The sequence below is a fragment of the Emydura macquarii genome, unplaced genomic scaffold (genome assembly GCF_026122565.2).
Source record: "Emydura macquarii macquarii isolate MOO-44397 ecotype Brisbane River unplaced genomic scaffold, CSIRO-AGI_Emac_v2 contig_767, whole genome shotgun sequence".
Lineage (NCBI taxonomy): Eukaryota > Metazoa > Chordata > Testudines > Chelidae > Emydura > Emydura macquarii.
In genome coordinates, this window is record NW_027130904.1 from 576,431 (window position 1) to 811,671 (window position 235,241).

The 235,241-nt window shown below is 42.7% G+C and overlaps 2 protein-coding genes across 4 annotated transcripts; one reads left to right on the forward strand and one right to left on the reverse strand.

Moving 5' to 3' along the window:
* The first annotated feature begins 9,426 nt into the window (after window positions 1-9,426).
* Window positions 9,427-17,035, forward strand: LOC137149561 (relaxin-3-like). The gene is made up of 2 exons (XM_067543076.1): window positions 9,427-9,760; window positions 16,327-17,035. The coding sequence occupies exons 1-2, from the start codon at window positions 9,535-9,537 to the stop codon at window positions 16,692-16,694; spliced, it is 594 nt and encodes a 197-aa protein (XP_067399177.1). The 5' UTR covers window positions 9,427-9,534; the 3' UTR covers window positions 16,695-17,035.
* Window positions 17,036-21,649: 4,614 nt separating this feature from the next.
* On the reverse strand, window positions 21,650-175,408 carry JAK2 (Janus kinase 2). Of its 3 annotated transcripts, none has more exons than XM_067543052.1 (24): window positions 175,316-175,408; window positions 117,991-118,241; window positions 93,799-93,922; window positions 92,179-92,296; window positions 91,475-91,620; window positions 89,329-89,650; window positions 86,610-86,750; window positions 76,481-76,638; window positions 74,808-74,919; window positions 72,892-73,078; window positions 72,066-72,193; window positions 71,493-71,627; window positions 70,414-70,501; window positions 58,472-58,599; window positions 54,417-54,555; window positions 52,605-52,756; window positions 51,732-51,882; window positions 50,844-50,980; window positions 48,840-49,029; window positions 45,710-45,834; window positions 40,451-40,623; window positions 38,912-39,029; window positions 33,378-33,491; window positions 21,650-26,672 (listed from the first exon to the last, which is right to left on the reverse strand). In XM_067543052.1, exons 2-24 carry the CDS (start codon window positions 118,208-118,210, stop codon window positions 26,565-26,567), a joined length of 3,414 nt encoding a protein of 1,137 aa, XP_067399153.1. In that variant the 5' UTR covers window positions 118,211-118,241; window positions 175,316-175,408; the 3' UTR covers window positions 21,650-26,564. The 3 variants fall into 3 exon arrangements, with proteins under 3 accessions (XP_067399153.1, XP_067399150.1, XP_067399152.1); XM_067543049.1 differs by having other exon boundaries at window positions 175,329-175,372; XM_067543051.1 differs by lacking the exon at window positions 175,316-175,408 and adding an exon at window positions 123,331-123,580.
* Between the last annotated feature and the right edge of the window lie 59,833 nt (window positions 175,409-235,241).

Below are 235,241 nucleotides of genomic sequence, written 5' to 3' on the forward strand. Positions count from 1 at the left end.
CCCTTGCAGGCCTGGTTAGCTTCAGTCTATGTTCCCTCCACACATGTACTGACAAAGGTGGTCATGATTCCCCCACAGGTGCTGTCCTCCCTTCGTTGGTGGATGATCCCGAGGGAGGTGCTCAAAGGAGTCCCATTCAGAGATCCGGCTCCGTCAGTAACCTTATCACAGATGCCTCGGATGTGGGGTGGGGAGCTCACATCAGCGGCAATCTGGGTACCCAAGGGATATGGTCACCGATGGAGAAAGCCCTACACATCAATGTCCGAGAGCTAAGGGCAGTCCGTTTGGCCTGCAAAACCTTCCTCAGATTCCTGAAGGGCAGGGCAGTACGGATCCTCACAGACAATACAGCGGCCATGTTCTATATGAACAGGCAAGGGGGAGCGCGTTCTTCGGCCCTATGCCGGGAAGCCACGTGTCTTTGGGAGTTTGCAGTGAGACACGATTTTCATTTGTTTGCCTATCACCTCCCGGGGAGCAAGAACGACGAGGCGGACTGCCTCAGTCGGTCGTTCTCCCCCAGGCACGAGTGGTCGCTGCACCAGGAGGTGGCAGCTTTAATCTTCCAAAGGTGGGGTGTTCCCCAACTGGACCTGTTCGCGTCGTTGCTGAACAGGAAATGTCCCAATTACTGCTCACTCCGAGGTCGAGAGCCAGACTCCCTTTCCAACGCGTTCCTACTGGAGTGGGGAGGGGCCCTGATGTATGCGTTTCCTCCCATTCCGCTCATCCCTCAGGTCCTCCTCAAAGTCAAGAGGGACAAAGCGAATGTCATATTGATTGCCCCAGCGTGGCCGAGGCAGTACTGGTACAGTACACTGCTTCACCTATCTATCGCCACTCCAATTACACTCCCCCGGCGATACGACCTGCTCTCCCAGGACCAGGGGCGCCTGTTGCACCCGGACCTGGATTCCCTCCATCTAACAGCCTGGAGGCTCTCTGGTTGACGGAAAGTGAAAAAGCTTGTTCATTGCAGGTCCAGCAGATTCTGCTTGGTAGCAGAAAACCCTCCACTCAGGTTACATACCGGGCTAAGTGGAGGCGTTTTACGGGGTGGGCAGAGGCTAAAGGTATCGCACCAGTCTGCTCACCTATACAAGTAATCCTGGAGTATCTCCTATATCTAAAATCTCAGGGATTAGCCCTGGCATCCCTAAAGGTTCACCTGGCAGCCATTTCGGCTTTTCACCAGCCGCTGCAAGGGAGGTCACTATTTTCCCACCCCATGTCGGTTAGATTCTTGAAAGGGGTGGAGAGAATGTTTCCCCAGGTGTGAGACCCTATCCCGGGACTTGAACCTGGTCCTCACCATGCTCACAGGACCTCCCTTTGAGCCCATGGCCACATGCTCCCTGTTACTCCTCTCCTGGAAAGTAGCATTCTTGGTGGCCATCACTTCAGCTAGAAGGGTCTCGGAGATAAGAGCTCTTACTTCGGAGCCCCCCATACGGTCTTTTACAAAGATAAGGTTAGGTTAAGGCCTCAACCAGCCTTCCTCCCTAAGGTGGTATCCCAATTCCACTTTAACCAAGACATTTTCCTCCCTGTGTTCTTCCCAAAACCCCACAGGTCGGAAGAGGAGCGGAGATGGCATTCACTGGATGTCAGGAGGGCACTGGCTCACTACCTGGAGAGGACCAGACCCTTTCGTAAATCGTCACAGCTGTTCGTAGCAGTGGCAGACAGGATGAAGGGCTCTCCCGTCTCCGCCCAGCGAATCTCTTCTTGGATCACGTCTTGCATTAAGGCGTGTTATGAGCAAGCGAAAGTGCCTTTACCAGGAATGGTGACAGCACATTCGACTAGGGCTCAGGCCTCTTCGGCAGCCTTTCTAGAGAACATGCCACTGCAGGACATCTGCAGGGCTGCCACCTGGTCATCAGTTCATACCTTTACGACCCATTATGCCATTGTCCAACAGGCTAGAGACGACGCAGCTGTTGGCAGAGCCGTATTGAGTAGAGCTGCTCGTCAGTGACTCCTACCTGCCTCCATGGGTATGGCTACTCAAGCACCTAAATTGGAATGCATATGAGCAATCACTCGAAGAGAGAAAACAAGGTTACTTACCAGTAACTGTTGTTCTTCGAGATGTGTTGCTCATATCCATTCCAAACCCACCCCCGTCCCCGCTGTCAGAGTCAGCAGAAAGAAGGGACTGGGGACCCGCGTGGCCAGCAGTGCCCTTTATACCGCGACATGAGCGCGGCACTCCAGGGGGCGCCTGAGCTGGCCCTGCGGGCAGGCTAAGGCAAAAAGGTTCCGGGAATCTGTGCACAGGGCGCGCACACACCTAAATTAGAATGGATATGAGCAACACATCTCGAAGAACAACAGTTACTGGTAAGTAACCTTGTTTTCTGCAATGAGATGCAGGACTGATTTCTGTTCCTGTATGTTGTTTGCCTTTGATGATCCCCCCTCCACCCACCCCTCTTTGATATCTGTGCCCGACAAATCCCTCCTGAACAAGATATGATTTAATAAAGAAACATTTTGGAATGATGCAAAACTTTATTTCTTAACATTCAAGTCATGGGGGAAGGGGGAGGGGGAGTTCATTCACTGTCTCAAGGGGTAGGTTGGGAGCTTGCTGGCCAGCAGTCAGCGTGGCCACCTCACCTTTCTGCTCGCCTCCACGGGGGGTAGGGGAGAGCACATACTGCAGCTTGGACAAGCTTCTCTGAGACCTCTTGGGGGCTGAGGGGGCGGCAAAGCCCTTGGTTGAGGAGCATTATGGAGGGGCTGCAGCGGGATTCTGTCCTGCCTTTGCTTCTCCTGAAGCTCCACAAGCTGCCAGAGCATGGCTGCCTTGTCCCGCATGATTCACAGCATTTCCTGCGTGATACTGCGATCATGCTCCATCATTTCTCAGCAACTCTCCCTGTCCATGTCTATATTCTGTGACAAGGTCAGCCACCTCGCTCTTTGCTGTGGTTCGGTGGCTGCTGAGGCATTCATGAGCTCCGCAAACATGTCATCTCAGCTTTTTTTTTCCTTTCCTCTCTCATCTGAGACAGTCTTTCCACAGCATTTCTTAAGGGTCCGTCCAGTGCCGAGGAGTCTACAGAATGAAAGAAAAATAATAAGGTAGCATAGTGAAGAAAATTATATAAATGTAACAATTTAGATAATGAGCCTATGACACAATGTAGCAAAGGATGGCGGGGAAATTGCTGCTTGTATTTTAAACCAAGACAGAGAGGAACTGCAGATACCATGGGGGGTGGGGAGGCTACGCTTAAAACACAGATTTGCTGGACGCAGTGGGGTACCAGCAGTGTTCCGCCATGATGCTGGCTACCTTGATTGCAGCGAAGAATCCTACCGTGGCGGGAGGAACAAGGTAGCCCTTCCCAGAAAAGTTTTTCAAAGGATAACAGATTACATACATTAAATTTTTCATGAGATATCAACTGATAATAAACGTAGCATTTCTCATCACATAAATCAGCTGTTCCTTGGTTAAACACACAGTACAGGCACCAAAATGCCTGAAATGCATTTTAAGCCCCTCACACCCAATGTAAAAGGACAGAAATGCTAATAAGGAAAAAAACTCACCAGATGTGCCTTCCAAGGGCTCATTTGTGCTGTTCTGTGTGCTGCTGGACTGCTCAGAGGTCAGGAATAAGTCCTGACTTTCTGGGAGAATGGACACCCCGTTCTCCTGCACCATGCTCTCCTCCGCTTCCTCCTCGTCCACAGAGTCCTCATCATTGATCATGGACTGTGAACTAGCGGAGGTATCAATGCTGTGGGGAGGCACCATGGTGGGATCGCCACCGAAAATTGTGTGTACCTCATCATAGAACCAGCATTTTTTGTGCAAGGAGCCAGAATGGCTGTTAACTTCTGTGGCTTTCTGATACGACTGGCGCAGCTCCTTGATCTTCACGTGGCACTGCGGAGCATCCCTCTTGTGTCCCTTCTCCAGCATGCCCTCTGATATCTTCCCATAAATGTCCAAATTCCTTTTGCTGGCTCTGAGCTGAGCCAGAACGGACTCCTCACCCCACAGCCCATGAGATCTAAGACCTCTGGTCAACTCCATGCCGGAGTGCATTTGGGCTTTGCCGTAGCCAAGCGGAGAACAGTGACAAAGCTCTCTCCAGGCTGGCAGCACAGGAAATGAAAATTCAAATCTTCCCCAGGCTTGAGGGGAGGGGACTTTTCCTGCTAGTGTGACCACTGAGCAGCACAGCGCGACTGTCCAGAGCGGTCAAAATGGGGCATTGTGGGTTACATTCCAGAGGTCAATTAATTTGATTTAAGTTCCGTTGTGTCTACACTGACACTAAATTGATGTAACAAATTCAAATTAGGCACTACGCCACTTGCAGAGGTGGTCTTATTAAGTCGATTTTTACAGGCACCTTAATTTGAATTAACAGTAGTGCCAGTGTAGACGCGGGTGTAATTAAATTGACTTAAGTGACTTTAAGTCAACCTAAGTTGCCAGTGTACACCAGGCCCTAATGTCCAACCTAATGGCCCTTGCTGCAGTTTAAGCCCATTGTTTCTTGTCCTGTCATCAGAGGTTAAGAAGAACAATTTTTCTCCCTCTTCCTTGTAAAAACCTTTTATGTACTTGAAAGCTGTTATCATGTCCCCTCTCAGTCTTCTCAACTACAGGCTAAACAAATCCAGTTCTTTCAGTCTTGCCTCATAGGTCATCTAAAGGTTTTCTAGACCTTTAATCATTTTTGTTGCTCTTCTCTGGATTTTCTCCAATTTGTCTACATCTTTCCTGAAATGTGGCACCCACAACTGGACACAATACTCCAGTTGAGGCCTAATCAGCACGGAGTAGAGTGGAAGAATTACTATTCATGACTTACTTACCACACTCCTGCTAATACATCCCAGGATCATGTTAGCTTTTTTTTTTGCAACAGCTCATATTTAGCTCATATTTAGCTTGTGGTCCACTATGACCCTCTGCAGTATTCCTTTCTAGGCAGTCATTTCCCATTTTGTGTACCCAAATGTACCCAAACTAGTAGGGCTTGCTTCCTCTCCCCCTTTATGATTAATTATTTGTATTGCACTTGCACCCAGACCCCAACCTGGATTGGGGCCCTATTATGTTGCGTACTGTAGAAACACAAAATAAGACTATTCTTGCCCCCAATGAGCTTATAGTATAAACGGAGGCAAAATGTGACAGGTGAGTGTGGAACACAAGGAGTTGTAAGGTCTGAGGCCTTGTTCTTTGGCTAAGCAGTAGCAGTCATATTAGGACCGCAGGAGCCATGAGCCAGGAAGCCGAGAGTCTCATCTTCACATTCTTTCTAATTACATCAAGGCAATGTAATGTTGAGCTGTTAAGAAGGTGCCACTGTCCTAATAGTACCTACCACCACCAGATAAAGAAACAGATCTCAAGCTGTTTAAAGGAAATTTTGTTTGATAGCATTCTGGCAAGCAAGGAATCACTGAACAGTTGTGGTTGTAAAATTTACACTTTTTATTATTTTGTCTTTACGGTTCTTTCTTCTATCGTTTATCTGAATGAGTTCTGTCTGGTTCTTCGATTGTTTCTGTTTGTTGCATAATTAATTGTGCAATATTTAAATCAGCTAAGGTGGTGGGCTCTGAATAGTTAAAGAACTGTTTCATAATGGGCTAGAATTGGTGTTTTGTAGTACTTTAGTTTAAAATGATTGGTTAAGGTATAGCTAAGCAGGATCCATATTTTAATTATATAAATTGAGGTCCAAAAGGAACTTCTTTGGAACCTAACTCCAAAACATAGCCCAAGACCAGAACTGCCAGTCCTCAACACCTGCCAACCATATTGTGCAGAAGCTGGAGTCCACAGATTATCTGGTCAACAGAAGAAGTTTGTCTGCTTAGTGGGAGTGATGAGCATTGTATGTTTAGCATGTATCCTCTGTTTTGGTAATTGTTAATAAATAGAGGCTAAGGATGTTACTGTGAAAGGTTCTTTCACTGGTAAAAGGCCCTGCAATCCTGCAGAAAAATACACCCAGAGCCCAACAAATTGGGAAAGGATGGGTACTTAAACTAACCAGGTTACACCATAAGCCCTACAAATTGAGAATGGGTGACCCTGATTCCTAGAATGTGAATTGGGTCAGGGTAGGTGCCTCTCCCTCAGAGCCCTACAGATTGAGATAAGGGGGAGTGCCCTAGAGTGTGCGGGTAACAGAGTTGGGTGGAGAGAGAAGACGACGGCTTTTATATTCAGTCATTTTGTCCTGTTTCTTCTTGTGCCTTTTTATAAGTGGTATTTCTTCTTAGAGTGATGATCCCTATTGTATTCCACTGAGGGTTATGCGTGCACACCATCTGCCCAGAATCAGAAAATTTGATTTAGGAACCTGGGGCTAGATCAGAGGGAACTAGGAAGCAGGGCAGTGCTAGCCCATTGGGGGCCCTCAGCAAGAATATTTCTCCCCCCCAACACATAATAATTAAGAGAGGGACCCACTGAGCTGCTTGGGGCCCTAAGCAATTGCTTAGTTTGCTTATGCCTAGCACCTGCTCTGTCAGAAGGCAGGATTTATAGATTATAAAACCCACAAAAGAAGCCATACATTCTTGAGTGGTGAGATTTCCCCACCCCCATGGATATCAATATGTCACCTTCTAGAGTGTGGTCTGAGATGGTCCTGTACAAGTCAGATTTGGTATCACAAAGATTGATCAATTGGGCAAGTGGTAGAGAGAACTTTCAGCAATGCCCAAAGCTACAAAACTCCTTACTAGCAGAGATCAGACTGAGCCCAACTTGATTCATGCCTCCGACGCTTCTTCATGAAGGCACTCCCCAAATAATGAAGTGGTAGAAAACTCTAGCAGCAGTCTGAAAGGGGAGGCATGAGAATTTCAGTCCTATTCTGGCCAAAATTTATCATTCATAATCTTGTAATACTGCCTATGTAGTCTGGGATTATGGGAATTCTAGATAACATCACCCCATTAAACTTGCATGAGTCAAGATGCAAGTGTTAGAACATATTTGCAAATTTGGTGAGATTACGGTAAAAAAAAATCACCTACATTCAAATAGGAATATATTAATCAGTGTATCCAGCATCTCATATGCTGATTTGACTGACTAAAATAAGCTTTGACTACTTTTTAACTTCTATTAGCCTTATAGAGACTGTACAGCAGCATCTTTTACTGGTGATGATTCATGAGCCAGTCAGAACACAGCTTGACTTTCAGATACCAGAGTGATTATTTTAGAGCTGGCATATCTTTACATGTAAACTGACTATTTGAAAGTTACTCTGAGATTAAACACTTGACCCCACAAGTTGTTTTTATATTCACTTTCTTGTTTTCATGGATTTTAGTTGGACTTGACAGATTTATGGCAGTGTCCAACGCAGAGGGAGCGAGATGTGCGTGGAGGAGAGCAGGGCCTTTTCCTAACTGTTACCCACACTATTGGCTGTTGCCCAGTGGTATCATATTAACTTTTTCTTCTTATCTCACTGGTTACTGAACATTTTTACTTTGTCAAATCTACTTCAGATCACCCCTCACCCCCTTTCTTCCTATTATGTTTGACATACTTTCCTGTGGAAAAAATATCAGGCAATTCCCCAATGCATAGATGTCTAACAGATATGGTGATGTTGTTGAAGTCAGAATTGAGGCTTTGTATTATGATGGGACACGGCTCTGTACATTTTAGAGGCATATGCAATCTGTGATTGAAAATGGTAAATGTGATGTTAGCAGTTAAAGAAAGCTCTACACTGGACATTTCCTAAATTTTAAAGATTGGTGTGGCTGGATATTTCTCTTAAGATGTTTAACAGACATTTTCTGTGGGGGAGTTTGTGCAAAGAAATAAGGACATTTACCTTACTTGATACTGTCTGATTTCATTAATTACATGCTCCTGCGAAAATGCACAACTGTTTAATGGTTGTGACAGGAACACATAGAAAGCACAATGAAAAAGACCAGCTGAAAATAATAAAAAGGGCAACATTAATTTGTGGCAGCTAGACGCTTCTATAACTAAGTAATTTAAAAAAAATAATTTTGGAATATAGTTAAAATCTCAACATAATTGCATTATAAAATGAGCTCCTTTTGTAAGCGATAGGTAAAGAGCTGCTTTCCACCCCCTATCCTGTCTTGATCCTTAAAAAATGTAATAAATGTGGGTAAGAAACAATTGAAAGGAAAGGGTTTCAGCTACGCCTACACGTCTAGAAAAAGTATGACGTTGGAAACAATATTTTGTTATTGTGTGCTCTTTACTAGTGAGTGTTTTTGTTGCAGAGTACACTCCACCATTAACTACACATGAGGGTTTTTTTTTTCTTAGTGAAATACAATTTAAAAGTCACGCCTGAGAGCAACTTCTAAAAAAAAAAAAAGAATTACTCATACGGGAGCACCATACTGATTATTTTCAGTCACATAACAGCCTACATGTCTTATGCTGAAACAATTTCACTACTGTCTATATAATGCTACTACAAATAATTGAACACAAAAGTATACTATTACTCTAATTTGTTAATGTTCAGTACCAATGTCAGCTACTGTTGTGTATAGATTTGTTTGAACAGCTTTCCTGCTGCTGATTAACACCTAGAGTGACTTTGCCTCCACTTTGAATTAAATTAATGGCACATTATTGACAGACAGGGGGTTATGCTTGCAGTATAAAATGGGGCTTTAAAGTTCCACAATTTAGATTACAATTTTTCTTTACAAAGCCCTAGTCAATATATATATATGCTTGTAGCCAATGGGGGTGCGGCTGATGCAAAAGTAACGATATTGAAATGTGACTGAAAGCACCATGCTGCCACTGAGAGAGGGTATTGGTTGAGCAGCATTAGTGTGATGTATTTATCAGTGTTAAGTTACTGTCAGCTCCAGCCCCTGTGCTCTTTATCGCTCTACCTTTCCCAGGGTTATGCACTTGCGTGCTGCCTGTGGGCACTGTACTCAATCCCAGGCCAAAGGGTAGGGTAAGCGGTAGTTTACAGCTGCAGCAGCGTGGCTGAGGCGGCGGAGCTGCGAGGGGCGCCCTAGGGGCGCAATTCTGGTTGCTGCAACACGACTAGCTCCTGCGGCATGCTCCAGCGGTAGCTCTGACACCACGGGACGGGAGCGGGGGGCGGCCCGCACAGGGCTAAACATCCCAAAGGACGTGCCTATGCAAAGGCGAGTGTGTGGAGGGACGGCGGTAGCCCAGGACACCTACAGTCAGAAAAAGTGTGTGTGGGGTGATCATGGGAGAGATGGGCACGAAGAGACAGACACCAACTTACTACGGCCAACTAGGCAGAGAGAAGAGAAGGAAGAGGAGGCGGTGGCGAGCCGAACTGTGTCCCCCTCCGCCTCCCGGGGCGGGGCGGGGCTGGTGAATCGGCGTCTGCTGCGCTCGGCGCTATAAATAAAGCGGGAGGCAGGCGGCCTACGACTGCGCCTGAGAGTGTGTGTGGCGCGCAGCACGAGCACGAGGCGGTGGGTAACCCTCGAGCGGGAGCGTGTTAGGGCGCGGTCGGGCCGCGTGCTGGGATGGGGCAGATGAGGCTGCGCTTGCTGTGCGCTGGGCTGCTCTTAGCGGGGCTGCCGGCGGAGCTCGGCGCGCAGAGTGCCCCGGCCGGAGCAGCGGCGCCCCGGGGCGGCGAGTATGGGCTGAAGCTGTGCGGCCGGGAGTTCATCCGCGCCGTGATCTTCACCTGCGGCGGGTCCCGCTGGAAGAGATTGTCCCTGCAGGCGGGGGAGCCGCTGCCTGGCGCTGGTGAGTGAGCGGGACCGGGGGCCTGGTCGGGGCAGCGCAATTGTGGGGAGGGCGGCGTGCGTCCTCCGCCCCCCACGCTGCAAACGGAGGGGGTGGCACGCAGGGCCCCTTTTAGGACCGGGCACAGCGCGGGGATCGTCTCACCGAGCCCGCCCAGCCTCGACCCGAAGTGAGCGGGCTAGTCCGCGCTCCATCGTACGGCCGCTGCCGCGGCTGCTGGAGGGAACAGCGGGGAGGAGGGCGGCTGGGGTCGGAACGGCTGCCACGGGCTTTTCAGCCTTCGAAAGCGAGAAGCGACGGCAGCGACACCCCTTCTCCGCCTGTGTCCTGCCAGGAAAGAGGAGGGAAGCGTCTAACTTCCTCTGCCCCTGGTTCTTGGGTTTCCTAGTGCTAATGCTGCGCCACTCTTCCCCGAGACCAGAGCGCAACGCACGCAGCCAAGGGAGGTAGGAGTTCTTGCCCTTGTGTGGGACCGCGGGCAAGGCATGTGCCGCTGTTGCGTAGCTATCAACGAGAGCGATTAGTGCCCCAGATCCTGGGATTGCTATGGCGGAAATTCATTAACATTCTAGTATGATTAGGTGCTACGATGGCCACCATAAGAGTATCTAAAAGGGACAAATACCTTCTTCCATTTAACAGCTCAGCTCTAGCCATCAGTGAAATTGGCAAGGTTCTCAATCAGTTGCTCTGAGAGCACAAGTTTAAAGAGCCGCAAGGGCCAAGGGAATTGATCTGTCTGTTCAAGAAGTTTCGCTGCCTTTCAACCAACACAGGGAAACAAAAGGCTGGTCTACACCTAGAACTTAGGGCAACTTAGCTCCATCGCTCAGGGGTGTGAAAAATTTACACCCCCTAAAAGATGTAGTTAACAGACACACTGAGGTTGACAGAAGAACTTTTCTGTTAACCTAGCTTCTGCCTCTCAAGGCAGTGGATTAACTATGACAGCAAATTTCAGTCCCTGTAGCAAGTTGTTTACACAGCTGTAGTGTCATAGCATCTGTAGTATAGGCAAGCACCCAGTCAGTGTTGTTGCTGCTTAGAATATAAACAAATGAAATTAACCAAATACTTGCCATGAGCACACACTTCAGAGAAAGCTCTACTACCTACCTCCTCTCCAGTCTTGAATACAGTGGATGGATTGCAGCTGATGCTACATGGACTGACTGCAGAGCAAGATCACCTAAAAAACCCCCCAAAACATGTTACTTCTACTTTGCAAATGATAGGACATGTTCAAATAAAAGCATCTACAAGTGAAACATGTTTAATCCATCATGCCAGAAAAAATGGCATCATGGCTACACTGTGCCATAAAAGGTGTATCTGCTTGAAGCTTAGACACTTGTACTGTTGTTCAAGACATGTTAAAATGGTTCCTATTATGGACTGAAATGTCAGAAATAGCAATTGACTCCAAAGCACTTCATAAGACTTCTGTATTATTCAACCTCTACTGTATATATTGCTTGTTAAAATGCAAAGCTAAAAATACTGTTGAACAAAGTACACATTTATGGCCATGTCTCTCTAGTTACATTCTTTCCTGGTATTTTTAACTTGTATTATAGCAGTGCCTAGAAGCCCCAGACATGGACCAATACCCCATTGTGCTAGGCACTGAACAAACATAACTCACAGACCGTCCCTGCTCCCAAAGAGTTTACAATGGTAGCTTTTTGATTATTAATTCAGCCAAGTGACTGTCATGAATACAGACAAATTGCTATAGCTCATAACTATTCATCAGTTTGATGCACACACAAAGGCATTATTTCTACCTGATACCTAGTTGATAATTTTAAAGCATTAATAAAACAATGTAAAAACCTATTACCATAATACTTGCCACAAATATGCTAATCAAGGTGTGCTGTGTTTGGCCACTGACTATTCTGAAAATCTGATTTTATCAAGTGCCTTTTGAAGCATAAAATACTCCTTCCTGAGCTCAAAAACTAAACAAACATTACTCCACTATCTTATGGTCTTCCCGGACTTCTTATTACAGCATTCTGCACTTCATAAAGAGAGAAGTTCCTTTTTCTCAAAAAAAACCCAACACTGATGACCTTACTGAAGTGAAAGGTGTAAGAGTAACAGGGTGAAAATGTCTGTTTGGGGAGCTGTTGAGTGGGAAAAGATGACTAGTAATATCGGACTTCTAGACTTTGTGGAGCTGAGAAATGGGAAGTGACTTGGAAAATGATCCCTTCTTTCAGTAGCACATTCTAGAACAAGTCATATTTGGCCCCATTCTTAATCAGCAGGATACAATTAACTCTTATGGACTTCAACAGGGGTTACTTGTGTTTTGCAGAGAAGAGAATTTGGGTGTCAGTCCACAAAGGGACTTGTATGTTGCAAGGCTGAGTATTACAATGCTTAACTTTTGGCCACTTAGCCACGTAGTGGAATCCTCAGATCCTGAGTTAGTCAATGCCTGGAAAAAGTTATGCACCTGGGAATGGGCTCTACAAAAGCCATCATGGTGGGGGGAGCCAAAGAGTAGCATGTGTCTGAAGCCCCATCATGTTTGAGCTAGAGGACGGTTTGCGGGATCCACAGCCAGAAACCCTATCCTGGTGTCAGGCGCCTAATCTATTTCTTGCAAGAACAGCGGCAATACACATCTAACTCCATGCAAAATAGTTAGGGGTGGAGGACTGAGAGAGGAGTAGGCCAACTCCTAGATGGGGGAGTTCCTGGTTCAATTTCCGGCTCTTGCTGATGAGGGATTTGAACAGAGGTCTTGGCTCGCACTTCTCACGGGGGTGCTCTAATCACTGTGCTCTGGAATATTCTGATGTGGCTTCCAATTTTTCCTGTTAATTATTTATACAAAGTGGAATGGCTTTAAGTATTAGACCGAAGAGAGTGAGAGTGAGAATGGATCAATAATCCAGTGATGAGTGCCTCCAGCACTAGAGTAAAAGCTAAGGGAGATCCACTCCTCTCCCCCGTCCCCTGATTTCCTCACCATTGTGTGGTGTTAGGTGTGCTTTGAGAACATCTACCTGACTGGGCCCTGCAGGTGAGATAGGGGGAGGACCCTGATGGGATTTAGGCATGCGACTGAGACAAGCATCTATCTAGAGGAAGAAACTTAAGTGCCATGGGGACTTTACAGTCACTTCCAGAATTAGGTGACAGCTGAGCAGAGCTGGTGAGTATCTCAGTGGTGCCTAAATTTTAGAGCTAGGTGCCTGAGTCCTTTTGTGGACCTAGGTTTTGGTCCCTATGTAGTCAGTCATTTAATCTTTTCCATTTCAGATATGATAGCTTCCTCATGTTTGAATTGTTTATGATTTGGTTACTTAGAGCTTCTCTTCATGAACATTTAATTTGCAGCAAGCTGGGGTATGAATCTGCCATGGACTAACTATCCATGTGAGCCTGATGACTTTCATTTCAAAGAGGACTGGAGTGAACTAAAACGGTTAAAATGTGTCAGCAGGGTCCATGTGGGACACTTGGTCCATAGCAGGCTAGTGCGAGGACTATTCATACCACTGCTCTTCTATTTATTGGGTTTTTAACTTATTCTGAAAGATTTTTTTAAATAAAATTGTCATGTAAAAGGGATTAATTGTAAATACTGGTTAAATAACAAAATTGTAGCTCGAAAAGATTTCATTTGGAGTATTACAACTTAAAGGATTTATTTACACTAGCCATTTAACATGTTAGTGTAAAAATCAGGACATTCATATACTCTGAACTAAAACCAGAATCAATAAAACAAGTGCTTAAATCGAAATACTGAAATTTCTAACAAACTGGGATGAAAGAGCATCTCTGCAAATGTGTGCTTGCAAGTATGATAAGAGCAGTGTCCTTGTCAAAAAGTTGTACAGACTTTGGTTGGTCAAAGCAATCGTCAAGCATCAAGTTTCTTCTTTATAGTAGGTACCTAATTCATTCTGCTATATTGAGGTATTCTTAATATATGATTTTCCTATCTATCTGAACAGCAGGATAGAAGTGGACATGTACTTTGTAAAGGCTGGAATGCTCAGGAAAATCAGATAATTTGATTTATCCTTGTGTTCTGAAATATAATCCAGGAGAAAGATCAAATCAAAGGAAAAGTTACTTTTGAGTTTAGATTTTTTTTTTTTTTTTTAAAGTGACAGCAGTACATGTATTAGGGCCATGTAGGAACCTTAAACCTATAACTATTTTATTTTCCTTACACTCTCCAGCTTTGATCTCTCTCTTAGAGGCACAACCAAGCTTTCAACAGTAAGTCATCTGCATTCAAGCCACATTAATTTCTGTAAGATAAAAATTTAGGTAGATCACAAGGGTTTGCCTCAAAAGTATGCCTTCTCACTCCAAACCTGGATGTCATTAGCGCATCCATCTAGTATTAGTGTCTCTGAATGGAACTGATCTTGTTGAACAGACTGCACCATGAGTGCATGGGCTCAGACCATTAATCCTGCAGTGTCCATGTGGACTTCTAGATTAATTCAATTATATGTCTGCCATAAGAGGTTTTGTCTTGCTCAGCACTTAATAGCTAACAGAAACTCCATATGTTTTCCAAAACCTCTGAAGAATAGTCATACTAACAGACATTATCAGTTGCTTGCAAGGACATAATAGTCAAGGAGAAGCTGTAGGTATGGTGCTTCCCCAGATACTGTGCTAAGTATGGTGGCTATGGTTCTATTCTGCACCTCTAAGAGGTACAGTAGAGAACCCTCAGCCCAGGAAAGTGGGATGGGCAGGCTGAGGTGACTGTCACTTTTGCACTTTGCTGCTCCTGGGGGTGGCTCCAGGGGCTGGAGCAGCCCTGAAGTCACTTAGCCATAGGGGCTTGTTTAAGTTATGGCAGCCGTCCTTCACTGCAACACAGTCTAGAAGAGCCCTGACATGCTTCTGACACCAGGGATTTGGGAGGGGTACTTATGTCTGTCTTATGCAGTCCATGTCCTGGGGGAATCCTTTGTCAGCTGGATTTTTAGGGCCCCATAATAGCACTCTATCCTTTTTAGCCCATGGAAGACAGCTGAAGCAGGAGTAAGAATCTTATTCAATACATGGTATCACTCAGTTCTGGCTGGGTATACTCACAAGTTTAAAAATTGTTTGTTGAAGTTCAGAGCACTTCAAGGCATGGGTGAAGTTTAAAAACAAATCTGTTCACTTGAGTGCAAAGCAGCATCTGGATTTTTTTTCTAAAGGACATTTGTTCAAATGGCTGGATTGATTTTGCTGAAACTCTAAAGAAAAAAGTTACGTAGGGACCCCAGAGTAGATAAGAGAAACTGCAGGATAAAAAGATTTTGCCTACCATAGAAGGAAGGGAAAACAGGGATTTCACATGGAATGGCTCTTTCAGTCTAGGTTGGTGGTGGTACTTGTGATATCCCCATACTGGCTGTGCTTACACTTAAACGGGAAAAACTTTACACTGATTGCATGAGTGCCTGTCTTGCTTTGTCCTTTTAGCCACTCACTCAAGTTCCCAAATTTTGGTCTGTGCAGAGCCAGTTGAGAGAAACGGAATAGATGGCAGGGAAAGATTAAACAAAAAACCAAAGCATTAGCTGAAAATACGTAATTTCCTACTGGTGTCCGCAAATAAAGGACAGTGGTTCATGCAATTAAGAATAAGAGATGGTAGTCAGTAAGAATTGAAGAGATGGTCCACACCACAGGAAGCTTGAGAACCCTTAGGATAGTGCTTCTCTTTGATAAAGCCATTTTGATATTTACACTCATCACATCTTACAATTATAGTTGTGTATATATATCATATTCTGTGTCTCTTGAAGCATCCCCCACATTGCTTAGTAGTGTAGTTAGGGAATTGAGTAACTAAATGACTTTGGAATGACATGAAGTTGGAAGACAGATGGAAATATGATGCCTGTGGATTCTCCATTAGTGGGGCATAAAAGTGTTGCAAAGGGCACTCACTCAGTTGGACTTGAGTTAAAGACCTTATCCCAGATGTTAAAAAAACCTCCTCTGGTACAACAAATTCTTGTAAACAGGACTCAGTGCTTGGGTGGCGATACAAAGTATTGTACTGGCTTTGCAAGCTCAAGACAGTCCAATTAACTGCACAACACACATTTACCTATAATAGGCAGAGTCTTAAGAGCACAGCTGTGGGCCTTCTCTCAGCCAGTCAATCCCTAGGAAATTGCCTGTATTTCTTAGCTGCTTGATTCTTGTTTATAGATGAATAGCACATAGGTGGTGGTTTCCTACCTAAGACTGCATGTAAACTGAATGGTATCCTTGTGGAAAAGGATGCCTTCTCAAATGTATTGCCTACAGCAGCTTATAGCAGTTATGCTAAACACGTTTATTATAAAAATAGCCAGATGTTTACAGCAATAGTTAAATAAAAATAACCCTGTCAGCCAGGGTAGTGGGAGTGCTGTTCTTGTTGTATTGTGTATAGAAAATGATTCCTTGCTTATTGTTAGCTGAATGATTTTGATGATTCTTCTAACCATGATCTTCCACTTATAGCAACACTACAGTTACACCTAATAATGTTGGAATTAAAATAAAAATAAGGAATTTTTTTAAAACAGATTCTGTTCAAGCCACCAGTAACAAAGAATTGGAGAACTTGAAGTTGCAGTCAGTCTTAGGTCCTGGATTGGAGCAGCAGCTGCAGAGAACCAGCCTACCACTTGGACAGCAGATGTTGAAGGATTGGTTTAGTTTGTATGATTATAATGAGTACATACCTATGTCAGATGACTTCAGTGAATATGTCCATCAGGTTGAGGATGCTGCCTGGAAGAAAAGAGGTGGAACAGGGATTGCCAATCCCATAGGGTCAAACAGTTTTCCTTGGGTCAAGTATCCCAGAAGAAAACGAGACTTCTCAGTGGGGGTGGCAGGAATGTGCTGCAAATGGGGCTGCACCAAAACGGAGATCAGTACACTATGCTGAGATTGAAATTGTATGTCTGCATTTATTTTATACATATGAACTCAATGTTGGTTGCAATGATGCTTGATCAAGTACTGCATGTAGGAAAGAAAATAGTCTCACTAACATGACAATTTTGTCTGCAAGAAGTTGTATATGTTACTATATTTCTTTTAAAAACCCACAAATTTATGGTCATTAATTTTGTTTTGCTGCAATAATTTTTCTAATTGTTTTAGTAAACCTTTACTTTATCTGTTTTAAGCCTTTGTCTTTAAAATTATGATCAGTTTCACACCACATCTTTGTAACACTCCAGAGAGAAACCTCAATGTTAATTAAAGTATATTACACTATATAAACGCTATAGAGTTTTTTTTCCCCCCCTTCCATTGGAAGCAATACTGAGGGAATCCTTGAAGGAGCTGAGACTTTAACCAATTCCAGCTAAAAGGGTGTTCTGTAACTAGAAACTAATTAAAGTCAATAAGGGGAGCTATTATCATTTGGTCTATCTCCCTCCATTTGCAGAATTATTTCCAAAATATCAAATTTTAAAACAAAATTTTCTCATTCAGTTTAAATTTTCCTATGACTTTTTTCCTACTTGCATTTCTCTGTACTGCCCTGAATAACTAATTTCTGGTTGAAGTGTTAATATCTCAAATACTCAATACAAGATAAGTCTAATCAGTTGTTGTTTAGCCATACTGTTAGACACTTAGTGCCCTTAATCTTTGTTCCTAATCATAGTTCTTCTGTGAACACCTTCCAGTTTATCTACAATTCTAGAATAGTGAAGTACTCAATTGTGTGCAATATTTCAAATGTTTTCCTGAATTACTAACTACTGTCTCATATGTCTTCCACTATTACTTTTCTCTTAATGGTAGTGGTGTCCAGATTTAGGGTTAGGCTGTAGCACTACACTTACATCCATAGAAGACTGTTTATGATTACTGTTTCTTTACAGTCCACCATTCAATCCATGTACATTTTTAACATCAATTAAATTTGATAATTTAAACTAATGCTACAGTAAATCAATATTGCATCTCCTACAATCTCTCAAATTTTGTAATCATTCCCAGCAACTAGATTTTTCTAGATACAGTGAGAATTCCTTGGTATTTTAATAGAGGATGGGAAAAACAGCTGTTAAATGTGGATATAATCAACCTTTAACTTTCATAACATTTAAATTTCAGTGGGATGGTAATTTATAGCACTTACTGTTAAATATGCTTTTCTACTGTACATAGCTGCAATGAATGAGAGATGCTCTATTTGGGAAGGATAACTGAGTGGTAGTGTTGCATGTTTACTGCAGCTCCCACTGCTAGCTAAGGTTCCTTCCCCCTGCCCCCCATTCTAAACCCTACTTCCAGTCACTCAGCTTTATGAAAAACTTTTCAAGTTTTGGGCTGAGGTGTTCTAAACTTACCCTCTAATAAAGAATGTGTAGAATTTGAGGAAAAATGCCTCATTTAATTTTGATTGGGAGCAAGGGTGGGAGGAGGAGAGAGAAAATTCCCTTTCTTTCTTTCACATTTAGCAGTTCTATCTCAGAAACAGCTATAGCAGAGAGCTGAAATTTGACACAGAAAATAGCCCGTACCAAATATCTGAAGTGTTTTGAGGAAAATTGTTGTAGTTTGATTACATTATGATCATTTGAAAATTGCTCTGCATATACAGTCCCCCTTGACAGAACATTTTCTCTGTTAAACTTGTAAAGTGAAAAATTGAGGAAAAGCTGCACTGTATATATTTAAAAACAAGTAGAATAAGTGACATCTGTTCCTTGTTCCAAGGCTGCCTTTCATGTTTGTTGGTGCACATCCACCTAGGCACACAGCCCAGAGGTGATCCAGAAGAGCTACCTTTCCTCCCTCTGCCAGCTCCTGCATCTCATGGTGTAATTCAGGTGGACCAAACCATTGGAATTTTCTTTTGGAACTTTCTTAACTTTCGAGGTTACAGACATAGCCATATACATTAACATTATAACCAGTGAAGATATGAAAGGAAATCTGTCTCACCATGAAATTTACCCTAAGCATTAAGTGGCAATACAATTCCTAACTAAAGCAAGGAATATTTTAAGAGATAATGGCTTAACCTAGGGAGGAGGTGCTGAAGTTTGACTTTCACTATTATCTTGGCACTCTGTGAATAGTCTTTGAAGGGTGAAAGTAAACCAGCTGTAACGTAAGTACTGAATTGATAACATTCACTCACAAATTAATGAATACTGTATATTATTGAATTTTTAGTGACCTCTATGCACATACATATTTGTTACAAGAGTGTGAGGTATTCTTACCAGAGTTCTCTCAGGATCAAGGCTGCCTAAGATACTGAGTACAGTTTTACTTCACCTTTTTGTTGGTCAGCTGAATGGTTGTTTAGACATATTTCACTACAGATAAATATTTACAAGTGATTGGGAATAAATGACACACACACAAGAATTAAGCTGAAGTGTTAAGGCATTTTTCTCTTTGAACATTTAACTTAAAATTGTAAATGCATATTGAACATTTAAAAGACAGATGTCTGAAAGCCTGGAACTCAAAGGTAACTACACAAAAACCCCACAAACCAGTGGAAAGTGTGGAAATGCAGAATTTGGAATAAACTGATTACTAACTCTGTCATTGGACAGTACAGTAGTAATAACTTCATTTTCATATGCACCAATTGAAAATTAAAGGAAATCTTACAATAAAGTCAAAGTAATTCAAATAAAAATATTTCAGATTAAAGTCCATTCTCAGATATTTTAACAGCCTGACCATGTCCCTTTAAAATTTTAGAACTAACATTCTGGTACTCCAGCATACCCATTCTTATTGTTGAGTTTTGTCATCTACTACCATCTTATTTATCAAGCTGTATTGAACAACTAAAGAAATTTCTTCCTATTAGATTATTAAAACTGAACTTTTAAAATTAAGGTCAAGATTTTTTTAAAATAACAGTGCCTAACTTGGTGTTAGGAGCCTAATTTTAGGTAGTCTGAGGCAGGGTGTTAAATGCTTTTGAAAGGCCCCCAATATAAGGCCTTGATTCAGCACAGCACATAAGCACACGCTTCAGTACCCTTCCTGAATAGAGATACTTTATTGAATTGGAGTTTAAGTTTAGGTGCACACATTTGAAAATCTTAGCAGTAATCTACTATTTCGTTACAGAGTTTAGGCTTTGTCTGCACTAGCGCTTCTGTTGGTAAAACTTTTGTTGATAAGCGGGTGTGACAAAAACACATGCTAACCAGCATAGGTTTCACCAACAAAAGTGCTGGTGTGGACAGATGTTCTCTTGCCAACATAGCTACCGTCACTTTTTTGGGGGAGTGGTTTAATTATCCTGGAGGGTGAGCTCTCTCCAGTTGGTTTAGAGCAGTTACAGAGGTGACTTTACAGCGGTACATCTGTGCTGAAGTAAGGTCTGTAGTGTAGGCATAGCTTCAGTTACTTTATACATTTCTTTGAGCTTGGACAATGAAAATACTCAAATTTCATGTATATTCAATGTTCATGTTCTTGCGTATTAGTAAAGTGTTACAATGCTTGCAATCCAAACACTGCAAGAAATTTTTTTTTTAAATAAGCACTTTAAACATTTCTAAAGCTTGTGTTACAAAAGCTAAGTTTGGGTCAATTTTATCTGAATATCCCTTTAATATCACTGTCTCTAGTCAGTTAGTTTACTTAAGCCTCATGCTGCCTGCCTCCCTCCCCCCCCCCCCACGGAACTGAATTTCACCTTATGGAATCTATTTTGAGGTCTTCATGCACATGACAAGACTTTGTCAGGCCATATATGCACTAAGGAAAATTTATATTTAAGGTAGGGAATGTAAAAGTTGAGGTAATTATATTAGCAAAAAAAAAATTAAAATTGTATGGCATATTCAGTGCACATAATTAGTATGCATAGGATACTTTACCTTAACTCACCATACAATTTCAACTTCAAGTAACTTTTTCATTTAGTATTTGTAAATGAGTGTGCTGGCCCAGTATGCTCCCTTGTGGCTGGGGTTGGCACTGTGGGGGAGCCCCACCTTATTTCCCCCCAACAGGGGCATCATACAGGGGAATCCTATAAAGAGACCTGGGCCAGGGGGACCAAAAGAAACAAACTAATTAAAAATAAGTATCTCTTGGAAGGAAAATTTGTAACAAACAGTCCCAGAAGCCCTTATCTCAGCACCCTTGACTTACAAGCTTCTCAACTCAAAGTCCACAAAGTCTCTGAGCCAAATCTACTTAGGTTAGTCTTCTAGAGCCTGGGACAGAGATCACCACCCATTTGCAAACTGGAGGGCTTCTAATTTCCCACTCTCTTGCTAAACTTCCTGTTCTCGTTTAAATAGGTCAGTTCTAGGGCCGAGCAGGGAGCCTCCTTGATTATACCCAAGCTGCTCTGACTTTGAGCTCCTGGCTGATCTCTAAGGTGGTAGTTCCTTACACCTTAGTTCCTCCTGTGCTGCTGACATAATGAGCAGTCCAGTTCCTCCACTGATTACAGTCGCTTGCTAGTTGGGGTACCTCGTCCCAGGTGATACCTGCACATTCAATATCCTCTGTCATTGTCTTCTACCAGTTCTTCCTTGGCCTTTCACACTTTCTCTTTCCTCCCTCAGGTACATAATTCAATGCTTGCTTAGTATGTCACCCATCTTCCAGACTGCCTACATGTCCCAATCACCTGAGCCTTCTTTCTTTGAAGATATTTTCTAGCATGTCCTGCTCTGTTTGCTCCCTTAATCTCACATTTGTTTGGTCTTCCATGAAATGCATAATATTCTCCTCAGCCATCTGAGATAGGAGCCTCCAATCTCTCTTTTTCCTCTGTCATCACGCACACTCCTTCTCAATACTTTAACATCTAATTTTGATTGCCAAACATTATCCCATGTCTCTGATCCTGCTCTCAGGCAAACTTTACATATTTTTTCTCCTTTACACATTATCATAGCCTGACTTCTTTATGCAAAAGTCATATTGGCTCATATAAATACTTAGCGGTACTTTCTATTTTCCCCTACTGCTATCAGAGTGATTGGTGGAAGATTGTTATAAAACTGTATGTAAAAATTAGACAAAACTTTGATTTTTTAAAAATCATTTTAATACTTTTTGAAATATGTTGGTACAATATTAATAGGGATATACAGTAATTGGTGTCTGAAAACTATGGAAGCGTTTCTTAGATACTGTGATTTGTCCAAACTCATTAGCTGCTAATTTCCCTCTTTTCTGGTTAGGTCATAGCTTTATGGAAACTCATTCCTGTTGCTTATTACATGACTGTTGCAACTTTTGAATATGTTTAAGAATGAATTTTGAAGCTAAATATATTCACAATTAGTGAACCACAGACCACTATTAAATTTGGAAATAAAAACACATTTGTGTTTGTAAAGACTTTACAATATATAATTCATTTATATTAAAATGATTTTTCTTTAAATATAAAAATCTGAAAAGCAGTAGCTGTAATAAAAATTTCACTTTACTTATAGCAGCAGTCATGTACGGGTAGGACAGAGCACTTTTTCACAACAAATCACAGCATTATAAATAACAAGAAAATGTGACAAAGTGAATGCCAACTGAGGAAAGTAAAATAATTATGGCTTATCTGTTAATGCAAAGACGTATAATGTAAAAGAAAATACAAGAATATATACAGAGCTACTGTAACCAATAGGAACTAATTTCTGAAGTGCATTGATTTTAAAGGTTACTACATTTGGCATTAACAAGTCTAGCAAAGTCACTGCATTTGTTTCCTCTTTAAAACCAACAGAACAGTTATATTTGTGAAAAGACTTTTTTTTGTCCAAATACCTTTTTTGTCCATGGGTTCTCAATCTCGCAAGGTGTTGAATAACTCCTGAAGGTGCCAAGCACTGTTAACTCCTAATAATTTTACTTGGCTCTAGGGATGCTAAATAACTTGCAGGATCAAGCCTTTAATATAGACATAATTTTTACAATCAATAATTTGTCCCTGCCCAACAGAACAAAACATTTTGATGCAAAATTGTAGCTTTTCTCTAAAAATTAAAATGGAATATAAAAAAGTAAAAAAACAGATGCTTTTAAAAAGATGTTTTTAATAGAAACCAGAACTTCAAAACTCTTCTAAGTTCTAACATTAAACTTATGAAATCATACAGCGTATGAAATCAGTCATACTATACTAGAACAATCAAAGGGCTTTTTATTCACTTGAAAACAATAACAGTATGGAAGATCTCTTCACTGCATTACACAAACTTCCCTGAGATTTTTACATAAACAAGCTATATTGTGTGTCTATTAAATATTGGAAACCTAGGGTGGGATCAACAAAGGGACTTAGATGTTGCAACACGGAGTGTCAGCTCCTAACTTTTAGGTGCCTAGAAAATTACAGGAACAACACTGTGATCTACCAAGCAGAATTAGGCACCTATACAATCAAATGGGGGAGAGATTGGTGGCCTCAGACTGCAATCCACAAAAACCACACCAGCAGGGGGCCACCTTCGCTAGCCAGAAGTAGATGCTAGCTAGAGATGTGTGCGCTAAGTCCTGCCCCACCCTCTCATGGAGATATGCATGTAAATCCATGTTGCGGCAGGCACTTACGTCTGTGTTATGATCTACAAACAGGAACCTGCTGCCTGAAGTTAGATGGCTTAGGTGCCTAAGGTGTTTCTTGAGGGAGTCAGTTAGGCACCTGCCTCACTCCACAGAAAATGGTGATGCTGGTGATGGCAGGCAGCCCACTGTAACTTTCTGTGTTAGAGCACTCACCTGGGGTGTGGGAGACGCAGGTTCAATTTCCCCCTCTCTGCCAGAAGAGGAGAAAAAATGTGCACAGGGGTCTTCTACCCCCCACCCCAGAAGAGTGTGCAAATCACTGGGCTATGGGACAGTCTGATATAAGGCTCCCTCACACTTTCCTGTTGCAGCTGTTGTTACACTGTTAATAAATAATGAGACAGTGGTTAGAACTGGGGGACAGGACTCAAGACCTCTCAGGTGGGTGCCCAATCCTCAGATTTCAAATGGGACTTGATCTGGTAAGTGGGCTCTGTGCATACTTACTGGATCAGGCCCCACATGTAACTTAGGTGTCTGAATGCCTGTCTTTCCCTGGTTAGTGAATCACTCTGGGTCTTAGGTAGGGGACAGGAGTCTGGATGCCTAGAATGAGGCAGCACACACCCAAAGGAAGAAACATAGATGCCTAGGGAACTTTTACTTTGAAAAACTTAGGCATCAAATAAGTTCATGTACCTACAGGGTTTGGCAGGAGTTTTTTTGAATTGCAGTGGAGCCAAAACAGGGACTTGGGCACCCAAGTCTGGGGTTTAGGTGCTTATATACTTTCATGGATCCTACTCCTACTGGTTATTGAGTGTCACACACTGCAATTTTAGAGTTCTGCATTTGTTATCCCAACAATAATGCTGTTTAATGCTTGTAAAGCTAGAATATTTTGTTCGGTTACCAAAAAAACCAAAACAAATGAAACAAAACCCCTACAAAACTCACCACACACAGCTAAGACTCTACAAATGCAAAGACATCTTATGTACAACTTATTTCAAAGTTAAGCCCAAAACAATGTAACAGAAATGCAACAGGTATTGATTTGAAAAAAGCACTTGAAACACGATGAAGTTACTTTTTTATAAATGCTTTAACTGTTTCAAACTTTGTGGCAACAGAAGCATAAATGATTGGTAAAATGCAATGTCCAGAATAGAAGGCCTGATCCTGCACTTCTTATCCTTGGCAAAGCCTCCCTGTTTTTGGTCAGCGTGAGACTTGTCTGAGTAAGACCTGCAAGAGAGTGTCCCATAGTGGCAGAAAACATTCTCATACTGGCACTGAGCTAATCTGAATACTGGGTGAGCATTGTTAGCATTGAGGTACTTTTTAAAAACAAATCTTCATTATTATCACAATTTACATTATGACAGCACTATTATGCCCATTAATGTTTGTGAATAGTTTTCCTGTGTCACTGATTTGCTGTCAATTTAGTTAAAAATGAACATTCCACTTGACTAGAAATCTGGAGCTAAGAACAAACACTGAGTTGTGGTGCCCCTAAAGAGAGCTTTTCTCAGCAAAGGTGAACAACCAATCTAACAAGGAAAGTTAGAGTCAAATTTAGTTTACAAATTACTGTATTTTAAGAAAACAAGCAGGATCATATGGCTTGAATTAGAAAACACCACATTCATTGACTTACAGATAGAGACAACAGGAATCATGTCCCCAAGAAATATGTATGTCGGAGACCTCCATCCACAGGTCTTCCACCCCCACATGGAAGGGGGCCCCAGTTAACCTCAGTATACCCCTCCTCTGAGGGTCTGCAATGGAGCAGTGGACTGGGTGAAGGAGTGCATGGGTCCCCCAGAAAGGGTATTTGAGCCTGGAGCTGTATTTATTTTTTCTGTAAAGATCCTTGATAGACTTATGTTACAGGGACTGAGGCCAGAACTACTGGAAGCACAGAACCAAGATAAATATACAGGGACTTGTGCAGGTAGCTCTGGCCTCCTGAAGATCCCCCAGAGTTTTGGGGGTGGATCTGGGTTTGTTTGCGAGGTGGCAAATCTTGGTTCCCAAATCTCCGACAGATGGGGAGGAATTTCTGCATGGGAAATCTCACTGGTATTTCTTTCTCTGAAACCTTGGGGTTTTACCAGAGGAAGGAAATATGAGATGGGATGGTACAACTTCATCAGCAAACAGTCCTGGTAAGATGGCTGGGAATTTTGTTGTAAACTCCTTTTTGGGGGTAGGGCACAGGGCATTGTTAACCATAACCCTGAATTGTGGATTTGGGGGCCGAATATCAGGAGGATAGGGTGTTTTTCTATTTTTAGTTCAATCCCCAAAGCAGAATCCTTATTTATAGTTAAATTCATTCTTGCATGAAGGTTACAAAATCAGAAAGACAAAAGAGCAGCATGTAAGAAGGTTAATAATGTGTTTAGCATTTTAATTCTCAAATGGCCCACTGACATCACTGCTTTATCTGGAGCAGCTTCAATTCCACTTGCTGCCTGTATCTTTATAAAATGTGGCGAGAACCCACGCTTCTGCAACAGATACATGGGAGGAAAGTAGGAAAATAAATTGTGCTGTTTTTATGCTTGTCCATTTCAAAATTTAATTTTGGGGGGGGGGGGGGGGGAGTTGCTGTACAAAAAAAATCTAAATATTTGTTCCCTTTACAATACATCACACAACAGCCTAACATATACCTTTGCATGTATTGCTGGCTAATAATGGACTCAAACAGGCACATTGAAAGTTGCTTAGTAAATTATCTAACCTCCTTCAGTTTGTTCTACGGAGAAGCCAATTCTGCATTGACAATGAAAAATTATAAAACTATATTAATAAAGCACAAGCCCTTGTGCAACACACTACACAGGATGCCAAGTTGCTATACATTCAGTGTGAAAACACTAAAATATATTTTCTGCATCTTCATCTTGGCAAGGAAATGCATTCAGTCTTTTCATCTCCCTAAAAATCTCACCAAAGTGGTAAGTCACTTTTTTTTTTTGCATTGCCACGTAAGGCAAATACTGGTGATACTGACTGACCACATATTAGGTGCACTGTTTAGAAAAATAATCCCCTTTCCATTAAAGTATATCATTGTTGTGTCCTTGTAGTAGCAAATGTATCCTGATGAAGAAAATGGAAAGAATTCCTCACAGTTTGCAGGTTCTGACAGGATATTTTCACACATTTTGCCCACAGCAAAAATAGATTATGTATATAATCCACTGCAATCCAAAGGACAGACTTTGTTCTGTGTTCCAATATGTCCTCTGAATGAATTTAAGTTCTCTTATCCACCCATGTTGTCCCTTATCTGATCCACTCGCAGAGCAAGCTCCCTAAAGGAAGGACGCTGACTTATGTTATTGTTCCAGCATTCTGCCATGATGACATAAATCTGGGGAAGAGATCAGAAAAAGAAAGGTTACTCACCCTGTGCAGTAACTGTAGTTCTTAAAGATGTGCCATCTTATGAATGCTCCACTTCAGGTGTGCATGCACCCCACAGGCCTTTGATCAGAGATTTTCATTGGCAGTGTCCGTCTGGCCCGCACATACACTGCTGATACCCTTGTACCTTGAACCAAGACTATATCAGGTCACACAAGCAAACCACCCTCCGTTCTTTCTCCATGGCTGAGTCTCAGAAGGAAACTCCGAAGCAGAGCGGGTAAGTTGAGCACCCATAGGGACATAATCTTGAAGAACTACAGTTACAGCACAGGGTGAGTAACCTGTCTGTCTTCTTCAAATAGTGTCCCTATGGGTGCCCCACTTCAGGTGACTCTCAAGCAGTATCTCCATAAACAGGAGTGGGCTTCAGAACAGAGTCCAGCACAGAGGAAAGAACTGCATTACCAACTGCAGCATCAGCTCTAGAAACACTGACTAAGGCTCAGTGCCTGGAGAGGGAATGTACCGAAGATCATGTAGCAGTTCTGCATATCTCAGATACAGGTACATTTTAAAGTAGAGTCATAGATGTAGACTGTGAACTCGTTGAGAGAGCTGACACGCTTCTGGGGGTGGAATGCTGGCAGGCCTGTAACAAGCTATAATACACTTTGAAATCCATTTTGATAGTCTCTGGGTAGAAAGGGCAGTCCTTTAGATCCGTTTGCAAATGAAATCAACAGTCTAGGGGATTTATAAAATGATTTAGTCCTATCTAGATAGAAAGCTAACACCCTCCTGACATCCAAAGTATGGAAGGCAGTCTCCATGTTGGAACTGTGTAGTATTGGAAAGAAAACGGATAGGTAAATGATCTGATTCAAATGAAACGCAGAAGACACTTAAGAAAGAAACCTGGGGTATTGGCAATAAGGAAACTTTGCCCTTGTAGAATACTGTAAAAGGAGGGTCTGCCATTAAGGCCCCAATCTCACCGATTCTGTGGGCAGTTGTAATAGACACTAAGATGGCTGTTTTCATGGACAAATTCAATAAGAAGCAGGTCACCATTGGTTCAAAAGGAGATTTCATGAGACTTCTAAGAACCAAATTAAGGTCCCACACTGGAGGGATTACCCAGACCTTTCATGACCCTTATGGTTGTAGGATGAGCAACCAGTGAGAACCCTTCTATAGTACTAAGAAAAGCTGTTAAGACAGCCAAATGAACTTTGAGAGAACTAAGTGATAGTTGTCTGTCTTTAGGTGCAGCAGGTATTCCAGAACAAGCGGAAGCAAAGCAGATTCGGGGACAGCATTCTGGAATTCACACCAGTGACTAAATCTTCTCCACTTTTGAACGTAAGCATTTCTGGTAGAATCTTTCCTACTTTTTAATAACATCTGTTGTACCTCTGCAGAACAAATTGATTTAACACCATGAACCATCAAGGCGCCACATCTAGAGATAGAAAATCGCAGATTGGGATGCAGCAGTCGACTGGTGTCCTGAGGGAGGAGCTGAGGAGTGATTAGAAGATGTATCATTGGACAAAAAGCTAGGCAAAAGGAGGTAAGGAAACAATGCCTACCTTGATTATGTCAGGACAACTCTGGTCTTGTCCTATCTGATTTTGTTCTCGGATTCTCAAAGTGATGAGGTCGGGGGAAACACATAAAACAGTGTCTTCATCCAACTGAGGAGGAAGGCATCCCTCAAGAAATTGTGACCTAAACCCATCCTTGAACAGAACAGATGGCATTTTTTGTTTGTAGCTGTGGCAAAGAGGTCCACTTCTGGAAATCCCCAAGACTGAAAAATGCCAAGAACAACCTGGGAACCATCTCTCATTCGTAGCCTTGGGAAAAACACCTGCTGCGAGCATTGGCTGTAACATTTTGCCTACCCAGAAGACATACTGCTGAAATTCTTATGCAATGGTTTATGCACCAGTTCCATAACCTTATTGCTTCAGCACAAAGGGAACAGGATCTCGCTCTTCCCTGCTAATTGATACAGAACATGCAGGCCACGTTATCTGTCATGACTCTGACAGACCTGTGCCTGACGAGAGACAGAAAATTAAGGAAAGCATTTCTGACTGCTCTGAGCTTCAACAAATTGGTATGGTATGGCAGATTCTTGGAGTGACCATCTGCCCTGTACTGTTAGAGCATCAAGTGCGCCCCCCATCCTAAAAGAGAAACATCTGTGGTTACAGTTACCACTGGCATCAGTTGGAGGAAGGGGACCTCTGCCCCTACATTGCAATGAACCTTTCATTTGTATAGGGAGTGTTTGACCTGTTAAGGAACTGACACCTGTTCTAGGCTGTGTGAACTAATGTGATCTGAGCCACCCTTGGAAAAAGCAAATCTCATATGTTCTGTCACAAAGTGCAAGCTGCCATGCAACCTAGAAATGGAAGACAGTTTCTGACTGAAGTCTGGGGGCTCCCTTCAATAATTCTGACATGGTTTGATAATGTCATGAATCTGTTCATAGGAAGGAAGGCCCTGGATGTCAAGTAATCCAGAGATGTCCCCTATAAATGTTATGTTCTGAATGGGAGTCAGTGCAGATTTTCCCATGTTCAATTGAAGACTCAAGTTCAAGAACAGAAAAAGAGCTTTTCATGTGGTGAAAAACACTTTTTGGTATGGCTGACCCTCGAGCAACCAATTGTAGACGTAGAGGAATACCAGGATTGCCTGACAACGCACATAGGCAGCCACCACCAATAGAATCTTTTAAAACACTCTCTGAGCCAAGAAGAGACCAACTGGGAGTACATGGTATCAAAATTGATCCTGGCCTATGACAAAAATGCAGAACCTTCTATGAGATGGGTGCATTGCGGTATGCATCTTGAAACTTGAGAGCCAAAAACCAATCCCCCTGAATCTAGAGAAGGAATGATAGCTGCCAGAGTCACCTTCTGGAACTTTCAAGACCTCACAAATTTATTTAGGAGTTCTAGATCTAAGATTGTTCTCAACCCTCCATTTTAATTTGGCATCCGGAAGTTCCTTGAGTTACAGCCCCTTCTCCTGTGCTGAGTAGGGACTGGCTCTATCGCTCCTAAATGAAGAAGAGAGTTTATCTCCTGTCTTAGTAGGAACTTGTGAGATGGGTCCCGGGAGATGGAAGGAGACCAAGGAGGAGGGAGGTAGGTAAAAATGGTTGGTGCAGCCTGATATTATTTCCAGCACCCATTTGTCCAAGGTGATACACGCCCATGCTTGTCGGAAATGGGAGAATCTGTCCCCAAATGGGGGAGGTGGGCTAACTGTTATAGCTGACAGGCTCCAAACCCAGGACCACCCAGTTAAAACTGACACTTCAAAGATGAAGCTTGCTGCTAATTTGTGTCAGTTTGGTTAGAGGATCTTTTTCTCTTGATCCTATGTATCTCTCTAGGAGACTCCATTGGTCTCTGAAAACTAGAGAATTGCATCAAGCAGGATTTTTGGGCTGTGTGCAATCTACTTAATTTTTTTTTTTCTGTTCGCAGAAGTGTAGATGCCTAAGGAATGTAATGTGGCCATAGAGTCTTTAAGAATATGCAGTGACTCATTGGTATTTTCTGAAAACAACTTCAGATCATCAAACAAGAGATCCTCTACTGTATTCTGGACTTCTCTGGGGAAACCAGACAACTCTAGCCAGGATGCCCTATGCATCTATAGAGATGTAGTGGGCTGCAGTATTCTGCACCATCAAGAGCTATCTGAAGAGATGTCCTGGCCAATAACTGACCCTCAGCAATAGTAGCCTGAAATTGTTTCCTTTGTCTGAAGAAAGGTGTTGAATAAAGGAGTCAAATTTTGCATAATTTGTAAAGTTGTATCTGGCCATCAGTGCCTTGCTCCAAAGCAGAGCGAAAAAAGTGCTCCATCATTAAGAACCACAGCTTGATTTTCCAGTTCTTCTGTGCCTTGCACTTGAGGGCTAAACAGAAGTGACGCTTCTGTGGGATGTGCAACTCTCCCAGACTACGAACACACTTAGAGTGTCTGTTGCTGACTGGGATAGCCTCTCTACATGTGAGGTAACATTTAAACCTCAGTGAACTGGGCATGCCATCATAGGGAGGATTTCGCCAGAGAAAATAAAGCAATATTTCAACCACCAGTAACCAACTACTACTACTAATCCCCCCACTACCTAAATTAAACCAAGTAGAACGAACTCAGCAACCAGCTAAGGCACTCACAATGCTAAGCAGCATCTCCAGAAGAGGTCATTCCTGCTCAACCAAGGGTGGTTCACCCATGCAGCCTGATACAGCTTCGGTGCGGGGCATAAGGATATCAGCAGTGCATGTGTGGGCCAAACAGACACGATAAGGTAAATCTATGATCAAAGGTGTGTGGAATGCACGTGCATCTGAAGTGGAGCACCCAGAGGGACACTACTCAAAGAAGAATTAGTATTACATACATAGAAACTTCAACTAGTTTTAAACCCTTTGAGCTGGTCCGTCAGTGTAGTAGTTGCCAGGTAAGGGATCTGAGTTAGTCTTTTGCTTCTAGCAATTGGGGGTCACAGTGCTACAGAGACAGAATACTCAGCTCCTAAACTCATGTCTCACTAACCACCTTCTTTGGTTGATATAAGCGGAAGCAGTGAGTGACGGCATCTAGCTTTGCTCTACCAAAGGGGTTGTTATAATAGCAGGGCTTTGCATTTGTGGGAAAATGATTGGGTAGATCCTTGAAGCACCCTGCACCCATTTCCCAAAAGAGTTGAAAAAAATGAATGTTTCTAAAAATATTAAAAGTGCCAAATACTTTATAAGACTGACCAAAGACCAGACTTACAGAGATAGTATTTCTGAATTATGCTCTGTCCCAGCACTATAAAACTTTGAACATTCTGTTCTATTAATAAAGATACACTGGAACCCTCTTATAGTTAATTTAATGCGTGATGTTTCAGTGCATCTCAATATGCAAACTGTTACTTCAGTTCTAGTGAACCTGTACATATACTGAATTTGTTCTATGGAAAAAGATGAATTTGCTCTAAGAGGTTTCTATTGAACACACATCACCACGTCCGAATATTTGGTGGTGATGTCCATAGGAGACCACCTTTGACTTTCTCACTTGCTCTTTGCTGACGAATCCAGTTTCACCAGGACTATTCCTAGTATCCAAGCCTCTTTCAAAAACAAAAACAAATGAATAAAAACCAACGCAAATGCTACCTGCCAGAAAAGTGTTTCTTACTCTCTCCAAAATGAGAAATTAATTCCAAAATTACATTGGCTTGAGGCTCACAAAATAAGCTCTGGGCCACTGAAAGGTTTAAGACCTAATAGCCTGTAATACATCAGGGGTCAAAATGGGAGAGATTCAGTTTCTTACTGTGAAAAAGCACTTGTGTCTTGCTTTGGTAGGTTATGTAATATCTGATCTTGAAATGTTGACATTATTTTTGAGAGAAGTTGGAGAAAGTTCTAAAAATGTAATGAGTTTTTTCTTCTTCTTTCCCTGAGGCCTGAACAGTTTGAGTTATGATAGCCTGGCTTAACAGGTGGAAGATTATAAAAAATAAAAGCAGTTAAAAATATATATATATAACTAGAATATTTCTAAGGCATCTGGCACCATTTTGTGTGCTCAGATGAGGGGTTTGCATGCAAAAACAACTAGTTATACTCACAGATACTCACAAATCCAGAAAAGCCACATTCATTTTTAATTTATTTTAATTTAATTTAATTTTATTTATTTAATCCAACACAATTACAAGGCTCTGATCCTACCAAGACTAATGCACATTTTTAACTTTACGTACACAATCAGAGTCCCACTGACTACTCCCCCATGGGACTACTCATGTACTTAGAGTTAAACAAGTACGTAAATCTTTGCAGAATTGGGCCAGACTCCTCCTGAATGAGTTTATGCATTCCTAAATTTGCTGTGAGAAGAGATATAACCAAGTATAAAACACACTTTTTTTTTTTAAATTTGGAAATTAAATGCAAAAAACCCTATGTTTAATAATAAGATTATATAGTTAAAGTCATAAGAGTCAGAAAAAGCAAAGTTTAATGATACTGTTGAAATCTTAACTAGGATGCTAATAATATGTAGTATTATCTATTCTTATTTTTCAGGTTACAATCTGTAACTTAATGTATTATTACCATTTATGTTGTAAAATTTCTACCATTCCACACAGTATGTGCAATGAAGCTAAGTTAATGTGACTGACCACTATAACTTCTGCATTTTTTGACTTTTTGCGATTTAAACTCTTCAGTTTGAAGGTTGCATTAATACAGTTTTTTCATTTAATATTATAAAATGCCAGCCAGAAATATTAATAGATTGAATCACCTGTTAATATCCCAAGGATCTTATTAAATTTGCAATTCTGAACTCAGATCTGCCTGTGCACCTATTGCAATAGGTCAGAGGTAACCTATCTAGAGATATTCAGCAACATTTTCACCTCTAGGTTATTGACGGATTGCCATACTAAGAAGCAGGAGCTGAATGTTTGATAATACCCTTCTATCTGATCTTGTAACTACCATGCAATAGCAGCACCATGTTTTATTGCATTTGACTATGCAGTTTGTGTAATTGATGTTGCTTCAATAACCCATACATCACAGAACACTCAGCTTATAATTACCACCTATTCACCTTGGCTGATCCAACATTAAGACAAAAAAATTAATTGTAATACCTCATCAGGACATCCATCTGGTCTCGGCAGTCGTCCATTGTTTTTCAAAAGTTCTATCAAATGAAATACAATCATCTGCCCTTGTTTATCATTACCAATCATGCGCATGAATTCCTGAAACACAAAGTCAACTTTTATTCATGGAAAAGAATAATTATACACATTGTAACACTTTGAAGAGAATTAAAAAAAATAATCTATGACCAATAGAGTTAAGGACACTATGAAGAAAATCTTTAAATATATCAGGAACAAGTAAAATCATAGCAATGGACTAAGTGTGATACTAGATAAAGGTAGTAATTATGATGCAGGTAAGGCAGAAATATTCAATAATGTATTCAGAAAGAACCAGGATGATGTCTTCATATATTAGAGTGATAATGAAATACTTTTTATTCCATCAGTAAGTAGGGAGGATATTAAACAGCAACTATTTAAAGTTAAACATTTTAAAATTTAAAAATAGCATGCACTGAAGAATATTAAAAGATTTGGCTGAGGAGCTCTCTGAAGCATTAATGTTGATTTTTAACAAATCTTGAAACACTGGAGATGTTCCAGAGGACTGGAAAATGGCTAATGTCATGCTAATATTTAAATAGGGTAAAACAGAATGACTAAGGTCATTATAGGCTAGTTAGCTTGAAATCAATCCCAAGCAAAATCATGGAAAGACTGGCATGGGAAACTATAAGTAAAGAATTTAAAGGACGGTAGCATAATTAATGCCAATCAACATGGTTTTATGGAAAATAGGTACTGTCAAACACATCTGACATAATTTTTTGATGAAATCACATTTGGTTGAGAAATGTAACCGTGTTGATGTAATAAACTGTCTTCTGTAAGGCATTTGGCTTAGTTGTGCATGATGGTCTGATAAAAAAATATATATATAGGCTATATTGATTTTGTAAGGGATTAAAAGCTGGTTAACTGATAGACTGTAAAAATTAATTGTAAGTGGGATCCTGTAGGGATCTGTGCTCAGCCCACTGCTATTTAATCTCTTTATGGATGATCTGAAAGAAAACAAAATTATTGCTGGTAAAATTTGTAGATGACACAAATATTGGGAGACTGGTAAATGATGATGGGGACAATTATACATCCAACCTGGATTTCTTGGTAAGGTGGACTCATGTGAACACCATGTATTTTAATACAACCAAATGTAAGGTCATACCATCTAGTAACAAAGACTACAGGTCATATTTATAAGATAAGGTACTGTATCATGGAAAACAGTGACTCTGAGAAACACTTAAGGGTCATATGATAGGTAACCAATGGAACACGAACTCCCAGTGTGATGCTGTAGCTAAGAAGGGTCTCAGAAATGGTTGCAAACAGACTACTACTACTACTGCACTGGGTGGCACAGAATGGGGAAGGGGTAAACATCCCTCAGTGCTGAAGGAACAGGTTCAGGACTATTTAGAAAGATTGGACATACACAATTCCATGAGGCCAGATGCAATGCATCCGAGGGTGCTAAGGGAGATTGGCTGATGTGATTTCAGAGCCATTGGCTATTATCTTTGAAAGCTTGTGGCAATTGGGGGAGGTCCCTGATGATTGGAAAAAGGCAAATATAGTGCCAATTTTCAAGAAAGGGAAGAGGATCCAGGGAACTACAGACCGGTCAGCCTCACCTCAATCCCTGGAAAAATCATGGAGCAGGTCCTCAAGGAATTCATTTTAAGGCACTTGGAAGAGAGGAAGGTGATCAGGAACAGTCAACATGGATTCACCAAAGGCAAGTCATGCCCGACCAACCTCATTGCCTTCTATGAAGAGGTCACCAACTCTGTGGATGTGGGGAAAGCAGTGGACGTGATATACCTTGACTTTAGCAAAGCTTTTGATACAGTCTCCCACAGTATTCTTATCAGCAAGTTAAAGAAGTATGGGCTGGATGAATGGACTATAAAATGGATAGAGAACTGGCTAGATCATTGGGCTCAATGGCTCCATGTCTAGCTGGCAGCCGGTCACAAGCGGAGTGCCCCAGGGGTCGGGTCAGTCCTGGGGCCCGTTTTGTTCAACATCTTCATTAATGATCTGGAGGATGGGGTAGATTGCACCCTCAGCAAGTTTGCAGATGACACTACGCTAGGGGGAGTGGTAGATACCCTGGAAGGTAGGGACAGGATACAGAAGGACCTAAACAAATTGGTGGATTGGGCCAAAAGAAATCTGATGAGGTTCAACAAGGACAAGTGCAGAGTCCTGCACTTAGGACGGACGAATCCCATGCACAGCTACAGACTGGGGACTGACGAGCTAGGCAGCAGTTCTGCAGAAAAGGACCTGGGGGTTACACTGGATAAGAAGCTGGATATAAGTCAGCAGTGTGCCTTGGTTGCCAAGAAGGCTAATGGCATATTGGGCTGCATTAGTAGAAGCATTGCCAGCAGATCGAGGGAAGTGATTATTTCCCTCTATTCGGCATTGGTGAGGCCGCATTTGGAGTATTGTGTCCAGTTTTGAGCCCCCCACTACAAAAAGAATGAGGAGAAGTTGGAGAAAGTCCAGTGGAGGGCAACAAAAATGATTATGGGGATGGAGCACAAGACTTATGAGGAGAGTCTGAGGGAACTAGGCTTGTTTAGTTTGGAAAAGAGAAGAATGAGGGGGGATTTCATAGCAGCCTTTAACTACCTGAAAAGGGGTTCCAGGGAGGATGGAGGTAGGCTGTTCTTAGTGGTAATAGATGATAGAACAAGGAGCAATGGTCTCAAGTTGCAGTGGGGGAAATCTAGGTTGGACATTAGGAAAAAGTTTTTCACTAAGAGGGTGGTGAAACACTGGAATGGGTTACCTAGGGAGGTGGTGGAATCTCCATCTTGAGAGGTTTTTAAGCTGCGGCTTGACAAAACCTTGGCTGGGATGATTTAGCTGAGGTTAGTCCTGCTTTGAGCAGGGGCGTGGACTAGATGACCTCCTGAGGTCCCTTCCAACTCTAATATTCTATGATTCTATGCAGATGATGGAGGCAATGGCTCTGCATGCTGAATCAGCTGCGTCTAAGGACGCCTGCAACTCTTCTCTAGCCACCGTGATACCCTCCTCCATGGTGGTGTTGAAGTCCAGTGTCTGGTACCGAGGCAGAGCATCTGCAAAGCACTTTAGCGAGTCCCAGAGGTTGAAACTGTATCTCCCCCGGAGAGCCTGATGACTGGCAATTCTAAACTGCAGGCTTGCTGTGGAATAAACCTCTCTCCCTAACGGGTCCAATTTCTTGTTGTCCTTGTTTTTTGGTGTGGAACCAGGCTGCCCCTGCCTATCCCTCTGGTTGGATGCATCCACCACCAAGGTCCTGGGAGAGGGGTGGGTAAACAGGTACTCGAATCTCTTGACTGGGACATAATATTTTCTCTCAGTCACCTTAGATATCAGGGCCACCGATGAAGGGGTCTGCCACAGGGCCTTCACTATTTTTAAAACCCCTTCATGCACAGGGAGGGCTAGACGGGCTGGGCGATTGCTGCCAGGATGTTAAACAAACTGTCTGACACCTCTTTCAGCTCCTCCACTTCCAACCCCAAGTTGGAAGTCACTCTTTTGAGTGGCTCTTGGAGTGCCCTAAAATCATCCAGGGGTGCGGCATGTCCCTGGGAGACTGCCTCATCTGGGGAAAAAGAGGAGGCTTGGAGGGGCGTGGTGGGTGGTGGCAACCCCTTGCCCGGTGACCATACTCCTGGGAGGATGCCGAGTCACTATCAGATGACCACAGTGGGGCTACCTTGGAGGCTCCCACTGCACAGTACCGAGCTGAGAGGGAATAATGACCTGATCTGTGGATGCTCTGTCACTCTGGAGAGCGGACTCTCGGTGTCGATGACGACCAGTGCCGACATGTGGAATCATGCTCCGACTGTGAGCTGCAACGTCGTCTGGGCACCAATGGCTTGCGGTGCCACTTCTCTCTCGGTGCTGAGTCAGTCTCCAGCAACCAGGTTCTGCACCATCTCGGTGTGGGTGAACTCTTCGGTGCTGGGGAGTGGGAACGGTGCCAAGTTCCCTCCGAGGATTGGTCTCCTGCAGGCGACCCAGACAGGCGCTGCCTTCTGGGACGAACTTTCTCCCAGTGCTGGAGATTGTGACTGGCGTCGGGAGGGCGACCTCATTTCCTGTCCCGTTGATGTGGGGTGCTCCGGTGACCGTGATCTGGAGTGACTTCTAGGGGAGCAGCACTGTGATGATTCCTCCACCTGGGGCGACTCGCTTGCCAGAGATCTTTCTTCCCGTACTAGGGATTGCCTCAGCCACTCAAGGGGTCCCAATGCGGGCTTCCCCTGTGACACTGGTCCCTTCTCTCTGGGCGGAGGTTGGGGTGGGGGCGGCATGGGCAAGGCCAACAAGGCCCTTGCCGCCTGAAAAGCCTCTGGTGTCGACGGCACCAGAAGGTGCAGAGACGCCCCCCACTCCCAAAAGTCAGGGATTGCTCCCTGGCTGAAGATACAGGCTCCAGAGACCAAGTCTCCGCAGTCCGGCTTCGGTGCGATCCGGTGCTTGACCCTGCTTTCTTAGACGGGCGAGGGAGTGTCCATGCGCTGTTTCTGCTGCTTCTTTCTCTGTGGAGGTGAAGAAGTCCAGTGCCGAGGCAGAGCTGGTGTTGACGGTGCACTCTGCACCGATGCCACACTCGGTACTGAGGCGGAACGGATTGGCTCGGAGGCTGCTCTAAGTGCTGCCTCCATGAGTAAGGCTTTCAGGCGGTTTTCTCTGTCTTTTTGAGTCCGAGGCCTGAAAGCCTTACAAATGTTACACTTGTTCTTACGATGAGCTTTCCCCAGGCACTTCAGGCGGCCATCGTGGGGGGTCATTCAGTGGGAAAGCCTTCCCATAGGAGGCACACAGTGAAGTCCGGTGACCAGGGCATGCCCCGCTCCCAGCAAAGTCCCAGCCGGGACTATCCTAAGTGACTAATTACTACTGTTAACAATACTAAGGTCCTAATCTACCTAACTAAGACAAACAACAAACGATTAAGTGAAACAAAGGGGATTGAGCACTTGCGATTTGCAAGGTGAAGCAGTTCCAGCCACAGGCGGAAAGAATGAACTGAGGGGGCATAGGGTCGGCAGTGCCTCATATACTGCAACATGTGCACGGGGCTCCAGGGGGCGCTGAAGCCAGCCCTACGGGGTCTACTAAGGGGAAAAAAGTTCCGGTAACCGTGCACAGAGGCATGTACACACCTACAATGGAATGGACATAAGCTTCTAAGCTTCTAAGAAGAAGTCTGACATTCAAGTATATTAAAATGGTTTCATACCAGTTATGAACCTTAGCATGGCTAGGGCCCTTACAGATGTCAGATAATTTCTTGTCCCCAATTTTATGCCTTGGTACTAGTGGTTTTCAGTATATTTTATCCTATAACTGCATGCTGCACTACAAAAATTCAGTTTTCAGCATAAAAGGAACAGTAAAGAACTATAGAGTTAGATCTACATATGATCTAAATCTTTCATTAAGCTCAAGAGAGAAGGAACTCCAGAAACATGTAACTATGCACTGACCGCTGGAGGGCTTTTGCTCTTTTCAATATATGTGAAAAGTTCATACAGGACCACACCAAAGCTCCACACATCAGAGGCCACAGAAAACTTGCTCTCTGTCAGTGATTCTGGAGCATACCTGTATCAAAAAGTCATGGGAAAAATCAACAAGTTAATAGGGAAGGAAAAAAGGGTCATTATTCTGCATCAAAGTTGTATCCTTTCTCTTGCTTAGGATTAAGACATTTTAATTTGATAAGAAAATCTACTCATGACATGTCTTAGGTTTATTACATGTTTATAGACATTAAAACCTTGGCATTTCGTCAGATGACTATCACTGGTATCTATGCTCTTTTTACTTTTTAAAAAATTATTTAGATCTTCCTGATTTTTGTTTCTACAGTGTTGTACTCAGAACTGTTTATCAGAATTGCCTTACTTATGCAATAATGATGAACAAAACAAAAAACCCTCACATGTGAAGGGCCTGACCTAAAGCCCATTCAAGTCAATGAGCGTCTTTCCATTGACTTCATTGTGCTTTGGCTCACGCCAGCTGACTATAGTCTCATTTAAGTCCACTTGTCCCAGTACTCAAGAGTCTAATATCTATATAAATTGAACACTATATTCTCAACTCTATCCTTACAGTGTAACACTTCTAGAGTGCTTAAAGCTGACAAGTACTGCTCATGCAAATAGCATGCACTCTGCGCAAGAGGACAAGTAATTAAGCTCTTTCACATAAACATGCATCTATTTTAGGATTTCCTCTAGTTCCCATTTCCATAGTATCTTAATGTTTCCCAAGTAAACTAAAATACACACAGAATGGTCCCAAGGAAATTACAGAGTCTTCTGCTCTTTTCCCTTTCCTAGTTAAAATGAGACTCTGCTTCTAGATTATTTTTTTAAAAGCATCTGATTATTACAGAAAAGTGTTATCAAAGAGGAGGGTGTTGCAGTCTGCCAACAGAACTCGATGACTTGGATCTACTCTGGAAACTCATCCTTCACATGAACATTACCTTCTACTCTCACTGTTCAGGGAGAAACTCTGCTGAATATGGTCAGAAGTCACTGACCTTGGTATGCAAGAGGCTGTTTAAGATACTAGAGAAGCAGATGTGAATCTAAAGGTACCTCAAAGTCTGAAAACTTTAAGGCCATGTGAGAACTGATTAAATCAAGAAGCACAAATCCAGGAGGGAAAGTCCATTGAGATAGGTATCTATGGAGAACATTCTTTAAATTTCTTTTAACTTCTCACTCTTTTAGCATCTTTGCTCATCAATATTAGGGAATTTTAAAAAAATAGCTAGAATACATAGACAATTATTAACTTTATGAGAGCAGCTTGGAAATATAGACATTTACAGATTTCTATACCGTTACTAAAATCCTGTACATTACTTTTTATGCTGAGCCATAGCTATGGACTTTGGCTTTTAGAGACTCCACAGCAAGCAAAATTATTAGCATCTTTCAGGGCAATAACATTCAGCTCTGTGCACTACAAACACCCAGTCTTGTTTCATGAAGCAAATGGAAACTCACCAAAATATAGGGCTTTCTCCAGGCTCTTTTACTTTGTAGTATTCTTTGTCTTGTGGCAGGACTTTTGTCAGTCCAAAGTCCCCAATTTTAACTCTGTTCTCATTCTCCACTAAGATGTTCCTCGTTGCTAGATCCCGATGAATGTATCTTTTTGTGCCCAGATACTCCATGCCCTAAGTGTAAAGATAATAACACAAATTAAATAATTACATTAAAACTCAATAAAGATAAAGGGTCAAATTTAGCACTGGCATAGGTGTCTGTCATTTCATCAACTTAAATACAGTCATATTTGACTATCGCAGTGGTGAATTTGGTTCAGAGTGTTTAAACCAAATACAGGAAAGATAGCAAGCATTTTGTCTGAATGCCTATCTTTTTTGGAGAGAGTTTTCTTAATGCTTCAAGGTGCAGTAAACTTCCTTACCGAGGGGAACTGGATTGGACCCTCCTCTTAGCCCATCAACACTACTCCTAGCTTATTTAGGACAGCTCCTGTATCTCCCTCTCTGTTGCCAAAGATGCTGTCTTGGCAGACCTCCAGCCATTAGGCCAGGGAGAATGAAAGCCAGGCTAAGTTTCTTTTATGATAACACAAAATGCCAACCAACAGGCCAGCCCTGTTCAATTGCCAGTTTTAATCACTAGGATGTTCATTCTAGGCTCTGCTTCCCCTTCTCTCCTTTGCTTGTTCTATCCAGCTCGATTTTATCATCCTCCTTGATCCCCATAACTATTCACCTTTGTGATCTTTCTCACACCCGCACCAGCACTTACCATCACAAACATTCCCTCTCATACTCTGAATAGGGGCAACCTATGACAAATGCTGCCTTGAATAAGACACGCTTTTTACTGTTGCTGCTCCCCAGATGTCAAAAATACTACAGGAGCAAGCCAAAATTTTGGCTATGGTGGCTATTCCTTTTGCCATTGCTGAAATATGAGAGGGGGAACAGGGGCATAGATTAGGGGGGTGAGGGGGCATTGCCTCCCAAACTGCAAGCATCAGACAGGCATGTAATTACCCCCCATACACACACACACACACACACACACACACACACACACACACGCGCGCAGCCCCATTGGCCTGACAGGAGCTGCCCTCCCAAATACAGAAGTCAAACTACATCTATGGGGGGGAACTAACTATAGTTTTCTATAGTAACTAAGGAGAAAATCCTGTTTGTGCAGTTATTCATGGTGGGGAGCAGTCACTAGAGCATGGAGTGTTTTAGAAGCAGACCAATTCCTATGTATAACAATGAGGAAACATTAAGCAAATAATCTGTTTAATGACTAAGAATTCTTTCTTTCAATGCATATAAAAACCAGCAGGTGTTGCTCATAGAAATTTTTGCTACTGACCAAACTTCTTGGCATAAAAATTTTCCCTGCCATTACAGGGGCCTCTCTGCCTGTGACACATAATGGCCTTGCGGGCTGTAATATTTTGATTGTCAGGTTTAGTATGCTGGTGGCCTGTGATATACAGGAGATCAGAGTAGCTGATTCTGGTGGTCCCTTCTGGCCTTTACCTGTATGACTAAAAATCATGCTAGCGGAATAATGTTTTTAGGATGAGCACCTCAGAGGCAGCAGGTCACATGTTTTCCCTTAGCGTTCCTCCACCTGCCTCCACCCCACACTTCTGTCAATCTTTTTTAACAGATTTTTCCTCGTTTTCTTTATACCACTAGATGGCACCATTGTGTGCCAGTATCATCTCTGCTGCCAGGTGAATGGATGGCATGTTAACAACAACGTTACATCTGGCACTTTCCCCCTCAAATCCATATGTGCTCCGTCCGTGACATGCCTGATTTCCATCACAAGATTGGACATCACTCAGATCCAGGCTTCTTCCATGGCTGTCCTGATTCCTCAGTCAGGCCACTGGACTGGGAAACTGGTATTGTTTCTGAATACCATCTTTGGAACTATTTCCCTACGTTTCAGACACTGTAAATGGAAATGCAATCCTCCTCTACCTCTAAACCTTCAAATGGAAATGGAAATTGAATCCAATGCCTTCACTGTCTTTTAGCGTCCCTCAAGCCAGAACGTGTCTTGAAAAAGATATCCTAAGTGATAAGATCCAGCATTATATAAATCCATTAAAATTTCAGCAGGTGATAAACAAAAAACGTTAAGGAGAAGTAGTTTTGAAAATCGCAGACTAACATTTTAAAACAATTAAATAATTTCTTGGATCTCTCGATGGAATACACTTTTAGACCAAAAAAAGAGATGTATAAATAAAAACCATCAGGTATAAAAATCTCACCCCTGAACAGTAACTTTACCTACAGTGATTAGCTGCAGTCTTTTTGCTAATTAGAAGACAGAAGTGGTAAAATAAGATTTCTGTGGCTCCTGTCTCAACACCGTCCTGCAATCAGTGCCAGTTTTTTCATGCAGCCTGCTCAGGGCTTAAAAATAATTTTTGCTACTATTCCCCAGTCCCCAAATATCCACCATCATACCAATGACCAAATTGAGGAAGAATTGAGGAAGGGTTAGAGAGAATTCTCTGAGATACATGCCCAAAGTTTATCTTCTCATTTTACATAAAAAGCCTGTGTGGGTGGGTGAATCTGTAGGTCACACCAATCTCCTGCTGCAGAATAGGAGCCTGGAGCCCAAGCGCTTGTTCTTTCCAACCCTAATAATTGGTTTATATCAGTTATATTTGCAAAGCTATCTCCACAAGAGAACGGGCTAGCAATTTACTTGTTTATGGGGTCTTTTTTGCTGTTGTTTTTTATTTTTTAAGGAAAGCTGAGGGTCCCCTTGACATTTCTAGTTGCCCCATATCCAAGGGGCTCACAGCAGGGCTTTGCAGGGCCCAAAAGGCCAGTTTGGGTTGCAATGTTATTGTGTACACCATTTGTTGCTTGTTCAGTGTGGGCTCTTGAACAGTTTAAATTAAATTTAAGTGTAAATGAAAATTATTCAAACTTTAAAACAAAAAGGAAAAATGGTTCCAAAGCTAGTTCAGGAGAGAGCAAAAATGTATCAAGAACTTCCCAAAGTGAGATCCAGAGGAAGGAAGCTCACCCAGGCCAGTCCCCTCCCTGATCCTCTACATCCCAACACTTTGCAGAACTGCACACACATTCCTGCACTTTGCCACCATACAACAGGCTCCTGCTGCACTAACTGACATCTATAGAAGCATCCTCATTACTTACAGCCTCTGGGAATAATGATTTTCATAGCAGGGGACTTGCAAAGTATCAGCTACAAACCATGAGGTTTAGGAAACAATGGGAAGGAGAAAAAAAGAGGGACAGAAGAGATGGCAAGGGAGCAACAAAACATAGGTTAAAATACTGATGTGAGAGAAAAGATTAAAAAAGGGGCATGGAATTAAAATTTAAATAACTGAAGGGGGAAGAAAAGACTTTTAAAAAGTCTTCTTTAAAAAAATCAATGGGAAGAAATGTGGAGCAAATAAATGAGAGAAAAGAGAGGAAGAAAAGAGGGGTTAAGAAGAGGAAGGTGGGAGAAGTCTTCATATCCCATATTTCATAGCCCTAGTATGTTACACTAGCTCAAACAGTTACTACTTAGTGTCTTAGAAGAGTTCAGAGCTGAGCGTATTTATCAAGCAAAGTAGCTGCAACAAAAAAAAAAACTCTCAAAAGGTATGATTTCAAATAGTCTTTTGAACAACCTTAAAGCCTTTTCCTTCTTAAAATGGCTCTTCAGACTAGGACAGGCTGACAAAACTTTGGACTTGTACCACCAGATGGGATTCTACAACATTTCCCTGTTACTGGATGGGAAAATGCAAAGGTACAACAAATCCTGCAGGTGAGAATAAAACATAGTTAAATCTGCAGGAGTACAACAGGCGGCAGAGTACTAGTCACAGAAGAACCTGGATGCATAAATTAGAATATTTACATAAACTACAATTCTTATGCAACTTTAAGGCTTTGTTCCATTTACAAGTGGAAAAGATTGAATTTCTTTAGCCTTTGGCCAAAATAAAATAAGATAAAATAAAGTTTTTTTAAAAAAAAGAAAGGAGAAGGAATTTTAAAATATTTAATGAAAATTTCTGAATTTTTCAGAAAAATTCTGGATATTTTGAAACATCTACAGTTTCTCCTGTGCTGAACAAAATATGTGGGGAAGCTACGTTATGCATAACCCGCATCATGAAGGAGACCAGATGAGCACACCCAAAATGTTGGATGCCTATTTGGTTCTCAGGATTTCCTGATTAATATTACATCAATGCCAAGCAATAAGACAAGCAATAAAAATATTGCAATTTTGTGTATTTCTAGCAGGCTTCTGGCTTCCGTGCCTGGATCACATGAAAACACAGCACGTGCTTCTTGGCTCTTTGTGCAGAGGCATCCAGTAGAAAGCTAACATTGTGTAAATATAAAATCTGATCGTTTTAATATAGGTTATGGTAATGGTACTACTGAGTAGCTAGATCTTGAAAAATCTGCTAGCCCACACTAAATAGAAAGAATACCTAGGTGTCATCAGCTTCATCTAATCTAAGCTTTTTTTAAAAAAAATAATAAAAGCTTCTTGCCCTTCTGGCTTCCAACACAAACTAAGTGGAAGTGATGAGCTGTCTATGTGAGTCAGCAGACAGACAAACTTCAGTGCCTTTGCTGCTGCTCAGATCTTTATCAACTAAGAAGTGTACTGGCATGTACTGCAGAATGCTTTACTTTCACACAATGAGCGCATAACTTCAACATCTCTGAGTACATTTAATCAACTCACTTTAGAACAAGCAAAAAGGAGATTAGTTTTCTGAGGCCCTGTCTATACTTACCTCCGAGATTTGGTGGCAGTCGACCGGAGTTACGCAAGCTACACAAAAAACTTGCATAACTCCCGTTGACTTCTGTGGTTCTCTTCTGCGTGCCGTCTTCACTGCACTACGCCACTTGAGAAGGTGGTCTTAATATGTCGATTTCTGAATAGACTGAGTAGGTCTTCACTGACCGCTCAGTCGATCCAGAGAAATCGATCTGACGGCGGCGAGTTTGCCACCGTCAGTGTAGACTTAGCCTGAGAAGTGGAGTCACTCTATGAGAAGTAGGACATCTAGTTACTCTGTCCTGCTCACAAATGGTGAACCAGTGTTGACAATGAAAACAAACACTCATTTGCGATTCAGGCATTTATAATCAATAGAACAATAAACATTCTCTAAAGGGAAGCACTGAACAGACTGCAGGTATGTACATTGTTAACAGCATCAGAATGTTTTCTTACCTTGCATATCTGATATGTATACTGCAGAAGTTTCTTGTGATCCAGCCTCTCCTTGTGTTTCTGGAGATAGTCTCGTAAACTTCCAAAAGGTAAATATTCCATAATTAATCTCAGATTTCTACGACCTTTTAAAATAATACAAAATATAAGCTTAGATTTTTGTCATTTCTCTATGCAAGATTATGAATTATAAATAATTATAAGTATCTACAAATAAATTTACTTGCAAACAGTGCTGCAAGTATTTAAATATGTTACCCTGAAGGCTCTAATATTTTTGCTTAATCAGAACATGTGTAGTGACTAGAACAGTCTTACATAGCCTGTACCACACCACATTCTTATTCTGCATCAAAGTAAGACCGATTGTTTTGCAGTTTTAACTTTGGCCTGATCTGCACTATATGTACCACCATGGTTTTGTAACCAGGTCATGACACCCTACTCTGACCTAGTTACAATAAACACAAGTTGAACTATGTCCACAGAGCAGAACACAGCATGGTTATGTGTCAGATATGTTTGCATGTTCATACCTATCACAATGCCCAGCCCTGTTTATATCAGTGCATCTTGAGAAAATTGGAGTCATGCCACAATGTCTCAGTAAGTAATACAATGGGGGGAGGTCATACAGAGTGCCACCAGTAAGCACATAGGGCAAGACACCCCATAGAGCTGGAAAGAAGTAGGAGTGACAATCCAATTACATAGGTACGCTTAAGGGTCTCATCCACACAGCAAATAAAGCTTCAATTTTGCAATGGACAATGCATGAGCGTACTCCTGCATTCATGCTGAAATGAAGTCAAGTCAATAGGAAAGAGTTAATTAACAAACACATACTTGTCCCTGTCTACACATTTAAAAATCACATTACTTAACACCATGTATTTTCCCAGTGTATAGAAGGTCTTAAGAGAAAGGACTTCTAAAATCTGACAAATGTTTTATTTTACAGTGGCAACATGATCAGAGTGCACAATGAACTGAGCAAAACACATGGATTTTGTGTGGTTTGTTCACGTTGTCTTGTACTCATACCTATACATCCTCTTTCACTCAAGCCTCAAATTCTCATAGCTTGACACTTTTCCAGTATAGTAAATAAATATACAAACAGATACATTCAACCTAGATCAAACTAATGACTCCATATGAGGAATTATGGCCTACTTTAAGTAGGGGGTTGGACTAGATGATTCTATGAAACAGACATAGGAGCTAAAGAGAATTCTCTATTAGCTTACCAGTAATTTTATAACCAGAAATACTCAAGTGCCTTATCTAAAGCATACTTTAAACAGCACAAGATTCCGCAATAAATTCTGCTAAGCCTGAAAAACTGACAATGCAACAGATTTAGGCCCTTTTTAAGAGGTTCTGCAGCAGAACATTTTTCTCCAACTATTTTCTAATGAAAGAGCATAATGAAAGTTGATCAGTTTTCGTTTTACTTTGTCTCATAATATGTCAATTCTGAAATTAACGGCCAGTACAAACAGACTAAAATGAAACACTACATCACACAGCATATTCAACCTGTGGAATTCACAGTTACAGGTGAACGGTGAATCAAATATTGTGCCTGGATCACGGAACAAATATTAATGCCCTCCGTAGTTCACAAACTGAGCGCGCCATACTGGATCAGTTCATTTGTTCATGGAGTACGCTATCTTGCCTCCCGCATCAGGCAATATCCATTGCTTCAGAAGATAAACAAATCTCAACACTAATAATATATCTACCCAATTGTACGTAGTGTTGTAGAAGGGGAGAAAAATTCCTTCCTGAGCACAGCAGGCTATCATTACACTATCATCTTTTAGAAAAAGATTACTAATCAGTTTCTCTCAAGAAATAAGAGGTCAAAGACCTCTTTGCAGGGTAGGATAAGCAGCTACAGACAAGCTCAACAAAACTGTTCAAAGTCTGTAGACCTCCAGGAAAAAATATTACTCCAATGTTCTGAGAGAGCAAATGGACTCAATTCCAACTAATCTTGATTTTGATTAGAGAAATGAGTGAAACATTACGCTGCAATTTAGTCCCGCTTTTCTTTGCCTTTATAAATACTGATTTCAATCTTCTTCCACATTTTCATTTGCCTAAAATAAATACAATTGTTACAGCACTGTAATGTGACAAAAAAAATTACAGAAATGCATTTAAACTTTTCTTTAACTCCAAACATTTTTAATTAAACAATGAATCAGTGAATACAGAGTAATTTTCCTTTAGCCTGACCAGCAAAGTGTGTTTATCTACTTATACCCACCGCATTAACAGAAGTGTACATTTGTGTATTTATAATATGCTACTGCTGAAAGCTAAGTGCAGAGCCACAGCCAAGATATTTACTTAAAATAAATGTGAAAGTGGAAATGTTCACTCCTAAAGCAAGAGATTATTACTCTGTCCAAAGTTATATTTGATTCATGCTTTAACTAGTATCCCCAACACAAAACAGAAATTAGGTTTTTGACATTCCATCTAGTTACACAGGTAAAGATGGTAGCTGCCATCAAGTTAGTCAGCAATGTTAACAGCTTGAAAAGCTTCATTTTGGTTCGAAAACAAGGCTTTTTAAAGCAAAGACCATGGCTGATGCCACCGATGTGAATGGCAAAACTCCCATTGACTGCAACAGAGCCAGGATTTCACTCCTTGACTTTAAAGCTTCTAAAATGTTCCCTGGCTATTTTCCTCTCATAGAGGAAATCCATGAAGTGGTGATTTCCATTCTGCTGAAACGCAGCAGTGACTCAAAAACAAAAAGTTCAAGAAATATACAGGTTCTGCTGCATTTTTATTAAACTATTGATGGCTTTCTACATAGACTTTTGTCTGTATTTTACAACTGCAAATAGTTACAATTTTTACTTTTAAAAAAGCTATCAGAGAATATTTGTCTATAATTGCAATAGATGAACTAGATGAAATCATGTCTATTTGGCAGAATGAAGTGCTGTATGATGGACAATGACTCTTTTGTTATGTCAGCTATAAAAGCTCTGATAAAACCAGGAAATGTATTCCAACAATATGAAAACATGTAATGAGTTCTGGCTTTGTTTTGATTAATAACAAGTGTGAGTAAGGAAGGCATATTAAATGCTCTACATACCGGCACTGTAGCACACTCCCTTGTACTTAACAATGTTATCGTGCTGCAGGGATTTAAGGATTTCAATTTCCCTTTCAAAGTCTCGTAGGTGCTCTTCTGTGCTGTGTTGTAACTTTTTCACAGCCACCACCTCGCCAGTATTGTCTTGTAGTGGGTCATACCGGCACATCTCAACACTGCCAAAGTTACCCTGGACCATAAGCAGAAACACTTCAACTAAAAAAGCCCATGTCACAATTGCATTACAATCACTTCTGTATGACTGCACCAGGATGAAGGGGGCCAGATTTTCTAAGTGAAAAACCCAGACACCTGGTGGGGAGGGAGAGTATCAACAGCAGTCAGTTCAGGTGAGGTTGATGTGTATGGGAGGGTTTGAGAAGCAGGTTGAGGAGGTGGGAAGGAGAAAGGAAAAGAGAGGTGAGTAACCTCTGTTCCCTCTCCCCCTCCTCAACCAACCAATTTCTTCCCACTCACACTTCAGAAATAATAGCTGGGACATGTAGCAAGCTAAGGTTGGGAAAGGATAAAAACAGCATTGATTCCATTGCAGCCTCTTGACCATTTTCTCCTATTACTACACCTTTACAGCATTTTCTGTATCTGTAGGCGAATATCCTTCTCCTACCCCATCTCCCCTGCTTCCAATTCTTCTTTATTTCTTGATCTATTTGACTCTCTATTTTGTCTTCCTCCCCCCACCTGTGTTATGCTAACTTATTTTCTATGCCTGTCTTTATTTTCCTGACTATCAATTTCTGTTCTGTTCATTTCCTCTCCTTCCTAACTTTCTCCAAAATTATTCCCTGCCTCACTCATTCATACTCCTGTGTCATACATAGTCCCGTGTCTCTCTTCTTCTGCCCTAGAAAACCACTCTTCTTTCCCCTGTACACTGCCACAAACCATCTGCATATGGGAGCAGTGTTACTGGAGTCTCTGATTCCATGTGTCTAGCATGTCAATACATGATGGACATGGTGGAGAGTGGTTTTCAAAAGGCATATGTGCTTAGTTGGGCTTCTGTCAGCTTTATTAAGTCAGCTGGCCAGCAGCACCTTCATGCAACCAGTCTGCAGGGGTCTGCAAAACTATAGCCAAACACTGGTTTCTGCAGCATAAAACTTTCACATTAACAGTCACATTTCACTTTCACATTAACAGTCACATTAACAGAGACATTCTCAGTTTTAAGAGGCACACAGTCACCATATTCAGAATAGTTCAGATATTAAAAAAAAAAAAAAAAAATCAGTTACCAGGGAGAAGAGCTCAGGAACAATTTTAAAAAAACCTAAGAGCAGAAAATAAAAATGGAAAAAGATAGATCTATCCAGGTATTAATAATGCACTCCTGAAACTTTTAACCACTCAATGACACTCAATTCAGTGTGGTGATTTCATCCTAGAGTTCTGTTCCATTCAGTGATACCCTACTCAGAGACTACAAGACAAATCTGGAAGGAATGTGCATTGTTTATATCTGTCTGGGCCATCTTTACACAATCTATTCCAATGACACCAGGGTGCAGTGAAGATGATGTACATGAAATCACAAGGAGGAAACTGAAAGGGGAGGTTCTTCCAGCCAATTAGGGCCTGTCTACACTTGAAATGCTACAGCAGCATAGCTGTGCCACTGTAGCAAGTCAGCGAAGATGCTATCTACACCAATGGAAGGGGTTCTCCTGGCAGCATGGGTAATCCATCTCCCCAAGAAGTGATAGCTAAGTCGACGGAAGAATTATTCCATCAACCTAGCAGTATGTACATGGGGACTTAGGTTGGCTTAACACCACCACTCAAGGGTGTGGATTTTTCACGTCTGCCAGATGTAATTAAATCAGTCTAATTTTCTAGTGGAGACCAGGCCTTAGAGTTCAGAACTTCCTTCCAGACAGTGAAATACCCATAAATGTGAACATGCAGAGTCATCTCAAAGAAATCCAGTTACATATAAGTAACCTTATTTCTTCCAACTAATTAGAGGTCAGTATTTCCTACCTTGCCAAGTTGCTGTAAGAACTTCAGGTGTCTCTCTTCAAATTGCGTTGGGTCCCTGTCTTTAAAAGCCCCAGAAAATCCAAGAGCACCAATCCTCATGTTTGGCAACATGTCATTTTCTGTCAATAGCTCATAATCTGGGCAAAAAACAAGAAAATGACGAAATGGCAAATGTCATTATGCTGATATGCTCCCCCTCTCTTGTCTATCCAGAGCATAATAGATTACTAGCAGTGGAGTGAACCCAGTTTCCTAAATAAATATCAAATACTAAGTTGCTGTCATAAAGAATGAGTTATAACAAACCAGCAAATTAGAGTGACAATCTGGATGCTGCTGGGCCAAAAAAGAGAGAGATTGGTCTTGACAGCTGACTCATAATGACCCTTGTTCTAAGAATTTCTAAATATGCATTTTTGCAAACCAATCCTTGCTGGTTTAAAGATAACACCCACCGTGCAATGGCCCCATTTCTAGGGAGAATAACATTCAAAAATCAGAAGGGCATTTGATAATCTGGGAGGTAAATCTGAGGGGACTGTAAATTTAGCAATATTTATCTCAGCTACTGGAAGAAAGTACAGGGATCATTGATATAACATACTTCACTAAGAAGCTAAGACTGCAATCTTGACAATATATTTGAAATAGATATTTATAATACAATGAAAATGCTTTGAATGACCATAAAGTAAAATTCACAATTAAATAGCAAACTGGAAAACGATATATTAATTTATAATTTTTATTGTTTACATTCTGGTAGGGCCTTGGATCAGGATCCCATTATTCAAGGGATTGTTTTGTTCTGTGTCCGTACAACAGCCCCGCCCCAAAGAACATACAACCTACTACCAAAAGTCCATTCCCTTTCCTCCATGAGCTTACCTGGTGTGAACAAACTGTTAAGATCACGTATAATGGCTCTGAAAGAAGGTCTGAAATCTGGTTCATAATCCATACAGTTGTTTATAAGATTTGCTAGTTCTGTCCAGTTTGGAGCAGGAAGTTGGTGCCTATCTTCATAAAACTGCAGTTTCTAGGATTAAAGAGATACAAGAGGCTTTAGCATATACCTTTCTTGGCTGCTTTGTGACAAACAGGGTATCTGTGACAGAATAGCCATTTCTGGCTTAAAAGAGAAAGAACAACTTATTTCCTTTGCACAGGTGATTCTCTGCAACCTAACTGGGATGGAGCAGTTAGAAAGTTTTGCTCACCTGTGGACTAGCTGAGTCCTGGCCCAGCTATAAGAGCTTCATTCTGATTATGAGAGTGTATGGATGAGTCAGAGGGGGCTAATATCTCAGAAGTTTCTCCTTGCAACTTAAGTGTCCATCCAGTGGCTCTGCTAGGAAAGGAGAACTGTCGGGAAATTGCAGAAGCAGCCACAGGCAAGATTAGGCTTTTGTGATGGGTACAAGTGAGTTTGTGTAAAGCTCCTAAAAGGGTTGGATTTTGTGTTTAGGGGGATCTCCTGAGGATTTTCAAGAGAGAGGGATTAAATATGCCTGCAGGAAAGGACCTGCAATATTATGGAGCAATAATTTTGGAAATTTTAAAAGTTGTATTCTATTTTTGAGAGACATTTTAATACCAGTAAACACTTCTGTATTGGATAATTTGGGATTTGGACTGTCTGCAAGACCCATTACTACTACACTAAAAAAATACAATTTAAGGCTGACTAGAAAGTATAGTCAACAAAGAAACATGGTGTTCACAAATACAGTAATAACAACTCTACTCGCCAATACTTACTCTGGGAGAATCCAATGCGCCAAGGGGCTTGTCTCCCCCACTGCAGATTTCCCACAAAGCGGTACCAAAACTCCACTTGTCTGTTGCCAAGCTTAGCTGTTTAGGATTTTCAATGCATTCAGGTGGAACCCAGGGTATCCTTTCAAGAAGAACTATGTAATCATGAAAACACTACAGGTCAAGAATAATACTGAAGTGTCTACTTATATTTGCAAATTCTACTTAAACAGATTAGTAAAAGTTTGAATTTCTACAATTATCTCATTTTTTAGAATGAAATATTTCAGCTCTTCTCAAGTTCCTGTACTTCAGTAGTAAATGCTAAATGACACACACACAAATGATGAACACTTGTAACTAGGATGAAGAATCAATCATTGCTTCTAATTTTAAAAGTTATAGCCTTATGAAGCCAGATTTGAGGAATTTCTACATTGTGTTGTTGCTCTGACATGAATATACTTCTTCACTATCATAAAAAACACGTAGTTCCCACACAAAATTGAGAAGGTGAAAAATCAGAGGCACATGCTCAATAGTGTTCAGATGAGGCACAATGTGCTGACTCAGCAACAAGCAGCAATGTGCATACAGAGGAATTCAACTGGCTGAGTCTTCATCATTTGATCAAAATTAAAACTGATTGGGGTAACAGGTTAAAAGAATATTGTCAGATCAGTTTAGACTGCAGATTTAGGATTTTTAAAATCAAGTTTACACAAAAACTACAATAAAGAGAAATGTTTCAACTATTTTTAAATTTAGTGGAAAGTTTATTGGATAACATCGCACTATACTATTTGCATTCCAAAGGTTGCAGTATCCTGCCAATGTATTTAAACTATAAAGTAAAACTGATTAAAACCAAAATGGATTAGTTTCTTTTCATCTCCCAAACTAAATATAGTAAAAATAAAATTAAAAAAAAAACCGAAACACTATCAATGAAGACTAAATTTTAAAAATGCTTTCAATTTGAATAACCTAAAGTGTTATTTGCAACATGGCTAAGGAAATCTCCTTAAGAGAATGCATGAATTTTCACCTCAGTTTCACTTTAAAAGACAAAAGAGGGGAGACAGTGAGAATGAATACATTATATATCCATCTGACAGTCAATCACCACTTGTGCATGATGTCCTGATTTTTTTTTCACTCCATTTGAGTGTATTTCATAGCTTGTAGAAGTGACAGAGCAGTAGCATACATTTTCAAGAGTAAAGTGATTTCAAGTGCCCAGCCTGAGATGTGTTGGGGATGATTTTGAAAATCAGCCCCAGCAGTTTCAAATTGGGCACCTAAAATCACTGGTTACTTTTGAAAATTCTGGACATGCCATATGTTCTCTAAACTTCTCCTCATTACTATAATGAAGCACTTTAATCCTGACCTGCAGTGACTACTAGTCCATCAGCAGGCCACAAGTATGGTAGACCATGACACATTACAGTATGGTCCAACATCCCTTTGGAGAAGATGTTTTGCTTAGAACACACAATAATCTGTGTTGAAATGCCAGTCTCCTTAATGAACCATTTTAACCAATCTGTGTTCTTGCACAGTTTTATTTAAAACAAAACAAAAACAAATAAAACCACACAACAGAAAATTTTGATTGCATTTCCTGTAGCCAGTTGTTGATAACAAGATGCAGTTGTAACTACTACCTGGAATGGTGTTTTAGGGCCTGGAGAAAGGCTGGAGGAGCTTATAACAATAAAGCAATCAGTACAGTAAGAGGTGGGGGGGAATAAAAATAAATTATTTTCCATGTTACAAACAATAGCCAAGACAGTTGACTCCAAGACTTACTATCTTTTGGCAAAACTGTAATGCTGATGCCAGGATCACTAAGCTTGATAAAAGGAAGGTTTCCAGACTTCCTATCTTCTTCTCTGATAAGCAAGATATTTTTTGCGCATACATTCCCATGAACAAGGCTTTTATCTTCCTGATCAAGACAAATGCATTTTTTATGTAAATAAACAAAGAAACTCAAAGAGGCATTTAAAAGAAAGTGTTAATCTAGGAAATTAAATAGATCAAATATTACAGACAAATAAAATGACACAGCTACTTCCTCTTTGACTGGTTAGAAAATTTAACTAACAGGGTTAAATTATGTCCATTATCTATCTACATTTCAAATTTGGATAGCTTTAATATATGTTCTACAGAGAGGCGTATACTGAATAAGATCTGAGGTATATTAGTAATTTGAACAATTCAGCAGGCTTTTACTGGTGTTAGCTATTAACATTATTAGGAGGTAATTTATATTTAATATAGGAAGATGAAGGAGGGAAATGGTAGGCACGCACTTCTTCCTGGAAGAAGTGATTTTTAAGTTGGGATTTCCAACCAGAAGAGAGGGGACCATTTGGCAAACAAAACAGGAGAAAATGAAAGCTGCTTAGGGAGCAGCATGACAGAAAGAATGAGACTAACAATGATAGAGAGGTGAAGGATACAGTGACAGGAGAAGATTTAGATGCGTGTAGGGAGAATACAGAAAAGTAGTAGGATGCAAGAGGAGAGATTAAGAGGGAGCAAAATTATGTAGAGCATTGAAGGGGTGGACAGAGTTTCAAACTGCCTTGTGCAACATGCAAGATTCTGTCCTTCTACCTCTACTTTCCTTGACTGAAAAGGGAACAGCCTGCACATGTATCTGAGAGCAGAATTTGGCCTAGAATCTCATAAGTAGTTAACCCTCATATAGGATTAATTCTGTCCTTTCTTCAGCTTTCAATTCTGCATTAACTTCAGTGGAATGCTGCTCATAGATCAGCCCTTAATTACAGGCAGGACTGATAGTGCCGTCCATTATTAAGGTTGCCCCACACTTGAAATTTGGGAGCAGGTGGTTTTGCGTTAGGGATGAGCCTTTTGCCATCCTCATGACAATCCACCCGACTTTGCCCAAATTATAAGCCTTTGGGGGAAAAAAAAAATCACAGTTTGCATATGCAGTAAAGACTTCTTCAACATTAACAGCTAAAAATCTCCACAGACTGCATACTAACTGAGCATGCTGGAGGCCTCTCACAGCTCCTTGTGTGGATTGAACTGTGCATGCATCATTTCCACAGATTAACTGAGCATGCTACAGCTCAGGGCTAAGAAATTTCATAAGGACTTTCCCTGTAACTGCTGTTCTGAGCTGTGAAGGGGCTAGGATGTGTCTGGGAGCTGGAACTCAGAGCAGGGCCTGTCTCTTCTATGCCTCAAGAAGCCCCACTACTGTCACGTACGCAGCACAAAGGAGGAAGCCATCTGGACTGGGGAGAGAAAGGAGTAGATTGGGACAAAGAAGCTGGTGAGAGTGGGACTGGAAGAGGAAAGAAACTGTGATTGGTTGGGCAAAGAGACTGAGACTGGGAGATAGTTGGCTAGAGGGGACACAGGTTAGATGTGGTGCTAGGAACTGCGGTGGAGACTGGGACTAGGAACAAGTTGGGGTGCAGGGACAGTGGGGGAGGAGATAGATCTGACAAGAAGCTGCTATAAGGAGAGAACTGGGACTGCTTGGGCAAAGAGATTAGGACAGAAACCAGAGGGAGAACTGGGTGTGGGGAGACAGATTGGATGAGGAGGCCAGGGAAAAAAGACTGGAAATAGAAGTTAGCATGGGGGAAATGAGAGAGAAATTGGATGAGTGGGTAAGAGTGGGGAACTGGGACTGGCTGAGCAAGAAGCCTGAGTGTGGGGAAGGTGAGAGATTCTGACACTAACAGCAAGCTCAGAGGAGGAGACTAAGAGTGGCTGGAAAAAGGATGGACTGGGATGAGAAACCTGAGGAGTAGGGACTTCAATTGGGAAGGCAAGGAGAAAGGGACTGTCACAAGCAGTCAGGTGTGAGGAAGAGAAAGAATTGGGACAGGGACAAGTTGGTGGGGCAGAGGAGATCAAGCTTGGGGGAATGGGCAAAAGAGTCTGTGCCCACTAGAACATACTTTCCTCCAGAGCCTGGAATGGAACTCGAGACAGCTGAGTCTCACCAGTCCTCTGGTGCCAACAAATATCTGTGAAACCCACTATGAAGGTACGTGTCATCTCCCTTTAGTGCTGGTTCACACAGAGGATGACAACCTACTACTGATACCAGTTACTCCATTAGCTTGAGTGCTAGATGTCTGTGGGGTGGCTCTAAAGATTCTAACTCTGCTGATGAAGCATCTGGGTGTCAAAATGATGCCATTTGATGGAATTTCTGTTTTTTCAATTTGCTTTTTTTTAAAAACTAAGAAATTATACACAAAAGGCTATGCTACAAGAACATTATTGAGGTTGCAAAGTCAAGCACTCAGAAGTTAGGAAATACCAGAATTAAGGCTGCCTGTGCAACCTTAATTCAGCTCCCTTATACGTATGCATATTAATACAGTCTTTAATTACATGATAATATACTTTTTTCCAAAAGAACTCTGCTCATTTAGTGAATAGGATGGACCTGCTCTGGACATGCATCAGGACTGCACAGTAAAGGAGGCTGCTCTTCGTAGGACCTCTCCCCATTTGTTGCAGAAGTTCGAAGGTGTATAGTCAATGAGGTGGGGGATTGCAGAAAATAAAGGGAGGGTCTCATGGTTAAGGCAGCTGAATGCTTCCCAAGTGGACACTTTTGACCTTGATCTCTCTGTGACTCAGCTTCCTATCTGTAAAATGGGGATAACATACCATCTGCTCATCACACAAGGGTGTTGTGAAGATTAACTAATTTATGTTTGTGAAGTACTCAGATTTTCTGCAGAAAAGGACCTGGGGGTAACAGTGGATAAAAAGCTGGATATGAGTCAGCAGTGTGCCCTGGTTGTCAAGAAGGCTAATAGCATATTAGGCTGCATTAGGAGGAGCATTGCCAGCAGGTCGCGGGATGCGATTATTCCCCTCTATTCGGCATTGGTAAGGCCGCATTTGGAGTATTGTGTCCAGTTTTGGGCCCCCCACTACAAAAAGGATGTAGACAAGTTGGAGAGAGTACAGCGGAGGGCAACAAAAATGATTAGGGGGCTGGAGCACAGGACTTATGAGGAGAGGCTAAGGAAACTGGGCTTGTTTAGTCTGCAAAAGAGAAGAATGAGGGGGGATTGGATAGCAGCCTTTAACTACCTGAAAGGGAGTTCCAGAGAGGATGGGGCTAGGCTGTTCTCGGTGGTGGCAGATGACAGAACAAGGAGCAACGGTCTCAAGTTGCAGTTGGGGAGGTCTAGGTTGGACATTAGGAAAAAGTTTTTCACTAGGAGGGTGATGAAGCACTGGAATGGGTTACCTAGGGAGGTGGTGGAATCTCCATCTTTAGAGGTGTTTAAGCTGAGGCTTGACAAAGCCCTGGCTGGGATGATATAGCTGAGTTAGTCCTGCCTTGAGCAGGGGGTTGGACTAGATGACCTCCTGAGGACCCTTCCAACTCTAATATTCTATGATTCTATATTATGCCAATAAGTGCCACAGAAAAGCCCATGACAAAGTTAATATTGCTGTCCACAGAGCAGTAAATAGAGTGCAGTAAATCAGACCTAGGCCCACACATTTAATAGTGAGAAGAAAACAAAATATTGAATAATTGCTCATTAATTGAACACAGTCTTTTCTGTGCACTGAATGAGGCGGGGATCCTGTGGAAAAAATAGTATGTGATTATGTAAATAAAGACTACCTTAATGCACACTCACAGTGGGCTGAACTAAGATTGCACAGGCAGCCTTAATTCTGGCATTTCCTAACTTCTGAGTGCTTGACTGTATGATAATGTTCTTTTAATACAGAGTTGTGTTCGTGTGTATTTGTGTAATACGTATAGGTAATGAATCAGAAGCATGTGAATTTGACTGATCAGCTAAAAGAAAGCAGCATAAACTACTTACCAGAAAATGCATGGCCAGTGCCAACTGTTTAGCAACTTCCAGTTTCCACAAGATAGTGATAGAATTTTTGTTCTTTTTCAAATATGTGTCCAAGGATCCAAATTTAACATACTCCTGCACCAGGATATCTGATTTGAAGTGTTTAAAAAAGGTAAACAGACTGTTTAATTATTAATTCTTGTTTTATAAACATGCTGCTACTAAAAAGAAACAGATTCAGTATTTTTTTTTAACTGTCCTTCCTCCCTCGCCATGTGACAATAAAAGTAATGTGGTTTCCAGTTAGCATCTTAATGTACAGTGTATCAATGTCATATTACATTAATAAAACAATCATTTCTACTCAGTCACTCTGCAGTTGTTTAAACACTTTCTTTCTTTCTTTCAAAGAAAAGTTTTCATCCTGCTGAACTGAATTGAATTGTTAGTTCTGCTATTGAAACACATTCTTCATTGGAACAACAGAAGTTATCATCTGAAAACAGACTGTGATAATAGCTTGTCTTGTGTAGGCACAACCATAAGAAGAGGTCCTTTCCCCACAGCCTGCCTTTATTAATATGGCAACACTTACCTAAAAAGTCTTCTAGTCAAGGACCCAGGAAACCATTCAGCTTAGCTCAGTGGTTTAGCTTTTTTAGACACGAATCATTTAAACTGAATTGAAGTGATCCTGAACGTCTGCTTTTAATTGCATTAATGTTCCTCATTTGGACTCCAAAGACACTGAAAACTACGGGAACTACAGTGTGTTTCCTGCTTTATAATGCAAAAATTGGCTTGCAATTTAGTGTTTTAGAGAACATGCAGTGTTTTCAGAACTATAAAAATAAATTTTAATCAAATCTGTAACAGACTTATCTGAATTAAATTTAGTGGTTGCTAACACAGGATTCTCTCAGTCGAATATGGAAGTTACATATGTAAATCACCCATGTTTTCAAAGGTAAATAAATTACAGAGTCTGAGTTTAAAGAGAAATTAAGATACTTATAAACAAGCTATCTGAAGATAAAATTCCCTACTGATACAGAATATTATATAATCATTGAAGTGTATATGCTACCACCACCATAACTGAACTAGGAAATCAAGGGGAATATTTACTGAATATTAAGATATAGCTACAAGAATGTTATAGCAGAGTGCTTGGAAATATAGCAGTACACGTGTAAAATTATATTACAAAATGTGAAAGTTAATCACAGAGATTCCAAAAGGTTTCTAGTTCTATTTTCCAAGGACAGGCACACTTAAAGAAGACAGATTATGTAAAACATTCATGTTTTAAGTAAGGTGCGATAGCAAAGCAATACAAAGTGGGCTCTACCGATTCTCACCCTCTTGCAAGAAAAACCTGCTGTGTTCTTCAAAACTTTTAGACAAAAACACGTGTATAAGGAGATGTTTTAAATTTCTGTTTATTTCTTAAATGTTGAAATGGCAAACATCTTTGTGAAACACATTCTTACAGATATGTTAGATAAATGCAAAGATCCTAATATAGCTTCTAATGTCATTGCTATGTAGATGGTAAAATGCTTTATGCACCAGCATGGAATCTAATGCCCATGCTAAACTAGTGTAAGAAGCCATTTAAATACAGAATATATATACACTAATTAATTACTGGAAGTGGCAAACCCTCAACCAAATCCAGAAGACCAGAATCATCTTTCCAAAGTCAACAACTTTTAATTATTTAAGCTCAAACACTCTGTAAGAATTATTTAATTTAAAAAGACTGTTCTGAGAACTAAAAACTTCTTTCTAAAAAAATAAACTAAGGCCTGGTCCACACTGGCGACCACTGTTAATTCAAATTAAGGTGCCTGTAAAATCGACTTAATAAGACCACCTCTGTAAGTGGCGTATCACCGAATTCGAATTTGTTAAATCGATTTAGTGTCAGTGTAGACACAATGGAACTTAAATCAAATTAATTGACCTCCGGAATGTATCCCACAATGCCCCATTTTGACCGCTCTGGACAGTCGCGCTGTGCTGCTCAGTGGTCAAGCTAGCAGGAAAAGTCCCCTCCCCTCAAGCCCCAGGAAGATTTGAATTTTCATTTCCTGTGCTGTCAGCGTAGAGAGAGCTTTGTCACTGTTCTCCGCATGGCTACTGCAAAGCCCAAATGCACTCCGGCATGGAGTTGACCAGAGATCTTAGATCTCATCGGGCTGTGGGGCGAGGAGTCCGTTCTGGCTCAGCTCAGAGCCAGCAAAAAGGAATCTAGACATTTATGGGAAGATATCACAGGGCATGCTGGAGAAGGGACACAAGAGGGATGCTCAGCAGTGCCATGTGAAGATCAAGGAGCTGCGCCAGTCGTATCAGAAAGCCAGGGAAGCTAACGGCCGCTCTGGCTCCTCGCCCAAAAAATGCTGGTTCTATGCTGAGCTGCACGCAATTCTTGGTGGCGATCCCACCACGGTGCCCCCCCGCAGCATCGATACCTCCTGCTAGGTCACAGTCCATGATCAACGATGAGGACTCCGTGGACGAGAAGGACAAGGAAGCTGAGGATAGCAGGCTGCAGGAGAGCGGTGTGTTCATTCTCCCAGAAAGTCAGGACTTATTCCTGACCGCCAAGAAGCCCAGCAGCACACAGAACAGCACAAATGAACCCAGGGAAGGCACATATGGTGAGTTTTTTTCCTTATTAGCATTTCTGTCCTTTTACGTTGGGTAGGGGGGACACAAAGGGGATCTCAGGTGTTTTAGTGACTGTACTCGGGGGTTACCCAGGGATCAGTTTTTTAATGTGATGAGAAATGCTACATTTATCATCAGTTGATATCTCACAGAAACTGTCATGTATGTAATCTGTTCTCCTTCGCAAAACTTTTCAGGGGAGGGCTGCCTTGTTCCTCCCTCCACAGTAGGATACTTCGCTGCAATCAAGGTAGCCAGCATCGTGGCGGAACACTGCTAGTACCCCGCTGCGTCCAGCAAATCTGTGTTTTAAGCATAGCCTCCCCCACGGTATCCGCAGTTCCTCTCTGTAATGGTTTAAAAAACAAGCAGTGATTTCCTCCCCACGATGCCATCCGCAGTTCCTCTCTGTAAGGGTTTAAAATGAAATGCGTAAATGCGTGGCTATGCAGGTGGTGTCGGAGACAGGGCTTTGGATTCTTCAATCATGGGAAGAAGAATGAATAGGAAGAGACGGGATTCTCCTAATGAAGAGAGGGAAGGGTATCTTCGCAGACAGGCTGGCTAACCTAGTGAGGAGGGCTTTAAACTAAGTTGGATGGGGGACGGAGACCTAAGCCTGAAGGTAAGTGGGGAAGTGGGACACCACAAGGAAGCAAAAGGAGGAGGGTGCAACAGGAAAGCCCTCCTGATTCATACTGAGAAAGTAGGGTAATCGGCTAGTTATCTCAAGTGCCTATACACAAATGCAAGAAGCCTGGGAAACAAGCAGGAGGAACTGGAAGTCCTGGCACAGTCAAAAAACTATGACATGATTGTAATAACTGAGACTTGGAGGAATAACTCACACAACTGGAGCACTGTCATGGATGGGCATAAAATGTTCAGGAAGGACAGGCAGGGGCAAAAGGGTGGAGGAGTTGCACTGTATGGAAGAGAGCACTATGACTGCTCTCAGCTCCAGTATGAATCTGGAGATAAGCCAGTTGAGAGTCTCTGGGTTAAGCTTAGAAGCAAGAACAATAAGGGTGAAGTCGTGGTGGGTGTCTGTTATAGACCACCAGACCAGGAGGATGAGGTAGATGAGGCTTTCTTCAGTCAACTAGGGAAAGTTTCCAGTTCACAGGACCTGATTCCCATGGGGGACTTCAATCACCCTGACATCTGCTGGAAGAGCAATACAGCAGAGCACAAACAATCCAGGAAATTTTTGGATAGTGTTGCAGACAACTTCTTGGTGCAAGTGCTGGAGCAACCAACTAGGGGCCGTGCTTCTCTTGACCTGCTGCTCACAAACAGGGAAGATTTGATAGGGGAAGCAGAAGTGGGTGGCAACCTAGGCAGCAGTGACCATGAGATGGTCAAGTTGAGGATCCTGACAAAAGGAAGACAGGAGAACAGCAGGATACGGACCATGGACTTCAGAAAAGCGGACTTTGACTCCCTCAGGGAGCTGATGGGCAGGATCCCGTGGGAGGTTAATATGAAGGGGAAAGGAATCCAAGAGAGCTGGCTGTATTTTAAAGAAACCTTATTGAGGGTGCAAGAACAAACCATCCCGATGTGCAGAAAGAATAGAAAATACAGTAGGCATCCAGCTTGGCTTAACAAATAAGTCTTTGGTGAACTTAAACACAAAAAAGAAGCTTACAAGAAGTGGAAGCTTGGTCAGATGACTAGGGAGGAGTATAAAAATAGTGCTCGAACATGCAGGAATGAAATCAGGAAAGCCAAAGCACAATTAGAGTTGCAGCTAGCAAGGGACGTGAAAGGGAACAAGAAGGGATTCTACAGGTATGTTACCAACAAGAGGAAGATTAGGGAAAGTGTGGACCCCTTACGGAATGGGGGAGGCAACTTAGTGACAGAGGATGTGGAGAAAGCTGAGGTACTCAATGCCTTTTTTGCCTCTGTCTTCACAGACAAGAACAGCTCCCAGACTGCTTCACTGGGCGGCACAGAATGGGAAGGAGGTGAACATCCCACAGTGCTGAAGGAACAGGTCCAAGACTATTTAGAAGGATTGGACATACACAAGTCCATGGGGTAGATGCAATGCACCCAAGGGTGCTGAGGGAGATTGGCTGATGTGATTTCAGAGCCATTGGCTATTATCTTTGAAAGTTCGTGGCAACAGGGAGAGGTCTCTGATGACTGGAAAAAAGCAAATATAGTGCCCATCTTCAAGAAAAAGAGGAAAGAGGATCCAGGGAACTACAGACCGGTCAGCCACACCTTAATCCCTGGAAAAATCATGGAGCAGATCCTTAAGGAATCCATTTTAAGACACTTGGAAGAGAGGAAGGTGATCAGGAACAGTCAACATATATTCACAAAGGGAAAGTCATGCCTGACCAATCTGATTGCTTTCTATGAAGAGGTGACTGGCTCTGTGGATGTGGGGAAAGTGGTGGACGTGATATACCTTGACTTTAGCAAAGCTTTTGATACGGTCTCTCACAGTATTCTTATTAGCAAGTTAAAGAAGTATGGATAAAGTAAAGTATAAAATGGATAGAGAACTGGCTAGAGCATAGGGCTCAACGAGTAGTGATCAATGTCTCCATGTCTAGCTGGCAACCAGTCACAAGTGGAGTGCCCCAGGGGTCGGTCCTGGGGCTGGTTTTGTTCAACATCTTCATTAATGATCTGGAGAATGGGGTAGATTGCACCCTCATCAAGTTTGCAGATGATACTAAGCTGGGGGGAGTGGTAGATACCCTGGAAGGTAGGGATAGGATACAGAAGGACCTAAACAAACTGGAGGATTGGGCCAAAAGAAATCTGATGAGGTTCAACAAGGACAAGTGCAGAGTCCTGCACTTAGGACGGACGAATCCCATGCAGAGCCACAGACTGGGGACCAACGAGCTAGGCAGCAGTTCTGCAGAAAAGGACCTGGGAGGGTAACAGTGGATAAGAAGCTGGATATGTGTCAGCAGTGTGCCCTGGTTGCCAAGAAGGCTAATAGCATATTGGGCTGCATTAGTAGGAGCATTGCCAGCAGATTGCGGGAAATGATTATTCCCCTCTATTTGGCATTGGTGAGGCCGCATTTGGAGTATTGTGTCCAGTTTTGAGCCCCCCACTACAAAAAGGATGTGGAGAAGTTGGAGAGAGTTCAGCGGAGGGCAACAAACATGATTAGGGGGCTGGAGCACAAGACTTATGAGGAGAAGCTGAAAGACTAGGCTTGTTTAGTCTGGAAAAGAGAAGAATGAGGGGGGATTTGATAGCGGCCTTTAACTACCTGAAAGGGGGTTCCAGGGAGGATGGAGCTAGGCTGTTCTCAGTGGTGGCAGATGACAGAACAAGGAGCAACGGTCTCAAGTTCCAGGGGGGGAGGTCTAGGTTGGACATGAGGAAAAAGTTTTTCATTAGGAGAGTGGTGAAGCACTGGAATGGGTTATCTAAGGAGATGGTGTAATCTCCATCTTTAGAGGTTTTTAAGCTGTGGCTTGACAAAGCCCTGGCTGAGATGATTTAGCTGAGGTTAGTCCTGCTTTGAGCAGGGGGTTGGACTAGATGACCTCCTGAGGTCCCTTCCAACTCTAATATTCTATGATTCTATGAAAATACAAATAGAGAGAGGGAATCATTTGCTACATTTTTTAAAGGAATTATTGTGTACATTGTATCATGGGAATCATCGTCTACAATTTTTCAGGGGATCATTATCTAAATTGTTACATTTGTATCCTTTTCTTCACAATGTTAACTGTGGCTACCTCATTATTTTTCTTTCGTTCTGTAGACTCCTCGGCACTGGACCGACCCTTAAGAAATGCTGCGGAAAGACTGTCTCAGATTAGGAAGAGGAAAAAAAAAAAAAAAAGCAGAGACGACATATTTGTTGAGCTCATGAATGCCTCAGCAGCCACAGAGACAGAGCAAAGAGCAAGGTGGCCGACCTGGTCACAGAATATGGACAGGGAGAGTCACCGAGAAATGATGGAACATGATTGCTGTACCACGCAGGAAATGCTGTGAATAATGCGGGACCAGGCAGACATGCTTCAGTGGCTTGTGGAGCTTCAGGAGGAGCGGAGGCAGAGTCCCGCTGCAGCCCCTCCATAATGCTCCTCAACCGAGGGCTTTGCCGCCCTCCCTTTCCCCCATCCCCAAGAGGTCTCAGAGGAGATTGTCCAGGCTGCAGTATGTGCTCGCCTCCACGCAGGTGGAGGTGAGCAGAAAGCAGTGGCAGCAATGCTGATAGCTGGCCAGCAAGCTACCACCCTACCCCTTGAGACAGTGAATGAATACTCTCCCCTCCCTTCCCTCGTGACTTGAATGTTCAGAAATAGATTTTTGCATCATTTCAACACGTTTCTTTATTAAATCATATCTTGTTCAGGAGGGATTTGGGCGAGAGGGGTTCTCCAAAGGAAAACAACATACAGGAACAGAAATCAGTCCTGCATCTCATTGCAGAATCTGGTTTTCAAAGCTTCTCCAATGCAAAGTGCTCCGCAATTAGCTCTCAGCATAGTGCTGGCATCTGGCTGCTCATAATTGGCGGCCAATCTTTCTGCCTCCACAGCCCAACCCTGGGGGAACCTCTCACCCTTCGCTTCACACACATTATGAAGAACACAGCAAGCAGATATCACAGAAGGGAGGTGCTTCTCACTCATGTTCAGCCTAGTGAGGAGACTCCTCCATCTACCCTTTAAACGCCCAAAGGCACATTCTACAACCATTCTGCAACTGCTTTACCTCTTATTAAAACACTCCTTATCACTGTCAAGGTGACCGGTGTACGGCTTCATTAGCTAAGGGAGCAATGAGTAAGCAGGATCCCCTAGGATCACTATTGGCATTTCCACACCCCCGATGTGAATTTTTTGGTCAGGGAAGAAAGCGCCCGCCTGCATCTTAGAGAACAGCCATGAGTTACGAAATACACGAGCGTCATGCACCTTCCCAGACCACTCCACATAGATGTCAGTGAAACAACCTCTGTGATCCACAAGCCCCTGCAGGACCATGGAAAAGTACTCCTGGTGGTTTATGTACTCGGTTGCTAGGTGGGCAGGCGCTAAGATAGGGATGTGCATCCCATCAATGGCCCCCCCCGCAGTTTGGGAAGCCCATCATGGCAAACCCCTCCACTATGTCCTGCACATTTCCCAAAATCACTAGCCTTTGTAGCAGAAGTCGCACTGCATGCTTGATTCATGGCTATGCCCACTGTAGATTTACCGACTCCGAATTGATTCCCAACCGTGCAGTAAAAGTCAGGGGTTGCCAGCTTCCAGAGAACGATGGCGACTCTCTTCTGCACCGTCATTGCTTATCTCAAGTGAGTGTTCACACGCTTCAGGGATGGGGCCAGCTCCGAGTTCAGTTTGAGGAGAGTTGCCTTTCGCATATGAAAGTTTTGCAGCCACTGATCATCATCCCACAGCTGCATAACGATGCGGTCCCACAAGTCTGTGCTTGTTTCCCTGCACTAGAACTGGTACTCCACAGACTGCAGATGACTCGTTACAGCCTGCAGCAATCGGGAATTGTTCTGCTCGATGTCTTGTAGCAGGGCAGCCTCGGTGGCATTGGTGTTGTCTCTGCTTCAGCATCCTACTCTATTTCTAAAATAATCCATAAGCCATGATGTATTTTTCACGCTCCCAATTATAGTGCAGAGTTGAGCTGGCTCCATGTCTCTGCAGCAATGGCGATCGCTGGGAGTAAAAAAACGGCACAAAAATACTTTTCCTGTTTGTTTGGTGGGGGAAGCAGCACTGCATCCTGAGAGGATGACACTCATCCCAACAGCCACCTCGGCTAGTTTCACTGTGGGATAGCTACCCACATTGCACTGCTTTCCATTTCAAATTAAGGCTGGTCAGTGTAAATGCAAGAGACCAGCGGAAACAGTGTAGTGTGTACACTCTGCTGCAATTTCCAAAAATCGGCTGCTGAAAGTCGAATTAAACAAAGTCGACTTCCTGCGGCAGTGTACACATAGCCTAAGAGTGTTTGGACTTTTTGAAAAACTGAATTTAATTTCTGGTCAACCTCTAACAAAACTGAAGGAATATCACAGAAAATGGACTGACTAAAAAGAGTTAAAACTAACTTTTAAAGCTATCTAGAACAGATCTTTTCTGTCACAAGAACAAAAGCAATTACAAAATGCCGCATATTCATTAGGGAGACTACTCGGGGTCTAAAAACATCACCTAAGTCAACCCTCAAGACATTAAGCCAATGAAAGGGTGACAGCAGATAACGCTGAATCTAAACAAGCTTGAAAGAGGTGTGTTTTCCTATAATTTCATGAAAATAGGAAGGAGAAGGGTATAAAAATTCTCAAGTGAGCACCCTTGCCCTCATGCACACCCTCAGTTCCCCTACTCAAAACAGCACTCCACAAGCAAGCTGCCATAGACACAGAAGACTCAAGAAGATACCAATCAACCCAAGGAAACCTCCCCAAGCCTTCAACATGAATTCGTAAGAGAAAGTTAACTAAGACTGGTTATGGGACACTACATGGGGAGGGCTCAGAGTTGTTACAGAGAATTCTTTCCCAGGTGTCTGGCTGGTGGATCTTGCCAACATGCTCAAGGTATAACGGATCGCCATATTGGGGGTCAGGAAAGATTTTTTCCCTGGGTCAGATTGGCAGAGAACCTGCAGGTTTTTTTGCCTTCATCTGCAGCATTGGGCACAGCTCATTTGAAGGTTTAAACTAGCATAAATGGTGGATTCTCTGTAACTTGAAGTCTTTAAATCATGATTTGAGGATTTCAGTAACTCAGCCAGAGGTTAGGGGTCTATTGCAGGCGTGGGGGGGATGAAGTTCTGTGGCCTGCAAGGTGCAGGAGATCATACTAGATGATCACAATTGCTCCTTCTGACCTTTAAGTCTATGAGTCTATAAGACACTAACAAGGGATGAGCTTTAAACTCTTGTAATAATTTTATTGAGATATGTTGTAACTTAAATGACTGTTTCTCCTATACAGTGTAGTTGTAGTCGTGTCAGTCCCAGGACACAAGATGGGTGAGGTAATATTTTTTATTATTGGTCCAATAAAAGGTATTACCTCACCCACCTTTTTCTAACTGTTTCTCCTGTCTCCTCCTTAGACCATGTATTCCTGGACAAGAGACAGGGGCCAAACATGGGTAAACAGAGAAATAGTGGGATTTAACTGGATTTAGGATTCTTAATAGTAGTTAATTGGCCTGTTTTAAGACAGGTCCTTAAATGGCTTCTTCTAACGGTATGTTTACACATCTTACGGCAGCGAGCCTCTCAGGCCATGTCAAAACTAATTTAAATATCTTCTTCAATTTCATAGGATGTAGTTAAGATTGCTTACTTTGCCAATTATAAACTGGCTGGTTATTTATTAATAAGCAACAAGTCTACCTGCCCTGAAACAAAATTCTTTTGCCCTTCTACAAACATTCTTAGTTGTCTAAGGATATACTGAAGAATGGATTCACACTAATTTTAGGAAACAATATACTTTGGTCTTAACTTATCAAGAGAAAAGCATCCCCCAAAGGTAGTTGACTCTCAAGGATTTAATCTCTGTTAAAAGCTCTATATGTCTACCTGTGGAGAAGAGTTTGTAATAGAAGTCACTAGTCTATCACTTGTATACTGTCATTTGTATTGTTTTGTTTAATGTTTCTTTTCCTTTCTACAATAATAAAACAGCCATATGTAAATGATTGTGATTATTTTGCTTGGTCTTGGTCATGGTAGTCTCTAAGGTATATTTTAAAAAACCCTGTGACTAAGCAGTGGGAGCCACATCTCTTAGTTGCCAGTAAGAGAAGCAATTAGTAAGAGCTGGCCTCCCATTTCTTGTTTCTCTGGACTAAATATTTTTAGTAATTATTAAAATAAAATTACTTGGCACCCAGCAATTTCAAATTATCCCTTTCCATCCCACAAAATGATGTTAAAATAACTTGGAGAATCAAACACAAAACACAAGGGCCATTGTTCTCAACCTGTGCTGTTCTGCTCTCCTATATTGCTAAATGGGATAGTGGGTCCCAGTCCCAGTGTAGAAAAGGTAGAGAACCATTGAGTTATACTATTTACTCCATGTTTCTTCTCACACTGAAAGCTCTAGTCAAGTTGTAAAGCAAGGATATGTGGAAACTCCCAAAAGCAGTTGCATCCTTTCTTTTTTGAGCAGTCAAGAAAAATATAAGGGCATTTACATTTTATGATGTAGATAAGCAGAATTTAGGATTTTAATCAAAATAGTTTACAAAACCATTGCACATCCCCTTTAACTGAACTCAGGGCACATCTTACAGCATGTTGAGCTCTTCAATACTTCTATGATAAAACACAAAAACAGACTCCAACGCTTACACAATTACCATAAAATGTTTATTTTGTTACAAAATGGGAATCGCAGAGTGAAAACAATACTATGCTAAAATAACTTAGAAAAGCCACATGAAAAACTAAAATGGAAAACCAAAGTTTGTTTAGCAAAACCTGGCCACTATGCCTATAGTCTAAGTAAAAGGAGTAAAGGGAACAAATGATCACCAACATAAGGGATCTGTTAACACTAATATACCTTAAGACATATGCACATAAAAAACCAGGAAAACTAGCTCATATAAAAGTCTGAAACAGGATGGAATACATAAATAAAATCTAGAGCAACACTCTGAAGTTGCTTTTAAAAAGTTACAGTGTCCTACAGTAAATTAAGGATATGTTACATACATACCAATGTACAGTTCCTATGATGATTTTTTATTGGAGGGATGAGGAAAGGGGCAGAGTTTCTGCTGAAATAATGGGCCACATTTTCAGAACTGGTTGCCTAATCTACACCTGTGCACATTTGTGCACAGAAAATCAGCATTTGATCATGTGCAAAGCGTAACAGTCAAGACTTTTTGCAGGTCAAATGGTGATTTGCTTGAAAAATCAGGCACTTATGCTGACCACGGACCACCATGGACATGCAAATGCAAGTAGTCAAATTGTGAAAACCATTTTGTCAGCTGATTTTGAAAAACTGGCTTTTAAAAGTCTTTGCCCATCTCTAAAGATGTGTTAGCGAATCCTTCACAAAGGTTACACTGCACTTTCCCACAAGCTATGCAAATTTCCCATGATGCTTACTGATGTCACTTTGTCACATGAATGCCTGCTGAGCCACTTAGCCTTGCCCTGGTACAACTAGGATGCAAATAAATTTTGCAGCAGACCTTTACACAAGAACAAGAAAAGAAACTGTAATGAAAGCTGTTTGAAATCAGTGCACATAAATATAATTGATTTTACTTACTCTCCTCTCCACAGACACATACTCCATAATTTAATACCAAGTGCTTGTAAGAAAGTTGGCTCATCATGCTTGCTGCCTCAAAGAAAGACTGCAAGTGAAAGGCAGAGAGAATGATAATCAGGGCAGAAAAATCAAATGTTAAAATTATTTGGAATTAAACACATTAAACCACCCACATTTTCACATTACTTCAATTCCTAACTTACTGCAAAGGTACTGCATAACTGATTCCATTTTGTTGGCTTGTGCAGTGACTTTTTAATAATTGTTTTACACACATTGCACATATGTTTAGTCAGCAATCTAATTTGTTGGTGATAGGAAAAATATGGGTGGACAAGAATGCTTTATACATACAGAAAGTGAACAGCACTCACATAGAATCCCTTTTAACCTATGGTAGATACCTGAATTCCACAAAGATGGCTACAGACAACAAATGGAAGGTAGTTAACTGCTCAGAACTTCCGAACTACAGCATTTCATTGCATTTGCATGTAGTATATTGGATCAAAGGTGAAATTTGGGGCCAAATTCTCTCTCTCGATCTGGCCCCTTTGTGCTGCTCAGGAGGTGCAAGGGGCCCTAACATTGGTCATATTTGGTCAGCTGAGAATTCTCCCAATGAGGGACATGAGGGGTGAAGCTCTCAGATAGTGTGAAGCCATTATAGCGGGCCTCTACACCAATCCCTCTGGCCTAAAGTGTAGGGTACCAAGGGCAGAAGTGGACATGGCTGGAACATCGCTGCAATCTGGCATTTCTCAGCAGGTGGATGTGGTCCCTTAGGAACCATTGTCAGATGGTGCAGATTAGTTACCAGCAGTCCCTAGTCCACAGTCTGAGGTGCAGCTGTGCAAAGCAGAGAATAAGGAAGCTATAACTGGTTTCCTGGCAGCCTACCCATCTCTCCTGCACAGTATTATGCTTGGTGCAGGAAAGAATCTGGCCCTAGATTAAACTGAACAGTAATCATCTACCATATAACCCCACTTTAAATTGTTCATTGTAATGAAGAACAGTAATTGTTTATAGACAATAATTAATAAACTAATATATTACCCAAGAATCATACAAACCTCAGAGTAGTTTCTGTGCACTTTATCCAGCACTTTTAAGAGGACTTCAGTTTGATGGAGCTCGCCATAATCTCCCACTTCTTTCCTTATACCTTTAAATATCTTAGTAAAGGTGCCCTGTCCAAGGCTCTCATTCTAAAAAATAAAAAAGGTAGGTGTAACAGGGAAGAAGCAGTCAGATAACCTTTTCTGCCAATTTTGGAAAACATTGATCACTTAAAAGTTCTCTATAAATCATGCATGTGGAAAGCCTTTAAAACTAATACAATCAGATTCAAGAGTCAGATGAGCAGGTGTGAGAATTTAACCTAAATATTTTATAGATGAAGGCTTTTCCCCCCCTTTGACTGTTTGGGGATCTTTGGAGACAGGTTGTTGCAAGAACCAGTAGAGAAGGGAACTGAATGCTGGGAGCATAAAGAATAGCAATATAAGTATAAAGTATAAAGAGTAGCAAAACATCTTGCTGCAATTAAGGTTGTTATTTTAAATAACATACAAACAGGGACTAGATTTTCAGAATTCTGCGCGCAACTGCCCATGAAAATGCTTAGATGCAATAAGTGAACTTACAAATATCAAGTCCTCATTCCGGATTTTGTGAAAGACCATTTGGTTGACATTATTGTGTCTCTGCAATGTGGGTGATGTAGGTACATCAGATACACCATTGCTCCTGAAGACTAGAAGATTTGACTTATCTGGGTAAGAGGGGGTGAAAAGAAAGAAACAAACAAAAACCAGAAAACATCTCTGTTAAATACTTTTATCACAATGTTGTTTCAGCAGAATTATTAATTTAAGATGTAAATCTACTCTGATGAGAAGTTTAATGTGGATACCATAGCAGGGAGAGAGAACAACTGTTTAATAAATACCACAGTATTACAGTATTGAATCAAACAATGGATCTTTCTGGATCTAGAGATAACATTTTGGTTCTCTCTCTCCTGATTGTTAAAGTTTCTCAAGCACTCTAATTTTTGGCAAGTACAACCTTACATTGCTGAAAATATTCCACACCTCATTCTCATGGTATATATGTGCATTTTTAGAATAAGAAATGGCAAATTTAGCAGCTCTTTCGTAATATAAATGTGTAGCTAAACACTTGATAAGACAAGAAGTTCTGCTGAATACAACCTATCAGTCATTAAGAGGCCAGTTTTACTTTCAGCCAGGACAGCTGACAGCTGGGATGGTAATGCTTTGTGGAAGAGATCACAGCACTGTGAGTAACTTCTTACAAACCCAGGCTGACACTAGCGCTGAAATCTCAATGACTAAGAAGAGAAAAATGTCTGTTGGGCAAATATATTGATCTGCTAATTTCTCTTTAAAAAAAAAAATCAATTAACCCAAAAATAAATAGACGTGTTTATGTTTACAAGTTCTTTACCTTTTGGTTTTGGAGGGCAGCATTTGATAAACTGGAAAATGATGTTGTCTGAACGGATAGTTTCTGTCTGATAGCAATTCAACAGATCCTTAAGGTTACCAAAACTTCTCTTAGTCCCACTAAGATTATACTCTCCAATCTCATTTTTTGTTATTAAGCAGTGCTTATACTCAGTGACACGGTCCCGCTGTAGAGAATTTTCATCAGAAAAAGGAAAGACCAACATATATTTTAAAATGTAAACAAGATACACTCAATTTATTAAAGAGAAAATTCTCAAGTAACTAGTTATTGTCATTTGATAATTTAATCCCAATAGCTAGTAAAATGAGAAGACACTGATTTTGGGTTAACATGGAAGTATTTCTATCACTGGAAGTGCTGATTAGCATTTTGGCATTAGTGATTGGGACTGCAACTAAGAGATTTAAAAGTAAACAGAGTGAATGGACCCACTTATAAGTGAGTCTTCCTTGCTACTAACATAAAAGTTACCTCATGCAATAAAGGTGATGAGGTGGAAATGTAATCTTGTAAGAAGCCTCACATCTTGAGTTCTCAAACAGAAAACCTATTAGCAACAGTGAGATGTATTTTGTAGTGCTGTGCACTGATGCACGTATGGTCCTTAGGACAGGCACCTTACAAAGATTTAGGCTAGATTCCTATGTTTGTTGTCTATAGCACAGTTCTAAACAATGTGCTATAGACTCCAAGCTGAAACTTTACACACAGCCTCAACACACAGCATATTTCTTTAAGACAAACTTAGAAAAGATCCAGTTGGCCATTTCTAAATTATAGAAGCTCCTTTATTGCTGTCACGTGCCCTTTCTTTACAACACTCTGGAAATCATACCAATGAATACCAAATCTCAGTAACTCTCTAATTGTTTACTTAGAAAAACCAAAGCAAGAAATTATACAAACTTGCACCGAATGGCAGATGATCTTACCGGATCAACTAAAAGAAACTCTCTTTCACACTCAGCTTTCCTTTCTGAAAGAAAAGTCTAAATATACTAAGTGAATGAGTTGTGCAATTCCACAAAACTTATGAGGAGAGGCTGAGGAAACTGGATTTATTTAGTCTGCAGAAGAGCAGCCTTCAACTACCTGAAGGGGGGTTCCAAAGAGGATGGAGCTAGGCTGTTCTCAGTGGTGGCAGATGACAAAACAAGGAGCAATTGTCTCAAGTTGCAGTGGGGGAGGTCTGGGTTGGATATTAGGAAAAACTTTTTCACTAGGAGTGTGGTGAAGCACTGGAATGGGTTAACTAGGGAAATGGTGGAATCTTCGTCCTTAGAGGTTATTAAGTCCTGGTTTGACAAAGTACTGGCTGGGATGATTTAGTTGGAGTTGGTCCTGCTTTGAGTAGGGGGTTGGACTAGATGATCTCCTGAGGTCCCTTCCAACCCTAATCTTCTATGATTCCTTTCTCTCTTGATTATGTTTCTCTGATTTGGCAAAAATTTCTTTGTTTGTAACGTAGTAGATTCCAAAATGGCTGATACTTTTCAATCAACGCACTAGCATCATTGTGTCATCTGCTGAAATGTGCACGGCTTTGAAGGTATTTGTTACAGTATCTAACTAACTGCTGCAAGCCAGAACAAAAGCTCACATACTATTTTTTGATATACCACACCAAGGAGCAGCTACTGTTTATGATATTTTGAAATTTTGGTAGGAGAGGCTGATGTACTGATAATGTTGTGATTTATACAACCATCATTAGCATGTAAATAAAAAGTATTGTGAACAGCAATGACGTTAATGAACTAAATAGGAGAATACATAGTTCATGTAAACAGAAGACACAAACAACGATTTACTGTATATAAACAAAAAATAAATCATGCAGCTGTGCTTTTTGCTGTAGGCAATACAGTTACTGTTTTGTGCAGTATACTGACCTCTATGGCAAAGGTGAGGAAGTATTTCTTAAAATCTTTAGGACTGCAACGAAGAACATAGAAGCCAGTTTGATTGCCTGCTCTCCTCAGTTTATTGGTAGCGAAGTCCATGCTATAGTTAAAAGAAAAAAGGTTTACTATTGTACAATTTCAGAAAGCAAAAACAGCAGAGTTTTTGAGCAATGACACCATTATGTCATTACTATCAACATAATTCATGCTATCTAATAGAAGGACTGAATCTATGTGCTACGGTGCTTGCTTTTCAAAATCCCAGGGTTTTGTTCTGTTAGCAACAGCATTATATGCAGGTAAAGAAACAGGGCTATCAAGGGGAAGTAGCTCACAGGAGAAAAAAAAAAAAACTGGTTTAAAAAAAAAAAAAAAGTCTTGAATCATCCATCACTGGAAATTGATTTTTCCTGAGAAATCAAGTAATCATATAGTATCTTTGCTATGGATTATTATTTAACTGTCCATATCCGGTTCAAGGGGTTATGAATGGCATTGCTTGAGAGGGTCTGGGTCTAGCACATAATTCAAAGCAGTCCTAAAAGTCAACTTCAACATCTGAATCTATTCTTCAAATCTGGAAGTTTCCTTCCCCATACCCAAAAGTAAACAGAAGGAGCTTAATTTATTAGGACAGACTTCACTCATGTCTTTTGGAAGATGTAGATCACTCCCTCTTTTCCCCCCTCATGTTAATGAAAAATTTCCAGTGATATTCCTGATTTACTAGGTGCAGACTACTAATTTTTTTGTAATTTACATATGAATACCATGTACATTAAACAAGCGAGCCAAACTATGTGAAAAAATCAAAGGGACATATGACATGTGCAAATGCTCACTACAATCTGCTTACTTACATTCAGGTTGCATATATCCTGAGCTCAAACAATAACAGTATTGTATGAAATGTTAAAACAATAAAGTACCAAACTGTTTCTCTAAAGAACTGGAGAAACTGAACTAGGAGACAACAGCTGTACAAAAATCAATTTGCTTTGCTAGCTAGCAATTTTCTGTGTTTCCATCACAATGCCTGAAGATACTGAATTTGACTTTTTTCTCTTGCAGCGTAGATTCTAGTTCTTCTAGATCCTTCAGTGAAAACATTATGAGAGCCTCCGTTTATGACATCATACATTGTTGTCATGGTAATGACTACACAGTCCTAAATTCTGCATTATATCCTTGTTCCATGACTGGGTTGGAGGAAAAAATAAATTGAGTAGAGGAAATATATTTTAAAATTCATCTGTATTCATTCTTACAATTTACAAAAGAAACTTTCAAACATGAAACGTAACACAAAAGATATCATTCTACTCTCACTTTGCAGGTTTTCCCAATAATCTCAACAGGAGTTTCATATGCAGAGAGAAGGGCAGGATACAATGCAAGGATGTCACACAACCTAACATCCCTCATCAGAAAAGGAGTGCACCTTCCCTTACAATTTCAAAGGGAAAATATTTTTTCCTCAAAACCAAAAATGTTTTGCCAAAAGGAAAATTTGAAAAAAAAAATTAAAAACATATTTTTATTCTATAAATATATATTCCAGTAAGTATGCCTATTATGTTTCACCCCTGCTGAAGCTCAAACAATAAAAGTGCCTTGTCATATTAATATAAGAGCATAATTAATATAAGAGCACTGCTTACGAAATTGGTCCATGGCAGTTGCTTTGGATATTTTCAATCACTGATGGTGGTGCTACTTCTTTACAGAGGTAATGGTGAGCATCTGCAGTTAATCTATAAAATCCATCAATTAATGATACAAAAGAGAGCGCTTCTCTTAATGAATGAAATTCAGCCTCCTGTAAAAGTTGGGAAGAGAGAGAGTTAGGAAGTTAATTTATAATAATTAACACAATGCTCAGATAGGTACGGTAACAGTATATATAAAACACACATACATAGTACAGATAGACCCAGACCCAAATTTATTCATATTGACAAGCATTTACATGAGTAATTTACTTCTATTGGAATAACTGTGTGTATGTGCTCCCAAATCAGTGAAATTCATTCTACCAGCATAAAGCCCAAGTATTTGGGCCTATGGAGATGGCTGCATTCCCCAAATCCAGAGCATAACTAAACTAGTAACAAGAATAAAATATAACCACCTGTTAAATGGCACAAGGACATCATGATATGTTCAGCTGCATTTTTTATTTCTGCTTTTTGAGCCATCAGACTGGTTTTTGGTTTTTTTAGTAAGAGCAAAGCGTGGTAAAAACAAAAAGTCTCACTCCGAATCTCTTCTTTCCATAATTTACAGGCCTGAAAGACCTACTGCTGTAATTTTCTGTTTGTTTGTCTAACACAATACTAGTTCATTATGATTTATGATATTTTTAATATCAACTTTCTGGAGCATATAGTACTCTTACCTGTACTCTCATCACTAATAATGCGTACAGCTCATCAACTGAAAGGACAACACTCCTGCAGTGGGGAAGTCCTATATTTGGATGCATCTGTTTTTAAAACAATTTGTATATGTGAGCTGAAATCCATGGGCCTGATGCACCGTGTTATGTGCCAATCCACCTCTACCGCCACATCAGCCTCAGTGGTTCCCCCTCTGGCATGCAGGTTAGTGGGGAAGCTTGGAGTAAATCAGTGCTTCTCCAGAGGTTTATAATTTTTAACAGTAGTTTATTTACAATTTTCATAAGGTATGCCTCAGTGGTTCTCTTCAGCAAAACACACAAAAAATACATTTCCTTGCTTCTACCAGAGTACTGATGCTTACTTTATGTTAGTTTCTGGTCACCTGCACCTCTCCAAACAACAGTAAACTCAATACTTCCCTTATAGCAGCAGTTCCCAACATTTTCCCTGCATGACCCCATTCTCAGATGTGTTGTTTCCCACTACCCCACACAGCATGGAAGTTGCCATTTAAAAATGGTGTCCTCCCTGCAGTATGACCTCACACGCACTGTACATGCAAGGTCATGCTGCATGGAAGGTGCCATTTTGTAGAGCAAAATAGTTTCCCCTGTGTGACATGACCTCATGCATATGGTGTGTGTGAGGTCACGCTGTGAAGAGGAGGCCATTTTGTGAAATGGCCTCCTCTGCACATTCGGGAATGCCATGACTCCATCTGCTGATGAAGTGACCCCACTTCGGTTCACGACCCACAGTTTGGGAACTGCTGCCCTATAGGGAGGAGAACTGCTCTCCCCCTAGAAGAAACTTTCTCTCTCTGCTGTCTCCAACCCTTCCGCAGTTTGTTGATTGTTCCCTGATCACCCCGCCCTCCCAGAAGACGTTTTTAAAGGTCATTGGCAGTCCTTAATTGGGTTCACGGGTCCCTAATTAACCTGAGGTAATCCCTTTTCAGCTCATAGGTAAGAGGACTTTAACCATTCCATGGCTGCTAACCTGCCTCCAACCACCCCTTGAGAGCTGTTAGGTCTGACTTTGTCACATGTGCCACTCATCTTCCAACTCATTACTATGGGGTTATGCTGCATGCCTGATTCCTGTCCTATTCTGCACCTTGAAGTGGAAGGACTACAGCGACAGACACTATCTTGTTAGTTGTGCATTGTTTTCTTTGGTCTGGTGCATTCACGTCAGGGGAGCATGGTCTATAACACGAGTAAACCTCTGTCCAAGCAAGTAATATTGGAACGTTACCCCAGCCCATTTTACCATGAGGCATTCCTTCTCCACTATGGTGTACTTTTGTTCTCTGGGGAGAAGTCTTCTACTGAGATACAAGATTGAATGGTCATCTCTGTAACGACGAGAGAAAGCATGGCTCCTAACCCTACTTCAGAGCCATCTGTTTACAAAACAAACTCCTTCTTGAAGTCTGGGGCTACCAGCACTGGATTGCTGCAGAAGGCTAGTCTCAGAGCCACAAACGCTTCTTTGGCTGCACTGGTCCAGAGGACTCAGAGGACTCAGTCCAATCACTAGGGCCTTCAGGCTTGGCCCAGTCCTGGGGGACTGTAGGCCCTGGCCAGTCTAGGGAGCCTGGGGGCCCTATCAATCCTTAGCGGTTGGTTGCTTGGGCCGCTCCCAGGGTCTTCGCCCTGGGAGGCACTCACTTGTGTCAGCGGCCCGGCCCGGTTCAGGCTTCAGCTGTAGCTGGTGGGGCAGCACGTCTGCCTCTGGTGGCAGCTTGTTCCCGTCTGAGCTGTGGGGCCTGCTTCTTATAGCCTCAGCCCCGGTTGAGGCTCCACTCCTCTGGTGCTGGCTTGGTCGGCTGGCAGGACCTATCACTAGCCAGCCTCCCGGTTGCTCGGCAGACTGGGCGGCCGGCCCTTTTTCTGTCCAACCCTACGGTTGTGGCCCTTCTTCGGCCCCGGTTTGGAGGAAGGCCCCTGCACCTTCCTACACACCCCGCCCCTCAAGTCCAGCCCCGGTATCCGGGGCTGGCCCATTCCAGTGGGTCCATCTGGGATAGGGCATCTGTGGTAGCATGGTCCCGCCCGGTGCGGTTTTCGATGGAAAAGGCGAATGGCTGCAGGGCCAGGTACCACCGCATCACCCAGGCGTTGGTATCCTTCATCTGCTGGAGCCAGCGGAGGGGGGCGTGATCCGTGACCACGGTGAAGTGGATCCCCAGTAGATAGTACCTCAGGGCTTCCAGCGCCCACTTTACGGCCAGGGCCTCCTTCTCCACCGTCGCATATCGCTCCTCATGGGGAAACAGCCTGTGGCTTAAATAAAGGTATTCCCTTAAAGGTAAAGGTTAAGTATTCCCCACCGAATACCTGAGTCAACATCGCCCGTAGTCCCACCGCCGAGGCATCGGTTTGTACGACGAATGGACAGGCGAAGTCTGGACTATGGAGGACGGGTTCGTGGCACAGGGCCTCTTTGAGCGCTGTGAAGGCTCAGTCTCATGCCGGGGTCCACTGGACACAGGTTGGTTGGTTTTTTCGCAGGGCGTCCGTAAGGAGTGCAGCGAGGGTGGCGAAGTTCGACACGCACCGTCTAATATTCGGCCAGTCCTAGGAACTGCCTGACCTGTTTCTTGGTGGTCGGCTGTGGGTAATCTTGTAGGGCTTGCACCTTATCAATCAGGGGTCGCAGGACCCCTCGGCCCAATGTATAGCCTAAGTATGTAGTTTCTTGCCACCCTATGCGGCACTTCCGGGGATTAGCGGTCAGACCCACGTCCTGGAGGGTCCGTAGTACTGCGGCCACTTGATTGATGTGGTCACTCCAGTCCTGACTATAGATGACCATGTCATCTAAGTATGCGGTGGCGTAGCTTATGTGGGGGGCCAGGAGCTGATCCATCAGTCACTGGAAGGTCGCGGGGGCCCCATGAAGACCGAAGAGCATCTGGAAAAAGTGGAACAGGCCGCTAGGTGTTGAAAAGGCCGTTTTTTCTCACGAGCATGCTTCCAGGGGAATCTGCCAATATCCTTTTGTCAGGTCGAGAGTGGAGAAATAGTGGGCCTCCCCGAGCTGGTCTAATAACTCATTAATGCGAGGTTTTCTTGAAGAGTGAGCACATACTGGAGCATCCCCTGAGATGGTGAAGGGGCTTGCTCCCAGTGCCCTCTCATTAGGTCAAGGATACCCCAAGGTTAATGGCTGCATAATAGTTCAAATGGGGGAAAATGCGTGGAGGCCTGTGGGTCCTTCTGGATGACGAGGAGCAAGGGTGGGATCAGTTGGTCCCACTGCCGCAGGTCCTCTGGTGGGAACTTCTGCAGCATATGCTTTAAGGTGCGATTAAAGCGCTGCACCAGGCCATTGGTTTGGGGATGATAGACAGAAGTCTGGAGCTTCCAGATCCTGAGGATGGCGCACACCTCTCGCAGTAGCCGGGAGGTGAAGTCTGTGCCTTGGTCGGTGAGTAGCTCCCGGGGAAGTCCTATTCGGGCGAAAACCTTAACAAGTTCGCTGGCCACCGTCCGGGCGGTGCCATTCCTCAGGGGGATGGCCTCTGGGAAGCGGGTGGCATAATCAACGAGGACCAGGAGGTAGCAGAACCCAGCTACACTCCTTTCCAGGGGTCCCATCAGGTCTACACCCACCCATTCGAAGGGCGTCCCGACCACGGGGATGGGAACAAAGGGTGCTTGCGGGACTCCTGCCGGCGCCACTCGTTGGCATTTGGGGCAAGAGGTGCAATAGTCCCGGACCTCCCGGTGTACACCCAGCCAATAAAATTGGGAGAGGACCCGGGCGAGGGTCTTGTCCACCCCTAAGTGTCCTGCTGCTGGGTCATCATGGCCCAACCGTAAGATGGCCTTACGGTGGGGTCTGGGCACCACCAGCTGGGCATACGAGCAGCTGACAGCGGTAGATGGCATCTCAACCGATCCGTGGGGTTTCTCTCCAGGTGGTACAGCCGCTCTCGCTGCAGCTCGAAGTGAGGCCACTGCTGGGTTCATCGAGGATCGGTTGAGATGCCATCTACCGCTGTCAGCTGCTCGTATGCCCAGCCACGAGTCCCCGTCAGTTGGGGCGGTTTCACCTCCTGGCTCCTCCACCTCTGGGGCCAGTTCGGGGTTGGGGTCCGGCTGGTCCTCACCCTCTGGGGGGTCGGGTGTTTCCCTTTCGGGGGCCCCAGCATTGGGGTCCTCGGCATTACCTGCCCACTGGAGCACCCCCGCAAAGTTGGGCAAGTCCCGTCCGAGGATCACCGGATACAGTAGACGGGGAGCCAGCCCCACAGATAGGACTCAGGTCCGTGGTCCTATAGTTAGCAGGACCTTCATGGTCGGATAAAACCGAAGGTCCTCATGGATGCAGTGCAGACCCACTTTGCCCAGCTGTGCCCCGTCCTTGGGGACCAGGTCCCGTAAGATGAGGTTCTGCCCGCACCGAGTCAACGAGGGCCTCGACCTGTCTCCTGGTCAGGCCCACCGTGATTGTGGTCTTCGGGCCCGAGGGTCCCCGGGCCCGCCCTTCTCCAGCATACACCACACCTTAGGTGCAGCTCAGAGTCCGCCATGGAGGGCGCAGGTCTCCTGGTGGGCCATTGACAAAGCATGGGCCTGGGCCCCCAGGTCCCTCTCAGGGTTTGTCCGGCCTGGTGAGTGGGCGCAGCCAGGCACCCAGCTGCTGCATCAATTGCTGCTGTAGCCCCAGCTGCTGGGCTCCCAGGTCCCAGAGCCGCTGCTGTAGCTGGGTGCACAGAGCTAGAGCAGTTGCTACTGCTGTTGTAGTTGGGCCTCTAGCTACTGCTGTTAGGCGACGGCCCACCATTTCAGCAGCTTCTCGACCTCCATCCCCGGCCGGTCCCCTGGGATGGTATTCTGAGGTCTTGTTAACAGGGCAGGCATTCCCCCCTTCCTGTCAAGGGGGCCGGGAAGTGATGCCCACATTCTCCACCACGTGTAGCACAGGGTCCGGTCTGGCCCCGCGGTTGTGGCCCTTCTTCAGGCCCCGGCTTGGTGCTGGATTGGTCAACCAGCAGGACCTATCACTAGCCGGTTGCTGGGCAGACTGGTCAGCCAGCCCTTTTTCTGTCCAACCCCGGGGTTGTGGCCCTTCTTCGGGCCCCGGCTTGGAGAAAGGCCACTGCACCTTCCTACACACCCCAAGGTCTGGTCTCTGTGGAAGTTGGCTCAACCTCAGGTTCAGTAACTGTCTGAGTTCTTTCCCTGCGTGTTGGATGAGACCGCTCATCCACAAGCATCACTTTCTGATTTTGGGCCAAGATCTTGCGCACCCCTCCCAGTCTTCTGTCTGCCCTTCTTTCTCACATAGTCTTCTGGGATTTACCAGTTGTTGAAAACAAGTCCAGAGCTAATTCAGAGAAGATAGGAGGTGGATTACTTTTAAGAGTCATGATATCAGTCATGGAGTTCCTACTTCCTCCAATCCTTTCACCAGGAGTAAATTTCCAAACCCTGGGAAATCTTGTCCCATAAGCATGTACTACAGAAGTTTAGAGCTTGATTACACTTGCCTCCAGTCTTGTTGTGCTTCCCTGAACCTCTATTTGTACAGGAATGGCTGGTTAATAAATTCACTTCCCCATGCACACAGGTTATTCCCCTGCATTTCAGACAGTTAGTTCTGCCCCACCAGTTTCCAGAGACTAGTGTGACTTCACTTCTGGAGTCTATTAAAACAACGGTCTGTATACCATTCAATCTGAATGGCAGCATATATCTATGTGGAGTTGTAGGTTATAGCTGTTCCTAAAGGATTGATTAAGCCATATAGTCTCTCATTATTCCTGGAAATTGCACTGCATGGGTTCCTCACTGTTAGGACATTGAGCTGTTCTATGCCCTAGCTCCCATACAAGCATAACATTTATACATAGCCTATTTTTGGGCTATTAGGCCTTACCCTATGGCCTTCTCTCTCCAGTTCCCCAAGTCCCTTCCCAGCCCCAGGTCGCTCTTCAGCATCCCTCCTCCCCCAAACTTTCAGGAGGTATGGGCCTTTGGGACTGAGCTGGCCTCTGGGTCTGGCACATCTCTTCTCTGGGAGCCCTAGAAATCTCTCTGGCCATTAAGTCTCTCTCTATGAAGGTGACCGAATCGTTGTCATCAGAAGGGTCATTTTTGCCAACTCATGCTCACAGACAGTAGTCCTCTCAGGAATCTGTCCCAAACCAAGAGTTCTATGATCTTTTCCATATTGTTGGTCTCAGCATACAGCCACTTCTGTGTCAGATGGATCAAGTTGAAGAGTTGTGATCTTGGGGCTTTGTTATCCTGGAATCACCACTTGTGGAATCTCTGAGCCTTTCTAGCTATAGTCACTCTGGATATAACCAGGATTTCAGCTTTCAACTGGGCACAGTCTTTGGCTGTTTCTGCAGCCATATCATAGTAGGCCTTCTGAGCCTTCCTACACAGGAAGGGAGCAAGGATATTGACCCACTGATCTTGATGCGAGGCCTCACATAGGTGTGTTCTTTCAAACACAAGATGATAAACCTCAACATCACCCTTTGTCATTACCTTTCGTTGGTAACAACTAGCCCTTAAGATGGAGTTCCCTCATGGCCACATTCCAGAATAGTCAGGGTCTTCAGTTGTCTACTTACTGTAGGGTGGCTTGGTCCTGTGACACCTGATTCATCAGTCATTGGTTCGTCTCTTGTTGTATTTGTACAGATTCCTGCTAAACAGACATCTATATTCTGGCAGCGACCTGCTGTGGAGCAGTGGCCTGCACCAGGACCCTCACCACGTCGTCCATTCTCGGGAATGATTTATCTCACCTCTGGGAGAGTCTGCTGCACGTGATCCCGCTGCTAACACCACATGTGACAACACATCTCTATTGCCACATCAGCCTCAGCAGTTATCCCTCTGGTGGGGAGCGGAGGCCTGGAGTAAATCAGTCCTTCTCCACAGGTTTATAATTCTTGACAATGGTTTATTTATAGATTTCACAAGGTAGGCCTCAGGGCTGGTTCAAATGATTTTCTTAACGAAACCCCCAACACACACAAAAAATAATTTCCTTGCTCCCACCAGAGCACTGACCCTTATTATACTGGCTCCTGGCCACCAGCTCCTCCTCAAAAAGTAATAAACTCAATATTTCTTCTTTGAGAAGGAGCACAGCTTCCCCCCTAGGAGAAACCAACTCCATTCTCCAACTCTTCTGCAGCTTGTATCTTGTCCCTCCTCCCATCTCTCACCAGAAGAGGTTTCTAAAGGTCACAGTGGCCCTTAAATGGACTCGGGTGTCCCTAATTAACCTGACATAACCACTTTTCAGTTCACAGGAAAGAGGGTTTTAGTCAGCTGATACAGCTGCCGTCAACCACCCTCCTATAAGCTGTCAGGTCTCACTTTGTCACAATCCAATTTTATGCCAGAGTAACTCCACTGGTTTCAATGGAGTTATACTGGCATAAAACTGAAATAGTGATGTGATGATTCAAATCCCTAGTTATGTTCCTCCCCAGACTGGTTTCCAATACCTGCAACTCAGTTTGACTCAGAGAAAACACTCTCCATTGGCTCTCTGACTAATGAGTTTATTTTCTGTTTTTCTCAAGAGGTTTACTTGAATAACTTGAGTTAAGTAGTTGAGTAGTTGCAATCTCTAAGGTCTTTTGAAAAGTCATATAGAGAAACATGATGCAGCTGTGAGAAAGTTTGTTGAGTACACTACACAGTGTAACTTCACATAACATGGTTCTTGATAAACCTGCTGTATAATAAACATTTTAAAATACTCTGGTCATGATTTCTTAAACTTTGTTTAACACAAGAATAGCTTTGTACTGAATCTAGGTCAAGCAAATGGTCTACAGACTCACTTGGTTGAGATAACATTAGATCCAGTATAACCCAAGTGCCTAAAACTTGAACATATTCTGGTTTTTCCTCTTTTCTTAAGAGATGCCCTTTAATAAAGCATTTGTGCTGAGCAGAAACTCACACATACATCAGGGTTGCAGTAGTATGATGCAACTGCTGAATTTATGAAAACAAGGGCTAAATCTGCTGCACAATGAATGGGTGAAACAGAATGCAATATGGACTTAAATTTTATTTTGCAATAAAAGCCTTATCAGTATAAAAAGGAAGAAGAAAATGTATTACAAAACATCCTTGATAGAAAGACAAAAGGACAAAATCACTGAATACGTATGTACCTCTATAATTTTTCAAAGGTCACGGCATGTTTGGTTTTATTCAAATCAATATAAATAACTTCAAACCACAAGAAGTTATTCATTCCCATATCTTTCATGCACCCTCTATGCTCTGCCTTACCCAAGATTCCTCCTTTTTGAGAGAGATACACAGACTTGTTTGGATAATTTCTCCTAGATTCTATGTGACCACTGAATAGTAAATTATATCAAATCTAATATAATTTTGAAAAACAATATCATTTTTAAAGGCAGTTTTAAAAAACAGTAAATGAAATCACTCTCATTCAAATGCTTTTGGAGGTTTTAGATTTACTTTCTCCAGGAAGGAAGAATCATTTTAGCAATACATCTGTTTTGTGTGCATGCCAGCAAGTTGTAGATCTCTGATCACACAGGCAAATTCCTGAAAAAGGAAATCTGATACTACACAGATCAGTAATGAGGATCAAGAAAGAAACCACTACACCAAAATGTTATCTCAGATGGGAAATAGTGTTGCTAATAAATGCTAGGATTAAAAAAGATGAACAATTATGCCTTTTTGGTTCACACACAAATTCTCTTGACAATATATTGTAAATGACTGGTTTACATTGTTAGGCTAACACTTCTCAAACCTATGGCCTCTCACAATATTTTAAACAACAGCTATACTATTAGTTTTGCACTCTTTGTCCATTTGAATGTATATAGTTCAGTATATTTTTTCCCTTCAAATTAATCTCAAATCCCAATCCTGCAGTTTGGTGTGTGTGGATGGACTGCTGTGCCCATGCACAATGAACTGTAAGAGTATTAAATTAGTTGAATTTATTAAATTTAATTATTAACATTATTTAATTTTATTTTAAAATTTTATTTAATTTTATTTAAAATGTAAATGATTAAATTGTAGGATTATTAAATTAGTTAAAATTATACAAGTTTATAATTATGTAGCTAGACACAACAAAATTGGAGAATGAATTGTAGATAAAGTGTTACTCTTAGTTTTAAATTTCCACGTTTCTATTTCAGTCTATGCTGTGGTGCTTCAAATACATTGGCACGTCTGTGTACTAATATAGTGACCACTGCTTAAAATCTTCAGTTTTACCTTTTGTCTAATTAACATCACAGTAATGTTTGTTGCATTCTAGGTTTAGTAGAACATTGCGAATATCCATGCACGATCAAACCAACATCAATATAACCAAACAATAAGCAAAATAAACATACCAGATTCTTGCTATCCTGCTTATGGATGGTGACAATTCTACTCTCACTGGTGACAATTCTACTCTCACTGGAGCCTTCTTGATTTGCTTGCTTAATACTGACATCGATAATATCGGGAAAATCACAGTAGGTCTGTAATTCCTGTAATAAATGTTGGTTATGATTAATAGTATAACATAGTAAATGGTTTCTGAACGTATAGTTCAAAATTCTAAAATTCCTACAACCCTAAATTAATATTTTCAGCACTTGAAGATCAAATAATCACAAAATGGACGCTGATATTCCAGTGGAAAAATGCACGTACGCATGTGCATCCATGACCATGGTAACTGAAGGCACAAATCACAATGGGAGCTTGAAGAATGGGTAAATTTTGATGTGAGTGCAATTCAGAGAATTTTTGAAACTTAGATTCTTTAAATTCTGACTTCAAACTGAATTCTTAAAATGTCTGAATGACTGTCTCATTTTTTCTATTCTTCCACCAGATGGATAAGAGTAGATCAGTCAAAATGCTATACAGGATATGGCTTTTTTGTTTATTGTCTGTACCATTTTAGATAATATGCATCATTATTTGTTATTTCTGTATTTTCAAAGGAAATATCTGAGTCTGATTTTAATCAATAATCTGAATAAGAATTTCTAGTTCCTATTATTTACTGCAGCCTTCCTGCAGATGTATCCCTGGTTACACTGACACAACATGTATTCACCACGCTCTCCATAAAGATGCTGGCCAGATTCTCAGATGGTATCAATCATCTTAGCTGCATTAAAGTCAATGGAGTTATGCCCATTCACCAGATAAGAATCTGGGCCAGCAAGCAATATTTTGCTCACCTACCAAAGACACTGCACCATCACTATTTCCTCCACCCTTCCCCAAAATAAAAGTAAAATCTTGCTCCAAGCAAGTGGTTGAGAAAAATTTTGCAAGGCTGGTTTGCTGAAATCGTAGAGTTATGGCCAAATATACAGCTAGCCTTAACTCACTATTAAATTTGAGCATGCAACCAATTGTACAAACACAGAAACTGTGCACAGGTAAACGTAGTTTGTCACCTTACGAGTTGCCTAATGGTCAGAGCACAGCACAGGGAATCTGGCAACATGGTTTCTATTCCCAGCTGCCCCTGTGTTTCTCTGTAATCTCAAACATAGATAGATACTTAAACTCTTTATGTATTTATTTCCTCATCTGTAAACTGGGGATAATAATGTTAGTCACCTTGGAAAAGCACTTCGAGATCCTCAGATGAAAAACAATAAAAATCTTAAGTATTATTCTTGCTATTAAAGGTTTGATTGGCATGCACAAATGGTACAGCTGCATACACATACTTTTGCATGTGCAAATTTAGAGGCTACTTCACGAAAACATGCCTCAAAGACAACAAATTTTATATATGAATTGAACGTGTAAAACATGATTTTAAAAGGCCTAGTTGTCTATATAACAATTCCAGGCATCATCATTAGAACTCTCTCTTGAAGGCTGCTTTTTGCACATAGAAGGGTGACTAGCAGGAACCATCAAAGTTCATCAAATCATCCATGTTATATAGATAACTATTGGCCCAATTATCCAAACCTCAGCTCAGTCTGCAGTGTTTCTAATAAGCACAAATGAAGAAAAATCAAGATAGTTACACATATGCAGTTATATATTTTTAATATGCCTGAAATTCAATACCATATATCATAAATGTGTCATTTTACATAATGGGCTGTGATTGCTTGTAATCTATATGTTAACCTCAATTTCCTCTACAAAGTATTCTTCACATTATAGTTTTGGTCTAATTTATTATCTATCATGAAAATGATATGAAAAATTGTAAGGTCGTTTATTTATTTATTTATTTTTAAAAGCAGCTCACTTCCAATACTACTCCTTCAAATTCCCCTATGGAAAATACCTACTCCTATTTAGATTATAAAGAAGGATTATATTAGAAGAAGGTTGTTTTATCTATGAAGTGCTGTATAAATTTTTAATGTTATAGAAACGTTTTACAACAACATTCTGTTATTTAAAAGCTATGTACACAAAAGAAGATATACTCCTGAAGCGATACATCGTCTTTGGGATAACAGTATTTTCTTGATCTGATCTGTGTACATGGCACATTAGAAATGGAACAAGTGGGACTTAACACTAGACTCAGTAATTCCTGACAACCATTATTTCATTTCCTGATAGCAACTAACATCAGATAGTATTAACTTCTACCGTTGAATATTAAGATGGGAAACAATGTAAAAAATAAACCCAGATAACATCAAGAATAAAATGTAACTGTGCATGATAACAAAATTATTGAATCATTTAGTATTTTTTACTCTTAAATTAGGCCGAGCTATTACTTTCCCATGTTGACTTTTATAACAATCTTGTTTTAATAGCATGAATGATAGAGAACTGCACTCTTCATTTGTCATCTAAGTACTTGAATTGCCCAGCCAAGTGTTATTTCTCTTATAATCTATATAAGAAATCCACCTAATTTAAAAAACCTTGTGCTGTTTGGTTCATGTCAAGCTCCATTCATACAGAAATCATAGTAGAACTGTTAGGTCAAAGTCATAATTCATTCTATAGTACTACATTAGAAAATCAGTACATGTAACATATAACTGAGTTATTCTGTTACCATGTCCATTTGCAAAATATTTAAAATAATAAAAGTGAAGCCATATTCTTAAGGATTACCTGTTCTGCCAGTGTCTCACTGTCTTTATGCTTTCCTCTTGAGCACTGAATTCCACCGTTTCCAGTTATTATAATGGTTGCAAAACTCTCCTCACCTGAAGGACCTCTGCAAGGCTCTTTCACTTCAAAAATCTCTGAATAGAAGGCAGGCTGAAGGGATTCCAGATTTATAAGATATTTAAGTTTCAAGTTTCTAGCAGTAGCTTTGCATTGGCCAAACTGCTGGATAAATTTGCGGAATCTGTACCTTATTCTCTTTCGTGTCAAAATATGGTAGTCTTGGATTTTTGCCCGAACACATTTAGGCAAAAACATCTTGTAGCTGTGAACACAAAATTAGCACATAAATTCCAAGGTTAATTTATGAAGCCTAGAAAAGGAATTTATTTCCGTATGCTAAATAAATACAAAGCCAACATAAAAATACTTCATCTATCATATGAACTGTGTTTTTAAAAGATATTGTGGTCTTTATTTCAGTTGTCAGTAAAAGTTATTGAAAATGAAACCACCCCTATTGCTCCATTTTCTATTTTTAATTTACTAGTTTTGAAGTATAGTACATTGTTGTTTCCATAAAACTGGATATTTCTAGTCATCTAGAAATGATTTAGTCATTAATATTTGGGGTTGGGGAAAAGTCTAGTCAGCTAGGATACATTGATAGTACTATTTGTAAATTCCAATAGCTATGCCAATGTAGCAAAATCCTGATCTTTCTAGATCATTCAGATTTGTAAATACAAACACAAAACCACATGTCAAGTTTAAAAAGATATCAACAATGCAGTTCTATACTGTATCATGAACTGAACCTTGTACTTGCATTTCTTAACTTTTGAGTGCTTGATGTTCTATAATTTATTGATCTGTTAACATTTTCTGTGTGCAATATAAAGGAAAGATGCCAAAATCTAAAGCCATAATCTTAAAACTAGCTTTATTTAATCAGTTACCACTTGTGTCACTGACTCTAGCAATGTCTTGTTAACTAAGAGATTAAAATAGAAAAATAATGTTTTAAAAGTTATGACATGAAGAAGTTTAACAAAAGAATGGACACAAAAAATTGAAACTTTCAAAGCCAGACTCACCAGAATGGAAGAAAAGGTGAGAGCAAGAGAACATGCTGTCTAGACAAGAGTTGATTACCTCAGAAATCCTTCCAAATAAAAATTGAGTCAACATTTTAGAGAGAATTTTTTTTTTTGAGTAATGGGTCTTTCTCCCAGCAAATAAAAGAGCCCTTGCCATCTTTAATCATGGTGATACAGCCAATAAAAAGAAAACCAACTTAAAAGATTTCCAAACCACTGTAATTTTAGGATATAATTATATAGCACAATTTAAGTATTTCGTACTTCAGAAGTTCTCTGTCAAAATAAAGAACATTAAAAAATAAAATTACTCATTCTTCCTGACTGTCCCCTTGAAGCTCAAAATTAGAATGTATTTGCACATATTTTTGCCATCTGTTGCACATGCACTTTGGTCTATTATTTTAAGATTGATTACAGGTGAAATGGCTCTTTGGATTAAAAGAGCATAGACAAGCATATATATCATGGGAAAATAAGATTAATAGTTACATCGACTTTTCAGATAAAAAGAAAAAGTTCTTGCAATTGAAAACGGTGGCAAAACTGAAGACAGATGGGAAGTTCTAAAGCAGGAGTTTCTAAATTATGGTCTGTGCACCACCAATGTCCAAGAGAGCACTTGCCAAAGGTCCACAGAGAGCTGGTCACATAGTGTTCATTCCTCCTCGTTTCCATCTGTTAAATTTCATTACAAGACAGCTAAAAATACATTAATTACTTTCCTATTGTTATTTTCTATGTAAGCAACTGCTGTAGTTGCAACTGGAATGTTGTTCAATTGCTAACAGAACGGGAAGTAGTCCATGCAATCACATATGTAAGGGGACTATGAGATAATCTCTCTATTAAACTGTAGTCGACACTGTAAATATGTTTGGGAATTCCTGCTCTGGAACAAATCTGTTGCCAAAAATTGCATGTCTGTCAAGGTGCTAACTGCTTGAGTTAAATGAAAAAGAAAAAGAGAAAGGCAGAGTGAGAAAACAGTAAACGAGACATCATTTTATTGTATGTACAAGTAACATTGTTCTGAAGTAATGAATTACCTGACTGAATTGTAGATAGCCAGTGGAGTTTGGTCCTTTTCTTTGGCTACTCTCATCATGTCAAGAACAGCCATTCCAAGGCATTCTTCCTGTGTTTCATGAGTTACAGGCACTTTTACCCATCCATGCACAAAATCATCTCGCCACTGAGAGAAAAAAAGAGTGCAAGCAATCAGACTACACATTTACCTCATCATGATCTCTCTCATAATATTTTGTTTACTGAACATTCTTGTGACTCAATTCCTCTTTACCCAGAGTTCCGTGAATCCCTACACTGGCTCCCAGCTACCCTCCACCCCTTGGCAGCCCAGCTCCTGAAAAATCTGTATCAATTTATTGCTGATGTCCTACAAGGTCTGTTCAAGGACTGTATGGCCTTATATTTCCAGACCTGCTCTTCTGAAAAATTGGAGCTTGATCACTGCCGAGTGGAATGATATGGTAGAGGCAACATAGTCCTTCATCCCTCCACTTCATCCATAACACAGATCCACTGGGTTTTCATTCTCTCCTACCTCAGGTATAATATGGCTCTGAGTTTCCTTTGCATATTTAAGCTTGGCCTCTGAGAAAGTAAGTCAAACTTCAGAGTTAGTTCTGTGGGATGCTATCCAGATTCTATATTTGGATGATGGTGTCAAAAAGCAGAGGGAAAGAGGTTAAAAAACAGCCAATCATGAACTATCGATTGAAAGTCATACCTGAGCAAACAGATAAGACATGACAAGGTCATCAAGAACAGAGCTCTCTGCGCCACGGGAAACACCATACCGATATGCTCTGTTACTGCCATTGCAATACCAATGAGGAAAATAAAACCTATTGAGGAACATACATAATCTATAGTTAGGCAAATATCAACAGTATTACAGAGTATATCTACTGAAAAAGGCCACATTTTAAATACCATCACTTGACAAAGTTAAGATTATTTTTTATACATGACTCGGTCGCAAGATCCTTGGTCCTCTACAAACCTGAAGATACAATGAAATGTAACTACCTGGGTTATTATAACAATGCCCAAAGAAGACAAAATTATTCTACACCTAAACAAACAACCATTTAGCAATCCCAAAGAAAATGTTCTGTGTATCATGTCATTCAGTTCAATACAATGAGATAGCAGCACAGTGATGAATAAAGTGGTTCTTGAAGTGACACCTGGTTGCTGCAAACATTCTAACTGCTCCAAGTGTGACTAAATCATATTTTAGATTACTAAAAAATTGTTTTGGAACTAGTGGCAGCACTATAAAATTAATATGATATAGCTGAAGAACAGCAAGCTGTATTCTAATCCAACAAATATATTACTAACAAAACTGCCAGCCCTAAATTCCAAATCTCTATCGCTCATAATATACCGTATAAAACAAGGTACTGCTTGATTTTCAGATACTGTAGTTGATTGGTCTTAGTTTGCCTTGTATGGATGATCCTAGTGGAGAATGAACAAAACACTCTAAAAGAAGGGAGATTCTCAGACTAGCTTTGCTGACCACAACCACAGTTTAAATGGGAATTAGCAATATGTCTGAGTATTTGCAATGCATCTATGCAGTCTGGTAGTCATTCTTATCTTATACCTATAATAGAATAGGGAGCAAACTAATAGATGCGCACCCCAGAAATTTCAACAAAATAATTTCTGCATACAAGCAACGGACAAACCAACGCATTAATAGGACATTTTGCATTTCAATTTGCAATTAATTTATCAAAGGGACACCATGCTACCTTATGCAGCTCAAGGAAATAAAAGCTTTTTCCAGCAGGGAAAATTGTGGATGCACAGCTCAAAAAGTTCATTTTCACAAAACAGATTTTGTTTGTTGGATAGATACAAATTCTCCTGCGGATGTCCTGATAATTGGATGGGATAACTTAATTAGATCTGTACATCAGCATCTTAGCCATTGAAGTATTTTTTATATTTCAGAACTTCTGGTAATTACATTAGCATCATAACTCAAAAACACAAATACGAAATTCAGCTCGTTAGTTGATCATTAAACACAAACAAAAACAATAATTTGAACTCCCTGTACTTTCAGTACCTTTTTGGTTTTTTAACCTGAAGAGGCAAGTTTAGCAATGTCCAATACAAAGGCACAAACAACTGATTATTCAATTTACTCAATCCAACATATTTTATCAAGTTTTCTATCAAGCATCTAATAGTTCATATGGAGACTATAATTCAGTTACATTTTTACATTATATTGTTTGCTGCTGTTTTGTTATATTAACTTTTTGCATTAATATGACAAATAAATCACAATTCTTTTTTAGACATGATATCCGAGTTGTCATACTACCTTATTCGGTAGAGTATGTTGAGCCTGGTTGATTCTTCTATGTGGAAGATATGATTTGGAGGATACCAAGTTCGCTCTGTTTCATTCATTAGTGCGAACATGTTATGGTACACAGGCATGATACCTAGTAAAGCAACAGAAAATAAATGCTTACTAGGAAGTTCCTTATTATGCAGAACATATTTTTAGTAGAAAGAAAACACACCCTGGTAAAAGGTGGTGGACTGATAGTATCTGAGAGTCTTGTTAACTGATTATCCATAGCACTGGTAGGGCATAGTTGCATTGTAAGTTTCTGCATGCTGCAGTTTATTTTCTGTCTCAGTATCATCTCATTGTCTCTTTATGCTCCCCGTCTGTGTTGTGTCTATCTTCTGCTGTCTCTCACCTTATATTTAGGGCTTGTCTACACATTAAAATTAATCTGGAATAAAGTAGAATGTGATTTAAAGTAGATTAGTTATTCCTGATTCACTTCATATGTGCTTTAGGCCAGGTCTACACTACCACTTACTTTGGTATAATTTACGTCACTCAGGGGTGTGAATAAGCCACCCCTGAGTGACGTAGATTACACTGACCTATGTGCAGGTGTGGACAGCACTAGGTCGGTGGGAGAGCTTCTCCCACTGACATAGCTACTGCCTTTCACGGAGGTGGATTTATAATGCCGAAAGGAAAGCTCTCTCCCGTAGCACACAGTGTCTTCACCAGCAACTGCGCCAATGTAGCACTTCTAGTGTAGACTAGCCCTTACTCCCATCAGCTTAATCCCATGGAGCTAAACAGGAATAGTTATTCTGGAATAACTACCTAGGTAGACAAACCCTTAGATTATAAATTTTTCAGGGCAAAGAGCATTTGTATATAGTTATACAGTGCCTTACACAGTGGCCTTTAGGTATTACCACAATAATAATATTTTGTTTTAAAATTTTTCTTCTGTTTTTTCAAAAATTGAACAGACTAATGCATTTGATGTCTTGTTTGAATACTTAAAAATATTTTTTAATAAAAACACAAAAGCATATTTGATATGATATTTTTAATCAGTAAATGTCAGCAAACATCAATTTCACTGTACACACACACACACACACACACACACACACACACACACACACCTGAAGAAAAATAGTTCTATCAATAATTAAAATTTACTAGGGTGACCAGATAGCATATGTGAAAAATTGGGACACTTTTTTTTTCCAGCAGGAGTGGATATAGTTGCGCATATAAGACAAAAGCCCCTCATATCAGGACAGGTGATCACCCTGAAATTTACAGATAGGCAACATAAGAAAGAGGATGCTTGAAAACTTACTACAGTAAAAATCCAGAGATTTAGACTTTTGAATGAAGCTTGTTATAAACGAACTACCGAATTAATAGTAAAAAAGGTATGATTTGTTGATTTAAGGATATTTACTTTGTATATTTTAACATGTGATGTGAAAATTCGTATTTTTATGGTTTAAAAAGATTTAACTTCTTGAATCTCAAAGTTACTGTCATTAAAAAAATTTGATCTTCACATAATTTCCTGCAATTATGAAAATTTAAATTGAAAAAAACTGAAAAATATATTTAAAAATAAACTCTTCTCTCCTCTGTTCCCATCAAACAGGAAAAGATAACCAAGACAATGATTCAGCCAAATACCTGAGCACTTCTAAATTAGCATACGACTAGTCCAAGTACATAGTCTTCAGTGGGACTACGCCAATGCTCAAAGTTACTACGACTAAGGTCACAAAACTACAAGTTGCTCCTCCTTGGGATATATCTGTCTCTGTGCAGAACCCCATTTATTTGAGGCCACAGACCCAGGTCTGCAATTGCATCCATACTAGCAATGCCTTAGGTCTGTTTATTATTTTTAGTTTATTTAAAACAAAAAACAAAAAAACAACAACAACAAATCAGCTACTGCCATTAGCTCTTCAGTCCTCAACATTCTCCATTTAAAACCAGAACTGCTCAAAACATTGTTTTGTTGTAATCTGCCAGTTTGGTGAAATTGAAATGTTTCGAAGAAAGTTCAATTTTGGTAAAGTTCAACTGGAAAAGCTCACCTACCCGACTTCTCTAGAGCCTGCCTGGTGGGTTGTTGGCTAGTCTGAGCTTTCAGGTTCTCCAGTTCTGGAGCAGCAAACCAGGAGGACTGTCCCAAAACTAGGGCTCCATTCCCTCTCATAGAGAATTTTTAAAATTTGGCTTGCATTCGTAATTGTAACAAAACAATTTTTAAAATATCAAAATCATACATGAAACAGAATTGCCTTTCTCTGCCCTGCTCTACTTAAAACACTTTCAGATACAAAGGGGTAAACATAGAGGATCAGGATCTACCTCTTATTTTTCTTTCCCTGCTTCCTGTTTTCGCACCCACTCATTCAAATAAATAATCATACATGAAAAGGCCAGAATTTGTCAGCCATTTAGTCAGAACACAAAAATTAACAGACTGAAAGAAATACAATAAGGGCTTAGAACTGAACATGAGAAATCACAAAGAAACACTAAAAAGTATCAATAAATGAGCCAAATACATTTGTTATGTTTTATATTTAATAAATCATAAGGTTCATAGATTATTTGATATGACATAAATAACTGGTCAAAGTACAGAATGACATAAAATCAATTGCATTATGTGAGATTATTATGAGATGATGTGCCAGTCTATAACAAATACAAGTATTTTTAGTTATTATGTAATGTCATAATATTGAGGGAGAGGAAGATATGTAGAACAGTAGAAAAGAGCCTATTTGAAGCTTTCAGTCTTAGATGGGGGATGAGAAAGGTTTTCACTGATGTATTATGTGTAATGAAGCTGAATGTTTCCCATTAATGGAAAATAATTAGAGTAAACTAGAGAACATGGATGATGAAAAAACCTGGAAGTCACAAAAACAATGTTGTATAACTGAAAAACTGATTAATGGGGAAGAAGAGTTTATAAAGATTTTTACTTACTATATACTTTAAACATATTTGCTACAAAAGCAGTGAAACTGAATAAATGAAGAATGTATGTAACTAGATAAATGGCTAATATACATGGGCCATCCAAGTGGCGTAGAGATGACTGCAGCCTTCCTCCATCAGAGTCATCTAAAATTCTAACAGATCAATAAATATGACCTCATGGGAGTGTTCTGCTGAGGTAAAACAAAACATGCTAAATCTAGAATAGCTTGTTAGGATGAAGCATACAATCAACAATGGTAAAAATGTTCTTTATCCCTGGCCTTCAAATGTTATTTTGAGGACATTCTACATCAATCATATCACACAATGCTGTATTCCTCATTCTGCATATGGGGAGAAACGAAATAAGGGAGCCTCTAATCCTAAAATTAATTAGTTAATTAATTCACCTTGATTTGTTAACAGTCAGAGTTTAAGTTTATATTTTGTTTTGTTTTAAAGAGAAAAAACAGAAGATTTATTATTACGGAGTTTTATAAAGAAATAGTTTAGATGAACATGCATGTAATTCAAAATATGATATTGGTGATTAACATGATGGGCCACACATCCTGTTATTTCACGTGAAGAACTCCCTTTAACTTCAGGATGGTGACAGTGGTTACCAGGGGCCAAAATCATAGCTGAGGCATGGCATATCAGAAAGTTTCATAGATTCCAAGGCCAGAAGAGACTATTGTGATCATCTAGTTTGACCTCTTGTATAGCACAAGCCATACAACTTCACCAAAATAATTCCTAGACCGTATTTTAGAAAAATCCAATATTGATTTTAAAATTGCCAGTGACAGAGATTCCACCACAATCCTTGTTCCAATGGTTAATTACACTATTAAAATGTACACCTTATTTCCAGTCTGAATTTATCAATCTTCAACTTCCAGCCATTGGATCATGTTAAACCTTTCTCTGCTAGATTAAAGAGTCAATTATTAAGTATCTGTTCCCCATGGAGATACAGACTGTCATCCCTTAACCTTCTCTTTGTTAAGCTAAAAGATTTTGCTCCTGGAGTCTGTTACTATAAAGCTGGTTTTCTAATCCTTTAATCATACTTGTGGCTTTTCTCGTACTGTCTACAATTTATCAACAGCCTTTCTGAACTGTGGGCACCAGAACTGGACCCAGCATTCGAGCTGCAGTAGCACCTGTGCCCAATGAAGAGGTAAAATAACCTCTCTACTCATACTCAAGATTCCCCTGTTTATGCATCCCAGGATCTTAATAGCTCTTTTGGCCTCAGTGTCACACTGGGAGCTCATGTTCCGCTGATTACCCACCACAACCCTCAAATCTTTTTCAGTTGTTTTCCCCCCCATTCTGTAAGTATGGCCTACGTTCTGTGTCTTATCCACTTCCCCTTTCCTCACCCTTTTCCTCAACTTCTGTTTGTCTGGAAGCAAGGATGGTGACTGGCGTAAGAACCTTTAAGTTGTCTCTACCCCACTGGTGGAATAACTTTTATACAAGGAGGATACTCCTTGGGCCAGATTATTAATTTAGTGTGGTGGAAAGCAGTTGTAACACACCAGAGGACTTGGCTCAACATGTTTCACTAGGCTTTGTCAAAGTAAATGGCGTGAGCCAAGATGTGCAGTGCCAAGTATAAAAGTAAAACACACGAGGTGTACTGGAATTGAATCATTGACTCTGATGTCAATGAGAATTGTACACAGTCTAGAAATTAAAAAAAATTGAACCCAATACATGACTCCTACCTTGCCTAAGTGATGACATAAACATCAGGAGGAGCAGGCTATGTAGTAATTATCACAGACAATTCAGTAAAAAACAAATGCAATAATATTCAGCGATTTTTTCTCTTTTGTCTAAGACTGCAATTTCATGTCTGAACACCTAAAAGCATTTTCTAACAAACATCTTTGACATGTATTTATTTTTTAAAATAATACACACAGTAAGTGAAACTGAATAACAATAATACATATTTTACTGAAATTAACTTTGAGGGAGCTTTTTAAAAAGGAATGTGGTATTTCTAAACACTTCATTTATTTTAATGTCTCATGGAACACTACAATACTAACTAGAGCTAGGTGGGAAATCGTTTATGGATTAAAGTTTTCATTTTGGGTTTTCCGGTTTTCCAATGGAACAATGGAAAGCAGACACGATGTGAAAATTTTAGTGTAGCTGAAACCCAATTTTCCACTGAAGAAAGTTTTCACAGAATTATCATCTACCAGCTCTAAGAAACACACTTCCTACGAGTGATTACAATACTGCTGTATGTTGATAAAATTATCTTATTGAATTATAGAGCTTTGGCTGTACAGGTGTTCCTCATAATGATTCAAAGTGTCAGGAATCTATTAACTATGGAATTCAACGATGAATGCTGGGAGACTGAGAACTAAATGATCTTGTGAGTGATCATGCTCAGTTTCCTGCATATTGAGAATCTCTAACAAACTTGGCTGATACCAGAAATTAGGCCTTTTGATTATCTTTGGCATAAGAATGTAACATGAGAATGGCCATACTGTGTCAGATTAATGGTCCATCTACCTCAGTATCCTGTCTTCTGACAGCAGAAGAGATAAAAAGTTAGATCAAGACTTCTGAGAGGAAGACCATGACCATAAAGGCAACGGGAGAGGGAGGGTGAAGTGCTAATCTAGGGCCAGATTTTTAAAGGCAAAGTTTCACATGCATCTTACTCCAACATGCACATGAACAAAATTGTGCCTCTGAAAGTCTAGCCTTCTGGAACAAAGATGTACTCGTCTTTCCATGGTGACCTTTAGATGTGGATGTGACCAGCCAAGTGTTTTTTTCCTAGTTGAGTTTATGCCCTTTTTTGCTTCTTTATGATGTATAAAGACCTGAACATTTTTTAAAAATATTTTCTGCTTGTGTTGTTTTGTTTGTTTGTTTGCTTGTTTCTTAAACTTTACTAATATTATCAATATCAACTCTGGCTTTCCTTGATTTTGCTGGAGGACTTCCTGTATGTCTCAGAGCCTGATCCTTGTAAGCTCTCACAGCTGAGTTGAATGAACACAGTGCTGAATCTTTAACAAAAATATCCCTTTCCCAAAATGTTCATCATTAAAATGATTATTTTAAAATTAATTAAAATTAAATAATAGAAACAAACAGCTGGATTCTCAGCCACTTATACTCAGACTTGAAAAACCTTGATTTTTCTAAATGAAATAGCTAGAAAAGGATCTTCATTTGCTGAACAGGAAAGAGTTTCCTGTTCAGATCCTTTGGTTTTTAACTTATGCTTGGGAAAGGTATGTGCTCGTTCTCCGACTAAGGAGCTGCTATTTCCATGATTTATGCTAGGCTTGACAAACAGGAAACATCTTATTCTAAAAGAGGTTTGTTACCTTTGCTCCCAATAAGGAAGGATGCATGAGAAGCTGTTTCATAGCAATAGGGGTGGCATGAGGGAGGCCACTGCAGCTTGGTGTCAGATACCTGCGTCTGGAGGTTGAGGGAGAAGGGGCTGGGATGAAAGCTAAAATATAACAGGCACAACGAGTCATAATGACAAAGGAAATGGGATGGTTCAAATAAAGAGGAGGAAAGGAAACTGGAGTAGTAGCTAAAGCTTATTATACAAACAGAATAGGAGAGAAAAAAGCAAATAAGCTAGGCACTGATTAAAAATATGAGAGAGAAATTAGGTAGGGGCTATCAAGCAAAACACACAACGGGCATGAGTTAAAAGGAAACTAAGCAAAGTTTCATGAACAAAAGGGGAAATTAAGGGGGAGGGAGGAAATTGCATGTGGCATCTCTCCCTGCTCTGTACAATGTCTAGTTATATTCAACTCTTCAGGGCAGGAAACTTGTCTTCTTATATCATGTCTAAAGTACATTAATGGTGCTACAGAAATCACTGATTCATTTACATTTCTGATGTAGTTAATCAACTCTCTATATGTAACAGCAATAACTTGCTGAGCAAATGTGATTCACTCTTGAGTCATCATTTATTTGAAGCTGTAGCAGAACAGCTGTTGCATTTATCCCTCTACACAGGTATGAAGCTTACAACAAAAGGTCTACAGTAAAGCGGTCTCACTCAGAAGAGGAATCTAATGGGAAAATCATCTGACACTTCCTTGTACTGGAGCCAGCAAAATGTGCAAGAGCTGTAGGTCCTTACAGATGATTTTCAAGAAATGGAAGTCATGGACTTACAGGAAAATACAGGGATGGAAAGCATTGTGCAATGTAACCAAAGAAAAACCAACAACTAAAAAACCCTAAGAAAAACCCAGAACTAGTTAGTAATAAAAGCATTACGTCACAGGATGAAGCGTAAAGAACTGAATAGAAGCCCGACGGTTCAAATAAGCATATCTGACCGATTATAAATTTCAGAAATAAATCAAACTGTTACAACATTTCACAGAGTTCAATAATAATCTATCCTATCCAATCAAATAGAGTCTCCCTCTGATATATTAAGTGTGGGCTCCAGGCATCTTGATCTCAGTGAAAGGTGAAAAGGAAAGAACTGATATACAAAATGCATATTTATGATGCCTTTTACCTCAAAGTACTGAATACTTTACTACAACCCCCTCCCCCACACACTGCTCTATATTTTACACAGAGGATCGCTGCCCAATTCACTATGCAAGTTGGATGATGCACTGTGAACAAAGGAGTTGTTCAGTATATATTTTTTATCTTCACTGTTCAACATGTGGTTCCCTGCCTCATTCACTAAACGCCACCCATCCTTCACTAAGAATGAAGCAAGAGTCCGTGAGCTGTAATCGCAGCATCTAAAACCCCAAAGTCAATTTGATGTTCTTCTCTAGATAAGTTTCACTATGGATAAAGGGCAGCATATTGATAAAAGGGAGCAATCTCAATCAAAGTCACTTATGTCTACACTGTGGAGTGATGTCGATTTAATTTCAGTTGACTTTCCTCCGTCGAACTTACGAAGTTGGAGGTGTGTGATCACACCATGTGCATTGCGTCGGGGGTTTGCGTCCCCACCAGCCGCACTTGCATCGATAATCAGTGTAGTGCACCATGGGTAGCTATCCCACAGTGTAACTACCCGCAGTGCCTTTTGGGAAGGTTGTCGTCCTCCCATGATGCAACATGCTCCCTCACCCCCTTTGTCCAAAACAGACAGACAAACGTTTTTTCGCGTCATTTTTCCAAACCCATCTCTGCTGCACGCACGCCATTGCTGGAGAAGCAAGGAGCCCGCTCAGCTCTCCACTATCATAGTGAGCATCACAAACGCCTCATGACTTATCCTGCAGTATTTTCAAGGCTGAGACAGAAGCCACAGCATGAAAAATTGTGATGTTACTGAAGTCGCCCTGCTACAAGCCATAGAGTGAAACAATTCACTTTTGCTGCAGTCTGTCATGCACCATCTGCAGTTGGCTGAGCACCACTTCTGCTCCTAGGAAACAAGCACAGACTAGTGAGATCGCATCATTATGAAGGTGTGGGATGATGAGCAGTGGCTGCAGAACTTTCGTATGCAAAAAGCCACTTTCATTGAACTTTGCACAGAGCTATCCCCAGCCCTGAAGCACATGAATACTCGCTTGAGATCTGCTCTGACAGTGGAGAAGCAAGTGGCCATCGCTCTGTGGAAACTAGCAACCACAAACTGCAATGGTCAGTTGGGAATCAATTTGGAGTCGGTAAATCCACTGTGAGAGCTGCTGTGATGCAAGTGTGCCGGGCCATTAATAGACTTCTGCTAAGAAGGGCAGTGACTTTGGGAAGCGTGAAGGACATAGTGGATGGGTTTGCCACAATGGGGTTCCCAAACTGTGGCGGGGCAAGAGATGGCACGCATATTCCTATCTTAGTACCGGACCACCTTGCCACAGAGTACATAAACCAAAAAAGGGATACTTCTCACTGGTGTTGTAGTCCCTTGTGGATCACATAGGATATTTCACCAACATCAATTCACTTTCTTCCCTGATCAAAAAATAAATATTGGCAATGTTGAAATGCCAATACTGATCCTGGGGGATCCTACCTAGCCCTTGCTCCCCTGACTAATGAAGCCCTACACTAGGCACCTGGACAGCAAGAAGGAGCGTTTCAATGATAGGCTCAGCAAGTGCAGAACGGTGGTGGAATGTGCATTTAGCTGCTTAAAGGCAAGATGACGCAGATTGATCACTAAGTTAGACCTCTGTGAATGCAACATCCCCACTGTTATCTTTGCCTGCTGTGTGCTCCGTAATGTGTGTGAAACAAAGGAGGGAAGTTCCCATAGGGTCAGGTCATGGAGGCTGATAGGCTGGTCACAAATTTTGAGCAACCAGATTCCAAAGCTACGCTGAGAGCCAACTGCGGAGCGCTGCACCTCAGGGAAGCAATGAACTGCAGTAATGTACATCTCTGTCAGTGCTGTGCCTTCCCTTCCCAACCCCCACCCTCACACCATTGCTCCGCTCTCCTTCTTTCCCTGCTGACAATCCCCAAACTCTCAATGAATAAAGAGTAATGTTTTTTAAAGCAGTACAGTTTTATTGGTGACCCATTACAGTGGGGGGAAAGGAAGATAATTTAACATTCTCATAAGGCTGCTTGGCCATCCAAATCAAAGTGTGACTGTGCAAACAGCAAAGAATACTTTACCATCCCAAAGATTGGTTTGGGAGGAGATGGTCCAAAGGGATTGGAAGAGGGTCTGGGTGAAGTGCCGCGGGAGAAAACCCAGAGGCACCCGTTCCCGGACCCCTAATACCCATGCCAACAATATCATGGCTAGGAATTGTCTGTATTGGGGCCCAGAACACCATCCACAGCAGGGGAATAACATGCAGTGACTATATTGGTTGGGTACTGTAAACTTGTGCCATCTTCCCTAGGTGACCATGTGTGATATCAGTCTCCTGAGAGTAACGCAGGCGGAAAGAGAAGATTTGCTGCAAGCATCGGATACAGGTCTGGCCTTTATGCTGCTATTCTGTGTTCTGTAATGATAATAGCAGAGTGGCGGGGAAAAGTGTCCTACCGTGACAGAAGAAATAATGCTTGTCCTCCCCAGAATCCTTCTGCAAAGGATTGCAGAGTACCAACATGAAAGTTTCCTGGAGATATTCATGGAGGATTCTCAGAGTATCCCTGTGCACATAAATAGTATGTTCTGGGGCTAACCCTCTGCTTCAATGGACCAATACCCAGGAAGCCCAACCCCACAAAAACACAAACTCCTTTTTTCCCCACAAATAAGAAGGTGGACTGGGGACATAACCACAGAAGTGCAATTTGCTATACACACTCACTAGATGTGCCTTTCCTGGCATCTTGGTCAACATCGCTGTCCTGTGTCTGGCTGGGCTGCTCTGCGGTAACAAACAGGTCCTGGCTCTCAGGGAGAATGGATATCCCACTCTCCTGATACTCATCATCCACAGAGCCTTCCTCATTCATCCTGGACTGGCATTCTTCAGAGGTATCAATGCTGTGCAGCATCATAGTGGTGGGGTCACCACCAAGAATCGCATGCAGCTCCTCATAAAAGCAGCACTTCTTCGGGGATGAGCCAGAACTGTTCGCCTCCCTTGTTTTCTGATATGCCTGCTTCAGCTCTTTGATTTTAACACGGCACTGCTGTGTCTCCCTATTGTGACCCTTCTCCACCATACCATGCAATATCTTCTCATAGATATCTAAATTTCTTTTGCTGTCTCAGAGCTGAGCCAGAACAGACTCTTCGCTCCACAGGCTGATGAAATCCAAGACCTCAGGTCGACTCCATACTGGAGCATGTTTGGGGTGTGCAGTCGCCATAAGCAGTTCAGCTACAAAGTTCTCTCCACGCTGACCAAACAGCAAATGGGAATTCAAAATTTCCCGTGGCTTCAGAGGAGGGGCTGTTTCATGTGCACGTGGCTGTGGTGCAGCAGACTGCGAATGTCCAGAGTGGTCACAACAGAGCATTATGGGATACCTCCCGGAGGCCAATGACGTCAATTTACGTTGCACTCTGCCTATACTGACACTCATTCGATCCATAGAATTCGACTTCAGCACTACGCCATTTGCAGAGGTGGTTTTATTAAGTCGAATTTTACAGCGATTTAGGTCAGCGGAACTGACATGCCAATGGAGACACATACTTTATGTGGTCAGCATAAGCCGCATTACGTCGACCTACATTGTCAGTGTAGACCAGGCCTTAACTGCTGCTCTCAAGATCTGCTGTTAGTTGCTTTGCTAAGAACAAGGCAGGGATTGGAATATTCACCAGCAAACAGAGAGGACAGCATACAAGGACAATTTGTTGTCAACTGTATGTTGAAGCAGGATCTGCACACCAATCCACACCTCAGAGTTTAGTTTTCATAATTCCAATTGGGCCTGAGCATCCACAAAGAAAACATCATTGATGTAAACACAGCAAATCCCACCAAAATTTGTTGTGTTTTGTTCTAGGTTTTAAAGAAGTGTCAACATGTTGTGTGCCAGAATATTATACACGTAAAAATGAAATTTACAGTATGTGAACAAAAACAAAAAGAGTCAAAATAATTGGGCCAGGTCAAACTGCTGTGGAAAGACTTTACAGAAGACAGAATATATGTCTGAAACATATCTTTCCATATATGTCTTCCTAGCACTACTAACAGCATGGACTTTTTGAGCAGATAACTGAAGTTGCAGAAGCACTTATAACTCTCTTCTTCTGGGGAAAAAAAATAATCTGCTGAGGCACAGGTAAGTAAACAGCAGTTGAAATAATGACTAAAACAACTATCTTCATTGTAAGCAAAATAAGAGAGGAGACTGAAAGCCTTTCATGGCAGGAACTGCATCTCTTCTGTATTTCTGCACAGCACTGAGCACATGGTCAATGCTCAATTATTTAATTAATAAATAATCAGAAGATGAGATATTGGCTCAGACAACTAAACTAACAATGTGAAAAGAGAATTCAATGTCCTGTTAAAAGAAATTATTCTTTAGTGTAAGCATCTACTAAATTGTTACCTAAAATATATATATATGGACTATTGCTGAGATAAAACTGTGATTGTTCTTTGGGCAGAAGTTTTATGAAACAGATTGTAGCAAGGCGCTGTGGCCTTCCTTGGAGCCTGGGACCGAGGAAGCGTTGCTCTGCCCCCAGTGGACAGAACCAGCCCCTGCAGGCCCAGCCATCCGGAAGCAGAGGGGTGGAGCCAGGCCTAGGGCTGGCAGTATAAAAGACAGGCCCAGTAGCTCAGTTGGGGGACGGCTGCCGCAGGAGGCAGACGCGTCTTCACGGAGGCTGCAGCCTAGGCCTGATCCAGGTCCCGCAGCTGGGTGGCAGAGACGCCTTGCCGACCGGAGCCTCCACCCTTGGCTGGATCTGCCCTGCCTGAGTGACTGGTGGGGCTGCCCGACCCTGTTGACCGTAGGGTCACCTGGCCCGCAGAACTGGAGAGGGCCCCTGGACCCTGTTGATTGGAAAGGGCCGTCAGACCCTCCTAGCTGGGAAAAGCTAACCCCGCCCGCTGGATGGGAAAAACCCCCACAGGCTGGCCCTGACCTGGAGGAGTTGCCTGGCGTGGAGGACCCACCGGCGTGGACTGGCCCTACCAGACCGGAGGAACCCCTGGGACCCTGCGACCTGGATGAGTTACCCCTCGCCGACAAAACTCAGGTATTCCCAGACCTGCTGCCAGTCGACGGTGAGGGATTCACCGGACGCCGGCTCACCATCTCCCCCAGCAACCCCGAGGGGAACACGTGGATGCAGGTACCCTGGGATTGGGTGGGAGGAAGTGGCCCAGGGACGAGCCAGTAGCTGAGTCTGGGCCGAAACCCCTCCGTCAGCATGTTGCGGCGGGAGCCCTGCTGACTCAGTGGCAAACGCCTTTGCCACTGATAGGGCCCTGGGCTGGGACACAGTGGAGACGGGTGGGCCTGCGTCCCCCTCCCCTCTTCTCTAGCCACCCCAGGCGAATGTGCTCCCCCCTACCGCTACTGACAGCGGAGCCACTGATGCTTGCCCGCCCGCCCTGCCTGAGGGCCGGGGCAACAGACACCTAACCGACTGCTAATTCCCCTTAGCAGAGGCGCTGTGGCCTTCCTCGGAGTCTGGGACCGAGGAAGGGTCACGATGCACCCACCGGGCCGGGCCGCCCGCTTACACAGGCCATGTGGCTGCTAAATGTGGAAAGTGGCCTCTTCTAGTCTTGTGTCAAAGTTGTTGGATAACAGCACCTGAAGGACTGTAGGATGGTATAAAGTAATTCATCGAACCACTAAAAGGAAGTTATAGGATCATTTGGTGAATTGACACCTCACCTAATTCACCTCTTAAAACATCTAAAAATCCACCAGCATTGAACATGGATTTGAGTTGAAAATACTCCTGGGTCACTCTGGATCTATGAAGAACTGACCTTGTAACATATGCAAAGTTTTATTCTTCCACTCTCATTTCTCACTGCAGTCAATGAGAGTCGCAGTTAGAATCATTTGCTTTGCAACTCCTTATTTTCTCCTATATCTGCTAAAGGCTTGTCTCCATTCCAAAGTTTTTACTGCTTTAATCATATGGATATAGTTAAAGCAGTACAGCCCCGCTTAGTGTGGATGCAGTTATACTGGTGTAAAAATGCTTATACCAACATAGTTTATTCCCATACAGAAAAGGCAAAAAGCTACACTGGGATAACATTTATACCTATATAAGAGTGCCCATGTTAGTGGTTGCATCAGTATAATTATTTTGGTAAAAAAAATCCCATTATCAAACAAAAATGGTTATACCAGTACAAAAACTGTGTGCAGATCATGCTTTGTCTACAATGCATAAGTGTGTTAGAAAATGTGTCAACTCACGTTTTAATTAACACGTTGTTAAACAGCACTGAGCACCTAGTGTAGACAAACAGTAATGTGAATCCAGGTTACTTACGACTGTATGAATTGATTAGACCATACTTTTCAGTTACAGAGTACAGAACTCTCCAGTGAATCATGGTAAGAAAGGATAACAGAATAAAGGAACTACAGCTACTTTTTATCTGAAAAATTAATACACTTTACAATATGTAGCTGTGCCCATGAAAATCCTCCCTATCTTAAGACAACGCTGGCAAAGCCTGCAATATAGTTATGCCACAGGACTTACAACTTTGGGCCTTCCTTATGTACAATTAACAATTCTGTCATCTTGTTGCTTGTCCAAGTGAAATTAGAATAGCCATTTCTAAGCAGCAATAGCAATCTCCAGAAGGAAATCTCTTTAAACTGGAACTTCGAGCTCATTAGCAAGTCAGATGAGGTCAAAAAAATATCACAGCCAACAATTTTAGTGTGTCTCCTTACACAAAATAGAGGCGACAATTAGCAACTGTGGCAACAAGTAACTGAGGACCAACAGAAAAGTTCTCTTATGAGCGTTCAATCTCCATTTGCAGTTATGACAGTTCAACCCTGAAGTCTTGATTGAAGGGAAGGACTATTCAGAAGAAAGTCCTTGCCAGCTAAAAGAATGCACAGAGATGCCTATCAAAAAGCATTTATACAAGTGAAGCCAAACTTGTTGTATAAATATGAGGTGTGCAAAATATAGAGTAAATCTATAGCAGGAAAAATAGAAGAGAATTTGCTTGACAGCTAGCTAACCTTTTTGATGCTGTAGTTAAGATTTCTCAGCAAATTAATGTATTTTGCTGTTTCCACAAGCAACCCTTGAAAGCTACTAGTTTTGTACCATTTATTGTTAATTTCTTATTAGGTTCTGAGAGAACATGGAACTAAACAAATCTCTTGAGTTGCAATTTAAGTAGTTGGTTATCTGTTCTGGCTTTTTAAAAAAGTATTAAAATATTATTGAAATATTACTGCCAAATAGTCATTCAACAAGTACAATGCAAAAAACTTTGCACTTTCAGTTATCTACACAGTAGAGACTATTTTAAGTAGGTTAAAATCCTCTAGGCAATATTATGTATTTTATTTATTACTCCTGTAATTCAGACAAAGGAAGAATCAACATATTAGTTAGCGTTTAAAAAACAAGTACTTGGGGTGAAAGGGGATTTATTCAGGAAAGTGAGCTGGGCAGTATTCCATCTAGTGGGTGAAAGGTCACACTAAAAATAGACTAAAAAGAAAAATTCTTGATTCTTAAAATACACCCGATGCATGAAACACACCATTTTGATGGGATTCTAGAAATACACTCAAGTGAGCCATTTCTAAAATCTGTCTGATGATGAAAAACGTTAAGTCCATTCATAGGGAAAGATATACATTGTTTTCCAAATTCTGATTTAGATAATGCGAAGGAAAACCATATTAGGTATTACAAATCATCAATGCATTAGTAAAATCTTAAATTAACAAAGATTTTAAGAATAATCACCTTCCACTATGCAAATAAAACACCTTTTAAATTGAAATGAAAGAACTTGAGATTTTTCTAATAATTTGTATCCAATTTGCATACCAAAAATTCTATTTGTTATTCCCAACTGCCAGTTTTTATCAGCAGGCCTCTGGCACTCAGGTTTTGGGGTGGGCTTTTTTTTTTGTTTGTTTTTATTTTATTTTAAATTTACATTTTGGAAAGGTAAAGTTAGGATTTGATAAAACACTGATAAGTGATAGCCAGGCCCAGGAAAACACTTCGTAAAATAAACATCCACACACAGCTCTGCACCTTAGTCCTGCTTTGCAACTGTCTGTGCTAATCCAGTCTTGAAGCTCTTTCTAAACAATGACGCCCCAGTTGTGTTAACTGTGCTGGCTAATTGTTTTATAAATGGGACAAATATCCACCAGAAATTAAATAACTTAGAAAATGTATTTCATTTGGGATTTAAAAGATAATTGCATTTTGGTGAGCAGGGGGGAAAAGCTCTCATATGCCAAGGTTATGGGCTTGGTATTAAAAAAACCCGAGATAGACAGATTAGATAGAGAATCATGAAGTCCTACCCATCGTACAACTAGCATTTTTCATCATTTGCCACCTTTTTCACAGCCAGCTAGTTCTACTTACAGTATATTTCTTCTTTTTCGAGGCAAATTGGGATCTAAGATTTACCTTTCTGCTCTGATCTTTATAATCTGTTAGATCACATATTTTACATTCTGGTAAAATATAACTGTTCCCTGACATAATTATCCATTTATTTCCTGATTTTCAAGACATTGAACAAGAATAATGAAGTCTTGAAATCATGTATATAAATAGCTGTATCAGCCATTCAGAAAACATTGGTGGAAGGCAGTCTCAATCATGTCATGTACATATTCTCATAATTTATCAAAGTTTCACAAACTGTCTCTTCAGAATGAAAACTCTTAAAATATATGCAATCTCAGCATTGTAAAAGCTGAAAATCTTTTGCAGAATGATGATCCCACTTTTTTATATCACTTACCCCTAGATCATCTATTAGGCCCAGATGAAATAAGGATTAAACTAAAACAACAGAAGCCAGGGTCTATTTCCAAGTGCAGAATCTGACTCTTAATTTGCAGATTTAACAATTTAGCATAAAATTAATTTAAATAATATCTTTGCTAACATACAAAACAGAAAATTAACAGTAACATTATGACAAATTTATTCAATTTCAGTTTTAAAAAAATCCCAGGAGAATGTTCTGAATAAATAGTGACAAAGCAGGAAAAAAAGTTAAAATTTTATGTCTTTTTTCTAGATAGCTTTATACATACACACTTGAAAATAGAACACACTGTTGGGCTAACGTTCTTTTAAATGTAAGTTTAAACAGCTCCTTGGTTAGTTGAAAAGGAGGACATTTTGGACCATCCCTCTTTCAGATTAACCGATTTAAAATATCAACAGGAAATTATACTTCCATATTTCCTGTAAAATGACATAATAAAACTGCAGATTCACTGGAACAGACCTCCCACTAAAATGTCTGAAATTATTTTTTCAGATACAGCAGTATTCTTTTCCCTTCACGAATTACAATGACAAATAATTACTAAAATACACAGGAATCCTCAATAAAATCCTTTTACTGCTAATACTATAACTATTTTTTTTCATTCAGGGTAGAAAGTTGTATTTCCAAATTGGTGTAGAGATATTTGTATGACAAACTCTTCAAACAACATTGAAAGAGGGTTGCATTTGCTATACCTTAACAAAAAAATAACTAGATGATACTAAGTTTCTGTTTTAAGTATGCTGAATTTGCTTTTTGTTTCTGTATTAGCTTCAAACCAATATTTATATAGCAAACATTCCACGGACAACAGACTTAAAGCAAAGTCAGTGCAGATTGGAAAAACCTTCAATTGTTTGAGCTGTGTAAAAGGTACAAGACGAGATTGTCTCTTTGGCTATTGATCTGTGCCTGCATGGCAAAACCACTTGGCACAAATAATGATTCACCCTTACTTTGATGTAGCTGCAATCTCTACCAAAATATGTCTTAGAGTTACACAAACCACAGATTTTTTTTTTTTTAAAACAATTACTGGGTCCATTATATGTTCACCAATTTTACTACTCCACCAATGTATTTTGGTGTCATGGTTACAGAGCTAACTATACCTCTGTCCCTCTTCTTGTTTCTCTGAGTGCACCTCCTCAACTATAAGGCATTGTGCCTTCACTTCTGAGGTGGAATTCTGCAATTCTCCCCACTCTTTGACTGGACCCTAGGCTACAGTACCCTGTGCATCAACTAGTCTTACTCAGCAGGTCTGAGTTCAGACACATGTGGTCCTTGTCTTCAGGAATCTGTCACCAGTGGTTACGGTGACAACAAAGCCTTAAATCAAATGTATTCTTTATTTTGCAGTAGAAACAAAGCAGAAGAGTTGAGGTTTCCCCCACCCAAAATAACAAAATTCTACACACATGTCCACCTAAAGGCTTACAGTTACCTTATGGTAATCCAGGCAGGCCTAAATTTCTCCAGACACTGCAGCAGGTACCTGCATATTAGTCTGGTTTCCTGAAAGAACTATCCAGTCTCTTGAAAGTGTGATCCTTTTTAAACTGCTACAGTCCTTTTGTTCTTCTGGTTTCCAGGCTATGGCTCTTGTCAAAATAAGTTTTGTAAAATGGCTAATATAATAGCTTGGGCATTATCTCTCAACAACCCTTAAGTGTTTCCCTAGAGATGCTGAGGGCTTGTTTACATTTACAGCACTGCAGATGCGCCACTGTAGTGCTCAGTGAAGACGCTATCTACACCAATGGCAGAACCGTTAGTAGATGTACTCCATCTCCATGAGAAGCAGTAGCTATACTTATGGGAGATGCCATTCTGTCGACATAGTGCTGTCTACACTGGGACTTAGGTCGGTATAACTATGTGGTTCGGGGATGTGGAAATTATATCATAGTTATACCAACATAAATTGGTTGTGTAGACCAAGGCTTAATCTCAGTCATTGTTTCCCCTCCTGTTTGTTTTTCATGACAGCTCCCTATTTTGCCAAATGAACAGATTCATCTAGTAAACACCTCAATAACCAGGTCAATATACAGTATTCATAAATTATTACAGAGCAACTAGCACAGGGATATCCAACATTAAGCAACCTTAATGTAAAAATATAAAACTAAATTGTTTGATTTTACATTGATCATGAAATCAGAGTTACTATTGGAAAACATTTATATTTAGACAATTAAATTATATTAATGAGAACAATACTCCTTTGGCCTTTGAACAGAAATCTCAAATTTGGGCTTAATATTCCAACAAATATTTTTATGCTCTACAAATTGCTCTACATTCCTTAAATGAAATTAAAGCTGATCACCATAGGGTTTTAACTACACACAAGAATGGGCTGAAAAGCTTGAAGGAACAATAAAACAAGATATTATAGTTAATTACTCTATATACTTACTTTCAGTTTGTGTTCCTGACAGGTCACTTAACAGGTAACAAGTTACAAAGCCTAAACTTTTCATTACATAGATATATTCATTTACTATTGAAATAGCAAAGGAAAAAAATTACACAGATTTTCAGCAAATTTTTAGAATGGAAAGAAAATTACTATTATAAATGTTATTTGAGTGTACTGCCTTTGCATATTACACTCTTGCCAAGTACACACATCGAACATGTCAAGCTACCTAGAAAAGCAGCCCCCCAGAGTGAATGCTTTCTTGTGGATCCAAATATTCACAACAATGTTACAAAAGGGGCCAAGCCGAACCACCTCAAGTTCTTTCCACTAATTCACAGAAAACTATCAATTACAAATTTCTGTGAGAAATGCATTGCATAAGCATGCCATAAAAGCTGCTGAGATCCAGTGGAATGAATTCTCATTTCGTCACATACAAGATACCAACTAAGCTGCAACAACTTAATACGAAGTCTTATCCATTTTTAAAGTCTCAATACAGAAAGTGACCTTCACCCCTAGACTTATCACCAAAAGTCAGGAATAACATTAATGCCTTTTATCCTAACTACTCAAAGGTCCCTTAAATATCAAATTCATGCAACCTAGTTTCCTCAAGTAATACATGCAACTTTGAGGAAAGATGGTATTTTCTATAGTTTGCTATAAATGAAAATCAGTAGACACTTTAGGTAAAAATTGGGGCAAGGATATAAAATACCTTATTCTTGTAGAACATTGTAAAACGAAGGTCCAGCTATCAAAAAACGTAGGTTTTATTGGAAATAGGTCTGGTCAAACAAACCCTATTTCATTTTAATGAGATTATAAATTTAGTAGATAAAGGTAACTACAGAGATGTAAGAGCCTTTTTTAAGCCATTTGACTCAGGGTCCACACAACTTTCTTATTAAAAAGTTAGCACTATACAATATTAGTAAAACACACATTATATAGACTAAGAACTGGCTGGCAGATATCAAAAGATAGCTATCAGTGGGGAATCTTCAATGAATGGAGGTGTTTCTAGTGGGGTTCTGCAGGGATCTGTTCTAGGCCTAATACTATTCAACATCTTCATCAATAATCTGGAAGTAAACATAAAATCACTGCTGAAAACATTTGCAAATGACACACAGATTGGTGGAGTAGTAAATAAATATGAGTATCGGGCAGCCACAGAGAGCGATCCAGATCATTTGATGAACTGGGCTCATTTAAACAAAATGTGTTTTAATACAGTCAAATGCTAGATCATACAGCTACGAACAAAGATTATTGGTCACACCAACTGTGTGACTGTATACGAGAAAGCAGTGACTCGGAAAAAGTTTTAGGGGTCATAGTGGACAAACAACTGAACATGAGCACCCAGTGTGATGTCTTGGCAAAAAAGGTTAATAGACTCATTGAATGTATAAATTGTGAAGTGATGTTACCTTTGTATGTAAAGCATTCATAAGACCCACACAAGAATACTACAGTACTGAAGAATAGTTCTGACATCCACATTTTAAGAAGGATATTGAAAAAATAGAGGGTGCAGAAGACAGCTACAAAAAGGATTCAGGAGCTGGAGAAAATGCCTTACAGTGAAAGACTTAACAAGCTAAAGCGGTCAATCCATTTCGTTTACCAAAATGAAGATTGAGAGGTAAACTGATTACAGTGTATAAGTACCTTCACAGGGGGAATATATTGGGTATTACAGGGTGCTTTAATTTAGGAGAGAAAAGGATAACAAGAACCAATGGCTGGAATCTGAAGCCAGATAAATTCAAATTGAAAATAATGAATATGTTTTTGACACTGAGGATGATTAACTATTGAAACAAATTACCAAGAGATGTGGTAAATTCTCCATCTCTTGATGTCTTCACATCAAGACTGAATGCCTTACTGGAAGGTACACTTTAGTTAAACGCAAGTTATGGGCTCAACAGAGGGGTAACTGGATGAAATTTAATGGCTTTTAATACAGAAGGTCTGACTTGTTGATCTAATGGCCCCTTCCAGCCTTACAAACCACAAAAACTTTTAACTCTCCTTGTCGATGTAATAGCAACTAAAGAAGTAATCCTTAGAGATAGGTGATAAATACAACACTCCCTCAAAGGTTCCACTATATGAACTCTATATGAACTGGTTTCTACTATGTGAACTCAGATGGTACAAGCTTGATTTATTTGATAAAAGCCAACAGACCAAAATACTGGGAATAGTAACAAGTTAACAAAAGGAGCAATTTGATACACAGAGCTCCAAGGAAAAATATTCTCTATTTCAGCTAACAATACTTTCTCATCAATATCTTCTGAGACTCCAACAATGTGTCCTGGAATCATATATAGGTAATGCAGGAATCATTCAGTTATGGAGAAGATCTACCACTATCTCCAGTAACAACCAGTGTGTGGGAATCTGCAGATGCTGGATCCAATGGCACTAACTGGGCAGCAGGGACCTATAGAGTTGATAATAGTAACAGTGCAGAATCCTTGATCTGACAATGCTTCCTATACTGACCTATCCTTAGAATCATGGAGTTTCTTACACTTTCTGGAAGGCCATGTCTAAGGGGAATCCCCAGGTATGTTTCCTATTTTTCCTTCTCTGTCAGAGAAGACAATAGCTTGTTTTTCCCCTGACAGTGCCAAAGGGGAAAAGGTTTTGCCATAAGGTTTTGATTACTTACCCCAAGGTACTTAAAAGATTTTGATTTAAGACTACATCCGAACTGACACTATGAATCCCAGAAAAACTCATGAGTCTGACTGACAAACCCAGAGCTGTGGACCAGAAGAAACTGGGACCAGTGGAACCTGGTTCTGACACAGTTAAAATCTGATGGTCCTTTGCCAAAGAAACCACCTTAAGTTCTACTCTTTCCTTATGGGTTCCAGGGGTGAATCCTGCACACACAAACATGCTGTCCAAGATGGTGCTCTGCCTAAGACACAAAAGACATTGGGAATATTACTCTGCTACAGGCATTTTTGTATTGCTTGATTCACAGTCAAAACCAGGCTATTTGTCAGACTCAGCCATACCTGAAAAGCCATAGGGAAAAATAGCATGGGACTTAACTAGCAGAGTCTATGTGAAACTAACCCAAGTGGTCAAAATCAGATAAAGTCCTGCAGACCCAAAACAGCACAGAGCTGGAGTAAGCATAGGATTCATCCCCTCAAACACCCACAACAGCTCAATCCCAAAAGGAGAATAGTGCACACTAAAAACCTATTACTACAAAAAATATTTACAATCTGGTGGAATACATTAAAAGCCGGAAAACAGAATTCTTAGAACACACACATGGAAACTCCAGGCATACGTAAATAGCTTCCAATACTTGTGGCTGATTGGCAAAGAAGAAACTGAGAGGGATGGAATAATGCCCTTTTTATAACCATATTTTGAGTGTTTGCATCTGCAACGGGGCACTCATGTAGCCCTAAAGGGGAACTGTTTTTCAGTGTGATTCCAGACCTGCAAACACTAATGGAGTAGTGCAAAACCCAACAGGAGAAATCTAAGAAGCAATTTTCAACAAACTGCAGTCGGATCTCTAATGTATCCAGATTTTTAAAAAGATGAACCCCTATAATAGTCAGGGCTACCTATTTTAGAAGTGTTATTCTGGAATTCAAAATGATGCACATTTTTTCACTACCTCACTAACTATTGGTAGATTGTGTTTTCATGTGCCTTATTACCTATCCTCCCCAAAAAATTCATTGTAGGAACATAGAATTTGTCATGCTAGATCAGACCATAAATCCATCTCTGTCAGGCTCCAGAATCCTGCTCCTAGGTGCTACTGTAATACAAATAAATAATAATAATCACACTGGAAACTTACACGGTATTTCACATCCCTGAAAAGTGGGAAGCAAAATGGTAATCTAGTGAAATATATAAATTTAACACTTTTGTTTATTGACCATGCAACAGAAAATATATTTAAACTACACTGTCTGATTTAAACCCAAGGAGATTACACCTGAATGATGGTTGCTAAATCACCTTGCAGTATACAGGAATTTTAGGACCTAAAGTAAAATAAAGTAAAGCATGTGAAATCAACCTCTTGTTCCAAGACTCTTAATAAAACCTAGTTACAATAGGTCTGAATTAAAGATACACTTGATTACACTTCCAGCCTCAACTCTAATTATCATTTCTTTTGTGGGTTTAAATTAGACCTTATGAGAGCAAAGTTTTTTGCAGTTTAATTTCTCCCTGCCCCTGCCATTTAATTGATTTTTACATAGTAGTACTTAAAACTAGTTGAAGTGTGTACACAAAGAGAAAAACTGTTTCAATTATTTGACTATCGCTCTGAGCTTCCATTTATTTCAAAATCTGGCCAAAAGTGTAACAGCTCTAAAAGAATCTCCTTCTTGTGTGTAAATAAGTAATATGAAACTTTTAGCGAGATTCGGTAAACAACCCAGTGTCCTGGCTGATGATTCTCTGCCCAAATAAAAGGGGTTTACTTCACTATGGCCCAAAGTAAGCTGTTCTTTATTTACTGCATGCCATATTTACCCACTATGGACTTAGTCCTGTAAACGTATATCCACGCAAGTAACTTCATGTACACAAATAGTCCCACTGTACTTAATGTGACTAGTCACGTCTGCAAAGTTACTCATAGACATAAGCGTTTGCAAGCTCAGAATAAAGGGTTTTAAGCCTTTACAATAGCTACTTCTAACCACAGATGGTCAGAATATTTTCAACAAAATGAAATTTCTTAGAATAGGCATATTTTGTCAGAGCTGAAAACTTTCATAGAGCGGTATCACTTTTGATGACATTTTTGCCAAGAAAGGTTTTGAGATTCTGGGTTCTCCGGTCATTTCTGACATAAGAGTCAGACAATGAGACACACACTGAGAAACTCAGGTGGTCGATCCAAAAACTACCATTTTGACACAATTTCATTTCATAAAAAGATTTTGTTTTCATTCCCATGTGGAAAAAAATTCCAAAATGTTAAAAGTTATTGCAAAAGAGAATTATTGTTCTTCAGATAACTGTACTTCTAATTCTTGGTCACAAAGTGCATGGGAGCTTTGCAGGACTGGTATAAAAAGTTCTGTTGATAAACCCTTACTTAATAGTTAATGTTTTGAATGGCTAATGTGGAGGCAATTACTATTAATCAGTAAATAATAGCTTCACATAGCAGAGAAGGGTCAGAAATAAACAAAAACATTGATTTATACATGCACGGATTATAGCATAATACATTTAAGTCAGGACCTGTGCACACTATATTAAAAACTGTGTTGCATGAAGCTGAAACAATATCACTGTCACTAGGAAAACCATCATATGTATTCTTACCACAAGCCTTACAAGCAGCAGTACAAATCTCTTCTGAAATATATTCGCCAGCGGGAAATTGAAGATAATCTCCATCAGTCTTCTCCGGGGAATGATAAAGGTAAACCTGAAGCATTGGCTCTGTCTGCTTGGGAGTATTTGCATTTCCAGGGATGTCACCATTTTGGTGGAGAGTAGAAGTTGCTGTTCCCTCCATCTCTGTCATTGTAAGGCAGGCCATCTTTTAATTATGTTCTGTTCAGAGCATTTGTCTAAAAAACAAACAAACAAACAAACAAACAAAACCCCAACATTATTCACTGGCTTTAAAAGCACGGAAAACTGAAAGAGCTACACAAGATTTGGTATTGCTGATATTTACATGGCAAAAATTTGTAAACTTATTAAAACTTCCATAGTAAATAAGTAGTTTACAAAAAGATCTGGGATGTTTTTCACTGTTAATGTCAACATTTTGAAGCACAGAAACTGTGAATTACAGTTACAATTGAGTTAGGACTGTGTAATTTCTCAGAAAGTTCAGCAAAAAGTTCGTTCCTCTACAATTTACAATGCAGTTCTAGTCTGAAAAGTGACTGTGTATGGGAAAAACAAAAAGGCAGTGTAGAGTTCCATGATTATTGCCTCTCAATGAATTCCAAAACAAGTATGTTCATTTTACAAGTAAAATCAGGTCTCATAATTCTCAGCTCTGCAAACTCAGAGCTTCTGCAGGCCAAATTAGCCCTCTGTCACAGCAGTGCAACCCTAGTATCCCCTCAGTGACAGGTCAGAAGAGGTTGAGCTGATGAGCTGACTGAGCTGGCCAATTCAGAAAAGAATCCCTGTTCCGTTGTGCTTTAGTCCCAATCCAGAAAAGTTAAATTTCTTCTGTAAGAAAAAGCTTAGAATACAATTTTAATTTGAAAAATTTCAGTTTTCAGCAAATGTGTGTTCTCCTAGCATTTCCTGAAGTGGCAATTTAGTCTAAAATACATGACAGGAAATAAAGGTAAAAATAAAGTCTAGAAACACTGTATTAACAAGACTCAAATATTATGCCAACATTTTGAGAAGGGGCTCTATAAAAAATTCTGCCCCCAATCAATCCCATGTACCAGCATATATGAGCTCACAGAGAAGACAGACAAAGAAATTGTTTTCCCATTTACACAAAAATGTTCTCTCACAACCATAACTAAGGAAGGCGGGAAGATGACCTGGCACACAACCAAATATTATATAATATGCACTTGAATGTAAAAACAAACAAAAAAATACACTGAGATCTCAGAGTACAGTACACACTGTTCAACTAATATAATTTGAAGATAAGGGTAGGATGGGGTACAGAGGAGGCAATGAAAACATTTTGGAACTATATACTATTTGGTGCAATCTATTCCATTCCAAAAACAAAATGTTCGTTCTTCAGTAGTATTTTTAGTCACTCTCAGGACTAAGTCATCTCTGGCAGGGATAGTACAAGAGATGGGTGAATGCCATCAGAAACAGTGAAATAACTCAAAAAAAAACTCTCTTCAATTTGGTGGTGGAATTTTAATAAAAGGCACCCGAAAGCCCCCTCCAGCACATAACTGACTAGGCTAAGACTCTCTTTGTTCTCGCATGAAACCATCTTGAATTTTTCAATATAATCAATATTTATAATAAAGATACTGGTGAAAATCCTTTAAAGTTCGCTTTTATTAAACCATTTGTTTTATTACTACTCATTCAGCACTTGTTTTCCAAACTGATAAAAGGGGGGGTTGTTATAAAGAATATTTACAACCACACATCAAATCATAAAAACGTACAGTATAAGTAGATTTCTAACAATATTTTGTTGTGTAATTAACAAGAAGCTTGTTTTACTAGTAGTCAAGTCTGGAGGCATGCATTAGATTAAGTGCAATCTTTTTTCCTTAGACTTGATAAGCTATATTATTGTTTCATAAAAGAATCTTCTGAAATGCTATTTTTTTATTGTGAAATCAGACCAAAATTCCTTTCTCTTGCTTGAGATTTTTCAATGTATGATCAAATTGCTATTTAAAATGTTGACATCCACCCATTTACAATGTGATCCGATTTATATTCCTACTAAAGTACTGCAAACGTCTTTTTTTATGCAGCAGTTCAATTAACACGGGCAAAAGACCACATTGATGACAATTCTGAAATAAGGTCTATAACACTAAGAGACGAGAGAGGGATTTTATCATATTAAAATAAAACTAGCACACAGAATCCATGTTTCACAGCAACTGTAGGCAGTCTCTCTAGGTGCAAGTGTAATCCACTGCAGATTCCTCTGTGCCTGATCAACAGAGCATACTCTTAAAGCTTTGACCTGTAAAGGCTGGCTCTTCAGTTCAAACTGTAGACACTTTTTTCCAAGCTCTGGAGGTTCCTGGTTCTATTCCTGGTGTGTCAGCAAAGACAGAAATTCTTAAAAATTACATGATCGGAATTAGTGTAACTCGTGTAAATTATATTATATGGTGCTATCACAGATGTATTACAGCTAGAATTGACTTTTCCACTCTGGCACCTTCCATTATTGTGCAAATAGTTGGCAGTAAAACTGGAGCAAGCCGATCAGGCATACGTGTAACTGAATGTAACATTTGCCATGTAACCAAAAAAACTTCATAAAATTTGGAAACACTGGACATTTGTAGCAATAACAAGAATACCCAGAGTTATAATAGCTAGGGCTAACAAATTTTGGAAGAGACAGTTAAGCTCATGATTCAGATCTTAAACCAATCCCTAACTACTTGAGAGCAGAAGATCTCTCACATTTCCTTTGAAGTACCTGGTGCTGGCCACTATCAGAGACAGGGTACTGAACTACATGGACCCTGGTCTGATCCAATATGGCAATTTCTATGTTTCTAACCAGAATGATATCTGACTACCAACATTTGATGGATCAGAGTTGACATTCTTCATAATGATCAAATACTGCTATCTGTGCACCCATCATATGATCAGCACACACACACACACCCCCATACCACACTCCATTCCTCTTCTACCCCTCATCAGCGATGATTTTAGTTGACAGCTAGATGTTAGACTGGAATGGTTCACCTGCTTGTCCATATTCATGCATGGAAAAAACTGGTTATTTAAAAGACAACATCATTTCTATTAAACTTTCAGCAAAGCCAACAGCAGGCTTAATATCTGTATATTTAAAGGAGTGAGAAGGAAAGTAATTTACAGTCAGGGGAAACCCTGGATTCTGATGCACTTCCAATTATACAAACAATTCTCATGAATTTACTGCTCCCTTACTGGCCATGTTAAATCTCCTTTTTCAACAAAAAACATGATCATTACATTAGCTTCTAAATGAAGCCGCTATTACTATTCTGAGTAATCACAACAGGGATTTCTTCAACTGTGTATTTTACAAGCCTATGTGCTCTGCTGAATTCAGACCTAAAAATCCTTGCTAAAATGCTTGGGCTGAATCTTCAGTGCACTTCACCAGGGCAGCACAAAAAGGATGGAAAGGGGGTTTAAACAGCCAGCTGGGGTTTCCAGTTGCATGCTCCTGGGAGATAAAAAGTCAGCACAACTGGCTCTATTTATGCTACCTTCTCCTCCCCATCCCACCCCAGGTTGGTGCAACTGGAACATGCAACATTCAGGTGATCATAGGCTAGCAGTAAGGCCCACTGTACAGCCCTCAGGCATCTCTAACTTGTGCCATGGGCTAAACTTACCCTATAATGCCCCCAAGATAGAAGAGAGACAGAAAGACATCTCTGCCTCACTCCACTCCAGGCATGCCAAGCTTTGCTCTTGTGCACATGAAGATCTGCCCTCTTGCCTACAGAATGGCACAGATAGTTTCTAATCTCATTTAAATTTAAAATCAGGATTGTGTCTGATAATTCAAATGTAAACAATACTTGCCCATTCTTCAAAACATATTGTATGTTTCACAAGGATTTGCAAACAAATAATTTGTTTTAGAGATGACATGACAAGGGAAAGCAATGCACCTTTTTTTTCTTCTTTGCCATCTATACAAGTAGCCTGAAAGGCTTTTTAAAAAAAAAAAAAAAACTGGGAATTTAGGTCTTTTCTACTACCCTGTTCTACAGGGAAGTCTCCATAGACTACAGGAGAATTAGAGGATGATAACAACAGAGAAACCATGTATGTGAAATCTGTTTAATTTAGAGGGGCAGGAATTTTTAGTCAGACATTTAAAACTATGCTTTTCTTTTGTTTTGTCAACATCTATTCAGCTTGAACACCCAACAAATAACTGAAAGAAGAGATCAGTGGTCAGGATTCAGTATCACACCATTTAAATTAAAGGTGAAGAAAACTCCCAATCCACATCACTGGGTCCTCCAATGAGGCCTCAAGCAAGGACAAGGATTACAAAATTTGACATTCCTGACTGCTGTAAGATAAAATACAAGCAGGAAAACAAAAATAAAAACATCTTTCAGACCAGCTTTATATTTCATAACAATACAAACTGAAGGCGGGGGGGAGGGGGAAGAAAACCCTTCCATTTTTCCCCTTCCAGAGGTCACCTGTAACTGATATAGAAAAAACATTTGACCTTCTGGAACATTTACTTTAGATGCATCTCGGACAACCTAATCGTGAAACTGAACATACATACTTTGGAGACTCAAAATCAGAACATTCTCTCACTGCAACAAATGGTTCATGGACTTTCAGTATCTTTTACCACTTGAAAAAAGTGGCATACAAAACATGAGTGAAACCAGGGGATTCCTTTTACTGAGTTCATCGTAAGATATCCACTTGCTGCTGGTATACATGGGAAGCCATATAAAGACAGGCAAACAAGCATTATTTGTTGTTATTATTTGGAATATTATGCATCTGCAGTAGAAACACATTTAAATATAAGGTATCTGTAGCTGTTTGCAGATATTTAGAGCATCATCATTCAAGTATTTACATCTATGTTTGGTTTGGGTTTTAAAGTGACCCATCTGAATCCACAATATCTTCTATGCTAATTACAGATTTTACTTATTTACATATTACCCTGCGTCTATTTGGCACTTGTATGCAAAGAACTCAGCCCTAACAAAACACTTGTCACACAGTATAGTAGACTCTGTTGTCTGTATGCAATCTAAGTCATGTACGCAATGTACTGCTCATGTTTTTCTGTATTGTTACAAAATAAATACCTGTATTTTACATTAAATTTTTGCGACATACTTTATGACTAATATTTATTGGAATAATTATTTAAAAAAAAAAAAAAAAAAAAAAGATGGTTGGACAGAATTACTGGAAGAGACGACAAACAGAAGAAAAAGCATTTAAAAAAAACAAACATACCTATGCACTTTGCACGTAGTATGTTCCACTGACGATCAAAATATTCATTCCCATTTCAATTACATCAAACCTTTCCTTCATTACATTTGGAAGGTTAACATCACAGGCCCTGTAGTGTGTAGGAATAGAATAGGACATTTCAGCCACGTCTGTACTGGCACCTTTTTACATAACATTTTTGCAGCCTTCTGTAACACCCCTTTTTGGATAGTCTTACTCCTGAGGAAAATACTAAGCATAGCCAGTGCGTCACTAAACATTTTAGTCCCGTGCAGCAGTACAAATTGTTCATCAAAAGTGAAACATATCCTCTTGCTAACTATTGCTCTTCCTATTCCTCCAGGAAGAGAGAGTAAAACTGAGCAAACAAAAGGGAGACCACAGGGGGGAAGTGAAGACTGTAGGGAACAGAGACAGAGCTCAGAAAGAGAGAAGTTTCTGCAGCCTTTTGCTTGATTCTGATGGCCCTCCAGCCAGATCTCTCTCCCCTGTGAGGAGAGAGGAAAAAATGGTAATGGTTGTAAAGGTTCCACAGTGCAAACTACCTGCTGTCTATCTATTCCATTGTTCCAGTCCAGAGGAGATTTGTCTGGCCCTCCTGAGGGAAAGGAATTCACTGCTCAGACAAGCTTTCTACTTAGTGAGTGTTGAATGTTCCTGCCTCAAACATCTGCTTCAGGACCTCAACATAACATTTATCTATACTACAGAGGCTTTTGTGAGTATCCCTAGGCAATTCCCCAATAACCACTGTCCAGTAAATCATTTAGGTTCTCATCCAGAGCCCAGTGAAGTCAATGGGAGACTTTTCATCAATTTCAACGGTGTTGGATTTGGATCAGGCTTTGTATTAGACTCAATACCCCTGCCACAAGAAAGACAAGCCTATTATTCATGTACTACCTGCACATTCCAAGCACACCACAGGCCTGAAGAAAAGTAACGTAGAACTGTCAGAACCATTAATTGTATACTCAGGTTCCAGGAAGAATACTGAGGTCACAAACTGAAGCCACCAAGTATGGAAAGTGGCTGACCAGGGATGACAAAGTGCTCTGTTGTCATTCATTTTCTGTTCTAAAGATACTATATTTTCCCCAATGAACTTTTCCCCCTCATGCCTTTCACTCAGTATTCTTACTCTGTGTATCTTGACTGGTTCCTAGCCTTCTTACAGCACTGCATAAGCCAGGACTCGAAAAACCCCGGGCGCCAGGTTGCCATGGCACCTAGAAATTTAAGTCTGGCGCCTACTATTAATTCAGGGGGAGTGGCTGCCATGCTCTGGCCAGGGTGCTACTGCACCCATGTGGCAGGACTACGAGGCGGGAGCGCTGCAGCTGCCGTGCTCCAGCCAGGGCGCCTGCCATTGGGCCCACGTTGTGGGAGAGGGGCGGGGGGAAGGGGCAGGGCCGGGAGGGAAGAGCAGCTGCTGCGCTCCGGCCAGGATGCTCCACTGCTGAGCCCACGTAGTCTGGCTCCTTAATTTTTGGGCTGGCTCCTAGCTCCAAAACAAATTTGTAGAGCCCTGGCATAAGCGACATTGTACATTGAAATTGTCTGGGGAGGCAGGGTAAAGCCAGCTGTGCTCTGTCACAATTTAGGACAACTGCACCTGTGTTTACAGTGACCAGATAGCAAATGTAAAAAAATTGAGATGGGGATGGGGGAGTAATAAGCACCTATACAAGACAAAGTCCCAAATATCAGGATTGTCCCTATAAAATCGGAACATCTGGTCACCCTACCTGTATTTCTCCTCAACAGTCCAGCAAGGGCACCCACGCTCAGGCTTCCAGCTCCCCAGCTGTTGCCTTTCTTGGATGGAGACCCATGTCTCTTTCCCTTCTGCCCAAGGTATGTTCACGCTGCAGGTCCCCGCCTTCACTGTGCTTTTCCCAGCAAAGACAGTCTGCCTAAAGAGACCTGCTTGCTTTCTCTTCAGAGACTGATATCAGAAGGACTTCTGTAAATCAGAATTATGACACCGTTCTTTCTGAATAAGCCTACTTTTGAGAAGGAAGGAGGAAAATCCCCTGCTGAAGAAGGAGTGAGCACTAATTTTGAGCGTGAGTGAGCTTGTCTGTCTGGTTTTTCTTTTGGTTTGCTTACAGTGCATTCTGTTGGGGATTGTGTGTTTGGGGGCTGTGGGACTGGGGGCCAGAGGCTTACTAGCTGGTAGCTGAATCTGTACTAGCAAGCATGAATACGAACTCCGAAGTTTTTAACAGTCTTCATCTGTCCTTGACTTTGTTAATCCTCTTCTGCACTAAGTGTTAAAGCAGGCTGTCCTTCCTCAAGTAAAATTCCCACTGGCTTTAATGGGGACTTTATCAGAACAAGAAAAATTGGCTTTAAAACTCTCCAAAGCATTGTCTAGTGGAAGAAGGGATTTGATCTCATTTTCTCTACTCTGATCGTTTTTAGATTGTTCTGCTCACACTCCTGTATTCTACCATGCATACCAATCACTAACCTACACAGCATGTACACCCACACTATGTGAACTAACTGCAAATGTGAACTAACATCTGGTTATCATATAATGCAAACAGATACATACAGATTTAATAAACAGATAATGCGGGTGGATTTCGATTTCTCTCTGTCACCATGAACACAGTTTTGTGGATCAATTCAAATAGCCTTCCTAGTCACAGTGTTGTGTGCATTTGGATTTTATTTTTTATTTTTTTTAAAAAGACATGTAACTGATAGGCAGTCTAATATGCACTTAAATTCCAATGTTCTCATTTTAAAATCACTTGGAAAATAGGATTAATCCTCTTTACCTTTCTAAAAAGATACTTTGTGTTTAATTATATTTGCCTACAGTGAGAGAAAAGAAACTTTTATCTGTGAGCTTCATTCTCTGAAGACACACATCACAAGTGGGTCATCTTTTGGATCCATGATATCTGCATGAGACCATAGGGCTCATGACTTAAGGTTGAACAATTCTGTGCACCCTCTTCATCAGCAACCTTAAATTGTCCCTGGCATTCTAAGGTCAGTTCCTTTCTAAAGTATGGGACAGCTGCTCCGATACAAGCCAGTTAATAACATATAGAAAAAAATATATACAGGAAAATTACAGAAGGGAGGGTGGTAGGTGGGATATAGCACACTAAGATGTGTAACTCATGAGAACAAGAATTACAGCTAAGGAATTTTCCTATCTTCAAATACATCTACATGTATGGATTCCCACTGCTGCAGACTGAAAAGCTCCAGGAGGCTTCCGAAATGAATGTAAAAAAGGATTACAACTGCCTGTCACAGTGTCCTGGTGCATGAGGCTAATATGTTTTGAAAGCAGAAAAAAACAAACAAGTCAACTCCCCTTCCCCACCCAAACATTGTATGGGTTAAGCTACTTCTTCACATGGTGATATAAAGGAAAATTAATAAACCTCAAAAATTTCTAAGGAGTTGGGCAATTTATATAGAGAGACATCCCAAAGCAAACAAAACTACCAGGAGAGAGCGCTCTGGCATGTTAGCTGGAATCTGTGCTACCATCTAAGCAGTCTAAATCTTGAATCTGATCGAATATCAGATCCAACCAATAATGCTTTTCTAAATGTGTAAAAAGAAAACCATAGAGCCAATTTTAAAGTCACCCACATATAGACAGATCTGACACTACCCACTGAAGCTGTTCAGCCCTAAATTGAATAAACCTTGACACAACCTTCAAGCATGCCATGCTGTACCATTGAGAGATGCAACCAAACAGCCATTTAGTACATGGTTCTCTTGGTAACCCCATAACCTATAGTACAACATGGATGTCAAAAGACATAAAAAGCTGGGTGCGCTTTTTAAAGGCTTTTAGTCCACTCCAAATAAAAGCCTAGGGATATTTTCACATCCAGTGTCTGGGAAAATATCCTTGCCAAAATGAGCATACAGGTGGGAGGTGGGGAGGAGGTTAGTAGAATAATTTATTAAGTTGAAACTCCACCACTTGTGTAACAAATTCACAACATATTTGAAGCACCATTTTATCCTTGTAATACTTAGTATAAGGTAGATCAGCCACTAGGATACAAAGGTCGGTCACTCTGCAAGCTGAAGTCACTGCCACACGGAAAACGACCTATCATGCAAGAAGCAAATCTCAAAGAATTAAGTGCTCAGCAATACATTTTCTTCAGCTCAACCATATAACTATTATGTAATGCAGGGATGCACCAACACCTGGATGCAGCAGGCAACAAGAAGCTGCAGAAGGAAAATGATGTTCTTTGCTCTATTGCCAAAAGACTAAAATCACTGCCAGATGAAGATTGTCTTTAACCTACATGAGTGAATATGGTAATCACATGCAGTTTTCAAGTGATGAATACAATAGGGTCTACACAGGCCTTTTGCAACAGACATAAAGCTTTGTTCAAGGAAACAGTTTTGATTCTGCCCCTGCCTGTTTATGTGAAACAGGTGGCTAAAGCTGGGCAGAGAAAAGTAATGAATTTGGTTTCAAGAAGATTTCAATATTTTGAAATTGGTTTTGTTCTGATTAGGAACGAAAACCAGTAATTTCAAAGTTCTTAAAGGAAATGGAACCATAGACCGTGAAAGCCCAGCAGGCTGTTTCCATATGTACTGAACTAGAGGTGCTTCCACACCCTCTGGTTTGAAATGGTTCCCATTATATACAGCAGGGGTGGCCAACCCATGGCTCGTAAGCCGCATGCGGCTCTTTGCTCATACAAATGCAGCTCGCGAGCCGCTCTTTGCATGCGGCTCTTTGCTCTGCGCATTGTATGGGGCGCCAAAGTGAAATTGACAAGCTGCCACCGAAAAGGACGGATCAGCGCGAATTGGCTCTTTGCGGTATCTATAGCTATTTTTTGGCTCTTTGTCTCTGACTGGTTGGCCACCGCTGATATACAGGGTTTTCAGTTTGGCTGTATACAGGGTTCAGTGGCTCTCAACACCCCCACCATAAAAATTGTCCCAGCACCCCTGCTTGTTTCTAGGAAAGACCGTGTTCTAGATACATCAATCATCCAGAGAAACGCTGATATTAAATTAAGGAAAGAAAGGACCATGAAGAATGTTCTCATCAGATACTGTGCTAGGTGGGTAACATGCAACACTACTAAGTATTAAATCAATTCAAGACTCGTTTTCTAGTTTTCCTGAAATTTTTTTGTTTTGTTTTAAATCCAGCAACTTAAACCATTCAGGATGGTTTAAGGCTTCTGGGTATACTGTATACTGACACAAAGTAAAGGGCAGCATTCCAGTAGATATAGCACCTGTTGCAACTCATCTAAAAAGTAGGCAAAGGCACTAGCAGGTATCAAGTGTTCTTATTACACATGGAACTCTAAATGCAGTAATGTTCTGGAAGTGTTACAATATCACACTTTCCTGAGGGCTGCGCTCTTGGGAAATCCCTGCAGTAGAGTCTGGAGGAAAATACAGATATCCTATAGTATAGCCGCTCAATTTGAGCAATACATTATTTGCCCTGGTACTGGTCTCTAGAGCAACGGTTCTCAAATGCGGCCACCAGGGGGTTTCTGTGCGGCCACGAGCAGCTGGGGAGGGAGGGGCAAGGATCCACCTGCCCTGCCAGGTTTTACCTGACCACAAGCCGGGACTTCTTGGAAGCAGCCCCAGCAGGGTGAATAAACCCAGGCCCTTGGCTCCCAGAAGCACCTTCCGCCACCGGACTGCAGTGCCAAGGTAAGTGACCCCCACCCCCACGTGTCTGCTTTGGGGTCCGCACCGCTCCCTGCCAGCCACTGCCTGCCTGCCTGCCAGTGCCTGGGGTCCCGACTTCCACCCCTTCCCTCCCTGCCTTCCCGACATCCACCCCTACCCCCGGCTGTATCAGTCGCTGGGGTGCAGACTCCCACCCCCTTCCCTTCCTGACATCCACCCCCCTTTCTTCCCTGCCAGGTGGATGAATTGCTCGATTGTTTCCAGGATCGGCCTCCTTCCTTGAATTCATCTACTCACCCCTCCGCCCCCGCCTGCCACGCCAATGCCTCCGGGTCCCAACTTCCATTGCTTCCCTCCCTGCCTTTCCGGCACCCACCCCTTTCCTCCCTCCCTCACTGCCAGCCGCTGGATTGCCTCCAGGGTCCTTGCATTCACCCACTCATCCTCCCCTCCGTGCAACCGTGCAAGTGACCCCCAGCATCCCCTCCCTAAGCTGCAGTTCTTCTCCCCAAAAGCAGCCCCCTCACTGCCTCCTGCCAGGTGGCTCAGGGCAGTTGCTGCACATGTAGCCAGACTGGCTGCTCTGCAAGGAAGAACAAGTAACTCCCTCCAGCCTCCTGGCAGGAGCTGCAGTTCTTCATGCACCCCACTCACTTTTCTCACCTGAAAGGTGAGTGGGGCAAGTGAGACAGCCTTTCCATTCAAAGAGCTCCTGAACTTTTGCTAATATTCTGATCCACATAATTGATTAATCAAAACCCAGAACTTATTATTTGGACATGTATATGTGCATGTTTTTGATTTTCCTAATGTTAACTGAGTATATCAGGAAAAATTGTTAATGCGGCCACCAGCAAGAGGCCACCAAAAAAATTGTTGTGAGAACCACTACTCTAGAGGCACTGATAATGGAGGGTATTAGTGAGATAAACTGGAGTGCTCAGAGCTTTAAAAACATAAAAAAAACCCTTCAACTTCAAAGACTGCTTTTAACATACATTACAACAATACTTCCTGCACATAAGGAAATAAATTTATTTTAGGTTGAATTATCTCAGACACCTATGAGGTTATTAACTAAGCAGAGTGAATAAACAGAGAACTAGAAATGGTCAAAAATGCCAATTATTTTTATGTTTATATTAAGTTTTGTTGACTATTTTCAATATAAAACAGAATTTTTGTTTAATCAAACCACCAAAAATGTATAGAAAAATTTACAAAATTTATCTTTTTTTGGGCAGGGGGAACACAGAATTTTGATCAAAGTGAACATTTCCATGAAAAAGCCATTTTTCATTGAAAAAATATTGAGGCAAAAAGATTTCAACCAGCTCCATAAGAGAGCTATTAACTCAAGTTATTATTATACTAGCATGCTAAATTGAATATTCAAAATGTAAAAGAAAAGAACCACCACACTACAACCACCACCACCACCACATGTACCATCAAGTTCCTCAGATACAGTCAAGGCTTGTAAAGTTAATTTGTCTATCCATCCCATGTGAACAGGAAGCTGACCCTGCTAAGAGATGGGACCTACATTAGCAATTTCTGCAGAATTTAAGCTTTCAAATTATGAAATTCGTTTCCTAGCCCTATGGTTATGGAAACAGTCTTCCAAATGTGGACCAAGGGTAGGCTCTGCCGTACTTTTTTTTCCAAGCCTGCAGCCACACAGCTCCAGGAACTCTGCCGCTGCTCAGAACTTTGCCAAGCAGCAGTGTGATATTTAAAAGACATGGGTCACTTTCACGGCTGCTGTTAATAACCCTATGGGCTGCAGAGGCATGATGGTTAGCACTGGGATTATCCAAAAACCAGAGACTGGGTGAAGGAGGGGGAAGAGTAGTGGAGACTTGCCTTTGCTTCACAGCAGCCAGGAGGTTCTGAGGATGAGGGAGCTAGAAGAGATCCTCCCCATCCACTGTAGCCCATAAGATGTGGAAGAAGTGGAGAGTAGCAGAGACCCACTCCTGTACAGTGGTCAGGAATCTATGGAGGGGTAACAGACCTTCAGAAAAGTTCCCTCTCTCTTCCAGCTGCTAGAGTGGAGTGGAACAGAGCTTTGACTTTATAAAAAAAGACACCTAGTGGCCAGATGACAATACAAAATATGGAGCTCTCAAGCAGGGTCCACTGTCTATATCCTGGTAGCCATTCCCCTTCTTCACTCCAGCTGGAGAAACTGTTTCTTATCTTTCATATCTACCTGTGGATAATAGGCCTAGTGCTCTAGTGGCTAGTAAATTTTTCAAAACTTGTATATACTGTTTTGAAGTTAAATCCTTTTTGGCCTTTCTTTCTTCATTTTATCATCTCTTTTTCTCTCCCTCTCCTGATTTCCCTCCTTCTTTCCCTATTATCTAATTTTCCCATACTTGCCACTTCTCTCTATGGGTCAGCAAAGCCACAGTCTCCAGAATACCTGTCATATTTGAATTTACATGGGGTTTCAAAATTAATTAGGAGCATGTGTCTAAGATTCAACCAGTGTAAACCCAAAGGGTAAAGAGTTATTTGAGCATAAGAATCTTGCTGGCCTACACAGGAATAGAAAGGGGGTGTGGGAGGGGGAAGAGTGGGAAGAAAGGAAGAACACGAGTCAAGAAGTGTTTAAACAGTGTTTAAAATAAATGTGTTCTATATCTTATAAACTCCAGTCCCCTTTGCTTTTTGGTATCATTCCCTTCTCATTGATGTCAGTGTTGAGCCTACTAACTTCAGCCAATTAAAGCGAGTGAAAGTGAAAAGCTAAGGAGGTATGAGGTTCTTACTGCTGGCAAACTGTCTGGAAATTCTAAGAAAAAAATTCAGTCAGAGATCAGGGATTACAGTAACCAGGGTGGAGAGATGTACATGGTCATGGTACAGATATTAAGACATAATCATATAGGCCTACCATCTAGATTGTGACCTGTCCTTGCAGCACCCCTTATGTAATGGCTACACAGCATTTTGGAGCAACACGCTTGGGCTTCCAGGACTCATGCTAGTGATCTAAAATTAGCGGGGCAGACTTCGTTTGAAGTTGTGCGCCTTGGGCTCTGAGGCCTGAGGAGGAGGTGGGGTTCACAGCAAACTGCAACTTCAAACCTGTCTACACAGATATTTCAGAGCACTAGTGCGAGCCCAGCTAGCCCAAGTCTGTCAACCCAGACTCAGAGGCTTGCTCCAAAATGCTGTGTAGACATATCCTTAGTTTCTACAACCAGTCTGACACTAAGTCTACACTGCCACTTATGTTGATATAAATTATGTCGCTCAGGGGTTTGAAAAAACACAACCCTGAACGACATAAATTACACCGACACAAGCGCCAGGTGGACAGTGCTATGTTGGCGGGAGATGTAACTAATGTTGCTTGTTGGGGGTGGATTAATTATATCGATGGGAGAGCTCTCCTTTGTCAGCATAGAGCAGCTACACTAAAGATCTTACAGCTACGCTGCTATAAGCACTCTCGTGTAGACAAAATCTAAAATGGTTGAGATTACCCTTACTTATCAAGATACTACATCTTGGTCTTTGGAACTTTTATAACTGTTACTTTGCAAATTGGCCACTTTGCCATGTTGAGTTTAATCTGAACAAACATCACACAATCTCAAGGAAAATCCTAAATCCTCCAGAACACAATTCTGGGACTCTACTTTTCCAGAGAACTGTGAGGGAGGAGGTGCTGAACACTTGTTTTTTATGTAAAGTTTTTTTGTTTTTTGTTTTTTTTTTAAATAATGATTCATTTAAAGGGTTTTTGTTTGTTTGCTTCCTTTGTTTGTTTGTAAAGTTCATTATCTGTCCCCATCTGCAAAAAAGGGAAGGGCAAAATGGACTGCAGCAAGAATGCTGCAGAATATACAATGTACCTTTGATAAAACGTGTTAGTCCTGTTGTTGCTATTCTCTAATTTTATTTGTGAAAAGTCTTTGAAAAAAACTGACAAAGAAAACATTGTTCTGGTACAAGCCATAAAAGATGGGAGAATGTCTGGACAAATGCTGTACACAACAGCTACAAAAGAGAAATACACGTCAACAGCATAACCAGAAGACTATCCACACATTTATTTATGAGTTGTTTCATGGTCAGAAGAGAATCTGGAAGTATACACTTACACCAAATTAGCCCTTTGCGGAAATTACTGTCGGAAAGTAAACAAGATAACCTAGTCACAGTGAATCAGCAATCTGCATAGAACAACCAGAAGTTGTCAATGGTCTCTCCTGTGGCATCTCTAAAGATGCTTATTCTCAACTATACCATATTTGCAATTTTGATCATCACTATTCAGTTAATTGCTTCAACTTGGAAACAACATATCAAATAGATTAGTCTTCATGTAATCTATTATTTGTAAATTATGATATGTAAATTATAATTCTGTTCCTCAAAGTGGTTTTAATATTTTTGAAATTTATATAAATGGTTCAAGTTTTATGGTGGGAAAGCAACTAGTTCATTAAAATAATTTATCTAATTGCAATAATCTGAAACACCAATATTTTCAAAATAAGGCTTTCAATCCAACCTTGAACCTTCTCTGTTTTTAGAAAATCCAATCCTATAAAATGCTGTCTGAGTAAAATTTTGTACAGTGTTGTTATTTGCATTGTGGTAGCACCTAGAGATCCCCATCAGTGGTAGGCACTGCACACGCAACAAAACAACAGTCCCTGCTTCATGGCCGTAATCCTGCAAAGATTTACACACTGTGGGTAGTCTTACTGATTTCAAAGGAGCTACACAATACACAACATAAATCATGTGTGTAAATCTTTGCAGGATCAGGACCCAAATATATGACAAGAGACAGTAAGTGGATATACAACAAACAGATCAGGAGAGGCAAGATAAGGAAACTGTGAAACTACCATGTTTAATATAATAAGCCACAGTGAGAGGACACCACAGGAAATATAACTGTTTTAAAATAGGCTATTTCTACATACAAGTTTTAAATAAAGATTTACTCACACACCTTCAAAGAAATTGCCCAGAAAAAATAAAAACCTGCCACATAAAGACAAAATAAGGGATCGATTACACTATATATTATATTGCAGTTTCTGTTACTACAGTGCAACTCTTCTATCAAACACGTTAAAAAAGGAAGTGAAAACTTTTTTTAAATTCATGTTTTTGAAGCCATAAATTATTGAACAATACAAAATGACAGTTTTGACAGTCTAGCTGTATAATTCAGAGGAATGTATTTTTTAATAGTTTACTTTATGCTTCCTTTGATATCAGTGGTCTGCAAGTTCTCCACTGGTTCCATATCTGAAATACCAGTTAGTTACATTAGAGATACAACAAGACATACGCTGCCAAGATCGCTTTATCTCTAAAAAACAGAGCTCGGCAGAAAAATGGAAACCTAGAAAAACAAGCCAAAGCTTTGAAAGCAAACCAAGGGTTGTAGTAAAAAGAGTGCTGCTGGTGTACTCTTGTTTCATGTTAAACTAGAAGTATAGACTTTATTTCATTAAATTAAAAACAAAATATCAATACTAAATTCAATTAAAAATTTTGTTTTAAAAGAGCATTTTCAAAGAAACATTGCTTTACTAGGACAATAATTCAGCTATTTACGGTCACTGTACAAAATGCAAAAAAAAATGTTAATACAAAACTGTTCTTATGCTTGAGGTGTGTCACAAGCTAACCAAATACATTTGCAGTTTTAAAATTTCTTCTATTTTGAGAGAGAATACTTGTTCCACCTGTATTTCCTATTTTAAATATGTGAGATCTCTCCCAAATCTGTAGAATCTTTCAAAGTATCAGAAACTTATGAAGTATAACTTGTGGAGTTGTTCTTGCAATTCTGAAAAACAGCACAGAAGTTAAACTGTTTTCAAGGTTTTTACTACTGAGTCATAAAAAAGATGACCAAGGAGATCTCTGGCCTGCTAACATTAATTCTTAATAAATCTTGAAATACCTTGGAAATTCCAAAAGACTGCAAGTCTGCTAATATTGTGTTAATGTTAAAAAAGGGCAAGTGGGATGACCCAGGTAATTATAGGTCAGTTAGCTTGACAAATCCTGGGCAAAATAATGGAAAAGCTGATACGAACTCACTTAATAAAGAATTAAAAGATATTAAAGGATTATTTAATCTAGCAGAAAAAGTCATAAAATGAACCAATATCTGGAAGCTGAAGCCATTTAAATTAAAATAAGAAATTAGGCATAATTTTTTAACAATGATTAACCATTAGAACACAGTACCAAGAGGTGGTGGATTTTCCATCTCGTGATGTCTTCAAATTGAGACTGGCTGCCTTTCTGGAAAGTATTCTTCAGTCAAACACAAGTTAATAGGCTCAATACAGTGGTAACTGGGCTGTGATATACAGGTGATCAGACTAGATGATCTAATGGTCCCCTCTGCCCTTAAAAATCTATGAATCAATAGATTGCATTGCACTGTTATCATCAGTTATTTTACCTATTAATAAAAAAAGGCATTATAATGATGAAGTAAAAATTTTTATACTGGGGTTGTATTTTTTTTTAAATCAATGATAAATACATAGCTATGTAACAGTAAATACAGTCTTTGTTTAATGGAGTTCCTTTTACTTTTAAAACAAAAAGTTATTCACTACATAAATCCCACTAGGAAAGTTCAGACAGTGTTACCAGTAGACGTCTTAAGTCAAGACAACATTAGTATTGTAGTTATATTTTTTAAAAACTCTTTTCAAGTTAGGAAATTAGAAAGTAATTAAAAAAAAAAACAACACACCTTTAAAAGTCAGAAAGTCTTCAAATAGTTAGCTAAGATTGCAACACTAACTTTATCTCTGCCCCCTAAGTCCCAATCACCAACTTCCACCTCTCTCTCACTATGGACCATAGACTTCCACTATCCCAGAGAAATTCTGCATATGAACACTCACACTAATCTGAGCTGAGATGCAAGTCCTTCCCCAGCCCCTCTCTTAGGTCAAAGACCATGTCATCATCTCACATTCTTTCCTCGTAATATAGTCTAAAGTCTCTTCCCCCACAACCCACCTCTTATGTCTGGACACCCCAACTCTACCCCATTCAGCCTCCCAAAACTGAGGAGACATAGCCAAAAGATGGATTTTTTCCATATCAACCCTGAATTTAGGACCACAGGCCTCTTATGCAAGATACAGAGTATATTTATTTATATCTTTAGCTCAATCTGATCAAACTTTAGGAATTTCTATTAAAAAAAACTCTACATTGGTTATAATATAAAAGTTCTTGGGAAAGTGTTTAGAAAAGACTAAGAATCATATTACCTGACATACTTTAGTATCAATCGCCCTTATTTGGATGGGGGGGGAAAAATCAGTGACCCACATGTAAATTGAACAGATTTACACAAGCATATATGGTATTAGTGAACCAGAGCTGGGGAGTAGCAGGAAGTGAAACTAGTAAAGTCCAACCCATCAGCAAACAAAAGTGAATCAGCAGGCCTGGGAAATACATAGCAGCATCGTCAGCTCTCTGTGAAGCTTACAGAAGTCAACTGCAGCCAATTCTACCAGAATTTATAAACTCCAGATTCCTCAGAAGATCCCTCAGTTTCAGTAAATCTTATACACTCAGCCAGAGTCCCAGTCCCTGATGGCTCCCCTCTCCCAGCAAAAATTAGCTTCACAATCATCATGCCTTTCCCTGAGCTTGCTGAATGAATTATATTATAGGGAGGCTCAGAGATTCCATGATAGTATTGGAGAACACTGTTACAGTGGAGACACTGCTCAAGTCTCTGACCTGTTCTTCACAGAAGCTGGAAGTAGCTGTGAGGAGTAGGAATAAAAAAAACTCCACTAACTTCAAGAATCAGACCCTAAGCAAAGGAGAAAAGAGTCAAACGGAATAAAAATTCTACACTGACTGGCTGCCACATGACTAGTTGACAGAAAAAATGAGAAAACCAATTGATTCCAGTAACAACCATACTACGAAACTCTAACTAATTAAAAAAAGAGAGAGAGAGAGAGATCTGTTAAAATAAGGATATTTTACATATATGTTTTGACCCCAATTTAACACATTATCTGCAGTAAAATAGTGCAGAAATACCCTTTCAAATTGATTAGCAATTATTAAAATAAAAGAGATGCAATTACATTATGGGCCAAATTTTCAAAAACTTCTATAAAAGCTGCACACAAAAATATGGACTTCCTAACAGCCTCAGACTGTTAACTGCCTGTAAAACAGATAGTTATATATGTATACAAACGTTTGCACATACCATATATTAATGGAATTATTAACTGTCCTTTCTAGTCAATAGACTGAAACTAACTGAAATCCCAAAAAGGTACTGACATTGTGTGGTGGGACTGTTTTGGATTGGCCTTTTTGTTTTTTAAATGTTTTTTTTTCCAGTGTCTGCTCCATTTGCAGTCACTTGCTGGTAAATGACCTTTTAATAGGATTTTTTTTTTTTAAATTGGCTCATAGCAAGGACTTTGACCGCTGTTGCAAGTAAGAAGCCATCCGTCCACCTCCAGATCCAAACCAAACATCCCAATATTTTGTCTGCTAATGACTGGATAATTTTATTTTATTTTGTTAAAGAAAATGCAAGGCCAGAGCCCAGATACATTCCCTCCCACAGCCAGGCAAACAAACAATTAATGTGTTTTATAGAATAAAAGAACTAGGGAGCTATTTTCTAGATGGTTTACAGGATTTTTCATGCATCCATGCACATGAATAATTAGTATTTTAAAAAAAAACCCAACTGTGTTGCATTTCATTTCCCAGGTCTTATAGTGATTTACAGAGATATCATTACCTTGTTTTATACACAGAAAAACTGAGGGACAGGGAGTTTAAATCACTTGCCTAAACTCACATTATGAGTGAGTGGTAGACTTAGAAACTGAATGCATATCTCCTGTCTTATACTATAATCATTGGACCAAACTGCCTTCCTCTGTATTGGTAGTGAAAACCTGGCTCAGATTCTCTCTCTCTCTCTCTCTCTCTCTCTCTCTCTCGAGAGAGAGAGAGAGAGAGAGAGAGAGAGAGAGAGAGAGAGAGAGAGAGAGAGAGAGAGAGAGAAACCCCACATATCTTTTACACACTTATACTACAGCCAGTTTTTATATTTACTATTGAGAAACACTTAATACTGAAAAATTAATATTTAAAATTTCATAACTCAAGGACAGCTACAGATACAAAAACACAAATGTCATGTCCTTTGAAGAATGTAAAAAGGGAAAAAATAAGTGACACAGCTGCTTAAGCAAAAGAGAAGTGGTGTTGAAATCCTCAACTAGTCTTGTGATGTTTCCCCATATAGAACACTTTCACTTTTAATCTTTTCATCTCAGAAGACACTGAAGGAGGAGAGAATAAAAAACACATGGAAGAAACAGAAGGTCCAGAATGAGGAATGTTTGTACTAAAAAGGGATTGGAGAGAAAGTAAAAACATAGAAAGGAGTAGAAGACAAGACATGGAAGAATTTTCATAATATGTATCATATAAAATAACATAACCCAAAATGCGTATCATTTGATGTTCCAGTTCCTTCTCAGAGTTCTTTGCCCAGTGAGTCTTTAAAGAGTTTACCTTGTCATTCTTGTCAGATTTTATTATTACAATCCTTTCCCAAGTAAAGATATATCTTCAACAGAATCATCATTCTATGCCATATTACAGAGTAATCTACAGGATTCTGAAAAGTGGTCAAGACTGGTCTCATGCCTGTGACAGAAATAGTGCTCTAGTCTGTATGCCACCAGTATGAAGGCTTAATTCCTTTTTTCTGTCTCTGGATCACTCTCTGAGCCAAAGGGCCCTTAGAATAGCTAGAAACACGGGTCATAGAGGATGCTTTGCATCGATCAATGTCAACCTACCATTCAGTTCAAAAGTGACATTGATGGGCTATGAAAGATATCTAGTCTAATTATCCTTAGGCCAAAGGAGCATACCCTCAGATTTTTTACATGTGGTAAACTGGTCACTCAAATGAACTCGCTGCTGCACACCATCAGTCATGTGCCACTTGTGACCTTAACTAAGCAGCACCAGTATCTTAGCACAAGTTCAAGCAAGATGTACTTTGGGCCAAATACTGTTGGGAACTTCATACAGCATAGGTCAAGACAGGGGAAAGGTACAAAGGTGTAAAACTCACTTCTGCATGCCTCTAACCCAGGTCCTACTGAGTATAGAGCCAGTTCTCTTTTGCTGAGTTACAGCAGCCCGAGAACTGCTCAAAATTTACATCAGCTGCTAATGCCCCCAAGAAGCCAAAACAACAGTTGGTGGGGACTAGCAGAGTGGAATGATGTGCCCAGCCACACCCATTTTCACCAGCCACATCCTACATGCTGACAGCCAGGAGGTAGCATGGCCTAGGAGCCTCTCCTTTGGCTCTATATCCCTGAAGGATCCCTCTTTTACTGGAGTGATCCTCCTATGGCTTGAAAAGTTGGCTCTAAGGCCAAACTTTTTCAGCAGTATGGTACAGAGGAACTGCACCACACCAGAGGATCTATCCTGTTTTATGTTGTGCTGCATATCTATACTTAAGTATGGCATTATTCTGGGGATGCTAGTGATTCTGCTAGAAAGAACATAAGGGGGTAAGTAACAAATGAAAGAACAAGAGACACACCCTTCAGACAGTCAAGGACACAGGAAAATGGGAAGCAGAATGAGGAGAGGGTGATATGAAAGACCAATTGTGTGTGGTCTTAATATTTGTAACCCACATTGTTTCTCCAATAGCAGTTTATACTCCAAAGGAAGCATTCCAGCTGGAATTTTGCAGCACTATTGCTCTGGGAAGCACTAGGTTCAGATATTTTTGGTGTACTCAGAGTAGCTGCACTACAGTAAGACCTGTCTAAGAGACCACCTTTGAAGAGAGGCCTCCTGTCACAAGTGACTACTTTGCAGAGGCCACTGAACACAATTGCTCTACAGTGTGCAAACACCTCTTATAAGCAACCTCTTATGCTAACTCCCTTGAGTGGTTGCTCTTGGCAGGTTTTACTGTATTTTCTACATAGACAGTGGAATTTGTGGGATTGGGACATTAAATTGTCTAGATCCGGCAGCATCTGACAAGATCCAGCTTTTATCCATAACCCAAACAAAGCTTTTTAAATGCATCCAGAGATTCAATATAAAAGTTTCGCCGAGCACTTGACTACAGGCAGGCACTACACCACAAGAAAATACTATTTCACTTTTCATTCCCATAGCCTCTCAACCGCCCCCCACATGCCCCTGGAAACAAACTGGTGGGGGAAGGGCAAACCTGTTACAATACATTATGTAACCCTGTAATTTTAAAAAGGAAGGCTATAGGACAGCTGCATTTCAAATACATTTCCTTTGGAATTTGATGGGGGGAAATGACTTTACACCTTATTAAATATTACTTTTCTGCCATTGGAACCTGGACAATATTTATGTATCCCTTTTCTAAATGTTTTGGTGAAAACTATAGGAGGAGGACATGGTCACATAGCAAAGCCAAAAGAAGGGGTGTTGAACAGTTGCTCAAGGAATTCTACTTCCATGGATGACGACACTGGGCCCCAAAAGTGGGGAATGAAACAAACAGGTGCAAAGAGAACAGTGCACAGGAACAGATAGCCTACGGGTCATCCAAAATGAAATTGCATGTAGTGCCTCTGAGGCCCCAAGTCCTGGTTCAGAGGGCAGCAACAATAAAGTACATTTTTACAGGAAGAATTCAGAGAAGGGAAGAACAATAGGAGCTTCAGGGGGCACCCCATGTTGGAAGGAGAAGAGGAGGTTTGAAGAAACCTGCAGCCCTGATTCAGCAATGCACTTAAGCAACTTCTTAACTTCAAACAGATGCTTAAAACCCATTGACTTCTGTGAGATTTAAGTACATGCTAAGTGCTCTGTTGAATCAATTGATGTCCAAGTTAACTAGCTTCTCCAAATAAAGTCATCTCTCACTTTAAAACTGATATTTTTGCATACTGTACCAAACTGAAATGATATATTCCTCAACAACATTGAAGACAGTAGAACAACTGGGGACATACTGTGGAAGTGCCTAATGCTACAGAACTTTTGGACTTTGGTTACTGAAAATGTCACCTGAATTACAAGCCAACAAGTTGTGCTGAAAGGAACTTTAAGGGTTAATCTCTGTGGTGATCATCCCCTCCTGCAATATAAGTAATGCTACTCCCAGTCTTTCTAGCTGGGTACTTGGTGATCTGCCAGCTCCACAGAGAACTAAGAAATAAGGAAAGTAGTTACTTTCTTCCCAAATGCACAAGGTACCCAGGAGGCCTGGAAACAATTTTGAGCATCTGGCTATTTCTTGAGTCCACAGAGAACAGATAGCTCTACTTGTGCCTAGACCACCAGGTTACACGGGAAAATTTCATAGCTGAATAGTGAGCTGGTCCAGCACTTCTCTCGGAATCCTTGAAGAGTCTGTGTATGCAGACACCTGCTCTGATGGACCATCTCATTTATCTTCCTAGGAGTGACGAATTCCCTGTGTTTTTACCTAGAGCTCTCTCAGGTGCAGCCAGAAACTTGACTCCAACTGTGGGTCTGGGGTGAATTCGCCAGACATGCGTGTGATCCTACTATCGATTTCTATGGTCTGCTTTCTGGTACAGAATCATATGAAGTACTCCCACTTCTCCATTCCAGTCAGGTTGTCTTGCAGCTCACAGACAACTATTACCAGCTGTTAGAGGGGCTCTTGATGCTCTAGTTTCCTGACATGTTCTGTTTTAAATTTGACCCTGTAGGCTATAGTGTTCTATTGGGATTGAAGCAGTCTTAGCACAGGCTGGACAGGAGACAGCTAGGCAGATGCTTGAACCCTCTTTTATATACAGCCTTTGTTACTGTTCAAAAGTGTTATGACTGAGGGCAAGAAGTGTTACTTGTCCTCAGCCATAGATACTGTGAAAAGCAGTCAATGTGAATTCTTAGATAGCATGAAGCTGATTACTCGGCTAATGTTACTCACTGAGATTCTTGAGATGCTATGACAATTCCAGGATATACTGTCCTCCCTGGTTTTTGGAGACAACCGTTGATTCCCACTTTTAAGCTGCCAGCTATTCTTAAGGAAATCAGTGATACCTTTGTCAGTGTTGGTAGTGGGTTTGTTTGTTTTTTAAATAAATCTTGCTTAATTTTGATTAGTATCCTATCTCACCATTTTGCAGTGGAGCAGCTTAGACAGTCCGAATACATAGATTTCCTTGAACCCAGACAACTGAGTTATAGGCATGAGATGAAAACTGCACTGCGTATATGTTTATGATCTCCCCCCTTTTACATGGATGAAGATAAATTTTCATATCCCCTCAGCATTGGCCTGTCTCTGTTCCCATTGACAGGAATGGTAAATGGACTTCAATGGTACTGTATTAAGCCAACGCTGAGCACATCTGAAACTCCCTACCCAAAGCATCCATGCGGAGTCTTTTCCATCTAGCTGCTGCCTTTGTGTTTTTTTGGGAGGGACCTCTGTGACATGCAGCAAGGGTAGAGTCTCCCTCAAGTGGTTCTCTTCCTAGCTTTCCAAGAAGACCTAAGGGATACTAATGGTCAATTGTTCTTTTTCCCCTCCAAGGGCTCACTCGTGTTGGAACATTATTTTATCAGCTGGTTGTTATTTATTTTACACAGGAGTGATCAATCTATTGCAACTTTTGTGAAATTTAATTAGAGCTTGGGTTAGGTATGGCTCCATAGCTTTATGCAATTTATAGACATAAATGAATAATCCATCCTGTTTCACCTCATGAGCAGTTTCCCCAGCCCATCACTGGGATGAGTTTGTTACACTCTTCCCAGAGGTGGCAGAATAAATCTCAGATCTCCCCTCAGCTAACCATCTCTCAATGGGAAGTTCTTGCCAATTAATGGCCAGATTCAATCCTCCTATGTTTGGGAAAGGTGACTATTAAATTATAGGTGCACTTGGATACCAGAAACACCCCAAGTAAGCTCTAACCTTACACAGAAATAGAGACCATCAGTTAGGAAACAAAAGAATTGTAACTAATTGATAATCAATCTTTGCAGTCAGCTTTCCTAACCAAAAAATGTCCATATATTAAATGCTGCAAAAAGGATCTGGATAAACAAATTACACCCAAAGCAATGGGTTTGATCTAGAAAAGAGGATCAGCAATTTCAGTCTGTAGCTCAATAAAAGTACATTTCTTCAAGATACCATTTCAATGGTACCTCACACCAGTCAAGTTATAAATATTGGAGAAATTGTGATAAGAGAGGAGATTTTGTGTATATATGGTGGACAAATTGAGTCATTAGAGAGTACTAGGATGCAGTTTGAAAACAAACACATATCACAAATTATTGGATATTTATTACCAAGTGATCATTTGGGCAATCCTCCTAGGGCTTCGTGGTGAAAATGGTCACACAAAAGGAAATGACAAATTACTCTCTCATCTGCTTGTAGCTGCTCAGCTACTGATAGCATCTCAATGGAAAAAGAAAAATAACCCAACAATAGAGGAATGGCTTAAAAAATGGGAGGTTGTTGTTTGGATAAATTAACTCACCAATTACATGCCCACACAAACAGAGGACAAATAGGTACTTTGATATTTGTTTAACATTGATTCAGTATTCAGACAAAGTATATCCACCAGCAAAAGGACCAACACACCTGTCCAATTTTTTTTAAATATTAACATTTGGTAGACATGCTGTGTTTGCTAAATAGGTCACCAGAAATTTCTCTCAATTTAATAATATCACTAGAAATGTGTCATGGATAATATAAAGATGGTTACTCTGTACATGGTAACGCCCTGTTAAATAGAGATGAGATAATTATATTACTGTACTATATATAATGTTTCTCTAAGCAAAAGCTCACTATTGTAACAATTGCTGTATCGTCTCAGACAGTTACACGACCTGATTTTGTAAACTTGTTACAACTTCCTAAACAAAGAAACAGTTTTTTAAAAGAGTGGAGACCATGTTAGCAGTGATTGTTGAAAGTTAAACTGGACATACTGATCATGCTAGATCACATCGCAGCTTTTGCTATAACAGACTATGTGTTGTTGCTTTCGTGACAAACATCTTCCTGGTATAACCTAAACTGCTATCCACTAGTTTAAGTAACCTGTAGAAGGCAGAAGTCAATTGGTGCTGATGGCTACACTGTGTTCAAGTATATATCCTAGCCAACATATCTAGCAGACACCACCGATATTTTTAAAGCAAACTACTTGATGGTATATAGGTGTGGATGTATTGCCCTATGAACCCTATCTAATGATCCTTTCTTCATCCTTTGTCAACTCAGACAGTAACATAGCTATCACACCCCCTAAACATCTCCCCCGCCACACACAAAAAACTCTGTGTAGACCAAATAAAATCCAGCTACTACTTCTACTGGGTTGGCTGACCTAGCACACAGAAAGTGCTCTTTAATCCTCACAGCCCACTGTGGTGTTTTTACTGTAAACCTCTTATAAGTGTGAAAACAAAAGCTTTCACATCACAGAAAGAATCCTGCTTTTTCAGTGTGTAAGACACTGTAGCTAAATATTTCTGAAAATATTTCTGAAATGCCTACCACCATAATATCAAGATGATGCTGTAGTAAACAGCCAGTACAATGGTTCCTCAGAACCAGGAATCTTTCTTTACATTTAGTAGCTGTAATAGTTTCTTCTACACTGCTCTGTAAATGGCACTCCTCTCTGTGTGAGATATATTCCCCTCTCCTTTGTCTAAAGGCAACTACTACAATCACTTTTAACACCTGAAAATTCAGTCCCTAATCTGCAAAATATTGCCAGGCTCTCTTCCTCAGTCTCCTAGTTTATGGACAAGACTCATTCAGAAGCAGAGAAACAGTTTCAGAATCATTGCATCACTCTTGGAAAAGGTAAGGATTACAAAATCTTCACTCTTACTATATTGTTGTTAACACTACACTAGAGGAGTCAAGTTCAAGATCTGGTAAAGAATGTCTCTTTTTAAAATGTTCTCAAAACCAGAAATCGTCTTAAATGGAAATATAGTCTACTGGAAACTGTACTAACACAAGAAATAAAAATGCAGCTAGATTAAGTCTATGGAAAACATCACTATACTGTCCCTAAACAATGTTGCACGGTAGACTCTGAGTAGAGCTCATATGAAATAAATATCTTCTCTCATACAGCCCAAAACTTTTACTTTCTGATAAAATCAGTGTATCCTGGTCACATGAACATGAAGATAGGACCTAAAATCAGTTATACAGTACAATCCATCCCTCAATGCAAAGGCCTTTACAAAAATGGTTATGCCCTTGGAATGAGATAGGCCAATTAACACTGACACAACATACATTCATTTGCAAAATATTTCATATTCAAGCCTGCGTGAATATTAGGCACCATCTAGGAGAGCCACTTACATTTATGGTAATTAGATAATATTTCATAATTTTCTAGTAAACACATTCTTTTTAGTAACAAAAAATATTAGAAATAGGATACTTTACCTACAGCACTCTGCTCTTCAATCTTTGCTGATAAATTTCACAATCTTGTTTGGTTTTTTGAGAGATTTATAAAGTTTGTGAATTATCAGGTTTCTACTGTATATCTATTTTTCCCGGGAAAAACTGTAACCAGGAAACAAACATGGTACGAGTAAAAAAAATCACAAAACACCTACTGAGATACTTTTAATTTTCACTGTATATGTAAATAGGGTGAGTGTTTCCCCTATGTCATTACACAGAGAATGTAGAAAAAGCTCCCTCAGCATTAGGCAAACTTGGTCTATAGAATCATAGAAATGTAGGGCCTGAAGGGACTTCAAGAAGTCATCAAGTCTAGCCCCCTGTACTGTGACAGGACCAAGTAAACCTAAACCATCCCTGACAGATGTTTGTCCAACCTGTTTTTAAAAACCTCCAATAATTGGGATTCCTCAACCTCCCTCGAAAGCCTATACCAGAGCTTAACTACCCTTTGAGTTATAATTTTTTCTAAAAATCTAACCTAAATCTTCCTTGCCACATATTAAACCCATTGTGCCTTGTCATACCTTCAGTGGACATGGAGAACAATTGATCACCATCCTCTTTATAACAGTCCTTAACATATTGGAAGACTGTTAACAGGTCCCCCTTCAGTCTTCTTTTCTCAAAACTAAACATGCCCATTTTTTTTTTTTTTTTTTAAACCTTTCTTCATAGGTCAGGTTTTCTAAAGCTTTTATCACTCAGACAAGAGTAAACAAGATAGCAGACAACATGCACCTCTGAACTTTTTGTTGTTCAGATTGAAATGAAAGGGCACTGAACTGATTTTTGCCATCCAAGATGGAATATCTTTCAACAACAAACCACAGGATTTTGAATGCATAAGGGTGAATGTGCTAACTAACAAAACCCAGGAGTGGGTATTGGTGGGGTCCTGTTACGGACCACTGAATTAAATCAAAGCACAGGATGAGAACTCCTTAGCCACCTGCCTAAAATGTGTGAGAAGCATAATTGTATTATTGTGGGGGACTTCAATTTGGGAGCCATATGCTGGAGGTCTCATGCAACCAGTAGTAAAACATTAGAGTTTCTAAAAATTAAATATAATAATTTTCAAACACAAAAAATATTACACTCAACCCAAGGAAACTCTATTTTAAACCTCATTATGGACAGATAAAGAAGCGTTAGTCACAGGACTAGAAGTTGGTGGTTACCTAGGGACCAGTGATTATGACCTAATTACATTCAATGTGAGCAAACACAGGACAGTCCCAAACAGTAATTTATGTACTTGGTGTTTCAAAAGGGCTAATTTCTAAAGCTAAAGAAATTGATTGGGGAGCGGGGGGGAGGGGGGGAATTAGACAGAAAATGTGAATTCTTTAATAAGAGTTTGTTAGATAGCCAGTCAAGACTCCACAATCAAGAAAGAGGACAACTTTGGCTAAAAGCCCATCCTGGTTTGCTGATGATGTGCAGGTAGCAATTAGAAATAAAAAAGCAGCACATAATAAATGGGAAAAAGAGCAAATAGAAAGTAATCAAAATAAACTAGAAGTCGTCAAGTGCAGAAAATTGATAAGAGAAGCTAAAGACATCAGGGACATATCCATGACTAGCCAGCAAATAAGAAAGAGTCTTAAAAAATATTAGGAACAAGAGAAATCCTAGCTCATTATTAGATGGGGATGATAAATTAGTTAATAAGAATTCAGAAAAAGCAGAAATGTGAAATAAATATTTCTGTTCTGTGTTTGGAAAGGAGCAGGAAGCTGTATTTATAGCATATGAAGATGATGAAATGTTTTCCAGTCCAATAGTCACTAACAAGGATGTTAACAGTATCTACTAAGGATAACGATTTTTAAATCAGTATGCCCAGATAATTTGCACCCAATAGTCCTCAAAGAGTTGGCTGATGAGAACTCTGGCCCACTGATGTTAACTTTTAATAAATCTTGGAATACAGGGGAAGTTCCAGAAGACTGCTAATGTGGTGCCAACATTCAAAAACAGCAAGCTGGATGACCTGGGAAAACTACAGGTCAGTTAGACTGACATCAATCCCAGGCAAAATAAGGAAAATGTTGATACAGGATTCTATTAATAAAGAATAGGAATATAATTAATGCTAGTCAATATATGTTTATGGAAAATAGCTTTTGGATACAAGTTTGATTTTTATCCCTATATTGTCATCAGCTTCAGACCGATATTTATATAGCAAAGATATGACATCTACAACAGACTTAAAGCCAAGTCAGTGTAGCCTGGAAAAACCTCAATTGTTTGAGCAATATAAAAAGCACAAGACAAGATTGCTTTTGTGCCTATTTATCTTTGTCTGGACAGCAAAACTACATGGCACAAATAATAATGTTTCAGACATACTTTGATATAGCTGAAATTGCTACCAAAAAGGTCTGATAGTTACATAAACCACAAATAATATTAGTTAATAATTACTGGATCCATTATATTTCAGCCAATTTTGCTACCCCATCCCATCCTGCCAGCTAACTGTAAATATTATAATACATTTGGCACAAGGCAAACAACATTAAGTTAAGAATAAGAAACTATGTTCACTCATAATTTCAACATCACCAAATGACAGGTACTATTGGATAATTTTTATATTTAGACAGTTATATGCTATTAATCAAAACAATTCCCTTTGGCCTTGATCAACAGCAATCTCCAAACTTGGGCCTAACATTCCAACAAATATTGTGATGCTCTGCAAATTGCCCTACATTTCTTTAATGAACTCGAAGTTGACCTCAATGGAGGCTTATTATGCTCCAGAATGGACTGAAAAGCTTGAAGGAAAAGCAACACAACACATTCAGTTTGTGTTTCTGACGGGTCACTTCAGAAGTAACAAGATACAAGGCCTAAACTTTTCATTATACAGATATATTCATTCACTATTGGAACAGCAATACAAAAACTAACACAGATTCGTGGCAAACTTCTAGAAGAGAAAGGAGTTTACCATTGTATATATTATTTGAGTGCATTGCCTTCACAGATCCACACTCTTGGGAAGTTCACAGGCTTAGCACAAGCTCAGAACCATGTAGAAAATAGTGTCCCACAGAGAATGCCCTTCCTGGATCCAAACATTCATAACAAGGTTATGAAAGTCATTAAATTGTTTGAGTGGGTGTGTGACAGAGAGCAAGAGAGAGCATACATAACACTCTCTCTCTCTCATTAGCTCAAAAATGGCATATTAAAAACTTCCAAATTTTCAGTAGTATGAAATCACCATTAAAAAAAACTCATGCACCGGCTATATTTAACAAAAAACAGGTTTTAAGAAAGACATTCATCTGGATTTCTATACAAAACAGTTAAATAATGATAATTAGGCTCCTCACGCAATAACATAATTCTCCCTCTCCATTCCATTGCAAAACACAACAGAATAGAAATGTTAATTTTTTACCTGTTCTAATCCTTGATTTCAGGGTTACCTGACCTGTAACAGCCTCTGCCTACTTTATTGTTCCAACAAATAAATCTAGAAGTGGCAAACACCATTTCTAAAAATTGATTTAAATTATAGACAAGAGTCTATTCTCTGGAACACTTCAGTTGTCTTCAGTTTCAAAGTCAGCTTTAATTCTGTACTGAATTTATTAATTGTTTACAGAGGAAGATTTCCTTTTGCCCACAACAAAAAAGTGTTTCTTGTATTAAGTAATGTTACCTGTTTTGACCCAAGCATTTAGCATCTTCAGTGTATTTCAGATTGTTCCATTTAGGAGGAGAAATTATTAGATATAGTCAGCTATTTGATGTAATCTCTTTTATTTACAAAGATTATATATAAAGTCCTGTTTCCCTTAACACAGTAAGAATCAAGCAGCAAGAGAGAGTTTCTTTGTTCGCTGTTCCAAACTCGCTTTTCCAGCCAGCAATCTGTGGCCAAAAAGCTCTCTGAGCTCTCTCTCAAGGCCACTTTAGCAGCATTTCTGTTACTGTCTGCCTGGCTTTCTATCTGCTTCTTTCACTCACACTCACACCACTTACCCAGACTGTGCCCCTGGCCTCATCATTTAAATTCTTGAGTGGCCTTGGATGTGCCTTTGTTTGGGCCACACATGGGTCCGTGTTCTGGGTTTTCCTGCTCTGTTTCAGTCAGGTTATGCCCAACCAATAGCAAGGTTTTATCCAAACCACAATAATAATAATTGTATGGATGGTATAAAAGTTGGGATATGCTCATTATCACATTACACAATACCCCGACTGACAATTTGTTAAATCTAAGTAGTATTTTCTCCATCCTTATTGCCAAGAAACGTATGCTATTCAACTCAGTTACAATTTTGTTATATCCTGCAAAGCAGGTATGAGTTGGATGACTTTTACCTTGATACAAAAATCACTTAGAGCTTGATCCTGCAAAGGTGCTATGCACTTTGGCCAATCCAGAAAAGCATTCATGTATGTGAATAATTTCACTGAAAACAACAGAACTACCCATGTGATTAAAGTTAAGACCATGTTTAACTAATTGAGTTTTAATATGTAGGTAGCTCCTTTTGGTGAGAGAATTTTCAGGAGTCAACATGGAAATATAAAAAGACATCGTAGTATAATTATAGTGGCCAAGGGAAGCATAAGGCTACTAATTTGTGGATAAAAAATAAAGTTTCACAAATAAGGGAAAGAAAAGGTCCATCTTAAAGTCTCCTAATATGAAGCAACAAAAAGAAAGGGTTCTGAAAAAGCAAAGGAAAGTTTAAAAGAATGTGCAAACATGGAGTACATAGTACTTAAAGAAAATATAATTCCAGGACATATTACCCACTACGGTCTGCTTCTGCTATGAATACATTTGCATTACTTATTCTTCAGTAAAGTTATTTCATCTTACAAATGTATACTGACAACTACTATCAAGGCAAATGCATACACTGCATCACTAAACTAAGATATGAGATGTGAGTAGCATCTTGTAGTACTGAATATTACAGTGTATGAGAGAGAATCTTTATATACTATTTTTCTTAAATTAACCAACACCTGGTGCATCAGGAAACAGTAGAATACCAAGGCAATTGCAATCAGTAAAATAATTTGCCTCTTCCAGGCAGTATACTATTCTACCTCTGCTCCTGCTCTCATTGACATATCTTGCAAAACTCTCATTGATTTGAATGATGCAGGGCTGGAACCCAACTGAATGTTTCAGTCAAAAGTAAACACTCCATCTCAATCAGTATCTATCAAACATCTTGAAAAACATTTTTAATACTTACCATGATTTGCTGCACTTGGATGTGCAACACAGCCTCTCTTTCTCTGTAATATAGCCCTTTAAAAGCTCTATTACTGAAAAGTTACAGCATATGCACAAGCTATGTATTTGGCTAACTTTTAAGGGTTAAACAAATCTAAGCACATTTTCACCAGGACACTAGGCCTATGTCTACACTACAAGCACTAAATGGCACAGCTGCAGCTACTCCACTGTAGCGCTGAAGTATAGATACTTGCTACAGTGACTGAACAGGCTTTTTCTTCACTGTAATAAATCTACCCCTTCAAGAAGCAGTAGCTAGGTCTACGGAAGAATTCTTCCGTCAACCTAGAGGCACCTATATCAGGGCTTAGGTCATCTTAACTGCATCTCGCAGAGGTGTGAATGTTTCAGACCCCTCAGTGCCGTAGCAAGGTCAACCTAAGTTTTAGTCATAGACCAAGCCTAAAAGTCACCTCTCCCTGCCAAATGTTAACTACCAGCCCCCACCCACTGAAGTTATATATATATATATAAATAAAAGCATTTTTTTAAATGTGAAAAGTGGCTTTTTTAATCCCACTTTTTCATTTTCAAATACTGTTGAATCATTTCTGCTCAAGCCTTCCAAAAATTTAACAAAAAATAATAATGAAACAAAAAACCACTGAGCAGAAACAAGACCTGAAAAGTTTCAGCCCAAAAAGTTTGAGGAATATATAAACTACTGGAAAAAGGATGGTTCTAGGCAACTAGAACTAAAAGTGATAACATACAATTTACACACATACATAATTTTAAATAATTACACACACACACACACACACACACACTTCTTAAGGCGCAGATCTGTTTATGTTAAAAACTCAGAGCACTTCTCTGAGGAAAATGGCTGCTACTTAAAAAGTATGAGAAAAGGATACTTGTCACAAACTGCCGATATAATTTGTTTATAGAATCAAAATCCTCCAGGGACTATAACAAATTCACATAATGTTCTTTAATGCTAGTTTTTTTACATTGGTATGCATGTGTGTAAAAATATTCTCCCCTAAGCATTTACCTATCTAAGAAGCCGGTAGAGAAATTCCAAATAAAGTAGGAATAAACTACACTCTTCAAATTGACTTAAGTCTAAATAATCAGAAGAGGGATAAATGGTATGTTGTTATAAACAAAGACTCCTTTAGACCAATCCATAACTCTTTCTACCTCCAGCATCAGAAACTGTGGGAGACAAGTACACATTGAGTTGCATGCATTTTCTAGTATAGCAGAATCTTCTGGCACTTCAGTCAAATCTCTCTACACAAGAGAGATTTCACTTAAGCCACTTTTTAAAAAAAATCTGCCTGGGTGGATCTGCTGATAGAATTTTGCCATAAATAGTTATTTTTTATTTATCATAGTTGGGCAAATTAATTGTAATAGTATACAAACCACACAAATACTCTACAAGAGAAACACTCATGGGATTATCAAAAATTAAATATTTTTGGCTGGGAATTTCAAAGGACCCTAAGGGGTTTAAGTGTCCAAATCCCACAGAAATTCAATGGGATTTGGTTGTCTAACTCCCCTGGGCTCCTTTGAAAATCACAGCTTGAATGACCAGATTCAAAACAATGAAGAACCTCATTCATTTGTACTAACAATTGGGAGACCTTGTACAAATGAGTTAATTTTGCAAATTAACAAATAAGTCAATAATAAAAATGCAAAAGCAATACATTACAAAATGTACTGTGGTCATTTACCTGACATAATTTAGTTTTATTTTTTCTTGGATCAACTTCTGTTGGTGAGAGAGACAAGCTTTCAAGCCACACAGAGCTCACAACAACTACACTGCATATAAATAATTTAATTTTAACTACTACAGAGGTCACAGCTGCAAAACCAATTGCGTTCTAACAGCTAGTTTTCAGCTGCTCTTAACTTTTCAAAATATTTATGCTTTTGGGCTGATATTTTCCATGCTTGATCTTTTTACAAGTAAACAGTTTTGGAAACTTTTTAAACACAAATCCTTTCAGCTGTTTTAAAATCATCAGGGATCAGAAAAAAATGAACAATAAATTAAATTACAGAATGATAAAAGAATAAGACAGACTGGAGGCAGCTTTTGCAAATACACAGTACCTCCTGTGATTCTGTCTTTCTAAAAGCTTTCCCTGTTTTGATAATTATTTGCATTTAGCTTTGGCTAGTGTTCCTGGACCGATCCTGTTAGGCGTTCAACGAGAGGGAGAAGTAGATTCAAAACAAAATTCTGAAACAAGACAAAAGAAAGAAAAATACTCCTAAATCTGAAAGTTGGGTGTTACAAAAGCTTAAAGAAAGAGGAATCAGAGCTATAGACAGAGCGTATAGATAGAAGGATTAATACATGGGCTAGCACAGGTACACTTTTCATGTTGTGTTTGTTCTGTTTATAAAGAGAAGAAACCTACCAGTGAGGAAAGTCTTACCTAATTGTAAAGTGCTTGGAGAGCAACGGATTGCCATGCCTCCATGACAATAAAGTTTTACACCATGGCCTTGTCTACACTAGAAAGCTTTGTTGACGCAAGTTACAGCGATGATCAAAAAGCACTGTAATTACAACGCTTGTGTCTCTCCACACAGCACTCATGTCACCGAAGCGCGTCCAGAGTTGGTGCTCTAGCATCGACAGTGAGAGCAGTGCACTGTGGTCAGCTAGCCCACTATGCAACTCGCCACCCTGTGGCACTAGGAGTTGTGAGGAAGCGGAGAGGATCGCAGTGCATCATGGGTGCAGACTAAATGTCCCATGATGCAGTGATTTCCGTTCCATCATTCCACAGGTTTCCAACTGCGTTTCGCAGCATTTTTCAATGGTCCCAATTTCCCAATCACCCACCATCTCTATCTGAAAGGATGGATCCTGCACTGCTCACTACTTTTATTGCCAGTGTTCCGAACACATTGTGACTGGTTGTGCTGTATATCATGAGCTCCCAATTGGAACAGGAGTCCGAGGCGCTTGACCTGCTGTGTGCCAGGCAAACAAACAATGCCAGATTACTGTTTGCATTCATGGAGCATCTCCACATGTTGCACCACCGTTTTTGAGCCTGTGAAACAAGCACTGAGCAATGAGATTGCATCGTTATGCAAGTCTGAGATGACAAGCAATGGCTGCAGAACTTTCAAATGCGCAAAGCCACCTTCATGGAACTCTGTGCAGAGCCCACCCCTGCCCTGTGGCACAAGGACACACAAATCAAAGCTGCCCTCTTGGTGGAGAAGTGTGTGGCAATTGCTGTGTGGAAACTGGCAACTCCAGATTGCTACCGGTCGCTAAATAGTTTGGAGTCGGGAAGTCCACCATTAAAGCTGTGTTATCACAAGTGTGCAGGGCCATTAATTGCATTATGCTATGAAGGATTGAGAGTCTTGGAAACGTGTGTGAAATAGTGGACGGCTTCACAGCGATGGGATTCCCTAATTGTGGCAGAGCAATATATGGCATCCATATTCCAATTTCAGCCCCAGACCATTTTGCAATGGAGTATATCAGTAGAAAGGGGTACTCCTCTATGGTACTGCAGGCACTTATAGATCACCATGGGCGTTTCACTGACATCAGTGCGGGTTGGTTAGGGAAGGTGCCTGATGCACACATCTTCAGGAACACTGGCCTATACAGAAAGCTGCAAGCAGGGACTTTCTTTCCAAACCAAAAGATCCCAGTGGGGGATGTTGAAATGCCAATAATGATTGTGGAAGACCCAGCTTACCTCTTACTGCCATGGCTCATGAAGCCTTATATGAACAACCTGGATAGTACTTCCTGAGCAAAGTACATGAAATCAGTCTATTTCCAGAATTGTAATTGTATATGCCTCTGCAGCTTTTGTTTGTTTTTAACATAGTCCTTGGTGTCTATTTTATATGCCAAAAACTCCACTTTATCATATTCTTCGATAGATATCTTCCCCTAAGAAATATTAACTTCTTTTGATCCAACCCGTGTCATGTCTTTTTGTGGGGCTTTTTGTAGGAGGTGTGATGCTGGCTGCATTAGGGGAACCATTTATGATATTATTTAACATCAATATTTCAAAATTACAATAATTCATATAGGATAGGCCATGTCAGGTACTGTTAGAAAGGTTTTAATTAGCTAAGTATGATGATATTGTTTATGTGTATGGTCATGTTTGCATTGGAAGTTATGGATATGTTTGTTGTATCTGTATTTCAATTTGTGCTGTGTTTCTGGGCAATTCCCCAGACATTGGCAGCAGCAATAAGCTGCTTAATGGCCCATTAAGGAAACTCACAGGTACAATGGGCCCAGAGAAAGAACCTAGGAGCTACACCTTATGAGTCACCAGGACTTACTCATGTGACCCTGGACTTCATCTCATTTCTGTAAAGGCCACGGGACATAAAAGCCAGCTGTACCCCACCACATCCATTTTGTCTTCAGTCAGGGACAGTCTTAGTCTTCACCTACTTCTGGATCAACTCATCTACAACTGAAACTGTGAAACAAAGAACTGAAACCCATCCAGGTATTGGATGTACACCAGAGGGACTATACAAGCGTGCAAAGTCCACAATTCTACTGGAAACCTGATACATATGGACTTTCCAATTATTTGTATGTATGTGATTGCTTTAATCTGTAGGCACCCTGTACTTTAGGAGCCTTGGAACTTAATTGGGAGTTTTACAGTTGGGAAGATCCTGGGAGACTACAACTCCCATGATACCTTTGGGAAAAAGAAGAGACTCTTCCCCTTCCCTGGAGCTCAGAAAAGCATTGGAGACTCCACTTTGGTCCTGGGGTGGAGCACAGCCAAGGATGACTGCTGCTGGCTGGCTGCTGACTGTTGCCTGGGTCTGGAGGCTGCTGCTGGGGTTCCAGAGCTGCTGCTGCTGAGAGTCTGTTGGTTTTAATGGAGCAGCAAGCTTCAAGGTTGGTGGCATTGCCCATGCCAGGGCAGCGATTGAGCCTGGAGATGACTGATGTGGGCCTGCAGTGAAGGTGGTGTGAGTGCCCCTCCCCCCCCTTTTTTTTTTGTTTGTTTGGGGCAGGGCTTGTGAAGGAAGGGGCACAACAGAGAGTCTGACTGGGCCTGAGAAGAGGCAGAGAGAGAGAGTCCCTTCAAGCAGGGCTAGGACTACAGACATTTGGTTGAGCCAACTCCAAATCTCCAGCTTGATACCTGGGCTGAACGGATGCACTGAACCAACAGAGTGCTGTCTCCTTCTTCAGATCTTCAAGCGCGTCCACGAAAGCAAGGGGTTAGGGCTCTGAACTCTAGAGGAGTGTGCTCTCTGGAGGTGGGTTAAATAGTGGCAGTGTAAATGCCAATTAGACAAGTTTCATTTATTACTGTATACTATCTTTATTAATTGATTTATTCAACTGCCTCTGTGGATTTAAAATAGTAGTGATGTTTAATTTCAGTCTGGTATGCCATATTTCCTTAATTGGTTAAGTAAAGGTGTGTTAACTGTAATTTAAATATATTGGATGTTTAGTTTGCATAATTGCAATTGTTGAGTTAGACCTATGTCACAGATTATTATAATTATTAGACTAGGTTTAGTCTTGGAAGCTCCCAAGGCCTGCTATTGAGTGTGTGCGGGGCCAGCCAGATGGAGGCATGGCAAATTTTAAATTTTTTAGGAGTAAAGGGACTGCAGCAGGGGGTGAATAGAGGATTCCCACCTATCCTACATCATCACTGGGATACTCAGGATCTCCTTTGTTGTCAGCAACCTTAGGCACCCTTGCACACCGGTGAGTGTTGCCTGCTCCCAAGTAACCCAAAAAAAGAAGGGTTACAAATCATTTAACATTTCTCTTATAGTTTGTTTCTTTCTTTTTATAATAAAACCTTTAGTTTTAGTTACTAAAGGATTGGCTGGCAGCATGGTGTTTTGGGTAAGATCCAAACTTATATTGACCTGGTACTGTGGCTGACCCTTTGGGGTCAGGAGAACTTTTTTGGTAAAGAGCATAGAGTTTTAAATAACTTATATCTTTACTGGACCTAGTGGCTGATTGGGAGCCAGAGACTGAAATGCAGTAAAGGGGGCTGTGTATATTTTTATTTTAGCTTCTTGATAACCACTGTGGGGAATCAGAAGCATTGTTTGTGGCTGGTTGGGAAGTCTGACTTCAGTGTTACCCACCAGCGCTGGTGGATGCTTTCCTTTTGCAACCTGCTCTCCTTTTGCAGCCTGCCCTGACTTTGACATTTTCAGGTGGTCTACCCTAGGCATGGAGGGTTCACAGGAGGGATTGATTTACTTGAGAACTAGCTCTGAGTGTTTGTTATTATCTCAAAGGAATAATAAAGATGAGCTTTAAGGGGTGGGGAAGGAATGAAGACATTCATGTTTAGTGGTGTATTCTTTCTTTGATTCAAATCTAATGGCAATTAAACCATCACATACTTCCAATTCACTGAACATTAATGGAGGGGGGACAGACCTGTTAAAATTTACCTGAATGCATTTTACTTAAATAGCTCCATACAGTTCTAAGAACGACTTTAATTCTAAAATGAAATTATATTTCAACACATTTAGTTTCTTGCTTTTATGCTTCAGAAAGAATAATAATCGCTGCATTTGATACATATATAACAACCATATGTAATTACATAAAAGAGAATGTTTTGATGAAAGCAGGAATAATGCTACTGGTCTCTTAGCCACTATAATTATACAGCACATTTACAGGTATGATTTCTCAATGTATGCATCCTCTGCCTTATTCCTGCAGCAGTAACACTAGTAATAGAACAGAGGTATTAATATGGCCTCATTAGCCTTTTCCCCGACCCACTTCCAATTGATGTAGGGTCCTAGTAGCCACCGTTTGCCCAGCCTATGTAGAGGCCCAGCAACCAAAGGCAGTGCTAGCCCATTGGGGGCTCTAAGTAGGAATACTTTCCCTCCAAACAAACACACACACAATGCGTACTAAAAAGGCAAATAGGGAGCTCCCTTGAACTGCTCGATGCCTTAAACAATTGCTTAGTCTGCTTATGCCTAGTGCTGGTTCTGCCAACAACAGTGGGAGGATCTCCAGATGACCTTAGAGTTCCTCCAAGAGAAGAAGTAGCAGAAGTATGGCTTTCACACCCCTGCCAGACACCTGAGACTCACTGGAAAATCATCAAAGTTGAACTCTTGTCACATTCTCCTTTTTTTGATCATCCCTGCCTCTCCCCAACTCCCTCTGCTTCAGGACCTCAGTCTTCACAGCATCCCCCCCACCCCACCCCTTTATCATTCCACTCCTCCACTTCCCCCTTCCTTTCCTCTCTCCCCCCTTCTTTCCAACTGAACTTCTCCCCACACTTTGTGGCCTCAAGTCCATCGCACCAGCATTCCCTTTGTCCCCACCCCTACTCTAATAATGTCCTCTCCCATAAACAAATGGAACAAAAATAAATAAAATAAATAAGACACGTGGCCATCATTACCCTCAGTGTTTGCTTGTATGCTGTATCCATTCCTACACCCTCGGTCTGCTTTTTGTCTTTATAGATCAAAAGCTTTAGTTGGCATAATTCTTGGACAGATTTGTTACCAGAAAAGGGACTCAACTTTACTAAGCATCATCATAAAAATGCAGACTTTAAATCTCTGATGCACAACCCACAGTCAGCCAAGCCTACTGCTCTTCTTCCCCAGAGAAAGTGTGAAAGGTCAGGGCAGTGGATCTGAATACCCTGTTTTTCAGGAGGCTCCACTGAAATTTGGGCAGCAGCTGGGGCATCTAAGAAAAAATACCAGTCCTTAAGGGGGGCATGTGGTTGTCAGACAAAAGTGACTGGAAGCAGGAACAGAGGGAATTACAGATGGAAGACCAATGAAAATGCAAAAGGAAAAAGAGTAGGGATCAGACAGAAGAAAAATGGAGGAAATGGGGAAGGGGAGCAGACTGGGAAAGAGACAGGAAGGCTCAGGGATGAGAGGAAAGAAACAGGAGAGAATCTGATAAAAATGGAACAGCGCAACAGAATGAAAGGAAGATAACATCAAACTGCTATGGTGATAACAGCAGAATGAAAGCAGGAGATGGAAGGACAGAGAAAGGACGGGGAATTGGGGAGAAAAAGCACCAAGACATAATTTTAAGGACACTAAATGGTTTTATTTAGTCACTGGTGTGCACTGTATAATTACTGTAAAAATCACTGAGGATGATCAACTTAATTTCTGTGAAGCAATATGCAAATTAGGCATCACCTTTAGGCTCTTGTCAAGCTTACAGAGAGGCTGATGCTGGGAAATTGTGAAACACTTCTGGAAGCTCTCGCACGTCATTGCCAAGATCCAGGTACTCTGATGCTATGGGTATTTGTATAAACAGCATGGTAGAGGAGCAGCAGGATGTTTAGCACTTTTTTTCAAACACACTGAAAGTAGCTTACATCAGTGTTTCTCAACCTGTTAGGAAGCAAGTACCCCCTAACTTCTGAAAATTTTAAATAAGTACCCCCACACTCAATTTTCCACGGGATTTTATATTTACAGACTAATGTGAGCCATATGTTGGAAGAAGGGCTGAGTATATAAGGCCGTGATATGACAGATGTCAGATCTAGTGTGGATAGGGTTACCACCTTTACACCAGAGGTGCACAACTCAAGTATGCACCTGGGCTAGAGGTGATGTTGGCCAAAGCTAGGAGGCTTTGAGCAGCATGCCAATGCTGGGAAATATAAAGCACCATGCCAAATTTTTTGCCATAGTTTTGAGAGGAGGAAGGGCTGTGAGAGAGACAGGGAAGGAGGGCGAGAGAGAAAGAGACAGGAAAAGAGGATAACTGCTAAAATTTGGGAATGTACAGTAGTGAAACTGACAAGTTTTCTGGGCACTGGGCTTTGAGCCAGAGAGGGGGGCTGCCACCTGGGCAAGTTGCATGTGGCTGCCGCCTGGCTGCTAATCTGGGAAGTGGGCGACTGCCACTCAATCCGAGCTGGGGCAGAGGAGGCTTCTGCGCTGGCTGGGACCCAGAGATGTGGGCAGGCAACTGCTGCCCATCTTCAAGCCGGGGCACAGGAGGCGGTCCCTTGGCTCAGAGCCGGGGTTCAGGTGGCTGCCACTCAGCTGCAAGCCCAGCATGGTGTAAGCCATAGTTTCTCAACCTGTGGTACGCGTACCCCTGGAAAGTGCTAAATTCAAAGCAAGTGGTCATTGTGTGTGATGATCAGAGGTCAAAGATTCTAGATTCATTCCTTACTCTCCATTATCAAATTAAGAGCCCACATGGGCAATGACCCTATGATCTTGTTTTCTGTGAGAAGCTGTAAGTATGGAATCAAGGAAAGATCATTTATTTCTGGACTATTTGGATTCTAACAAGGCAGAATAACTGATGAGAAGACAAAAGAACCCCAGAATTATTCTATGTAGCCCTGAGAGACTGGGGGGAAACTGGCAGATTACTACATCTCCACTACCATTTGGAATTATATAGACTGTGACTTACCTTGTACATATATTTCACCTGCTTTAACCTCTCAATAACTCATTTCCTTTTCTTGGCTAATAAACCTTTAGTTAGTTTACTATAGAACTGGCTATCAGTACTGTCTTTGGTGCAAGATCTAGAGTACCAATTGATCTGGGGTAAGAGACTGGTCTCTTAGGACTGGAAGCAACTTAAATCTGGTGTGATTTTTTATTTAAGTGATCTTTTATCACAAAGTCCTATTTGTCTGGATGGCAAGATACACTGGAGAATCTAACGGGACTGTCTGTGATCCCATGGTAAAACTAGTGTAGTGATACAGGAAGTCACATGTGTTACTGGTTTGGTGAAATCTAATTATAGAACACACCACTAAGCTTAGGGTGTCTCCCTTTTTCTGGCAGTCTGCCCTAAGGAAGGCACTCACAGTGGCTCGCGAGCCACTCCAGACAGCCTGACACCTGAGTCTCCAGTTTGTCAGGATGCCAGGCAATTACTCACAGCAACTGGCCCCCATCCAGTCTTTTTCAGCTGGCTTTATTTTCCTCCTCCATCCTCTATTCCTTGCCATTTTCTTCTGTCTACATCCTCAATCTGTACTGTACTGCCCAAAGTTTTCCCACTTTTTCCCCTGCCCTTGTTGGACATTTCTCTTTCCAATTTCCCCCTCTGCCTCTTTCTCCTACCACTCTTCCTCATGTCAGAGTTTCCAAAAAGTACTGATTTTCCTATTTGAAGTAAGATGATCCAGTCTACGGAACAGCCTTTTTAGAAGACAAACCTTTTATATTTTGTATTTGTATCATTCAAAAGCAATTTGCTTGCTACAAGAAGCTTCTGAAGCTGATAACCTGCAATATTTTCTTGTAAAAGAGCCATCAAAATCCCCACTTAGAAGTGACCCATTAGAAGTACAGATTATTAAAATAACCATTTGTGTATGATAAAACAAAACAAGAGACAAAAGAAAAAATATCTTGTGGCAGGTATAGCCATCACGAGAGACTAACTGTTAAACAGGCAACACAGCTGCACAAAATTACATACCATACTGATGAAAAAAGTAGTCTTATGGAAACTATGTTAATTTATGATTATATCATTCATGAAGAATAATACTGCAGTTGCTCTTTCCTCTCTCAAATGAAGAGATTACTTTACTCAATTGTTTATTAGCAATGGTATAGAGCTGTGAAGTTCAGATCCAGACTTTCCCAAAGTTCCAGGGCACTCTGAGTCATGATTTTGGGGTAAAGGTCCATCATCTTCAATAATTATATTGCTTTTCCCCTGTAATGTTCTGCATAAGATATTGAAAGCCCTCCCCCACCCAAAACAAGCAAACAAACATAAAAGATACAAGAAAAATTAACCTTAGATTTCACAAAATGCCCAAGTGTTACATTTATCATCAACTTTCCATTAAGAAATAAGCAGATGGTTTTTTCTATATTTGCTCTGCTATAATTGTCCTTTGGATGTCTCTTTGCTGAGATAGACTGTGGTGCTGATGGTGAAAGGCACTGGAGATCTGTGTATAGCTGAAATACAGATCTTTGACTATCAAATATTTGAGACAGATGTACATTATATTTCACACAGCAGAAACAACTAATGAGATTGGTTTTTTTGTTTTTGTTTTGTGCTTTTCAGACTATGAGAGTGTCAGGTGAAGAGGTGTCAGAAATGATAGAAGAATAGGAACAGAGGGAGTGAGGAGAAAAAAGTGGGAGAGAGAGAAAAGGAGAAAGCAGACAGGTGAGATTTTTTTCTATGCATGCATCCCTGAAGAAGAGCTTTGTGTAGCTTGAAAACTTGTTTCTTTCACCAACAGAAGTTGGTCCAATAAAATATATTACCTCACTTGCCTGGTCTCTCTGAAGACTTGGTAGACTTTTCCAATGCTACATTATTTGTGGCCAGACTTTTCTTGCAACTCTCTAAGAAATTAATGCTCTCTCTATCAAATCATGGTTAAGTTTGATATGCATTGTATTAATCCTGTTTGCTTCAACATGGTGAGAGAGATGGTCAAGATCACCCAGGTTATTATTTAGTCTTCTATTTTCTTGTGTAAGAGAAACACACAGTCACTGCTCCACCACCACCAAACTAAACATGAGGATCAGAATTTTGTTTTCCTTGGCCATGACATCCAGAATAAATGGGCAATAGATGGAAAGACAAATTAATGAGCTGATATCCGCACACGGTTAAAGTCTATAAAATCCACAGCTGATCTGTCACCTCTCTCATTGCTTCATACACACCATTTAGCACTTTTTATATGGCTGTAATCATATTATGAAATTTTCTAAAGCCAGACTCTGTGAAGACTAGTGTAGTGATAAAATTTAGGTGATCTGCTCGTTAGATTTTGTGAAGACTTTGCAGATGTTTCGAAACAACTAAAAGTACCGAAATTAGCCCATAGCTTATTTTGCTCATACTCTACTCGGTCTTTGAAAGACTGCGTAATTCAGTAATCCAGACATGGATTAAAAGCCACAACCAAGAGATAAGACATAATGTGTACTGCTATTTTATAATATGTTTATGTCTAGGTATGTCCTTCCTCATGAAGATACACATTACTCAGCTAGATATACATTTACACTGTCATTAAAACAAAAGCAATGAAACTATAGTCACCTGCATTACATCTCATTTTATATTTTATATTAATAAGAATGTAATAACTCCAGTATTGTATAATAACCAATTCATTCAACTGCATCAATAATGAGGTACACTGAATAATCTCAAAAGGTTCCTCATCCATTACAATGTTCTAAGCATTAAAAAAAAAGGGAGGGCGGGGGGCCTGAGATCACAGAAACTGACTATAAGACTAATTCTGTTGGACTAAATCTTTTCGGTTGAAATGCAGCAGCAATAGCAAGGCAAAAAGCAAGTCTTGCTAATTTACATAAACTACTATTTAATTCCATTACACATGATTAGAAAAACAGACAAGGACTTATAACCCTATATAAATGGTTCTGCTTATTTTTCACATAAGAAAATAAAAAACCTGCTAGAAAATGAAAAATCAGCAGGATTTTTTTTTTTTAATTGCATGTAAAATGTTGTAGCTGCAGGTAAGATCTGTTTGTATTTACTTCAAAAAGAACCATAGTCTGATACAAATTATTTAACATATGTACTGTGGTAAGGGATAGAGTCCTCAGTCGGGCTGGGGGACGCACTGTGCTTAGGCACTATACACACAGTGACCGTCCCTGCCTCAAAGATCTAAAAGTGTGGATAATTAATTTTCTTGATCATCAACTTCTGTACAATTGTTACGAAACAGGGGTTCTTGTATATTTTCATGGCATGGGCCACCTTCCTCCCTAACCTCTCAGTATTGTTCAGATTTGCAATTGCCCTCCCTCCCTCCCCCCCCCGGCAACTAGTTTAACTGCTTGCATCTCAAACATGTACAGGTACAGTTATTATTATTAAAGGCAGTGACTGTCATTGGTTTTGCTTTTTTCTTTCTCACTCCTATTTCTTGGCTCCTGCCCCCCACACATCATCTTCTATTCCTCCATTCTCAATACATTCTACACCTACCTGCCTCCTCTTTCCACTCAAAAAAAAAATCAAAAAAAAATCAAGTTTTCCCCCAAAATCTATTAGTAGCCACTCTCACAATCAAGGCTCCCTCTAGGCAACATCAATCCTTCTTATCCCCCACACCTCAAAATGAATTCTGGCTCCCCCTCATAATCAACAGCCCCCATAGTAAGACATTTTCCTCCATTGAAATTCATTTTTGCTTACCTCCGCACAATTACAATAAATTTTTCACAATCTCCTTCATTCACAAATAAATCCAAACTAATTTTCTCTCCACAGCTAACATCCATACCCCTCACCACCTTCCCTCCATCTCAAAAATCAATTCTCCTCCATCCAGACATTTAAAGTGTGGCTAGCACAGCTTTTAACTATAATGCTACTTGGCAAATTCAATAAGTTCCTGAGCAGTAGAATAATAATTGTGCTTTATTTACTCTGCTGCTGTTACCTTTTTCTCTGTTTTTCTCTGGATGCCCTCACTTCCTGACTGCAGAGCCATGATATAGGAACATAATTCTGCTCTAAAGAAGTAGATGCTGACACACTGGAGGAGGCTGATCTGGAGAGGATCTGAAGCCTGCTATCCCATCTTTCAGTGGGCAGATCCAGCCCTTGGCAAGACAAGAAGGCTAGTCCTGGGAACTGCTTGGGTGTGGAAGTGGCTAGGGGAGGTGGAGGTGATGGGCACTACTACTGCAGGTGGTGGCCCACGTATTTAATGGCAAAAAAGATTGGGAGGCTCCAGTCAGTGCACTGGGACAGCAGAAGGAGCTCAGCAGGATTGTGGAAAGGAAATCAGTCAGTAGAGAAGACGTGGGGATCCAGGAGCCAAAGAGACAGCTTTTGGGAGGATGGGAACAAGAAGGGAGCCTTCAAGTAAACTATCTCCACTCCTGGTCTTGGCTTCCCCTGATAAGCCCACACCTGAATCACTTCTCTTCCACAGTCCTGCTGAGCTCCTGCTCCTTGCTGCTGAACTGAGTTGCTCCTCCACATGGTGCTTCCCATCCTGGCTCCAGGGAACCATGAGGTGTGGGAAGAAAGAGACTGATGGTGGAGACAGCTTCTTTTATGGAGCAACAGACCATAGTGCCAGCTTCATCATAATGCCTTGGTGTCCTGGCTGGAGCTGCATGCAAGCAATTTGAGCTAACAAAGGGTATGGCTGGTCCAGTTTGCTATGCACCACCGGGAAGGACTTGTAGACTACAATTTGAGAACTTCTTTTAAAAAACACTTTGATAGTATGGCTGAAGCCTGCTAAAATACATAAAATGGACCAAACACTATCTTACTTTAACAGGCAGGTAAAAAAAAGACTTCAACTTCAGGGTTTTTTTAGTACAAGAAAAGTTGTATTCATATTCGCTAGTAACCATTAAAAATGGTTGATTTGCAATTACTAAATATAGCCTTTACACCAAATTTGATACTTCAGGAGCATATACTATATCTATGAACCTTTATTTAAGCTTAATTTATTTATTCAGATTCTAAATTTTTGCTTTTTATTATGTTAGAAAATAGCGAAAGATGTATTTATTTACTGGATAATTAATTTTTCTAGCAGTGATTTGTGTCAAGCTGCATCTGCAAAAAAAATTAGAATTCAATTAAAAATGGAGAAAACCAGCATGGTAAAATTAGTTTTTATTAGTTAAATAAAACAATCTTAAATGTGCTGCATACACAGGAAAACACAAATGATTTATTAAACAGTTAGTGAATTGAACTGATTGTTTCTGATCACCATGACCTTCAAGGTTTTAGAACTAGCAGATCTCATGTTTTCACAATTCACACCTCATTTTTATTCATAGATTGAAAGAGGAAAACAAGTTTACCTGTTTTTTCAGCTTCCAATCAGTTCCTAAACTTCAAATGAACTAGTCATTGAACTGGATTAGTTGAATAAACTGAAATTAAGAAAATACTCTCTGCATCTGTGAAAGAGGCTACTGCTGTTAAAAACTGGTTTACAACCTTAACAAATTCTAGTTTCAGGTGCTTAGCTAGTGACTTCCACCAGTTTTGTGGGTTGACTTTCTTTAAATCTGTGGCAGCAAAACATGTACTGCTGGAATGTTTTTTTAATTTAATTTTAATAGATTATAGTAAATTTAGGCTTTAACATAGGTTTGTCAATTTCAAATATAATTTGAACAGGTTTATTTTTAAAAAGAAAATGTATTTAATTTAAAATTTAAAAATCCAATTTAATTATCCATTTTCATTCATACTGTCTCAAGAGGAACATGTTCTTTTTCTCTCCTAGAGCACCAGTCAGTGCAGGGGGGAAAGCCGCTTTCCACTGCACCGTATCTCCTGAACACAGTGCTTCAATACCACGATGAGGGGCATTACAGGTACATTCCCCCTAAGGATTCACAGTCAGGGATATGTGAATTACAGGATGACAAATCAAAGCAGTGGTGCGTTTCTTAACCAGAGAGCACTTTGGGAGGGAATGTCATGACACCAACAATTTAACATGAAATAGCAAATGTGTGCTACCTAAGACATTCAGTCTGAAAGGATAGCTTTTGATACTGCAAGAACTAGCTTACAACTAACCTAACTAGTACATCACTGCAATACAGAGATCTGCATTATACAGTCTATTGTGTAAATCTCATGTGGGAGCACTAACCTGAGGCTAGCGACCTATGTTGCAGCATCTCTGACTGAACAAGCTTTAGACATGACCTTCTGAAGAGTATCCTCCAAAAAGAAAAACAATGATAAACATATGAAGACAGCCCTGTTGAAATTCTTTTGGACAAATGCTGACTTTTAATAAACTATAGTATGCAATCTGTAGCAAAGAGATCAAGTAACACAAAGCTCTAGATTTTTTTTAGTTTTTATTTTAAAGGCTCTGAATAAAGGAATTCCTTCTTTACCAACCAAAACATCCTTCTAATAGCAGCTGGAACTATCCTACATTAAGGAGCATGAATGGGAACAGGATACTCATCTTATGCTGGCGAATGTCATTATGTAGACAAGTAAATAATATATTAACTTAAGTCCCTAAATATTATAGCTATTCAAACACCTTTCCAGGTTATTCTGATATCCACTCTTCTCTATATTGAAGCTCATACAGTCTCCATATATTTGTTTTATTTGTATCATAAATTAACAAAAAAATCAAAATGGTCATGTTTAAAAAAAATACATGTTTTTAGCTTCAACTGATAAGTCCACAGACGGTGAGAAAAACAACTTGGCTAACAGACCAATGGTTCTGCTAGTAACTTAGAAAGCTGATTTGGAGAAGTACAGATTCTAACCCCCACCCCATCCTCCAAAACAGCCCATCTTAGACTGATTCTGTACATAAGTGAGAGCATCAGTGTAATTTTATTAACTTCAACAGAAATACCTCTTAAGCTTTCCTCTTCCTCCTACTGTGTTTATGCCAGTAACTGTGCAACTGCTCAAACAGTTGAAAACATGGCCGATTATTTTTAAGCACACCTTAAACAAATGCACAGTTCAGTCTCCCCTTGATATGCATAGTAAACTCATTAGCTTTAATGGGAGTAATGCATGCTCATCCTCAATGGGAAAATATATGCTAAACAAACAGTGAGTCAGTTAATACAGCCCTTAGCTTACTGATTTTACAAGCCAAAGTGAAGGTTACCTGAAAAGCCAATTTCCATGTATCCAACATATCTAATTTAAGCCATTAAACGTACACATCTATCAATTATACAAAAAAGTCACATTTTATTCAATGCAGAGATCTGAAAATCTACTTGGGAAGCAGAACTTTTCAGTATACATAAACATGTGTCTCTTTTAAAGTAACAGTTTTCATTAACATTGATTACTATTGCTAGTTGTGGGCATCTTGATTCTAACCAGATAATTTGGAAGCCAAAGGTAAGACCTGTAAAACCAGTTTTCATTCTCCTATAAAACTGGCCTAATAAGCTAAGGAACATTACCACATATCCATTAAATAACTGGTTTAAATATTGCACAGTATATTAAAAGCACTGATTGCTTAAGGAGCAAAAGAAAAAAAATAAACTAGTTAGAATAGCCAGTACCAGAAATGATTTCAAAAGTGTCACTGCCTGGTGTAAGATTAAAAATGCCCATATTTTCAAAGCTATTTTGAAAAAGATTTGACAGCGTATGCATTTGAAAACCTCACATAGTGAGAAACATTTCTAAACAGCACATGCAACAGTCTGCAAAGGGAGATAAAGTTAGATTACGCCCTTTTTAGTTTCTCTAGGATATACAAAGGTGATTTTAGAAATGTTTGGTTTTATTTTTAGTTCAGTTTGTGTCATTCTCCCTATCCTTAGATTTATAAGGAATATAAAGTTTAGCCTTCTTTGTTTTTGCTGTGGACTAGAGAATTGGAGTAGGTAGTTGGGGGAAATCTGATGGTAGCTGAGGAAACCATATCATATAGAGTGGCTGCTTTCGGGCTCTAACCCACCATCCATTCCCACCATATAAACATACATAGACTAGTGGTGTCCCAGAGACTAAGGCCACGTCTATACTGACGGTGGCAAATTCGCCGCCGCCAGATCGATCTTTCTGGATCGATTGAGCGGTCAGTGTAGAGCTGCTCAATCGATCAGGAAGTCAACACTGGTAAACCACCCCCTCAAGTAGTGTAGCGCTGCGTCGACAGGAACAGCGTGCAGTGTAGACAGCGCGCAGAAGGGAAGCACAGAAGTCGATGTGAGTTATGCAAGCTACTCTGCATAGTTTGCATAACTCCCGTCGACTGCCGCCGAATCTCTGTAAGTGTAGACCAGGGCTCAGTGAGCACGGAGGCGTTCGGGGTAAGCATGCAAGAGGCCACATTGCCACATCTCTTTATGAGCCTTTGGGTTTTTATAACCCTTCTTGTGCCCCGCTGCTTCATGATGCAGATTGGAAGGAGTTGGGGGCCCAGCATCCCTTGCAATGATTTTATGTTTTATCTAATAAACAGCCATAGTACCGTACTAATACATTTTGCGGGGATAGCACTAAACACGCAAGAGCATCACTAATGATTCATGTGAATTTTGGCAAATGTTCAGAATCCTTTAGATTGGGAAACTGCTGGCAGGAAAACAATTTACTGGTTTGCTCTTTTCTACAAAAGTAATTTTACAGTATCTACTTTAAAAACGATCACCAAGCCGCCCCATACATCGTACACTTCACTTCTCTCTCATTTACCTAGTTTGTCTCCCGGAAGATCATCCTAAAAGTGAAGCCTTACTCAAAAAGCTAGATACTGAAGAGCCTTCGGTCTTTATATGATGGACAAAATCCTTTAGAAAATACATTCATCTTTATATTTCATTTGAATCTGTCATTCTGTCTTTCTCCAACATTTATTTAATTTACCACAGAACACTTCCACTGAAGTCAATGGGCTGCATCCCTGTATGCAGTTGCAGGACTGAGGCTTCAGAGGGTCAGCTGAGTAACATAAGTACAAGATGTAGCTTTTGTAATATCTACTTTGATTAGAATTTAAAAAAAAATTCCATTTCCTCTTTAAAAATTCCCCTGCAGTGCTGGAAACCAAAAGGGTAGCAGCATAGTAATGCATGAGAAATACAAAGTGAAACTTACAGTAAACTAACTGAAAGTGACCAGCCTATTTCACTGACCCAAATTAATGCAGAGCAAAAATTAAAAACATACTCTTAAAAAATTCTAATTTAAATTGTGTGAAGTATCTGCATTTCAGTATTTAAGGTTTTAACTCTAGACCACCGGTTCTCAGCCGCCCTCCCACCCACCCGCCCGTGTGAAACCCTGCCGCCGAAAATGGGGAAACAGCGGAAGGGCTTCGGCGGCGGGTATTGTTTCCGCCGCGAAACCCCGCCGCAAGTCCCCTCCCTTTTTTTCCCCGAGTGGTACTCGGGTCGGGTACAGTCGGGTCAAGTGGTACTTGACCTGACTGTACCTGGCCCAAGTGGTACTCGGGGAAAAAAAGGTTGAGAACCGCTGCTCTAGACCAAGAAAAATGGTCTGAATTTATTTTTATTTTGCCAGTGCTCCTTTAAAATACAGAGACTGTGAACAAATTAAAAACCTACAAATGTTTCTAGCTCAGATTTGTTTAGTCTGTTTCTGAACAGTAATTGTACCACATGAAAGTCATCTCATAAACTGCTCTCTAACCCAAAGCAATGTTCTTCATTATTCCTTTAAAGAAATCATAATCTGTTATGCTATCTTTTATGGTTGTAAAGTCTGATCCTTCAAAAATGTATGCATGTGAATAATTTTACTTATGTCCTATTGATTTCACAAGTATAAATATTTTCACAACTGAACTCCAATGACAGTGGATAGAACACTGGACTGGGTTTCAGAAGATCTCTGTTCTATTCCTAGGTCTGCTGGATAACCTTGGGCAAGTCACTTCACCACTCCGTGCCTCAATTTCACCATCTGTAAAAAGGGACCTCCTTGTAAAGCACTTTGAAATCTACTAATGAAAAGCACTATATAATAAGAGCTAGATTATATTATTACTTCAGTACTAGGAAAAATGGCTGAAACAATAATTAGAAACAGAATGATAAAACACTTAGATGGACACGATATGACAAGGACAAACCAGCGCATCACCTGTAAAAGGATATCGTGCCTCTAAAATCTACTAGAATCTTTGAACATTTCAACAAAATAATGGATAAAGGAGAACCAGCTGAAATAATTGAATTGGATTTTCAAAAAAATCTTTAAAAAAAAAATCACACCAGAGGCTCTTAAGGAAACTGTGTAGTCATGGCAATGAGAAAGAAACTACTGTCATAGATTAGAAACTGCAAACATTTATGCATGTTTGTAAATGTTTGCATGATTGGGACATAAATGATCAGTTTTCAATATAGTTAAGGTCGTACTAAATTCACTGCTGTGAAAAACATGTCATGGACTGTGAAATCTGGTCTCCCTCATGAAATCCAGCTATTGTAGAGGACTCGCAGTATTGCTACCCTTACTTCTGTGCTGCTTTCAGAAGTGGGTGGCCAGAGAGCAGCGGCTTCTGGCTAGGCACCCAGCTCTGAAGGCAGTGCTGTCAGCAGCAGCAGTGCAGGAGTGAGGGTGGCATAGTATGGAGGGGGTCATTTTTTGGGGGGCAGGGCCAGCCTTACAGGTGGGCAACCACCCAGAGGGTCATGGTCACCTCTGCCACACATACCCCGCCCCACACACACACAGCCAGCCCAAAGCCCCTTTAACTCCTGAGCCCTGGGCCTGGAGTCAGGGAGAGGCAGGGCAGGGGGGCACCCCAGCCAGGTGCTCTTACCAAGTGCCAGACTCTAGCTGCTAGTTCCAGCCTCGCTGGGGAGGGATAGGACTTCCTTTTCCCCTGCATAGGCTGCTCCCAGGACTGAGTCAGACCCACCTCTGGAAACCAACTCTGGCTGCAAGAAGCTCCACAACTGCCAGCTGGGAGCCCAGCTCTGAAGGCAGCATTGCCATCAGCAGCAGCGCAGAAGTGAGAATGGTGCAGCATGGTATCACCACCCTCACTTCTGCGCTAGTTGGTGGTGGCGTTGCCTTCAGAGCTGGGCTGCCAGTCAGCTACCACCACGCTCAGGCTGCCCAGCTCTAAGGGCAGTGCTGCTGATAGCAGCATTGTACAAGTAAGGGTGTGACTACCGTGACCTCCCTACAATAGCCTGCAAAAATTGCAGGTGACAATCATTTAAGTTAAAGCCTAAAAAATATCATGGAACTCTAATAAACCTAGATGAATGAGCAGCACAATGGCAGATAAAAGTCTATGCCAACAAATACAGTAATTCACATTGGAAGAAATAATTTAAACTAATCATTCATATTGCTGGGTTCTAAATTAATTTCAAGCACTCAGGAAAAAGACCTAGACAACAGGGTGGGCAGCTCTATGAAAAACTGTTCACCCTTTTTCCAGACCACTGGAATACTGAACATAAGAGGCAATTTTGTATACCAGAGATGAACAGTCTAAACATAGTGGCACTACACAACTTAATGCACTGAGAAAACAAAATGTTAGGCTGTATAAAGAATGGAACTGAAAATAATACTGAAAATATAACACTGGTATAGACTCATCTGGAATACTGTTTCATCCTGTCTCCAAAAAAAGAAAGCAGAAATAGAAGGGCATCAGAGACCAGCAACAAAAATTATTAGAGGCATGGATAGGCATTGAAGACATTGGGACTGTTTAGCTGAGAGAGGAGATCAGTAACAAGGGATGTGATAGAGTACAACAAAATAATAAGAAGGTAAATTGGATGTTCTTATTCTCCTCTCAGCTAAGAACACTACGTTAAACTTAAAAACAACACATTTAAAATTGAGCAATTTTTTTTTAAACACAGTGCATAATTAGTCTGTGGAACTCACTGCCACAAGATCATTGCTGCCAATAGTTTAGTAGGATTTTAAAAAGACTAGACATGTATAGATTTAAAAGAACATCTATAGTTACACTAAAAAATTATAAGGACATAAATACCCATGCTTCAGTGCATAAACTAGCCATCAACTGATGGGTTTGAAAGAAATTTATCTTATGGGAAAGCTATTCCATAATTGTCTTCTACAGATTTATTTGTACCTTCCTCTGAAGCATCTGGTACTGCAGATTGCAGAATGTCAAGAGAAAGGGCACTAGTCTACATGGACAACTAATTTAAATGTGGCATAGCAATTCCTAGGGTCCTGTAGTGCCACAGTGTGTAGACTATTCATCTCTTTTATACAACATTTCCCCTTGTTTTCAGCATTGTATAACTAGACAAGTTCAATATGGAGGGGGTGGGGGAATCACCTTTCTTTTCATCATCAACCAGATACTGCCCATTGCAAGCGACAGGCTATCAGACTTAACAGACCAATGATCTAGTCCTATATGATAACTCCCATTTGCCTAAATGATGAAGGACACAAGATGCTGTGTGGAATGTTATACCATCCAGTAAAATGCTGATGAAGTGGGTTGCAGCCCACGAAAGCTTATGCCGACAGAAATTATATATGCTAGTCTTTAAAGTGCTACAGGACTCTCATTGTTTTTGTTGTTTTACACATATCTAATAAAATACACACACTACAAATCTTCAGGTGAAAGTACTGGATGCACAGTAGTGTCTTTTTGTGAGTCTCAGTCATTTTATTTGCTTTAGTTTTGCTTTGAAAGTTTCCAGAGATAATACACTTTATGGAATAATCTGTAAAATGCCATGCCCAGAAATTCAAGAAAACTTCTCTAGTTCACCTTTCTATAATTTAATTATGTCTGAACCAATGTAAATCTAATGAGAGAAATACAGACATGATCCTGAATTGAAACCCTGAGGCCAAATGCTGATTGTTTTACTCATATGTGTAGCCTCACTGGCCCTGATCCTGTGCTGAGAACCACACAGGTGGAACCCCGCATTGAGAGCCCACTGAAGTCAGTGCAGGTATAATAAAAATATGAATGCTGCTTCTTAGTTACATGAATGTATAGTGTAAAAATATGTCATATGCCCCCAGGCTGAGATATAAAACTTAGAGAATGATAATGAAAATATTAATCCAATTCCGTAACTAGCTTCCTTTTTTGTCATACTCTGTGGCTGTGCATAACAGTTTATTTCCAACTTGTTTAAGAACAGCTATTCCACAAAGCATATGTCAACTCCTACATTATTCTGTCCATCCTCTTCTAATGACAGCAAGTAAGGAGGAGGAGCAACAGCATTAATTCCTTCATTTTCCCTTTTACTGTCCTAAAAAATAATCTAATTTATCTATCAAGAATGCTAACCCATCTATTACAGCTTTGTAAGCTTCTTGCTGATTAAAATTTCCCCTCCCAAACACTACTTCCCTATGTTCTGTTATTGGTATTTACAAAAATGAAAAAGCTCTACAAAGAGCTCAGCAATAAAATCCCTTCCCAGTCTTCTCTGGGGGGAGCCACAAGCTATTGACTAGCATCATTATTCCTTCATACTGTTACTAGTGAGGTTCCTTACTGTGTAATTGTCCATTATAGGAGTTTTAAACCTTCCTCTGAATCATCTGGTACTGGTCACCACCAGAAACAGGATAGACTATATGTTCTCATCTATTATGGCAATGCTTGTGTTCCTACCTGGTCCTCACAACACCATCCCATTATCCAAAGCAGGGGAGAAAAGAGAAGGCGGCAGTGCATAAGATCATCAAAGCATCACACATATTGCAATTACCATGGAGATGGGGCAGGAAAAGAAGCCAACCAATGTCATCTGTCACAATCTGGCCTCTTCCTGTAGTGCGTAATTCTCTCTATAGATCTACCTCTCTCTCTCTCTCTCTCTCCACTTTTCCTAATATCTGAAATATATTTATATTTGTAACACATGCAGCCCATACATGCATTCAATCTGGTGGTTGGTGAAGAGAGAGGGAGGGGCGAAAGCTTGGCACAATCCTCAATATGTCAGAAAACTTACTGATCTTTCAACAGCTAATCTGTTCAAAACCAATTAAGAAACCAAAGTCAACACAATTTTCTCCAGTTATTCCTGAAGGTCCTCTCTCTGCTCAGCAGATCCCAGAGAAAGGCCCATTGTGACAGCTAATAGTTTACGAATATCAAGGAGAGGGCAATCCATTTCCCTTTACAAATGGAGAGAAGAAGAGACTAGCAAACCAAAATGATCAAGTAGCAATTAGACACCTCAGTAATATACCACTGCAGATAAAAGGTATCTCCCCCCACACAAAAAAACACTTATCTCCTGAAGATAAGAATTATAAATCCATTCACCAATCTCTGAGGGAACTTGCTTCCAAAGCAAGCTATTTAAAAAAAAATCAGACCAGCAACCAGCAAATTAATATTCATTTTGTAATGAAGATTTTAAAACCCTCCATACAACTAAGTCTCAAAAAAATTATTTCCATTTAAAGTCCAATATTTATATTGTATTATCCTCACTGAGGAGCAATAGGCAGAAAGAGGAAAGCATTTCCTACATATCTTAAACACTGATAAAGATCATACATCCCTATAGAACATTTGTTGGGTGCATTATTTATGCACAGGACAGAGATCCCAGTGAACTGCATACACATCATCCGAAAAGAGGAGGAAAGGCCTTTTCTGCTGAGCAGAAAAAACTTCTCATCTCCCTCCCTCTGCAGCTGAAGCCTAAACCAAACAGTTGCAATTACAACAGAGAAGGGAAATCCTTTTTTTGTTTGTTTTTTTCAAGATCTCTTTCCGGAACCATATAAAAACCGTACACAGGCACCTTCAGATTTTGTGTATGCTGCACACTGGCTACATTGTTACTACTTCTAAAAATGCATAATACACACACACACACACGAGAGCCCAGAGAGTCTCTTTGGAGCGGGGCTCGCTACAAGAAGTTCACTGTCACGATGCACAACTACACTCGCCGCCGCCGCCGCTGCTGCTTTTCCTTCCTACCCCATCTGCTCACCGAGCTCCCTCCTGCGTGAAGTCGGACGGGCTGCTCTGTGCCGGGGCCGCGGGCTGATACACAGCCGTGTCCCTGCGATGCCTGAGTGGTGCGCCGCGCCGCGCCGCTGGCTACTCACTCCGCGGTGGCTGCTCCGCAGGCGGGGGCCCGGCTCCGCGTGCGAGCCGCCGGAAGTCGCCGCGCACCCGAGGCTGGTTGGCAGCTCTGCGCTGCGGGACGCTGGCTCGGGGTCCGGCTCGCGGCGCTGCGGGGCCCAATAGGCCTCCTGCCTCCCAGACCTGTGCCCACTGCCGAGGCAGGGACCCCGGCGAGTCACCGACGCGTCACCATCACGTAGGCGGGGGAAGGAACAGGCACTGGCAAGCTCTAGCGGAGAGGGCGGAGCTAGCCAAGCCTACGAGGCTGCGGCGGAGCCTGTCCCCGCCCCAACCCGGGCGGGCCGGCGCCCTCTGCATTCTCACACCCGGAAGCCAGACGGCGACTACCCCGCGCTGGACAAAAGTCGGGCCGCGCGCAGTCCAGCCCGCACCTGGCCGGGGTGGGACCGGAGCCCGCCAGCAGGGAGAGAGGCTGAGGGGCCCCCTGGATCAGTGGGTTTTGTGAGGCGCACACCCAGGAGGCGGCGATAGGGACTCCAGGGAAGAAACGTCAAACCTGTGTGGTGATGTGGGTGGGAGATGATGACTGAGAAGGTGCAGCAGCAGCAGCAAGCAACGGGGAAGTGCTGCCCGCTAGGGCGCTGTGTCTGTGGGAGAGGAGAGGAGAGGAGGGGTAGGGGTAGGGTCTCCGCTTTAAGCTGAGTAGGGCGGGGCTTTGCTGTCAGTGGCGTGTAGGGACACCCAGGCAGAGCCACGTTAGGTTTAAACGGACTAAGCTATTGCTTAGGTCCCCGAGCAACTCGGGGGCAGGGGGCATTTGCTTTTTAGTATGTGTGTTGTGTGAGGGCCCCTGCAAAAAAAATATTTGTGCTTAGGGCCCCCAATGGGCTAGCACTGCCTCTGCCTTCAGGCCTACAGGGCATGCTTGTGCAGCCTAGCCAGAGGATTCGCCATTGGCCTTGGCATCCTGCCTGAAGACAGCACTAAGGTGAGGCCACAATAGATTTGTGTGACAGGGAGGAGCCCAAGTGTAACAATGCCTATACCCGTACCCTGGTGATGCTACTTTCTCACCCAGGGAGAAACACCACCACAGGGACTTAGCTTGAGTGGTAGTTTACGCTGCACAAGCAGGCCCATTGATTTCAGTGGCACAACTGTACTTGGGTCTCCTCAAGGTGAGCAAGGATGGCAGAATCTAGCCCATAATGCTGATTCTGCCTCTTGCTTGCAACATGCTCCTTTTCCTCATAGTGCTTAGACTCCTTTTCCATTCTTGCTGTTCTTGTCTGCACTCTGCTGCAGCTCAGAATCCTTTTCCCCTTCCCTGTAAGAACCCCCACACAGGGCTGAATGTCCCTTTCTTATGATGATGGGCTGTTTGGCACCAGAGGAGGTACGTCAGTATGGGACAGGACACTGCAGATTATTCCTCAAGACACAGTCTCTGCTTCCTTTGAATCACCACACATCAACCCCTCTGTCTTTCTCCAGCCCAATTCCAAAATGACAATCCAGCTATAAGAGGAGGAGCCTCAAAATGCTGATTCTCTGCTCTGTCTGGACAAGGACAGCAGAAGGAGGAGTTAGGAGAGCTGAAGGCCTGTACGTTGGGTTCTTGGTGCGCTGCTGTGTGTGTGGACATGTATGGAAGACAGATTGATGTGATTTCTTTGGCTGGGAGAGGCTTACAGATGTGCACAAAGCACAGGAGTTCTGGTCATTCTCCCAACACACTTCCTGCCATGCAGATGGAGGAGTTTGGATTACAGATGCTGACTGAGGCCCCACCCTGTTCTGAATGAGAAAAAGGACCTGAGCTCTTGGGTCCTGCTTCAACAGATTAAAGAAGAAGAAGGGAGGAGAGATTGGTGGAAGAATGAGGAAAGTGGGGAGACAGGGAATCTAAAGCACAAATACTGATACCCTCCCCTTTCATCCCATGGACATAGGGATACCACATACAGGAGAAGAATTGTGTGGTAGAGGCAATGCAGGGGAATGTTCACTGCATCAGCCACTACACGGATACACAAGCATGGATCCTAAGTAAGAGCTGCAAGCATAAATTTGAGGACAGAGTATGGCCCTAAGAGCAACTGCTCTCACTTAATTGGGTATTTACTCTGAAGCCAAATGACACGGATTTAAAGTCAGTATCACGAATTATTTATTTCATTTCTGATCATTTTAGTAGAAACATCCCAGTGTTGCCATCTCCTGAAATCACGAGTCTTGTGATATGTGGTGTTTTTCTTAAGGCCCCAGCTGCTGCAATCAATAGATTGCAGGAGAATCTCATCTTTTATTTAAAAAGTAAGTTTCTAGCTCTCATGGTTACAGAGAAAAGCTTGAAAAAATTAAACAAGTGCTCCTGGAAAGCAAATAAAGAGAGCCCCCAATTTTTTATTTCTAAAATATCATGATTTTTAGGCCAATCTCATGATTTTGAAATATTGAAGGTTGGCCATGCTCCAGCTATTGTGGGATTGTGGACAGAGCTTGAGTTGAGAACCACCACTTCCTACCCCAAATCTGTTCCCTGAGGGCAGGTGAGAGGAATAGCGTGAGGCAGAAAAAGAGAAGGGATGGGGAAAGAGGGAAAGCATAGGAGGACTCAGAGCAGCACAGGAAGGATAAGGCAAGGTTTAGGGGGGTGAGGAAAAGAGAATCAGGCTTGAGGAAGGAGCAGGAGAAATTGGGGCAGCCAGGGGAGAAAGTGAAGAATGAAGAGAAAGAGGGAGAAAGTAAAATATGCAACCTAGCTGTCACCACACCATACACAGCTCTGGCACATGACTGTCAGCTAGGCCCTTCTCAACTAACTGCAGAAGCAGTGTCAGGGAAAACTGGGCAGATGTGCCACGTACAAGGCATCTGGTATATGCTAGGCCAGTGGTTTTCAACCTTTTTTCATTTGTGGACCCCTAAAAAATGGAGGTGCAGCCCCTTTGGAAATCTTATACATAGTCTGTGTATGTATACACAGTCTTATACATAGTCTGGGGACCGTAGACTGAAAACCACTGCCCTAGTTTATCAACACCAGAACAAAACCATACTGGACTATCTCTCCTCCCCTCTTCCAATCAATTGCCAGTCATCTGCAGCTAGTACAATGCAACCAAATAGCACCCACTCCTTTCAAAATTACTACACCTTCCAAGGTAACACCAGGATCTTAAACTTATGTTCATGAATGCAAGATTAGTGGTCAATGAGACCACTGTCCTGATTCCCAATCAAAACCTCTCCCAGGCCTGCATCCCTGGAAACTGATTTTATTGTACCGGAGGTATAGTGCAGACTCACCACATTCCCCTCTAGGCAGAACTGCATCATAGACCCAGAGTGGGCAAAGCTGGTGTGAAATAGTCAATCCACCAAGATGAACATAAGCAAATTAGGAGGAGGAAATTAAGCAGGTTATGTGATAGAACAATGAACTTAACTAAATACGTAGAAGCTTACAAAAACACCTTTAATTGTGCAGGTCTACACTGATGCACAACATGCTAATGAAAGCTTATGAGAACCATAAAACGAGAAAATTTCTGGTTACACAAACAGACTGACCCTTTATACACCTTTCCAGTTCATATCACACATATTTCCAAAGAGATGCTGAAAGGTGGCCAATAGCATGCTACTGTAGGATGAAGAACTAGGAACTTTTGGTCATATACAGTTTCCATCTTGTTGAACTAATAGGTAATAACTGAGAGTGTAGGCCTAGGTCACATGCTTATTACAACATTATAGACTGAAGTTATATTTTGCTTTCATTTTTTTCATTTGTGAGTTGTCTCTTTATTTTCTATCCCATGACAAATAAATTTGCTTTGTTTAAGAAATCTGGAATTGTGGTATAAACTGTTGGTTTGCGGTCAAGCATTGTCAATCAGTCTGAGAGAGAAAAAAACGTGACTGCTGTGATTTCAAGAGAGATAGAGTCAGGGGAGAATTATCAGTCTGAAGGTTTGGTTAAAGACAAGGACAGGTAAGTGTGGGGGCCCCCTCTGAAGAGGGCATTAAGGATGATGCCTGTGGGCAGCGTATGCACAGGAAATGCTTAGAGACCTTATGGTTGATAGGGCTGGGCTATATTAAACTTGAATATATAAAGTCGAATCTGCCTTCATACTCAAGGTCATAGTCTCCATTCACCTTGATGTGAGTTATACCTGTGTACTGAAGGACAGAGTTTACAAAAAGTTTCATCTTTGGGTTGAGACTAAGCATGGAAATTTTCAGCCCTAATGGAATTTGGATCACACTTTGTATTGAGATTCCATTTATTAATGGCTTATAAATGATTACTAAGTGTTTTAATAAATGGTTACTCAATTGATATAGATTGTTAGAGCAACAGTGCAGTAGGGTTGCTTGCAATCATCTATAACATTCTACTGCTGTGCTTACAGCCATCTATAGCACATACTATTCATGTCTTTAACATACTTGTATGTTAATCATTTATTGTCCCTTTATAAATATTTAAAAATTAAACGTTACTATAAAGTGTGGCCAAAATTTGTTTGAGGAAGTTACAGGCAACTGATAAAGTTGCTTCAGAACTAAAATTGTAACTCAGCTTTACCTGAAATAGATGTTATGGGCACTTTCTTCAGCTTTTTATCTGGTCTAACAAAATTCTTGAATTTATTTAGATAATGAAGTAGCAGTATATATAAGCTAAAAAGCTATATCTTGCATGAGTGGATTATGTACTTATGATTTCTAAATTTTCCTAGTGTATGTAAATGTAATAATGGACTTCTGCTGAAACTGCAAAAACACCGAGATGCAGTTAAAAACAAGAGCATGTCAAATGACACTGTGCTTAAAAAGCTGCCATCAGCCCAGCTATTTAGGGGTCCCAATATTGATACCAGTGGTGGAACTGAACCATAGTATGAGAACTATTTGCTAACTTTTCCTAGCAGAGATGAGGCTAAAGTGGCTACTCATGTAAGTAAGGGCTCTAGGATCAGACCCTTTGTTATGGATTATTGGGCAAATGTACATATTGTTCTTCTTCTGCTCTTATGGGAGCTTCTCAGTTTATAAAGTTCTTACTATAAAAGTCAGTTAATGAGGGAATGCTAAACTTCCCTGTACTATTTGTAACTCATGCCCAGGAAACAACTAAGTGCGTGGGACAACTAATGAAAAAAAAAGGGTGGGCGTGGGGGTCACAGGTTGAAACAAAGGGAAACAGAATGGGACACCAAGCAGAGCGCCTCGGATAGTGCCCACTGCTCCCAGAAGGTGTCAAGGGAGCCAGCGGACACTGCCCAGAGGAACTCTGCCCAGATGCGTGAACAGATGGAGGAACGGAAGTAGGCCCCACAGTCGCAGAGTGCCCCCCAGCCAACCTCCTCTCCCTGGTCTTGTAGATGGCCACTTTGGCCAGGGCTAGGAGGAGGTTGACGAGGAGGTCCCGTGACTTCGTGAGGCCACGGATGGGGGCGCTGTGGCCTTCCTCGGAGCCTGGGCCCGAGGAAGGGTCGCAACGCACCTGCTGGGCAGATCAGGACCTTGTAGGCCAAATATCCCGGGAGCAGAGAGGTGGGGCCAGGACAGGAGGGTGAAGTACAAAAGGAAGGCTTAGCAGCTCAGTCAGCTGCTGCTGGAGAAGGATGTACCTTCCTTGAGGCTGTGGTCTGGGCCTGACCCAGGCCTCGTGGCTGTGCAAAGCAAACACCCCACGGACCAGAGACTCCAAGGCCTGACTGGGCCGCCGGGCCCTAGTGACTGAGAAGAGCCACTGGCCCCTAGCAACTGGGAAGAGCTACCAGAGGCCGCTGACTGGGAGAAACCCCCCAAAACCGGCCCTGACCTAGAGGAGCTGCCTGTCGCTGGGGACCAACTGGAGTTGCCTGAGCCCAGTGTGCCAGAGGATCCACTGGGATCCTTGGACCTGGAGAAGCTGCCATCCACTGACGGCCCCGAGGAGTTCTCAGACCTGCCTCCAGCCGATGGTGAGGGACTCATGGGACTCCCTCTAGCTGTCCACCCAGTGACTCAGAGGAAGTCCCCAAGCTTCAGGTACCTGGGTTCAGGGTGGGAGAAAGTAGCCCAGGGACAGCTGACTATAGTCTGGCTGAGTCTGTGGTCAAACCAATCAGCGTGTTGCGGCTGGAGCCCAGCTGACCTAGTGGCAAACCTCTTTGCCACTGATAGGGTCCTGGGCTGGGATGCAGTGGAGTCACGTGGTCCTGTGTCCCCCTCCCCCCTCCTTAGCCACACAGGGAGTACTTGTCTCCTCTTACCTGTTGCCACAGAGGATCCTGAGCCTTGGGACCATAGACTGCTTGACCAGCCCCGCCCCGCCTGGGGGCTGGGGCTAAAGACTCGTGCCCTGATCGCTTTTTTTTTTCTCCTCAGAGCAAGGTGCTGTGGCCTTCCTCAGAGCCTGGGCCCGACGAAGGGTTGCGATGCCCCTGCTGGGCTGTGTCACTAGCCTACATTCCCTTATTCTCTTTCTGTAACTGCAGCCTTAGAGAGAAGCATTTATATTATGTCTCTGAAGCATTCCTTTTCCTCAAATATATACAGCAGAAAGTTTTTTGAACACAGCTGCTGTCAGAGTTCAGTTATTCTCCAAAACAAACTGTTCCTTTAGCAGATCTTTACTGAAGAGAGAGAGCTTCATTGTTCCCTTCTGCTGCAGGGTGAGAAGGAGAACACTCATGCAAATATTGGTTTGATGGTCATAGAAATCCTGAAAGGACACAATTCTAATTCATCCCATTGTAGAAAAAGGGCACTCCAAGCAAAGAGCTAGATCTTGGTTATGAGGAGGCCCATTGTTAAATAACAGGTGTCACTTCTTGGATGAAGTCTGAGTCCAATCCTCAGCCACAGTGGAATTCTCTACCATAAGCAAAAGCCTGTGTGTGTGGGAGAATCAACTCCTGCAGGAACTAAGAGCCATCACAAATTTCACCACATTCCATTCCAAGTACAAGGTGCACTTCAACATGCTTCTCTAACACAAACACATAGAAGTGTGTAGATTTAAAACAGAATCGTAATAAAACAAAACTCTGCACACAGAAATCTCACTCTGGAGAGCAAATTAACCATCCATGTCAGATGCCAGTTACATTGCTTAATATCCTTCCGGAAGGTGCTCCGATACTATGGTGATGAGTGTGGTGTAAGAACCTATATAGAATAGAACAGAATAGGAGAATCTAAATCCCTTTCTGGCTATGACCAGTCTCTTACCTCTGCATACCTATGACACTTTTCTGGCCACCTCACAGGTACCTGTAATTCCTCCTCAGAAGATAGGTGGAATGAAAGTACAACTTTCCAAGTAGTACCAAGGGAAGACAGTGAGAAATCGACTTTACAGCCCTCTGGTGTTCAAGTTAAACAGGATCACAGACAAGACTCGAGAGGGGTACTCTAGCTCTGCTGTTATTAGTGTGTGTGATGTGGGGCCATTAAAAACGTGAGGAACATAGGTCACATAGTGGTAAGGCTGCTACCGTCTAAGATACTGACATGTAAGTATTAGGGTGCAAAGAGTGCAAATTCCCGTCTCTCCCCAAAGTTTGATACCAGGGAAGGCTTCATCTTGTCATTGGGAAGATCCAGCTCATTTCTAGTGATTATGGAAAATCTCTGTGCTAATTCTCCTCTGAAGTTATAGAAGCATAAATTAATTTCAATCTTCTTGATACACGATCCCCAAACTGCAGATGAAGCAGCCCAAATGTAATACAACAGAGAAAATGAACTCCAACAGACTACTTCCTAGAAGGAAGACTAACTATATTTTTAAAGAGTTTTAATGACTAAGTCATTGTTTTCACAAAGAGTTGATAAAATGATAATCTAACATCTTAAAGAACATGTCCCAATTAACAAACATCGGAATCATTCTGAATACCTACCTGTATTTCTCTAAGGTATTAATAGAGCATTAGTCACTGGACTAGCAGTATCTAATGAGTTCAAAAAAAAGGTAAACGGAAAACAAGAACAAAGACGAAAAAATTTTACAAAAACTAGGCCAACCAACTGGCGTAAGGTCTGAAGCCTTGTTTTTTGGCTAAGCTTAGGCCTTGTTCTTGGGCTAAGCAGTAGCAAACATATTAGCATATGGCTGCTGTCACTCCTAAGTACCGTGTGGTGACATCTTCTCATCCCTGAAATTACATCAAGACAAGGTAATATCAGGCTAAGAAGTGGCTGCTATCCTAATAGTACCTACCACCACCAGATAAAGAAACAGATCTTAAAAAGTGTAAAGAAAACTTTGTTTAATAGCATTCTGCCTGGAAAGGAATCACTTTTCGATAGTTGTGGTTGTAAAATCTACAGTTCTTATTGTTTTGTCTTTATCATACCCAATTCTTTATTGTTTGTTTGAATGATTTCTGTCTGGTTCTTTGATTGTTTCTGTCTGTTACATGACTAAGTGTGTGCTATATAAATCAATTAAGGTGGTAGGATATGATTAGTTAAAAAACTGTTTTGTGATTGGTGTTTTGTAGTACTTTAGTTTAAAATGATGGGTTAAACATATAGCTAAGCAGGACTCAAGTTTCACTATATAAACTGAGGTCCAAAAGGAAATTCTTTGGAACCTAACTCCAGGACACAGCCAAAGATCAGAGCTGCCAGACCTCAACACCCTGCTAACCATATTGTGCAGAAGCTGGAGTCCCCACATGCTCTAATCCAGATTGGCCACCAGGAGAAGTTTGTCTGCCTTATTGAGAGTGGTGAGCATTGTATGCTTAGCATGTGTATTCTGTTTTAATAATTGTTAATAAATAGAGAATAAGGATATTACTGTGTAAGGCTCCTTCACTGGTAAAAGATCCTGCAAACCCGCAGAGAATTATACCTGGAGCCCTACAAATTGGGAAAGGGTGGGTACTTCAATTAAACAGGTTACACCCAGAGCCCTATGGCTTGGGAATGGGGTGACCACGAACCCAAAAGTGTGAATTGGGTAAGGGTAGGTGCCTTTCCCCTGGACCCTACAGATTGGGAAAGGGTGGGGGTGTCTTCACTGGGTTATGCTTTGAGTCCTACAGATTGGGGTAGAAGTGAGGTGTCCTAGTGTGCGGGTAATACTGGGCCACCATCCTCATTTGGAGCTCCAAAAGTCTATCCTTTAAACAACTCCATTATTCTGACAGGGTGTGACTTAACGATTTTTGTTTTCCTCTGCCTGGTTTTTTTTATATACTGAAAATGGGTCTAATTTGTTTTCTTTGAAGCAGACTCTGCTATGTTTTCTGCAAAGAAAGATTTGAGTCTGAAATCAGTTTGGCTTATTCTTCTCAAATGTATCTTGCTGCATCATATGAACCACACTACCCTCACAAACTTCATAAACTTCGCAAGGTAACTGAGGTTTTCAAAGCTCTTCAGATAGTCTGGTACCACAAGTAGTTGGTGTGGTGCTGATATGCAGATAGATTTGCTTACTAATAAGTCAGTTGAGTCACACGTAAGCAGTAGCATGGGGATTTCCTTTAATGGAATGTACATCTTTCTCATGAGAGTTTATTGTGCAGACAAAATGTTATGCAGATGGGAATGTAGGCGGACAAATACCAGTAACTGTGTTAACTGAAGTACTTTTGGAAATAGATTTTGAAATACCGTTGATTGCTGGAAAGTGACTCTTTATACATGACATTGTGGGGTTCTGCACACTTACTGTCTCTCAGTGACTTCCAGAGCCTGTTTCCTTAGTTTATAAGTAAAAATAAAAGTTTTCCTTCAGTTTGGGATCAGAAGGTCAAGCTGGGTTCATTCCAGATTGTGTATCACTAGCAATAATAAAGATTTTGAAGTTGGAACATAGGACAGTCTCTCCTTCCCATAGGATAAAACATGGGAAAGAGTCCTGTGGGAAAAGAAAACACAGATATTCCTCCAGCTCAAGCTACATTTATTTTTTTGTGGATTCCCCATGGGTTAGAGAGGCTGATAAGTATCTCATCCCCACACAGAGCTCTCCACTGGATAAGGGGCAAAACTCCCATTGACTTCAGTGGAGGCAGGAGGATTTCACTATGATCTTTTGAATCACTCTGATCAGGTCTAGTTTGAATTACCCCAATCTTATTTTCCAATTCATTTTTCCAGCCACCATTTTATGCAATTTTAACATAATGCTTTACAAGAATGTAAGCTCTTTGGGGAAGGATATCCTAGGTGTTTGAGCAGTGCCAAATGCAATGGGGCTTTGATCCTAATGGGGTATCTGGGCACTACTGTAATATAAAATATGAAATAATGTTAATTAGTAAAGAAAAAGACAGATTAGGAAACAGCTAAGGGTGAAAGTGTTTCTCAGTGGAGTCTATTTAACACTAATAGTGTTTTATAATTTCTATAAAATAGTTCTTCCACCTCAAAATACCCCTCAAGTCTAGAAATAAGCAGTTGAGTAAAGCAGCCACTTCACACAGTTCATAGATGTCGTCTTAACTTACACCTCAGCATCCAACATCCACTGTGTCCACTTGGGCATTATGTATTGTTGGAAATATTCAGTGTGCTATTTAACTAGAATTAAAGATTCAAAAGTAATCTGATCCCAGGTATTTAAGCATATCTCAGAGCTCCATCAATTGTTTGCTAGTGCTATATATATTGACTGAATAATAAGATATTTTTATTAATAAAAGGGAAAATCTGTGGGGTCATGGAATGCAGTGAATATGGGGTGTTTTGTATTTACGTAAGTGTAGTCAAGTCTTGCTAATTAGATTATTTACATATAGTGTTTACCAACTGAGGCCCCAATCCTGCAAATATTGATACACATGCTTAACTTTGTAGACTGTGAGTAGTCCCATTAAAATACTTGTAATGTGTTCTTAACTTTATACACAGTTAAAATGATTAAAGAGGTGTAATCTGCAGGAGGTGATTCTGAGCGGAGAAGGAATAAATGGCATGAGTGGAGTGGTAACAACCTTTACCTGTTCTCCTCCAGACTTACATACCTAAAACAACAGACACACACCCCTGAGCCTTGACCAGGGTTATTCTATCTGCTACCCAAGATCCACAAACCTGGGAATTCTGGACGCCCCATCATCTCAAGCATTGGCACTCTCACTGCAGGACTGTCAGGCTATGTGGACTCTCTCCTCAGGCCCTATGCCACCAGCACTCCTAGCTATCTTCATAATACCACTGACTTCCTGAGAAAACTACAATCCATCGGTGATTTCCCAGAAAACACCATCCTAACCACTATGTATGTAGAAGCTCTCTACACCAACATTCTACACAAAGATGGACTACAAGCCATCAGGAACATTTTCCCTGATGATGCTATGGAACACCTGAAACTTTGTGACTTTGTCCTGATCCACAACTACTTCAGATTTGGAGGCAATCTATACCTTCAAGTCAGTGGCACAGCTATGGGCACCTGCATGGCCCCACAGTATGCCAACATTTTTATGGCTGACCTAGAACATCGCTTCCTCAAAACTCATCCCCAAGCACCTCTCCTTTATCTTTACCTACGCTACATTGATGACATTTTCATCATCTGGACCCATGGGAAAGAGTCCCTCGAAGAATTCCACCGGGATTTCAATAATTTCCACCCCACCATCAACCTCAGCCTGGACCAGTCCACACAAGAAATCCATTTCCTGGACACTACAATACAAATAAAGGATGGTCACATTAATACCACCCTATACCGAAAACCAACTGACCGCAATACATATCTTCATGTCTCCAGCTTCCACCCTGGACACATTACAAGATCCATTGTCTACAGCCAAGCCCTAAGATACAACTGGATTTGCTCCAATCCCTGAGACACAGACAAACATCTACAGGATCTCCATAAAACATTCTTCAAACTACAATATCCATCTAGAGAGGTGAAGAAACAAATTGACAAAGCCAGATGGCTACCCACTACAGGACAGACCCAACAAAGAAAACAACACATCACCTACATCCCCCAGCTAAAATCTCTCCAACACATCATTAAGGATCTACAACCTATCCTAGCAGATGATCCCTCACTTGCTCAAGCCGTGGGAGGCAGACCTATCCTTGCTTACAGACAGCCCTCAACCTGAAGCAAATACTCATCAGCAACCGTTCACAATACAACAAGAACACTAACCCAGGAACCTATCCATTCAACAAACCCCATTGCCAGCTCTGCCTGCACATCGACTCTAGTGACACCATCACAGGTCCTAACCACATCAGCCACACCATCAGGAGCTCATTCACCTGCATATCTACTAATGTAATATATGCCATCGTGTGTGAGCAATGCCCCTCTGCCACGTACGTTGGCCAAACCGGACTGTCACTACACAAAAGAATAAATGGACACAAATCAGACATAAAAAATGGTAACATCCATAAACCAGTTGGAGAGCACTTCAATCTCCCAGGGCACTCTTTAGCTGAAAGTTGCCATACTTCTACAAAAAAAACTTCAAAAACAGACTTCAGCGAGAAACTGCAGAGCTAGAACTCATATGCAAACTTGACGCAATCAAACTGGGTCTGAATAGGGATTTGGAATGGTTCTCACTACAAGAAGTAATTGTCACTGTTCACACATTCTCACCTTCTAATCAATGGTTTTGAATAGGCCTCATCTACTCTAACTGACGAAGTGGGTTACAGCCCACAAAAGCTTATGCCTGCAGAAATTAAATTTGTTAGTCTTTAGGGTACTACAGGACTCTCGTTTTTGCTGTATACAGACTAACAAGGCTACCCCTCTGGAACTTTTCTGAATGGCCTTTTCTAACAGCTACCCTCCCTATTGTTGTTCCTTACCCTTGGATATATATATATACACCCCCTATCTGATTTCTATTTCTTGCATCTGACGAAGTGGGTTGCAGCCCATGAAAGCTTGTGCCTGCAGAAATTAAATTTGTTAGTCTTTAAAGTGCTACAGGACTCTCGTTGTTTATACCTAAACCAGTGAGTCAGCAGGATCCACTTAACATCTCCCACTGTTAACTGCTAACAGGGTGAGTTCACAAAAGAACTGCCAATGTATTACATTAGGGGATACATCTGGCTCCCCACCACCATATAATCCTTCTATACTTGCTATCATCCCACCTGATTTTTTCCCAAATTTAAAATTGCCACCAATGAAATCTGAAAAAATATATGCAGAGTTGAAAATAATAAATAATTTAAAATCTTTGGGAAAGCATTCCCATGAATAAGAAATGGGTTTTATAATCTCATAATAATTTGTTTTTTCACCTATTTATATTTTTTGAAAATTGCATTGGGAGGCAATGTTAAATTTGGGTGTAAATCAGAGGGTGATAGTGAGTGGGGAACGATCATAAAATAGTGGGGAACTGGCTGGATCTTTTAGCTGGTCATTTGCAGACTTTCTTGCACTTGGGTTTTTTGAAAGGCATAGAATTTTTGTAAGATTTATTTGAGGTGTTAGATGGACTCCAATGAAATGTAGATTGTGAGATCTTGATTTAGATTCTAAACTCTTTGGGACAGGGACTACCTTTGTGCTATGTGTGTGTGCAGCACCTATCACAATGTGCTTTGATCCCTGATTGAGGTTTCTAGGTGCTACTTCAATACGGATAACTAATAAATATCTAAACCCTTTCAGTCTTCCCTGGTTTAATTAAGTTTGTTTGTTAGTTTCTGGAGGAAGGGTTATAATAAACGCCAAAACTGTGTTGATGAATAAGGTCTGCAGAAGGAGAGCCCTGCTCTGATGGATCTTCTGGAGCCCACCAAAGCTAAAGACACATTTAAATACTTTGCTGAATTGGGGTCCAAGTCTTCCAAGGTGCTCTCTGCCTGCCATGGTTCCTTTTACCCACTTTCTATACCCTCTCTTCTTTGACCCTGTTCCAGTCCCACTCTGTGCCAGCTCTCTATCAGGATCCTGGAGACCTTTGCACGCTTTTTATCTTCACCTCCATATTCCATCAATTTCCAGCTTCCCTATCCACCTCCACCACATTTCTCCCGGTCTCTGACTCCCTCATCTATGACTCAGAGTAGCATGCTTAAGCCAGGCTTATAAATGTTGCTCTTTATACAATTATATCAGATTCAATGGACTGTAAGCATAAATATCCATGACATTTTCCATCAATCTTGCTTGTAATTTGTACTTCTGAGGGAAATTACAGCATGTTAGGTCCAGAACAAAGAAACAATGCAATCTTTTTATTCTGTGGGCACCATAGTAAACAAAATGCTCTATGTGCAAGTTTCACACGTTTAAAATTCTTTGACACAGGCTTGGTCTACATTTACGTCAGCGATTCGGCGGCAGTCGATGGTAGTTACGCAAAGTATGCAAAGTTCGCGTAACTCCCGTCGACTTCTGGGCTTCTCTTTTGCGCGCCATATTCACTACATTGTGCTGACGAGAACTGCATTCCCGTTCACTTGTGAGGTGGTTTTAATACGTTGACTTCTGGATCGACTGAGCGGGTCTTCACTGACTGCTCAGTCAATCCAGATAAGTCCATCTGAAAGCCGGCGACTTTGCCGCCGTCAGTGTAGACACAGCCTAATATTTACTAAATTCCCAGAAGAACTGCACAATAGGACAAAATACATCACACAAAATTTCAGGAAGATCATTTTCTTTATTGGAAAGTTAGAGTGGCTAATACTGGGAGCTGGTTCCAATGGTTAATTACTTTCACTGTTAAAAATTTACACCTTATTTCCAGTCCAAATTTGTCTAGCTTCAACTTCCAGCCATGGGATCGTGTTAGCAATTTCTCTGCTAAATTGAAGAGACCATTATTAAATATTTGTTCCCCATTTAGGTAATTAGTAATCCAGTCACCCCTCAACCATCTCTTGTTAAGCTAAATAGACTGAATTCTTGGGGGCTGTTACTAACTAATCATTCTTGTGACTCGTCCCTCAATTTATCAATACTCTTCTTGAATTGTGGACACCAGAACTGGATACAGTATTCCAGCAGCATGAGTGCCAAATATAGAGGTAAAATAACCTCTCTGCTCCTACTCAAGATTCCCGTTTATGCATTCCAGGACCACATTAACTCTTTTAGCCACAGCATCACACTGGCAGCTCATGTTCAGCTGATTATCCACCACAACCCTCAGCTCTTTTTCAGAGTTGCTGCTTCCAATGATAGAGTCCCCCATCCTGTAAGTATGGCCTACATTCAGAGGTGACACTTGGAGGAGAATGCAGAGTTACCCCCTCCAAGATTTGCTCCTTGGCTTGTACAGAGCACGCTCACACAGACTGAGCATGCTCAGTAACACTGCTGAAGCTGGCTGCCCTCACTCTGCACCCCTCCCCCCACTATCAGCAGATATGGATAATCTCTGCCTACATTCTTTGTTCCCAGATGTATACATTTACATTTAGCCATATTGCATATTGTTTCTTTGTGCTCAAACAAACTAGATCCTTCGGAATCAGTAACCTGTCCTCTTCATTATTTACCACTGCCTCTCTCACTTTGTTTGCTTGCACCCAGTTAACAAAGTGAGTAGTCATCTGTCATTTTTCATTATTTACTACTCCCACAATCCTTGTCGTCATCATCACCGATAATGTTTGCAGATTTTGTATTTTCTTCCATGTCATTGATAAAAATGTTAAATAGTGTAAAGGGTCAAGAGACGTCCATGAGGGACTCAACTGGAAACAGACCCACTCAGTGATGATGTCCCATTTACAGTTACATTCTGAGACCTATCAGTCAGCCAGTTTTTATTCCATTTAATGTGAGCCATGTCAATTTTATATTCCATTTTTTTAATCAAAATGTTGTGGAGTACTAAGTAAAACGCTTTACAAATGATAGGAGTTGAATCTGTGATCATGTGCCTGGCTGCCTTACTCTAGGCATCTGGACAACTATTTCCTGTCCCAGTGAGAGCCACAAACCAAGGGATGATAGGTCAAGGAGTGATAGACCTCACTCACCCATGGTGTGTGATCTAGTAAGCGTACTCAGAGGGTGCCTACCCAAATCAGGTCTCCAAACAGGAGATGAGGAGGGTAGCTGTGTTATGATTTGTAGCTCAGTGGTTAGAGTCCTTACCTAGAATGTGAGAAACAAAGGTTCAATTCCCCACTCTCAGTGAAAGGGGAAATAAGAATATAGCACTTGACACCTACATCATGCACCAAATAGTCTAAGGATAGGAGCAAGAATCTTGAGCTGACTATACTTTTACAAATTCAATTTCTGGCTGCCTATTATAAACTCAGCCCTTTAATATTTTTTAAAGGGACACTGTCAAGATAAGATTTTTTTTAAATACTTATTTTACTGAAACTCTAAATTATTCAGAGTGCAATTTATTTATTTATTTATTTTTGGTGTGGTTTAATTTATGCATTTCAAGCAGTTGAAACAGTCCAACAAAGTTGGCCAGTTTCACTTTTGTTTCTAGTCAGTTTCACTTTCCAGCACTAGCATACAGCTGTCCTGTTTGGGTTCACAGAGCTGTAGATGAATGCTGAAATTTAAACTTTTAAAACCCGAAGCAAGTTTTAATTTAAAATAAACAAATATTAATAATACTGGTTATTTTTGTAAGCCACTTCTATAAACAAAGGCCAAATTGTGACATTTGGGCACCTAATTTAGGCACCCAAATCTATATTTTGGATTTTAAAAAGGGCCTGATTTTTCACAGGTTCAGAGCTCAAATTGAAGTTAATGGGAGCTGTTCAGTTCTGAACAGTTCAGTTCTGTTCAGTTCTGAACAGCTCTGAAAATCAGGCCACTTCTTTAGGTGCTTAAATATTGATTTAGGTACTGAACTTTACACAGCACACATTTGAAAATTTTGGTTATAATCTATATTTTGGGTTGAAAACAAATTGATCATACCCCTTTAAGGCAGCTCTTCTTATAGCCTAATTGTTTGGGAGAGGAGGTTGACAGTCAGTAGAGAGCGCTTTCAGTCTCCATGGTTATTTTACAGAATTTAGAGTATAATTCCTTAATCTCTCAGCCACATTCTGCTTTTACAGAGGTGTAAATATGGAGTAACTCTAATTAATTTAATTGTGTTGCTCTCAAATTATACTGATGGAACTGACATCAGAATCTGGGCCAGCCTTTTTTAAACAAGCCACCAAGAGTATAGATAGATTTGTTTCATAGATTGTTTCATAGATTCATGATAGATTCAGCTTGTTTCATTTCTTAGTGTTTAATTTACTAGGAATGACACACAGCAAGCATTGAATTCAAGCAGCAACAGTTTATCATTTAAACTGACTTCCCACCTTCACCCACACCCAAACTCAACATGGTTTAATGAAAATATGCTTGCCCTCTCAAGGAGAGCATTTTAGGCTCCAGAAATATCCTGCCACTGTTCTTCACCTCTGCAAGAGGGATTTGAAATGAGCAGTTCCTGCAAGGGGCGTCTGACTTTGACTTCGCAATTCAAGAGTAAAGGGGATGGATAATACTTTCAAGGAGATGTCTGAATAAGTGACCCTGTGTGACCAAATGCACATCCCACATACCATTGTAATAATCTTTTTGCAAAATATGCCTTGTAAAGTATCATTTGAAAATTAATAACTCACTGGTCAATAATATCATGATGAAATGTGTGTAGCAACATTATCTAAGCTATAAACATAAACTGAAATTACCTCTGAAATGTGTTTACCAGACAAATCTGGGTTTACCAGTTTCTCAAAGACAACGGACAAGCTGATGGCTCTATCTGAACGTCATCAAAGTTGATGGGCAATCACCTATCAAGTGGCCATTCTTTGGCAAGGAAAAGGGGCAGGAACAAACAGATGTTCATGTTAGCACACACCACCATGAAATCTCTTTCACCATGAGTCTCCATGACACCAACCTCATATGGAACTGAATTTTATCTAGGGGTAACCCTCAGGAGAATGTGTTTCATAGGGGGACTGGACTATAAAGTGAGGGGCAAAAACACTCTCTCTTTTTCACCTAAGAGAACAAAAGAAACAGACTTTGGGAGCAGATCCTGGCCTGGGAATTTGGTCAGCAATATTACTGGGAACATGTGGTAAGGGACTTCACTATGAACCAAGTGCAGTTTAAGTTTTAGTACTAGGAAGCATTTTATCTTTATTTCTCTTGTGACCATTTCTGACTTTAATGTCTTATACTTGTCCTCACTTAAAACCTCTCTCCTTGTAGTTAAAAAATCTTGTTTGAGTCTTTAATCAAAACAAATCCCTGTGCTGTGGTTAAACTGAGCTGTGGGGTAACTCCATTTAAAAGCAGCAGACTATTGGATATTGATCCCCTTACAAAGGCTAATGGACTGAATATATCTGTATAGTCCAGGAGATTTCTGGACAGTTCAGAACACACATTTTGAGGGAAAATCCAGAACTGGGAGTGCGTTGAGGTCACCTCGCAAGTGAAACCAAGGCTGGTGGAAGCCAGAGTTAGACTAATATGTGGCTGGCAGGCTGCAGCTATACACAGACATTCAGCATGTGACCTGCATGCCATTAGGCTTTTTGTGAGCAACCCAGGTGGGAGCTACAGCAGCAAAGTGTTGTGAGGCACCCAAGCCAGCCAGGCAGGGGGTGACACAGTCCCTCAGTGGTATAGAGTGCACCCTGGAATGTCATAGCCTGCCAATAGGAACATGATACTGTGGCTGCAGAAAATAATGCTGATACAGTAGTATACAAGACTCAGGGGCAGACTTAGTACAGTTAAGTAAAAAACAGGGTTACTTACCAGTAACTGTTGTTCTTCGAGATGTGTTGCTCATATCCATTCCAATTAGGTGTGTGCGCGCCCCGTGCACAGATTCCCGGAACCTTAGCACACCCGCAGGGCCGGGTACGGCACCCCCTGGAGTGCCGCGCTCATGTCGCGGTATATAGGGCACTCCCGGTCCCCAGTCCCTTCTTTCTGCCGACTCCAGCAGCGGGGACGGAGGGTGGGTTTGGAATGGATATGAGCAACACATCTCGAAGAACATCAGTTACTGGTAAGTAACCCTGTTTTCTATCTTCGAGTGATTGCTCATATGCATTCCAATTAGGTGACTAAGTAGCAATACTCTCGGCGGCGGGTAGGAGTCACTGGCGAGCAGCTCTATTCAGCACGGCTCTGCCCACTGCTGCATCTTCTCTCGCCTGTTCGACAATGGCGTAATGGGTCGTAAAGGTATGTACCGACGACCAGGTCACTGCTCTGCAGATGTCTTGCAGAGATACACTCTCTAGGAAGGCCGCAGAGGATGCTTGAGCTCTGGTCGAATGTGCCTTCACCGGGCTGGGTAGGGGCATCCCTGCCTTCTCGTAGCATGTCTTAATACAGGCTACAATCCATGATGAGATTCTCTGGGTGGAGACGGGAGAGCCTTTCATACGGTCTGCTACCGCTACAAATAATTGTGTGGATTTCTGGAAGGGCCTGGTTCTCTCCAAGTAGTGTGCCAGGGCCCGTCTGACATCCAGAGAGTGCCACCTGCGCTCATTCGCTGACCCATGTGGTTTAGGGAAAAACACAGGGAGGAAGATGTCCTGATTATAGTGGAATTGTGACACTACCTTGGGCAGGAATGCCGGGTGGGGGTCTTAGTCTGACCTTATCTTTATAGAAGACAGTGTACGGAGGCTCCAATGTCAAAGCCCTTATTTCGGAGACCCTTCTGGCCGAAGTAATGGCCACCAGGAAGGATACCTTCCAGGAAAGGACCAATAGGGAGCATGTGGCCATGGGCTCAAAGGGGGGGCCTGTTAACATGGAAAGGACCAGGTTTAAATCCCAGGGAGGGATGGGGTCTCGAACCTGTGGAAACACCCTTTCAATCCCTTTAAGGAATCTGACGGACATGGGGTGGGAAAAAAGGGAACGCCCTTCCAACGGCCGATGGAAGGCCGAGATGGCCGCCAGGTGAACCTTGAGGGAGGCCAGGGCTAGGCCCTGAGTTTTAAGGTGTAGAAGGTATTCCAAGACCACCTGTATGGGCGAACTATCTGGGAAGAAACCTTTGTCTTCTGCCCAACCAATAAAGCGCCTCCACTTAGCCCGATATGTAAGCTGCGTGGAGGGTTTCCTGCTACCCAGCAAAATGTGTTGAACCTGCAGGGAGCAGGCTCTTTCTCCCTCCATCAGCCAGAGAGCCTCCAGGCCGTCAGGTGGAGGGGGTCCAGGTCCGGGTGCAACAAGCGCCCCTGGTCCTGGGAAAGCAGGTCGTATCGTCTGGGGAGCGTGATCGGAGTAGCGATGGAGAGGTCGACCAGGGTACTGTACCAGTACTGCCTCGGCCACGCTGGGGCAATCAGTATGATGTTCGCTCTGTCCCTCTTGATTTTGAGTAGGACTTGAGGGAGGAGCGGAAGGGGGGAAATGCATACATCAGACCCCCACCCATTGTATTAGGAAAGCATCCGATAAGGAACCCGGCTCGCGACCTCGGAGTGAGCAGAATCTCGGGCATTTCCTGTTCGCAGATGATGCGAACAGGTCCAGTTGGGGAGTTCCCCATTCTCGGAAGATTGAATCCGCTACCTCCTGATGTAATGACCATTCGTGTCAGGGTGAGAACGATCTGCTGAGGCGATCTGCCTCGTCGTTCCTGCTCCCAGGGAGGTGAGAGGCGACTAGATGAAAATCGTGTCTCACTGCAAAGTCCCATAGGCGCGTAGCCTCTTGGCACAAGGCCGAAGAACGCGCTCCCCCCTGCCTGTTCATGTAGAACATGGCTGCGGTGTTGTCTGTGAGGACCTGTACCACCTTGCCCTTGAGGAATCTGAGGAAGGTCTTGCAGGCCAGCCGGACCGCTCTGAGCTCTCGAACATTGATATGCAGAGCTCTCTCCGCTGGGGCCCACAACCCCTGGGTACCTAGGTCTCTGCTGATGTGGGCTCCCTATCCCACATCCGAGGCGTCCGTGATAAGAACCACTGACGGAGTCAGGTCTGTGAACGGGACTCCCTTGAGCACCTCCCTTGGAGACGTCCACCAATCAAGGGAGGACAGCACCTGTGGGGGAACCGTGACCACTTTGGTCAGTAAATGTCTAGAAGGGGTATAGACCGAAGCCAACCAAGCCCGCATAGGTCTTAACTTGAGACGGGCCAGCCTAACCACGTACGTGGAAGCTGCCATATGCCCCAACAGCTGAAGGCAATGCCTGGCTGTCGTCGTGGGAGACCTACAAAGGTCTGCAATGATAGAACCCATCGCCTGGAATCGGGGCTGTGGAAGGAAGGCTCTCGCACATCGAGCGTCTAAGGTGGCTCCTATGAAATCTATGCGCTGCACCGGGGTAAGGGTGGACTTCTGCTCATTAATGAGCAACCCCAGTTTGGTGCATGTGGTGCTAGTCAGCTCAAGGCTGTTCTGGACATGGGCTCTGGACCTGCCCTTGATGAGCCAGTCGTCCAGATATGGGAAAATTTGTACCCCCTTGCGTCGGAGGTGGGCAGCCACCACCGCCATGCATTTGGTAAAAACCCTAGGAGCCGAAGACAGTCCGAATGGGAGAGCCGTAAATTGATAATGATCTCCCCCAATACTGAATCTCAGGAACTTCCTGTGTCCTGGAAGAATGGATATATGAAAGTACGCGTCCTTTAAATCCAGGGCAGCGTACCAATCCCCGGGATCTAAGGCGGGGATTATAGAAGCCAAGGAGACCATACGAAATTTAATTCGTCTAATAAACCTATTCAGGCGACGGAGGTCCAGTATAGGTCTCAGGCCTCCCTTGGCCTTGGGGATTAGGAAATACCTGGAGTAAAAACCCCTTCCCCTTTCTCCTTGTGGCACCTCCTCTACAGCGCCTAAGCGTAAGAGGGAGTGAACCTCTTGCACGAGCAGGTGCTCGTGATCTGAGACCCCTAGGGGGGACGAGGCCGGAGGAGAATTAGGGGGAAAGGCCGTGAGTTGAAGGGCATACCTGTTGAGGATCACCCCCAGAACCCATCGGTCAGTAGTAATTGACTCCCAGGCATGATAGTATGGCCGAAGCCGATTTTCAAAGGGCCGGTCCCCTTCCAGGGTAGAAGGAAGAGTGCCAACCTCAAAACCGCTGTCAAAAGCGTTTATTACCGTTTTCGGATCCAGGTTTGCCACCCTGCTGTGCTCGCGCCGAAGACCCCCGCCGGTCCCGGCGATTGGGCCCTCTAAAGCGTTCCCGACCTCTCCTTGGCTGGGTGGCCCTAGGAGGTGGCCTGGGCGGGGGGAGGGCGGCGCTGAGGTTGACTACGGGACTGCCTTCCTGTTGCCTGAGGGGTGTAAAGTCCCAGAGATCTAAGGGTGGCCCTGGAATCTTTCAGGGCATGCAATTTATCATCAGTCCTCTCAGAAAAGAGGCCTGACCCCTCAAATGGCAGGTCCTGAATTGCTTGTTGGACCTCGTTAGAGAGTCCAGAAGCCTGCAACCAAGAGCAGCGGCGCATAACGATGGCCGAAGCCATTGCCCTGCCTGCAGTGTCTGCGGCATCACTAGCCGACTGCAAGGCCGCTCGGGCCACAACCTCTCCCTCCTGAGCCACAGTGGCGAGGTCTGCAGCTTGGTCCGGGGGAAGCGCCGCGACTAAGCGGTGCAGGGAGGCCCATAAGTTCTGGTTATATTTACCCAGAAGCGCCTGGTGGTTAGCTACCCTTAATTGTAAGGCGGCGGTAGAATAAACCCTACGGCCAAAGAGGTCTAATTTTTTCCCCTCCTTGTCCTTGGGTGTACTTCCCTGACCCCCTTGGCGGTCCCTTTGGTTGGCCGCATCGACCACTAGAGTTCCTGGGGCAGGGTGATTATAGAGGAACTCAAAGTGTTCCTTAGGAACATAGTATTTTCTCTCCGTTCCCTTAGATGTAGGGGGAACGGAGGAAGGTGTCTGCCAGACTGCTCTGACTATTTTCATGACTCTGTCATGAATTGGCAGGGCCACTCTAGAAGGCCCAGGTGACCCTGAAAGCCCAAAGAGGGGGTCGTCCTCCTCTGACATTTCCTTAAGGGTTAGGCCTAGATTATTGGCTACCCTCTTAAGGAGGTCTTGATGTGCCCGAAAATCAAAAAGGGGCGACTTATGATCTCTTGAGGTCCCTTCATCAGGGGACGATGAAGAGGATAAGGGAGTAGGCCCTGTAGAGGGGCCCTCCTCAGGGTCAGACTCCGCTTCTGAGGGTACGTGCGGAGCTGGTTGAATCGGGGGTGGAGGAGGCTGAGCCACTCCCGAATGGAGCGACTCCACCCCTTGGGTTGGGTGGGAGCCCCATGGACCCCAGTATGGCCCTTGCCAAGGGCCTTGGGCCCAGCCCGGAATAGGGTATTGAAAAACCTCCCCATGTCTATCACGGTGGCCTGAGCCCGCTGAACGCCTCTTACGGGCCTTAGGCGGGGAACGGCTTCGTGAGGAAGACGAGGTCGAAACATGTCTACGCCTGTGGCGGCGTCTCGAAGAAGACCAGCTAGAGGAGCTGGATCTTCTACGTCTATGGCACGACCTCTTATAACGCCGCTTGCCACCTCTGGAGTGCGAACGGCGATGTCTGCGGCTAGACGCCGGGGAATCCGAACGGGAACGCGGTTTCCCCGCCGTCGCCGCGGCGGTCAGTACCGTGCCCGGAGCAAGCGTAGTGTACGCAGGTATCATCGGTGCCGAAAGACGTGGTGCCGGTATCATCGGAGCCGAGGGAAGCGGTGCCGGTATCATCGGTGCCGAGGGAAGCGGTGCCGGTGCTGTCAGGGTCTGTGCCGGTCCCATCGGTGCCGAGTGCATCGTTGGTTGAAATGATGGTACCGAGGTCGTCAGCACCGAGTGTGATGGCGCGGTGGACAGCGGCGCCGTGAGGCATAGCGATACCGGGTATGGCGGTGCCGTAGCGCTTAGGGGCACCAGAGGCGTCGGCGCTCGTCCCGTCAGGGATGCATCAGGAGTCACTGGCACCGAAGTTGACAACTCTGTGTCCGGTGCCGTAGCAAGTGCGCTCGGCACAACCTTGTGGCCCGGTGCCATCGGTCTATGGCGGTGACCAGTACTGCCAGCAGGTGAGCCGGAGCGGTGTCGGGATGTTTCCCGCACCGGGGTGCTCGAGCCCGAGCTGCGATCGGTGCTGGAACCGGCGCTAGAGCTTCTGCGTCGGTTCTTGGGGCCTCTTGACCGCCCTCGGTGCCGCGGTGCCGAGGCGCTCGACGACTGAGAGTCGAAGCTCGGAAGGGAGCGACTCTCCACCCTCCTTGACCGTCTGGGTGAGGATTGGGAGCGATGCTTCCTCCACCCACCGGGGCCACCCAGCGCGGGTTTGCCCCGAGACGCAAGTCCCTTGTCCCTCGACCGAGGGGGGGACGGAGGTGTAGGCAAGGCCATGAGGGCCCTTGCCGCGGCGAACGCCTCCGGCGTCGACAGCCCTTGTAGAGGCGCTCCCCCACTCGCGTGAGTCGGGGGAGGCTCCCTACGAGGAGACACCGGTGCCGGAGGGGCCTCCACGGCACGTGGCTGGGGTGTATCCTGTGCAGCTCCCTGCTTAGGTGGTCGCAGGGAGGATTCCGTCGAAGGGATCTCCGACCGCTTCGTTTTCTTCTTACTCGGCACCGAGGGTCTCGGTGCCGGTGCCGGTGGAGCGCTCTGCACCGAAGAGACGCTCGGTGCCGGGGATCTCGACGGCTCGGAGGCCAGGCGCAGCGCGGACTCCATAAGTAAAGCCTTCAGTCTTGCGTCCCGTTCTTTTTGGGTACGAGGCTTAAACGACTTACAGATTCTGCACTTGTCTTTTCGGTGCTGCTCCCCGAGGCAACGGAGGCAGCGATCGTGAGGGTCACTCACAGGAAACTGTTTAGAGCACAGAGTGCAGCTCTTGAAGCCTGTGGAGCCAGGCATGACTCCGCAGGAGCCCCTAAGGGCAGATAAGAACTAACATAGTCACTCCTTTTGAATAACAAAAGGAACTAATTTAACAGTAATGGTTTGACCAAGAAGATAAGCTAAGGACTGCTGCTTGCAATAGCAAGGGGCAGAAGTTCCAGCAACCGTCAGAGGCGGAAAGAAGGAACTGGGGACCCGCGGGGCCGGGAGTGCCCTATATACCGCGACATGAGCGCGGCACTCCAGGGGGCGCCGTACCCGGCCCTGCGGGTGTGCTAAGGAAAAAAGTTCCGGAATCTGTGCACGGGGCGCGCACACACCTAATTGGAATGCATATGAGCAATCACTCGAACATAGAACTGGTATCTCAGAGTATTACTCTTCCCAAAGGAAATTTATTCTGAAGTGTAAAGACCGGCTACAAGTGTAAAGAGAACTACTTGCAAGAGTACACTTAGCAATGCTCAACAAAATTAGGAAGAACTGCTATTTTTCAGGCTTGTAGCATCTCATGCAATAGCAGTACAGACAAAATGCCACCAAACAAACCATGGGCACTTCGCCCTACAAGGGACAGACAGATACCGAGGTGTTTAGTGCTCATCCTCTCGTGCCACACAATCTGGAATATAAATGCCATAGAGATAGAGAGAACAATATGCTCCACATTAATTGAGAACCCTGAGAGGACAAGTTGAGTCCCATGAGTGGATACCCACTCTGGATATATTCCCTGTTGTTCTCCTCCATTGCTGTGGGACTGCACCTCTTCAACTGGCATGGCAGCGGAGTTTGGGGCAAATGGCACAAAATCTGCTTACTTTGACCAGAGACCTTTTTTGGTGGGTACAAAATCTGTGCCTCTGTGATTCTGAATTGGAGAGCACACCACTCAGTATGGAACGGATAAGAGAGGCCATGCTAGTTGCAAAGGGGGATAGAAAGTAACATATCATGGGGCTGAGTCATGTGGACAAAGTTCAGCATGACAGACTGATCTGACTCCAGCTGAACAGATGTGTCAGGCAGCTACGTCTGTCAGGAACTCTCTCTGCTATTCTACCAGGCTAAAACTAACAAATTCCATGTGTCACATGCAAAACAGAAATCATGTGCAGCACACTGAGCTTGCTAGGTTGTGTCAGTTCTAACAACTGCACCAACTCCAGCAGGGACAACTGACTGTCCTGCTAGTGTTGAGTGAGGTCCGGCTACTCATAGATCTTCAGCATCTGTTGATGGACCAATAGGTAGTTTCCCTGACCACTAGCTGTCTCCGGATTATTACAGAAACAAAGCCTGGCCAGAATATATTTGAAAGTCTTTTTTTCCCTTGCTATAAAGTATTTTCTATTTGCATGACATGGGGAGAGCTGCAATCTTTAAAATAGCATTAAGTTGCTGCATTAAATACTGGGAGCTAATTGAAAGAGTTGTCACTGTTTTATTCCCTTCCCTTTTCTCACTTCTTCCATAATGGGCTTTTCAGTCCCTGTCTCCTCTTTAATTTTGTGCCTCATTCTTACTTTTTCTTCCCTTTCATCCTCTCCTTTCTTTGCTGCTTGCAGAGTTAAATCAAGGCCAGCCATGTCCATCGGTGAGGATGCAAGTGCTTTTTTAGCTTTGGGGAAGGCACAGAGTATTGCAAATAAGTATATTGGAATTTTGCTAGGATCATATTTCCCCTCCATATTTTCCTGCAGATAGGAGGAGAGATCCTGCTCCTCCTTTTATATGAAGAGGATTGGGGGAGGGGATTTATTGAGCCAGTGCAAAATCATTCCCCACCTCCACCCCTTGGAGTTCAAGGAGGCCTTTCTGCATAAGCTGTTTTGGAGGCTCCCATAGGTGTTGCTCAGAAGAGACAGGGCATGGTTGGGGAAAGCTATTCCCTGTCTGTGTCTACACTAGTCTTTTCCCCCTAAATTGTCCACCATTGCTACAATTGGAGCAACAACCCATTGGGTAGCACCGGTGGGAAAGCTAGTACAGGCAAAGTGCCTGTGGCCACCAGTGTTCTGAGTACCATGATGTCTAGCCTTGCTCAGCCAAATCTCCATAACATGGGGCTTATATGTTGCCTTATCTGTCTCCACACTCCCAATGGTAGGGATAACAGTCTGAAATAATAGGGGGGGAAAGCTTGATGCAACCAGGCATCAGTCGCATCATCCTCTGGCAAACCTGTCGTGATTGCATATTGCAAAAATTAATGTTAGTTTGAGACAATCTGTGATAAGGTTATATCCCAAGAGGCTGTGTTCCCCAGTCCCCTGTGGACAATCCTGCTCCTCCCCCATCTGCATGCTAGCTCTGAAATTCTGTTTTTCCCCTGTACAATCTGAGTTTGACTCAGGCCAGTTTAAGATGCAGATATAAAGCACTGTTCACTCAAGTAAATACAAATAAGTGTGGTACCTTTGGGAGGCAGCACTAGTATTACATTAAAGGCTAGATCCTGCACTCTCAGAAGTCAACAAGGGGGTTAAAACAGGAGCAGAACCTAAGGGATAAGACTTTATCAGCTAGTTATAGGGGTTTCTGAGTCACACAACTTCCATTAAAACCCATGGAAATCATGGCTCAAAACCTCAGGAACTACTCGGAGGTCTTACTTCTAAGCTGGTACTGTCTTTATGCAGGAGACATTCTCATTGACAGCGAAAAGATTCTTGCTCACATAAAGAGAATAGTGTTGGTCTTTCTCCAGTGTGTTTCTCACCTGGTATAGGAGATTATATCAGTTTAAAAAACAAAAACAAAAACGAGAAAGAAGCAGAACAACATTCCTAACTATAGAGAACTGTTAGGTCTGCTCACTGACCTAACTTACTTGGGATCTAAATTCAGTTGCCCCAGCTTTTTTACCTTGTAAATACTGAGCCATATTCTGAAGTTTTTATTCAGGAAAAACCCTTTGACTTCATTGGTGGGGGTGGGCAAATTGCCTGCGTAAGGACCTGTATAAATGGATGACTGGAACATACCAGAAATTTTTAAGTAGAACAACTGCTAATTTTAATGGCCCTGTATAAGAACCTCTGGGTTTGACCATTAGTAAGCAACTTATTTTTCTTACACCCTCTTAAATTACCAAGCAATTAATTGGTGGGAGCATCCCTTTTCTTCACTGCATTAGATGAGTGTGGATCTATTCTGAAGCACAGATCCCATCCCTCCCGGTCACTTTCTCCCTTACTTTCCTTTGGGGATAAAAAATGCTCTCTAATATAGTGGAGAAAGCCATAACAAGAATCAATGGCTGTTGATTGAACAAGAATCAATGAAGTTAGCCACATGCAGGTTAGAAAGCTGGCACAAATTTGTAACATTGGAACAAGCTACCATGGGAAATGGTGGATTCGTCATGTCTTCACATCAAGACTGGGTGCCTTTCTGGAAGATGTGCTTTAGCCAAACTTGAGCCAAATTAATTGGCTCAATACAGAGGTAACTGGATGAAATTTAATGGTCTGTGACATACCGGAGGTTAGACAAGATGATCTAATGGTCCATTCAGGTTAAGATATATGAATATGAATTCAAACCAATTAATGCAGGGAAACGTGATGGAAAAGGTGGTATGAATCCCAAGATAGGAGGATGGAGACATCTAGGTGAGATTTTGTTTGGAGATCCCTCCTGTTTGATTTTATAAACATTGGATGAAAGTCCCTTGGGTGGGGAAGGCCAATGAAAGGTCCTCTGAATCACATAAGATCTGTTTCAGGGATATACAGTCTGCTGCCTGTGCGGCCATGTAGAGGAAGCTGTGCACATTGGCCAGGGTAGAAGTTCACTTAAGGGAAAGGACAGGGTGGGCTGGGGAAAGGCTGGGGTGGAAGCTGCTATTGTTGCCCATATGCTGCTGGGTTGAGGTAGGAGGAAGAGAGGCTGTACAGCAGCTCTTGGGATCCTGGCCATGAGTTGGGGATGGCTTTCATCACAGTGGGAGTTTTGTCCAAAGAAGGATTTCAGGATTTAGTCTTTGAGTGTGTATAAGGCTGTATGAATTATATAGCAAAGGAAGCTGAGAACAAATGAGAGGTTCAGAAAACCAGAAGATAGAAATAAGCAGCTGGAATTCTTGCTTAAAGGGACATGAAGCAGTTATTGCATTAATTCAGATTTCATTACGAGTAGTAAGAATATAAGAATACTGGGTCAGACCAATGGTTCCTCTACCCCAGGATCCTGTCTTCCGACAGTGGCCAATGCCAGGTGCTTCAGAATTAATTAACAGAACAGGCAGTCATTGAACAGGCAACCATCCCTTGTCATCCACTACAAGCTTCTGGCAGTCAGAGGCTAGGGACACCCAGAGCATAGGGCTGCATCCCTGAGCAGCTTGGCTAATAGACCTATCATCCATGAATGTATTAAATTATTTTTTAACCCAATTATACTTTTGTTTGGCCTTCACAACATCCCCTAGTAATGAGTTCCACAGGTTGACTGTTTGTGGTGTGAAGTAGTACTTCCTTTTGTTTGTTTTAAACCTTCTGCCTATTAATTTAATTGGGTGACACCCCCCCCCCCCCCCCCCCGTTCTTGTATTATGTGAAGGAGTAAACAACACTTCCTTACTAGTTTTCTCCACACCACTTATGATTTTGTACACCTCTATCATATCCCCATTTAGTTGTCTCTTTTCCAAGATGAAAAGTCCCTGTCTTTTTAATCTCGCCCCGTAAAAGGATAGTGATGAAAGTCTTGGCACTGAACTGAGAGTCAGAAGAACTTGATTTTATTCCCAATTCCTCTATCTTCCTGTGTGCTCTTGAGCAAGACACTTCACCTCTTTGTGCCTTCATTTCCACACTGTAAAGCGGGGATAATGGCCTTTATATCCTGTAATGGTGAGCCCACATTGATGTACATTCTTTCCACGTTCATTGCATGAACAATACTGTCATCTTCCCACTGAAAATATGGTTACAAGAGAAGAGCATGCAGAGAATTTAAGACCAGGACTGAGAACAAGCAATCTGGCATGTAAGCAGCATGAGGGCAAATGGTAAATAGCATCAGCTTGCTTCCTGGGACACAATAAAGGCCAAGTCCTGAACCCAGCACACAGCCAGTGTAAAAAGGTTCTGCACTAGGGAAATCAGAAACAGAAGCCTCTCTCACAGACTACTACTACAGCCTCAGAGCTACAATAGCCTCAACAGCCGCTGGGCCCTCCACTGCACTGCAGGAACACAGCGGGAGTGTTTGGTTATTAGGATTGTGACTGCATGGCTCTAAATCGCACGTCCCCCTCCACAAAACACTTCTCTGCTGCCCCGACACTCTCATCAGTGGCAATGCTCTGTGACGTACAGGTAAAAGCAGCTCTGCGCACTACTTCTGTATTCAGAAGCCTTCTAGTCCTGGGAGAGAGAGAAAGGTTTGCACCCTCTATATCATGTCTAATTTGGCTACAGTGGAGCCCCTTATAGCACAATCACTTTTTCCCCACTTCACTATACTTGGAACATTACTCTAATCGGAAGTATAGTTTGCACAGTATGGTACATTGAAACAATTTGTGGCTTTAATTCTATTTCATTACACATGGAGCATTGCCATAGCAGAATGCAGCATAAGCAGATCAGAGTGGGGGGAGAGGTGTTTTTTTTTGAGGCCTTCCCTTCATTTCCCCCTGGCCAATGGTTACAAAATGGCTTCTCTTTCAGAGCATTAACACTGCTCCTAGATCAGTGAGAAGGAACAACTTGAAGCATTGCCAGCCAGAGGAACAAAAGACTAAACTTGTGAGGCAGTAAAGGCCTGAGCGCTAACCACAAGGTCAACCCTTTTTATTAATGATACATGAACCTTGTGGAATGCTATAGTGATAAAGCATGGTGTAAATGCCTACATAAACTAAAAATTATTTTTAGATTTGCAGAACTACTTCTCAGGGATTGCCCAACAGCATCAGACAAGGTGCAAGAAACTCAAATAAAGCAATGCATCAGGAAAGCCGATACAAACATGCGGTTCTCAGATCACTGAAATGGGACTGAAAAATTGTGAGATGGATATCAGAGCTCACAAGCAGAGAAATATGCCTCAGTGGCTTGAAATGAAGTTCACTTGTCTCTAGCATCTTCCAACTTCTCTTGTGCAACGAAGGCTGGCATTTGAGACACAGGCACATATAAATAGCTGTAGCATGCCTAATGTATCTGCATAAAAACCAGATGTGTGTGTGCCAACCAGTTATTTGTGAGCACATGTAGCCAGTCAAGCAGATAACTGGAAGTTATTTCATAGAATCATAGAATATTAGAGTTGGAAGGGACCTCAGGAGGTCATCTAGTCCAACCCCCTGCTCAAAGTAGGACTAACTCAGCTATATCATCCCAGCCAGGGCTTTGTCAAGCCTCAGCTTAAAAACCTCTAAAGATGGAGATTCCACCACCTCCCTAGGTAACCCATTCCAGTGCTTCACCACCCTCTTAGTGAAAAACTTTTTCCTAATGTCCAACCTAGACCTCCCCCCCATGTAACTTGAGACTGTTGCTCCTTGTTCTGTCATCTGCCACCACCGAGAACAGCCTAGCCCCATCCTCCCTGGAACCCCCTTTCAGGTAGTTAAAGGCTGCTATCAAATCCCCCCTCGTGCTTCTCTTTTCCAGACTAAACAAGCCCAGTTTCCTTAGCCTCTCCTCATAAGTCCTGTGCTCCAGCCCCCTAATCATTTTTGTTGCCCTCCACTGTACTCTCTCCAACTTGTCCACATCCTTTTTGTAGTGGGGAGCCCAAAACTGGACACAATATTCTAAATGCGGCCTTACCAATGCCGAATAGAGGGGAATAATCACTTCCCGTGATCTCCTGGCAATGCTCCTCCTAATGCAGCCCAATATGCTATTGGCAACCAGGGCACACTGCTGACTCATATCCAGCTTCTTATCCACTGTTACCCTTTCAGGTCCTTTTCTGCAGAACTGCTGCCTAGCTCATCGGTCCCCAGTCTGTAGCTGTGCATGGGATTCTTCCGTGCTAAGTGCAGGACTCTGCACTTTTCCTTGTTGAACCTCATCAGATTTCTTTTGGCCCAATCCTCCAGTTTGTTTAGGTCCTTCTGTATCCTATCCCTACCTTCCAGAGTATCTACCACTCCCCCCAGCTTAGTGTCATCTGCAAACTTGCTGAGGGTGCAATCTACCCCATCTTCCAGATCGTTAATGAAGATGTTGAACAAAACCAGACCCAGGACCGACCCCTGGGGCACTCCACTTGTAACCGGTTGCCAGCTAGACATGGAGCCATTGATCACTACTCATTGAGCCCTATGCTCTAGCCAGTTCGCTATCCATTTTATAGTCCATTCATCCAACCCATACTTCTTTAACTTGCTGATAAGAATACTGTGAGAGACAGTATCAAAAGCTTTGCTAAAGTCAAGGTATATCACATCCACCGCCTTCCTTACATCCATAGAACCAGTCACCTCATCATAGAAAGCAATCAGGTTGGTCAGGCATGACTTTCCCTTGGTGAATTCGTGTTGACTGTTCCTGATCACCTTCCTCTCTTCTAAGTGCTTTAAAATGGATTCCTTAAGAACCTGCTCCATGATTTTTCCAGGGATTGAAGTGAGGCTGACCGGTCTGTAGTTCCCTGGATCCTCTTTCCTCCCTTTTTTGAAGATGGGCACTATATTTGCTTTTTTCCAGTCCTCAGGGACCTCCCCATTGCCACGAGCTTTCAAAGATAATAGCCAATCGCTCTGAAATCACCTCAGCCAACTCCCTCAGCACCCTCGGACTTGTGAATGTCCAATCCTTCTAAATAGTCTTGGACCCGTTCCTTCAGCACTGCAGGATGTTCGCCTCCTTCCCATTCTGTGCCACCCAGTGCAGCGGTCTGAGAGCTGATCTTGTCTGTGAAGACAGAGGCAAAAAAGGCATTGAGTACCTCAGCTTTCTCCACATCCTCCATCACTAGGTCGCCTCCCTCATTCTCTAAGGGGCCCACACTTTCTCTAATCTTCCTCTTGTTGGCAACATGCCTGTAGAAACCCTTCTTGTTCCCCTTCACGTCCCTTGCTAGCTGCAACTCCAATTGTGCTTTGGCCTTCCTGATTTCATCCCTGCATGTTCGAGCAGTATTTTTATAATCCTCCCTAGTCATCTGACCAAGCTTCCACTTCTTGTAAGCTTCTTTTTTGTATTTAAGTTCGCCAAAGACTTCTTTGTTAAGCCAAGCTGGACGCCTACCATATTTGCTATTCTTTCTGCACATCGGGATGGTTTGCTCCTGTGCCCTCAATAAGGTTTCTTTAAAATACAGCCAGCTCTCTTGGATTCCTTTCCCCCTCATATTAGCCTCCCAGGGAATCCTGCCCATCAGCTCCCTGAGGGAGTCAAAGTCCGCTTTTCTGAAGTCCATGGTCCGCATTCTGCTGTTCTCCTTTCTTCTTTTTGTCAGGATCCTGAACTCGACCATCTCATGGTCACTGCTGCCTAGGTTGCCACCCACTTCTACTTCCCCTACCAAATCTTCCCTGTTTGTGAGCAGCAGGTCAAGAGAAGCACGGCCCCTAGTTGGTTGCTCCAGCACTTGCACCAGGAAATTGTCTGTGACACTATCCAAAAACTTCCTGGATTGTTTGTGCTCTGCTGTATTGCTCTTCCAGCAGATGTCAGGGTGATTGAAGTCCCCCATGAGAATCAGGTCCTGTGAACTGGAAACTTTCCCTACTTGAGTAAAGAAAGCTTCATCTACCTCATCCTCCTGGTCTGGTGGTCTATAACAGACACCCACCACGACATCACCCTTATTGTTTATGCATATAGACCTGATTTACTGGCATGTTAGGTGTAGGCTCAAATATTTATATGTTCTTTATTCTTCAAATTGGGCAGCTAAAATAATTATTAAACCTAAAATGTACATTAGAAATATATTTTGGTCAACCATTTCCCTTAAATGTCCACACTCATCCCTCATTACTGTCCATCATTATAATTACCTATGACAGAGGGATGCTTTAGATCAGAACTGAGTTGCATTAGCAGAGCAGTGCATCCAAAAGTATCATGTGCCAGAATGTAACCAGATTTTTCTTTAATATTGTTTATTGGACATGGAAATGGGGAAGGACTGGATGGGTATGGGGGCCAGCAATGGAATGTAGACCTTTTCACATAGATGTTGCTGGGTTAAAACCAAGCATAGGCATTAGACTTGAAGTTGTTACCATCTGATGGATTGAAGCTTACGAGCCAGATCCCAGTGGACAACTGTTCTTACAAAATCTATGACCCCAACTGACAGGTTGGATTCTAATTGCCAATCTCAACCCTCGCCTGTGGAAACTGAATGGGCATACAAGTTGAACTATTATTACCCATGGAAGTGGTCCATCAGGAATGGGGCACTATGGAGAAGATTGCACTGCCATAGCCAATGCTATATCTGTTCTATGGATAAACAGAGGCATCTGATCTGTAGGGTTGTCAAGTCAACACCTTACACCTAAAAATAATTTTAATAAAGCTCTTACCAATGTCCTGCAGAACTGTTGCTTCTTCTTCAGAGACTGGCGGATCAGTGAAACTGCATATCCTTTTTTTTTTTTTTGCCCTTTTATTTCCCTTTAAAGCAATGAGCAAATCTGAGTCATTGCAAGCATTCCATTGAGGAGCTGTGCAACCCGATTGTTTCATGTAGGTGGAGTAGGCTAGCACTCTAACTTTAATGCTAGGGTTTGGTTGAGTGTAGGTAACTTTATGACATAATTACTTTACTGCTAAGAAATCTGCTGCCTGATTAACTTGTGGCACCTCATATTTGCTGAGTAATTTTCGACGTCTTTTAAAATTTTGTTGTTGTAAACATACAAAATCTTTATTCAGGTGGCTTGCTGGAGCCTGAGTATCACTCCACATTAATAACTTAACTAGATAATTGGTCCCCTGTTTTTATGCAGGCATCCCAAATAAGTACCTGCAGTATAAATGGATGGTATCTTATCAAAGAAGCCACTTCACAGAAGGACATTTACTTTCCTACAAAACATGTTATTACAACTTTTTGTATAAATTGCACATTGTTTTTATTTACCTTAGTAAAAGATGAGAAAACAAACATGCTGGTAAATTACTACATCTTATTTACAGTCGAGTGCTTGCAGGTTAGAAGAGATTAAAACCCAAGTTTCCAAAAATACATGGCACTCAATTTATGAGTGCAATTCACAGGAGTAGCTGGGGATGGAGATAGAGAGATATAGGGAGCATGTTACAATCACTTTTTAAATGTTAATTTTGTAATGAGAAGCTTGGAATAATAATTTTGTTTCAGGCTGGGAAAAAGAAGAAAAAGTAAAAGAAAAACAAAAGAAAAGTACCCTGGACATTGTTCTTTGTTTTGCAATCAATATCCAGTGGCAAAAAAGCAGGGTGGAGGAGAAACAAAATTGAATTTTGAAAACATTTTTGAACAATATAAATTGCTCCAGTTCAAACTCTGAAACTGAAACTCCTCCCCCCACCGTCCCACAACTTGGAGTTGTTGGTACTCTTTTAATATCATGAGCCCCAACCATACAGTGCCTTGAAGGACCAAGATTTTGAACTTGATTTGATATCTTATGGGAAGCCAGTGTAGAGGACAGATTTGATGTGCTCACAGTAGCCTGTGTTGCTGAGGAGACATGCTGCAGCACAGTGTACTAATTTCCCAAGCACTGAAGGCTTCATGCCTAGATATATCAGATTGCTATAATCACAGCTCAGCTGTGACCAAGCTATGAATCATCTGCCAGATCATCATCTGCCAACATGGGACAGGGTCTCCTTAGTTAACCAGAGATCATAGAATCATAGAATATTAGAGTTGGAAGGGACCTCAGGAGGTCATCTAGTCCAACCCCCTGCTCAAAGCAGGACTAACCTCAGCTATATCATCCCAACCAGGGCTTTGTCAAGCCTCACCTTAAAAACCTCTAAGGATGGAGATTCCACCACCTCCCTAGGTAACCCATTCCAATGCTTCACCATCCTCCTAGTAAAAAACTTTTTCCTAATGTCCAACTTAGACCTCCCGCCCTGCAACTTGAGACCGTTGCTCCTTGTTCGGTCATCTGCCACCACCGAGAACAGCCTAGCCCCATCCTCCCTGGAACCCCCTTTCAGGTAGTTAAAGGCCGCTATCAAATCCCCCTCACTCTTCTCTTTTGCAGACTAAACAAGCCCAGTTCCCTCAGCCTCTCCTCATAAGTCCTGTGCTCCAGCCCCCTAATCATTTTGGTTGCCCTCCGCTGCACTCTCTCCAACTTGTCCACATCCTTTTTGTAGTGGGGGGCCCAAAACTGGACACAATATTCTAAATGCGGCCTCACCAATGCCGAATAGAGGGGAATAATCACTTCCCGTGACCTGCTGGCAATGCCCCTCCTAATGCAGCCCAATATGCCATTAGCCTTCTTGACAACCAGGGCACACTGCTGACTCATATCCAGCTTTTTATCCACCGTTACCCCCAGGTCCTTTTCTGCAGAGCTGCTGCCCAGCTCGTCGGTCCCCAGTCTATAGCTGTGCATGGGATTCTTCCTTCCTAAGTTGAGGACTCTGCACTTGTCCTTGTTGAACCTCATTAGATTTCTTTTGGCCCAATCCTCCAGTTTGTTTAGGTCCTTCTGTATCCTATCCCTACCTTGCAGGGTATCTACCACTGCCCCCAGCTTAGTGTCGTCCGCAAACTTGCTGAGGGTGCAATCTACCCCATCCTCCAGATCATTAATAAAGATGTTGAACAAAACCGGCCCCAGGACCGACCCCTGGGGCACTCCGTTTGTGACCGGTTGCCAGCTAGACATGGAGCCATTGATCACTACTCGTTGAGCCCTATGCTCTAGCCAGTTCTCTATCCATTTTATAGTCCATTCATCCAACCCATACTTCTTTAACTTGCTGATAAGAATACTGTGTGAGACAGTATCAAAAGCTTTGCTAAAGTCAAGGTATATCACATCCACCGCCTTCCCTACATCCACAGAGCCAGTCACCTCATCATAGAAAGCAATCAATCAGGTTGGTCAGGCATGACTTTCCCTTAGTGAATCCATGTTGACTGTTCCTGATCACCTTCCTCTCCTCCAAGTGCCTTAAAATGGATTCCTTAAGGACCTGCTCCATGATTTTTCCAGGGATTGAGGTGAGGCTGACCGGTCTGTAGTTCCCTGGATCCTCTTTCCTCCCTTTTTTGAAGATGGGCACTATATTTGCTTTTTTCCAGTCCTCAGGGACCTCCCCCTGTTCCCACGAGCTTTCAAAGATAATAGCCAACGGCTCTGAAATCACCTCAGCCAACTCCCTCAGCACCCTCGGGTGCATTGCATCCGGCCCCATGGACTTGTGAATGTCCAATCCTTCTAAATAGACTTGGACCCGTTCCTTCAGCACTGTGGGATGTTCGCCTCCTTCCCATTCTGTGCCACCCAGTGCAGCAGTCTGAGAGCTGATCTTGTCTGTGAAGACAGAGGCAAAAAAGACATCGAGTACCTCAGCTTTCTCCACATCCTCCGTCACTAGGTCGCCTCCCTCATTCTCTAAGGGGCCCACACTTTCTCTAATCTTCCTCTTGTTGGCAACATGCCTGTAGGAACCCTTCTTGTTCCCCTTCACGTCCCTTGCTAGTTGCAACTCCAATTGTGCTTTGGCCTTCCTGATTTCATTCCTGCACGTTCGAGCAGTGTTTATATAATCCTCCCTAGTCATCTGACCAAGCTTCCACTTCTTGTAAGCTTCTTTTTTGCGTTTAAGTTCGCCAAGGACATCTTTGTTAAGCCAAGCTGGACGCCTACCATATTTGCTATTCTTTCTGCACATCGGGATGGTTTGCTCCTGTGCCCTCAATAAGGTCTCTTTAAAATACAGCCAGCTCTCTTGGGTTCCTTTCCCCCTCATATTAGCCTCCCAGGGAATCCTGCCCATCAGTTCCCTGAGGGAGTCAAAGTCCGCTTTTCTGAAGTCCATGGTCCGTATCCTGCTGCTCTCCTTTCTTCCTTTTGTCAGGATCCTGAACTCGACCATCTCATGGTCACTGCTGCCTAGGTTGCCACCCACTTGTACTTCCCCTACCAAATCTTCCCTGTTTGTGAGCAGCAGGTCAAGAAAAGCACGGCCCCTCGTTGGTTGCTCCAGCACTTGCACCAGGAAATTGTCTGTGACACTCTCCAAAAACTTCCTGGATTGTTTGTGCTCTGCTGTATTGCTCTTCCAGCAGATGTCAGGGTGATTGAAGTCTCCCATGAGAATCAGGCCCTGTGAACTGGAAACTTTCCCTAGTTGAGTAAAGAAAGCCTCATCCACCTCGTCCTCCTGGTCTGGTGGTCTGTAACGGACACCCACCAGGACATCACTCTTATTGTTCTTGCTTCTAAGCTTAACCCAGAGACACTCAACTGACTTATCTCCAGTTTCATACTGGAGCTCAGAGCAGTCATAGTGCTCTCTTACATACAGTGCGACTCCTCCCCCCTTTTGCCCCTGCCTGTCCTTCCTGAACAGTTTATACCCATCCATGACAGCGCTCCAATCGTGAGAGTTATTCCACCAAGTCTCAGTTATTCCAATCATGTCGTAGTTTCTTGACTGTGCCAGGACTTCCAGTTCTTCCTGCTTGTTTCCCAGGCTTCTTGCATTTGTGTACAGGCACTTGAGATAAGTAGCCGAGTGGCCTGCTTTCACAGTATGAATCAGGAGGCCTCCCCTGCTGCACCCTCCAAAAACTTCCTGGATTGTTTGTGCTCTGCTGTATTGCTCTTCCAGCAGATGTCAGGGTGATTGAAGTCTCTCCATGAGAATCAGGTCCTGTGAACTGGAAACTTTCCCTAGTTAAGTAAAGAAAAACAAGGTTACTTACCAGTAACTGTTGTTCTTCGAGATGTGTTGCTCATATCCATTCCATCATAGGTGAGTGCGCGCCCCGTGCACGAGCCTCCGGAAGCTTTTCTGCCCCTAGCAACCCCCTGCGGGTCGGCTCCTGCGCCCCCTGGAGTGCCGCGCTCATGTCGCGGTATATAGGGAGCCTGCCGACCCCGTGGCCACCAGTCCCTTCTTTCTGCCGACTCCGACAGTGGGGACGGAGGGTGGGTTTGGAATGGATATGAGCAACACATCTCGAAGAACAACAGTTACTGGTAAGTAACCTTGTTTTCTCTCTTCGAGTGTTTGCTCATATGCATTCCATCATAGGTGATTATGTAGCCATACCATGGAGGCGGGTAGGAGTCACTGTTGAGTAGCCCGTCTTAGGACGGCTCTGCCTACGGCCGCGTCTTCTCTTGCCTGTTGTACAATGGCGTAATGGGAAGAGAAGGTATGGACAGATGACCAGGTTGCTGCCCTGCAAATGTCTGTCAGGGGCACCCGTTCCAGGAAGGCCGCTGACGAGGCCTGGGCTCTGGTCGAGTGTGCCGTCACTGTACTGGGAAGCGGCACCTTCGCCTGCTCGTAACAGGTGCGGATACATGCGGTAATCCATGTAGAGATGCGTTGAGAAGATACAGGTAAGCCCTTCATTCTCTCAGCAACCGCGACGAACAGTTGGGTTGTCTTTCTGAAAGGCCTTGTCCGATCAATGTAAAAGGCCAGGGCTCTTCTGACATCTAAGGAGTGCCATCTCTGTTCTGCCCCCGATCCGTGCGGTTTGGGAAAGAACACGGGGAGGAAAATGTCTTGGTTACAGTGGAACTGGGACACCACCTTGGGTAAGAAGGCTGGGTGGGGTCTCAGTCGCACTTTGTCTTTGTAGAAGACAGTATAAGGGGGCTCCGAGGTCAGGGCTCTCAACTCGGAGACCCGTCTGGCCGAAGTAATGGCTACTAGGAAGGCCACCTTCCAGGACAGGACTAGCAAAGGACATGAAGCCATGGGTTCAAATGGGTGTCCTGTTAGCATGGAGAGAACCAAGTTCAAGTCCCAGAGAGGTGCCGGGTCGCGAACCTGCGGGTATAATCTCTCTATCCCCTTCAGAAACCTACAGGACATAGGATGAGAGAAGATAGATCTCCCTTCCATCGGCCGGTGGAAGGCCGAGATGGCCGCCAGGTGTACCCTCAGGGAAGCCAGTGCAAGGCCCTGCATCTTTAGGTGAAGGAGGTATTCTAGGATTGCCTGTATGGGCGATGAACTAGGTAAGATCCTCCGGGACTCTGCCCAAACGGTAAAGCACTTCCACTTAGCCTTATACAGCACCTGAGTGGAAGGTTTCCTGCTCCCTAAGAGGACCTGCTGAACTTGTGCCGAGCAGGCTCTCTCCCCTTCAGTTAACCACAGAGCCTCCATGCCGTCAAGTGGAGGGAATCCAGATCCGGGTGAAGAAGGCGGCCCCGGTCCTGGGAGAGGAGGTCGTAGCGGCTCGGAAGCGGTATTGGTTCGGCAATGGACATGTCCAGCAGCATAGTGAACCAGTGCTGCCGGGGCCAGGCTGGTGCAATGAGAATAACGTTCGCCTTGTCCCTCTTGATTTTCAGGAGCACTCTGGGGAGTAATGGGATGGGGGGAAACGCGTACATCAGGGGCCCCGTCCAGTGGATTAGAAAGGCATCCGAGAGGGAGCCCTGCTCTCGTCCCCGGAGTGAGCAGAACCTCTGGCACTTCTTGTTCCACGCAGAGGCGAACAGGTCCAGATGGAGAGTGCCCCACTTGTGGAAGAGAAAAGACACCACATCCTTGTGGAGTGACCAGTCGTGGCGGGGTAAGAATGACCTGCTGAGGCGGTCCGCCTCGTCGTTCCTGACCCCGGGGAGGTGAGAGGCAGAGAGGTGAAAATCGTGCCTCACCGCCAGGTCCCATAACTGAATGGCTTCCTGGCACAGAGTGGAGGAGGGTGCCCCCCTTGCCTGTTTATGTAAAACATGGTCGCTGTATTGTCCGTGAGGACATGTACTGCTCTGCCCGTTAGAAACCTGAGAAAGACCTTGCAGGCGAGACGAACTGCACGTAGCTCCCTGACATTGATGTGAAGCTGAAGTTCTTGTGGCGACCATAGACCTTGTGTGCTGAGGTCGCTGCTCATGTGGGCTCCCCAACCCACATCGGAAGCGTCCGTTATCAGAGTCACCGATGGGGTTAAGTCTGTAAAGGGAACCCCCCGAAGAACCTCGCTCGGGTCTGTCCACCAGTTGAGGGATGTTAGGACCTGGGGTGGGATGGTGACCACCCTGGAAAGCGAATGTCTGGATGGGGTGTACACCGAGGTTAGCCAACCTTGAAGAGGCCTGAGTTTGAGGCGAGCTAGTCTCACCACGTATGTGCATGCCGCCATGTGACCCAACAGCTGAAGGCAGCTCCTGGCTGTCATCGTGGGAATTCTGAATAGTTCCTGAATGATGGCGGTCATGGTCTGGAATCTGGCCAGGGGGAGGAAAGCCCTGGCTTGAACTGCATCCAGGGTGGCCCCTATGAAGTCTATCCGCTGTACTGGGGTAAGAGTGGACTTCTGCTCGTTGATGAGCAGGCCCAGCCTGGTACAGGTTGTGCAGGTCAGGGCTAGACTGTTCCGTACGTGAACCCTGGATCTTCCCCGTATTAACCAATGGTCGAGATAGGGGAAGATCTGGACGCCTCTGCAGCGGAGGTGGGCAGCTACCACCGCCATGCACTTCGTGAAGACCCTGGGTGCTGAGGAGAGGCCAAACGGTAGGGCCGAAAATTGGTAGTGGGCACCTGCTACCATAAAGCGAAGAAAACGTCTGTGCCCAGGGAGGATAGAAATATGGAAGTAAGCGTCCTGTAAATCGAGGGCAGCATACCAATCCCCTGGATCTAGAGCGGGAATGATGGAGGCTAGGGAGAGCATCCGGAACTTGAGGCGTCTGATAAATCTGTTCAGGCGACGAAGGTCCAGAATAGGCCTGAGGCCTCCCTTTGCCTTGGGGATAAGGAAATAACGGGAATAGAACCCCCTGCCCCTCTCCGAAGGAGGAACTTCCTCTACCGCCCCAAGGCGGAGAAGAGAGTGAACCTCCTGGACGAGGAGTAGCTCGTGAGATGGGTCCCTGAAGAGGGACGGGGTAGGGGGAGAGTCCGGTGGGAATGCCGAGAGTTGGAGAGCATAGCCTCGTGTCACTACGCTGAGCACCCAGCGGTCCGAGGTTATTCCCTGCCACTCTCGGAGGAAGGGATGCAGTCTGTTCATAAAGGGGAGAGTGGAAGCCGGTGGGATGGCGATGGTAAAGGAGCTGCCCTCGAGCGTCCCATCAAAAGGACCGCTTGTTGTTCTTCTGCTGTTGGCCTTGCTGGGAACCCCCTGCAGGGCCTTGGCGGTCGCGACGGTTCGACTGCCTAAAGGGGGCACGGCCTCGCCTAGATGGTGTGGGTCGAGGAGGTAATCTAAAGGCAGGCTGTTGTCGCTGCTGCTGCCGTTGGGGTCGTGGTCTGCCCTGGCGCCTTGTGGCCTGTGGCACGTAGAGGCCTAAGGATTTAAGGGTGGCCCTAGAATCCTTGAGGGCGTGCAGTTTACTGTCCGTCCTGTCTGAGAACAGGCCCACGCCGTCAAAAGGCAGGTCCTGGATGGCCTGTTGCACCTCCAAGGACAGGCCAGAGGACTGTAGCCACGCCGACCGGCGCATCACTATGCCCGATGCCATGGCCCTTCCCGCCGCGTCTGAGGCGTCGCTCGAGGACTGCAGGGCCGCTCCCGCGACCGTCGCTCCCTCCTGTAGGATTGTGTTGAAATCCTCCGCCATGTCTGATGGTAAGGCGGGGAGGAACCGTTGGAGGGAGGCCCACAGGTTAAGATTGTACCTGCCTAGGAGCGCTTGATGATTTGCAATGCGAAGCTGTAGGGCCGCGGTAGAATAAATTTTCCTGCCGAATAAGTCCAGTTTTTTGTTTTCTTTATCTTTTGGTGTACTGGACTGGGCCCCCTGTCTGTCTCGCTGGTTGACAGCGTCTACAACCAGCGACCCGGGGGGGGGGTGGTTGTAGAGGTATTCGAACCCCTGGGCGGGAACGTAATATTTGCGTTCCGCAGTTTTGGAAGTGGCAGACACTGACGCTGGGGTCTCCCACAGGGGCTTGACCACTTTTAACACCCTGTCGTGGACAGGGAGGGCGACGCGGGAGGGGCCTGCTGAGCTAGAGGTCCCGAAAAGAGGATCCTCCTCCTCCGAAAGCTCCTTGAGGTCTAGCTGCAAGTTGTCCGCTAGCCTCCTGAGCAGTTCCTGATGGGTCTTATAATCAGGCAGGGGTGTTCTCTGGTCCCTGGAGGTGGTGTCCGGAGGAGAGGAGGAGGAGGACTGGTGCAGGGGACCCGTAGATGGACCCTCCATAGGATCGGACCCCTCGTCCGAGGAGTCCGGTCTGTCCTGACTAGGATGTGGGGGCGGGGGCTGGACCGCCACTGAGGGGACCAACGCCGCACCCTGGGTCTGTTGTTGAGGCCATGGTCCCCAATATGGCCATTGCCAGGGCCCTTGCATCCATGCCGGCACCGGTCCCGGTGCCGTGGATGTTGCCGGCCCGGAAGGTGCCGGGCTACGGGACTTCGGGCGCTTCCCCTTGTCCTTGCCCCGATCCGGCAGTGATCTGCTCCTGGAGGAGCGGGAGCGGCTACGGTGGTATCTGTGCCGCCGGCGAGGAGGGGAGCGGCTGAAAGTAGACGAGCGGCTCCGAGACCTTCTGGCTCTACGGTGGTCAGGCGACCTAGAGCAGTCTCTCTCTCGGCTGCGTCTTCTCCGGTGCTCCGGAGAGTCTCTCCGTGGCCTGGCGTGCGGTGCCGGGGACTGCCTTGGGCTAACTCTGGGGGCCCTCGCCGACGGTGACCGGTGGTAGGGTTCCGGGGCAGGGGGACCCCGACGGCTGCCAGCGGATGGGGAGCGGTGGCTGTCCTGGGAACGCGCTCGGGCCCGGGCCGGAGATCGTGCCCGGTGTCGAGGGCTAGAGCGGTGCCGAGAGCCCGAGCGGCGCCGAGAGCCCGAGCGGCGCCGAGAGCCCGAGCGGCGCCGTGCAGCTCGGTGCCGAGAGTCTGACCGGTGCCGGTCATCGCCAGGAGAGGGCGTTCGGTGCCGGGAGCTGCGCACCGGGGAGCGAGAGTGGCGCCCGCTCAGAGGTTCAGAGCGCTTCTGCTCCACCTGCGAGCCAGATCGGTGCCGAGAGCCCGGTGATCGGTGCCGAGAGGTGCGCACCGAAGTGCAAGGGTGGTCAGTCTCTTTCGGTGCCGTCGAGGATCTGGTGGGCGATGGAGAGTGGCCGCTCTCGGAACCTCGGGACCGCTCCCTTTGCTGCGGTACCGAGGTGCTCAACGACCTAAGGTCGGAGCGAGGAGGGGGGGATCCCGCTTCCCCCGTCCTCGACCGTCTGGGGGGAGACGATGGTTCCTGTCTCCGCTGCCCACCGGGGTAACCCAGCGCGGATCTACCCCGAGACGCCAACCCTGACTCCCTCGGCCGAGGGGGGGATGGAGGCGTCGGCATGGCCATGAGAGCCCGTGCCGCTACAAACGCCTCCGGCGTCGACGGTCCCTGCAGGAGAGGTCCCCCCCCCCCGGGGTCGGGGGAGGCTCCCTGCGTGGCGATGCCTGTGTCGGCTCTTGTTGTACCGCCTGCTGTCCCGGTAGCAGGGGGGAGTCCATAGACACAGGCTCCAGCCGCTTCTTCTTCTTCGGCACCTTGTGCGCCGGTGCCGCTGCCGGTGCCAGAGGCGCGCTATGCGCCGATGAGACGCTCGGTGCCGATGGAGATCCCGAGGGCTCGGAGACCGGACGAAGCGCCGACTCCATCAGGATCGTCCGAAGGCGGGCATCTCGCTCCTTCTGCGTCTTGGGTTTGAAGGACTTACAGATGCGACACTTGTCCTTCCTGTGGAGCTCACCCAGGCAGCGAAGACAGCGGTCGTGCGGGTCGCTGATGGGGAAAGCCTTCGAGCATTCCACGCAGGCTTTAAACCCCGAAGTGCCCGGCATGGTGCCGGGAGCCCGTAAGGGCTAACTAAGTAACTTAAACTACTAAAACTACTACTTTTTTTTTTTTTTTTTTTTTTTTACTATACAGGTTAAAACAATGAACTTTAACTATCTAACTATAACTATAAACTATAAACTAGAACAGGTTTAAGGAGATTGCTACTTGCGATAAAGCAAGGGGCAGCGTTCCAAAAGACCGTCACGGGAGGAAAGAAGGAACTGGTGGCCACGGGGTCGGCAGGCTCCCTATATACCGCGACATGAGCGCGGCACTCCAGGGGGCGCAGGAGCCGACCCGCAGGGGGTTGCTAGGGGCAGAAAAGCTTCCGGAGGCTCGTGCACGGGGCGCGCACTCACCTATGATGGAATGCATATGAGCAAACACTCGAAGAGAGAAGCCTCATCTACCTCGTCCTCCTGGTCTGGTGGTCTGTAACAGACACCCACCAGGACATCACTCTTATTGTTCTTGCTTCTAAGCTTAACCCAGAGACACTCAACTGACTTATCTCCAGCTTCATATTGGAGCACAGAGCAGTCATAGTGCTCTCTTACAAACAGTGCAACTCCTCCCCCCTTTCGCCCCTGCCTGTCCTTCCTGAACAGTTTATACCCATCCATGACCACGCTCCAATCATGAGAGTTATTCCACCAAGTCTCAGTTATTCCAATCATGTCGTAGTTTCTTGACTGTGCCAGGACTTCCAGTTCTTCCTGCTTGTTTCCCAGGCTTCTTGCATTTGTGTACAGGCACTTGAGATAAGTAGCCGATTGGACTACTTTCACAGTATGAATCGGGAGGCCTCCCCTCCTGCACCCTCCTCCTTCTGCTTCCTTGTGGTGGCAGAAAGACTTACTCACAGATGCTACTATGTGAGGACTACTAACTATGTATGTGCTACTAACTTAGCATTGAGGCACCAGTGAGGAATCCAAAAGAAGTTCTAGCTTTGGACTGAACTGACCAATTGTAGATGTGTGCCTCCAATCAATGGAGATTGCATTGTAGCTGCAAATTCTTTCCTCTGCCCATCAGCATCACCTCTGTCTTGCTCATGGGCTTGGGCCGATCTCATCCAAGCACTGGGCCATCTAGCAGGTGGTAATAAAATAATAACAACACATAGCTCTTTTATAGCACTTTTCATCAGTAGATCTCAAAGTACTTTACAAAGGAGGGCAGCATGATTATCCATCCCCATTTTCCAGATGGGGAACCTGAAGCACAGAGAGGGGAAATGACTCATGTAAGGTCACCCAGCAGGCCTGTAGCAGAATCAGGAATAAAATCCAGGTCTCCTGAATCCTAGTCTTGTGCTCTGTCCACAAGACAATCCTGCCTAGTGGTAGTAGTGTGATTGTATATCAAAGGATCAGTAGAGCTGTGTGTTACTTGCATATTGCTGGCACTTGACTCTGGGTTGTCAGACCAGTTCATCTAATGGCTGCATGTGGACATTTAAAAAGGACCAGGGAGAACTGAACCCTTGTGAGACTCCACAACGTGGAAGTGCACTTTCTCATCACTACTTATTGGATGCATCTGTCCAAGAGAGACTAAGAACATTTTACCACATTACCCTGTAGTTCATTACCCAGCCAGGCCTCTCCAGTCCTTTTTCTTGATCAGGCTCTTCTACAACAGGCTATCTGCTCCCTGAAAGTCTCTCCCTAACTGAGCTACTTATTGGATTTTTATCCATTGACCAGGTGAACTAAAAGCTATCACCTAATCCTTGGCCTCAAACACCTCACCTGGGAGACAGTCACAGGTGGGGCTACGCCCAACTCCCTTAAAGGGAATTCCCGCCATGTGACACAGGGGAACATATGAAGACTGGTAGAGATAAAGATGATGCATCCCTGGTCTAAAAAAATATTTGGGCATAATTTACCACCACCTGGTTGGTGACCCTGTCAGAGGATACATACAGCAGCAAGGAGTGGAATGTACAGAGAACATTTCCTCCCCCCTCCCCCCCAATCAGGACATTGGAACAAAGTAGGAGCTGCACCAGGCAAGCCACAGAAGGCTTGACAGTGCATACTGGGACAGGACATTGGGAGTTTAGGGTCTGATCCTGTCCCCATTGAAGTCAGTGAGGAAGCTCCATTGATTTCAATAGTGCAGGACCAGACCTTTAGGCCATAGTTTGTGGCTACCCATGCAAGGTAGACAATAAGTGAAGATCAGTTATATACTTCTTGGTGGAATCTCAGTGCTTTGATTCAATGAGCTCTCAGTAACCTCTGACACAATAGCATTGGGAATGCCATACTTACAAAAGAGAGATGTAAATAACGTGCAATAGTCTTTTCTGACACATACAGGGAGGCTGATCAGATTAGAACCAACAAACTCATTAACCTTATGAAAGAAGAAAGGGAGTCTTGTAGCTGTTTGCAAATGTAGGAAGCATTAATCATGCTGACAGGAGCAGTATTTACCAGAAGCCAGACCTGCGATGTTTGAGTAACTATAGTCTTTCTACAAGCTTTTTATTCACAATGAAACCAAGCATCTCCCACTACTTACCTGTATTAAGCAAAATGAACAATGCACTCCTCTTCTTAGACTACATAACCCCCTAGTAATTCCCAAGTAATTTCAGGGCCATCATCTTGAGTAGGAAGTGTCTCAGATATGTCTACACTGCAGACTGAAGTCTATTTACTTTAAATCGACTTTCACCTGCTGAATTTTAGAAGTCGCAGGAGCGTGATCACACCACGCTTCTTGCACCAGGCTCTAGCGTCCCCACTCGCCACGCTTGGGTCAACATTCAAAGCAGTGGACCATGGATAGCTATCCCACAGTACAACTAGCCGCAGAGGCTTTTGGGAAGTGTGTTGTCCTCCCATGATGCAATGTGCTCCCTCCTCCCCCCTTCTTGTCCCAAACAAACTGCAAACACTTTTTCGTGCCGTTTTTCTATGCCTCTTGCACGCCATTACCAGAGAGACATGGAGCCCGCTCAGCTCTGCACTATCATTGTGAGCATCACAAATACCTCATAGCTTACCCTGCAGTATTTTCCAAAGCGAGAGAGGAGTCGCAGCACGGAAAATAGCAATGTTACTGAGGCTACCCTGCTACAAGCCATAGAGCAGAACAATTCCCTTTTGCTGCATCATCTTCAGTCTGTGGAACACTGGTTCTGGCCCTGGGAAACAAGCACAGATTGGTGGGATCGCATCATTATGAAGGTGTGGGATGATGAGCAGTGGCTGCAGAACTTTCATATGTGAAAGGCCACTTTCTTTGAACTTCACTCAAAGCTGTTCTCAGCCCTGAAGCATGTGAATACTTGCTTGAGACCAGCTCTGACAGTGGAGAAGCAAGTGGCCATCACTCTGTGGAAGCTGGCAACCCCATACTGCTACCAGTCAGTTGGGAATCAAATCGGAGTCAGTAAATCCACCATTGGAGCAGCTGTGATGCAAGTGTGCAGGGCCATCAATAGGCTTCTGTTAAGAAGGGTAGTGACTTTGGGAAATGTGCAGGACATAGTGGACGGGTTTGCCGCAATGGGGTTCCCAAACTATATGGGGGGCCATAGGTGGCATGCATATCCCTATCTTAGCACCTGACCACCTTGCCACAGAGTACATAAACTGGAAGGGATACTTAATAGTGATGCAGGTCCTTGTGGATCACAGGGGACGTTTCACTGACATCAGTGTCGGGTCGTCTGGAAAGGTGCATGATGTGCGCGTCTTTAGGAACTAGGTCTGTTCAACAAGATGCAGGTGGGCACTTTCTTCCCTGACCAAAAAATAAACATTGGGGATGTTGAAATGCCAATAGTGATCCTGGGGGATCCTGCCTACCCCTTGCTCCCTTGGCTAATGAAGCCCTACACCAGGCACCTGGACAGTGAGTAGCATTTTAATAACAGACTCGGCAAGTGCAGAATGGTGGTGGAATATGCATTTGGCCGTTTAAAAGCCAGATGGAAATGTCTACTTACTAGGCTTGATATCAGTGAGAAGAACATCCCATCAGTTATATCTGCATGCTGTGTGCTCCATAATTTGTGTGAAATGAAGGGGGAAAAGTTCCCCAAGGGTTGGGCCATGGAGGCTGATAGGCTGGCTGCAAATTTTGAGCAGCCAGATTCCAGCACTATGCTCAGAACCAACTGTGGAGCGCCTCGTCAAGCATTGAAAAACCAGTTTTGCAATGAACTACAGTAATGTGCCTTTATTTCCCATCCCCCAGCCTTGCTCCAGCAGCCCTCTCCTCTTCTCTTCCCACCCAAGCTATGAATGAATAAAGACAGATGTTTTTTAATGCTACAAAGTTTTATTTGTGACCCGTTTGAATGGGGGGGCGGAAGGAAAGGAGGATAACTTAACATTGTAAAGTGTCACTGTGCAAACAACCGTGGTTGTGTGCAGTTCTTAAAGGGGCCATCACATCCTTCTGCTCGCCTCCACTGGTGTGGAGTGCAACATGTACTGCATCCTGCTCAGTCTCCTCTTAGACCGCTTGGGGGTGGGAGCTGATAAAGCGGTAGGTGGCGGAGTGTTCTGGAAGGGCTGCAGAGGAAGGCTGTCCTGCTGCTGCTCTTCCTGGAGCTCTACCAGATGCCTCAGCATGTCGGACTGATCCCTCATAATATGCAACATCTCCTGTTGCGTATTACGCTCCTGCTCCTGTGCAGATCTTCTGTGTTCTGTGTCCATGTCTAGTTTTTCAGACAAGGACATCCTCCAGGCTCTGAGCTCTGTGTCAGCAGCTGCGGAGGTATTCATTAGTTCGCTGAACACGTCATTTCGCTTTTTTTTCCCCTGCTTCCTAATCTGGGAAAGTCTTTCAGCTGGAGTTCGGCAAGGGGGGCGAAGGCCGAGGTGTCTATTGTAAGATAAGCAAAGCACACAGTTGCCATTTTTAGCTGACCCAAAGTAGTAAAGGAAAGGAAATGTTTCAATGTAAAAAGTATTCCCCTTCATGTTCACAAGGCTAAACCAGACCCGCATTCCATTCTGTACATCTCGGAAGGGTCTGACTGGTGTTACAGACATGGTAAGCAAGGGGCCCTTGCATCTGTTCTAGAGAGCACTAATTAGCACATTAGCACTAAAATTCACAATCCACGCTTGAGCAAGGAGAGGGATCACTGGGCATCCCTGTAACATGCCAAAGACCGGTTTGGGAGGAGGTGGGCAGAACAGATTAGAGGATACTCTGGGTGAATTGTAGTGGCAGAAAACAGGGCAACCAGTGTCCCAACCCATAATGCCCATTGCAACACTACTAGGACTAGGAATAGTCTTGGGGAAGCGCCCAGGGACCCCGTCCATGGCAGAAGAATAAAACAGAGTGACTGTATTTGTTGGGCACTTTAAACTTACGCCATCTTCCCTAGGTGACCATGCGTGATATCAGTCTCCTGAGGGTAGATTTGCTGCAAGCATTGGGGTACAGGCCTGGTCCTTATGCTGCTATGCTATGTTCCGCGATGATGCCTGCTCATTTAATAGCAGAACGCTGGGGAAAAGTATCCTACTGTGGCGGAAAAAGTAAGGCTACCCTCCCCAGAAACCTTCTGCAAAGGTTAACAGATTACCTACATGAAAGTTTCCTTGAGATATCCACAGAGGATTCTCAGAGCATACCTCCGCACATAAATAGTCTGTTCCAGGAGTAACTCTCCACTGTAGTTTGCCACCCACACAGTAAGATCCTACCCTGGGGACATAACTGCAAAAAAAAAAAAAAAAAAAAAAAGATTTGCCACGCACACTCACCAGATATGCCTTCCCCTGCATCTCGATCAGTTCCTCTGTCTTGTTTGTGGCTGGATTGCTCAGGGGTAACGAACAGGTCCTGGCTCTCAGGGAGAATGGATACTCTGCTCTACTGCACCCTGCTCTCCTCATCCTCATCCTCCTCGTCCACAGAGTCCTCCTCATTTGTCCTGGGCTGGGATTCTTCAGAGGTATTGATGCTGCATGGTGGCACAGTGGTGGGGTCACCACCGAGAAAACAAGGTTACTTACCAGTAACTGTTGTTCTTCGAGATGTGTTGCTCATATCCATTCCAATATAGGTGAGTGCACGCCACAGTGCACGGTTCCCGGAACTATTTTACCCTTAGCAGCCCCCGTAGGGCCGGCTCTGGTGTCCCCTGGAGTGTCGCGCCCATGCCGCAGCACATGAGGCACTGCCGGCCCTACGCACCCTCAGTCCCTTCTTTCTGCCAACTCCGACAGCGGGGACGGAGGGCGGGTGTGGAATGGATATGAGCAACACATCTCGAAGAACAACAGTTACTGGTAAGTAACCTTGTTTTCTATCTTCGAGTGATTGCTCATATCCATTCCAATATAGGTGATTAAATAGCCATACCTCGGAGGTGGGTAGGAGTTACCGGTGAGCTGCCCTCAGCACGGCTCTGCCGAATCCTACGTCCTCTCTCGCCTGCTGAATGATGGCGTAGTGGGACGTGAAGGTGTGGACCGACAACCAGGCGGCTGCTTTGCAGATGTCCTGCAGGGGCACTCTCTCCAGGAAGGCCGCAGAGGAGGCCTTAGCTCTGGGTGAATGCGCTGTGAAGACACCCGGCAGCGGCACATTCACCTGCTCATAGCAGCACTTGATGCAGGATGTGATCCACGCGGAGATGTGCTGGGTGGAGACCGGTGATCCTTTCATCCGGTCCCCCCCTGTGGCGAGGAGCTGCACCAATTTCTGGAACGGCCGTGTCTTTGATGTAACAGGCCAGGGTTCGTCTCGCGTCTAGCGAATGCCATCTCCAAACCCAGATCGCGCGGTTTGGGAAACACGGAGAGATCAATCGTGGTTATAACGAGGTTCGGAAACCAACCCAGGCTAGGAGGCCAGACATGGCCTCCACTGCAGTTTATCCGTATAGAATAGTGTATAAGGGGGCTCCGAGGTCAAAGCCTTAAGTTGGAGACCCCCCAAGCTGAGATAATGGCCGTCCGCAAGGCTACCGTCCACGAAGCGCAGCAGAGGGCGTGAAGCCATGGGTTCCAAAGGGGGGGCCCCTATGAGTCTCGAGAGGACCAGGCTGGTATCCCAGGGAGGCACCGGGTTGCGGACCTGGGGATGCTGCCTCTCGACCCCCTTGAGCACCCCGATCAACGTGGGATGGGAGAACGGGGATCTCCCCACTAGCGGGTAATGGAAGGCCAAAATAGCTGCCAAGTGGACTGTGAACGAGGCCAGCACTAGACCCCGGAGTACTCCAGGGTCGCCTGCAGAGACAAGATACTGGCGGAATGCCCCGGGACTCCGCCCAAGAGGTAAACCATGACCACTTAGGTTGATACTCGACCTGTGTAGAAAGGGTCCCTGCTGTCCAGCAGGAGTTGTGGGACCTGCACCGAGCAGGCCCCCTACCTCCGTCAGCCACAGAGCCTCCAGGCCGTGAGCTGCCGGGAATCCGGGACCGGGTGCAACAGGGCACTGTGGTCCTAGGAGAGATGGTCATGCCGCCTCGGGAGCCCCATTGGCGGGGCGAACGAAAGGTCCAGCAGCATGCTGAGCCAGCGCTGGCTCGGTCAGGCCTGAGCAGTGAATATGACATCCGCCCTGCCCCTGTTCATGTTCGGTAAGACCTTAGGCAGGAGTGGAGTGGGTGGGAACGCATACCTGAGGGTCCCCGTCCCATTACTGAGGAACATATCTGAAAGCTACCCAGTCTCAAGACCCCGGGGCAAGCCGAGCCTTGGCACTGCGCATTCCCAACCGACACGAACAGATCCGGTTGGGGGACACTCCACTTCTGGAGGATCGCAGTCACTATCCCTGAGTGCAGCGACCAATCGTGGTGGGATAGAAACGACCTGTTGAGGCGATCCGCCTCGTCGCTCTTCACCCCCATGAGGTGAGATGCAGAGTTGTGCCTCATGGCAAAGCCCCACGACGGGTAGTTTCCTCGCAGAGAGGCCGGGAGGGTGCCCCTCCCTGCCTCTTCATGTGAAGTGGCTGCAGTGTTGTCCGGCAGCGCCTGCACCACTCTGCCTGTTAGGGAGCGGAGGAACAGCCTGCACGCTAGGCGAACAGCTCTCAGCTCCCCCACAGTGATCTGCAAGCACTTTTCCTCCACTGACCAGAGCCCTCGAGTGCTCAGGTTGGCACTCATGTGGCTCCCATCCCACATACGAGTTGCCGGAACTTAAGGTGACCGACGGGATCAGTTCCGTGTAAGGGAACACCCTTCTCTACTGCCCTGGGGAATCTCCACCAGTCCAGGGAGGCTAGGGCAGGTGGGGGAACTGGACCACCCAGTTCAGTGGGTGTTTGCTCGGCACATATACCAAGGCCAACCATGCCTGAAGTGGCCTGTGTCTCGGGCGAGCTAGCCTCACTATGTATGTGCAGGCTGGCATGTGGCCTAACAGCAGTCGGCAGTGCCTTGCTGTTGTAGTGAAGTATCGGTGCAGCTGGGAGATGATAGAGACCAGCACCTAAAAACATGGCTGATGCAGGAATGTTCTGGACTGGGGAGCATCCAGGGTGGCCCCCAGGAACACTATGCGTTTCACTGGCGTCAGTGGACATCTGTTCATTCATGAGCAGACCAGCCTGCTGCACGTGGAGCAGTGTAAGTCGCGCTGACCTGCACTGGGAACCTGGACCTACCCCCATCAACCAATCGACCAGGAAGGGAAGGTTTGCACCCCTTTCGCCTGAGGTGGGCCGCTATTACCGCCACGCAAATGGTGAACACCCTTGGAGCCGAAGATAGGCCAAGGGGCAGGCTGTAAATTGGTAGTAGGAGTCAGCCCTTGTTGGCTCCGGAGGATGGACCCATGAAAGTATGCATCCTTGTAGAGCGAGGGCGGCATACTAGACTCCTGGATCCAGGCATTCTGGATAGATTGCTGCACCTCCTGGACAGGCCTAATGGTAGGAGCCATGAGCATGTCCTCATGGAACTTGCGGGGGCTATGTCTCTACCCACCGGGGCAGCAGAGTCGCTTGACGTTTGGAGCGCTGCCTTAGCCAGCGTGATTCCTCCATACAGAATGGCAGAAGCCAACCTCAAGATAGGGGCCCGCTATTGGGCAACTCGTGGTGCGCCCTGAAATCTTTCCGTGGCGTCACGTGGCCCCCAGAGACTGCCTCATCCGGGAAGGGGTAATAGGACTACCGAGGAAGTCTTGCGGGTGCTCCCCTTGCCGAAGGGGTCCACCCATAGAAGGGTGTCTCCACGTGGTCCGACTCCTCAACCGATGAGTGGTGTTCATGGGCCTCAGACTGTGCCAGGGCACGGACTGTACCCTTACTAGCACTTTTGCCGCATGCTTGGACACCTTGAGGGGGCGCCGGCTGTTTCGACGACTGCCCCCCCCCTTGGGACCCGAGCCGCCACACAGGCGGTTGTCCTAGGTCCCGGGTGCCTTGTCCAGGCTGGGGACCGTGCTTCCACTGCCTACCGCTGAGGGGAGCTCCAAAGAGCCCCTCAGCCTTGTGGAGAGCTGCAGTATGGCGTGGAGTCCCAGTGCCGCGTGGACCCCGGTACCGCGTGGAGCTGCGGCGCTGTTGCAAGCTCTGGCCCCATTTGGGGCTGCAGTGCTGGTAGAGCCCCGCTGCCTTGGGGGTGCGGAGCCGACTAAAGTCGCACTGCCGCCCAGGGTTCCAGCCTCGTCTGGGGCTGCGGAGCAGGTGGGAGACCAGCTGCCACCTGGAGCACCAACCCAGCTTCGGGCTCGGGAGACGGCAGGAGCCCCACTGCCGCCTGGGGCTTCGGCCCCTCCTGGGGGTGAGGAGCCGGCTGGTGTCCCATTGCCGCCAGGGGCTCCAGCCTTGTCTGGGGTGCGGAGCCTGCGGGAGCCTAGCTGCCGCAGGGGGCTCTGCCCCGCCCAGAGCCGTGGAGCAGGCGGGGGGCGCCAGTCAGCTGGGGCCCAGCTGCCACCAGGGGCTCAGGCCTGCCTGGGGCTGCGGAGCCGGCAGGAGCCCCGCTGCTGCTCTCTCTCTCTTTTTTTTTTTTTCTTCCTCTGCTCCGGCCCCTGGTTGCGGAGCCGGCAGGAGCCCAGCTGTCACCGGGGGCTCCGGCGCCGCCTGGGGGGGTCTGGTGCCAGGAGAGCCCCGCTGCCGCCGGGCCCCCGGCACCGCCTGGGGTCCCCGGGGGAGAAGGGGGTCCGGTGCCGGGAGAGCCCCGGCACCGCTTGGCCCGGGACCGGGGGTAAGTCCCCGGCGCCTGGAGCGACCGCCCTGCTTCGGGCTCCAGCCCCGCTTGTGGCTGCGGAGCCGGCGGGGAGCGTGGAGACGGCGAGAGGAGCTCCGGCCCCCACCCCCAGCTGCAGAGCGGGCCGGGGCGCCAGTCAGCTGGAGTGCAGCTGCAGCTTGGGGCCGCGGAGCCGGCAGGAGCGCCGCTGCCACTTTTTTTTTTTTTCCTTTCCCCGCTCCGGCCCCTTCTTGCGGAGCCAGCGGGAGCCCCGCTGCCGCCGGGGTCTCCGGCCCTGCCCAGAGCCACAGAGGGCGCGGGACGCCAGTCAGCTGGAGCACAGCTGCTGCCGGGGGTTCCGGCGCCGCCTGGGGGGTCTGGTGCCAGGAGAGCTCCGCTGCCTCCGGGGCCCCCGGCACCGCCTGGAGGGTCCGGTGCCGGGGGATCCACTCTGCCGCCGGGGGTAGCCACGCTGCCGCCGGGGGGGCCCCGGCACCGCCTGTGTCCTGTGCCGGGAGAGCCCTGCTGCCGCCAGGGACCCCGGCACTTCCTGGAGGGTCCAGTGCCGTGACAGCCCCGCTGCCTCCGGGGCCCCCGGCACCACCTGGAGGGTCCGGTGCCGGGGGGAGCCACGCTGCTGCCGGGAGCTCCGGTGCCGACCCGCTGGGGGAGCGTCCTCGCTCTACCCCTGGCAGCAGAGTGGCGGGAGATCCTCCTCCCGGTACCGGGGATCTCCACCGCCCTTCGGGGGGGACCCATGCGGGCTTGCCCCGGGATCCCAGCCCCTTCTCCCTCGGCGGAGGGGGGGAGGGGGCGGAGGTGGCATAGGCCGGCCAACAAGGCTCATGCCGCCAGCCTCCGCGGTGGCAGGGGCACTCTCCCACTCCACAGAGTCGGGGGTGGACCCCTGCACAGAGATGCAGACCCGGAGGGGACTCGACGGGCCGTGGCTGGTGCATCTCTGTCCTCGACCCTGCCCGTACCCACGGTGCAGGGGAGTGTCCGCTCTCCATGCGCTGTCCTCATCCTCGGCACCGGGGATGCTGCTCCGTGCCGAGTGGAATCCGGTGCCGACGGCACCGAGGGGGAGCAGGACGACCCGGACACAGAGCGGAGCGCTGCGATAGGAGCAAGGCTTTAAACCTAATCTCTCTGTCTCTGCTCACTGTTTTAAAGCCTTGCATATCTTACTCTTGTCTGCTCTCCCCCCAGGCACTTAAGGCACCGAGTGGGGGGGAGAGCATGGGGGGGGTTAAACCCAGGCGGCCGGGACATAGCCCGGCCACCTTAAGTCCCTCAGGGACTTCTCCTAAGCTACAACACTTAACAACTACTTAAACTAACTAGGTACTTTGATTAACAAAGAGATAAAAGAAGGGGAATGGCACTTGCAGGGAGCAAGTGCTAGTTCCATCCGACCGTCACGGGCGGAAAGAAGAGACTGAGGGTGCGTAGGGCCGGCAGTGCCTCATGTGCTGCGGCATGGGCGCGGCACTCCAGGGGGCACCAGAGCCGGCCCTACGGGGGCTGCTAAGGGGAAAAAAGTTCCGGGAACCGTGCACTGTGGCGTGCACTCACCTATATTGGAATGGATATGAGCAATCACTCGAAGATAGAACTGCATGCAGCTCCTTGTAAAAGCAGCATGTTTTGGGTGAGGAGCCAGAACGGTTGTTGGCTTCCCTAGTTTTCTGATAAGCCTGCCTCAGCTCTTTGATCTTAATGCAGCACTGCTGCATGTCCCTGTCATGCCCCTTCTCCAACATGCCACAAGATATCTTCTCGTATACATCTACATTCCTTTTGCTGGCATGGAGCTGAGCCAGAACAGACTCTTTGCCTCACAGACAATTGAGATCCAAGACCCCTGGTTGACTCCAAGCTGGAGTGCATTTGGGCCATGCAGTCCAGCTACAAAGCTCTCTCCATGCTGTCTAAACCAGAAATGGAAATTCAAAATTTCCCAGGGCTTGAGGGGAGGAGCTATTTCCTGTTTGTGACCATGTTACAGGAGAGCGTGAATGTCCAGAGCAGTCACAACGGGGCATTATGGGATACCTCCTGGAGGCCAATGGCGTTGCTTTATGCTGCGCTCTGCCTACACGGATGCAAATTCAACCCATGGAATTCGAATTCAGCGCTATGCCACTTGCAAAGATAGTTTTATTAGGTCAACTTTTACTGCACTTTAAATTGACAGAACTTATGTGCCAGTGGAGACACATACTTTAGGGGGTCGATGTAAGCGGCGTTACGTTGACCTCCATTGCCAGTGCAGACCAGGCCTCAGTATATTCAATAGTGACAGTCTGGGGAGGGAGAGGGTATACATCTCATCATGGGTGCCATTTTCATTAGGGGGAGGAGTGATTTTTTTTTTTAAAAGAAATTTGTGGCACAAGATTAATTGTGACTAAAAGTTCCCATCTGATGCTTGCCATCAGTAGTTTTAACATTAGAAACAATGCTCAGAGTGGAAAGACAGAGACAGACACAACAGTTTTCTGTGGCACTAAGTGTCTGCCACTTAAAGTAATCTTGTGAGTTATGTGCCTAAGCTTTGACATCAGCCCAGCAAGACAAGAGTTGCAAAACTTCATAAAAATCTATGCCACCTGTATACCTTAGATGAACCAGAGATTTCACAGGCCTGTGCCTTGACATCAGAGCAGAAGATAAAGGTTGTGAGGTCTGTGCCTCAGCATCAGCCCAAGAAGACTGAGCATGGAACTTCAAAGAAACCTGCTCTTTGACGTTATCTCTCCAAGTTAACCCTGTACTTATTTTGCCAGTAACCTCCCAAGGATCTGTGCTTTGCCCTCTGCCCAGCAAACTAGAGATGTGTAGAGGTTCCAGTAAGTGGGAGTGTAACTCTCCATACACTGCTGAAAACAGAAGAGTTCCCCTCCGCTCCCTTCCTGAGCCTGGGCAAACTCAACAATCCTTCCTCCTCCTATATCTTCACTAGCTGAAGAATGAGGACTCATCAGGCAGGAGAATATGAAGTGGAAGCAAGAGGAGTAAGGTGCCTGGTTGTGTCCTTTAAAATGTTCCACCTATTGATAGGAAGGCTTGGAGCAACAATTGTCCAAAGCAGTCCATCATTCTCCTTTTTTCTATGGACAGATCTGTCCCCTTGTTGCTTTTCCTTCCCTGCCAGAGGGAAAAGAGAGGCTCTTCCTCCAATGCTCTCCCTATTTCAGAGAGACCCATCACTGATCTCCTGTCCCCTAGCCAGCATCCTGGGGAAACGAACCACTTGTCAGTCCTGTTCCTGTTCTCCTCCTGGCACAACACAGAGTGCTTGGGAACATGTTCTCCTTTCAGACACATTGATGTCTTCATTCCATTCTACTAACTGTACCATGTCCTGCCACACAGTAGGACATATGTGATACTTCACCACATGGGGTTAACACCCATGACTACATATAGCCAGTGTTGGTGAGCTCCCCTCCTATTCTCATCTGCTTCAACCACTGGGTTGCAAGTCAACTACAGCAGAGGTGAGGATGTAGGCTTGTGTGCATGTAAATAGAGCATTTTCTCTATATTATGAGGGAAGACTATCAGACACCAAGAATCATGTGATGACCTTGGGGAAAAAAAGCTAAGAACTGCGGCTTAATTCTGCATATTAAGAGCATCACAACATCTTACCCTTTGCAAACACAACTCTGCACATGGGAAGGGTTTGCAGAGCTGCACATCAGAAACTCTCAGTCAAAATTCAACCAATACTGAGCTCTATCTATGGGACTGCATAAGAGGCTCTGCCATGGCATAAACTCCATCTCAGTTCCCTTCACTGATGTGCATGACAAGGCACAAAATGCTCCAGCTTCATCACTTTTTACATAGTTTCTACACATTGTATTTCTACACAAAAACAGATGAAAAAGGCATCCCTATTTTGCTCTTCCTAGAAGTTTTAAAGGTGACAATTGTCACATGCATAGCAGTTTAGAGGAGATGATTATCTTCTGAAATTTCAGAGTACCAATCTGGGAAAAACAAAATTTAAAAAGCCTCATTTAGAAAAATCTATATAATTTTGTTTTTCTACCTAAGCACGAAGGCAGACTGCTACAAAAACAGATAATTTAAAGTACAGTACATAATGAGTATTATTGCCTCCAATACTTTACAACACACAACTAATCATATACCCAGTCTTCTGTCCAATTCTTATGTGGGTCCAACATGTACCTATCATGTTATATATGCATTTCTTACAATGGCAATGAATGATGATGCATTCTCATGATCTTCTAATGGTGTAATACTCTATTTATTAATCACAGTATATTGCATCAATATAGTTTATAAAGGATAATGACCATTATATCAGCCATACTTGACCGACAAAGTATTGGCTTTTGAAATGGTTTTATTTTAAATTAGTCATGCTCGATGTGTGTCAGACTGAGGAAGACTACTTCAATCAGTGCATAATACTTTTTCCTAGTATCAGAGCAGTCCAATACTAAACCAACATGTGTGCATTAGCATCTACCACTCACCTCTGCTGTGTGAAAAATAAATCTTTCCTGATGGGATATTTCATCATCTGGAAATCCGATACCCATCAGACATTAAGAAAGGAATCCCAACAAAACTCCTCACTCAGAGAGAGGAGCCACACAAGAAAATACACAGATTTGATATGTTTAGTCCACCAAAATCCTGTGGCTATGTAGTTGTGTTACCACCTTTCCCAAGTGATCAGAACAGTCTTGTTTTGGAGTGTATGGAATACTGTACAAACAAACAAACCTGGGCAATTTTCTAACAATAAAACAAAGTATCTGAAAAAATACAGTTTACAGATCAGATATCTAGTCAAAAGATTCCCCCTCACCCCTCCCTCTGGAGCAAGAAAGTTGAATTGCATCCATATAGGCAAACGTCTTTTACTATATTCTAATTTT

Bases quoted from the DNA above. Each gene is read 5' to 3' on its own strand.
- LOC137149561 (XM_067543076.1), top strand. From the start codon at position 9,535: ATGGGGCAGATGAGGCTGCGCTTGCTGTGCGCTGGGCTGCTCTTAGCG. The intron at 9,761-16,326 runs GTGAGTGAGCGG...TTTTTAAAACAG, and splicing joins GGAGCCGCTGCCTGGCGCTG to ATTCTGTTCAAGCCACCAGT.
- JAK2 (XM_067543052.1), bottom strand. From the start codon at position 118,210: ATGGCCTGCCTTACAATGACAGAGATGGAGGGAACAGCAACTTCTACT. The intron at 73,079-74,807 runs GTCAGTATACTG...AATTCTCTACAG, and splicing joins TCCTCACCTTTGCCATAGAG to CGGGACCGTGTCACTGAGTA. The intron at 45,835-48,839 runs GTATGTAGAGCA...TTATTTTAAAAG, and splicing joins GGGAGTGTGCTACAGTGCCG to GTCGTAGAAATCTGAGATTA.